The 276,528-nt window shown below is 32.8% G+C and overlaps 8 protein-coding genes and 3 long non-coding RNA genes across 21 annotated transcripts; 6 read left to right on the top strand and 5 right to left on the bottom strand.

Annotated features, from left to right (window-relative positions):
- The first annotated feature begins 34,313 nt into the window (after positions 1-34,313).
- LOC148604543 (cholecystokinin receptor-like) lies at positions 34,314-82,439 on the top strand. Of its 3 annotated transcripts, none has more exons than XM_088549854.1 (3): positions 34,314-34,435; positions 79,955-80,329; positions 80,905-82,437. In XM_088549854.1, the coding sequence occupies exons 1-3, from the start codon at positions 34,384-34,386 to the stop codon at positions 81,369-81,371; spliced, it is 894 nt and encodes a 297-aa protein (XP_088405980.1). In that variant the 5' UTR covers positions 34,314-34,383; the 3' UTR covers positions 81,372-82,437. The 3 variants fall into 3 exon arrangements, with proteins under 3 accessions (XP_088405980.1, XP_088405979.1, XP_088405977.1); XM_088549853.1 differs by lacking the exon at positions 34,314-34,435 and adding an exon at positions 34,452-35,033; XM_088549851.1 differs by lacking the exon at positions 34,314-34,435 and adding an exon at positions 53,742-54,368 and having other exon boundaries at positions 80,905-82,439.
- A 14,903-nt stretch (positions 82,440-97,342) lies between these two features.
- LOC148604542 (lysophosphatidic acid receptor 6-like) lies at positions 97,343-98,605 on the bottom strand. The gene has a single exon (XM_088550195.1). It carries the CDS (start codon positions 98,603-98,605, stop codon positions 97,343-97,345), a length of 1,263 nt encoding a protein of 420 aa, XP_088406321.1.
- A 20,890-nt stretch (positions 98,606-119,495) lies between these two features.
- On the bottom strand, positions 119,496-134,156 carry LOC148604540 (uncharacterized). Its single transcript, XM_088548436.1, has 6 exons — positions 134,004-134,156; positions 128,646-128,760; positions 127,213-127,301; positions 125,788-125,904; positions 121,853-121,909; positions 119,496-121,326 (listed from the first exon to the last, which is right to left on the bottom strand). Exons 1-6 carry the CDS (start codon positions 134,073-134,075, stop codon positions 121,219-121,221), a joined length of 558 nt encoding a protein of 185 aa, XP_088404562.1. The 5' UTR covers positions 134,076-134,156; the 3' UTR covers positions 119,496-121,218.
- LOC148604541 (uncharacterized) lies at positions 130,150-133,991 on the bottom strand. Its single transcript, XR_015915863.1, has 2 exons — positions 130,787-133,991; positions 130,150-130,389 (listed from the first exon to the last, which is right to left on the bottom strand). It is a non-coding gene; the product is annotated as an uncharacterized LOC148604541 (long non-coding RNA).
- Positions 134,157-141,852: 7,696 nt separating the features above from the next.
- Positions 141,853-147,313, top strand: LOC148604539 (uncharacterized). Of its 5 annotated transcripts, none has more exons than XM_088549191.1 (7): positions 141,853-141,985; positions 142,680-142,900; positions 143,350-143,490; positions 143,626-143,813; positions 144,202-144,236; positions 144,940-145,260; positions 145,420-147,313. In XM_088549191.1, the coding sequence occupies exons 2-7, from the start codon at positions 142,700-142,702 to the stop codon at positions 145,608-145,610; spliced, it is 1,077 nt and encodes a 358-aa protein (XP_088405317.1). In that variant the 5' UTR covers positions 141,853-141,985; positions 142,680-142,699; the 3' UTR covers positions 145,611-147,313. The 5 variants fall into 5 exon arrangements, with proteins under 5 accessions (XP_088405317.1, XP_088405320.1, XP_088405319.1 ...); XM_088549193.1 differs by having other exon boundaries at positions 141,897-141,981; XM_088549194.1 differs by lacking the exon at positions 143,350-143,490.
- LOC148604538 (uncharacterized) lies at positions 147,181-155,492 on the top strand. Its single transcript, XM_088550194.1, has 7 exons — positions 147,181-147,202; positions 149,898-150,094; positions 150,429-150,569; positions 150,665-150,852; positions 151,702-152,022; positions 153,203-153,250; positions 153,471-155,492. The coding sequence occupies exons 1-5, from the start codon at positions 147,181-147,183 to the stop codon at positions 151,739-151,741; spliced, it is 588 nt and encodes a 195-aa protein (XP_088406320.1). The 3' UTR covers positions 151,742-152,022; positions 153,203-153,250; positions 153,471-155,492.
- A 2,652-nt stretch (positions 155,493-158,144) lies between these two features.
- Positions 158,145-174,906, top strand: LOC148604537 (omega-amidase NIT2-like). The gene is made up of 9 exons (XM_088549340.1): positions 158,145-158,261; positions 163,678-163,796; positions 164,283-164,403; positions 166,872-166,972; positions 167,216-167,312; positions 167,647-167,721; positions 168,740-168,920; positions 173,142-173,197; positions 174,771-174,906. The coding sequence occupies exons 1-9, from the start codon at positions 158,195-158,197 to the stop codon at positions 174,875-174,877; spliced, it is 924 nt and encodes a 307-aa protein (XP_088405466.1). The 5' UTR covers positions 158,145-158,194; the 3' UTR covers positions 174,878-174,906.
- A 1,258-nt stretch (positions 174,907-176,164) lies between these two features.
- Positions 176,165-181,085, top strand: LOC148604536 (uncharacterized). Its single transcript, XR_015915998.1, has 2 exons — positions 176,165-176,611; positions 180,830-181,085. It is a non-coding gene; the product is annotated as an uncharacterized LOC148604536 (long non-coding RNA).
- A 10,593-nt stretch (positions 181,086-191,678) lies between these two features.
- Positions 191,679-210,953, bottom strand: LOC148604535 (uncharacterized). Its single transcript, XM_088550904.1, has 3 exons — positions 210,678-210,953; positions 197,997-198,052; positions 191,679-194,722 (listed from the first exon to the last, which is right to left on the bottom strand). The coding sequence occupies exon 3, from the start codon at positions 194,708-194,710 to the stop codon at positions 193,484-193,486; it is 1,227 nt and encodes a 408-aa protein (XP_088407030.1). The 5' UTR covers positions 194,711-194,722; positions 197,997-198,052; positions 210,678-210,953; the 3' UTR covers positions 191,679-193,483.
- Positions 206,257-215,996, top strand: LOC148604534 (uncharacterized). Its single transcript, XR_015916208.1, has 3 exons — positions 206,257-206,521; positions 210,950-211,138; positions 215,862-215,996. It is a non-coding gene; the product is annotated as an uncharacterized LOC148604534 (long non-coding RNA).
- Positions 215,997-247,179: 31,183 nt separating this feature from the next.
- On the bottom strand, positions 247,180-273,204 carry LOC148604533 (uncharacterized). 5 transcript variants are annotated; one of them, XR_015916207.1, is made up of 11 exons: positions 272,641-272,752; positions 267,293-267,403; positions 265,323-265,411; positions 262,046-262,170; positions 261,233-261,409; positions 260,140-260,278; positions 258,674-259,416; positions 257,671-257,961; positions 256,048-256,167; positions 255,211-255,368; positions 247,180-253,718 (listed from the first exon to the last, which is right to left on the bottom strand). XR_015916207.1 is itself a non-coding variant. In XM_088550901.1 (10 exons), exons 2-10 carry the CDS (start codon positions 267,338-267,340, stop codon positions 253,690-253,692), a joined length of 1,761 nt encoding a protein of 586 aa, XP_088407027.1. In that variant the 5' UTR covers positions 267,341-267,403; positions 273,094-273,204; the 3' UTR covers positions 247,180-253,689. The 5 variants fall into 5 exon arrangements, 4 of the variants coding, with proteins under 4 accessions (XP_088407027.1, XP_088407026.1, XP_088407025.1 ...); XM_088550901.1 differs by lacking the exons at positions 255,211-255,368; positions 272,641-272,752 and adding an exon at positions 273,094-273,204; XM_088550900.1 differs by lacking the exon at positions 255,211-255,368 and having other exon boundaries at positions 272,666-272,780.
- Positions 273,205-276,528: the final 3,324 nt, after the last annotated feature.

Raw genomic sequence — 276,528 nt, 5'->3', positions numbered from 1 at the left:
ATGTCAAAATTTCAAGCGGCTGTGATGAGTAGTTGCTGACAAAGGTGTGATGAAAATATAATGTCAAATATAAACAAATTCCTCGGTAAACAAGAAGTTGTTGTCGATTTTTTTTTCGAAAATGAATACCACCAAATGCCATACCTTCAGGAAGAATGTCTTAAAATTTCAAGCCGCTGTAATGAGTTGTTGCCAAGAAAACAGTGACGTAGAAAATTGTTATGGAAACACGGAATCACAGATAGAGATAAAACTTATATACCCTCTCTCCTTCGAGACGGGGGTTTAAAAATTGTTTTTTCTTTTTTGATATCATACAAGCCATTTTTTTTAATAATTTGAAATGTGAACAGAGCAAACTAAAAGGGCCTTCATTGACTCGGCACTTCAGTACTTTGATTATCTCAAGCATGCACCATGAAAATTTAGGCATTATGGCAGCTATACTAATATAATGATATGTGACCATGCACATGCAGTGTTGCGGTTCAGGGGTTGGTTCCGGAGGTTTGACACTTCTTGATTAAATCGAATAAAAACTCGTACTGCTACACATGCTGACCCGGATAGTGTACTTGCAGTCTTTAAAACCCCATACACTTATTTTAAATAATTATAGCTTTTCTATAACTTTGTCAAAGAGCTAAATAATTATAGCTTTTCTATAACTTTGTCAAAGAGCTATATAAATGCCAATTAACAGAAGAATGGCATTTTAGAAATTCGTTTTACAAATTCAGTCTTGTCCTTATTATTAGATTTTGGCCAAGCTTATAATGTAATTCTAAGCCACAGCCTTTTACAGGTATTTAATATTTTGAATAACAATAATATATATTAATTGCAAGGTAAAATGTGCAAAAATCATATCATATTGAGAAGACTCTTGAAATTGAATTAGTTGTAAAGATTTGATAACGTAATAGGAAAGTGATTTATTTTTTCTACTTGAAAATAATTCCCCGGGATCTATCTGTAGCTGTACCGCACGTACATGTAGTTGTGACAAAAAAAACAAAAAAAACAAAAAAACAAAACAAAAACAAAACAAAAACAAAAAAACAAAAAACAAAACAAAAAAACAAAATTTAAACAAAATTTAAACAAAATCAAACAAACAAACGGAACAAAACAAAATAAAAATTAACACAGTGTTTCTTGATAGGCACTGCTGGTTATTATGACTGCACCATTCTTTTAGTACAAGCTGAACATCGTTAATTTGCATTATCCCTCTTAGATTGCGGCGTTCGTTACATGTATAAAGTACCTGGTAATACTTAATTGTAGTTACTTTGGGGGTGGGGGCTTCAGATTCTTTCATTTAGCATATCAACTGTCCTGTTCAACGTCTGGTTCCAGTAGACTGACACCTAACTTTGAGGGAAGTTAGTGTCATAATCGGGGATTACCCAGATTAACCAGAATTAAGGTCATTCTAAACCTAAGATAACTTCACTCCCCTCCGTTTCAATTCTAACCCCCCTTACTACCATAGGAAAAGTATCAAGACATGACATAACGCTCTTTCAATGAATCTTATGGCAGACAGAAATAGCAAAACGTAGGAAAAGTGCAGTGACAAATTTTGAAGAAAGTAGGTATCAGCCACCAATATGGGTTAAGCTGTATTGCTTTCTTATTATTGCTCGAACTCCCTTGAAAATTCTCATAATCTGACACAACATAAACTTAAAAATTACTCACGGGACATAACCTTCCACTGCGGGGGTAACATATGTGTATTTTACACTAACATTTGTAACATCTCTGGGATATACAGTCCCTCTTCACATGTACATGTATCATAATGCTTAACAACAGTTTGATAGCCTTCCAAGTTACCTATGCACAACATCCCCTTCCGTTTATCTGAAATAATCTGGGGAAGGGCTATAGGGGAAAGATGTCAAAAGGAAACCAACAAAACAATACGGTCTAATTAAATAGATTGGGGTATTTACAGTTTCACCTGGGCTCTAATGGAATGCCACAGTTTGAGAACTGAGGGCAGCTGTACTTTTAAATTAATTGTTTTCTGGTCTGTTTTAACCAGCACTGCTCCCACAATGATACTTTCCGTTGGACCCTATTATTTGCTTACGAATGGATCGTTCCCAGTTTCAATAGTACATCAGTTGTTATTTGCTGACCTCAATGTTAACTCCAAAGAAAGTTTAATAGGTTTGGTAAAACCTAATTTAAAAGTTTGGGAAAAGTAATAGTCTGTCAATTTATCAGTATGCCAAATATAACATGTATAAAGGACTCAAAACATATCGGCAGGTGGCACTTGTGTTGTTGATTGTAAAATGTCCTTAATCCCTTGCACTTTGGGTTTGGAACTGTTACCACACAACACATTTCTAATTGATGCAGTTCTTAATTTCTAGAGTGTTTAAAGCCTCCCCTCCCCCAGTCCTGCTCGTGGTTTTCAATTGATATTGTGGGGGGGGGGAGGGTCTTCAGTGCGCTTGTCTGTTTTTTCTGGGCTTAAGACCTTTTCCCTTGATTCCTCCCACTCCTGATTGGGTAAACCTGGCGGTATTGTTGGGTGATCCACTGTGTGCTCATCACTTTTGTTGGACACAAGACCCTTATCATGAAACCTTTGCCAGGTCTGAATGGGGATACCAACATGTACATTGTAGTTGCATTGGTAGATCCCTTGTGTGTTAATTATCCTTGATGGACATAAGACCTTTTATCCATGAGACCACTCACTGTTGTGAATATGAATTGTTATACTTGGTGACATGTTCATCACATGTGATGGTCATGAGACCTTTTTTACAGGAATGTTCGCTGTAACTTGGTCGCATTAGGGGGATCTCCTATGTCCTGTACATTACCTCTGATCGCAATGATATCTTTTTCTTTGGACCCGTTGCTATTCTGAAAAGGAATATTTGGTTGCATTGGGGGATCATTTTCGTTCATCTATCTTACATGTAGTGTATTCATTACCTTACCTCCCTATTTCATGATAAAGTTTGGTTAGATGTATTGGGTATTGTCCCCACACGCTGTTGCCCCTAGAAGTACTGTCTTTCCTTTGTACCTAGCTCACTTTCGTCCAAATTTGATGAATCAGATTCATAAACTCTGTGTGGAGTTGAGGTGACATAAGCTGAACCCCCATAAGTTGACATTTCTCTATCTCTATTGGGTTTAGGCGGTGCTTACTTGTGAATGTAGCTGCCCAGACTGCACTATCTAAGGTACCTTGGCATGGGCTGTTTCTGAGCGACCTACCATGTGGACTGGCAATATGTTTGCCTTTTATATCTGGAGCATGAGAGCGGGTCAACCACACACCTCTTTTTGGCGATGGACTAAGTGGTGAGGGGTTTTGCCTGAGGAGACAGCCTCAGCTCTCGGCAGAGTCTCTGGCTTTGCTATGGCTTGGGCCCTTTCTGACTTATATAAAAGACTTCCTCGAAGGGCTTCGAGCCTTTTTTGGGAGATTTGGTGAGGGGTTCAACTAGGCAATTTGGATTGGCCTCAGGCCTCTTGAGTCCACCCTATGGCGTTTAACCGCTTGTCAAAATAGCTGCCACACTTTGACTTAAGGGAATAAGGCCTGTGGATTTGATATTTTAAATCAAAATAGCCCTCCTGGTGACAGTACAAACGTATTCCGCCTCTGGGGCTAACATAATTAAGGCTGGACATTGGAGAATCTGCCATGCAGATGACCACCTCCCTTATTTCCTGTAATTTCTCCTCCAATATCCATTCAAAACGCTTTTTCAAGTCACATCATATCTGACTTCCAAGGAGCAATGTTTATTTTCCATCCTCCTTCGGTAGTGGCACATACCGGTACTAGGGGCGGCTATTCCCTCTCGGAGTAGGATGGCCACCCTCGTTCTGGGTCCACCATTTTTACCTCCATGATGGATCCCTAGCTACTATAGATAGCTTAGTGGTTATAGTGAAACCACCGTATCTTATCAACTGCCTCTTCGATGCTGGTGGGACGAATGTTTGAAGCGTACGTAGCTCCCTGCTTCTTTGTTTGCAGCCCCTTGAAAAAGTTTTAGGATTGTTTGTTCGTACAAATGAGGTTCCGGGAGGGACCTAAATGCCATTGTTGCTAACGTTTAAACTCTGTCTGCCCAGTCTTCAGCGGCATTCTCCGGGGCTTGTTGGGCATTATTGAATTGTACGTGGGTTGTCTTTGGGAGTTCCTCAAACCCAAACCGTTTTTCTAAGTCCTCATGAGTTATATTGTGGTTGGGTTTCAACAGAAGTGCGTAGTACTAGCTGACCTTCCCGTCAAGTGTCCAGCACATCTGGTACATGCACTCCTTGTGGGATCATTCATTCACCTCTGAGTATCGGAAAAAGTTTGAAAAGAAGGCCAAACAATTTGACTTCCCATCATATGTCAGTGCTTTGGGAAATGTGACACCATTTCTGGTTCCCTTCCCTCTGTCCTCTTGTCACCCAAACCTCCTACCCCGTGTGAAATTAGCAGGACCTGTGTTGGGTCTCTCACCAATTCTACCTTCAAAGGAGGTCTTATCGCTGATATTTCTCCCACTGCGGAGCCTACCTCTTTTTCAATCTCCCCTTTCATACCTATGTGGGTCTCCTCTGCGGGTTGGCCGTTCCTGAAATGGACCCCTTCCGCCTGAATGGATATCCATATCATTAAACTTGGTCGTTTCTCTTGTAATTTGTATTAAAAATATCTCTTCTTGACTTTCTCAACCCCTACCATAATTATCCTGTGTTGTGGGGTGCCCAACTGATGGGGGAACTAGTGGATATCACCATAAGTCAACCTCTGGGATGCTTGCTTCAGTCTCTGGTGGGCGTTTCTATGGCTAAGGGATACATTTGTGGCATGAACTTATGAATCGTGTTCCCCATAATTATCCAAGGAAAACTCACTTACACACTCCTTCAAATGTTCACGTTTCCCATTTTAGCTTTCCTGCATCTTTTATCGTGCGTTTACACACCGTTTTGAGTTCGTTTAAACGCACGATTGTTCATTATTTCTTTTATTCAACTGCAATTTTTATATTTGTTTTTTGTATTTGCTATTATTTTTTGTATTTTTATTAATGATATTTTCTATTTTTATTTTCTTGATTAATATATGTTAATATTATTATTGTTCATCGTTCGTCTACCGTGAGTTTAAACGTACGTTATGAGCGTTCGTGTATCGTGCATTTAAACGAACGCTTGGAGCGATCGTTCATCGTGCTTTTAAACACAGGCTGGGAGCGTTCGGGTTTTTGTTGTGTATTGTAAGCGTTTAGCGTGCGCATAGTAACGTGCGTGCGGGAAACCTAAACGTCTCAAACTGTGTATCTGGTTGTGAAGGTGCCCTTTCTGCCTTCGACCTTCCCCACCTACCTGATTCCTCATAACCTGTGAAGCTTACAGTTAAGCATCCCTATTGACCCAGTTATGATCTACCCGTACCTATACTCATCACTTCTTTGAACGGTTTTCCCATACTCACATTTATCTTCTGTCATTTCCCCTTCACTCGTCTCCTCAAACAGGGTAAATCTAACATTCCAACTAATTGTGGTGTCATCCTCAAATTCCTCAAATATGGGGTCTAGCTGATATCATGAATTGTTACTGACCATTTCTCATCCGTAATCTCAAGTAATATCCCTGCTAAAGTTTTCGCTACCACTAGGAGCGCTAGCAGCTTTTCATTGAAACAGTATACATACTGGCGTGGTGCATGCGCAGTGTGCCTGAAAATTGGACTGAGGAATTCTTTGTTTTAATGTTGTAATGTTTTGATTTTTTTTTAATTTATGGAGAAAGTATACATGTACATGTATATAGAAATACTGGAAATATTTCTTCTCACCTATAACTAGCAAAATATATACTCCAGTGTAATTCCTTTTAAAAAAGAAATTTGAGTTGGTGATTGATATATTAATTATTTCCTTCAAGCCAAAATTAAAATGAACCAATTATCAAAGTCCTACTGCATCGGATTCATTTCAACAATTTCCCTGTTAATTTAGAAAAAAGGAAAACAATACCAACAGTGAAAAATATAATTAAATATGTCCACTGTGTTTATGTATAGCCACCAACAGCAGGACATTTGACTGATACACAGTTCATTTCCTTTCAAAAACCTACTAAAATGTCTGATTAAGAAAAACTCCCGCAGGTTGTAGGATGTCTAAGCGCAAGTAAAGTAACCTATACTACTTACTTGTAGTAACTTTGGGGTGCTTCAAGGGATCAAGACTTTTGTTTTACTACTGGAGCATTGAACTGGTCAACTGTCGTGGTCAATGTCAGGTTCTTAGAAGACTGGTACCTAATTTAGATGTTTGTTTGTTGTTTGTTGGGGTTTAACGTCCGAGCAGCAATATTTCAGCTATATTCAGACGATGAACATGAAATTGATGATAAAATGAACATGAAATGATGAAATGAAAAAGGGATGGGAGACAAGGACGATGGGGTCGGCAAATTTTGATCGCCGCTGGAAATTGGGAGAGGTGGGTAGGGTCGGACAAGTTAGCCTCCCGTGGCGGAGCCCTATGGTTCCCACTCCGGGAGAATACCACAGTAGGGTTCTTTAACGTGTGAGGAACGTGGCATCTTTCCCAACACAATGCACCACTATGGTTTGCGGTCAGGTTTTCCGTATTATAGCCTGACAACCCCAGCATGTAACACGCCAGGGGTACCCCATTCCAACACCTGGGGCACACATCCCAGTTGCTCTGTGGGCAGAGCGCCCTAGCCCCCGGCTAGGTTTCTGAGCACTATTTAGTCGCCTTTTACGACAAGCTTAGCGCTGCTGTAGGCCTATTCTTTTGACACCCGGACCTGCACGGAGCACCTTATTTAGAAGAAACCAGTGTCACCATCGGGGGATTCCCCAGACTGACCAAGATTTGGGTTGACCTAAACTAATTGAGATCACTGCAGTTATTTACTGTATTGCCCACTATAAGAATAATTTACCTGTTGTCGTGGTTAGATTTCATTTTTGTTGAAATTAGTGTTAAAGTTTTGTGTCTATGTTACACGAAGCGATGAAGTGGAAGGACCTAGACAGAAAAGTTAAAAGTCTGTCCGTTTAGAATATGCGACTAAACACGAATACCAAGCAATTTTTGAAATTGCTGAGAGGACCACGGGATGACACAAACCCGAGTCGAATAATTGATCCTAAAAACAGGGAAAACTATATAGAGGATGAAATTCAAATTAGTAGCTGCCTTAGCTCGCACTTCGGTAATATAGGTAAAGATACAGATGTTAATCCCGTTTTCAGACCACTAGTTACTGATCAGTTATCAGAGTTTGTAAAAAACCGCGGTCGGGGAGAGAATATTTTAACCGTTACTTTTTCACGCGAATCAATAGAAAGTGTTCTACTCTGACTAAAAGCAGGAAAGGCACCCGGTTTTGATGAAATTCATAACGAGTTTTTGAAATATGGCGGAGTTTTGTGATCTATTCACTTTCATATCTGACTCTGAGTAAATTCCAAAAGAATGGCAAAAGGGTCTAATAAAACCGCTACACAAGTATGGATCTATATACGACTTATATAATTATCGGGACGTAACTCTTTCGTCCAAATGTACATAAACTGCTTTCCAAAACGTTGGTATCGGTTATTGTGGACTTTCTCGAGAGGAAAAATCACGTTCTTGGCGAGAGTCAAGGTGATTTCCGAGCAGACAGACGTATCGAAGACCAATTTTTTCCTCTGCAGGGCATGTGTACCGTGTCACGTTCCGCTAAAGAGCCCATATAGCTAGCTTTTCTAGACCTATCGAAGGCATTCGATAGAGTATGGCGAGACGGTCTTTTTGTCAAATTATGGCAAAGCGGTATACAAGGTAAAGTCTGGCGTCTAGTGAGAAACATTCATAGTAATGTTGAAAAAAAAGTTCTTTTTGGAAATATTGAGTCCTCGTGGTTAGATCAGAAATTTGGTGTTAAGCAGGGTTGTGTGCTATCACCTACCTTATTCTCTGTATTAATGAACGACCTGGTTAATATGCTCAGTAAGCATGGTATATGATTTAGTTTAGCACAACAAGTTATTAATTGTCTCTCTCTTATTTGCAGACGACGTTGTCCTCATTGCTAAATCACCACAGGAACTTCAAACGTTACTTCGTATGTTTTACGATTTTGAAACAAAATGGAATTCAGCCATAAGAAATCCGAAGTTCTGGTTATCGGTAAGCGAATAAATCCCGATAGCAACTGGATTCTTGGGTTTGACAAAATAAATGAGGTGAATGAGTACAAATACTTTGGTTATTATATGAATAGAACGCGAAAGTCGAATTTCCACGTAAACAATTTCATGAAAGATTGTAATCGTGCTTTAGTTGCCATATAAAACACAATCCCAGGTTGTAGGTTCTGATTGTTTATTAAGCATCGTATACATCAGAATCATAGGAAACAATGAAAAATACCCTGTAATAATAAATAATCATTATACATACACGGTATAACCAATGCGCGTATTGTAAACTATTTAAGATGATTAAAATAGGGAAAAAATAACAATGTTTTCCTTATAATCTAAAACTAATTTCTGGTACGTTTCTAGTACATAAATATCCCATTTAAACTCTCATTCAAAATGTGTAGATCATGTAAATAATATCATGTATAATATATGCATTCGTTAGTTACACATATTAATCAATTCTCACAAATACTGCACCAATCTGTGAATTATTCAAACAACTAAAAATTGCAACATGTGAATAAAGGCAAAGGCACGTTTCTGCAGCAACAAGTAAAGCAGACAACACGTTAAGTAACAAATAAACATATAAAAATACTTCGGACATAACATACCTCACATGTTTGTATAAAGGCTGTTGTCCTATAACCCTCAGTTCCAGTTGATCAAAATTATATAAACCTGAAGTACCAATATTTATAGTCATAAATATTCAGGTCATTTAGATTAGATGCATTTCTGCTGGATAAGTATGTATCTCCCTCATATTTACATTTTTAACAAAGTGAAGGAATATTATGTTTATCAAGATGTATCACTCACTCATATGTATCCATCAGCACCATGAAAACTGATTTATTCAATGGGTCATAGTTTTCCTTCCCTCGTTTGTCTACCCCGGACTTGACTTTTTATGAGCAACTCGGCGGGTGTTTCTAAAAATGCAGAGGACGCTTACCCTACCGGTGCACCTGGTCCATGCTCCCAGTTTTTAGTGGAGTCCGAGTTGCTCATTTACTTTCGTTACTTTGTATATATGATTTTAGTTACTTTATGTTCTTTGTTGTGTATGTCTGGTCTTTGTCCCTGGATTACATTCTTTTGATTACCGCTATAACCTTGGTTTCCTTGATTACTCTTTCATACATTTCACAAAAAATTTGCTAGATTCCTATGATGCATTTAAATTGTTTAGATGTTTTAAATCAATTTTGTGTAAATCTAACTGTTATAATAAAGTTATTAAGTGAAAATTATTCAAATCTAAAGTTTATATAAGATTTATGCAACTCTCAAATCAATCATACAAAGCATTCAAACTGAATGACCAACTTTCCAAACAGATCACTTACTTCGAGCAATTAAAGGATTGAATGTTATAAATACTTAATTTATAATAAGAAACAAACCTCAAAATAAAAAAAAAAAAACAATAAAGATATAAAATTCCAACAAGACCAAAATGGCTTCTTCACACACTCAAAACCAAGTCAACTGCCCAGATAAAAAAATCCCGCCAAAAAGTGAACGGACTAAAAAGAAACCAGAACGGAGTAGGAATATCTAAGTAAAGAGAACATAGCAGACTACAAATGTACTGTAAAGTAGTAACATACAAAATTACAAGTACAAGCACTGATACTGATAAAACTAACTTTTATTCGTATACAAATTACACAAATAAATCATATACAGTGATACATGACTACTTACAATAATATACTGTTCACAGATACAAAATAATAAAATACAGCTATTATACCACACACTCCCCAGGGCGTAAAATGACGTCCCGTCATTCACTATCACTAGTGGTTGTTGTTCACTACATCCAGAATGACCGACGCTGTCTCTCTCTGTAAACTTGCAAATAAAGGTGCAGATGCTAAAGTCGTGAGAAATTCCGCCTTGTGCTGCCACTCTGAGGTTGACTGGATTTGTCTAAATGGTACATGACGAACAGTCCCAACAGCTGACATATCATATTCCCGAGAAGATATCTACGCGGGTGGTCGTCTGTCTCTCGTAGATCTCCTGGCAGGTACTAGAAGTGTAACTGGTGTGTCAGCATGCTCAACATCAACAGGTGTATCCTTCTGTGAATCAGCATCCTCAACAATTACCTCCGTCTCAGTATGGGCGTCCACAGACTGAATAGAAACATTCTGGACTAGCTCATCTACAGTTGATTCCTCAATGAGTGTGGATTCACTGTCTTTTGTATCCAGTTCATGTTGATACACGCCAAAATCATCAAAATAGTTATCAGTAGATTCATCTGAAGACTTATCTGCAGTGTCATATCTTTCAGCTGCTGCCTGTTTACGTGTCCTTGGTTTCGGTTGTGGTCTTGCTTTCTGTTTAGGTACTGATGGATCGTCTAGTGGCGGTCTAAAAACCAACAGAAAACAGTAAGTTCCTGTGGAGTCTTTTGATACATCCTTCCCTGTCCTCTCTGATAACTTGAAATACTGTTGCGATCACTTCTAACCTCTCTTCGATCCTGTCAGGATTCGCTGTCATAGAACAGTTCTAAACTGTCAGAAACTGTTCTGACCTGCGACACACCCTGTCAGGGTCTGTCAGGACTCTGGACAAGCTCTGTCATAATCTGTCTAGGATCCTGACATCCTCCTGTCAGGAATTGTTCTAGGTAGAACAGATATGTGAATTAGAAGAGTTCCTGACAGATTCTGACGGTCATGAGCTCGAGAATACTTCTCGGACTGAATTACATACAGTACATGTACGTGATTCCGAAAAAAGGCGTAGCACCCGAGTCCCAATTCGTACGACGGGAAAGAAGCATTGCTATGTTTAAACTTGATTTTTTTAAATTTTTTTACTCGACTTTTATGTATAGCATGTAGTATCAACACAAATTATTGCCTACCGTACATGCTACGCCCCTGACTTTAAAGATATTGGACTGAATTCTTTTGGTTGCAGATCTAGACACCGGTATTATACAGAGTACATTGTACCTATACAATTTTAAACAGTTTATACAGAAATTTTAGGCCTTTATGGAACTTGAAAGTGTTCACACTCATACATTTTGAAAGAATATGACATTTTTGAAGAATTTTGACTTATGTATATATACCTTTTGGAAGAATTTTGACTGAAATATTAAAGTCGCAATCGCCCACATGGTAGTTATATTACAAAAAAAAAAAAAAAAAAAAAAAAAAAAAAAATAGCATTTTAGTGAATAGTTGTAGAATCTCATGGAAATCAAAAGGGCTCACACTCATACATTTTGCAAGAATATGACATTTTTTGAAGAATTTTGACCCAAATTAATATGTCACAGCCACTATATGATAGTTGCATTGAAAAGTTTAGCATTTCAGTCATTAATATTAGACTCTAAGGGAAATCAAAAGTGTGCGCACTCATGCATTTTGCAAGAATATGACATTTATGAAGAATTTTGACTCAAATTAATATGTCATAGCCACTATATGATAGTTATATTGAAAAAAAATAGCATTTTAGCCAGTGATTTTAGACCCTCATGGAAAGTAAAAGTGTAGGCACTCATACATATAATGGAATATGACATTTTTGAAGAATTTTGTCAGAAATATATGTCACAGACACCCACATAAAAATAAGCATTTTAGTCAATAGTTTTAGACCATTATGAAAACTAAAACTGCTCGTACTCATACATTTTGCAGCATTTTTAGATTTTTACTTAAATAGAGGGTCACAGTCACTAATATGAAACTAACATAATGATTTCTACATTTTCCACATATAAAACCATGCAGTTAAATTGGAAGTGTTCACACTCATATTCCTTGCTAAAATTGGCATTTTGGAGAATTTGACCGAAATATTTAGGTATTAGCCACCCATTTACTGCTACAATTGTCAATTTTAACATTTTTAGAATGATTTGTGACCCTTATTTCGTTAAAAGTAGCTTTCACTCAAAAAGTACTCTGTCAATCTTGAACTTAGTGAGAATTACCAAACATCTGAAAGTTATCGGTTACCACTTTTACATTTAAAACGGAAACAATGAACTTTAATTTTATAATAGATAATTCAATTTAATTGATATCACACGTGTTTGACAAAATGTAAACAAATTATACATGTAAACAATGATGATTTGTGAACAATGAGTGACTGGACCGTGATTGACGAAAATTTGAACATGAACGTACAACAATCGAGTGAGAGTGATAGTGAGATGATGATCATGACGAGCTCTCTATATATAATTGGAAATTCAATGTAAATTTTGAAATAAAGATCTTTTTCCTAATCGGATTAGGTTATTTATATTAGTTACACATTTTCATTTATTAATCGCAGATTCTGTTCTAAATTACGTCACACAGAATAGAAAGATTTAGTGTCAGGAACTGTCCAGGGATATGATAGTTTAGAACAGCTTTTAGTATTTTCTTTGTCACGACCCAGGACAGTTTCTCTCCGTATCTGTCAAGGAATAGAGCAAAATGTGTCCTGACCCAGGACAGCCTCTGTCAGGATCTGTCAGGATTTCTGTTTTATCTGCTGTCGTAGAACAGAAATCCTGACAGATTCTGACAGAATTTAAGAGAGGTTAAAAGTGATCGCATCTGCACAGGAATGTCTGGGTTTGGCTGATCTAAAACAACATACAGCACTTCCTCCCATTTATCTGCCAGTTTGTGCCTTCCGTCAAATACAACGATCTTGACAAGAAATCTGTCTCCTTTTTGGATGGATACACCTCTAACACATTGGACGTAGTTCCCTTTTTGTGTGACTTGAGTTTTTTGGTCGATTCCTTCCAAACATCAAGAAGTACGGTCAAACTCCAGTGGTTTCATGTTGTATACAGTTGTAGGCGTGAATTAAAGGTGATATATACACCTTCCAATTGTACTTTTGATGTTTTTCCAACGTTCCGAGCATGTTGATAAGGGTACAATTGAAGCGCTCGCACATCCCATTCCCCATTGGATGATATGCTTTTGTTCTGGACATCTTCATTCCCATCAGACGACTAAGTTCTTTGATGATGTTGCTTTCGAAGCATCCGCCTTGGTCGGAGTGGATCTTCTCAGGAATATTATAATGTAGTATAAAATTATCGAATAGAACTTGTGCTGTTGTTCGAGCTGTCTGATTCTTCGTAGGGACAGCTTGAGCGTATCAGGTAAAGTGATCTGTAATTAAGAAAACGTCTTGAAATCCTCCTTTGGAACGCTCTAGCTTTAAGTAGTCCATGCAAACTAGTTGTAGGGGAAACAGTGTCGTAACGTTGACCAGTGATGCTCTCTCGTTGGGTTTTTTCGTCTTATGCATCTTCCGCATTGTTGTATTCAATTCTCTACATCCTTGTCCATCTCGGGTCTGTCACGGACCAGCAACATTTTCCTGTCCTTACCTGGATGGCCTATGTCATTGTGAACTGACTCAAGTATGACATCAGCATGTGCAGATGGTAGTATCAGCTGAAACTTCCTGTCATCTCCAATCATGATATCTCTGCAGAGCACGCCTTCTTAACAACAAGGTGAGCAAACTGGCGCAAAGGTGGTGTAGTTACAACCTCACCAGATGTAGGTTTGCGTCCTTCTGTGCCATACTTTATAAATGGTCGAATGACTTGATCCTTGGACTGTACAACTACCCAATCTATGATGTCATCATTTAGTTCTTCTTTCTGTAAAGATATTGCTTCCGGGTTAACAGTCAAACTTACTATGTATGCTTTAGGAAGGTTGGAATTGCAAATGGTCTGAACAGATTCAATTTAGATGACCAATTGGTTGTTGGAATCTGTGTCTCCGGATTGTCGTGGAATCCTACTCAGTCCATCTGCATCTGCTTTTTTCCTGCCTGGACGATACAGAATCTCAAAGTCAAACGATGACAAAGCTGCAAGCTATCTGTTTCTAGTAGCATCGAGTGTTGCTGTTGTATACACATAAGTCAAGGGGTCGTTTTCTGTCAAGACAGTGATCTTGCTGCCCCAGAGTTACTCCTTATACTTTTCGCAGTCTGTCACTTTAAGGCTAGGACCTCTAACTTGTGTGATGGGTATCGTCGGTCTGATTTGTTAAGTCCTCTGCTTGCAAAGCTTATCACCCTCTTCGCTCCTTCCTTTTGTTGGTGTAAAACATCTCCAAGAGCAAACCCAGAAGCATCTGTGTGAAGTATTGGCTGTCGCTGATGGCATATCCAAGTACTGTTGCTGTCGACAGGTGAAGCTACAGCTTCTCAAACGCTTCGTCTTGCTCTGTACCCCAATTCCATGATTTCTGCTGTTTTGCCTTGGATTTCTTGGTTCTTTGTGTAGGCATAAACTCAGTCAAAGGTCGGATGATCTTAGAAAATCCTTTTGTAAATCGACGATAATACCCAACAAGGCCAAGAAGTCGTCTGATGTCTTCAGGAGTGGTCAATTTTGGCCAGTCGTGAACCTTGGATGTCTTCTCTGGATATATCTCTATCCTTTCAGCTGATACAACATGTCCAACATAGGTGACCTTGCGTTTGAAAAACGAACACAAGACATAGACTATTATTGATATTTCATCGAAGGGTAGTCTTGAATTCTACCAGCACTGCCATATCAAAACTGGAATGTAGATGTATCTATATGACACTAGCGACTTTAAATCCTCACGGCTAAAACTGCTTGCCAGACCGAACTGCTTAAGTCTAAATAAGAATCTCTTTGGAATGCAGATGTCTGAAACTGATCGGTGTCCGCTATGCGATGCGGATATTGCTGAGGATTTAGAACATTTTCTACTTACATGCCCAGCACTCGATCATATACAGTCAAAATATAATACGGTCTGGCTTGAACTTCCGTGAACTGTCGCAAAGTGCCAAAGTTTTATTTCTTGTTGGTGATATAGGTTATGTTCGAAGAGCGATGATGTTGGTTTGTCATCTGTTGTCTATGGCAGAATTGTACAATTATTTAACTTTCTATTGTTACTGTAGCTGAATATTCTAGCAGTCCAGCCATATAAATACATTTAGACGGGATGGAGAACTATGCAAATAACATGGTTTTAGCAAACAATGAGTCAATTTCCACAAAGAATTATCGAACATGTGCTTGCAATGCATATTATAAAGAAGAAAATCAAATGTTTATTCTTTTTTTTTTAATTATTTAGAACTTTTGTAAAACAAAAGAACAGCACATACAATATTTTTTTCTTTATCTGAACTTGGATGCCAAACAAATTCTTATAGTCATTTAATGTGTATAAAATGGTGTGGTGTCCGTTTTTGATATAATTTAAAATATAACAAAATAAAATAATTTATGTAGATATATGCTTTAAAATGTAAGTCACGGTATGTAGAAAAACTTTCACAAAGGACAGCCTAAGAAAATATGAAAAGCATCATGAGGAACACTTATCAGTTGTGATGATTGCCCCAAAAGATTCCACTACCAGTCGAACTAAGAAACCATGCCCTGACTCACTCCGCCGTACCTAGAAATGTTTGTGTGGTATGTCTTTCGCAACAGTCCAGAAATTAAGACGTCACCAAGGAACTGTACATGAAGGCAACAAGAATTACAAATGTCTAATCTGTAACGAATGCTTCATCCACAAGCAGGTTGTACTGGCCCACCAAAAGGAAGCATACAAATATGATGTGTGCCAATAGTCATACATGTATTGACAAAACCTCAAAAAACATAAATGTCTGGTTTTTTGTATCGTTTTCCCGTGGTTATGTTTATCTTTCGTTTAGACATAACGTACTGCAAACAAATAAAAGTACAAATACATTACATGTATATTATATTTATACTTCTCCATACAGTCCGTATCTTTCTTAATTTTATTTATACGTTTTTAATCTTTCCTAATTGCAAGTGTACCGAATACAATTGGCGAGATGTTAATTCAGAACTTATTATATTTTGAAAATGCATAGGCCAACAAGCATAAACGAATCAGGGTAACCTTAGCAATTACATTGTGTATATGTTGTGTTACAAAGTATCGTCATAACCGTACACCTAGTCGTGAACCCATCTCCTTTTTTACAGTTATGCAAGCTAATCAAGAGAACAGAAACAACTGATATCAAACCACAAACGAATTTTTGAACATAAAACATTTCTTTTCCGTATGAACCTATTGTTTACATTAAATAAAAAGCACAAATAAGACTTTTGTTTACATTTTCTGGCCAGATTTCCATTATTGACATTCACATGTGACCGTCTCAACCAAATAAACCATCATAAATTTGTTACTCAACCGAAAACCGATGTGTACGTTAGACTGCATGAAGAATCTGAAACCAAGAACTTTATTTACAGTCCTCAGAGATACTTTAAGATGACCACAGTCTTTACGTGCATGTAAAATAGGCTTAAGCTGGCTTTTTTCTTCGATGTCCCATAAAAGCCATCTGCATTAATTTTAAAGAAGTATTGGAAGAGCAGTGAAGTTTTTTACCTCACGATTTTAATATTAAGAAATGGCCGTACTTATTTTCAATACCGTAAATTGACTTATCAACTAACATCTATGGAAAGCAAATATTTCGATCTGATTTCTCTTGTGGGTCTTTGGATTTTTTCCTTGAGTTGCATTACTAAAATTAGAAATAAACTGTCCTTATTTCTCAAGTTGCAATTTTCAATGAATCATCAGCGAGCGTAAATGGGTTTAATCAATCGATTACGATAACAGCTAATTACCTAGACGAACTATTAAGGAACGACTGTTACGATATATTGTTACAAATTGGTAACCCCCTCATGCATTTATTTCGATTGCGATTGTTATATTAGTCAAGGAAAGTGACATAACCTTAATTTTGACTTGATTAGTAATATTTATCGATCTATTTCGGTCTGTTTACATTGAGATTTACAAGTCGTAACGCTTAATTTTACGTCCAGTTGAAATGATACGGTTAGTTGACGCTATTTATGATTATGGTTCCTTAGGAAAGTATCCTTACCAGATGTTGAGATCATTATATGTATGATTTGTATAATTTTTATTAGCAAATATTGCATTTTCATTTCTGCAGAAAACACAACTTGCGATCGCCATTCCTGTTTATATTTTACCGGGACATTGCACGTGTTTGTAAGAAGTATTCTGATTGGTCAGTGGTAATGTCATCAGCATATAAAAAGAGGCCTACTTTCGGCTTCAAGCAGATTCTGAATCTCAATAGCTGCTTGAGCAGTCACTTCCGAAGCCAAAAACAGAACCATACCAATCTTGACTTAGTATCAGTATGAGTGATAACCACCAGAGAAAATCGGAGATAGGCATGGTATGATACCTACTCATATATGCAAATAAGCCGTATGCTTGGAAGAGTCATCCTCCTTTTGGGTTTCCCCTGTTAGCCGTCATCTTGATTGAAATTATATATGGTAGGGAGAATTTGATTCAAAGTTCCAAATAAACTTCTAGTAGATGAATACTCACCAGATAACCTTCTATGAGTTGTATAAAACCTTCTGTAGGCTTAAATTAGTTTAAAAACCAACATCAGATACTGATGGGATACTAGGACCAACTTGGGTTTTAGAGGAATAGGCTACTGATTTTGTCATGTTATTGTAGTATTAAAAAGAAGATTATTTATTCATATAAAGGTTATGAACCTATCCTGACTTTGTGTTGAATCAACCAAATACCAAATCGAAGGGATTCATGCAAATGAATGTTTCGGTTTAACCTTTTTTTTAATCAATACAAATAAACCACTCGGACTGAAAAGCGCCTAAGCCGTTACAATATATATTTTTGTCTATGAAGAAACATCCTCAATCTCATGTTGTTGTTTTTTTAAGCATGCACCTTGAACATTAAGGGTTATCTCAAATAGACAGAAAAAAATATCAGTTATTTCTGCAATTAAAAATTAATTAAAATAGTTCAAAGTCATATAACGAAATTTTGTCCATGAGGTGATATAAGCTCTGAAACCGAATTTGTATATTGTTTACTCATAGCTCCTTCGTCCCTGTACTAACCTGAATTGAAGTATGAGATACAGGAACCTCTGTTGCAGAGATTGGAGATGATAGACAAACATTTAACATTTTTATCGGTTCAGAAAACGTGTTATTTTAAGATATTAAATCATTACTAAGTAGATACTTTGATATTCAAAATCACACACACACACACACACACACACACACACACACACACACACACACACACACACACACACACACACACACACACACACACACACACACACACACACACACAAACAAAAACAAAACAAAACAAAAACAAAAAGGATATGATTGGCAACTTGGATTACATTCTTTTGATTACCGCTATAACCTTTGTTCCTTTGATTGCTGTTTTATATTCTGATTTCATTACTACGGCCATTTCCAAAATGGACAGCAAGAATGGAACTACAAGTACATCTACATGTACTTTTTAAACTATGTGGGTTAATCTGAAAATTTCCGTTTTAATTCTGAGAGTTATGGACTTAAGTTGGATTCTAAACGTGAACCCCTACACTTCAAATATAGTGAAATTCTATATTCCGTTAAAAGGCTCAAACACTACAATAAAACACTACAATGTGTGGCCAAATATCAGGATACATTCGGCTATAGGTTGTCCTAAATTGTTGCAGGTACGGTTTGGAAAATAGTCTTAAAAAGAATATGAGCAAACATCGATATTCCAAATTAGAAACTAAATCTTGAGTCATGTTGGCTTGGTTATTATATATATATATATATATATATATTGGGAGCAATTTGGTTCACATCTCTCTAACGGAAATCAAAACCGGCTGTCTTATTGGCATTTCTGATTATACTATGTCTGTCTAAGGCCGCTTTATTTCCACTCTGTCTTTAAAGAGGAATAATTGATTTATCTCCGTTAAATCATCCAGAAATGTTCACTTCTCTGCAATTTAGAGTAGCTCTCAGTTCATTAACAAGTCCAGATATCTTAAAATGGAACCGCCAAGCTAAGATAGCTAACAATAATCGGCCAATCACACATACATGTTTTCATGATTAATAAATCATATTTAATTGTAGGACCTTCCCTTCTCGTCTAATCACATAATCTCATCTTTTATTAAAACATACACCAATCATATCCATGCATTCCTGTTGTTTGTTTTACATGAGACAAATTTAATGTTTCAGCAGGTCTTTTAACAGTTTAGGGATGGTTCATTTTGTTGCGCCAAATGTTGAGAGAGAATTATTAAAAGTCAGGTCATATATGAATAAGTCGCGTGTTGTAATAGACTGAAGGTGTTTTAATACCCACAAATTACGTTTTAGCTGTTTATTTGATTTGCCATTTCTTGCCTTATTTCGACCCCTCTGTCTATATTTGTTCACTGATCTTTGGGTTTAGTTCTTGTTACCATATTTGTCATATTAACCGAATCATTTATTAATAAAATCTGCATTATGACAATTTGGCATATACAGAAGTCTTAATTCAACGAAAATTTCAAATTCCTTGTAGATGTAGAAGCAACCATTCCAATAATTGTTAGTTCCCTTTAAAACCAAAACCGGAAATGATGAAGTAAACATCTTGTTTGAAAACAAATTGAATAGAAATAAAATTGAAATTAACGATTGGTTCTTGTGATCATACTTACATGTACATGAACATTTGGTCCATTTTGTATGAAAACACAATGTAAACGTATAATATAATATAAGTGGCCTTAAAATGCTTAATATGACTATTTTCCTATTCCAGGTTCCTTGTTTTGTGACGCTGGGGATATGTGTACAAAATGATTGTCTTGTACTAATACTCGTTATTTAATTCACCATCCTTTCAAAGTTAAATTCTTAATTTTAAAAACAAGGTTTATCTTATACAATATGTTTTAAATGGGTCACTATGAAATATGCATTTTTTTAAAAATTGAATTAAATAACGTATATTAAACGTTTATAACATACCCCATCCATGTTACCATTCAATATTATAAATGATGTTTTGATTCAGGATAAATATTGTAATTATTGATCAAACTCTTTTATCACCTACAATTTTCCTGGAAAGCGAAATTATGTTCTAAATTAACATATGGCCGAGGTTATATCTGAAGCTTTTTTTTTCGAAAACCATGTTGTCATATTCATTTGAACCGAACTTATAGTCCTTTATGCAAAATTTCAATTAGTATTATCAACAATGAAGAGTGTGTCAAAAGTCAAAAGTAAATCTCTTATTTTGAAAAGTAGTGAAATTCCTCATTAAGTAAATCAATATCAGCATCGATTTATCATGCAAAGCTGTTGCTCACAAATATTGTAAATTATGACTTGAAGAAGCAACGATACATGATTAGTTGTTATTTTTGTTAAAAGCCAAACCCGTCAGTCTTCGCTGTTATTTTCTGGCAAGAAATATACTTTAAATTGGTAATTGGTCCTTGTGGTCATACTTACATGTACATTGTTTTAATTGTTCCATGTTGTACATTGTTGGACAACACAATGTTAAAGTATACTATAATTATGATATTGCCCTTGAAAGGCTTATTTTGACATATGTGCTAAAATTCCACATTTAGTAATAAGCATAATTGTTAAATAAAATTAACCTATATTTTCCAATTCCAAGTTCCGTATCGAAAATCACAGCAGACAGAAAGAGAATTTCAAATAACGATCTGTTGATAAATGGTTTCACAAAGCTCACAGGGCAGGCAGCAGTTGGCTCGAAAACAACACAATACACAGAAAGAGTTGCCACCATATATTCCAGTAACCTGAAAGTGAAAACGAAACAATACATACACAAGCCAGAAGTTCCTGACTTGGACAGGCGCAAAAATGAGGCTGGGTTAAAGTACTTTGGCGTGATCACAATTAGCGAAGATTTAAATAAAAGTAGTTAAATGCACCCAAATATAATACGGCTATATTTGGTATCACCTTTTAGGAAAATAATTCTACTTTCAAATTAGAATGCCCCGTGCAGGTCCGGGTGTTAAAAGAATAGGCCTGCAGCAGCGCTAAGCTTGTCGTAAAAGGCGACTAAATAGTGCTCAGAAAACTAGCCGGGGGCTAGGCGCTCTGCCCACAGAGCAACTGGGATGTGTGCCCCAGGTGGTGGAATGGGGTACCCCTGGCGTGTTACATGCTGGGGTTGTCAGGCTATAATACGGAAAACCTGACCGCAAACCATAGTGGTGCACCGTGTTGGGAAAGATGCCACGTTCCTCGCACGTTAAAGAACCCTGCTGTGGTATTCGATAGGAGTAGGAACCTTTGCGCTCCGCCACAGGAGGCTAAATTGCCCGACCTTACCCATCCCCCTTTTTCCAGTGGCAATCAAAATTTGTCGACCCTATTATCCTTGAGACCCATCCTTTTTTTTTCATTTCATGTTCATTTTGTCATCCATTTCATGTTCATCGTCTGAATATAGCTGAAATATTGCTGCTCGGACATTAAACCCCAACAAACAAACAAAACAAATCAAATTAGAATTGTTGTACAAACGTATTGTGGTCATAATTTGTAAAATTCTGCGATTTGTAATGACGCCCTTTTCTCCGTCATAAATGCAGGCTGTTAAAAAGTCAATTTTGATTATGAAAACATGAAAAAAAAAATGTGAATGATCTAAGTGTCTTTCAAAGTAAGAATTAAGGATTACATGAAGCTGTATTTATGATTTGAATAATGCCATGCAGAAAATATTGACGTACATGTAGTTTTGCAGACCTTATTTTTGTGCTAATTTTAAGCCAATTTTCATTTATTGTATGATACTCGTGCATGTTTATCTACCACAGTGGGTTTAAATGTATAGATTTTGTAACCAGGTACCTTCTGAATGAACTCTCAATATTGTGTAACGATAAGAAGTATTTTAATTTAGTAAACAAAAAGGTCAATATCGGTGGCACAAGCTATCTCATAAATGCGGAATTTCACGTCCGCCGTGTATAATCTATCACATATTGTGGCCAGTCAACAACTACATGTAGTACGACATATTATATTCCGGTGTCTTAAATTCTAAAAGGTATAGCCTGCTATCCTACTACAACCCTCCCCCTTTTAAACCTGACTACCGTGGAAAACATATTACACAGTCAATCACACTTACTTCGAATTCTAGTTCAATTATAAAAATAAAAATGTCCTTCAACTGCAAATGAAATTTAGCTGATGTTTACAGGTGAGTGATTCAGTCTTCTTAGAGTCTTTGGATTGATCCCATTAGTTATGTCTTTAACATCTACGCGTAATGAACATTAATAGTCACCTACATTGTACATGTAACTTACTATACATTTTAACTACATTTTAAATCCACAATTAATTTTGAAATAGCTTAAAAAAATTACCAGTTCACATGAATCACAATATCAGTGTAGGCTTATTATATTTGTAGATTTAGTTCAGCGCTTATTATTTGTTTTATGTGTTTTGTTTTTATGCTATCAAAAAGAAAGAAAAGAAAAGCGAGGAGACAATGATTAGAACGATAAAAGGAAACGTTAAGTGAACAAAGATATTGTAAACACCAATTATAGCACAAAGTGTTCGTTTTTAAGCGAAAATTATCAGTTTAAACATATTTTATTCAGTAATAATACAATTACAGTAATTATACAATGCATACATACTGTATTAAATATCTTAGTTTCTGATTCTGATTCTTTTATTTACACTCAGACACATGTTATTTACACTCAGACACATGTTATTTACACTCGGACACATGTTATGTGTTACATGAGGACATAATTATCAGTGGCCGTTCATGTCAAATTAGGGATATTTCTATCGGCTTACTTTTAACAAGTACCGGCTTACTTTTCAAAAGCATCGGCTTACTTGTTAAAAGTATCGGCTTACTTTTCAAAAGTAACGGCTTACATTTTGTTTTAGATATTAACCAATCCAATGTTCCGTTACATCTGAGCATTTTCTCACCTAAACCACGCGATAGCTTGAACGCGAGGGATCTGCCTATAAATTATGTCTGTCCCATCAGGAGGTCATTAATGATGCTTAGTGAAGACTTTAAAATTAGTAGCGTTTCTTTTTATTAAATGAACAATCTCTCTATATATTGTACATAAAATCGCTTGCCCACTTTGGGCATGTGACAGTTAAAAATTCAGCTATAAATAATTAAAAAGATCAAATTAAAGAAGCAATAGCAAACAATAAACAATCAATTGTATAATTATGAATCAGTCAAGTAAGGCTGACATGTAATAATTAACTCATTTTTATTAGTAGCAATAAGGGCTATAATAATTGGTGCCTACATGTATGATGTATTGCATTAATTCAATTAACCATAATGGTATAAAATGTTGTCTCCTTTATTTAATCTATTATCCTGTTTATAACCTTATCCAAAAGTCTTAACATAGTCACCGCAAATTTCTTCTTTCTCAAAACCAACACAAATGATCTATGTGAGGGTTTCGTTCAAATTCAAGTAGCAGAGATGACGACGATAGGAGTTTAAAGACCTGTATTTAATCTTAACTCTCGCATAGAAGAAAGCGCGCGTTTAATTATGGGTTCACACCTTTGATACGATCGATTTGATTGGCTACACATCTCTGTAAACTCTGTCAAAAGTATCGGCATACTTTTGAAAAGTAAGCCGATACTTTTGAAAAGTGTGCCGTTACTTTTTTCACTATGCATAAAGTTTTTGTATCGGCTTACTTTTGAAAAGTATGCCGATACTTTTGATAAGTATGCCGATACTTTTGACAAGTAAGCCGATACTTTTGAAAAGTAAGCCGGTACTTGTTGAAAGTAAGCCGATAGAAATATGTAAGCCGATAGAAATATCCCTATTTTGACATGAACGGCCACTGATACATAATATATACATGATACAAAAATGACAAAACAGACAGGCATAAACATTTACATGAAATAAGATAACAAAGCATACAGATATATACATGAATACATTAAATAAAGAAAAAAAAAAACAGGTCAAATAAAGATAATATACCAATTTTTGGAATAGAGTGATACTAGAGAAGACAAGAAAGTATCAATATATGAAACCAAATCAGTAAATGAGAAAAGCATGTATTTCAAATGAGCGACCAGAGGTTTTTAATGAACACAGCAATGTTACTCAAAAGTTGTTTATTGCAGTAGCTAAACATATACTTCACTTTATTAGTTGATGGATTTTTTATATAATATGATGGAATAAATTTATTTCTAAATTCAACAACTTTAGCATTTTTGCATAAGAATAAGTAATGAAATTCATCCCCCACTGTATTTTCAGTACATAACACACATATCCTTTCTCCTTTCGGAATATTATGCCATCTTTTTTTTTTTTATATTGGGATATTGATATTGCAACATCGGGATTTTTTAATTAAATGCTTTGCTTGTCCCGAAAGTTTTAGTAGATAATTTTCTATGCAGAAATTTGTTTTGAATATACTATAAAAAGAACCTCTGGACGATTCCGCTAAACTTTGAAACCATTTTTGAATAAATTGATCCCTCAACGTTTGTTTAATGATTGGCTTATATAATGAAATATCTATATACTGCTGATTCATGAACACGAAACTTAGGCCACAGTCGTCAAAAATTGATTTTACGTCAGCTATTCATTTCAAATAGCACGTACCGTTTTGATGTAAATTTAGCAACAGTTTAAACATAATGCTACTCAGTTTATTTTCATTTTTCATTATTCTACTATAAACAGAAACCATTCTTAATTTAATATTTATATCTAACGGAAATCGCCCAAGTTCACCATATACCATGAAATTAGGCGTACTTTTCGACAACTTTCAAAAAGTACAATTTGAATATCAATAGGTAAATTCAAGTTTCTAATTTTTTTATATAAGGCAAACAGAGCTTTTTGTGCTTGTTCAATGAGTTTATCTTTAGTATCATTAAAAGAACCATTATATTTTATAAGCAATCACGGATAGTTATAGTGATCAACAATTTCTAGGATAGTTTCATTTAACTTGAAAACATAATCTATTTTAGATTTCCTCTTACCAAATATCATAACTTTAGTTTTACTAGTATTTACCGACAGTTTCCACATTTCACAGTACATTTCAAAGATATTCAACGCCTTTTGTAGATTTTCTTTGGATTCTGCCAAGATTACAGTATCAACTGCATATAATAAGACAAAAATTTCCAGATATGTTTGTAGTATGTCTTGATCTCTTTGTCGTATCATTTGTAGAGGCTCATTATTTAAATCTTTGAAAAAGGTTTCTAAATCATTTAGGAATATAGAAAAGAGAATGGGAGACAAATTTTCACCTTGTCAAACTCCTACTAAACAAGGGAAAAATTAGATTTTTCATTTTTATATTGGACACAGGATTTTATGTTATTATACATATTGTAGATAATTTTGAAACATTTTCCCTTAATATTACTACTCTCGAGTTTCTGCCATAGTCCTGTCCTCCAGACAGTGTCGAACGCCTTTCTAAAGTCAATAAATGTACTGTATATTTTTTTCCATGAGGACAAATATAAGGATATCAGAGAATGTAGCACGAATATATTATCAGTTGTTGTATGTCCTTTCCTAAATCCCGCCTGATTTTTAGAGATCAAGTCAAATTCGCATGAGAAGTAGTTCAGTCTATCGTTCAAAATTGAAGTAAATAATTTATCTAAGGAACTTATAAGTGTGATCGATCTAAAATTATATGGGTTGAATTTGTCGCCTTTATTTTTATAAATTGGTTTTACAATTCCGATTAGCCAATTTTCGGGTATAATTGAAGAGTCAAAGACCACATTAAAGAGTTTACAAAATACAGGTATATACTCTGGTGGTATACTTTTTATGTCTTCATTGATAACACCATCTACCCCCAGTGCTTTATCCTTTTTTAATTTTGAAACTGCCCTTTTTACCTCATCTTCAGTTACTGGCCCATTAATAATGTCATCAATACGAGGGTTATTTGTGACAAAGAGTTGAAGATCAACATCGTCGATCTCATAATTATTAGGTTCATCATTTACACTATCTGCATTTTAAAATATTCATAAAAAGGTTCTATAGGTATGTCGGGCTCGTCTTTAGACAATTTATTGAGTCTATTCAAAATGTTCCAATATTTCTTCGAGTCAGATTTGGAGTGTTTACGTAACTCTTGAATACATTTTTCTTGGTAATTTTTATAGCTACAGGTCATTTGTTTCTTATACTAACGAGACGCACAGTTTAATAAGTTTTTTATTCTCGATTGATCTATTTGAATTATATTCCTTTTTAAATTTATGAAAAGTATCGCGGTTTTTCTTACAATCGGAGTTGAACCACGGTTTGCTATCCGTATTTTTACCCTTTCTTTCCCTTTTGTTAAAAGTACTCATGACCCCAGACGCTGTATTTGTTAAGGCATAAACAAGATCATTCGTAATATTGTTCACCTGTTCACACGTGACATTATCTGTTACAATTAGGTCATTGAGTCTAGTGTCAATTGTCCTAAGGTGAACTGATTTATTAACTGATACATTTAACAAAGGATTTATCATTATTATTATTATTATTATTATTATTATTATTTTGATTTATTTGCTCACCATGTTGAAATGAAAAAGAAAAATGAACTCTGTTATGGACATCAGAGAACATCGGATCATATTCCAAAACAGAGAAGGAATTTACATAATTAAACAAATCAGAGGATAACAATAAATAGTCAATAAGACTTATATCTTTACACGTAGTTTTTCCAAGTAGCTTGTCTAATCCAATTCTGCCATTGGCTATACATAGGGAACACCTTTTACACATGTCAATATTTGATTGATCTGTAAATTTTGAATGAATCTCAAACCACTGAACGAATTCGGATTCTAATTTTAAAAATGTAATGTACTCTGACAACGACTTTTTGTAAATAATTACTATACCCCCAGATTTTTTTTTTACCAATTTGCTATTTTTCATGAAATAATCATAACCGTCTGGAACCATAACAACATCATATTTGTCTAGTTTGGATTCTAGTATACATACGATATCGTATAATTTAATCATATCACAAAAATCAATGTTTAATAATTTTGATTTAAGTCCACATACATTTATAAATGTTATTTTTAAATCATTTCTTGATAGCCGTTCATGTGTGTCCGAGCTGTTGACCTATGTCTGTCCAGGAATGTGGGTGTCACCATGGGATTCGGGTACATAGCGCTGTTGGTTTACAATCAGTTGATCATACACAATTTTTGCATTTTGACCACGTCTTTGAAATTCTTTAAGTTTTGGGACAAGGGCTCTTTGTCTTTCACTCATCTCTTGAGGATACTGTTGGTAGACAGAGTGTTGTGGGTTAAGTTTCAGTTTTAAGGAAGCTTCGCGTAGAACTCGCTGGTGATCAGAATAGTTTATGAATCGTGCAATGATACTACGGGGTTTACCATCATTACGTAGTTTCAGTCTGTGCACATTCTGAAATTGTATATCATTCGCATTTTCAGTCATGGCCATCGCCACTATACGTCACCTAAGTTACATGATGTCTCCATAGATGGCCTCCTTCCTTTCATACAAAAACCTCTTGCACGTCATCGCATTAGAACCAAACTTTATTCTATACCTCTCACTCCTTTTACAAAACAAGTCTTGACATTTCTGTTTCTGACCCCACCTCATCATTATACAGACTTGTTGCCATCATTTTGGATATTGGTTTCCACAGACTCTTTAAACCAGTTTGTGTGAAAAGTCAAGATGAAGAGAAACGATCATTTCTTCCACTACCGTTTGTCAACAAAGGTATAGATGCAATTGATTTGGCTAACATACTCACAAAAACGTTACCAACAAAATTCCCCCATATTTCAAAGACAAATCCATACCAATTATTTCATATTCCTATACTTCACCCATCGCATCCAAAATTTTCAATTATAAAATGCTATTGCACAACCTCGAGATTGAGGATTTCAAGGCTAAACCACCTGACTGTTCTTGCAAAACCTCTTCATTCAAATATGGTCCTTCTGGTCACGTCGTTACGGGAGATTTAACCATTTTCGAAAAGGAATCTCTGCGTAATATCCTTCCTAAAGGTCCCAAGTACCGTGAACCACGCCCCATAAATTGGAATTATAACTTTAAAGTTCTTATGGATGCCGTCGAGGACTATGCAAGAAAATGGATAAAACGAGAACAAGAAGACATTGATTCTCTGTCAGATTGGTTAAAGGCCGTGAGGTCTTTAATTTTGAAACGAATGAAAGTTTTAAATAGGTCAATGAGTGCTAAGGCTACATCAGTTTTCAAAGACCCCGATGTAGCAAAAACATTGTCTACTATACATGACAAATATGTTGTCGTACCAGCAGACAAAGCCCAAACAACATTGTTTTTGTCTGGAAAACGTTTTATATCCAATGGTTATTATTAGAGGTAGACGTAGAAAATAATAGCAGTGATAAGACCTACACTGCTAACACTCTCTCCAAAGAAGAGATTGTAGAAAACCATAAATCTGTGCTATCGTCTTTTGGTCTCTTTACCAAGGACGATGATTGTGATTTACCGTCTATGTACTGGGTTCCTAAACTTCACAAGAATCCATACAGGCAACATTTCATAGCTGGATCTACAAAATGTACCACCAAACCTCTTTCAAAACTTTTAACTTCTATACTCACAACTGTCAAAGAGGGTCTACAGTCCTACCACAAAACGTGTTACTCCCGTAGTGGTATTAATTCAATGTGGATCCTGAAAAATTCGAAAGATCTTTTGGAGACAATCAGTTCAAGACTATTATCTAATATAATAGCAATAAAACCTATGATTTTTCAACACTGTATACTTCTATTCCCCATACTCAGTTAAAATCCCGACTTAAAACATTATACATCGTTATTTTTCCAAAAAAGATTGTACATCTAGATACAAATATATAGTTCTTGGTAGAGATTCCTCATACTTTGTAAGAAATAATTCCAAATCATCTTCCAAATTTACAGAGGAAGATGTTTACAAAATGCTGGAATTTTTAATTGACAACATATTTGTCCAGTGTGGTGGACGTGTTTTTCAACAAACGGTCGGCATTCCAATGGGAACAAATTGTGCTCCTTTACTTGCTGACCTATTCCTTCACTCTTATGAGGCTGACTTTATAGCTGATCTGATCAGAAAGAAAGAATATCGTTTGGCTAGATCCTTCAATCTCAGTTTCCGCTATATAGATGACGTATTATCTTTAAACAATCCTAATTTCGGGGATTTGATACATCGCATCTACCCAAAAGAACTTGAGATAAACGATACTACAGACACTGTGAAGTCAGCCTCATATCCTGACCTACACTTAGAAATCGATGGTACAGGAAAACTATTGACCAAACTTTACGACAAACGTGATGAATTTTCATTCAGAATTGTCAACTTTCCTTTCATCTGCGGCAAAATCCCGTCGGCTCCTGCGTATGGAGTGTTCATATCACAACTCATACGTTATGCCAGAGCTTGCCGAAACTACGCAGACTTTTTGTATCGCGCTAGAACTCTAACAAATAGGCTTCTGCAACAGAGTTATGTTGCTACAATATTGAAGTCTTCACTGAAGAGTTTTATGGTCGTTATGGTGTATCCATCTGCACCATGAAAACTGATTTATTCAACGGGTCATAGTTTTCCTTCCCTCGTTTGTCTACCCCGGACTTGACTTTTAATGAGCAACTCGGCGAGTGTTTCTAGTACCGGTGCACCTGGTCCATGCTCCCAGTTTTTAGTGGAGTCCGAGTTGCTCATTTACTTTTGTTACTTTGTATGTATGATTTTAGTTACTTTATGTTCTTTGTTGTGTATGTCTGTTTTCCATGTCTAGTCTTTGTCCCTGAATTACATTCTTTTGATTACCGCTATAACCTTGAATCCCTTGATTACTCTTTCAATTTCTAGTTCTTTATCAAAAAATGTTTTCACAATATGTTCAGTTTGTTCTCTGGATTCATCCTCTGCCTCTTTCAACCCAGTGAATATCAAATTATATTTCATCGAGTGTGTTTGGAATTGTAGGAATTGTTCATGTATTTCATTTTTTTCGACTTGTTTCTTGTTTTGATCCTCTAAGTATCGCATTATATCTTCAATTTCATGATGATGGTTTCGCTCCTCGTTCTGAATTGTTTTGGCCTGTTGTTCCTGAATGTTTTTAATGTCATTAATTTCTGTTTTCATTTGTCTAATATTTTCATCTACGGTTATCAGTTTTTTTATTAATTTCTTCTAGAATGTCGAGTTTTTGTAATTTCTGTTGAATAAAGTTGATTGTATTGTTAAGACTTTCTAATTTACCATTCATAGTGTTCATATTGGCAATACTACTCTGAAGTGTCATATACTGGTCGATAGGCTGGGAAGGCGACAATCTCTGGGATGCAGGAGGTATCTGTTTTGTTTCAGTTTGGCTAGGGGATGCATAGACTGGTGTGCTTTGTAGTGGGTACAGTGGTTGAGATGAAGAAGGTTGTAGTGGAGTCGGAAAAGTTGGCTGAGGTTGCGGCGGCGGATATATATGTATATATGAAACCTCTTTTAATAAATGTTGTGGGTTCAAAGTACCATATATCGATTCATTTGCTTGGGCTATTACTTGAGAAGTGTTCGTGTTTTGTAAGTGTGTTCCCGTGGAGGCCATTTTCTACGGTGGGGTCAAACCTGTTTGATCTGAACTATTATTCCTTTCTCCTCTCCTTGACTTATTTTTACGCATTATATATACATCAGAGATGTCACTGAGTCTTCCAAGATCACTTTAGAACAGAAACAGTCTCTTAAATGCAATGGAATCATAATAATTTCACATGTATGACCGGACGTTGTTTACATTCCTGCCTGCCTATTCCGCCATTTTCTCTCCCCATTTTCTCGAATGGGTGCATACTTATTACAGTGAAGTAGATTATGTGCTGTCAGTTACTATTGTATGATAATGTAAAAATTGTTATACAATAATAAGTGACTTTTAAGTTTGAACTATAATAAAATGATTTTAGACTATGCTTATGATGGGCGGGGCTCATTCTTTGTTTACGGTGCCCCGCCATGTTGCTAGAGTGGGTAGAAATAAAGACAAAAAGCCATTAAAACGTATATTCTCCATTTCCTCCTATTTTTGACTTAATTTCTGGTCTTTATTTCAAAATGTTAGATAAATTAACAAATACAAAATCGTATCCCTCGACGTAATAAAAGATAAAACAGCACATCCGCACTTGCCTAATCGTCTACTTCCGTGTCGAAAAGTTTCGACTTCCGTCAGAACATTTTTCAGCCATTCAAATTCTGTTCTTATAATCTACACATATATAACGTCATATCCTACATAGAGAGCATACTGAGGGGGGTTGAAGATTTCTATTTTACATCATGTATTTCATGTAAACAAAAATGTCGCTAGTTTGATCCTTTTAAATTATTCTGGCCTGGCGTCATGCTTTTAAATAATCTGATTTGTTGTATATGAAAAATAAATATTTCAGTCGTCGACGTGGTGCAAAAATAAATATTTTGGTCCCAAGACATCTTCCAAGCTCCTTCTTAATACTTAACGATTAAATCCTAGTATAAAACTCAAGCTTGGTGCACATAAGTATAACCTGATCAAAATTGTCAATTATTTCCCATGAACATGGTGTGGGAAGCATGGAAGCACAGAAAAGGGTATTTTATGGCTCAAAATAAGTTTAAAAAACCTATTTACAAATAAATGAATTCGAGAATGAGCCAGGGAAAGGCACAGACAACAAATTAATTTGGCTTTGGATAAGATTAATTGGTACAAATCACAGGACGTTATCTAACCTATACAGACGACATCATGAGTAACGAGGGATGCTTTCTAATAATAAAGCTGATTTCAGTAATAAAGGGCCTTTATACAGGGTGATGATGTTATTAGGTAAACTGTTGTCTCCAGCAATCACTTAACATTGAAAACATCCATCTTTTGGGGATTTCAATTACGTGGTGCATTTATACAGTTTCTAGTTTCATAAATTAGATTCCCGGTTCATTTTGGTCACCATTTGTTTATGTCAATAATTGTCCTTGAACCTCTGTTTCGTGGAACTCGAATATCACCATGGTTTGTCCAGACCTAGTTAGTCAGTTTAAGTAGTTTTTGTGATTTTTGTATAAAAAAAGCTATTATGTAATGCTTCACACGATGTTTGCGTGTTTTTAAATCTTCGAAAACTGTTATGTATAACTCCTGACCTTTGTCAAAGGCCAAACCTTATAGTTCATTTTCATGCCATCAAATTTTAGAGTGTTTTATGTGCACTGCAAAGATAAGGATTGCATGCTGTTAAAACCTTTCTTTGATAGCACTGCTAAGGAACATTAACCATAGTTTTCACTCGTTATGCAGATCGGAATCTAAATCTGCTACTTTAAAGTACAACTTCTTTCAAATACATGGAAAAGATTTTGATTATCAATTAAATCAAAGCTAATCGTCAATATTCTCTGTCACTAATTTTGGCTTATTTTCAACATCCAAATGGCACGAATGCTCTAAAATCGGGTGGCTACCGTTAAAATCTTGGTTCCCTTCATATGATTGTGTACTCTTTTGTAACCGTGATGACCCGAATGTATTTAATTTCCCGCAACAAGATTAAACAACTGGTAATGCCTATATGTAGTTATCGGTGTCCTGATAATATTGACCATTGAACCAGATTAGGGACCACATTAAACAACCGGCAATGAGTATTCATAAATATCTGGGCGGTGCTAATGTATATGACCTATATAGTCTTGTAACGAGCCCCGGTGCCTCAGTCGGAAACTGGGTAATGCTCAGTGATAATCGATCATTTCATGTACATTTCCCATTCTCATACAAGCAAGAAACACACGTGTATAATAATTAAGAGGTAAATTTTTATCTCGTATGATGCTAGAACTATGACGCTATGGTGGTAAACACGGCGAAGATCTGCAGCATTACCGTGGCGTATAACTACATATTTATGCAAATCGTATGCGAATATTAAGTACTGAAATTACGAGTGCAAAAAGTTGCTACAATATTGGCGATTTAAAAAGGTGACGGAGCTTTTTGATGTACACATAGTCTCAACACCCTGAAACTTAAGTTAACAACAATTGGTGTGTCCGTGCCAAGTTTAATGTATTCTTAAAAATAACTTCAATTGTAGAATTCTTAATCTGGCAAAAGTCTAAATTTTAACTTTAAAATTTAAAACTTTGTTAAATATTTAACATCGAATTGAGGTAATCATCGTTCGCAGTCGATTTCTTCATAAATCGACATGATCCTAAATCAAATACATGTATCATGTACACTAATCCTTCCAATTTTTTCAGTTAATATCATATACATGTGTATGTAAGCATAAGACAATTTTATTGCGCATTTTATTTTTTATTTTGTTAATTGAATAGTGATTTTAAATAATTTACTTCAAAGTCAGCTTTACAGGAGTGTTTTTTGATCAGTGCAAAATCTGGCTGAAACAAAATTAATTGCAGTTTTCAAACCCGATTTTTTTTAAAAACTAATAACCAATGTTCCGAATAAAAATTTTTATGATATGAGTATAGATTGCGCCGATAGGGAGTCTTTAAAAGTCACAGTAATCTGTAAAAATATGCTTTTAAGCACATGACATATAACTTCGAAGTATTGCCTTGTCATCCGTAAAGAATAAAATGGTCGGTACATTATAGATTTTCAATATGTAGGAATAATGAACGCATGGGTAAAAATAAATAATTAATATTCAAAATTGGTTATCTAGAGGTCGAGTAACAAAAATCTTCAGAAAGTCTTTATAAAGCTAGCCTTTTAACAACTAATCGACCTAAACGGAAAAGTAACTTGACTTTTTGATTGGTTTCGTCCATCCTTTATATTGTTATCAAAATATTCATTTCCAATACATGTAAGTATGAAGTTATTACATGATCATGTTCAAGTACTGACTTTATGCCTTATAGGAAGGAACGGAATACATTAATGTAGTGTTAGGTATACATGTATGCGCATGTGTATAATTCACTGCCGACTATCAATGCTTGGCCTTACTTTTACTTCCCTTTTTGTGCTACTCACATATTCTCCGAAAGTAATGGCAAAGTATATATATGTCACGAAAATTTCTGAAATTGGGATCTCAATTAAACGTGAGAAATTATGGTAATGGCATCACTTCATTTTTCGTTTTCTAATTTACTTTAATATGTTTTTTGCGTTATAGTTTCATGGTTATCAAATGAGATGTCAATATCTCGGTATTGGACGAAACAAGTTTTGACGCCTGCAGTCTAAAAAGTGTGATCTGTCTCTATATTTATAGCTTATAATATTTGAATGTTAATGAAGTTAAATTGTAGTTAGCCTAAACCAGCTAAATAAACACGATAGATTTTGAAGTAAAGGTGTCTCTGTTCGTTCTGCGTTATTTTGAAAGGAGTTGACATTTAGACAACTGCAGATTACAAAATGCACAATTCAACAAATTTAAGTAAAACCGTTTCGACAGCAGAACTTGATATAGATGGGAAAATAATGATTCCTCTGTATGGAGTAATGTTTTTACTTTCCATTTTGGGGAACATATTTGTATTTTACCGGAATCGTAGATTTAGGAATATTACCAACGCATTTTTACTGAATCTTTCAGTAAGTGACATTCTGTTAGCCGTATTCTGCATGCCATTTAGTCTCATACCTCTACTGATGAAAAACTTTGTATTTGGGGAAGTGATGTGTGTAGCTATCCGGTATTTACAAGGTTAGTTTTCACATTTTTCAGATTCGTTTGTTTTGCACTGTTTTACGAAATGTTTTGTGAGTTGTGTACGTTGATCTTTATGTACTCTAGCCCTTTTTCTTTACCTTGTTGTTGAAGCCTTACTTACTGCTCAAAAAGTAGTATCACTTGATAATACTTATTGTTTTAGGAGACGTCATATGACAAAGTTATGGTCCGAAAAATTACTTTTTTTTTTAAAGTGGTTTCGTATTTTGCAGTATGCTTTTGAAATTTTGAAGTTGTACGATTTCGAGCATTGGTATCATTACGGTGCCTTCCCACTGCTTGATTTTCTCTGAGCTTATAACATGGAGATGCAAAAATACCCACGAGAGAACAACCCATGGTATTTGAACCAGAAACGCGTGAAATTGTGTCCAAGGAATAACATGTTTGGCTTCATTCAGACAACAAATTAAATTTAACTGTGAAGTTGTACCTACCAAACAGATATGTACTATATTGAATAATTTGTACGGAATTGTAAACTAATTACCGTCTATTACTGAACGAATATACAAATTCATATTAGTCTGCATTGTCGAGTGTAAAACATTGTACTTAATATATCTTTTCAGTTAATTCAAAGTGTTTTTTTACTCTTTTTTTGCTGCTAAGGCACATGACCATCAATTAGGAAATGGTAACGACTTGCATAGCATAAATTATGGTCAACAGAAACGTATAATAACATCTACTTTGTGATTTGCTTCTTGTATGTGTCAGGTTGGGCATAGTATTTTACACTTGAATGTATTGATCACTTTCAGAGTTTTCAATTTAGCTTACTTAGCTTAAGTGGTTTAAAACACTTAGAAGCTACTAATAGAGTGAAAAATGACATTCAGTTTCCCCTGTCGTGATCTTAATCCATATATGTTCATTATTCTATAGAATGTACGTCACAAGCATCAGCAGTTAATAATGAAATTTTAGTAAGAAAATTTATAAAGGTTTCAAGATATAAGAAGTCGGTCTGCAATCTGTTTTGAGAACTTTATTTTCCGAAACAGTTTAATACATTTCCAATGTTCACCTCTGGTTCTGTTAACTTTATTTTCCATATTGTTTGGCAAAACACTAATATAAATTTTGTTTTGTTTTATTTTTCTTTGACTTTGATTTGTCGTTTTATAATTTATTACACATCAGACTGAATGCTAAATAAAGTATAAGTTTCCAAGTTTTATGCATTGTAACCATAATCTATTTCGATCAGATATGATAGACCACGAGACCCGCTACTACAAACATAAAAAAACATAAATGTAATTTCTATCGATTTATATTTGATAGTATTCCATAACAGTTGCAATTATCAAGACATCATTATATAACTCCCCTTTAATCACCAAATGTGATGAGTTCATGAAAGAGAAACATATTAATACTCTCCATAAGCATTGCATAATGACTGACACTTCAACATGCACAAAAGCAATCATATCAGTTTTAATCTTTCGATCGACTTCTTTAAATCATAAAAGTCATATGTCATTCAGAATTATTTTTTCTTAATGCGTAATGTCATGGATTTTTTCAAATACATTAAAAGTACATGAAATAGTTTCTTAGGCCCTTGGCGAGTAATTATCTTATTGTTTTTGTCAGGGTTACCCAGAATGTTATTGGAATGTTCATATCAACTGAAATTGTAAAAATACCACAGCATCAAAATTAGACGAATAATTCAGTCGCCATAATTCAATTACATTGTTCTAGGTTGTCCTTATTTCTTATCTTTTTCTGCAAAATAAATAGATAAATAAAAATAATAAAAATAATTCAAAAGTATCCTACAGTGTCATTACTCTCATTCTGACAAATAAGGCACACATATCCCAATTATTACAGACAGATATTACCGATCATTTTGAAATAACATGGATTATAAAAGTGTGAGTTTACTACACATGATAGATCAAAGGACATACTCTACTAAGTTGAGAGGATTTAATAGGCAATAAATTACAACGCTATGGTTTACATTTTATACATTACAGTTTGATTGATAGTTCGTACAGAATACAAAACAGTTCGAAGAGATCGTTGGTAATATATGTTTGCGTTCATTGCATATGTAGAAGTAAAAAGTATATCTTTATGTTGATTTAATATATATAATTTTTTTGTGTTTGAAGTAATCATCACGACCTTTATGTACTTCCAATAATTTGAACTTCTAAACTCAATTCTCATGAAACGTCGTTGCTAATATCAATGAAAACAAATAACTTATAGATTAACCATATGTATCCCTAAACCCTTTTTAAAAATAACTGGCAAATGATTTAATTTTCCTTTCAATGAACCTAGAAATAGTATTTATGTAAAGCCAATGACCAATAGAGAACCAAGTTTGTCTTTTGTTATAAGACCGGAAATGATTTAATTGTAGGATATATACCTGTCAGAATAGTACAAATAATTTACTGGTTCACCTCGATAAATGGAATGCTACATTCTTTGGTAGGAATTTAATGATAGACAATTGAAATCAATCTGCAAAACTTATTTACGATAGTTCGTTAAGTAAATTGTTTCGAAATCAGTTATGAAGAATACTGAAACACCATATAAAATAAAAAAAAAAGAACCTTTTTTCATCTTAATGGATAAAAACTGAACTTAAAACGACGTTTTGTATCAGTTGTATCCTACTGTGTTTAAAAGTCTGATTTCCTTTTGTTTTACAAATAAACTTTGCTAGGACCTTAATGAGAGGAAATTGCTGTAACAAAAATGTCTTGTTGGTTAAGAAGATAAGGCATTATAGTAGTTAATGCGTACAATTTATGTACTTGATGTCATGACCAAGGAAGTCGGAGAAATTCTTAACAAATTACTCAGCATCTTGGGCCATTACCGATCGAGTATTTTGTTCGGTGTCAGCTAATCTAAATTTTGAAGAAAACACTTTTCTGTTGGAAAGTGATATTAGTTAAATCTAATATTCAGACGAACTCATATGGCGAGAATTAAGGCATGACATTTGGAGAAACTCCTGTAAATAATAATACTTGATTAGTAACCAAAAGAACGTTCTAACAGCAGCCGTGATGATATGGTGTATCATGTTAGTTTTGAGAATAACTTGATAAAGAATTCAATTATCCACAAGCTGATTGTGGTACGGTTTTTGTATAGACACAGATTGAAAAGTATTTATAAACTAGCTGCACTTAACAGCATATCAACAACTAGTTGAAAAATATCAATAATAGATATACAATTATTTGAAACAAACAAACAAAGACAAAAGCAAAACAAAACAATAAAAACAAATAAAAAAATAAATAAATAAAACAAACAAACAAACAAACAAACAAATAAAAAAACAAAAACAAAACAAACAAACAAACAAAAAACAAAACAAAAAACAAACAAAAACAAACAAAAACAAAAACAAAAACAAACCAAGAAACAAACAAACAAGCAAACAAAAAAAGAAGTATAATACATGTACGAAAGGAGATGGAGTGTATTGATCAACACTGTTGTGCTTTTGTTCTTTGAGCGACTATAGTTGAAATAGCATATTTTTAAGAGATTGATATTCTGACACAAAACCTTGCATCTGTTATGAATCTGTCAATGCAAGTTGGAAAAAAAGAAAGAGAAAGGAAAAAAATGACAAACAGAAAACAAGCAAACAAGCAAAAAGAACAGCAAATAGCATTTTTTTTATAATTTAAGTTGCGTTTAAACTTTGGCTATGAGAAGACAATCGGTAACAGAATACGTTATTTAATGAAAATTTGACAATTTCTGTAGAATAAAATTATTCAACAAGTACCTAATTGGTGCATTTGACTGGCATTCATGATTTGTCCAGTAACAATGCTCGCTATACATATACATTTCATGAAACAGATACTGTTTTATTAAACACATAGAAGCCACAAGGAAATTAAATGTAGGTGCATATCGATTCATGTATAACACAATTATTAGACATGTTCATAAGACGTCAATTAAATATACAACTATAGTATAGGAAAAAAAAAACATTGAATGTTCTGATAGGAGAAGCTTTAATGTACACTATCAAGTTCTATTTTTGAAATTGTCGGGAAATACTTCAAAATCGTTAGCAACATATGGAAAGTTATCATGAATGATTGTCGCCTGAAGCTGTACCATACATTATATTGACAACTTGTTTGAAGTTTAAATCTATACGACAACAAACGTTTACAATAAAAGATAAAAAAGCTTTTAAACATCTGCACCACCTAGTGTCCATATAGTATGTTAATAAAACACAGAACGCATTTAACATCGATTAGTAGGATGGTTCCTGTCTGTTAAATATGTTACCAAACGTCCTAATCTGCAAATCTGATCAGTACGTTAAATTCGTTTTGTAAATATATTAATTGATTTAAGTTGTGATAAGACTGTCCGTGTAGAAACCAAGCAGTTCCTATGATGTCGGTGGCACACACTAAATTTTGTCTTACCAATATTTTGGTCTCATGCAATGTTTAACTTATTATGATATCAGAGAATGGAATGTATTTTAACTATTACCACTGCAATATAAATTTCTTAGTAATATGCGATCCCCAATACATGAATTTCTATTGTAAACCCAATTTGGAATGTTTTATCAATAGCAATTGATGGAATAGTAGATGTTCTCATTGTTTTAAACTAATAAATCAACACAAGTATTTTTTTAAACGGCTAATCATAAAACTTAAAAAAAAATGACATAACAAAAATGAAAAAAATGGAGGAATTTATATAATTGGTGTGTCCTTTATTGCATTCTCCTGTTGACATACGCCGTAAATAAATGTTAGATTGCTGACGAAGTCAATACTCAATGTTTATTAATTTTATAGCTGCAGAACTCTCTCCCAAACACGTTCCCTCCGCGGGAATCGAACTCCTACCGCTATGACATCTATGGCGATACCGCCTGCACGAAGTCTAGCGCCCTATACCACTCCGCCAGATAGGCTGTATATACATATATAAACGCCTCAAAATGTGACGACGCTATTCGTTACATTGCTACATTGCTTAATCGTAACAGGGAAGATAATGTAAGCAGAGAAGGGTCTGAAACATTCCCAATGCTGTTAGAGCTGTCAATTTGTCGTTCCCGCCACGGGACTGGAATTCGAACTGCTGTTACATCTATCTAGCGCCCTAGACCTAAAAATATAGCTTTCGCTGGCCGGGATATTCTTCCTCGTAAGATTAATGTAAATCGCAAATTTGACAGTTCTAACATAGTTGGAAATTTTTCAGACCTTTCTATATATATATATATATATATTCAATGAACTGTATTCCCGATTGAGGTATAGTGACAAACGGAATATTATCACGCACAAGCCCTTTTTATTTACAAATCGTCATCACATTAACGGGAAACCATAGGAACCAAAATTCGAATGATGATCAAAAGAGTATAATGAAAGGTTAACGACTAGACAAGGACAATATAGACCCAACAAAATCATGAAATAATCAGAATAGCACGCGCAAAGAAACAATAGTAAGAGAACAAACCGGACCCACTAGAAACTAGAGCATAGACGAGATGAACCGGTTAGCGTTCTCTGTATTTCTACGAAAAACCTGCCGACTTGCTTATAAAATGTCATGTCATGGGTGAATGAAAGAGGAAAGGAACACTATGACACAGTGAAAGAGTAATCAAGGGAACCAAGGTTATAGCTGTAATTAAAAGAATGTAACCCAGGGACAAAGACCAGATATGGAAAACAGACAGACACAACAAAGAACATAAAGTAACTAAAATCATACATACAAAGTAGCAAAAGCAAATGAGCAACTCGGACTCCACTACAAACTGGGAGCATGGACCAGGTGCACCTGTAGGGTAAGCGTCCTCTGCTTTGAATTTGAAATCAACTGCCGTACATTTCCCAAATGGAACAGTAATCCAGTCTTGTCGGGTTGGAACGTTGACTCCCTTTGCTTTTAATTAAAAAAAATTGTCAATGTCTGCAATATGAAAAAGAATTATTAATTATTTTTTTAACAATGGATGCTTTCTGTTGGTCTACTTCCTAAATAATTAGTAAACGTTAACAAGAATAAGTTGATTCACTATTAACATAGCTGTGTGGATTTAAATATGATAGGCACTGAATGTAAATAAATGCATCAAATCCACCAATTATTGTGCTGATACTGTCGAAGATTAAACTTACATTATGCTCATCTTTGAAAACACAAGTCGAATAAGCAGATGTATGGAATACTGACAATCCGAAATATTATAATCATTATGACCTTGGTTCCCTTGATTACTCTTTGAGTTATTGGAGCTGCGGTAGATACTTGGATGCTTATAAATAACTTATTTCAAATCATATACGTACTTGCCGATGTGAGAATAGTTTAACTTTTAAAGAAAAATGTTTACTGTTCTTCCGTTCCCAAAAGAGATCGCTCACCAGGTTGTCGCGTGTTGGAGGATTACGTCCTTTAAAAAAACTAGCTAAAATGGCTTGCATTCCGTAAGTACAACTACAGTAGTATAAGAGGTTTGGCTTGGTTTCGTCATTAACGTCTTAAGAATGTAGGTAATTTATTGCCAAAAAAAAAAAGAAGATCCACAACCCATTACACAAATATGATGTTGATATTAAAAAATCAAGTAAAACAAGGAGCATTAGACGAAAATAAAGGGAATAAAATAATACGGATAGTAATTATCTGAGAACAAAGACAACAGACGAAACACTATGAAAACACAAATTAATTAAAACAATACACAATAAAATCCACTAAAACACGGAATAAAAAATAGGTACACCGGCCGTGTGAGTGTTTCCGGATTTAAAAGAAACATTAACCGAGTTGCTCATGTGATGGTGAAATGCTAAAAAGTTCCTAACATGATAATAAATTGATAACATTCTTAGATCAAGATTATCCATCATACATTAGGAGTTTATGAAATGAACATATATTTCGCATTTCTTCTAAAGTTTGTAACATTAAAAGCTACTTGGCCCTATCTTAAAGACTGCCTGATAGTTCAGCAGGTTTGGCTTAAGGTTGAGATTCCTGAAGATTCGTGTTTATGAAATTGTATTTCCAATAACGATATAACCAGAGAGACACACAGCAGAGAAATGTTGAAAAACGATAGGATGGCTCAGCCTCTACATTTTCAAGCTGAAATTTCTAGAATGCACCTTATTCAGATAGAAGTGAGAGAGCGACTGATGAAGTATTTGAACAGACCTGCATAAACTAATTTGATGCTAAACAATTTTTTACATTACGAACTATTGTAGGTATGATATTTATTCGACCAATTGTTGACGGAAATATATAATTCGATCTGTTTCTAGTCTGATATCATAAATCCAGAAAAAGAGCAATGGTCAGATCCTATTATAACATCGGAAGAGCTTCCTCTATGTTGAACGTAGACGTGGTCCCCAATTTGGAGCCTTAACACTGCATTCATAGTGTGTGTGTTGGCGTTCTCCGATCCGGACGAATAACCATTCACCAAAATTTCTTTGTTTTTCATCAATTTCACAACTGCACTATTACTGCCACTATTGTATAATATACTTGTAAATGTGTATGTTCCTGCCCTTGGGACCACGAACATACCCGTAAATGCATCATAACCGTTGCCAATATTAGTTTTAACTCTGTCAAATATCAAAGTGGCTCCATCTCCAAAATTAAAAGTACTCGACACTGTGGCATAAAAGGCGGGGATCTGTCCTGTTAAAAATAGATTTGCAACGGTTAGTAAGACGTTACTTCGAAAATATAAGAAATATTATTTGTTCCCCCATCATAACGAAGCTGTGTAATACACGATGAACCGTTAACGATGTTCGCTGTTCTGTTTAAGAATAAGAAGGATTTCAAAAACTTGTGATTTTTTTTGTGAAGATCTTTCAAACTAGAACAATATAAGTAGAAAATGTATATAAGAAATTGATATTTTAGCAGAAAAAGAATTTTGCTTGATTTTCAATATGTCTTAGGAGCTTTAATCTATTAAAAAACCCGAAAAAATAACATGTAAAAGATTTATAATATTACTTCTCACTTAACATTTTATGTTTTGTTTAATAACATTGAGGGTCACCGGGTAAACAGTATTTATGAAATGTATAAAACCAGAGGAATCCGAAAACTGACAAAAATGACAGAAAATACTTACGATGATTTAATTTCTTCTATGAGTTTTAAATGAAATACAATGTATACTTTCTTAATGTTCACATGTTTATTTACTGGTGCATTTTACTTTTAACTTTTTCAAAACATTAGATCAAGTGTAATCAAGGGAACCAAAATCCTAGCGGAAATCAAGAGAACGTAATCCAGGGACAAATTCCTGGTAAGGTAAGCGTCCCCTGCTGTTCTCGAAACACCTGCAGAACTAATCATAAAAGGCCATGTCCAGGGTAAACGAAAGAGGAAAGGAAAACTATGACACGTTGAACAAATCAGTTTTCACAAAAGTCAAACAAATCATATAATTATGATAATGATTAAGTGATCAACACTACCATTATATAAAAAATGGCCTTATGTTTTGTAAGTAAAGCTTCAATCCCGAGGTGAAATTCTTCGATAAAGTTTATCACAAGTGGTTTTCGCTAATGAAATCTTATCTGATATGCCCGCACGTCAATTGTGTGCTAACTCTAATTCTGTACCGATAAGTTGTCAAAATAAAGATTAATAAATCATTGAAATAATATAAATTAGATATATTGTGTTCATCAGGTGAAATTAATGCCATTATTTATCGGAAATAAATCCAGATTGTTTTCAAACATCGTTGGATAAAATAGAATGTTTGAAATAATCTGTTACCCAAAGATCTGTAAATATCTCAATATCCTTGAATCAAACTTTTTATATATTCTTTTATAAATGTGTTATAGAAAACTATGTCTTCTGTTAATTAAAAATATAAGGATGTTTAAAAATCTTCAAGATTCGTGCTTACCAGATTGTGGAGAGTAGAATGAATGAACAAAAGCACAGACGGAAAGACATAAAGACATTGACATTCCTTGGAAACTTCAAACTTTTTGGCTAATTTGTGATTTTAATGAAATGACTCTTCGAATGCTAAGTCAATATTGGTATTTTCAGTCCGGTGTAACATCTTATCCTATTGTGGACACATACTTTTCTTCAATACTACCATTGCCTTTTGGTGAACAATATAACTGAAATAGTGATTACATAGCTTACCCTCTGTGTGGTTACATGTGTTTTGCAGTTGCTGTACGGTTGTTTCTAACTTATTCAGACGATCTATGATAAAAGTAGGATCATTCTCAAGAAGTCGCTTATTTTGCAGATCACACAACACACTAATGAACAATGAAAAGTATAACAGTAGTTCGATTCGACACATCATCAAACAATGATAAACTAAGACGACCTATCCTGTTGAGATAAAAATTCAGGACTGACTTCAAGTACAGATCGCGCAAGAGGTCTGTATGGTTAAGGTACAAAATAAGATAAATAGGTTAATTGTCAGAATAAAAATAGGCCAAACTATTATTTCTTGCAATGGAAATAAAAATAATACATCGCTAAGTGTGATCTGAAACAAGTTCATTTGCTTTATAATACTTGATAAGAAAATAAAAAAAAATAGACACATTCATAGTATTAGTAAGTGTTAACAAGTGTAAAAAGAAGTTGAATACCCAGCTCAGAAAGAAGATCAGTAATCTTTATCATCGATAAAATTTACTCTGTTCGTTACTAACACTTTTTTCTAATAGGAAATAAATTAAATTAAGTAAGAGGTATAACGAATTTTATAGCACGAGGGTTTCTTACTTTTAGAAAAAAATACTTTGTAGATATATTATTTATACGAGCGTTTAGTATTATGTTTCCCATTGTTAAGGCAGCTGCAATAAGCTGATATATTTAGTTCTAATTTGACAGAATTAAGTCAGTTATACGACCAACAAGATGAAAACAAGCTTGTTATGTCTGGCACGTATGACGTTTTGAGAACTTTTTTTGAAGGAATGTTCGTTACAAATAAGACAAATATCTTTATCTAGATACAAACACGGACTACAAAAACAAAAAAAATTAACCACAAATTTAACTTCCTCTTTTTCAATGAAACTTATATGTTCTTAACAATTAGTTGCAGTTTTTTATACAAAAGCAGGCAATAGGTCATTCATGTCTCACAAAAAAAAAAAACATACACATGCATTTCTAATTCAGAATAATCTCAGTATTCAGACACCAACTTTAAAGGGTTTGGTTTATCATTTTACATTTTACAATAACAACGAGGCTCTGGTCCTTGTATTGAACACGTGTAATATTTTTCTGTGGAGGGGGGCGGGGGGTGGGGGGGAGGGTTGCAAGGTTTTCTTCCTGTTTTGTATTTCTGGTTACTAGCACTTCTTGTATACATTAAAATTTGTTATCTTCATATGCATATGATTTTATAATGCTGATAAAAAGTTATAGAGAGTGTAGAACATACAGAGTAGTCCGAGTTGCTCATTAGTTTTGTTACCTTGACTGTATTATTTTAGTTACTTTATGTTCTCTGTTGTGTTTGTCTGTTTTCCATGTCTGGTATTTGTTCTGAATTACATTCTTTTGATTTCAGCTAGAATCTTGGTTCCCTTGATAACTCTTAATAACAATGCTCTTTCCATTTTCTTAATGGACATTGATATTAGTAAACACAGTAAAATCATTTCATAGAATCCCAGTGGTATTTTTGACGACTAAATTATATGTTGCTTGCTATATCGACAGGAGACGGATGTCTGTTATTATTTATTGTTAACTGTTAATTGCTCATATTTACTCGTTTTTTTGGCAGTAAAATCAAAAGAGTTCGTAAGTATGTTTTTTTTCAAAAAAAATATGAATATATGTCAAACGTAAGTGATTCAGAACAAACACTTAAAAAAGGAAAAGAAGAAATGCGTTTACATACTTTTTGTCGTAAATAGTTGTACAATTGGATGAAGAGCTCTTTTAGCATTTTTAATTAAAAAAAAACAACATGTTGATTGTGATTTTGTGAGCAATTACTCAATACCTTCTGTACAGTTTAATATTGTACTAATACTCATCTCAGTAAAACATTAAGTATGTTTCTTTTTTTTGAAAGTTTGTGCTTCATTGCAAATTGTAGTAGATTGTGTGGTGTATCAATATCTTGTACTTTCTTTTCCGAGATATTTAACATTGAGTGTTTTATTGTTTTCAAATTATCGAAATGATGATATATGTCACTTTATACACACATTTGTACGTTCATTTAACTTTTGGTTATTCCTGTATATTATTTTTCTGTCCATGTGATGCACTTTTATCCCACTAGTTAGATTGTGTGGTTCCAAACTATTTCTTAAAATGACTACAATAATATGGATTATGTTTACGTTGTTGCATGCCTTAACGCATTAAACGAAATTATGGCATAAAGACAGAATGCGTACAAACAATATTGGGGCGACACTTGACTTTTCAATTAGTTCTTTATAGATTCTTACTGTAATTGAGTCCGATAAAAACCATTACTTGGCGTTACATTGAAAGGGTGTTATTTGAATCATGACTCGTTTTGCGAATATAATCCATGGGTGTATGATAATAAACAAAATTAAGACTTTAAAGATCAAATCAAATAGGTTAAATATTTTTATCTCTCTTATCTACTCTACATTTGATGGGATACGAGACAGAAAAGTCAATTCTTTCGAAAACTCCTCACGCAGTGATCATATTTCTTAGAATTTATTATGATTATTTCAGATTGAAGATAAAAAAGTGATTGAGATACACTACACCCTCCCATAGTCTTTCCTAGTCCTGTAATCAGTACAAATCACACTTTGTATGCTATTTTAATGAAAATATTAGCATATAGGGTATGTCCTACATCGGAAATTCCAGGAAGAAAAATGAAACTAGAACGAGACTTACAAATCTTATTGAAACACCTCAGAAGTCGGTCGGTAAGATTTATTATTGAATTAAAGAAAAACGAAATGAAGATACATCGAAATACTATTCAAAGGAAACATAAAGTATTCGAATGCTATGTTATGATTTTAAATTCTTGAATATTTTAATGATATAGAATAGTACAACTGGTGTAATTGTATCAACCGTTTTCAAACATGGAATGAATTGCAACGTGCTTGATTGGTTAAATAGTAACAAAACAATTCTAAGATAACACAAAAATTAGAAGACTGAAGTCTTCAAAGTCATTAATTGTCAAATATTCTCTGCCACTGATTTTGGCTTACTTTCAATATCCAAAATGGCACGAATGCAATATGCCCTAAAATCGGATGACTTCCGATAAAATCTTGGTTCCCTTGAAATGATTGCTTACTCATTCGTAACCGTGATGACCCGAACGTTTTCAATCAAGGAAACTGGCACTGACTATATTTAGATATCCAGTCCTGATTATGTACATATGACCTATATCGTCAATTGTAATCAGCCCCTGTGTTTGAATTGGAAACTTGGTAATATTACATCACATCAATGCTATCTAACCTATCATTTCATCATTTAATGTAAACTTCCCGTTCTCATACAAGAAAAAAAACCCCAAAACAAAACAAAACACACATAGACATGTGTATGATATTTGTTAAAAGATGTACATTTTAGCGATCTTTGGGTTGCTTATGATATTGACCAGGGTACCAGATAAAGAACCAGATTAAACAACTGGCAATGGATATTCATAGATATTGGGACCCTGCTAATGTATATGACCTTTATAGTCTTGTAACGAGCCACTCGGCCTGAATCGGAAATCGCGTAATGTTCAATGCTAACCGATCATTTCATGTAAACTTTTCGTTCTCATACAAGCAGGAAACACAAAAAAAGATGAAAAAAATAAAGTACAGTGTTTTTAAGACTTCAAAATAAACATATACCACAGAGCATTTGTATTTGTTAAATGATAGAGAAACATACGGCATATATTTACTTCCACTATTCTTTCGGAAATACATTTAACAATTCAGGTTCACTACGGTTGTTTCCAACTTTCTTGACTTGATAGGCCATTTAATTTGCTATACGGACTATTCTTTTTTACTTGCCTTTAGACTTTGTCTGGAGTTTTTCAGATCGGGATAGTGCTATTCCAAATTAAGAATAAAATAATCGGGTCAGTTTATTTTATTCTCCGAGTTCTTTGAACAATAATTGTGATAAAAAATGTTAGTATTGCGTGTACGATAATTCTTTCAGGTTTCACTTTTTATGAGCATCTCGGCGGATGTTTCTAGAAAAGCAGAGGACATTTGTCCTGCCAGGGCACCAGGTCCATGCTCCCAGTTTTTAGTGGAGTCAGAGTTGCTCATTTGCTTTTGTTGCTTTGTTGGTATGATTTTGGTTGCTTTGTGTTCTTGGTTGTGTCTGTCTGTTTTCAATGTCTGGTCTTTGTCCCTGGATTGCATTCTTTTGATTACCGCTACAACATTGATTCCTTTGATTACTCTTTCAGTGGTTTTCTTTGAAATCAAATGTTAAATAGATATGATAAAGGTACCAAAATTACTCCGTTCATTTAAAATGTCATTTTCATTTTTTATGATCCAGGTTGAGGATGTAAAAACAAATTAGCAAAAAAAAAAAAAAAAAAAAAAAAAAAAAAAAACAAACAAAAATAAAAAAAAAAACCAAAAAAAACATGTGTTATTATGTAGGTAGAGGATAAAATCAACGATACATGTCACAACAAATCAATAAAACACAACGTCGCTACATTGCATCATCGGATCACATTGACACAGGGAAGAAAATATCAGTATAGAAGGGTATGAAAATTTTCCAACGATATTAGAACTGTCAAATTTGGGAAGGAAAGTTTTGGTCGTTCCCTCCGCGGGACTCGAACTCGTACCGCTGTGACGTCTGTAACACCACCGCCTGCACGAAGTCCAGTGGTTGGACCACTCAACCAGCTAGTGTTTATAAAAATAGCTTTCGCTGGCTTGATAATTCCTCCTCGTTGAATTAATCTAGGGCTGTAACTTAGTACACGATGTATGGTAGTACAGGACAGTTCAACTAGGTGTTATTATGTAGGATAGTGCAGTGTAGCGAATAGAGCTGTCACATTCTAGGACGTTGTATAGTATTGATTTGTTGTGACATTTATTGTTAATCGTCTATCCCACATAATAACACCTAGATGAACTGTATATATACTATATTATAAACATCTAGTGTACACTCATTAATATTTTACTGAAAATATTGCATTTGTCAAACTCTTTTTACACCCAGCAATGGTGTAACTGACTGTAAAGTTATAATAATCTTTTATCATTTAATCTTCAATTACTGTCATACCACGCATCTTTTCCCCATAGTATTTATTTGTCATATCATAAATACATTTTTTCTTATTTTCCAGAATTCCGTAATAGGTGCAATTAAATATAATATCTATTTTTCACAATTTCAAAATTATTTTTAATGCTAATAACACACGCAAGATTTCAATTACATTTTAATTGATTTCTAAGATTAATATAGTAAAACATATACGTGCTCTTGAATATGTATTTTGTGTGTCTTCTTAGTGAACTATAAGGAACACTTTTAAAGTAACCACAGCTTATTATGCGATATGTATTACATTTATTGTAGTGTTGGTCTTTAGTTTTCGTACAAATAAATCAATGATCTCATTTTCTTTGTTTGAGTTGCTAATGCTTTGAATACATTTTTATAATATTTATAATTTTATCGCCCTTTATCTTTATGATAACACTTTAATTATTGCAAGAAGTTCTATTAACTTCGTTTGTTTTTGCAATTTTAATTAAAAAGCCATTTACATTTTGGCCCTTTCTTCCAGTTTTTCTGTTTTACTTCAAATTGATGCACAGTGGGAATGAAAAATAAGCTATATAACTATTTCTAATTTCTATCAGGTCTCGACAGTACGCAGCGGAAACGTAAAACATTTAACCTAACTGCGCATTTAATACCAATCAGAAATCAGCAATGAAATGTTGAACAGCGAAATTATATCTTTTTCTTTGATGACTTTTCATTCAGAATCGTCATTTTTCCTTTCATCTGTGACAACATCCCTTCAGCACCTGCGTATGGAATAGTCATATCACAACATGTACGTTATGCCATAGCTTACCGAAACTACGCAGACTTTTTGTATCGCGCTAAAATTCTAACAAATAGGCTTCTGGAACAGGCTTATGTTGCTACAAGATAGAAGTCATCAATACAGAAGTTTCATGGTCGTCATCATGAACTCGTGGATCATTAAGGTGTATCCATCTGCGCCATGAAAACTGACTTATTCAACGGGTCATAGTTTTCCTTTCCTCGATTGTCTACCACGGACGACTTTTTATGAGCAACTCGGCGGGTGTTTCTAGAAAAGCAGAGGACGCTTACCCTACCGGTGCACCTGGTCCATGCTCCCAGTTTTTAGTGGAGTCCGAGTTGCTCATTTGCTTTTGTTACTTTGTATGTATGATTTTAGTTACTTTATGTTCTTTGTTGTGTATGTCTGTTTTCCATGTCTGGTCTTTGTCCCTGGATTACATTCTTTTGATTACAGCTATAACCTTGGTTCCCTTGATTACTCTTCCATTAAGGATAGGAATTTTTGTTGTATGTTTATGGTACGTTATATGGTGTTTTACACCAACAGATAAATGCAGTACGTGTACATCTGTGCGAAACTTTCCTGATTTGCCTCGAGCTTTCCTCGTACAAGATATTAACAGACTTTTCATTAGTAACCGGGCGTATCAAAAAGGTTTGCATTGCTCTACAGATTTTTTAATGATAAAAAAATATGAACAAAAACAAACTTTCGTTACAGATTATACTACTGCCTTAAGTGCTCTCCTATTAGAATAACGTAGACTAAATATGTATGGTCATGGGAGAAATTATCGCTTGTCTCTAGTTTGAATCAACATCGACACGCTTTGAGTAGTGTTGAAAATCAGGACCTGAACATATAATACAAATTACAGGAAACACCTTAATAAGTATTTATAATTCTAGCCATTTTCCTCATTCGTACTAAGTGTCCCATTTAACATTTTAATCACATTTGTCACTTTCAAGTATGGAAAATATTCTTATTCCAGCCGGACATGTATACAAGGTAATTCACACCACATTACTCCCCTATCCTCGAAAATAAAACAAGACAAATTTCGTTCTTTTTGTCGTTCTGATATCATGGAGGTAAAGATTTCTTTCATATCAGTCTGTTTATATGTACGTTGCTTTTTCGGATTGGAGTAATCTGTTCTTTTCCAATCCCGTTGATTCAGGAAGTTCTTATATTTATTGGTGCACGGAAAACCATAAAAGGTTGTAATCTTGCTTCTTCATGATAGATCCATCTCTAAAGAGTTTTATACATTTACAAACCCTAACTTCTGCATGAATTTCTGTGATCTAAATCACAATAGTTTTTCTTTCGTAATAAAAGCTTGGTTTGACTAAGAAATTTTGTCTAATGTTCCTTCAATGTAGTTTTGGATATTGTTTGAAGGTTCCATGAACAGGGCTTGATATCTAATATAACCACCGGTGATAGTTGTGCATAACATACATAGTGCTGTATTTACTTCGTCATTTAATCTTCCGTCACACCTCTATATCTGACTGTTCTTTTGAAATTTTATACGTTCATTTTATAAGCTTTATTTTTCAAACATTACAAATTTTCTTCCCAACTTTATTTAACAAATTTTAACATTCTACCCAATACCACATCGATATTAAAATGCAAAATACATAATAATCATCATGAATCATATCTCATTGCTCTACATCACAGTCAAGCAAATTAAATTGAAACGGTGCGCTATTTCACTATTTGATCACTTATTTCATACAAACAATCCTAAGCATTTTCAACACTGTCAATCTAAAGCAAGTCATATAAGCTCTTTATTACTTATGAAGATAAAATGACCACACTTAAATGTTGGCAGGATACACAAAACAACATTACATTATAAGTGCACGTGCCAGCATGATTTCTGCGACTACAAGTAATGCTATTATAAAATATTTTTTATCCAAAGTTTGCGAAATCCTTTTCTGTAAAATGCATAGTATAAAGAGTAAGAACTTCAGTATCTGTTTCAAAATAACGAATTTCTCTTTCATGAAGTATTCCAGTGCCGTATAGTCCCTTTGTATAGTATACATGATTGATCGAAACCATTTGATCTTATGCGTTTCCTGCATGCTTTAAGTTCACATGAACTGTTGTGATCACGCCGAAGTACTTTCAACGTACTGCACGTTTTGCGCCTGTCCCAAGTCGGGAATTTCTGGCCTCTGTGCATTTCTTTCGTTTTCATGTTCAGTTTAATTTTATGTTGCTTGAGTATATTGGGGCAACTGTTTCGTGTTGTTTGTGGAGCAGCTTCAGTCTGCTCTGTGGTCTGAGGCTTTTATCATCGTCCATTGACGACCCAGGAGTGGCCCTTTCAATCCTGGTGGGGTTGTTGTTTCTTTGACATTTTCGAAAATAATGAATTGAATGAAAATTCAACGAGTAAACTAGGTACTTGAAGTTGGAAAAAAATATAATAGAAAAAAAGTGAAACAATAAAATAGAATGAAAACGGCACTTGTTTGAGTAATCACATCGTTATTAAATGGCTAAGATACGTTAAACAGGCCAAAATGAACTAAAGTACACTTAGCTGACTAATACATTTTCCTTCCCCCAAATGATGTTTGTGCTTTAAGTGCTGTTTTTGTTATTCAGCTACGATTGCGTTTTGGTTCACATCTTTTTTACATCATAACATTAGGCGTCAAAATACATAACTACCATTTCAATGTCATATCTATACATGGTCATTACTTTTCTTCTATCAATGTCTTTAATGCTGTCTATTTTGTCAAGATTAGTATTACCAATAAAAAAAAGGGTTTTAATCTTATCGTGAAAAATGATGATATAATTTGCTTACAAATCCATTAGCTTATATAAGTATAAAATATTCATTTCATTATATCATGCATATCATGTCAAAAGTTATATATATGCTTTACAAAATTGGAAACGTTCTTCGAAAGTCATATTGTTGATTTTTAAATTAAAGTTGTTTTTTGTCATACTTTCTTATAAATATACAGTACATTGTATTTATATAAAAAAAAAAGTACATGCTATACCCTATTGAAAAGTTGAACAGGAAATGGGGCATTTCATTGATATTATTTGTGCTATATATACCAGACAATGAATTGGCACTTGTCTTAATCGTCTTAATCAATATGCAATGAAATGTCTCCATTGATATAACTTTATATTCAGCCCATGCTTATACAAGTATTCTGTACATAGCACAATTGTTTTAACCTGTTTGCACATAGCATATGTAGATGGGTTTATATAACAACTAGGAAAAGATATCTATCTTAATCACACGGGTGTTGTTTTCTGTCAAATTTACTGAATGTAGAGTGGATATCAATCTTGACGCTTCACCTGTTTTTTTACGATTAATTTTAAGGCGAATTATTGTAAAAACAAATATTATCTGTTATAAAAACTGCAATAAAAGTAAATAATTAAAATGATGAATATTCAATGAATACTCTATTGATGTGTGAACGTCATAAAGTTTTTATTTAAACTAGTTCGGTATCGAGTCATTATTGGAAGAAGCGTTTGAATATATCGGGGATTGCGTCTTAGCTAGAAATCTGGGGTGATCCGTCACTCAGAGTTCAATTAGAGATAACGCTTTTATAGCCTTCTCGTGATTAACTATACAATTACATTGTAGGGAAAACAAACATTTCTGAGAATTAGGATACAATTTAGCATTTATGTTAAATTTGCAAAACATTAGCATCTTCCTCAACATTCGCGATTGCGCTTCATGACGAGAAGCGGACAATGGTTTGTCACCATTGAGTAATAAATAATAAGGATCATCAGATCTGAAATGATGGATACGAATCCGAATGTTTCAAATGACAACTATTCCAATGGAACAAATCATTTCGAGGGTTTTGATACTGATGGCAAGATTCGAATTCCACTATACTCCATCATATTCCTGCTTTCAACTTTGGGTAATGCGTTGGTGATTATTACTTTAATTCAGAACAGGAAAATGAGGACCATAACTAATTTATTTCTGTTAAATTTATCTATAAGTGATTTGCTCCTCGCCGTGTTTTGTATGCCTTTCACTTTAATCCCGTTGTTGTTGAGGAACTTTATATTTGGAGAAGTTATGTGCATCGCAATCCGTTATCTCCAAGGTAAGTGTTTAACTCTATGGACATTGCGACTACTAAACTAAACATCGTAGCAAGCCAGATAGTAGACTGTTTTTCACAATTCACTACAAAATAGTTAAATTATCTTTCGGAAATGAACGTTATGCCATCTGCCATCGGTTTCTAAGAACAGAAAGAATTATTCTTGATAACGTTATGGCAAATCGCATACAGCACAAATGATGTGTTAGTCAATAAAAAAAAGATGTCTAACCTTTATATATTTTATTTGCAATTTGTATACTAAAACAATCTCGATAAAACGATAACAAACATTTAACATTTACATTATTTGTCATTTGAAATTACACAACGACGACATATAGATAAATATTTCAATATGGATCATCTGGTATTAGGTTGAGTCTTAGGTTGAACTATGGTGGTCTGAATTATTGTTCTGAGTAGCAAGGTTTTACAAGATTTACTTAAAAAAAAAAAAAAAGAGAAATGACTAACCAACTCATTGAATACCAATTTCCGCACTATAGACGATTATTAACTCTTAATAGTCTTTACTTCAAGGATGACTTATTTCTGGTTCCCTTAATTTCCCTTATATTTAATTGACCAAAATGAGGTTGTAATTATGACAAATATGATATACTTTATCTATTTTTTTTAATACAGATATGAGATACGACATTTAAAATCGCTGCCCTTTAAAAAATGTGATAATTTTGACTTTTCAAAGACAACTTCACGTTTTTAGTGGCAATATAAAACACCTGGAGCCTATGGAGTATCAATACATTATTGTTTTTATATAGATAGCAGTAATTAATCAAATGTTACCTGTGCAATTAAATTCGATAATTCACTATCAGATAAATTCGGAAATTTCCCTCTAGGACTTTCTCCCGCCGAAATGTCACAACACGAATATCCATTTTCCGATTGTAAGACGAACAAGAGGCTCCCAGGAGCCTGAATCGTTCACGTGTTTGAATTTTGGCTTTCAAGGGCAATAAGTTAAACAAGAAGTTTGCTTTGATAAGACTTATCACAAGAATCATTTATAAGTCTTATCAAAGCATCATTTCAGCAAATTAAAGTTTAAATCTACCTTAGTTTTCAAGACATTGGCTGAAAACTGTAAAAGAAAACCTGTCATTTCCCAATTCCAAGGACAGTAACTCTTATGAGGAGTCGTCTGACAAACTTTTTGCCAAAAGACTTTGTATTCCAAACAATAAAAATCATTTCAGCTATTGGAAGAAATTGGTTAAACCTAGCGGTTTTGGAGATATATGCAAAAACCTACTTTCTGACCCCTATGTTCTATTTGAGTAACGGCGGCCATATTTTTGGACAGATAAAATATGTCTACATCAGTTCTATGCAGAATACCCCAAGGAAAATGCATACCATGTTTTTTTTTTAATTGGTCAAATAGTGTCAGAGGAGAAGATTTTAAAAATAAATAACATCAAAAATAGCAAAAAACTTTGCAAAAGGGCTTAATGGATTAAAATGAAAATTTGACCACAGACAGATCTCATCATGCTGAACACTTTTATTCTTGTCAGTATTTAGCTAAGCCTAATGGTTTTGGAGATATATGTGAAAAACTACTGTCTGACTTCTATGTTCTATTTTTAGTTTTTCGACGGATCAAAAATCGCCACACCAGTTCTATGCGGGATACCCCAAGGAACATTTATACCAAGTTTGGTTTCAATTGGTCAAGTAGTTTCAGAGGAGAAGAGATAACAAAAAATGTAACTACGACGACGGACACCACGTGAATGCAATAGCTCACCTAGCCGAAGGCCAGGTGAGCTAAAAAGGGGGAAATAAAGGGCCCCATTTGCCTTAAATACAAGCATAATTAATCATGAAGCGCTGAAAGAACTTTTTGGTGAATTTAGAGATTTAAATCCATCCGAAATGGGAAAACAAAAACTAAAAAAAAAAAAAAAAAAAAAAAAAAACTCTAATCATTCGTCCATTCAAAAGACAATTGAATAGCTTGAATTTGTTGAAATGTTTGTCATTTTTTTGGCAAGGAAAAACAACTACTTACTTAGTAAATGCATTCATTATTATATAATTTATTATAGGTGAAAAAATAAAGTTGTTTCTTGTGTGCAGACATAGTTTTCTGGATGTAAATTTGTCAAAAATTCACAATTCTCAGCAGTTTTTATAAAATGACGTATAAAAATGGCACCATTTTGCCTTCATTACTATGAACTAATGCCACATAACATTCTTTTATGCAATATTCATAGACTTATGTCCTACACTTTTACTATTAACTAAGAAAAAAGCATAACATCATAGATAAAGTCTATATAATAAAAAAGGGTTATCGAGAATAATAAAAATAAGAAAAAAAACCATAAATAATTACTCGATTAATTCGTGCGTGTAACAACTTCCGTACACTCGTTGAATCTAAACGTACTTTGTCGCTCGTGATAATATTAAAAATTAAGATTAAAAATGTCACTTTCTGAATAGTACTTCATCGTATGACAGAATATACAGTTGCGATTACATCTTACCTCTCTTAAATTTTGTCAGAACCAGGAAAAATGTCCTAGAACATCAGATAAGATAGCATTTTGACAAATCGTGACATGGTTTAACCGAGGCGGTCCTCGGTTGTGACACACATTGTCCTATTACTGGATAAATCCTGACAGAATCTGTCCTGGGTCCTGACAAAGGAATACAATAAGCTGTTCTAAATTGTCATTTCCCTGGACAGGTTCTGACACACTTTTCATGGCTAAACGAATGAGCAAGTCATTTAAGACAATTTAAACGACGGTAGGTGTCAATAAAGTCGTAGAAAATATTTTTATTCAAATTTTAACAGTATGTTATTTATGTGACGCCGAGTATAGTTATTTTATATTCCGAAGATTTTGGAAGATAAAAACCAGTATATGCCCGAATGATGTGGAAATAGACACATCATAACCGTCGGCGGGCTTTGACCGAAAAAAAAGTTGGCGTTATGAAAGCAATCTTGCTATTTATTGACCAGTAATTAAACTCTCTCGTTATTTTTAAAAAGATATAGAACGCTTGTTGAAGTGCGTAACAAAATAAAAAGTCAAAATTAAACCAATCGTATGAATGTAAAAAATTCAGAAGCTATTGTCTGTACGCAGTGGAAGAAATGAAAATCTCAGAAACCCGAGGGAAAGATGTAATTGTTTCCTATCGAGGCTCTGTCGTGTTGAAGAACTACAATATATTATCAAAGGGTATGTGAGACTTCTCAATATTGTATAAGAAAAGCTGGTGTTTGATTCTTGTTCTCACTGATTTTGTTTTCTGATTTTAAAATTTTTTCAGTTAAAGGACATACATTTAACAGTTGAGTCTGTCTGTTTTGCATGTCTGGTTTTTGTCCCTGGATTACATTCTTTTGATTACCGCTATAACCTTGGTTCTCTTGATTAATCTTTGATAATTATGATATCAATGTGACCAGTGATACGTCACGCCAGGTGTACGAAAAATATAGACCACTTCCAAGGAGTCTCTGAATCTACGAAAACTGCATGAAATAATCAATAATCGGTTATTCACGAAAAAATATTATTTCAAAAGAACTTTCAAATACATATTGTCCAATGTATGAACGTTCAATAACTCTTATTCAATTTTGTCATTTTGTTTTACCAGACGTGCACATGTTCTGTCTCAACTCATGTGTGAGATAAGGAATTTTTGCACAACTTAAAATATGAACTTTATTGTCTCTTTAGTGAGAAAAATAGATCAGATTTATGCTATCTGTAGATTACATATTCATTTTTACAAAAAGTACTCGTGAGAACGATGCCAATTAATATTCAGTTGCTGTTTTAATTTTGATTTACATTTAAATTTTACACTACGATTTCCCTATTCAAGAACAATAAAGTTTCGTCTTAAATTGGTTTAAGGTTATAGCGTTTAACAAACTGTGAAGACTGACATTTACAATCTTTATTTTTGAGTATAAAATGCACATAGTATATTACGCTAGCCACATTCTGTAACAATGTGATCAATCAATTATACCATAGTCACATTTTATTTTTAAAATAGGTGGTTATTGAGTATATATTTCTTTAAAAAACACCTATGGCTTAAATTAGGCAATGGTTCATTAACAACAAGTGCATGCATCACATGACACGTTCACTTTGTTTACAACAAAATCAATAAAAAACAGTAGTCTTAATTTTGACGAAATAAATTTCATGTATAGAAATATGAGTCCAGTATTGCGTTTTAGATTGTGTATATCGTAATCTGTTCTTTTAAGGCAATACATCTTGATTTTAATGCTCAAAGGAGTTCTAATATGTATTCTACTTCAAATTATATTATGTCAACATATGTTTTTCTTGATAAAGACGTTTTTATGGCTATGATCGAACAAATCCAATAATGGAAGTTACACGTATCATATCATCTTAATGCATAGTAACTTAACCAATACATCAAAAATGACGTTTGAAGTTCAAACATTAAAATTCATCAAAGTAGAAATCAGTAAATAATTAGGTTTTCTATTTAGTTAATATAATGACTAGGTACATATTGATGTATACGAATGTTCTTTTTATTGAATGCAGCGCACGAACAAGATGGAGACTTCAATCTGGTTTTTGAAAACAAAAGACGAAGTAATTTTCCCCCTTTTAATCGATAAAGCCTGTCTCCATTCATCTTCATTTATCCTTATTTCTTGATTGATGTTATACATTAGACGAGAGCGTAGAAAAAGACTTATTTAAAATTATCAAGTAACTTTACAGACTTGATGATCTTCCCTGTTCCGAGAACCCTGCTTCTTACGAAGGGATAACCTTAAAACATCAGTCATTGTTTCTTACTGCTAAAATTTTGACATATTTTTAAAAGATGTCGTTAATATGCTTTCAGTACTTTAAACCAGGTAGTGTGTGTGTGTGTTTTGTAACATTCTAATAGATAAAATATAAGATTGTTAATATCAGATGTCCTCACCACGCGATTTTACATTTGCACATAGCGCAAATATGAAAACAGCGAGCAAAATATGAGCTCATCAGCAATTACCGTGTGTATACGTGAAAATAGCATTCTTGCTACTGTGAGTCTAATTGGAATACTCTCGGTAGTCAACAGAAAGAGCCTTGGAATGAAAGTTCCACAACAAGAGAATCAAATTTACACTCATCGGGATCAATTAATTGAAAGAGATAATGATTAATTTTTAAAATTGAAAATGCATTCCTTGAATTCTTTCCTGCTAAATAAAATAATCATGGAAAAGTTTGTGAAGGGTTGCATGCACTGACAAGTGTACTTACTGTCTGTCATTGATGTTCCACTTGCTGCTCACGAACTTAACCGCGTTGGAAAAATATAGCTCCATATGTATTTTTTAAATCGAAGCATAGATTTTCTAAGATAGGGAAGGCAAAAATATTTGGAATTTTCTGTAAAGCTGTAAGTTGTGTTTTATAAAAGTTATGTGTAATGTCTTTCCTGCCATCGTTGGGAACTGTTATAATTTCGGACTTTATGCATATTCTGAATTTGACATATTTAATCTTAATATGATACAATCATAGTTGCTCTTCAGGTTGAAAGTGAGAGTTTAAAATATACCCCTCGGTGCTTGCTTCTATAGACAATGTACATGCCTTCACCATGTTACCTAAGAAAGACCGACTATTTCTATTTATTTTTTTAAACTGAATTAAAAGCAACTGCATTTAAAAACTACTTGTACCTCCGTCTGGAATATTACAAAATGTGCCAAAAGTAAACACAAGCTCTTTCGACACCGCAACATATCACGGATTTAGACCAAGTAAAACAAAGCTCTTCTCAAGTTCGTTAGTTTGGTTCTTTCAAAACTCCATAGTACATCAAGAAAAGCATATAAGAAACGTTAGAGCTATTACCCCAAACCAACGTTTGCAATAGAATAAAAAAGAAAACACATTTCTGGCTTCCAGCTAAAATTTGCTATAGCGTACTCAAGTCTTACGATTTTAGTAACTCGTATGGTTACTCCAATAATCAAAGTTGTTGAAATAACAAACATCACTTAACTATGACAAACCGATACAGGACTTAATCTTTATAATAGGCGTATAATGTACTTATAATATTTGCCTAATAAATAAGATAACAGTAAGATATTACTTTGATAATAACTCGAAGAGTCCAACAATAATGGTATTAAAACAAGTAATAGTATAGGATTGTTATTGGATTCGTTATAAGTAATACCATTGACATTATCATGTTTGGCCATCTATTCACTCGTAGTAGCATTGATATAACTGACAATTAATACATCTTTCCCAATTGGTTGTGTTGAAGTATTATAGAGACGTGATGATATCTTCGTCATTTATTGAAAGACTCGTAAAGATTCATCAGAAGACGTAAACTTATAACTCAATCCTACTATTAACTTTATTTCATTTACCAAATGATCGTTTTCTGCAAGCAAATAAATTTTTTTCTGAAAGTTTTACAAGCAAAATTGACCCCAATACTTTTTTGTGTTTGCAAAATAGCTTTGAAATTGTACCAATATTGAAGAGAAATCGAAACAAAACACGTTAGTTTTGTCAATATCTGGGTTTTCTTTGTCCTGTTACACCATACGTTTATAGAATTTAGCACAAGCTTAACATATGTACCATATTATTTAATTTCAGATATCAATGACCTTAGATTTTTCTAGTGCCTTTTTCTTTCACCTGCCTTTGTTGGCTTAGTCTTGAAGTATGCCTTAACGTTTTCCAAATTATTTTGCTTACTAAACGAATAATCAAGGGATTCTAGCGACAATCAAAAGAATGTTATCCAGGGACAGACCAAATATGGAAAACAGACCTACATAACAAAGAACATAAAATAACCATGATAAAGTGACAAAAGTAAACGAGCAACTCAGACTCAACTAAAACCTGGGAGCATGGACCGGATGTGGCGGTAGGGTAAACTTCATTTGCCTAACTCTAGAAACACCCGCCAAGTTGCTCTTCAAAAGTCAAGTCCGTGGTAGACGATAGAGGAATAGAAAACTATGACACGTTTAACTAATTGGTTCTCATTGTACAAATGGATTCACCGTAACGATCCACGAGAAGATTTATTGGTTATATAAAGATACTATTAGTTTTATCAAACTTCACATGTACCCCTGTACTCTCAAGTTGTTTGATAAATCTTTGCATACAAAGTGAGTATCAACGACACGAACAAAACAAAAAAAAAACAAAACAAAACAAAAACACAAAAACACAAAAAAAAAAAAAAAAAACAAAAAACAAAAAAAAAAAGAGATTGATTATTCTAATAATAATAATGTACAATATCATTATTCAAAGTCATCATGAACTTGTAGATCGTTACGGTGTATCCATCTGCACCATGAAACTGATCTGTTTAATCTGTCATAATTTTTGTTTACTCTTTCGTTTACCCCGGACTTGACTTTTTATATGAAACTCGGCGGTTGTTATTAGAAAAAGCAGAACAACAGAGGACAATCATCCTACCGGTGCACCTGGTCCATGCTCACATTTTTAGTGGTCCGAGTTACCCATTTACTTTTGTTACTTTGTATGTATTATTTTAGTTACTTTATGTTCTTTGTTGTGTGTGTCTGTTTTCCATGTCTGGTCTTTGTCCCTGGATTACATTCTTTTGGTTTATGCTAGAATCTTGATTCCTTTGAAAAAAATAATATATGCATAAAAATGTAATAAAACCTGTTAAATGAACCCCTACCCAATTAACCTTTCTTTTGACTGATAAATCTAGGTTTTTCTTTAGTTATTAGTGGTCATTTGTTTTCTCATTCGATATGGAAAAATGACGATTTTCAGTCAAGGAGAAATAATATATGCCTTGCGAAGAAGCGGTTATTTCATGAAATCTGCAGAATTTGAAAAATGCAAAATGGTAAACCTCTCGCAGAAAATGAATCATAGCCCGGCAGTTATAAAATCACGTTCATCTTTTATCACTGGCAAAGAATTGGAGAAGAAATAATTTAAAGCTGATACAGTTTTCTGATACAGTACGCGTGTGAAACATGGAATGACAAAATTATCATGAAATTCAACCTATAAACAGTGACATGACCTCATATCATTTTACGACGCTTATCCTTGTCCTGTCTCACAACAGGAAGTTTCCCTAGAATGTTTTAATTTATTTCACTATATCAACTTTGTGTCTTCATATTACATACCTTTGCATCAATATTGTCCTTGTATAGCGATGGGTATAAAATTAAGTTTGCATTATTTCTTTTTTTTTTTGTAAAATCATTTGAAATGTGTTAAAGATGATTTATTCTTTCATCGAACTTAGTTAATCTTTAATGAATTATTTCAAGTTATGCATTATGAATATATATGATATTGCAGCCTGTGATGGCTTTGAACTCATAGATTACTGAAGTATTTCAATTCAGAAAATAGAAATAAAGTTCTCTTTGTTGGTCCTATGAGAGTATAATACTTCATAATAATATAAAGTAGAAAATAAATCACAGAAATGCAGCAAAATTTATCTTTTGTTACATTGGCTTTCTATGGATAAAAACGATTTTTTGTTTACGTTTTGACATAGATACTTAAAACAGTAATCATGGGTTATCCGTGATAAGAACAACATAAAGAGAATAAAAATGCATCAATGATCCACTGCCATTAGAATTTTAGTATAAACTAAATAAAAGTCCACATATTTTATTGGTTTTAATATTCAAAATGTTTGAATTATTGTTTGTTGTACGCTTTTTATATGTTAAGAAGTATAAGTGAATAGTGTCGTTTTCTAAATCACGCATTATATAAATATACATGATAATCCCAGTCATTGTGAGTGTATGAGTGTCTTAAAAATTACAATGAAAAATATTAGAAAATCTGTCTACATTTATAACTTTTTTCTAAATATTTGGACGAAATTAATACAAATCACGCAATTTACCTTTAAATAACATGCTTTTGTATGTCGTAACGAACATTTCACAAATATTTTTCTACTGATAATAAAACACATACTCTTTGAGTTATATATTCCTACAAACAAAATGTAATTTCTACAAAGGAAAACCATTTATTCATTTAAATTCTTACCTTAAATATAACTAACCATACATACAGACATGATCTTTGTTAGTTTCTTGGAACTAACTTAGCGATCATTATGAAATATACCAATAAATATTTGATTGTTCATCTAAATTGATATGCACTTTATTATGATGGAGAATATTAAAGTGCTACTGATATCGCATTCCATTCAGTTTTAATCACTTGATGAATAGTAGAAACAATTATTACTCGATTTACCCGAGTACATGTAATCTTAGAACACATATAACAATCGGAATATGCTCATTTTCGTGTTTTCTCGTTGTTGTTAATACCCAAAAGAATAACAAGAATTGAAGTATAACATCATATTTTAAGTTATATTACAAGCAAATCAAAAGGGCTTTCAAATGTATGGAACAGACTTTGTGTACCAGGCTAGGAACCATTAATTCAACTTCCCGAAAGCTTCAATGATAATTTCACAATATTCAATGGCTCTTAAGGACTATACCTTAACTTTTATCTACAGAAAACTATATATCAACATGATTCTTCAGTTGACTTCTTACAATTAAACATAGTACACGGCTAAAATATATTGGAGGATATTGGTTGTGTTTATTGCATATGGTAGTACTGTCGTTCTGATCATAAACTAACAATACGATAAAAATTCTTTGAATTTGACAAGGTTTAAATTATGGCCATATTTCTTAACCTTATTAATGCAGTCATAACTTGAGGACGTTTAGTGGGGACATTTGCATATATACATAATACCTTTGGGTTTTACTTTTGTTCCTCTTATCAAATTCATTAAAAGAGTTGTATAGGATCCTTTGATAGCTCTAACAAACATTTTTTTCATTAGAATAATTAGATTTTTGTTTTTAATTGTTGGTATTGAATTAAAATTTTGTAATATCTTCGCACAAAAAAGAAGAAAAAAAAAATGAAAAATTTACACAAAGAAGCATTGAATGATTAACAATCATTTTACTTCTTTTGTTGTTGACCTAATGCGTTATCCATAGATAACATTTTAGGCTTTAATATTTCCATTGTAATTATAATGTAATCATAAAGTAATCAGAATAACAGGATATTTTGAAAAGTAGTTGATTAAATTAAATTACATGTAATTAGATTTTTGGCTGATTAATATGATTACAATGATTACTTGAAGAAATGTACAGCTGATTAACGAGTACAATTATAATTAACCCATCTCTGCAACAAAAGAACATACCTAGTGGTCTAGGGCGCTGAACTTTGTGCAGGCGGTGTTGCCATAGATGTCACAGTGGTACAAGTTCAAGTCACGCGGAGGGAACGACTAAAATTTGCATCACAAATTTGACATTTCTAACATCGTTCGGAATTTTTCAGACCCTTTTATAAGTTTACGTGATATCAGACCATGGCGATGCTTAACGAATAATGGATAATCAAGTTGCTGATATGGTTGCATAATTTTGAAACATGATTGAATTCTGAAAATCCTAAAGTAACATTGTAACGTGTCTTTTCGTATTTTTTGTGCTTGATTTATGGTATGCTATATCGAGTTCAACATCTAATCCAGGTGTTTTCAAATATATACTTGGAATTGTCCCATGTTTAATGGTGATTTTTTATTTTCTTAATTCAATTGTCAATTATCCACCAAATCTGCATTATATACATGATTTGCATCATGATGTGGGACTTGCTATTGACTGCACCTTTTTTACTTGTGCTAGGGAGGTACATTATTATTGATTGAATATTATATACACTCAAATGCGATATTACAGGTGTTGCTGGTGGATCAAGGCATGATCCTGGAGCACTGGATTTCACAGTTTTTTTGTTTTTGTTTTGTTTGTTTGTTTGTTTGTTTGTTTGTTTGTTTGTTTTTTTTTTTTTTTTTTTGGGGGGGGGGGGGTTCATTTTGCTAGCAGTTCATTTTATGTTTTTGTTCGTCTTGTTTTTCCTTATCTTCAATTTTTATATATATAGTCTACTTTTATTCGGATCGCTACATTGTAGATGGTCTATGTTTTTGTTTTTTTTTATGTTCAAGCCATATTTTTGACGCATATGTTACATCCCAGTGCTGACCTTTCGGTATTTCTGTCGATTTATTATTTTATCAATTGGTTACGACATAATCGGACGATTTTTGCAATGCCAGGTGCCGAATATCAAGTGTTTAGATATTCCAAAGAAATTATCGAAATGTTGGTTTAATTAAATTTGAATATCACAATAACTTACTTTTGGTCGTTCGTAATGGTCTTGTAACTGAATGACTTGAGTTGATATCTTGATATTTAAGATATCCTTATGGTATAAAATTGGTTGACTGTTGTGCATATGCACTTAGTTCGATACATAATGGTGTCAAACTAATTTGTCTACTTTGTGTCCTTCCTTGTCTGTCATTAGTCCACGAATAATGATTTTAAGATTTACCGTTATTGATGTGTGTTTTGGTTCAGACATTAAGGTAATGTACTGACAAAGTCGCATTCAAGATAGGAATTTTTTGGATCAAATCTTATAATTAAAAACCTTTGGTTATAATCATGGAAGTAGTTATCCTAGATTTCTAAACGAATTTATTCGTAAAACCATTATCCGGAAGACTGTGCGTTAAAAAAGTATGATTTATGCTATTTAGTATTCTCGACAGATTGAAATTATGCAACACGCTGCAATCTAAAATGTTTCAGTATGCAAGACAGTTAACCTCGGAATGGGTTGTTTTGGTGGTTTATTGTGTTGCATCACCGGATAATATTACGTGTGCATTAATAGTCTCTTACATTGTTGTGCCACGGGAGCATTATATCTTCAACTGTAGTTTTTAAACTTCATAAGCGATTGACGCCAAGAAACTGCCAAGCTTGTGTTCAATTTTAACACCTATATATGTTTATTTGTGACACTTGTTATTAGTTTGTCCCAAGAGAGATTCGTTTATTCTCAAATAAAATATGTGCTTTGATCAATAAAAACATTAACCAAGATATCAAAGTTACTCTTATTAGAATTTGTGGCAATTGGTTGGTTTTTTTAAGTGTACTTAAAATAGTTTCAACCGATTTATAAAGGAAATACAACAATAATAAAAATGATGAAAGATGATATTTAAATTCTAGTAGAATATATTTGTTTTTTTGTGATTTATATATATTAATTCGAGATTGAAATAATCAGTACAGAGGTTTTATTGTCGCCATCGTGGACGTCTTGATCGGTAGGATATATACATCTGCACCATGGGAACCGATTTGTTCACAGCCCACTCATTTGTCTACCCCGGACTTGACTTTTTGGGATATTATAGAAAAGCAAAGGGCAATTATTCTACCGATACACCTGATCCATGCTCCCAGTTTTTAGTTTTTGAGTAGAGCCAGATTTTATCATTTTCTATTGTTTCTTTGTACGTGTTATTTTGGCTCTTTGTTTTGCGTGTCTGATACCCACGTCTTGTCTTATCCTTAGTTTGCATTCTTTTGATTTTAATCTAAAATCTTAGTTCCCTTGATTACGCTTTTAAAGAGGATATTATATCATATCCCTGTCATTTTATTCCTTTTTTGTATTGTATACCTTTGTCACTTCGAGACGTCTAACATGGTCTTTGCCTGCTGCTTTATCCTATTCATTTTGTTTAGAATTAAAATATAGTTAACTATACCCTTTTCATAACGTTTATTATATCGATGTAGAAGGAAGCTTGTCTTACCCAACCTCTTTGTGAATTAAGTTGCACTCCAGACTGATATCAGAAACTATGGTAAGATGATTCATTGTGTAGAAGAACCCATTGATCAAACGATGCGGTTTTGGTCTGCATATGCTTTATTGTTATGTGACAATAATCCTTTTTGTATTTAGAAGCATATTTTGAGAAAACTACAATTTAAGATCCCACTAAAATCTAGCAGATAAAGAAAGATAACTCTTACAAAGTGCTAATTTCAAGTATATCTTATATAAATTTTATCTCAAAGGTGCAAGAGCCAGATGCAAACTAAAGCTGGTTATGTGTTCTACAATGGTTTCTGAACAAGAAATAAAACTGAATTCGATGGGTTTTTGACATGCAAGAATCTTCTCCTGCTTGATTTTTATAGACTGCTACTTAAATATTTGTTCGGTAGAGACAGGTGTTTTGATAACTTCTAAATTGCATTTTAGCTAACACGAGGGGCTTAAAAGTGTCTGGTGTAGACAGGTTTGAGGGTCTTAGTGGTTGGTTTAGGACAGGTTTTAGGGTCTTAGGGGTTGCCTTCAGACAGGTTTGAGGGTTTTAAGGGTTGGATTTAGACAGGTTTAACGGTTGTCAGGGTTGGCTTCCGACAGGTTTGAGGGTTTTCAGGGTTGGCTGCAGACAGGTTTGAGGGTTTTTCAAGAGTAATCAAGGGAACCAAGGTTATAGACCAGACATGGAAAACAGACATACACAACAAAGAAAATAAAGTAACTAAAATCATACATACAAAGTAACAAAAGTAAATGAACAACTCGGACTCCACTAAAAACTGGGAGCATGGACCAGGTGCACCGGTAGGGTAAGCGTCATCTACTTTTCTAGAAACACCCGCCGAGTTGCTCATAAAAAGTCAAGTCCGGGGTAGACAAACGAGAAAAAGGAAAACTATGACCCGTTGAATAAATCAGTTTTCATGGTGCTGATGGATACACCATAACGATCCACGAGTTCATGATGACGACCATAAAACTTCTGTAGTGATGACTTCAATTATGTAGCAACATAACCCTGTTTCACGATGCCTATTTGTTAGAGTTCTAGCGCGATACAAAAAGTCTGCGTAGTTTCGGCAAGCTATGGCATAACGTATGACTTGTGATATGAACACTCCATACGCAGGAGCCGAAGGGATGTTGCCACAGATGAAAGGAAAGTTGACAATTCTGAATGAAAAGTCATCACGTTTGTCGTAAAGTTTGGTCAATAGTTTTCCTTGACCATTCTAAGTGTAGGTCAAGATATGAGGGTGACTTCACAGTGTCTGTAGTATCCTTTATCTCAAGTTCTTTTGGGTAGATGAAAGGATCTAGCCAAACGATATTTTTTTCTTTCTGATCAGATCAGCTATAAAGTCAGCCTCATAAGAGTAAAAGAATATGTCAGCAAGTAAAGGAGCACAATTTGTCCCCATTGGAATGCCGACCGTTTTTTGAAAAACACGTCCACCACACTGGACAAATATGTTGTCGATTAAAAATTCCAGCATTTTGTAAACATCTTCCTCTGTATATTTGAAAGATGATTTGAAATTGTTTCTTACAAAGTATGGGGAATCTCTACCAAGAACTATATATTTGTATCTAAGTGTACCATCCTTTTTGGAAAAACAACGATGTATGATGTTTTTAAGTCGGGATTTTAACTGAGTATGGTGAATAGAAGTACACAGTGTTGAAAAATCATAGGTTTTAATGTTAATATATTCAGATAATAGTCTTGAACTTATTCTCTCCAAAAGATCTTTCGAATTTTTCAGGATCCACATTGAATTATTACCACTACGGGAGTAATAAGTGTTGTGGTAGGACTGCAGACCCTCTCTGACAGTTGTGAGTATAGAATTTAAAAGGTATGAAAGAGGTTTGGTGGTAAATTTTGCGGATCCAGCTATGAAACGTTGTTTGTATGGATTCTTGTGAAGTTTAGGAATCCAGTACATAGACGGTAAATCACAATCATCGTCAAGGTTGGTTTTAGACAAGTTTGACAGTTTTCAGGGTTGGTTTTAGACATGTTTGAGGGTTGTCAGGGTTGGTTTAGACAGGTTTGGCAGTTTTCATGCATGTGACTAACCGCAAATGTGACGCCACTTTGAACGTCTCATGCAATACACCATTTGTTGATTCATGATTCATGAAAATGTCTTGAAACTGAAGTTTTCATTGGTACATGTTTCCTCTAAGTTGTTTATGAATGGATTCATGTGTGATCTTTTTATAAATGATGCATTTACAAAACGTCAATATTAAATATAAAACACATGATATCGCCTGTTTTGCCGTAGGACGAGTTATTTTGACGGGTGTAAAAATAAGCGATTTGAGGAAAAAGGAATATAAAAAAGTTCTGGTTTTGGCGGACACTTCAAGTTGCTATATCTTCTTAAGTCTAGATTAAGTATTTTGCGGAATTTATTTTAGCGTTACCAGACAAACCCAAAATACGCCAAACTAGTACTATGCATTTCGGGAAAATAACTCGCTGTACTGTATCAGCACATGAAAGTATGCCTTAATGACATTTAATTTTATTTGACAATTAAGATATTCGCTGATAAGTACATCTTAAGTACATGCAAGTATTTTCTCCGGCCTTATTTTTATAGACTGCGACTTAAATATTTGTTTGGTATAGACAGGTGTTTTGATAACTTTTAAATTGCATTTTAGCTAACACGAGGGGATTACAAATGTCTGGTGTAGACAGGTTTGAGGGTCTTAGGGGTTGGTTTTAGACGGGTTTGAGGGTTTACAGGGTTGGCTTTAGACAGGTTTGACGGTTGTCAGGGTTGGCTTCAAACAGGTTTAAATGGTTTTCAGGGTTGGCTACATACAGGTTTGAGGGTTTTCAGGGTTGGTTTTAGACAGGTTTGAGGGTTTTCAGGGTTGGTTTTAGACAGATTTGATAGTTTTCAGGGTTGGTTTTTGATAGGTTTGAGGGTTTTCAGGGTTGCCCTCAGACAGATTTGAGGCTTTTCATGGTTGGTTTCAGACAGATTTGCGGGTTTTCATGGTTGGCTTCAGACAGGTTTGAGGGTTTTCAGTGTTGGCTTCAGACAGGTTAGCGAGTTTTCAAGGTTGGCTTTAGACAGGTTTGACGGTTTTCACGGTTGGTTTTAGACAGGTTTGACGGTTGTCAGGGTTGGTTTTAAACAGGTTTGACGATTCCCGGGTTGGTCTTAGACAGGTCTCCCTGTATTTGATACATAGGTACACTGCTTTCAATTAAACCCGATTTGCTGATTTATCGTTAGTTTTCATTTTTTTGTCTGTTTTTGTGATTCTATCTTTATTTTAGAAGCGTCTAATTTGTGTGTTTACTTGAAATGTTTAAATATTGGTGTCTTTAATTCCCAAAGACTGGAAGATCGAGATTTGTTTATCATGGTACCTATAGTTAATGAGTACATGTAAAATGAAGTTTCACATTGCATTGACTATTGAGTTCTAATTAAGTATATTTGCACTAGTACAATGACATATTAAACTCCAGCTGCTATCTGACACTCATCATTCTGGGCAATGTCACTAAAGAAACACCATTAATCATAATTTAGTAAGCAGACGTAAAGACATGACAATCTAAGATTACAACACGATTCAATTTTGAGTGTATTGGCATTAAAATTGTCATATTCTAGAAACAGTTGTCTCATTTCAGTGTTGCTTCAGGAAATGAGATAATTCAAGATCACTGCATCACGGTAGTCCTGTTAGCGTGATTTTGTAAATGTTGCAGTGACAAAACCTATATAGTAAATAGCATGTTTTATTGACTTTAGTGCATGTATATATGACAGAAGTAGAAATGATATACTTTTAAACTAAAATGGACAATATGAATAGATAACAAAGGTTTAAATACAAAAATACCATATTATATATATTGCAAATTTGGATATGCTGTACACGTGTTTCAAGGAGTTAAATCTCATCAGCATCATTAGAACCAAATATAAAGGAATTGATGGTCAGTGGGATATCAGAGTGTTTTATTTATGGCTATCTCCAGTTTTTAAAGATTTAAGATATAAACAAAATTTCGGTTTGTTTAAGCACTATCAGTTGCAATGAATACATGTACGTTACAATAGTTGGTTAAGTCTTTGGCAATAAAGGTAACAGTAATATATAACATATGCAGTTAATAAGAATTCTACACATAATGATATATTAGCACTTTTTTGACTTTGTAAATGTATCAGATAAATGTGGTGTTCACAACAGCAAATTTCTCATTAGATCAAACACTATTTAACCTTTGAGCCTCATGAATTAGTTCACTAACGTTTGGTAACATACCAACCCTCTGTTTGACTGAAGATATGATTTAAGCAGAGGTGAAGAATCTAAAAATTATTTTGTTTTTGTATTATTTAAACAAATACAATATCTTTACAAGTTTATTTAGAATTATCAGTGCTCAGAAATGTTTCATGTCTGTACATAGGTGCATTGGAAAGAAGGCAAGAGAAAGCGCAGGTGACTAATAGCATATGTGACGCCACATTTGAAAGTATCATGCAATACACCATTTGTTAATTCATGATTCATGAAAATGTCTTGAAACTGAAATTTTCATTGGTACATGTTTCCTCTAAGTCGTTTATGATTAGAACTATGTGTTTTCTTTTTTATTATCTTAATGATGCACTGACAAAACGTCAATATCAAGTATTGAACACATGATATCGCTTATAATACCGCATGGCGACGGGTATAAAAGTAAGCGATTTGAGGAAAAAGGATTGTGAAAAAGTTCTGCTTTTGGCGGACACATTAATGTGCACTAATTACTTAAGGCTAGACTAAATATTTTGCGGAATTTATTTTAGCGTTATCAGACAAGCCTAAAACACGCCAAAATATGCATTTCGGGAAAATTACTCACTGTACTGTATAAGCATATGAAAGTATGCCTTAACGACATTTAATTTTATTTTGACAATTAAGAAATTCGATGATAAGTACGGGTTGCAAATGCATATTTATATGATATTAAGTAGCAGTCTTTATAAAAATCAGATAGAAGCTAATTCATATATCCCACCGAATTCAGTTCAATTCCTTCTTCAGAAAGAATTTCAGATAAAACTTGATTGTACATGAAATTGGCACTTTGCAAGAGTTATCGTTATTGATTTTGTTTGATTTAGCCACTTTTAGTGGGAAATAAATGTACGATTTTCTCAGTGTATATCTGAATACAGAAAACAATATCTTTATGTTAATATATAGCATATGTAGATTGAAAAGCGTTGTTTGTTGGGTTTTGCTACACCATAAATAACTTTACTATTAGCAGTGTTTGAATTTTGTGTTGACTGGTACCTAAAAACAGACGACTTTTAACTTGATGAACCTCTATTTTAGTAAATGAAAACAACGTTAATTAGGTCTTGTTTACCATTAACATATTTCTGAAACTAGTAATAGACTAGACTTGACAACGTTCTAATAAAAATAAACCGTCTATATTATTGAGTAGTCTGAGTACTTGTAGGCAACTGAAACATGTTGTACAAGAAAATTGTCACATCTACAACAGTCTATTAGTAAACAATGTGTCTAGAGAAAACGTATAATTCATGTTGTATTTTATAATTGTTTGGAAAGTTGTCAGGAAACGTATATTTGATACAAACAATTAACACATTCCAATGTAAGAATCTATAAACCCGTAGTTGATGTTACACATGAACCTACGACCATTTAAAATATATAAAAAAAATAATAACTTGGCAAAACTAAAACTTGTATATAAAAAGTGACCATATGTTATATTGATCGTTTTGCAGTTACCCTCGAAAGTACACAAAAGTTGTGTTTGTCTGTATTTAATACTTTGCATTCCCGATAATTCAATTTCAATGTGATTTATTGTTCAATTGATAAATATTTTTTGAACTTCTCTTGTTCTATTTTCGTATTCTGTATTACCCCAAAATTGTTAACCAGAACTTTAAAAACAAAGTAGGTGTTCAATATAAATCATCCCGCCCTTTGCTCGTAATTAACAATTTTATTGAGTACATCTTATCACTTACTGAAAACTGAAAAAAACCTAGATTTACCAAAACTCATATGTTTCAAAGACTTTAAACGGATAGATATTGAAATAAATAAGAAACTGATTTGCTGTGATCCTCAGTTCATTATTTGTTTTACCTTATTCAAATTATATTGGCATATTTCGATAAACAAAGTTGCAACAATATCTTGCCGGGTCGGTATTTTTGTCGATATTGAGACGAGGAATAGACAAATCCGCTTTTCCGAGAAACTGGAAATTTAAGAAAAAATGATCATAAACACTCCTGTCTTGAGTCGCATTATATAAGCTGTTGATGCAGTATTTTATCTTACTATGTCATATTTTGTATAAATCATCATTTCCTATATTAACGACGTGTTATACCAGCAGACAGCTAGTCCCATAGGATGGTGAAATAAATGCTGTCCTGTCATCAAACCTTACAGATAGGGTCTATCAATATTATTAAGCACATTAAATTTGATGTACAAAGACATAACTGAAGTCATATTAGGGTCAAATTACCGGATAGAATCATCGACTTGACGGACAATCAGTTGAAGAGCTTTGCTTTGGTTTGACTGGTGGTTAGCTTCATATAAAAATGTCTAGTGTTGTTTATGCTTTCTTATCTTGACCTACACTTAGAAATTGATGGTAAAGGAAAACAATTGACCAAACTTTACGACAAACGTGATGACTTTTCATTCAGAATTGTCAACTTTCCTTTCATCTGTGGCAACATCCCTTCGGCTCCTGCGTATGGAGTGTTCATATCACAGGTCATACGTTATGCCATAGCTTGCCGAAACTACGCAGACTTTTTGTATCGCGCTATTCTCTAACAAAAAGGCATCTTGAACAGGGTTATGTTGCAACAAAATTAAAGTCATCACTACAGAAGTTTTATGGTCGTCATCATGAACTCGTTGATCGTTATGGTGTATCCATCAGCACCATGAGAACTGATTTATTCAGCGGGTCATAGTTTTCCTTCCCTCGTTTGTCTTCCCCGGACTTGACTTTTTATGAGCAACTCGGTGGGTGTTTCTAGAAAAGCAGAGGACGCTTATCCTACCGGTGCACCTGGTCCATGCTCCCAGTTTTTAGTGGAGTCCGATTTGCTCATTTACTTTTGTTACTTTGTATGTATGATTTTAGTTACTTTATGTTCTTTGTTGTGTATGTCTGTTTTCCATGTCTGGTCTTTGTCCCTGGATTGCATTTTTTTTTATTACCGCTATGACCTTGGTTCCCTTGATTACTCTTTCATAATTCATCATATCTTTAGCTATAGCCTTGGAATGGTGAAAACATCAGATTTATCATACACATTTTTTTGTGTACTTTTCCTCCATTTCCCTTTCTCAACATAACTCTCATTACCCCTTGTTTCATCATCAATATCACCTCTATATTTTAAATTTATATCATTTTAACTTTTTGTTGTACGTGGATGTAGAAAAGTGTGGAAAAAATTCATATTTTCTAACAAATTCCAAAATCCGCACACCCCATACCATCAAATGAGGAATTCAACCAAAAATGAAAGACATAAAATGTAGTTTCCTTGCATATTTTTCTTGTTTCGTTGTAGTATTATATAACCAATTTATATCTTTTATTTTGTGCGGTTCATTTGTGTCCCAATCATACATAAGATTTTATGTAGGCATTTACATTGATTTAAGGTTCGAAAGAGAGAAAAGTTTTACAAAAAAGAGAGAGTTTTATCTATATATACACACACACATTGTATATAGAAAGGATTCAGACTCTAAGCAGTTTCATCAACTTTGGTAATAGACCAATAAAGACCAATATATGATTGATCGACCAATCACACTCTCCAGATGATCCATCCACATTTATTTCCCCTCGAAGTTTATAACGATTTGTAAAGCAATTTATAAATCATAATAGATAGTCATCATCAATGCGAAGGAGGACTGCATTAAAAGTTGAAAGCCTTAATTGGGTGGTTGTTTGCAAAATTTCTTTCAAAACACATCATTTATTATGCTCTTTTATTATCTTTCTTCTGCATGGTTCCCAAATGTAAATATCATCGAAAGTGTATGTTGCTGTCATGTACTTGAAAAGTGAAATAGTTACGAAATATTTTGCATCGTAGTAGATTGATATCAAAGATTTGCAATAAGGAGGTATTTCTTCTTTGTGATGAACGAAAAGAGTCATGCTCGTGCCAATCGTATGAGAAATGTTGTCGACAAGTAAACAGATGTACTATCAATATATCTTATCTTACGTTGAGATGAGAAACTGTAACATACCAGAGCTTGGAATGCTGGTGTATAATGAAAAAAGGTGAATGAAATATTATTCAAAAATACAGTTCGAGTTATTCTTTCAGTCTTTTGGAATTTTTTTTAAAGTTTGTGTTGCCTTTTCATATAAACTGCTCAACCGAACAAACTTACGTGTCGCTGAAAGATGATGATTCAAAACTGTTTGCCATTGCAATGATAAATGACTCTCAGGCAATTCATAAAAGAGGACGAATACGTCATTGTTATTCTGAAGAAGGACTTCTTTTATAGTGGAAATTCGTAATTGCCTGTTTATTTTCAGATTTTCTTATAGGACATCTTCTATTCAACCTTGGAAAGTTTGAATAATTCTATTGAAAGATATTTCAGGGTTGGCATTTATTGAAGATCCATGCGTGACATTGAGTTGATATTTTCTTCCTGGTGTGGTTGTTGTCTCTTTGCCATACTCACCATATCCATTCTCCTAATATTATAGGCTTTTGTCCCATATCTTGTGCAAGAAGAAGAATTAATTAGAAGAGATGATATCTGAATTGCGCAGTTGTCTAATTATCATGGCAATTAGAGTTTACAATTAGTGTCAGGAATGTGAACTATAGTATAGAGACACATGATTTATTATTGTGTAGAAATTGTTTATACGCATACCCCATGTCCCGGTATTGTTTTTAAAACTTGCAACTTTTATACTCCACTTTGCTTCCATTTTATTGCATAGGAAATTATTTTCAACGTAGAGCTGATCACGTGATACAATACACGTATATATTTTGAGCATCCATTTTCCTAGGCAAAATTGATATCTAAATAGTCAACAAAACAAATTTATCAAAGTCATAATCACAACTCGAAGGTACAAATTACCAAAAAAAAATATTGCACTGGCAACTTTAAGAAAAACAGGTAAAAATGAAAATTGCCTCCACCTTTTGTACAGGCATTTCTAGCCAGGATAATATGGCTAGCCGAACTCCCCGCTTCCATATTGACCATACGAATACTAGGTATAAGTTTGTGTTTTATACACAAAAGTCAATATGGGTAAATCAGTTTTCAACTCAGTGCTAGACTAAACAATTAATAAAGTGAAAAGCACATGTTTAATTGTTTGTTACGTTGTTACGTTATAATCTGTGATAAGTCTGTGAGGTTATCGGTGGCTTCTAATTTAATCTATATTCATCTGAAATTTCTATGTTGACCTTCCTGGTCTATACGTACGCTGCTTTTTTTTTGGCGCTTGTCCCAAGTCAGGAATTTCTGGCCTCTGTATATATTGTTTCATTTTCAATTGCAGTTTGTTTTTATGCTGCTGGGGAATATAGTGACAACGAAATTGTTATTCCTTTGTATAATGTTGTTTTTGGGCCATCTGCAGCCTGCCATGTAGTGTGAGGTCCTCGTCGATTACTTGAGACCCATGGGTAGCCTTGGGGTGACATTTTTCATCCCGGATGGAATAGCATAAGGCATTTTTCTAGCGTTTTTCAGTTTTGGCTTCTTATTTTTGACGCTGTTTTTAAAGGGGATGTGTCAAAATTTCATCCTATGCCAAGACATATTTGGAACTGGCATGTTGGATCTACATAAACCTATACACAATTGTTTGTTACACTTGTTTGTTTATTTGAGAGTATGTAACTTTTGTTACGGTGTATCCATCTGCGACATGAAAACATGATTTGTTCAACATGTCACAGTTGTTCTTTTTTCTTTCGTCTACCCCGGACTTGACTTTTATGAGCAACTCGGCGGGTGTTTCCTGAAAAGCAGGACGCTTATCCTACCGGTGCACCCGGTCCATGCTCCCAGTGTTTAGTGGAGTCCGAGTTGCTCATTTACTTTCGTTACTATGTATTTATGATTTGTGTTACTTTATGTTCTTTGTTGTGTATATCTGTTTTCCATGTCTGGTCTATGTCCCTGGATTACATCATTTTGATTACCACTATAACCTTGCTTCCTTTGATTACTATTCCAATGTTTCTTTTTATAGAAAATGACTTTTTCATATTTTCATTGTATATTTAGTGGCACCGTAACCGATGATTATGTTTTCTTTTGGTCTCATGTTCTGTGAACCGTTTGGAGAAAATTCGATATGTATTGATTTACGGGGCTTTTTCTATTTATAGGATTATTTTTTCACATGTCGCACAATAACTTGACAAATCCTCGCTTTTCTAACTTCCATACTTACAGTAGTCAAAAAGGTCTTCAGTCTTACCACCCACATTTGTCACCCTCGTAGTCAATCAATTCAATGTGTATCAAAAAAAAAAGTTCTTCTGGAAACCCTCAGTGCTAGACTATTATCGGAGTATGATAGCATCAGGACCTGTAGTGTTCAACCCTTTATACTATAGTAAAACTCCGGCTAAAAGGATGTATAAGAAAGTCGGCATTCCAAGGGGTACAAATTCTGTTTCACTTCTCGTTGACATACTTCGTAACTCCTGTTTAGCTGAATTCATAGCTGATCTGATCCACAAGAAGAAACATCTTTTAGCCAGATCATCAGATTTTGAAATCTCAGTTTTTGCTTTATAGATGGCGTATTATCATATAAACAATCTTAGTTTCGATAATTTTGTGAATCGCAACCACCCCAAAGAATCTGAGATAAAGGACACTACAGACATTAATAAGTCAACCTGATATCTTAACCTAAACTTGGAGATCGATTTTAAAGGAAACGTTTGAAACAACTATACAACAAACGTGGTTACTTCTCATTCTGTATTGTCAATTTTCCTTTTATTTGTGGCAACAATTCTTGAGCACCTACGTATGGGGTTTCATAACACTTATATCATAAGCATGTCATTTTCTTCAAGATGTATATTCTGTAGCATATATATGTCTTTAACAGTCCGATACTGATACTTGTATGTTATGGAACATTATAAAACCTTATGATGCTATGCTATTTGAATATTTTTGTTTGAGATTTGGAATTAACAACAAAACAAATTTATCAAAGTCATAATCACAACTCGAAGGAACAAATTACCAAAAAAAAAAAATATTGCACTGGCAACTTTAAGAAAAACAGGTTATATCATAAGCATGTCATTTTCTTCAAGATGTATATTCTGTAGCATATATATGTCTTTAACAGTCCGATACTGATACTTGTATGTTATGGAACATTATAAAACCTTATGATGCTATGCTATTTGAATATTTTTGTTTGAGATTTGGATGAATTTTGAATAAATATTTTTTGTTAAAAATGAAAAAATGAGCTCTTTGTACTAAAATTTATTGTTCTATATAGAATAAGTATATTTGATCTTTAGTATATTTGGCTCTATACCAATCAGAATTTGATTCTATCTACATTCTGTATTACTAAATATTACGCCTATCACAAGAATTAAGATTACGTATCACCTCTTAAATATTAGCTTTTTTGAAAGATTTGTTTGAAAACAGAAATGTAAATTGCGTTATTTTATCAAATGGAATTTTGATAACATAGATTATATATTACCAGATGTATAAACTATATATATTTAATGAAGGAACCCATCCCCATTCCAATAAATCAACATTAACAAGAAACGAAAAAACAAAACAAAACAAAACAAAACAAAACAAAACAAAAAACATTACATATACATTACATATGCAAAATTAACAACGTTATAATATAGTTCTCAACAATTTTATTGTCAACGAACCGACAAAATTTCTTACACATAAAAACTGAAGATAAGGAAACCAAGACGTGACACAAACAATTAGAGCACTGGCATTATGAACAAATAGTGACGTCATGTCCTCTGGTAGGGCAAACATATCGTGCTCCGCCAACGGCAACCGTCATATAACAAGTGATTTTAATGTAAACATAGCACATGCAAATACTGTGGAAATTGTGAAAAATAATGTGAAGGAATATTATGAAACGATCGTGTCGTTATAGTTTGAATCGAATCACGTGATATGCCATAACTGTATAAAGCTAGTTAAATATTAAGTGTCTGTGATAAGAACTGCAGAGAGAAGAAAACAGCAACAAACATTTTAATGGCAGACCAATTGGCAAGCACACATACGTACAAAAGACGAGCTTGTCACAAATGTTACTACTGCATTGATCGACGTATGACTAATCATACATTGATATATGGTTTTGAAATAAAAAAATATCTTTTGACGACCCTTGTTCGTATTTCGTAGTTCAAAAAGTCCATTTTGATATTCATCGATTGAATTAATGATTTTATGATTTTACTTGCCTCATTTTTCATGCATTTATGTTTCGGTTTAGTTTAAACAGTATTTTATTGAATTTATGGTTGATATCATCTATGCATTAATTGTTTGCGTATTTTCATATTCAAAACAAACCTTTATTATTTGTTGTATTTTTTTTTTCATTTTTTTCAGCTGTATCAGTATGTGTAAGCTGTTTCACGTTAGTCGCCATATCAGCAGAACGATACTTTGCGATATGTCACCCATTACGTTCCCGGACTTGGCAGACACTTTCTCATGCTTATAGAACCATTATTTGTATATGGTTGTGTGCGCTGTTTCTGATGATACCAATTGCAGCAGGGAATGAAATTAAAACTTTAAGAACAGGAAACCAAGCTTGCCGTGAAATATGGGCGGTTCATCTTCAGGAGCTGTATGTCGCTTACAGTATTTTTTTGTTGATTATTCTCTTCATTTTACCTCTCTGTACAATGGCAGTGGCGTATGGTGCAATGGCTTATAAACTCTGGTTTTCGATAAAACAGCAAGCCAAAGACCAAGAAGGTAATTTCAAAAAATGTGTATTTTTAGCACCTAAGACGTCAGAGGGTTTTGCAGTTCTAATGAACTTGGTACTATATGACATACATCTATTAAAAGATATGCAAGAACCCCAAAATAAACAAATCAAACGAAATAATTATATAATGAGAACATGTTGCTGCACAAAATATCAAACATAACGTGATATATGATAACCAAAAACAAGAACAAAACAACAATATTGAGGGAATATCGGATTTTACATCATGACATTTAAAAACTATTACAAAACACATTTTGCAAAGAGACAACAAAGTGAAATATCGTCATTGAGCTTAATACTTCATTAATCGAGTTCTGATTCCTGCAGTTTAATACGACTTTTGTAGATTCAAAACAAATACTATTTTTCTTCAAGAAATAAGCGCAAGTCTTTAACAAAATGTAAATAATGATTGCTGATGTTATTATGTTATAACAACTTACTGTACTTTCTTACGACTTTGTGAAGTTGACGGTGTAGCTTCTAATATCTAAGGATAGCAATGACTCATTGTACTTTTGGGCAAATTAAACGTGTGTGTTTTTTTTTTCAGAAAGCAACGAATCGATGATGGGGTCATCGCATGATCTTCATGCCAATTCATCAAAACGTAAAAGTGATGTTAACATCAGTTTAAGGTCAACAAATATGAGATCGTGTACTAATCACAGGAAAAGAGTCATTAAGATGTTGTTCGTCGTAGTATTTGAATATTTTGTATGCTGTTCTCCACTGTATATTCTCAATACATGGAAGAGCATAGATTATAGAAATATTCATGGTAAATTATCGGACACGGCTTGGTCTTTGATATTGCTATTGTTTTACTCGTCATCATTTATTCATCCAATAACATACTGTTTTATGAACAAAAACTTCAGGAAAGCGTTTTTAGGCGTTTTTAGATGTTTTATAAGCAAAACAAAACCTCTTGGAAGGAGCTGTACTGAGATGAGTACTGTGAACACTTCTTTACAACAAAGGCATAGAATGAAGAAACAAGTGTCTTATGATGTTTAGGACTCCTGTTTATATGTTCTCCAATATTGTAATTTTACACAGGGTTAAACTGCCTTTACCAGCAATATATCGGTGGCATATGTATGCTTCTACATTTTTTGAAAAATGATGCTTTTTCTGTATTTATGTGTTATAGTCGGAATTTGGACTGCGTCAAAAGACTTGCACGCCTGAAGGACTGATAGTGTCTCACGTTACTGTGACTTTATAATACAGAAGAATCGAATAGTCATTCCATGTCATGATGTGCTCACATTCATTTCTCAAAAATTACTTGTTTACGAATCTCATTTAGATTTCATGACAAAGTCAATAAACAGCAAATATATTTTCTAGTATTATAGTAGCAGTTTACAGAATATATAGCGCAACAAAGTCATTTGACATTAAATGTACGTTGCTTGTATAAAATATAGTCTGTGTTTTCCGGAAACAGGTTAAACTGTTACATTTGTTACTTGTCTCAAAGTCAGGAATAATCTTATTGGCAACCCACAGTAAGCACATAGTATAATGACTAAATAGCATGAATTGATGTTTTAATTTAAAAAAAACCACAAATTCATAGTAGTTTTTTTTCTTTATTCTGAAACAAAACTAAAGCAAATGCAAAATACGTACTGATTGAGCTAGTTGTGATTTGTATGAACCATAGTTAATGTTAAGCAGCTTCATTTCAAACCGGTCTCGAAATGCTGCTATTACTTAATCATTTTGAAGCAATTTTGTTTAACAAAAGAATGATGATATAATTGTAACATCGGTATATCAGTGTTATTTTCGACAAATAGTCTCAGACGATGCATTATGAAAAAAATCAATAAAAATCATTTTTAGAAAATATATATCAATTCTTATTATTGCCTTACACTAGTATCTCTAAATGCTAAACAGAATGACACATATTGTTATGCCATGTCAATGAATTAATGAATTAATTCCTTTCTCATGTCGTGAACTATGAAAATTAAGCTGTAACTGGTTTCGTATAATTTTTCGACGGATAGTTATAGTTGCTTGATTCTTTGCACGACAAGTAAAACGATCCATTGTTGACATCAGCTAAAATATCGAATTCTGGTAAGTATTTTTCAGAGACTCAGGTATAATATATATATTTTGTCTGCTGAGAGCAGTTTTTTTATATACATAGTTTGGGAAAGACAAATGGTGTGAGAGGACACATAATATTTTGGAGACTTTTATAATTGTACCTAATTACATGTATGTATGATTGATTGGTTCTGGGTAAAACAATCTAAACGATACGAATGTGTACGAACAGGAGAATGGATGCGTACAAATTATATGTATTCTAACAGGATAAATTTTACATTTCGGTCCGCTTGTGAACTTTATTTTTTAAAAGCTACACGTCTTTGTAATTTTTTTTCAATTTTAAATCTTTAAAAAAGGATTGATATACTTTATTTTCTACTCAGACATTGTAATTGTTTCCATAAAAGCATCCATTTGGGTTGATGATGTCATACATCACTAGATACGTATATAAAAGACAAAGTCAGACAAAATTAAAACGGATGAATCAAGATCTTCAGATTAATATTCCTGTGTCAATCACTCTTTTTGGATTTAATAGATGATTTCAGTATAAATTATTGTTATTAGAATTTATTGTCAGTCTTGTCTGAGCTTATAAAAATGCCATCATTCATTAATGTGCAAGCAACGACTTCTTTTATGTCTTCATTGTGTTGTGAAATTTTATTAAGTGCCTCAGAAGAGAAACGTATCTTGAGGTGAAGTGCGATTCACACCAAATACAATCGTAGAGTGACTTGCTATTCTTTTTTTCTCGATGGTTGCAAGAAGAGTCGAATTTCAGGTAAACCACCATGTGACTTATTTATTTTTATCCTGCAATGAGGTTATTTGTTAAACGAATAAAGGTATACGGTTATTTTTTTGCTGTATCCGTACATTAGCAGGTTATCGACTTTCTGGCTCCTCCCACTCACGTGATCGGCGGAACTACTTTTTTCCGGTATGCATTAATTATTCATGGCCGCCACCATAGATACGATATCAACAAAGTGCGATTGCGTATCCGGTTAATCTTTTTTTTTCGCTGTTTTCTTTCGTTTTCAGATTTTTTTTAGCTGAATGAAATATAAGATTTTATGTAAACCAAATAATTGTGTTTGTATTTTTTCACCGTCATATATATATGGCAAATCCCAAATCTCGTTCAGATTTGATTCATTATCAGTTTGCAGACGACTTCCCCTGTCATTTCAGTCATGTCTGACTCGGAGCCAGAGTGTCCGTCACAATTTAACATAAACTGGTCCCCACTTAAAGAAATTGAAGCATTGCAATATGATAAAACTCTTGAAGAGACAAATGACCAGGAAACTGTTATGTTCTTGGATTTATTACTGCGTAAACCCCAAAATAATGAATCAGAGGAACACTACATTATAGATCTGCCCATACAACTGCCTCTTCTTCTTCAAAAATCTCAAACAAATACAAGAATCTAGTGCACAAATTTCACCCCTGAAATCTACTGCCATATACCAAACAGAAACAAGACAGCTTCCACCTTCCTTGCGAAATTCAGAACTTTAATGTTCTTAAAATCGACTTTACAACATTTAAAATATTTGTATTTATTGTTCATTTTACTTGTTTTTCTCTTGGAATTAAATAAATGTTGATACATTGCTTATTTTCTTCAAACAGCTTTGACGGATTATATGATGCGGATTGAATTTCAATGTTTACTGAGTCATGCGCCATGTGTATTATTTTTCTCTGGTTTAACGATCGAGGCTTCTCAGAGGATATGCATTTTAAAATTTTATTTTAAAAATGTACACACGCAGAAAACTATTAATATAACAGGATAAAAACAATATAGGTACATTGTTGAAAATTATTGAAGATATGTGTATTCGACTTGGAACGGAGGAAATAACTCGGCGGAGCCTTGCATTCCCTACCCGTTCCATCGCCTCATCACATATCTTCAATAATTTTCGACAATGTACATATATTGTATATATATGCATGTAACGATTAAAATACGCTTGTAACTTTTTCGAACTTAAACCAAACGAACATTCATTTTCACAATTGATCTATCTTGCTTCCCTAGTCTTCATCATTAATCAGTAAAATGTCCAGCATTTCCCATTAAGACATAACCATCAACAATAAATGCATTTGGGAGTAGATTTGTCAACTAAATGGTTTTAAACATCGTAGTATTACGTTTCTGTCGTCATGTACACTTAGCAAAACCGAAGAAAAAAATTGCATATCAGTTAAAAGATAACGAGGTACAAATTCAACCAACTAAAAAAAAACACACAGAGATAGAAGGGGGCATGCGTGTATGTATATATATATATATATACATATATATATATGTGTGTGTGTGTGTGTGTGTGTGTGTGTGTGTGTGTGTGTGTGTGTATTTGTGTGAAAGTAAGAGAGAGTATTTGGGGATTGTTAAGTAAGATCCTCGAAATCATATATAATTTTTAAATCGAAGTGTCCCGCAATTTCAGTTTTATAAATATTTTTGTGGATTTCAATAAGAAACAAATATCCATGTGTACTACAGACAGGCATTCCTGATTTAACAAAAACAATGTTATCATGTCTCTTGTACTTATCAAAATTACACCCAGTGGCACCTGGAATCACATTTTTATGACACATAAAGACTAGAAGTCTGGAAGATAATCCTTATTATATAACCAGATAAGTGAACGTCGATGTATGAACCTTTTAAAGCAGTATGAGACATATCATATTTTTAAGTACTAGATATTTCGAAATAGAGTGGTGGTTAAAAGGTTAATTGGACTTTTATTACTATTCTATTCTATTACTATACTATTATATTAAGCTATGTAAGAATTTATATTTTTGATGTTAAAAAAAGGATTTAAATTGTTTCGTCGAGTAAATCAAATAATAATCATCAACTTCCTTTCAGTTAAGTCCATATCGAAATGGCGTGGTCACTGACATCCGTCTCCTCTTTAGACTGAAAACAAGGTATCAGGCATGAAGGTCAAAGGTTAAGACTAAACTGACAAGTTCCATGTACCATAAATATGGGCGCAAGGAAGAAGCTGGTTAACTGATTGATATTTTTGCCTTGATGTACAAACATACCGTTATTACGATTCGATAAACCTAAGTGTTCGAAAGACTATACAAAAATGTGATAATCAAAAACAAGTGCGTCATTCCAAAATTGCATCATTCTTACGTGGTTTGCAAGTTCAACATTTTAAACAATCTTCCACCAGTTAGATCAGTTTTTAGTGGAGTCCGAGTTGCTCATTTGTTTTTGTTGCTTTGTGTGTGTGGTTTTAGTTACTTTGTGTTCTTTGTTATGTATGTCTGTTTTCCATGTCTGGTCTTTGTCCCTGGAATGTATTCTTTTGAATACCGCTGTAATCTTGGTTCCCTTGATTGCTCTTTCACATATACTTTACATATCAAATGCAGTTATCGTCTTGCACGTCATACTATTTGTATAATTTCAATATAAATATTTAGATATGTCAGATTTAACCTAATTTCTAAAAACCTTTGATATTATTTTATAAAAAATATCTCCGCCAAAACGGGGTTAGTGCACAAAACATAAAGAAATACATGTTTGATGTAGTAGTTTATTTTCATTCAGAATCAAATACGCGGAGAGAAAATTTTTATATTTTATACAATCCTTGGAATTGATTGGTTGACTAGTTATGGGTTAAAGTTCTATGGCAGATATTTGATGAATTCTATAACGAGAACGTTTGACCTACCGAACAGACCCTGCTTTTAATACACCAATGCGATGAGCCAGATCTTTATTGTGCTAAAAGCAACAGCCCGACGACAAGCACGCCAGCCGAATCAGATACATAATTTTGACTACAAGCAAACCATTTGTCACTCTATATACTTAAATGTTGAGAAGCAGTGGTTTCCATTTTTAATTCGTTTGTGTGATTCTAGAGTTCTAGCGCGATACAAAAAGTCTGCGTAGTTTAGACAAGCTCTGGAAGAACGTATGAGTTGTGATATGAACACTCCATACGCAGGTGCTGAAGGGATGTTGCCACAGATGAAAGGAAAGTTGACAATTTTGGATGAAAATCATCACGTTTGTCGTAAAGTTTGGTCAATAGTTTTCCTTTACCATCGATCTCTAAGTGTATTTCAAGATATGAGGCTGACTTCACAGTATCTGTAGTATCCTTTATCTCAATTTCTTTGGGGTAGATGCGATGTATTAAATCCCCGAAATTAGGATTGTTTAAAGACAATACGTCATCTATATGGCGGAAACTGAGATTAAAGGATCTAGCTAGACGATATTCTTTCTTCAGGATCAGATCAGCTATAAAAGTCGGCCTCATAAGAGTGAAGGAAAATGTCAGCGAGTAAAGGAGTACAATTTGTTCCCACTGGAATGCGACCGTTTGTTGAAAAACACGTCCACCACACTGGACAAATATGTTTTCAATTAAAAATTCCAGCATTTTGTTAACATCTTCCTCTCTATATTTGGAAGATGATTTGGAATTATTTTTTACAAAGTATGAGGAATCTATACCAAGAACTATATATTTGCATCTTGGTGTACCATCTTATTTGTAAAAACAACGATGTATAATGTTTTTAAGTCGGGATTGTAACTGAGTATGGGGAATAGAAGTATACAGTGTTGAAAAATCATAGGTTTTAATGCTATTATATTCAGATAATAGTCTTGAACTGATTGTCTCCAAAAGATCTGTCCAATTTTTCAGGATCCACATTGAATTAATACCACTACGGGAGTAACAAGTATTGTGGTAGAACTGTAGACCCTCATTTGACAGTTGTGAGTATAGAAGTTAAACGTTTTGGAAGAGGTTTGGTGGTACATTTTGCAGATCCAGCTATGAAACGTATTTTGTATGGATTCTTGTGGAGTTTAGGAATCCAGTACATAGATGGTGAGTCACGATCATCGTCCTTGATAGAGAGACCAAAAGAGTATAGCACAGATTTATGGTTTTCCACAATCACTGCTTTTATTTTCTACGTCTACCTCTGAAATAAATATTGGATGTAAACAATTTTGCAGACAAAAACAATTTTGTTTTGTGCTTTGTCTGCTGGTACGACATCATATTTGTCATGTATAGTAGACAATATTTTTGCAACATCGGGGTCTTTGAAAACCGATGTAACTTTGGCACGCAATGACCCTCTGAAAACTACTTACCGATATTAGTATATAAGATATCAATTAAGACAGGTGTTTAATACATGTACTAACTACAGCATCGTAATCGTAATTTTATTGTCCTTTGTGCAGATATGGCATGCATTTGAAGACAAGACCATTTGACACTTCAGAAAAATATCTGTCATCTTAAGGGAAACCACATTAAGTTAAAAACATACAAACCTGCGTATACTCGTTATCGTTTTCGCTTATACCAAAAATAAGATCTTCATCTTATCTGTTTTGTATTTATAATTTGATTCAGTCCAGCTGTTTGAATACAGTACAACGTTTTTGTACCGTGAGATTAATTTATTACAGTACTAATGCTGCTTCTAACACATTCCTTCCACTTATTTAAAAAAAAAATTCAAGGTTAGCATGACATATGTGTTATAACTCAGGCAATAAATAAGTTGAGATGGCAATTCACTCCCTCTAAAAATGATCGTGATTTAATATAGATTAATATAGCTTAAAACACTGATCCAGATAAACAAACCATAAATATATCTAATAATCACAGCGTGTCAATCACCGACACTGATTTAATCCTATATAGAGAATAATTGAGGGTTATTAGAATTTATTAGATTTGTTGCTTGATTACTTTATTCTTCCTCGTTCATTGTTTTCTGACGTACGTGTCGATGAGGACATTAATATTCTGCAATAAATTTATAGATGTTTTCCTGTCTGGTATTTTGATCAAACACAGCAGTTGATAATTGCCTTTTACTAGTGTAGATATCTTTCTAGGTGGGATGTTATACCTTTGGGAAGTGAGCAGTGTCTAAAATGCATTCTCATTTGGTCAATTTGTCACGAAGGTAAACAGAGACCTTCTTCCGGATTAATGGCACTATGATTTTTTAGCGATTGGAACATGTGTAAATTCATATTTCAATTGTTTATCAATTGGCAACTAACGCACATTTAAAATTTTGAGCCCTATAAAATCAAGTGCTCAAATTGTAGTTTTGACATAAGTGGCAATCGATTGATGAAACAAGAAAGCGTACTGTATTTTTATTGAAAATAAAACACCATAATTACTCCATGAAACCTATTGAAAAAAAAAAAAACATCATTACGTTATTTGATCATTCGATAAACGTTAGCCTTTCCTTACTTTCCAAGATTTTTTTACCACAATAAAAATGATAAAAAAAAAATGTTTTGAAAGAAACAAAGTACAACTGTTTATTGTATCTCTCATATAAATCATTTCAAAATTTGTGTTTATTGTATTGTAAAAGTTACAATTCAGTTTTTTTTAATCTTTTCTGCCAAATTGTCGTACAAAACTTGTTTTTAGAGTGCACAGCAAAAAGACGGTAGTTTTGCTTTTCATCTATTTCATGATATTAAAGAATTGTTAAAATCAAGGTACCGATGGGTTGTGAAAATCATGGTATCGAGGTATTGTGAAATTCATGATATCGAGGGATTGTGAAAATCATGGTATCGAGTGATTGTGAAAATCATGGTATCGAGTGGTTGCGAAAATCATGGTATCGAAGTATTTTATAATTCATGTTATTGAGAGATTGTAAAAATCATGCCAGCGAGGGATTGTGAAAATTATGGTATCGAGGGAATGTGAAAATCATGATATTGAAGTAATGTGAAATTCATGGTATCGAGGGGTTGTGAAAAATCATGATATCGAAGGATTGTGAAACTCATGGTATCGAGGAATTTAAAAAAATCATTGTATCGAATGATTGTGAAAATCATGGTATCGAGTGATTGTGAAAATCATGGTATCGAAGTATTTTATAATTCATGTTATCGAGAGATTGTAAAAAACATGCCAGCGAAGGATTGTGAAAATCATGATATCGAGGTATTGTGAAATTCATGGTATCGAGGGGTTGTGAAAAATCATGATATCGAAGGAATGTGAAAATCATGGTATCGAGGAATTTAAAAAAATCATGGTATCGAATGATTGTGAAAATCATGATATCGAGGGATTGTGACATTCGTGATATCGAGTGATTGTGAAAATCATGGTATCGAGTGGTTGCGAAAATCATGGTATCGAAGTATTTTATAATTCATGTTATTGAGAGATTGTAAAAATCATGCCAGCGAGGGATTGTGAAAATTATGGTATCGAGGGAATGTGAAAATCATGATATCGAAGTAATGTGAAATTCATGGTATCGAGGGGTTGTGAAAAATCATGATATCGAAGGATTGTGAAACTCATGGTATCGAGGAATTTAAAAAAAATCATTGTATCGAATGATTGTGAAAATCATGGTATCGAGTGATTGTGAAAATCATAGTATCGAAGTATTTTATAATTCATGTTATCGAGAGATTGTAAAAAACATGCCAGCGAAGGATTGTGAAAATCATGATATCGAGGTATTGTGAAATTCATGGTATCGAGGTATTGTGAAATTCATGGTATCGAGGTATTGTGAAATTCATGGTATCGAGGGGTTGTGAAAAATCATGATATCGAAGGAATGTGAAAATCATGGTATCGAGGAATTTAAAAAAATCATGGTATCGAATGATTGTGAAAATCATGATATCGAGGGATTGCGAAATTCGTGATATCGAGTGATTGTAAAAATCATGGTATCGAGGAATTTAAAAAAAATCATGGTATCGAAGTATTGTGAAATTCATGATATCGAGGAATTTAAAAAAATCATGGTATCGAATGATTGTGAAAATTATGGTATCGAGGGAATGTGAAAATCATGATATCGAGGTAATGTGAAATTCATGGTATCGAGGGGTTGTGAAAAATCATGATATCGAAGGATTGTGAAACTCATGGTATCGAGGAATTTAAAAAAAATCATGGTATCGAGTGATTGTGAAAATCATGGTATCGAGGGATTGTGAAATTCGTGGTATCGAACTATTTTATAACTCATGTTATCGAAGGATTGTAAAAATCATGCCAGCGAAGGATTGTGAAAATCATGGTATCGAGGGAATGTGAAAATCATGATATCGAGGTATTGTGAAATTCATGGTATCGAGGGGTTGTGAAAAAATCATGATATTGGGGCATTGTAAAAAAATCATGGCGCCAATACATTCGTTCGTTTCAAATACATCCTTATGAATAATTGCATTCAATTAACTATGAATTTGCTGTATGTAATTGAATTTCTTTACGACCAATCCCGCTGTTTTGATTATTGTCCTAAGAAGTACATGTTTGAAGGTAATGTACCGGTCACTCATTTAAGAGAATTTAAAGGCACATTTTTGGAGTAGTTAATAGAATGATACTGGATGGTAATCTCATTATGAAAGATCATTGCATTTCTTGATTGTCTTGATAAGTGAGCAATTCCAAACAATCAATACAGTTTAGTATTTTTATATAACCCTATATTCTTCCTTTTGCTTAAATTTGGTACTAAGATAGTTACCATGTGACTTTGTGTTTCCAGTAATTTTGAATCAATATTATAACGATCCATATACCTCATAGTGAGACAACAAATCTACGGAATTTGTAGATCGCATGTTATTGTGTTTGGAGAGTATATTTTCAGATTTTTTTAAACTAAAGGTATCATAGATTTAATTTAATCCTTCAAACACTCAAATAATTTCAGATTTTCTATGAACTCATTTCCTTGACGATTTTCCACGGAAAACACACACACACACAAACAGAAAAAAAAAAACAAAAACAAAACAAAATACGAGCACAAATGTTGTATAATTTAGATTCAGCATGATTGTTGGGTGAACCCTCAAGATATAATAACTCGTGTGTCATTATTGGAAATTAGGATCACTTCTGTTGATTTTTTAGGCTTTTATTTTAAATGAGACTTACTTATACTACAATACTGATCAGGGTATACATTTGTTCTATGTTTAAGGTTTATTGTTTTTTTAGATACTTTTTTTAGATTTGTAGATTTGTATTTCGAGTTTTCCTCTCCATGAAATTTATCTATTCAGGTAAGTATTGACAAGCCAAGATAATGATGTCATATTGATATTTTTTCCAACACTATATTTGTTCAGTGTGATGGATATGCATTATAACAGACGGTTGGTATTGCAAAGGGAAAACATTGCGCCCCGTCACTCGCTGTCCAATTCATTTACCAAAGTTAGACTGAATTTATAGGTAATCGTATCCTGCTCCGTTGGTGTAATATATATTTTACCAGATTTTGTTTGGACTTGACTTCTTATGAATCAGACTAGTGTTCGTTATTTCGTTGTTACCCGTATCCAAAAGAAGGAATACCGTTTAGCAAGATCATTCGATCTTAGAGTCCACGATAAAAATTATCCTTTGCTTTTAAATAATCCTAGTTTCATGGATTTTATATACCCAGTAATATTTGAGAAAAAGAAACCTACAGACATTATAAAATCATCCTTAATTCTTGATTTGTTCTTAGAGATCTATGGAAAGGGAAACACAATGACAAAGAGTAATCAAGGCTGCCAAGATACTTGTGAAGTCAAAAGAATGTAATCATAGGACAAAGACCAGACATGAAAAAACAGACAAACACGACAAAGAACATCAAGTTACTAAAATAATACATAAAAAGTAACAAAAGTAAATGAGCAATTCGGACTCTACAAAAACTGGGAGCATGAACCAGGTGCACCGGTAGGGGTAAGCGTCCTCTGCTTTTCTAGAAACACCCGCCTAGTGTTCAGAAAATGTCAATTCCGGGGTAGAGGAAAGAGGAAAGAAAAACCATGACACGCTGAACAAATCAATGTTCATGGTGCAGATGGATACATCGTAACAATCCACGAGATGATGATGACGACCATAAAGCTTCCTTAGTTATGAATTCAATCTTGTAGCAACATAACCTTGTTTCCGAAGCCTAATTGTAAGAAGTCTAGCGCGATACAAAAAGTCTGCGTAGTTACGGCAAACTCTGGCATAACGTATGAGTTGTGATATAAAAAAAACCTACGTGCGTGCTGAAGGGATGTTGCCACAGATGAAAGGAAAGTTGAGAATTGTGACGTTTTTGGTAAAGTTTGGTCAGTAGTTAAGATATGAGGCCGGGCTGACTTAAAAGTGTCTGTAGCATCCTTTATATCAAGTTCTTTATGGTAGATGCGATGAATCAAATCTCCGAAACTAGGATTTTTTAAATATAATATTTCATCTATATGGTGAGAACAGAGATTAAAGGATCTAGCTAAACGAATTCTTTCTTTCGGATCAGATTAGCTATAAAATCAGCCTTATAAGAGTGACGGAATAGTTCAGCAAGTATAGAACCACAATTTTTTCCATTGGAATGCCGACCGATCCCCCACACTGGACAAATATGCTGTCGGTGAGAAGCATTGTAAAAACATCTTCAGTATATTTGGAAGATGATTTGGATTTATTTTTTACAAAGTATGATGAATCTCTACCAAGGAGTATATATTGGCATCTAGGTTTACTATCTTTTTTTTTGAGAGACAACGATCATAAACGCGATGACTAATAATTTCCTATCGTCAATTTCCCCTTTATCTGTTGCATAAATCCTTCAGCAACTGGTGTGGACTTTCATGACACAAATCAAAGGTTATGCCAATGCCTGATTTTTTCTACAACAGGGTTAAGTTTCTACGAGATTAAAGTCATCACAAGAAACATTTTATGGTTATCATCGTTATGGTATATCAATTTGCACTATGAGACCGTGTCATGGTTTTCCTTTCCGCTTTCGTCTACCCCGGACGTTCATATTGAATAAAGCAGAGGACGCTTACTCTACCGGTGCACCTGGTGTACCGTTAGAATTCTGGTGATGCAAACTACGTTGTGCTACGACTTTTTTCACCCACCTCTGGCAATTTTGGTCGTATGGTAAGTGGAAAATAAAAATGCAAGAAACCTGGAAAGTGAATGTCATTCAAAAGCAATATACCAAGTATGAAATCATTCCCTCCAATAGAAGCTGTGAAATAGATTTAATGCCAGCAATTATATGAACGAGTAATCTGGAAAAGGGGGAGACACGTGTTTAAAACGGAAGAACTGGCGGACGGTCAAGTTAACTTTAAAATTCTAGTGTAGAATTTTCTGAAACAAACTACTAAAACACAAAGGTTTATTTTATTACTTTTTAACATTTCCTAACAACATAAAGTATAATTTTACTAATATTAAAGCAATAACAATTAAACAGCTGTGTACAAAAATGACTTACTTATAGGTAATCATATGTAAAGTGTAAACATTATACCGGTTACTCAAGTTACAACAAAACATCATTCATAGTGTGCATTGCTTTTTAAAGAGTAATCAAGGGAACCAAAGTTATAGTGGTAATCAAAAGAATGTAATCCAGGGACAAAGACCAGACATGGAAAACTGACATACACAACAAAGAACATAAAGTAACTAAAATCATACATACAAAGTAACAAAAGTAAATGAGCAACTCGGACTCCACTAAAAACTGGGAGCATGGACCAGGTGCATCGGTAGGGTAAGCGTCCTCTGCTTTTCTAGAAACACCCGCCGAGTTGCTCATAAAAAGTCAAGTCCAGGGTAGACAAACGAGGAAAAGAAAACCATGACCCGTTGAATAAATCAGTTTTCATGGTAATGATGGATACACCATAACGATCCACGAGTTCATGATGACGACCATAAAACTTCTGTAGTGATGACGTCAATCTTGTAGCAACATAACCCTGTTCCAGAAGCCTATTAGTTAAAGTTCTAGCGCAATACAAAAAGTCATAACGTATGAGTTGTGATATTAACACTCCAAACGCAGGAGCCGAAGGGGTGTTGCCACAGAAGAAAGGAAAGTTGACAATTCTGAATGAAAAGTCATCACGTTTGTCGTAAAGTTTGGTCAATAGTTTTCCTTTACCATCGATTTCTAAGTGTAGGTCAAGATATGAGGGTGACTTCACAGTGTCTGTAGTATCTTTTATCTCAATTTCTTTTGGGTAGATGCGATGTATCAAATACCCCGAAATTAGGATTGTTTAAAGATAACACGTCATCTATATAGCGGAAACTGAGATTGAAGGATCTAGCCAAACAATATTCTTTCTTTCTGATCAGATCAGCTACAAAGTCAGCTTCATAAGAGTGAAGGAATAGGTCAGCTAGTACAGGAGTACAATTTGTTCCCATTGGAATGCGACCGTTTGTTGAAAAAAAACGACCACCACACTGGACAAATATGTTGTGGATTAAAAATTCCAGCATTTTGTAAACATCTTCGTGTAAAATTAAATGACATTTATTACATTTTCTAATTATGATTGAGATCATTTGCTATTGTAAATTTGTGATGGAAATCAGTCAGTAAAATGTATTGTATAAGAACAAGAAGCTCCAACATAGAATATCAAATTTTGTTTTACCTTTAAACAAATCTTAGAGCACAAACTATATACCATTTGCAAACCATTCAACGTATCAAAATTATTTTCTTGGCTATGTAGTTCGAAAACTGTAAGGTAATATCTTGAAAAATCTTTTGGTCTTTAATTAACCGAACCCAAAAGGAACCTCCCGAGCGCGTGTAATTTCGTTTGATCTCCCGTAAAAAAATTTTATCTGACCTTTTTAGTACCCATAACATAAAGAAATTAAATTCAATTACCTGTCAATGTTTCAAATAATATTTTTGTCCTCTATTTCGTGGTTACTGGGAACCAAATCAATAGAACATTTACAGTATACAAAGACAGATAACTCAATTATCATCGTCTTTTACATAAAATAGATATCTTCTTTTATTTTACCAAACAAGCACAATTGCACGGGACAGCTATTTATCTGGATGAATATTTTCAAACCGTTGAAAGATGTTTGGAATGAGTGTAACAATATGAACGAAAATGCAATTTAAATCTAGCAGATATTTTCTTAAAATATTGTCAAAGAAAATCCTAAATAGAACATAATTGTATCATTGCGAAATCGCCCGTTTGCAATTGTTGCAATTATGTCTACATTTAAAACTTCAATATAATGTTTTACACATGCATGCATGTATGGACTCATCATTCTTGATCAAATATATGCATTGGACAACAATTTTTTATTGTATTCTACGAAACAAACACAACTGCATGGGAAATATGTTCTTCTAGCTAGATGAATACTACCTAAAACTTTTGAAATGTGCGTGCAATGATTCTAACAATTTGAATATAAATTCAATTTAAATCTTTAGGATATCAAAATGTTTACAAAGAAAATGTTCAATAATACAAAATTTTATTATTACAAAATAACGCGTTGGCAAATTTGACTAGTGTTTCTTAGTTTACAGTATCCATATATCGTTTAACACATGATGCATGCATGCATGCATGGAATTCATAATTCGTTTTATATATACTTTAATATGCATTGTTTAACAATGTCTTCTTGTATTTAAAAAAAGAACGAGCACATTTGCATTCTTATAGATGAATACTAAATAAAACTGTTGAAAAATGCTTGCAATGAAATTTTGAAATAAAATTCGATTCAAATCTAAATTATCCGTTCGTAATTGTTGTAATTATTTCTACGCTTACAATATCCATACAATATACATTAGGCAATAATATCACAGTGAACAAAATCAAACATTAATGCATATGAAATCGACATGAATTTCTTAATCACTTAATATCATCAAACATAAATTTACTTATGGACATACTTCTGAACACAGCAACTAAAACAACTGACCAACCAATCTGATATGACCACTTTAACTTTACAGTAAGTAAAATATTAGGTTTGTACAGCTCTTGACATTATATTTAAATGTATACATTGATACATCAGGTAATCTATCACATAAAACAAGACTTTATCATACTATTCAATCTGTCAAAACTTGACTTGATTCAGAACATACAGTTCATTCTACGCATGGAGGTAGTTACAAACTAAAAAACCTTTTGTTACTTATGTATGTTATCTAGGTACACAATGTGAAAAGTGTGTATAAAAGAACGAGTCATATCGTCATTTAGTGATATGTCTGACTAGAGGAACACGTAGCAACACAAACATGGTGTTTTAATTTACATCTTATTTACAATATGTGATTTTCGGCATTTTGTTGTTTTTCATATTATTATTCAGTTTCGAATGTTTTCTCTTTCTTATTTTTATTTAGTTCCAAAGGTTTGTTTTAATTTTATCTATATGTATATCAGTCTAAGTACAAACACTTCAAAGTTTGTAAACATTTTTTTTTATTTCAGAATCATTTATATTGTAGATTTCAGTATGGATTTGTCCATGTGAATTATATATTGTTTCTTCTTTGTCCATTAATGTTGTAAGGCATTTGTTTCAATATTTCAATACGAGTACACTTGAATAAATATCCACATTCGGTAAGGATAGTCCGGATAAAGTCAACTAGAGACTCCTTTTACAGTCCATAGAATGCATCCACTATAGGAACTACTCTACATTAAGTTCAAGGTAAGTAAGTTGCACTGTGTATATGCAGAGTTCATTGAAAGTTCTTAAATTATCTTAACTTTAGTCATGGAACTTTATCTTTGTCTTTGGCTTTTTTCATCTTTGTTATAAGTTAATTGTCGCCATAATGTCATGAAATATGCGAGTACTCTCTGGATCGTATCTATGTTTGAATTATAACACAAGGTCGAATTAGATAACATTTAAGGATATTGATAGAATTTGAAGAAATTAAGTTTCATTTACGACCGTCTGTTAACTAAAAATATCAGCACCAAATCTTCCTTATTGACAGGGCAAGCTGCCATCCGTACGTCCTGTATTGATGTTATCGGGTGTTGCATGGACAGGCTCTGGTGGTAAATCACAAATAGTGGTAATATTACCGCTTGACAATGCTGAATCCAGATCATCACTTGTACAAATACTTGATTTTCCAGCAAACCGCTTGTCCGACAATGTTGATGTCCCTCCTTGTTTTTCCTTTTGGAAACCAAACATCTGTTTAATTTGTTTCCTGTAGACGGTGCTGGTCTTATAATAAATTAAAAGATTAACGACGGAGTTTATGACCAATGGAATATAGGCAATAGACATTGCAACTTCATACACGTTGCTTGTGTATTTATATGGTTTCATTTTTATAAATATAATCAAACTCAGAATTGTCCCAGGCGCTTTACAAATGATGAAAATGAAGATAAGGACCAGCAAGGTTCTAGTGACTTGCATTTCTAAGCCGGCTTTGGGCAATTTATTTGTCATCTTTGTTCGAAGTTTAGCAGTGCTGTGGACGACAAATGCTGTAATTCCACATGAAATCATGACTCCTAGTACAGGAATGAAGTTGAACAGTATTTCATTGATGGAATAAATCAAATCAACAATGTTTTTGTTCTTACCAAATTCGGTAGGCGTAATAGTTGTAACGAATGATTTAGTTGCGTTGATGTAAAGACGTTTAGTGGTATTAAACTGGCTCATTGGAGCATGGCAGCCTACTGTTGTGAAAAAAAGTATAATTACTGTGATGATTGCATTTCTTTTTTTCGATATCTGACGAATTTTAATTGGGTAAACCACGGATAGCATTCTTTCTGAAGATATCGCTAAGGTCAACAGGGCACCAAACCGACCCGGTATTAGTCGTATACAGGAATAGAAGTATGGTGTCGCCCGCAGTCTCTGGTCCATTGTAAACGGAAAGTTGTAAAACTCTGTCGCAAGCAACATGACGTGTACAGCAGCTGCAATGTTGTATATAACATCTGTGACAGAGAGGGTCAACAAAAATACAATAATTGATGTTTTGGCTTTTGCTTTCCAAAACAAAACAAAGCAAATTGTATTCATTACTATGCCAGCAATAATCATTCCTGGACAGATTCCCATGTAACAAACTATCTTGACTAACTTTACTATATTCTCCGAGAGAACATAGTAATCTGGATCGAATCCACGTCTCCCAGTAGGCATTCCTCCCATTCCCCCAAAATGCGGTCGACTTCCGGCTAACGAGACATTTGTATCTAATGTTGAATTATTCATGATGAGAGAAATGATTTTCTGGAAAAAATAAAAACGTGAATGAAAGTTATATTGTTATGGTTCTTAACTAATAAGAAGTTTTTTTGGTATTTTTTTTCTACTTTAAAGCATGTCGTTTGATGTAAGTTGGAAAAGTCCTAGTAGTAGTAAATCATGTGTTGTGTTAGGCATAAAGAAAACTGAAGTGTATAAGGAATGCAAAAGTTTAATGAAAAAAATACATTAGAATAATTTGATAAAAATAGGTACATTGTAAAGAGTACATTAAAAACCAATGACAAAAATGAAAAGAACATTTGTGAAAAAGTAATAGTGTGATCTCAAATTCGTGCTGCTCGATTCTGGATAAAATGTATTCCATATTATGATAAAATATGTCAAACAATATTAATAATGTGTCATTGTGTTTTTAAATTCACAACATAATGACTCCAGAGCATAACGCATTTATTGGTGACTATTCACTATTTCCTCCTAGATCTTATTTTGTAAATTTGATCGATTTTTATGATGAAATCATTCTTTTAATCAGTATGTTTTAAATAAATTGTGCTTTCTTGAACTCAAACGAAACTTCGCGTCGTTCAGGTGTTTTATGGAAACGATGCAGTAAGTCTTCTTTTAGTGCTAAGAACCATTATCCATTACTTTTAAATAATGTTGTATTGTCACGTATATTGGAATATATATGCAGTATTGTGGCAAAAGATCAGTGATATATTATTGCAAAAAATATTCTACGGTATTTACACTGCATTTCTCTCATATTTCATGAGCATTTCAATAATTCAAAATAAAGAGCAGGCACATACCAAACATGTTAACATGGTTACTGCCATAACCTCGAGTGTCAATGTGGTGATATAAGCTTCGGTCTTTAACGTTGCACATACATCTTAAATATTCGTACCAATATGAGATGTCTTGTAAATTTATATTTATTAAGTCTATCTATCATTGAAAAATGAATACAAAATTCAGGCATTGTCAAATGGAGAGACTATTCAAGATATAGAAAACCCCAACCAACAAACAATACTATGTTTGTCTTTAATTGTTATTACATGATGATACTATTGTCCTGTCTGTATATTAATCAGTATTTAGACAATCATTGTTTTATCATCTTCATATATCAACCAAAGTAAAAATAAATAACTCTTTCAAAATGCAATATGTTTTCTCAATTTATGTCATTTTCATCTTTAAAGTGCAACAATCAATTAAGAATACGGTCTTAAGAATTACACAGAATTTGTTTTTGAATAACATTAATCTCCTATTCTTTAGTTGTTTTGAATAAGGACTGTTCCTAAAGAACCAGATTACGAATTAAATTGGAGTTCATCATGTTCTATGTTTTAAAATATCAATTATCTATAGTTCTATGGATTACTAGAGGGAACGTGTATCTTACGAGGTATTTTTTACGTGAGTATAAAGGATATTTGAAAGTTAGTAGACAGATTTTATTAGATTTGTGTAAAATATTAAACAGGGAAGAAGTTTTGCATCGAATATATCTGTGTTATACTTTTATAACATATGTCAGGAAATAATAGACCTGTTACTCTCTGGTCATTTAAGGGTTAACATATAAGTATAATGTATACTGGTTACTGCTATAACCTTGGTTCCCTTGATTACTCATATACATGAAGTGTTTCCCACATACATGCACTCACACTCAGATGATCAATGCAATGTTTGTATATAACTGCTGTAATGGAAATTAAATACTACAATATGAACTGCTTATGTAAAACAAATATATAGAAGAAAGGAATATGCATTTATGTGATTAGTTTGTTTGTAGAATAAACATCTGATGTCATAATGTAAAGTCATTAACAACAAAGAATTAGTAATTTCTATCATCAGGACATACAAATGTTTTAAGATCGCATAAAGAGGAAATGAAGTAGGTAATTAAAGAGAATTTGTATTTCAAATAAACATTCAAATGCATTTTGAAATACGACAGTAGGCATGTAGTTTCGGTATCTGATATTTTTCTCCTAATATCAAAATGAAATTTAAATAAGCAATGCGTGGAAACATTTATAAACCATTTCTTTATGTATACTTCAACATTTCATCTGTTTTTGTAAAGACATTGTAACAAAAAGAAGTATCTGTTCAACTTTAGCCAGCATATCCTCGATAAAAAAAAAGAAAACATACGCTGCGACGTTCGAAATATCGAAAAATCATACAGTATTTTCCTACTTCAATAAACCAGTATTATCTTGATAGCAACGACTGCCATAAAAATGCATGTCATAACAAAGCCCAAACTAACCAAAGAGTTTTATCTATGGTTAATGAGGACTAACTGGTGATATTGAATTTAATATCAAATTTTGTTTGTTATACATCATAATACTTCTTGAATATCAATCCGACACCAGTCATATATTTGTGTATCATGCTTTTTTTAGGTTAGATAGCAGTTCTTATTAAAAATCAGACAGACGGTGTTGCATGTATGTCAAATTCCCCTCCACCCATTTGTTTCAATTTAGAAAAAGGTAAATGCCACATAACAAGTCTTGTATTGTTTTTCTGATGTCGCGTTTTGTTTGGGTTTAATGCCAACACTATGTACTGGACTCGTCGTAAATGTATAAAGATTATATTTATTGATAAGTAATTCTATTTTTAACATATGCTTGATAAAAAATGTTATAGCATAAACTAAGTGCATCCATCACAAAGCTTTGCAGAAGTTATTGTTCTTTATTTGGTTATTTTAAATGGGAGATGAGTACATTGTTTTCTAAAAAATACAGATCTAAATACACAAAAGACGTTACGTTTAAAGATCCATATATAAACAAAAAAATCATTATCTGTTCAATGGGGTTTTCTTCACTTCGGGTGCTGATGTTTGTACATAGAAGAGAAATGTTTATTTCGAACAGATCTACGCCTTCCCATGTCTGCACAGTTTTGCACCTCAGGAGAATGGTGGATGTTGTTTAATTAAGAAAAACAATGAACGTACAATACATGTGTAACACACGAATCACCACTTCTATATCCATTGTCTGACTTTTCAATGAATATATACGCTGTAATAGATGGTCGAAGTTCACTTAATAAGCCTATAACATATTACATGCAGTATATTCACATTTTTTAAGAATGTGAATAGAACTATTTAATTAAACGAAACCTTACGTCATTTCAAAACAAAATAAGATAGGGGTGCCGGTTGCAATTAATTCATTGTAACGTTTTTGTTTATAAATATGCATAACAATTCCCACAAATATAAGTGTTTGTATTGATGTATAGAAAAGATGAGCTTTATACTCTTACACGTCATCTAATCCAAACTCGAAGTTTAAAGTGGGTCTATGTATTGGATCTCGGAGTGTTTCTATATTTTTTGCAATTTTTGTTTGTTTGTTTGTTTGTTTGTTTTGTTTTTTTCTATCTTGTCTTCGTTCTTAACTCGTAATATTTAAGTTTGTTTTGCTTCAGCTGAAGTTAATACAATTGCCTTTGCTGTAAAAACTGCTCTAAAGGTGAATAAATAAAACAAAAACTCCAAAGCATACAAAATCAGTGTACATGTTCATCCACCTAAACCTTATTAAATATAAAACTGAAATTAAACTTAACTAATGCAAATTACTTCATGAATGATTGCGGACCAGCAGTAGATAAACGATATCAAGCTGAATATGTCTGATTATTTTTTACCATATAATGGACCTGTTGCCTTTATACACTGACGATGAATCCAGTAAATAGTGTCGTGATCAAAACCGGAGTCAAATAAAACTCAGGCAAAGTATGACAAATACAGATTATAAGAGGTACTGCGAAAATCAAGTATATATCCAAAATAGTCTACTCTAGTGTAGATATATCATTCCACATAATATGTACAAGAAAGGGTACACTCACACATTACAATAAATCGACATAAGACCAAACAAAGAGACAATTCAACCACTATCGCATAAAATCATTGTCGATGATAAATATTAATTTATTTTATTATGAGTTTCATATGTCTTTTCACAACAAACATTTCTTTATAACATAACGTTTTTAATGCAGCACAAAAATATGAAGATTGATTTTGACTGAGTTTGTTTTTTTTCCTCTCATTCGTCAATGAATTTAGATAACAGGTGAATAGAATAGGCAATGAAAATATCGCAATAGATACCGACAGGAATTTATCGACAAAATATACTTGGTTTCAACAGTTAATATCGTTTTAAAGGAGCGTGTACATGATATAAATCATATTATCTATTAACTGTTGGTAAAGTTTTTAGACAAATTTTGTAACCCATGTTATATTGTTATTTTAATTTTAAGGTAAGTTTGCAGTGTTATAAACTTTTCCAATTAGTAGCTACATAGGGTACATTGTATCAAAATCTTAAAATGGAAGTTGTTGAAAAATTACTTCCCTTGAAAATGATATTGATTCTCAAATATCTTACTTTCTATCCAATCTGTTTTTAAAAATGTTAATCATGGAACATCTCAAAACATTATTCAGATTTTTGTCATCTCTGTAGAATTGATAAGATTAAAACAGCAGATGTCCGGCCAGTTTTTGATATAATTTTATATAAAATGAATGTAACTTTCTCATACCTAGGGGAAGCTATGCCTGATAATCCTTCTAGATACACAGGTTTGTCTGCAGTCATAGGGAAATTGGTGGTTAAATTGGGGCCGTATTTGTCGAATGGTAATGATGAACTATAAACAATTTATTTCAACTGTCGTCGTGTTTTGACCTACATTTTACATCAATTCTTATGTACTTCAGTATTACATGACCTGCTATGAAATGGAGTTATACCTCAGGAGTTGTGACATAAGTGCCAATTTAATAATCATTAACGCTTTACTATAAAAAGTCCAATTAGCCAAGGATTAAAACAATATACTGTTGTGCCTAGCGGAGAAAGAAACAAATTAAACATCAGACGGAAGTTTAGATTCATTAAACCTAAGGTAAATTATCAAAGAAAATCTTCTCTGATATGACCAATAAAGTCACAAAACATGTTGAATCAAACTTCAAACAAACAAAATTAAAATTAAGAATTAGTGCTTTCTTCTGATACTCACGTTCAATCACGCGTTTTGGAAAGGCGACTTATCTAATTTTATTTTTCCTTAATGTCCGATTTATAGCTGAATAATTTGAAATAAAAACAATATAAAAGTATTAACAATCAATAAAGATGTCTGGTGTAATTAATTTCATAAACAACAGTTTTTTGAAAACTTAGAGGATGTCTAAAATCAAGAGATAAAAACCGCATACAATTGAACCAACATTTATATTTTTTTTTCCAAATTTTCTTATATATGATTAATAATGTAATAAACAATAACAGTTTTTCAGAGTAATAACATCCGGCGTGTACAGAGTACTTTATTTTCTTACTAAAATGATGAACGGAAATGTTAGTGATATGCAATGGAACTCGAAATCAAATTCTTGTCAGCAGCACCAGTACCAAAGAGTACATTTGCACATACCTGTTAACCTTGACGGTATATGATTTAGAAATTACTTTTTATGACGCAAAAAAGATAAATATATGATTCTAGCATGCATAAAGGTACGATACTGTGTTTTCTGCGAACATTTAAAATATTTACGCAATTAGTTCACGATGTATGTACAATGCGTCTAATTGTTCTAAATGCGTGAATAGAAAATCGAATATAACATCGAATGTAATTCTAAATATTTTTTTCCTAATTCTTATACAACGTGTCTTCATCAAAGCATTTGTTTATGAGTTTGACGACATCCATTCAAATACAATGTCATTTGATTTCACCATGACATCACGTATTGTAAAATGGGATAAGATGGATAAGGTTGATTAAGATTTTAACTTGATATTTATGAATATCCGGAGGATTTTAATTACTGCGTGTCATTTAATCATTATTTGACTTAATTGTGATGAATTTCCCTTTTTATGGATGGCGAGCAAAATAGCACTTTAAAATGTCTGACGATAACACAATTACTCGCTTAAATACTTCAAAGCTGATGTCCTTTTATCGTTGCGTTGTTGAAATACAAAAGAAAAAAACATTGTTGTAAGAACATTCTTTAAAAGACAAAAGAAGGCTTTTACCGTAAACTGGAAAGTCGAGAACTACTAAGTATCAAAAAAAAAAAAAAAAAAAAAAAAAAAAAAAAACACACAAACAAACAAACAAAAAAAACAAAAAACAAATCACCAAAACAGAAGGACTGCTCAGAGACATTAATATCCAAGTAATTAGATAAAATATGAAACAGAAAACAGGCACGATCTACATACACAGTGTAATAAAATACAATTGCATATATATAGCTAAACAAATACAAGAAACAACGCGAATAACTAACCCCCCCAACAAAAAAACAAAAAACAAACAAACAAACAAACAAACAAACAAAAAACAAAACAAAACAAAACAAAACAAAACAAAAAAAAAAAAACGTGACAACAGGTCATCCAGACCGATAATGATAGCAGTAACCGTAATGTGTCTAGTGAGTAAAACCTGGTTAGCGTCGGAATTTTGGGTAGTCAAGCCGTTAAAACCTGAAATAAAATTAAAAGAGTAATCAAGGGAACCAAAATTCTAGCGGAAATAAAAAATAAATTAACCCAAGGACAAAAACATTAAAAACAGACAAAATACATCAGAGGAAATAAAATAACAAAAATAATACATACAAAGTAAATGATTGGATTCCATTAAAAACAGGGAGCATCGGTTGGGTAAGCGTCCTCTGCTTTTCTAGAAGCACCCGCTGAAATGCTCATAGAAATAAGTCCAGGGTAGACTGACAACTATATCACGCTGAATAAATCAGTTTTTCATGGTGCAGACAGATACACCGTAACGATCCACGAGTTCATGAGGACGACCATAAACTTCTGTGTTGATGACTTCAACATTGGTTCCCTTGATTACTCTTTCAATCTTGTAGCAACATACCCCTGTTCCAGAATGGCAGTTATAAGAAGTCTAGCGCGATACAAAGAGTCTTCGTAGTTACAGCAAGCTCTGACATAACGTATGGATGGTAATATGAAAACTCCATACGCAAGTGCTGAAGGGATGTTGCCATATAAGAAAGGAAAGTTGATAGAATGAAAAGTCATCGAGTTTGTCGTAACATAACGAATAAAAGTCCGTTCACAAATCACACAGATACAGTACCGGAAGTACTTACTTTATAGTATAGGGATACAGGAATATTCCCATTGAGATAGGAAATTTTTAATTTGGAAAGTCAAAAGAACTAATCATAAAAACCCAATTTCAAACGTATTAAAGTATAAAGCAAAAGAAGGTGTATCTGTTATCCCATTAATTTCATATTAATCATTGACCGTGTTTTGGTAAATTCGGTAGAAATGAAAATATCCGCGAATGGCCTGGAGATCTACATTCTCATGAAAAAAAATGAAGACATTTAACTCTTTTAATTTGAGAAATTTTATTTCAATAGAAAACATATTCAATGATATCTCGTTATCAATAGATGATCCAACATTATTTCACAATATTGATGGACTATTGTGTTTTAAAGACAAATACGGTAGAAACGTGGCATTACTGGAAGATTTATTCTTGTGTTGCGGCACGCTTACAATACTTGATTGTATGACATTAAAATGTCATAATAAATCGCATAAAATGAATCTTGAATTAACTTGTGAATAATGTAAACAACTCCATAGAAAATATCTTTGAAAAACGGGAACTGAAGTTATATTATAATGAATACTTCTATTAGAAAAATCACTGTACAAGATATGAATCGTTACATACGTGAGAGTTCAAGTATCATTGTATGTGTCAGCCTATATTAGACGCTTAAAGCACTATGGTGCGTGTGGCTTATATTCTTGATAAAGTTTATCACGAAAGAATATTAGATTATCTAAATCTCATATTATAATAACGAAATATGTTTTAATCAAATTTTAAAGTTAAGGTTTCGCAATAAAACCTGCCATCATTTAATGGTTATTTTGATCACTGTTTTATTATGAAACAACCCTTCATTTTCCGTATTATATCAGATAGTTCAATTTAAACAAAGCTCACATTGTTCTCACTTGTATGATCCAAACGTGGTGCACATGATACAAAAAAAATTACTGCTTCACATTTATTGTCAAATTAGAACAATGCATTACATAATTGCTTTCTATTTTTAACAAACGATAAATTAATTTAATGTGGATCCTGAAAAAGTCGAAAGATTGTTTGGAGACAATCAGTTCAAGACTACGTTCTGAATATAATAGCATTAAAACCTATGATTTTGCAACACTGTATACTTCTATCCCCCATACACAGTTAAAATCCCGACTTAAAAACATTATACATCGTTGCTTTTTCCAAAACGAGATGGTACACCTACATACAAAGATATAGTTCTTGGTAGAGACTCCTCATTTTAATCGACAACATATTTGTTCAGTGTGGTGGACGTGTTTTTCAACAAACGGTCGGCATCCGAATGGGCACAAATTGTACTCCTTTACTGGCTGACGTATTCCTTCACTCTTATGAGGCTGACTTTAAAGCTGATCTGATCAGAAAGAAAGAATATCGTTTGGCTAGATCCTTCAATCTCAGTCTCCGCTATATAGATGACGTAGTATCATCCTAATTTCGGGGCTTTGATACATCGCATCTACACAAAAGAACTTGAGATAAAGGATACTAAAGACACTGTGAAGTCAGCCTCATATCTTGACACACCTACACTTAGAAATCGATGATAAAGGAAAACTATTGATCAAATTTACAATAAACGTGATGACTTTTCATTCAGAATTGTCAACTTTCCTTTCATCTGTGGCAAAAACCCTTCAGCACCTGCGTATGGAGTGTTCATATCATAACTCATACGTTATGCCAGAGCTTGCCGAAACTACGCAGATTTTTTGTATCGCGCTAGAACTCTAACAAATAGACTTCTAGAACAGGGTTATGTTGCTACAAGATTGAAGTCATCACTACAGAGGTTTTATGGTCGTCATCATGAACTCGTGGATCGTTATGGTGTATCCATCTGCAACAAGAAAACTGATTTATTCAACGAGTCATAGTTTTCCTTTCCTCGTTTGTCTACCCCGGACTTGACGTTTTATGAGCAACTCGGCGGGTGTTTCTAGAAAAGCAGAGGACGCTTACCCTACCGGTGCACCTGTCCCATGCTCCCAGTTTTTAGTGGAGTCCGAGTTTGTCATTTGCTTTTGTTACTTTGTATGTATGATTTTAGTTACTTCATGTTCTTTGTTGTGTATGTCTGTTTTCCATGTCTGGTCTTTGTCCCTGGATTACATTCTTTTGATTACCGCTATAACCTTGGTTCCCTTGATTACTCTTAAATACTCGGAATTGACCTAGGAACTACAGTAGGATGAGCAGTGCTTGCTCCTTGCAAGAAAGTCACTGACCATTTCCTTGAAGCTCACGTCTGGGAAAAGAAAAGAAAATCTATATTTTCTCAATTTCCGTAGTATTTCTTGGGAAGTTTCGTGCTTACCGGGTCCATCAATGTTCCGTTTGATAAAAGCTATTCCAAGCGCTTCTAATACATCAAATGAATTTAATGTTTCGTCTAAAAACGGGAGTCACTCATGTTTTATTTTTTTTTTACTTTTATAATGTATAATGGACTCCATTTCTACATAAAGCAAGAGTTTGATTAAAAATTTAACCTACAAAAGAGAGCTATTTTACTCATTATTGTCACGAGAAATCAATTTATATCAATGACATATAAAAATGTGAAATATGAAATTTATGAAAATAACAAAAATTCTATAATGAAAGATGCTTAAAGCACTTAAAGTTTTTTTATACATATTAATGAGCAATCTGAATTTAACCAAAAGCTGAGAGCACGGGAATACAAGACTGAGACCTAAAAGCACGGGAATACTGCACTGGGAAGATTTTCATACATTACCAATCGTGATGATTATTACAAATGGTGGAAAAATACAAAAAAAATATCTTTGAACTTGATATTTCTAAAGCTCTACTGAAAAGAAGATTTGGTTGTTTTAAGTGTACAATACTAATGTTCTGTAAAGTATAAGCCAAAGAAACCAATAAACCAAATTAATATCATTAGAATAAACACTGACAATTCACTAGTCAGTCATAACTCGTTCATCATTGACCTTGTTTCGTAAATTTCAAGTTATGTACAGGATTGAAAACTTATAGTAGGAAACAAACATTTTATAAAGTACAAGATAATTTGACTGTCTATTCTTGTTGGTATAATCAAATGCAAAATAATCCGTTATTGTGTAATCATCTATTATAATAACAAACCTTCTTTTTTTATGGCTTACTTCAGTTGAAGAATCTTTACCTTCCTGTTTCATTAAGTTAAGTCCAATCGTATTTTAAAAAATGTAAGTATAATCGCGACAAAATGTTCATGCTTTTGAAATACTAGCACTTTGTCTTAAAAGCCTTGAATAATAAGCATATTGACTTTCGAACGAATAATTTCGTAAAAATAATACAAGCACTTATGCATACAAGGACTCTAACGAAATCATCAATTGTAACTTAATTCTTTGTTTGATGATTTATTTTTTTTTATTGGTTTTTTCTAAATCAAACTATAACATAGTTTCACATCACTACATTCATTAACGTTCATAAAAGCATTAATAAGCACGATATTTACGGCAACTAGAATTTATGTAAAAAAATGACTCAAATCAACGCAACGCAAAAATAATGAAATACAGTCTGAAAGAACTGAATTTCAAAAACATTTTTTCCAACTTAACTTTAAGAGGAGATGGAATTGTGTTGAGATATCCATGTAACATTTATTTTCAGACAAAAAGACATTTGTATTGAAATATATATATTCTAAACAAAATTCATATTGTTCATTTTTTCTTACATTCAGATTAACCTTAATATTTCTTATGGATTACAGACAGAATAATTATAATCGTAGAGAGTCACGTAATGCTCTTAAATGTCTAAAATTTGACTCCCCCCTCCACCCCCCCCCAAAAAAAACCCAACAAAAACAAGAACAAAAACAAAAACAAAAAACAAAAATACAATAAATTTAGAAAAGTATAATCAAATACCTCAATCAAAACTTGTTTTAAATACACCCCAATAAAATTACTTTTGAAAGGTTTTCCTTTTAGAATGCAAAGTATCATATATCTGTATTGTGGAAGACTCAATACCGATGCTGTCTGCTTCCTGAAACATCTACGATCGATGTACAAAAGGATTTGCTTAAACTTTTAAGTTGCTTAATACAATGTCAAGTACTGAATTTTGTTTACCTTTTTGCTAACCCGCATTAGTAATTCAATATGATATTTAAAGAACAAAATAAAAAACGCAAAGTTGATCACTTTTTCACTTTAAATTACCATTACAGATATTTTTAATGATGTATTTTTCTCCTTTAGAACAACAAATTTCACGAGAAATTTTACTAGAATTTAAACAAACAAAGACAAAGGTAACTGAATGGTTTCTCTTTAAAAAAAAAAACTTTGATGGATCAAAATGATCAATAAAAATTTAAGTATCGTAAATAAAATTACCTTTCAAGTTTCGTCGCTTCGTAATGGAGCAGTGTATACTACAATTTACTTGTATTTATATCATAGATACGTCGTCCGCTATTGGTTAGCGTAGCTGATGATTATTAAGCAGTCTTTAATAATCAAATTATGATACTATACTTATACAACACATTGGCTATATTGTGCAAAAAAAAACGTCATATGCATAGAGTAACCGCCCCATGAAGTATGAAATAGCTTTGTTATTAACGCAATTTTTGAAATTCATCCGGCCAATGTAAAAACAAGAGATGAAGTGGAAAGGTTATTTTTCATAATTTTTGTAATTGATTCAATATTTTGTCAATATCTTTAATATCATGAGTAAGGCGACATTTACGCCTTGCTTAAAAAAAAACAAAAAACAAAAACAAAAAAATAAAAACAAAAAAAACCCCAGATTTTATACGTTTTCACGTCGTTTAATAAAACTTTACTTTCAAAATGTATGAACTTCGATGCTTATTGATTGACCGTTTACATTAACCGGCATTGGAACACTTTAGTCGGATTAGGTTATTGTTTGTGGAATAAAACTACACATCTTGCAAAGTGCTGTATATTGTCTCACTTATAGAAAAAACAAAAACAAAGTATGACAATAAATCATTCAGACTAATTTGAAAGGGATCATTGTCATTCAAATAATTACTAGTATTAATTATTCAGTTAACTACCCATACACTCAGATATCTTACTTTCTGCTACAGCGAAATGGTTAAGACGTTTTGTGTTCTACCCAAAAATCTATCGATATCTTTATTTTTGCGTTAAAAAATGTAGTTTTCTGTTCTTCTTTAATGAGGGTAATTGATGATACATTGCAGATATCTCTTTGTAAATGATTCGATATGACATTTTTTTATTTTTCTCATTCTCAGATCTCGCTTACTTTTAACTCGTTGATATCATCATTTGAGAAATACATATATATTAATTGTCACCACTTCAATCTAATAAATTGGTTTTCATCATAATTAATTAATCTATAAGTAATTCAAGATTAACTGTTGTGGTATTTCCATGTTGTTTGTCATGGCTACGAGTAGGTATAACATCAAAAATATAGATTCTTAATTTAGCATGTAAGTGGCTAGTTTCTGATTTCCAAAAAACTCAATGCCAACTTTCTTGTTGAATTATAATGTGAATGTGAGATCGTGTAATATTACAAAAAATAAAACATTAACTGTGTTTTTAAGAAAAAAACAAAATTTGCTAATACTGATGTTGGTGTAATTTTAATTTAACTTGATTTAAAAAAGATATATGAACGAAGGAAATATAGATACGTGATACAACGGAATGACTGTATATTCAGAATACATATTGTAACCGAAAGGGATACTGATACCTCTCTGGTCGATTTCACAAAAGGCGTCAGAGAAAATTGTTTTTGTAAGAAATGACGCCATTAGACCCTATTATTTTATGACGTCATGACTTACGATCAATATTACACTGACAGCTGATTATGAAAAAGAACTCAAAGGGAATGGTCATGATAATGAACATAATTCACGGAAAACGACTAGACAAAGAAAATTAACACACAAAAAAGAACATAACTTTACCAAAATAATACTACAAAGAAACAAAAATAAACAACCCGGATTCTAATAAATATTGAAACCGATCAGTGGAACCGTCGCGGTTGGATGATAATCTAAGTCTCTCTGATTATATTTTCATGTGTGCTCAGATTTCATCTTTAATCCTCAAGGGTAATTAATGAGGATTTCGACACAACTGCAAGTTTTATTTTTAAATGCTCAATTTGCGGATATTTTACTCTGTTTCTCGCTCTTTATAACAAAACGGAGACTTTCCGAATGTCGATGTTCATATTGAACGCTGGTCGACTGTAAATCTAATACAATGGAACATGAAAGAGAATTAGTCGAACCCATAGAAAATTAACGACCTGAATTCATTTAAATAGTTTGCAAAAGCAACGCAAAGCGAAATAAATAAGTAGAAAGAAATTAACAATCTTAAACTGTACAGAAAGGGACTTTGAACATGGTGTTCAAATGGCTGGTATTGAACTTGAAGCTTCTTATTCGGACAAGATTCCGTATTAAATTACTGCTCATTTAACTTAAATTCCAATACTTTATCAATGTCCCAAACGTGAGGTATTGTAACCGACCGAGAAGGTACAGGAACAGTATGGAAATCGCCGCATCTGATTGTTTACAGGACTGGGTGAAATTCAAAGTTTATTGATCATATTCCAGTTAAAAGAATAAATTGAATATTGACATTGTCAAAGAAAATTAGTAATATTGCACTAGTGCTAATATCACTATATTAGGCTTAGTTAATTTTTAGAGCAGTGTGTAAAAATCACATCTCAGCTACAAAATACTTCAGGAACACTAGAAAATTTCAGTCTGACAAGACGTTAACCTGTGCTATCGACTGAACAAAATTTACTAGTTCCGTATTTTAAGAAAAAGTTATAAAGCTCACATGTTAAAGTATTGCTAAATTAGTACGAAAATATAAATCCTAGTTGATATGAAACTATAAAAGGCAAAATTTTCTTCTGTTTTGTCAATGTATTCCACTTTGTCCTCTTACAGGTAACACTTGCCTCATATTTTAATAATAGTGCTCTTTAGTCCGAAAAAAAAGCAGTAATGAGGATCTTCAGAACTTCAGTATTTATATTCGAATCGACCTCGATTCAATTGTTATTTCATATGTTTTAATAAAGTCCAAACTACAAATGAAAACAAAGTTTGAACGAAGTTTCATATTATATTCATTACAATATTCGTTTACTCTACTTTTTTTGGAAGACACAGAAAAGACAATCCTAGCTTTCGGTATATGTACTAAACATTCATGTTTGTTGGATGCATAAACACAAACATTCCAATGGAAACCATAGTCTGTTTTCCCTTCATAATATCATTGTGATATGTAACAAAGTAAAGGTAATAAGTAGGTCAATTCCATTGTATACAGGAAAGCAGTGCGATACGCTTACCTGTGGACAAACAAAGTTTGTCTCAGTTTATTCTAGAAGAGTGTAGAATAATCCAGATATCCCGGTATATAAAGTTTGTACTCACTAAGGTACCAAATCTATTACAACGTTTGTACAAACAAAGCAAATGGCGACTTAATTATATATACTTTAATCTGTATGTCATTTGGTGAATGCTCTACGCATAGAGCCAATACAATATAAAAATAGTATAAGTTGAAAAGAGTAATTAAGGGAACCAAGATTCTACCGGAAATTAAAATAACGTAATCCATCCGCCGAGCTGCTTACAAAAAAAGTCAAGTCCAGGGTAGACGATAAAAGAAAACTTTCAACCAAAATTTGAAAGGAGGAAACTCAAAATTTGAAGATACCGTTTCCAAAATATATCATTACTTTTTCTAAACCCAAGGTTATAGTTGTAGAATTACTATTCATGCCTTCATGCACTGAAACATTGACATCCAGGACAAAAATAGACTGTTATTGTATTTCCCCGATTGCTTTTTGGTTTTTGTTTTGCGTTTTCCGACTGTCTCGGTTTTGTCTGATACAAACTGAAACTTAAACTCACTCAGATATTGTTTTCGTGTGGTTATAAAGACTAGAATCACACCAAATGTTTTACTTATTATCATATTAAATGTCTCAAAGCATTTGTTTTTGTTTTTGTTTTTCTTTTTTCTTGCTTGGTAGTATCATCTGTATTTCGTAGCGTTCTATAAATGCCTATACGCCTTAGTTAAATTGTTGAATGCAGGTCTCAGGTTATGGTTGATAATTTTCTATCATTATTCTCAATTTCTTATCCAATATAAAATTGTACTAGCTAGAAAAGATCGAATTTCTACCCTTTCGACAAGAATCCTTTGCGTACGAAGTAATTTATTCCGACATGTTGCCGTTTGAATTCATTTGATATATTGACAGTGTATTACATTTACTTATTTTAACCAATTTTATTGAGTTAAAAGGATACAAAATGCCATTCATATATGCTACAAATTTCGATATGCTGTACACGTTTTTCAAGGCGTAACCTCTCTTCAACAGGATTAGATTAAATAAAAAGGAAGACAAACTAATTAATCCAAAAAGTTGTTCCAAAAACCAAAACTATCAAATAGGAAGCCAAATCCATCACCGAGAGGTTCTACCATGTGCAATGCAAGGAAAAAAGTGCACTAGTCATTTTGAAATTTTTAATACTGAAAATTTAGATAAATATGATAAATATAATAATCTTATATATTTAGATTTCAGCCCTGAATACTAGGTTGGTCAATACCCTCGTGAACATTTGGTCAACCAACAGTGACATCGACCAGTGGTTATTAAATACAAAATTACCAGTCATATATACTGCAAATATCGATATGCTGTTGATATGTTTCAAGGAGTAATCTCTTTTTAGGAGCATTAGAATCAAATATATACTGAATATTACATGTCAACATCTGTATTGCATTTGGTATCAACCCGAGACTCCTATATCACTCCAAGAGCCATCGGCCCGCATGTGATACAGATTTTTACATGTCATGTTTATTATATCATATTTTTAACTATACTTCAAGTGTGTTCTGTGTAGGTGCGTGATATATGGTATGCTATATAGGTTTAGAGATGTGATAAAGAGTATGCGATATAGGTCTAGAGGTGTGATATAGTGTATGCGATATAAGGTTAAGGATATAGTGTTTAAACAAACACTTATAATGCATGTACAAAAAAGGTATATTTTGATCTAAATGCATGTATATGATATAATGTTTTAATTATTTTGAAATTTGTAATGTATTTCTTATGTCTAAATTCTTTCTGCAGAAAATCAGATACTTTTTTACTTTCAATGTAATGGCTGGATTCATTCTGAATCGTGTTTCCTTCACATGCTGAACTATCAAAATCACTAAACCTGGCTCGTTGCTTAACCTCACGGAGAGGTAGCAAACCCAAAAGGTTCAAAAAATGAAATCCTCAGATATTGATCGAAAAACATGAATTATACAATTGGAACAAAATGTAAAATGCAAATTATGAATTATTTTACATTACATCAAATTCTCATAAATATTTATGGCCAATTAGGAATGCAATGAATATTTTACAATTTTATTCGTTTATATCTATCTTTCAATGACATAAACAGGAGGTGGCACATGGTTACGTAATTCGCATCTACAACTATTTACACACATATGAGCCCTTTTGTGAGTGTCATAAATGACATGGAAAGAAAATCATTGTAATGTAGATTCGAACGGAAATCACAAAGAACATAATCCAGGGATTACAGCTAGACAAGGGAAATAGAAACATACACAACAAAAAAGGGAGAAATATTTTTTTTTCATAATACGCACAAAGAAACCGGACTCAACTAAAAAAAAGTAGAATGAACTAAGTGCACCGTTTGGGGAAACGTCATTTGCTTCCTTTTGTGTGGATATAGAAAGATATAATTGTGTGTGTGTGATTTGATTTTTTGCACCATCATATAAAGGCATAAAAACATTTTTATTTTGATAATTTGATTTATAATTTGAACGAAATTAACTAGTTATGAACATTTCAGGGGATGCATCTGTATCCTTGTCAAAAAAAAACCCTATCTTATGACGTGGTGAAAAACATAACAAAAATAGACAATACTTATTAAAATGAAATTCTTTATGATCAGGACGACTGTTATTTCAATGCATAAACAAACTATTTCGAGACAAATGTATGAACTCAGCATGTGAAACCTAAGATTGGTAATGCACTAAGGGGTCAGCTTATTATAAAATGTATGAGTTCACAACACGTTTATATTAATCTTGAGACAAAAGTTTTTCTGAAGTGTTTAATTCTGTTGATAAAATATGCCCTTGAAAATCATTTATCATGCAATTTACCTTTACCCTGTTTTATTGTCTTAGTCTTCCTAATTATGTAAATTACGTTTTGCTGGACCTTTACGGGTACATATATAAGGATATTGTATACATGCTATCTAACATTTGTCTTAATACTAGTAAAAAGATACGATAAATTTTATAATCGATTTTTCTTGAATCAAGTCCAAAATTAAAGATTTCTTAATATTACATATAATGACCCGAATCAATAGCAAAATAAACATCTGCCTATCAGTATTGCTAAAACAGTCAATGAGTGGAATCTTTTTACGAATCAACGGTGATTAAACAATAGACAAAACTCTATGGGTTGTTTTTAGAAAGTGTATGCATTGTTCGTTTAATCAATACACCACTTATTACCACTAACAAAAAAATGAACGAACGAAAAGGTTTAACCATTTATATTAACGTCAACTTCAATATGCACATCCTTAAATATATGATGGGTTCTCTTTGGCCCATTCGCCAGGTTTTTTTTTTTTTTTTTTTTTTGCTTTTGTTTTTTTTTTTAGGAATAAGCACTACATTTCCTTTCCTCTAGTATCATAGTGGTGACTTGCAACTTCAAAAATGAGTTGCCCTTTGGGCTCTGTTTCTTTACAAATCAACAGCATTTCATTGTATCTATATTACTGAACTTATGACCTATGAAGTTTATGTAAAAAATTACGAGAAGGAAGTAATAGCAGAATTATTAATGGTCATATGTCTAGATGTTTCACAAAGATGCGCAATTATTGAAGTCTTTGAAGAGATAAAAATGATACTTCTTCAATCAAAATAAAGAAACAGCATGCAGTAATCAGCCCTATTAGTTAACATGCGCCTTGATAATTTACAAAATTTAGTCTTTGAAGTAAAAAATTCATATGGTTTTAATAGTCTTGCTGGGTGAATCTAAGGGCAAATTAGGTTCGTGCTTTATCGGAATTCGAGGAATCTGCAGTAAATAGTTCAATAATTTCTTTACTTCAAATGTATAGATGTGTATCCATCAGCACCATGAAAAACTGATTTATTCAACTGGTCATGGTTTTCCTTTCCTCGTTTGTCTACCCCGGACTTGACTTTTTATGAGCAACTCGGCGGGTGTTTCAAGAAAAGCGGAGGACCTTACCCTACCGGTGCCCCTGTCCATGCTCCCATTTTTTTTGTGGAGTCCGAGTTGATCATTTACTTTGTTACTTTGTATGTATGATTTTAGTTACTTTATGTTCTTTGTTGTGTATGTCTGTTTTCCATGTCTGATCTTTGTCCCTGGATTACATTCTTTTGATTACCGCTATAACCTTGGTTCCCTTTATTACTCTTTCAAAAAAATATAGGAATGGTTCTTTTATTTTAAAGACTCAAAGGTATGTAACAGTTTTACAGTTAAGTATGGCGTATGCGTGCTATCTTGACCAAACTTAACTCTAAATTTCAGACCATATAAGGAACATGTTCAAAACATTTAAGTGGGTGTTATCGGTTATTATTAGATAATCTAGGGTCAAGTCTTTTTAATGGTACATAGTATATTGTCATGCATGGAACTGTTTTTTTTAATAACGGGTCTATGATAGTTTAAATGTGGGGTTGTTAATCTATTATTAGTATTTTTGGTTTATATGTTGGGTTTTGTAATTTTTCCAGTCGTCACGTATTGCGAAGATTTTGTTCCTCAATCTTATCATGGACCATTCCCTGTTATTGTGCTGTATCGCCATACATGTATTAATGTTGAACGCCCCGCTGACACCATACTGTTACATAATTACAAAATTTTGCAATTTATTCCGTAGTTGCCAAATAGTTCAAATTCTTTTGGTGTTGAAGGGTGATGTGTACTTCCACGTTTAAAAGACATTTCGAGAAAACTAAAATGGAATTTTGCACTGTCGAAATTTTACGCGTTGAAACAGTTTTTAATATTCATATTCGGAATGTATATTCCTCCTCTAAAATGGGTTAAATCGGAAAACAATATATTGTAAATGAATATTCATCTATTATTAAATGATATACAATGTCACATTCTGTGACGGGAAAAAAAAACACTAGAAATACATAGAGCAAGCCCGCAGAGAGTATTCTCGCTTCAAATTAAGTTCAGTTTATCACTTTAAAGATAAATTATCTTCCTAATAAGTCTTCAAACAATAAATACATTCAACCTTTCTATAAACTTTCATTAAATTCCGTTGAGCAACTTAGAAGCCCTTGTATAAATGAGGTTTTAACATGGGAACTTGGATTTCTCTCTCCTGCAGTCCTTTGACAGTAATTATATTCTTTCATGCACAAATGTCCTATCAAATTTCATCAATTCCTGGAACGGTATAGGAGGAGTAGCACTTATGAGGTTTAATGTTTGAAACCCTGGAGTTGGATAATCTCCCTTTTGAGTGTTCGGACAGTAGTTACTTTCTTCCATGCATGAGGCCCAACCTTCCTATAAAATGTCTTAAAAATCCATTGGGCTGTTTACGGGGGGGGGGGGGGGGGGGGGGGGGTTGAGCTTATGAAATTTTTACCATGTAAAACCTTTAAATTGGATTATCCCTCTTTTGAGTGCTGCAACAGAAACTACATTCCTTCAAGCCATCTACATATGACGCTCAACCTTCCTATAAAATTCCATTAAAATCCCTTGAGCTGCTTACGAGGGGTCGCACTTCAGAAATATAGGAAGACAGATGAACCCACAAGGAGATTTCTATATACCCCTACCCAAAATTGTTTGCAGGGGGTATAAAAGCATCTTTAAGCTCATTAGTACGCAGTAGTCTAAAACCTGACGACCTGTTGTGGCATATGGAATTCAAGAAGGATGTCTGTCTTGTCATCGGGCATCTATGGTTTACCAAAGGGATCAAGTGATATCTGTCTTAGGTCTTAAAACCATACTGTCTTTTGTTTGGTTTTCTTTTGGGGGGGGTGGAATCAAGTCATAAATTTTTTGTGACTTTGCGCCATGAAAACTTATTTATTCAACGTGTCATAGTTTTCCTTTCCTCTTTCCTCTACCCCAGACTTGACTTTTTATGAGTAACTCGGTGGGTATTTCTAGAAAAGCAGAGGATGCTTATCCAACAGGTGCACCTGGTCTATGCTCCTGTTTTTAGTGGAGTCTGAGTTACTCATTTGCTTTTGTTAGTTTGTACTTTTAGTTACTTCATTTTCTTGTTTTGTATGTCTGTTTTCCATGTTTGGTCTTTGTCTTTGGATTACATTCTTTTAATTACCGCTATAACTTTGGTTCCTTTGATTATTCTTTGATAGCAGAGAGACATTTTCCATTCACAGAAAAAAATATCTTTGTTAAATGATTTTTGTAAAAATACATGTAACAATAATACGATAATATATTTTATTTAAAAATAATACATTTCAATCACGGTTAAATATGATGGAAATATTTATGCGAATGATTAAATGTGAAATGAATTTTACAAAAACCAACAAATAAAAAAATCAACTGTTTTAGTCCTTTGTAAAAACTCTGAACAGAGAAGCAAGATTGTTTATAGACTTATATTGTTTCATACAATAACCTTAAAAAAGACAGATGTTTGAAGTTTGCAAAATCAAGATAAATTTGTTGATATATGGTAACCAGCATTAAGGAAAGGACTGGTAACTGACTTGTGGTTATATAATAAGAAGTGTGCTCATCATTAATGTCTTTGTAAAAAATGAGTTCATTATCAGAAAGTAGTAATCACAACCTTTTAAGCTGACGTGTACAAGTATCTGTTAAATTCACATAATTAGCTTTAGCAAATAATATTGATATCTTTGAAGACAGCTTTAAGCACAACATCAACTTAAAAGTAAATGTTACGAATGTAACATAATTTGAGTTATCTTTTGAAGAAAAAAAAAACATATTAGGAAATATTTACAAATGTATTGTAGGAATGTGTACATAGATTTAAACATGAAGAACAATATGGTGTGTGTATGTGATATACAAATAAAATACTTCACAACCAGATTCAAGAATACATAATCCTAAAAGCAGTTGGATTGTGTTTGTTATATATGTTATGGATTAAAAATAAAATTTAATTAAAACAAACTTGTTAAACAATTTGTATAATATTCATTGTGTATGTAAATACTTCATCTAACTTACTTTTGAATATGTATGTATTGTGAAAATAGCATCAACTGTTAAGGTAAAAATGTATAGTTTTTTAAAACCCATACGGACAAACTAACTTACATTGAGTAAACATAGCATGTCTACTAATAAGCAGCTGTTTCTTATATAACATTAATTTTACACTTCAAAAATGTATGGCACTAAATTATACATTCCGTTTGAAAAAAAATACAGAAGAAGCTATTAAAACCTTATGTCAAGGTCAACTGCCATCAGTATACTTCAAACTCTAAAGAAAAAAGTCTCAGATTCTGAGACGTTCATTACTAATGTGTTTTTTTTTTGTCAATTTTGTATGCTAATGAATTGACTTAATAATGCCACGGAAAACTGTAGACATTTTTTTTGGTATTACAACAATAGCCTCAGATAAGAAATATCAAGCTGTGGGTTTCATGGAAAATATAAAAATTGCAATAAACACAAAAAAATACTTTGACAACCTTTCACAAGGTGATTTTAAACCTTGGTAGCACATATAAAATTATAGATATGCAAAACAGAACAGGAATGTACAATTGCACAGATATGTCAATTATGGAATGTCTGGGTATTATTTACAAGTCTATATACAATTTTTATACAAGTTTTACAGATAAAAGAAATCTTATACTACACAGATGATTCTGGATAAAAGAAGTGTTTTTTTAACTTCTTGATTTTTAACGAAAAAGTAGTCAATCTTTCAAAAAGAATATCTGACTTTCTGACATCTACATTCTCATTGGTTTAATAGTATGTCAAGTTCTTTTACCAAAAAAATGAGGAAAGGATTCCAAAACATTTGTTCAAAACTAGAACTATGTTTTTTTTCTAAATTAGTTTTAAAACATCATGCTTATTTATAGATAATCCATAAATTGTTGTGTCTGTTTATTTACAATTAATGGCAGGAAAAAGAAATAAAAGATCTATGCATAGTAATGTCCTCGCTTCTTCTGTCCAGCATAGCGTAGCTCCATGTCCATCTGTTCGTCCATTTCTTGTTTTCTTGCAATCATAACAACTACGAAAGTTGTCTGAAAATTAAGTAGACAGAATTGTGTATCATGTTTGTAATTTAAATATTTTGATTTTAAAAGCATTGGTACAAATATAAGCCATGTAAGTGACTTTGTCTGCATACATAAAACCCATTTCTCAGTACACAAGACCAAATAACTGCGGTGAATAAGCTCATAATACCTCATGTGTTCACATTTCAATCTAAAGAAAAGTTCAATCCCAATAATCAAAAATGAGGTCTCACTTGGCTTGTTGCATGGGGAAAAAAACATAGTTACAAGTTAATACCTTATCAAGCTCATTATTTTGTTAAAAGTACTTCATAATAACAATAATACAATAAATTATTGATCATAAAAAATGTTTACTTTTAAATTTTTTTTCATTTCAGGACATTATTGTACTAATGATGGCAGGTCCCAAATAATGTAATAACTTGAGATTTTACTTCCTGACATTTTACTCATTTTTATTGTACGATTCCATTTTCTTCTTTTTACCTATTGCTTTACCAGTACAAATTCTGTATATTCTACTTACATTAATAACATTCCTCATCATCCAGAACAGCCAGGTGAAAACAACAAATGACAATCTCTGTAAACAAAGAAAAAAATATTTATAGAAAGTGACCTAAATTATCGTGTAGAGGCAAAATATTTCCACATAATTTTCACATAAACTGAGCAAATAAATTTTACATGAAATTCCTGTGTATCTAGCCCTAAAACGAATTTTACGAAAATCTCCACATGGAATTATGTTTATGAATTTCACATGAATATCATGATTATTTAATGTGGATTTCATCAGATTCATATGAATTTTATGTGGGCAACCTTTGTCTGTTTACACTAGTTCACTGTTAGAAAAAGACATTTTTGTTGGAGGCAAAGTTTTGTATTTAAATTCAACATAATTTTTAATTTCCAAGGTCATGAATGGTAAAGATGGATTATCTTGTATGTGTTAGTATTTTTAATATCCTTGTAGACTGTCTTCCTGTCCTGACCATTGCATAATTTTTCAAAAGTCAGCTGTTTGAAACATTTTGAAAGGAAATAATTAATAATTTTTTGCATTAAAACTGAATTCCTTGCCATGAAACAAAATTGATATCTTACATTCACCAAAATCAGATACAACATATGCCAATAATGTATTAAGCCACATACTAAATGAACTAAATTTGAAATCAATCCATCCATTGGGAGTGGAGGTTACAGACCACCAATTCAACCAATGAGCATTTGGAACGTACGCAAAAATAGTCCTACGCAGAAATTACCCCTGTTCCTCATAGTGCTGTGAAAAAAGTTCTCTTCTTATTTAAAAAATTTAAACAGTTTCTGAAAGGAAAAACATTTCTGTGCATTTTATAGGTGCATTTTGCTTCTTGTGATGTGAAGCCTAATCTCCATAATGATTTTTAAATATACCCCTATCTTGTATAAAAACTGGGATTTCCCATGCTATTTATAGACCCTTCACTTCCGGTGGCCAGTACTGCACTGCAAGTCTGCTAACCCCACATGCCATTCTGAGGATTGTGAGCTGACATATGTAGAATCATGCTGATATATAGTCCTCTGCAGGTTAAAGTTAAGGTAAAGTCCAGAGAAGCCATTGAATATTGTGAAATTAGCATAGAAGCCTATGGGAAGTGGAATTAGTGGTTTTTAGCCTTAAGATGAAGCCATGGCAAAATGAAAAGTTTCTTGAAATATCTTTAAACTACTTGAAGATCTTGTTAACTTTGCCATGAGAGGAATACACTACAAAAATCCTTCAAAATATGCATTTTTTTAAGTTATAGGTCCAAATTATGGAAAATTGGTCTTTTTGACTGATTTTGATGTAAAAAGTGTAGAAAATTTAGTAAAAATATCAAATATTAAACTTTGAGTGCTATATTTACCTAAATATGGTGGTAATAAGCACTTGAAATCAAGTTTTGTGTAGATTTGAGCAAAAATTAGGTTAGAAATGAGGAAAAACTCACTTTTATTACTGCGGTTAAGGCCATATAAGCATTCACCTATGGCAACATGGAAAATCCATTATTGAGTACTTTTTTTGCTTTAGGTGCCCTTTACTGGTCATGTTTTAATGTGAAAACACTGTATTTACAAATTTAAAGCCAAATATATCACCTTTTGTGAAAATTTAAGGATTTAGGATTTTTGACATGTGATCAAGAAAAAGGGGGAGGCATGTCAGAAATAAATTTTTAAAAATAGACCAATTTCTCAGAAAATGATTACTTTTAAAACCATTTCTTCATTAATATTGTTAAAAAGCAAGTTGTGATTGATATTTTTTATTTGAAAAGTCAGAAAAAGTTCTTTGCAAATATTTAATGCATTTAAGTATGGTAGAATATTGTCACTTTTTTGCTCACCCAACTTGGTTACCCTATACTTAAAAATCAAATATTTAAAAAAGTGCTTGTCACATTTCACTGAAACTTTGCAAATGCATTCAGTATGTGTGTAGGAAGATACCTGTATAGTTATTTATTTTTTCTAAGACAAAAAGTGACTCTTTAGGTTACAGACCACCAATTCAACCAATGAGCATTTGGAACGTACGCAAAAATAGTCCTACACAGAAATTACCCCTGTTCCTCATAGTGCTGTGAAAAAAGTTCTCTTCTTATTTAAAAAATTTAAACAGTTTCTGAAAGGAAAAACATTTCTGTACATTTTATAGGTGCATTTTGCTTCTTGTGATGTGAAGCCTAATCTCCATAATGATTTTTAAATATACCCCTATCTCATGTAAAAACTGGGATTTCCCATGCTATTTATAGACCCTTCACTTCCGGTGGCCAGTACTGCACTGCAAGTCTGCTAACCCCACATGCCATTCTGAGGATTGTGAGCTGACATATGTAGAATCATGCTGATATATAGTCCTCTGCAGGTTAAAGTTAAGGTAAAGTCCAGAGAAGCCATTGAATATTGTGAAATTAGCATTGAAGCCTATGGGAAGTGGAATTAGTGGTTTTTAGCCTGGAGAAAATTGTGACAAAATTTGAAAAGATGAACTGACAAGGTGATTCCAATACACCAACTAGTCATGGTGAAATTCGTCGGACATGACGGGTACTTTTGACTGCCGGTCTGGTAAAATTTGTGTGATTTCAAGACCAGATATCCGGTCCATTTTTTCTTTTATTAGACACACTTTAACTGGAGCTTTTGGTTTAACGATGGTGTCCAAATCGAATCAAATTTAAATTGGATCAGAAAAACAATTTTGGTCCGGCAGATGATTGTTTGATCCAACAGATTTTGTTAGGTTGTCGGACCAAATTTCCGACAGGTTGAAAAAAGATTTCGCCAGGTCTGCAACTATGCATTGAGTAGGGATATAAATATTAATAAATCATGATAAATTGTACATATAAGTGTAAAAAAGCATCCTGTATTTAATAACATCAAATAAAATTTCCTAGACAGTTCAGTGTTTGCCCTAGGTCAATATTTACATTTCTTTGCAGCACTGTAATTTTTAGCATTACACCATCTGAAATTAATTTTATTTAAATGCATTTAATGCACTCTGCAGTTATTTTTATTTATCAATAGATATACAATTGAATTATGATTATTTTTTCATCTTAGATTTATGAGACTTTAAACACTAATAAAGAGCTGCGCTTTAAGTTGTCCTTATGTTTTTAATGAACTTATATGATTAACTAGAAATACAGTGAGCCCTGTCAAATACCCTTTCCCCACCCCCCAAAAAAGTAAAGAAAAATGCACAAAATATTTGGCACTATCAAGACTACCTCAAGTTTAACTTAGTTTGTTGTCTTGATTTTTCACCCATGCATTTCTATCCTGTTCAAAACACACTTTTCTGACAAGGTTACCAAGTAACTTTTATATTCATTAAGGCATATACATTTATAAAAATTGAAAAGTAGCTGACTACATTAGATATGAACAATTCACCGAAGTTTCATAAAAGTTGTAAAGCTGCTCTTGAGTTATTCTCTGAAAACTTGAAAATCACCCTTTTTAAGTGTAAAAATTCATTACATAGAAACGAAAAATCTGAAATTTATAAAAATAGAAAGGGAGCTTATCTCAATAGATATAGACAATTCACCATATCTTCACAAAAGTAGGTGAAAGTGTTTTTAAGTTGTTGTCCGAAAACTTGAAAATGCCCATTTTTTAACTATACAAATTCATACCATGAAAACGACAAATTTGAAATTTATAAAAATAAAAAGGGAGCTAACGTCAATAGAAATGAACAATTCACCAAAGTTTCATAAAAGTTGGTGAAAGTGTTTTTGAGTTATTGTCCGAAGTGTTGATGTCGGACGGACGGATGACAGTATACCATAATACATCCCGTCTTAGATGGGCATGTAAAAATATGGGGGAAGCTGAAGCAGGCATTTCATATCAAGTGCACATGTTAGCATGTCACGGTTATAAAAGAATTATACTTACAAAGGTATTCATTCCATAATATGAATACTCAAACACCGAAAAGGTAAACTCGACCAACATATAGGTGATAAAAACTGCCATGTACACTTTGTGTGCCTTCATGTACATCACAAAATGCTGAAATATACAATAAAACAGTAAAAAAAAACTAAATCATTTCAAAGAAAAGAAGTTGTAAATGTAATGTACATTTGTAGTTTATTTCCCCAGGTACTAAATTTGGTCAGTGATGGTTTCCAAACATTTTCCTGAATATTGAAGTTCATGATATATTGAAAGTTATCATGGTTACCATATGCTTAATACTTACCTGTACATTGTATATATTTGCAGGTACTTTTTGCATGAAAATAAATACACCACAAAATACTAGCACTGGTACAAATGCAGTATTTCCATTGGAATGATTGTAACTCCGTTATAAAATTTAAAAAATCCATACTAAATGTTTAATAAAAGTTTTTATAGACATTGTTCAAGTACACAACATGTAAATTTTTCTAAGTAAATCAAATCCTCTTTTAACTACATACATGAAATACTATCATAATGTCATTTTAATATGCAACAAATGTATCATGTTTTGAAATGTATAGAATCAAGCAATTTGCAATAAACATAACTTGAAGAAACACAAAACCCTAAAACTAACAAGTAGTCGCAAAACTTACCATGAACCTTAGTTGTAGAGTCACAAAACATATCCTGAACCTAACTTGCAGAGTCACAGAACTTACCCTGAAGCTAACTTGGGTCACAAACGTACCCTGAACCTTAATTGTAGAGTCACAAAACTTACCCTGAATCTAACTTGTAGAGTCACAAACTTACCATGCTTACCTTGAACATAAGTTATAGTCACAAAACTTACCCTGAACCTTACTTGTAGAGTCACAAACTTACCATGCTTACCCTGAACATAAGTTATAGTCACAAAACTTACCCTTAACGTAACTTGTAGAATCACAAAACTTACCCTGAACCTAACTTGTAGAGTCATAAACTTACCATGCTTACCCTGAACATACATTATAGAGTCACAAAACTCACCCTGAACCTAACTTGTAGAGTCACAAACTTACCATGCTTACCCTGAACATACGTTATAGCATTACAAAACTTACCCTGGACATAACTTGTAGTCACAAACTTACCATGCTTATCCTGAACATAAGTTATAGAGTCACAACACTTACCCTGAACCTAACTAGTAGAATCACAAAACTTATCCTGAACCTAACTTGTAGAGTCAAAAAACTTATCCTGAACCTATCTTGTAGAGTCACAACACTTACCCTGAACCTAACTTGTAGTCACAACACTTACCCTGAACCTACCTTGTATAGTCACAACACTTACCCTGAACCTACCTTGTAGAGTCACAACACTTACCCTGAACCTAACTTGTAGAGTCACAACACTTACCCTGAACCTAACTTGTAGAATCATGAAGATGCTGAACAAAGTAATAACAACATGGAAGAATGTCAAAACAATGTCACTGGATAGAAAAGCTGCAAACATAAAAATTAACAACTTCATATAATAGAAGAGCAACAATCTAATGTAAAGCCAACCTCACATTGCGTGACGTAGCAGAACACCAGGAGCAATGGGAGATTGACTTTTAATTATATTATTTTGGAAAAGAGAAAGCAGTGACCTTTCGAAAAAAAAAGTAATAATATTGAGATGGAAACCTTCTTTTAGGACCCTGCCAGTCTAAAAAGTGAATTTTGAAAGCTCAAATTTATAGAAAATATATATATATATATATATATATACAATTAATTTACGAATGGTTGCAAGTAGTTTAGGATAGTTTTTTTTATTTGTGGATAAACATAAATTCAAGCAAGCACTTTGCAAATGTATATGAATGATTTGTCAAGGACAGAGAGGGTTAGATTATTGGGTGAGTGGGTGAGGAAGTTGAAAGACTTTTGGTATAATACTGACTTATTTTTCTCATAAAACATGTCAAAGGTTCAACTGAAGAATGCATGAGGCTGTATGGCTTGGATTTTTATGAATGCAACCACATTGGAAATCATTAACGTTTGGAAAACACTCATAATTAAACCTCAAGTATTCTTCAAGTTAGGGTAAACCTTTTGTTAAATATCCCTATTTGCACCAAATCACAATTCGCATAGCACTTGCAATTAATCTTATTTATTCTTAACCACATCGTATGCATTCGTAAACTAATAGCATTTAATCACAATAAATCATGAACTTTTATCATAGCTGCATCATAATCATTCTTAGTAAATTGTAAGGTGATTGTTCATACTTATAACCGATCTTAAGCACTGCAAATCACTCATAAAAGTTGCTTCAGTCAAAGGATTTGTGTCATTTTCACATATCTTGTAAATTTTGGAGATTTGCAAGGATTTGTTAGAAAGATTCATCTGTGAAAATATCAGTGAGATCATAGGAAAATATTATATAGAACAGGCTGAGGAAATACTTTTCAAAGTGCTTTATTGTACTAAAGCTACATGTATATCAATCAAAAGTAGATCTTTTATAAAGTGCAGGATTGGAGGCTATTGTTAAAACCAAAGTTTTAATAATACATGTACATGTAACTGACTAGTGTTTCTCGTAAGTAATTGTAGATCACAGAAATGCACATGAATGCAGAGTAACTAACCTGTTAGTATATATATTAGTATATTTAGTGTTTGAGTTTGTCTGCTCAATTCTATATTTCAGAGTGTTTCATGTACATGTATTTCAAAAGTATTGTTTTCCTTGAAGCCAATAGGATTGTATAAAAAAAAACTGCTTTTTCTTGTTTTTGTTTTTATTAGTGGGAAAGGAAGACAGTGTTTTGTATGAGGACTTACCTTGCCAAAAGTGTGACCTCCACATTGTATGAAAACCTCGACTTATCTCAAATTCTTTATCCCCTATGGCCCATAAATCTGCTACTCTCATTGCCAAAGCAAAACATGCTGTAAACTGTAAAATAAACACACACCAAGTATTAATACATATACAAGTATCTTTTTATTAACTACACAGTGAAAAGAAAAGACTACAGAAAAGTGCATGGCATCAAGTTAAAATGGCTAAAAGTTTTGTTCACTGTACACATCCCAGTATTAAACAAAATGTACATGTACATGAACATGAACACAAGCATGAGCTTGAATATGAAGATGAATGCAGTTTTCTAGGATTCCTATTTCCTGTTACCCAGGGCAAGTGAAATTTGGGTCAGGGAAAGTTAGGTACTAAGTTACACTTTAACGTGGCAAGTTGAAAACTTCATATGCTGTAAGGATTTGTTTTGTTAGGAAAGCAGTCACTGACTGTGGGAAAGTTTATTTTATATGGATTTTAGCCGAGGAAACCTCAATTTCTGAAAAATCCTAAAACACTGGAATGGCACTTTTCTCATTCAAAAATTGAAGAAGTTCCAAAGTTTTTCTGTAACTACAGCCATAATAACACCTGCCAAAAGCTTCCTAGGGATGTCCATTTAAAATTAGTGTGGAATGACTAAAAAATCACCTTTTTAATGAACAATGTACTAAGTACATGTACACTGTACCATACATTCATATTTTACTACACTGCGGTAAAATGTATAGTACTCTTACTACATGTACTAAAATTCCATATAGTATGTTTTTAACATCATGTAACATGTATATCTCTGACCAAATAAAAATTATCTATCTATAGAATGTATTCATTATTGTACATAATTCTGAGTATGTTTGTTTGAACTGATTTAACATGACATCAATAAAAAAATAAAAATCTGACCTAACAATCTATAAGTTTTTTGCTTTGGTAACAGAAAACAGGGGGCCTTAGAAATAGTGCCTTAGCTACACTACTGTCAACATAAATTTTAATTTGTCCACTCTTCACAGTGGAGACTTTGTGACTGGAGTCACAGTGTATCCACCAAACACAGTGGACCATCCAATCATCATTTCTTCTGTTTACTTGGCAAAGTATGTTCAATGATTTTTAAAATTTAAAAGCAGTTGAGTTACCGTATATACAGAAAAAAATAAATGATAAGTATTGGAAGGAAACAATTTTATCTCCGTTTTTAATTTGGTGGAGACACAGCGGAGGGAAATGATAACTCCAGTGTGAAGAGTGCAGAAATGAAAATTTAGGTTGATGGTAGTGTACATGTACATGTTCATGAAAGCCTTTAATGAGTCTTAGAGTTACGGTTATGGATTTGTGTCATTCAATACGGGATATAATGCAGGGACCTCCATGGATCAAAAATGAATGCATGGCTCACTCTCCAGTTGGACAATTTTTATTGTGGTGTGTGACCTTTCAGGCTAATAATAAATCATCAAGGAAAGTATAATAAGATTGAATGAAAATTATTTAATAGCACAAGCTGCAGCATAGAAATTAACAATCATCAATGGTAAATCTATCTGTCTGTATTATCCAATTGAATTATCCAAAACCAAGTTTTCTCCACAGCTCTAGAAAAGTTAAAATCACTGGCAGCTGGTCCTTGTGATGATACCATTAACAAGTTGTTCAGCACTTTCTGTGAAAGTCTATTTCTTGATTTGGGTTTTACTCTGTTATGTGAATCACAATCTAAAAATGAACATTAAAAATACTTCATTTCTATAAACTTTCTATAAACTGTAATAATCAATTGATCATGTAAGCTAAGCATATCATTGAGAAAATAATTATTAGCAGTTGAAGCTGTGATAAGCATGCATACAAATGTACAAGTATCTCAGCTAACAGTGCCAAGATAGGGTAAAATGAACTTTGACAGCAGTGATTGCAAGATGAACTTTGTGTTGGTGTCACTATACTTGTACATGACTAGTTTGAAGGAGTTATACTCTTGTAGTAATGTACATATATCACCATCTGCCACGTTTGTGTAGTGAAATATAAGCTAATATCTGAAACAGAAGGATCGCAAGATTCTAATCATAATTTGCACAAAATAGTTTTTGTCATAAAAGAAGACTATTACCTGGATTTTGTCTTCAGCATAAAATTCAAGATCACATATACATGTATCTAGGTTCTTCATGGAAGAATAGTCAAAACATTTTAAATAGAGATGAAATGTTTCAACTTGGCTCCTCTCGTGGTTCTTCATAATCTTCTTTTTATAAGCTGTGTCACCCAAACTTCATTACCATTATGTTGTGCAGAGGTTGCGAACATCCGGGATTCCCTTAACTGTCTTCTTCATAATTTAACTATAACTTAGACAGCCATCTGTTGTTAAAGACAGATGTATTTACGTTTTCCTTGTTGTTTTACAACTTTTTCTCCCTTACAGTCTGTGCCATTAAACAATCAAGTTTTCGGGACTCGACCCATCGATCGATCCTTTCACCAACATTATTCAATTACCATTACAATAACACATGCACCATTCATACTGATTTATGATAGGTATAAGTAGTAACTGGGTAATACAGTGTCAATTTGCAATGCATTGTGCAAATTTGAATATGTTACACAAACCAAATGAATACATTATGCTCGTTTTAAACTCATAGCACAAAGAAAATAACACATGGCACAGCACCATTCAACAAAAAGAGGTCGTAATGAACCGTAAATATTCTAAAGTTTCATTTGAAACTGACATATACATGTACATGATGAAGAACAATCAAGGGAACCAAGGTTCCAGCGGTAATCAAAAGAATGTAATCCAGGGACATACAACAAAGTACATAAAGTAACTAAAAAATATATGAAAAGCAACAAAAGCAAATGAGCAACTCAGACTCCACTAAAAACTGGGAGCATGGAACAGGTGCACCGGTAGAGTAAGCGTCCTCTGCTTTTCTAAAAACACCCACTGATCGCGAGTTGCTCATAAAAAGTCAAGTCCGGGGTAGACATAACAGGAAAAGAAAACTATGACAAGATGAACAAATCAGTTTTCATGGCGCAGATGGAAACAGTGTAACGATCCACAGGTTTATGACAACCATAAAACTTCTATAGTGATGACTTCAATCTTGTAGCAACACAACCCTGTTCCAGAAGCCTATTTGAAGTCTAACGTGATACAAAAAGTCTGCGTAGTTTCAGCAAGCTCTGGCACAATGTATGAGTTGTGATATGGACACTTCACTTCATGCGCAGGTGCTGAAGGGATGTTACCGCAAATGAAAGGAAAGTTGACAACTATGAATAAAAGTCATCACATCTGTCATTAAGTTTGGTCAATAGTTTTCCCATACCATGGATTTCTAAGTGTAGGTAAAGATATGAGGATGACTTCAGTGTCTGTAAATCCTTTATCTCATTTTCTTTGGGTAGATGCTATGTATCAAATCCCCAAAATTAGGATTGTTTAAAGATAATACATCATCTATATAGCAGAAACTGAGATTAAAGGATCTAGCTAAATGATATTCTTTCTTTTTCTTTTGTAGATGAACTAATAAGTCAGCCTAATAGGAGAGAAGGAATATGTCAGCAAGTCCAGAAGCACAATATGTTCACCATTGAAATGGTCAACTGTTTGTTAAAAAAAATGTGAAGCATTCAAGTGTTGTACTAATTGTATGGAGTACTGAAAATATTCAAATACACTGAATTTAAAAATCCTTTAAACCAACATACATTTACATTTTCACCTGTGTGTGTATCAGATTCCACAAAAAAAAGGGTTGCACTGGGAAGGTGGAATTTGCAAATGGTGAAGTTGCCATTGCAATTGCACACTCTTATTTCAAATGTAATTTAAATCTGAAAGCCCATGTAGTATCAGCTACTCTTGTGGAACAATATCTACTTTGTCTAAAATTGTTTGGACTTGACTTTGATTATGGATCGGATTAGTGTTCTGTAATTTTGTTGTTTTACAAATGTAAAGTATATCAAAATTGTTTTCAACGTTTTTTTTTAAAAAACTTGAATAAAAAAAAACTTCATCGAGGTTACCTATGTGCATAATCAAAGTTAAAAATACCTATCTAATGACCAGGACAATTTGTCCTTTTGATTTTGTCTTTTTTAGCAGCACTGGAATAGAAAATTTTAGGCAGTGACATTCTGTTGGAATTTTCATTTTGTTCTGTTTCTTTTCCTGATCTCACTTAATCCATAATGATTTCTTGTACAAAATATCCAGTCTCTTGATAAGTAGATCAAGAGTATCAATAATCACGTAAATATTTATCACTAACAAATCAAAACTGAAACTTTATTAACGCATATTAAAGCAGTCGGTACAAACTCGTCTCAAACTTAAGAAATGTTCCATTGACATTGAGAAATAATTGTTATGTAATGAAACATGAAGATCAAATGAAACGCTTCGGGTTTTCTACTGAACCATCAACTGAGATAAACTTAACTTGAAGGAGAAACTATATCATTGTGCAAGTCATAAATATCGAAACTAATCTGTTAAATGTTCATGAAAATTAAAATGAAATAAAATAATTTCCTTTTCTTAGCTACATGTAATTAATTGTGATTTATAAATAGGGAATTTGAAATTCCAGTGCCTATGGGCGCCACCATGATCGGTTGATATGTGACGTCAAGAAGTTGGTTTGTAAAGTGAAAGTAAATATATAATTGATTACAATTACATGTAAGCAAATGTCAGACAACTTTGACAAACAACGGGATTTACAGCTAGAAGACTAGAGTATTTCTAAGGAAAAAGGTAATGGCTGGTTAATTCCGAGGAACATTCGTGTTGCTGGTCAAAATACGGCTAAAATGACGGAGTGCAGTCCCGATCATGGGAGATCTGAAAATGAGTCCACTCCTCCGAGGAATTTCACTCATCTGGGAGTATTTCATTGTCGTTATGGGACTTTTTCAAAGTAACTCCAAGCATTTTATTACCTTGTGTATTGTAATCATGTTCACTTGACAGGTATGAGAGGATACAGGTGCTGACAAAAACCACATAGAACTTAGGAAAACTTGCACATCTTTGAGGATAATGTCATTCGGTTCTTTGAATTCAAATTAATAGCAAGTTTTCAACAATCCAATTCCTTTCTAGATACCCTTTTGAAATAAAGCACTTCAAGAACTTGTATGCTAAGATTTATTCGAGTAATTTTCATTTCCGGTATTCATGCCAGTGTAAACGATTTGCATATTTTCAATTAACAAAGTCAAAGGTTAATACACGCAATTAATCTTTTCTCTTCACGAGGGTTACCACGGACTATACATTAAAAGTTTAAGATACTTACAATGATGAGTATATAGAAGAGGAAACATGTCGTTCTTAATTTCCAGCAAAGGAATCTGTTAATAAACGCCATTTTGGCGATTCGAAAAATGATGCACCTGGAGGGATCGTTCTTTGTAAACGTCACTTCCTACTATTGAAGTGCTTATATCAATATCAGAGAACGTTTGTCCCGTGAACGTTAAACACTTTTTAAAAAGAAAATACTTCAAGACTTTGAATGATCATTACACCTGAAATTTATCAATCAAAACAAACTTAACAAACTAATATTTTCATGCAATAAATTCTCCATCAGGTAAAGATTAACGCTCTGTCACTTCGTGCCATAACTTAGTTGTACCTAATAGGCTGAATAGAACAAACACAGGCGGGGCCAAGGGCGAGGGGTTGTCTCCCTTATCAATTCGAAAATTGCGTATTTTTGTATGTAAATGCGTACATCGTAGATTTCACAGAGGATGAAAAAATATCTAAATATCTTCAGTAAAAATGTTAAAGCGGAGACAAGCGGAGGTTAAGACAGCCACTGTGAAAGCAGCATACATGCAGTTATAGGGTTTACTTGGTAACTTTTAAATCTCTATTTACTTCATACATGTAATTCAGACAAAAATCGAACACTAGTCCCTTTTCAAAAAAAAAAAAAAAAAACGTTCTAGTAATATGTTATGTATACGTTCATTTAGAAAAAATACTCATCAGGAGTATATCCAACGAAGACACCACCCTTATCAAATAATTATGTGGACACTTGATTAATTTGTTTGAATCCAGAAAAAAATATGCTTTACCTAATCAAGGTAAATTAACATAAAATACAACTTAGGTACATATATTGAAATGGAGTTGTCTATATCAGAAATTCACATTTTATTTTCTTTTGTGTGAAATGCATTTTTTTTACTATACCCGACACTGGTGTCACTTAACATCATTTATAATATGTAAGATAATTATGGGAGAACTAAAATGTGATCACGAGTGCCGAAGAACGCAAAGAGTTAAAAACTGTACTGAACTTGCACGAGTAATTACATGTACATTCAAATTTTGTTATTCATGATAACCAACTGATAATATATTTTCTACATTATCTATTGTTATTTTCAACCAGAATTTCATTTTTTTTGTGATCGGCGGACTGATATTCAGGTTGTGACGTTTTGACGGGGGAAATTACAGAATCTTGTACATGTAAAATTTACATTTTCATGCGTTCCATTGTAGGAAAAATTATCTTACTTCTAAGTCATGACAAAAACTACTAACGCACTGGTCCATGACATGTCGATAGTTCTTCATTGTTCATTACTGAATTTAGTGTTTGTGAAAATAAAAATGTCGAAAATTGAGGAGTTTGAAGGTAAACTGTCACAATATTGAATTCTGTGTTAGCTGTTGTATCAGGTCCCCAGAATCTTTACGAAAAATTTTGAAGAGAAATTATGCCAAGTTCAACATATATCATAATTGGGTGTTGATGAATTTAATATGAGTAAGCATGATATTTATTTGCTAAAACCCAATATTTCAGTATCATATAGTAAACAGTTTGAACCATTGTTTTGAAAAGATCGATTTGAAATTCATTTGAAAAATATGCGTTGCCCTTAACATCATTGTGTCGGGAATAAAACTTTAACAGAGGAGGAGCTGGAAAGCGCCGTGACATCATCGACAATAAACGTGGAGTCAATAAATACGTGAATGTACATCCTTTTGAAAAAAAAAAGCCAACGGCGATCGACTTATTGGACTTATTGTCGCTCAATTTCTTTCAATTAATTCAAAGATAAAGAGTTAATCATGAAAACTGTTACAAATTGAAAGGAACGAACTTTTCGGTCAAAAACAATATCCAGCAAAGATGGAGAAGAAAAGAAAAAAAAATATATCTATATCTAGTACTAAAATGTGCGAAAAGAGATAAAACGAATGTTACACTGGTTCGTGATCAGCTGTTTCAACTTCGATGTATCCATCTGCACCATGCATGAAAATTGATTTGTTCAACGTGTCATAGTTTTCCTTTCCTCTTTCGTCTACCCCGAGCTTGACTTTTTATGAGCAACTCGGCAGGTGTTCCTAGAAAGGCAGAGGACGCTTACCCTACCGGTGCACCTGTCCCATGCTCCCAGGTTCAAGTGGAGTCCGAGTTGCTTATTTGTATTTCTTACTTTGTATGTATAATTTTAGTTACTTTATGTACTTTGTTGTGTATGTCTGTTTTCCATGTCTGGTCTTCGTCCCTGGATTACATTCTTTTGATTACCGCTATGATCTTGATTCCCTTGATTACTCTTTCACACTACTGGGTCGATACGACTGCTGGTTGATTTTGTTCCCGAGGATATCATCAACCCAGTATTATAATTTTGAAATTAATGGTTTTAACACAAGGAATGAAAGAAAAACTGGCTCGGACGCCGCCCAGTATAAAAAGGTCAGAACCTGGCAGCAGATCGGCACACTGTTGTCTTGTAAGACTGTGGTGTCCCCAGATGTGAATCTTAGCACGCTCACATCAGGTATGGATAGTGCACCGACCATTCCAACAAGTAACCAATCACACGGTCAGTCTGCAGACCATCTATTCCAGTACAAACATTCAAAAGTATAGGAAGCCTTTTCAAGCCAATATACCAATAGCATAAATGTGATGAATTTATTAGGCAAAAATCCAGGACGGGAAAGGAGTCATGATCATCGCCACTATACGTCACCTAAGTTACATGATGTCTCCATAGATGGTCTCCTTCCTTTCATACAAAGACCTCTTGTACTCCATCACATTAGAACCAAACTCTATTCCATACCTCTCACTCTACCTTACCCCTTTTACAAAACAAGTCTTGACACTCCTGTTTCTGAACCCACCTCATCATTATACATACTTGTTTCGATCATTTTGGATATTGGTTTGCACACACTCTTTAAACCAGTTTGTGTAAAAGGTCAAGATGAAGAAAAACTATCATTTCTCCCTATACCATTTGTCAACAAAGGTATAGATGCAATTAATTTGGCTAACATTCTCCATCACAAAAATGTTACCAACAAAGTTCCCTCATATATTAAAGACAAATACATACCAATTATTTCATATTCCTATACTTCACCAATTGCATCCAAAATTTCCAATTATAAAAGGCTATTGCAGAACCTCGAGATTGAGGACTTCAAGGCTAAACCACCTGGCTGTTCTTGCAAAAATTTTCCATTCAAATATGGTCCTTCTGGTCACGTCGTTACGGGAGATTTAACCATCATCGAAAACGAATCTCTGTGCAATATCCTTTCTAAAGGTCCCAAGTACCATGAACCACGCTCTATAAATTGGAATTATAACTTTAAAGTTCTTTTGGATGCCGTGGAGGACTGCGCAAGAAAATGAATAAAACGAGAACATGAAGGCATTGATTCTCTGTCAGATCAGTTAAAGGCTGTGAGGTCTTTAATTTTGAAACAAATGAAAGTTTTAAGTAGGTCAATGAGTGCCAATACTACATCAGTTTTCAAAGACTCCGATGTAGCAAAAACATTGTCTACTATACATGACAAATATGTGGTGTTACCAGCAGACAAAGCCTAAAACAACATTGTTTTTGTCTGCAAAACGTTTTACATCCAATTTATATTATCAGAGATAGACGTAAAAAATAATTGCAATGATAAGACCTATACTGCTACCACACTCTCCAAAGAACAGATTGTGGAAAACAATAAATCTGTGCTATCCTCTTTTGGTCATACTACCAAGGACGATGATTGTGACTCACCATCTATGTACTGGATTCCTAAACTCCACAAGAATCCATACAAACAACGTTACATAACTGGATCTGCAAAATGTACCACCAAATCTCTTTCAAAACTTTCAACTTCTATACTCACAACTGTCAAAGAGGGTCTGCAGTCCTACCACATCACTTGTTACTACTGTAGTGGTATTAATTCAATGTGGATCCTAAACAATTCGAAAGATCTTTTGGAGACAATCAGTTCAAGACGATTATCAGAATATAATAGCATCGAAACCTATGACTTTCAACACTGTATACTTCTATTCCCTATACTCAGTTAAAATCCCGACTTAAAAACATTATACACCGTTTTTTTTTTTCAAAAAAGATGGTAAACCTGGTAAAACAGACACCCATTAAATATCAGGAAAAAAACTTAAGAAAAGCACCGAGGGCTGGCTACAAGGATGACAATTTTGGACAGGAAACCAATTAGTGTTTTTTTTTTCAAAACAAATACCAAAACCTAGAAATTTAGATCTACGAAAAACTCTAAAATGACAAAGATTTGATTCTGATGAACCTGAACGAACATGATACTGATTCTACGGTTTATGTTGTAATTGTTTATCTTCTTTCTTGGCCAAATCATCTTCAATGCGACCATTACATTAACATATTAACTACATTTCAAATATAAGTCGGAACCCAAACTATCCGTAAACATTATTACATAAACCTCTAAAACTTTTTACAGAGGGTTGCAACTTGAATTCTAAGAATGTTAACTTTATATTATGTTTATATATAATACATTGCTCTTGTTGCACAAACATTTTGTCTTGTCTTGGGTCAAAATTTCAAAGCATTGTAATCTTTCCTCGTTTGTCTACCCCGGACTTGACTTTTCATGAGCAACTCGGCGGGTGTTTCTAGAAAAGCAGAGGACGCTTACCCTACCAGTGCACCTGGTCCATGCTCCCAGTTCATTTACTTTTGTTACTTTGTATGTATGCTTTTATTTACTTTATGTTCTTTGTTTGGTATGTCTGTTTCCCATGTCTGGTCTTTGTCCCTGGATTACATTCTTTTGATTACCGCTATAACTTTGGTTCTCTTGATTACTTTTTCACTGTACGAAAAGTATCACTCGGAATTTATTCAGTATGATTATAGGGTTAAGACTATTATTATAACAGAGATTTGATATTTTGATTCAATGCAATATAAAAAAACAAAAACAAAAACAAAAACAAAAACAAACCAAACCAAAGCGAGGCAAAGCAAAACAAAACAAAACAAAACAAAAAAAAAAAAAAAATACAAAAACAAAAAAGGACATCTAAATTGTTAGGTACCTCCACTTTTTTGTGGTTTTCGACATTCTTTATTTATTAAATTTATTCTTCAATTTTATAAATATAACAAAACTTATTTTTTAAATCCCTGCCTAATACTGTTTATATAGACAAGAATAAAAAGTAACATCAAGTTTTGTTATATTTAGCCCCGTGCAGGTCCGGGTGTTAAAATAATAGGCCTGCAGCAGCGCTAAGCTTGTCGTAAAAGCCGACTAAATAGTGCTCAGAACCCTAGCCGGGGGCTAGGGCCCTTTGCCACGAAGCAACTGGGATGTGTGCCCCAGGAGGTGGAATGGGGTACCCCTGGCGTGTTACATGCTGGGGTTGTCAGGCTATAATACGGAAAACCTGACCGCAAACCATAGTGGTGCACCGTGTTGGGAAAGATGCCACGTTCCTCGCACGTTAAAGAACCCTACTGTGGTATTCTCCCGGAGTAGGAACCATAGGGCTCCGCCACAGGAGGCTAAATTTCCTGACCCTACCCACTCCTCCCTATTTCCAGTGGCAATCAAAATTTGTCGACCCCATTGTCATTTGTCCCATCCCTTTTTCATTTCATCATTTCATGTTCATTTTATCATCCATATCATGTTCATCGTTTGAATATAGCTGAAATATTGCTGCTCGGACGTTAAAACCCAACAAACAAACAAACAAACAAACAATTGTTATATTTATATCCCTTTTCCTTCCAAATCAAAACATTTTTGAAAAAAATCGGAGCATTTAGCACAATAGCGAGGATGCTAATCGTTCGGAATCGACGAAGATAAGTACATATTCTGGTATTGATCATTTAAAACAGACAGAGAGCGGGTGGTTTTAGGACGTCTCGCATATTCTAGACGGTCGATACATCAGCCACCGCTTTATTTTGAGTATGAAAAGCTCCGTTCCCCATTAGGAAAGCTTATAATCATATTAAGTCGACGAAAACAAATAATTGCGATATATTGTGTATCTTATATCACTGCATCGTTTAATTGTAATTTACGTATCTTCACATCGAGTGGAGGGAATTTTTTAACGAAAAAATTGATGATGGCAGAACTCATAGAAAGTAAAGATGAGCAATGGTTTTTTTACAGCGTGAATGTGAAGTGTGGAGTTTTTATCGTGGACATATAAATTATTTCTTTCCGTTTTTGGTGATTTCATTAACTGTAAGGAAATGCACCATTTTAAAAAAGTTGAATAACCATGATCACATGCCTACATATTAGTATGCGATAAGAATAGTAAATACCACTGAAATTACGTAAACCACGGACAAGCGATAGTATTTGTTTTTTTTTATATTGATTCACATTCATTGTTGTTTAATTTACATAAATTTGAATGCATAATATTTATAAGTATTCGAGAAGAAATTGACAGGCAAACACAACAAAAGACACAAACTAACTAAAATAATAGAAGGAAACAAAAGTAAATGAGCAATTCGGACTTGCAAAACTTGCAGCATGGACATGGCGCACCGGTAGGGTAAGCGTCCTCTGCTTCTCTCTAAAAACACCCGCCGAGTTGCTCATAAAAAGTCAAGTCCAGGGTAGACGAAAGAGGAAAGGAAAACTATGACACGTTGAACAAATTGGTTTTCATAGCACAGATGTATTCTCCGTAACGATCCACGAGTTCATGATGACGATCATAAAACTTTTGTAGTGATGACTTCAATCTTGTAGCAACATAACCCTGCACCAGAAACCTATTTGTTAGAATTCTAGCGCGATACAAAAAGTTTGCACAGTCTCGGCAAGCTCTGACATAACGTATGGGCTGTGATATAAACACTCCATATACAGGTGCTGAACGGATGCAGCCACAGATGAAAGGAAAGTTAACAATTTTGAATGAAAAGTCATTGAAATGTCTGAATTGCATTTATATTGGAAAGAATGGCACATATTGTAAATAAATTCTCCAGGTCTGTTATGTTTGAGATATATATTGGCATAAATACATTTTTCTTAGAAATTGAAAAGCTTTGTCAATCACGATTTCAAACAGTATATACATATATTATGACCGCTTTAATCAGTCTTTTCTGAAAATCCATAGCATACACCAGGGAAAGTTGCGATTTGGTAATTTTTGTAAAATTATTTTCATATGCACCGAACGTGGATAAAATAATTAAGCAATCACACTGTTCACAGTATTGCATCTAGATTTATTCTCAAGGATACATTACAAAGTTTATAAAATGTCACTTATTACCTAGTTTATAATTTAATCAGTATATAGTTGTTTGTCGCCAATTAATATCTCAAACATAACAGACCGGAAAAAATGATTTACCAAAAAAAAATAAGTGCCATTCTTTCAAATCTAAATACAATTCAGACATTTTTCCTTCATATCAACAGTGAAGGTACGGATAACTAGTCTGAATGATAACTAACCAACTTCTCTAACATTTAATAAGTATTATATGTATATACGCTAATAAAATGGACTGTCTGTATTTTAAGACTCCATGCAGTTTGGTAGTTTACAGAACTATCAATTATCATTAATATATTCAATTACTCTTCACGCAAAAAATGAAGATGTTGACGAAATTTAGTAAAAAAATGCTAATTTAAATGCATGCTAACAATCTTTATATATCGATTTAATGTCATCACATTGGATTTTCCCAAGTCTATTTTTAGTTGCCGTTTTATCGCATATAGCAAAATAAGTCATATAATTTTAATGTTTATATTTCTTCATGTAATAAGACACTTATAAGACAATTTATAGCATATACTGTGCATATAATGCAAACACTCTTGACAAACAAAAGCTAGTAACAAAAACAAGCCTACGTCACGACATGACTTGCGCACTGAAATATACTAGGTGTTGTTTATTTTTCTTAATTGTAGGTAAGAAATTTAAGTTTATATTCTATTGTATAATTCTTAATTGAGAAATTCTTTTGTTTTTTGTACGTCTATGGAACAGCGATCAATGATTACAACAATGAACACATCGACGCGCTATTTATATAATCCATGCATAAATTATTTATTTTTAGACAAGTCAATAAATTTTAATGCTATATATCTGAAATATTTATCAACTGTAGAAATAAATCAGGGAATATATCGAGACTTACATTAACGTTAACTATGAATTGTATATGTGATAATATTCTAGTTTTGCCCACAAAGATGTTTTGGACAGCATATTTGTAATTATCACGAGACGACTTAACATTGAGACAGGTCATAGTGACAAATCCACGTGACTATACTTTTACTTTTACAGGGATAATTAAGAGTTTTTATCATTTTGTCTCCTCTGTTGTCATGGTCACGTGTGTAATGCACTAAATATGTTTTATATGTACTTATTGTCTTTGTTACATTCAAAATAAGCCAATAAATATATCGTTCCTGGTTCATTCATACGCTGGCAATGATCCAACACGAATGGAAATATTTACATTGGTGGTAAATGGAGCGAGACAGTATAAACAGTACATATTGAAACCATAATAAAATTTTCCGATGACTAAATTTTAAAATGTACTACAGTAATTACATGGCATCTAAAAAATAATTTACGTAATATTAGGGTATAATGAATGGAGCTAGATGGTGACTTATCTGATACATGTGACGGGTCAAATTGTGGCGGTGTTACTATTATCGACAACAATATACAGAATCAGCTCGTTGTCAACAGAGAATGTGGGTTCTCCGTATTGCGAAATTGGAAAAGAATATTACTTCATTAAAAAGCAGATATGTAAAACATGTCCAAAGTGTTCCAAAGCTCCGGATTTCAAGACCTACGTAAGTTGTATTTTAGTACTTAATATATAAAAAAGCTTTCAAACTGTAAATGCAGCTGAAAAAAGCTGAGAGAAATTTAAGCATATAGCTCTAATGGTAATTGTAAATCGCGAGTGTTTGAAATGGCAATTTCGTAGATATAAATAATAAGGGAAGTAGCCACAATCAACTGGATTTTTTTTATCATCAACTATGGTCAATTTAAGTAAAGATTAGAAATAATTCACAATAAATGCATCTTTATTTGATCAAGTACTTGTTATATAAAAGGCTATTCTACCGCAGATATTTCATATTTGAAATAAATAGGAAGGAGTTTTTGCCAGTTAATCATTTCAGATGATTTGTAATGTCAGCCTGCCATTGTTATTTCCCATGCCTGTTAAGAATTTTGACATTGGTTGAATCTTCTTGCTGCGATATATAACAATTAACTTCCCCTTTTTTAGCACATAAATGTTAGTGAAATTAATGGAGCTTTAGACTGCTATCCGTGCTATTGTAAACCTGGAAAAAAGGCGTACAATCCTTCAACTCAGCGGTGCGACAGATGTAAATGTGGTCTAAACTCTCGGGTTAACACATCTGTGGTATGTATATATATATATATGAGAGAAGTCGTATAAGACGAATAGAAATTAATGATTAAAAAAATATTGCCAGGAGTTTCAGTAATGATATTTCACAAGCTTACTAATATCTAATTCTGTAACATTTTTTTTCAGGAAATATTGACAGATCGTTATAACGGGGGACTAAATTGTTATGAGTGTCAATGCTTACCACATTTTTTCTCAAACTACCGTACGCATCATCAATGTGTCAGGTGTATTGACTGTTCGCAGAAAAACAGAATTTATGATAAAAAATGCAGCCCTGATAATGACGCTGAGTGTGGAAAATGTCTTGATGGGTAAGTCCCTTGTTTTATACTGCATTGAATAATTTAAAAACATATTTATGTAAAGAATTGAATTCATTACTTGCTTAAAAGTATTTGTTTTGTTGATTGTTAGCTTGCCTATACTATTAATACATCAGTGTCATTGAGTGATACATGACCCAATAAGCTGGACACTGAATGACTTTAAAAAGAAAGGAACATTTTGTCGAAAATAGTGTGCAAGGACAAATCATTGTTAAAGTAGTTTTTATACAAGTGTACTACTGAAATTGAACAGTAGTTACTAAATAAAACACTACAAGGGGAGTATTTATGAATGAGATGGAAATTCAAATTTGAAATGACTTGAAGGTTAGTTTTCTATACAAGAAAAAAATCACAAACACTTTTTTTGCAGGTTTATGAAACCACGGTTTGATAACCTACCATGCGGTAAGTATATCATAATAATTATCATTTAGTTCTTTACATTTTGCTTTCTAAGTTATATTTTTTTTCAATGAAGTTGCATCTTCAAGGAAAAAATTATTTCAAATAAAATTAATTTGAGTCAGACTTAAAACTGAAATTCAGATGTATTTTACACCTAATTTATTTACTTTTCGTGTAAATTTAACCTCAAATGGTTTTTATTTAAAAAGAAAACAAAAAAAAAAAAAAACAAAACAAAACAAAACAAAAAAACATAACGTGAAATCTCCTTGACACTTCATTTATTTGATTCGCATAGAAAAGATTCATGTTTAGATTCATGAAAGAGTTATCAAGTGAACCAAGGTTTTAGCGGTAATCAAAATAATGTAATCCATGGACAAAGGCGAGGCATGCACAACAGAGAACATGAAGTAACTAAAATAACACACACAAAGTAATAAAATGCAATGAGCAACTCGGTCTCCACTACAAACTGTGAGCATGGACCAGATGCACTGGTAGGTTAAGCGTACACTGCCTTTCGAGACACCCCTTCCCCGAACCCAATTTGCTCATAAAAATTCAAGTCCCAATATATACATACTTTTGATTTATTTGTTTGAAATGCTATTGTTTATCTTAGTGACTGATACTGTGCGCTAATACTATACTATAAATCGTGCATTTGTTGACACTGATATCCTTTCTGTTTTATTTTAAGTGAAAAACACGACTGAAGTTGTATCGACTGTACCAATGATAATGGCTACCAAGATTCGAGATGATAACTTTCAAATAACATCTCCTACTAGCAATGGCCACAAATCGGAAATAATCCTAAGGATAATCCTGATAATATGCTCGTTTATCTGCCTTGGAGTTTTTTACATGTTATATAAAATGTTTCAACTTCCGTGTTGCAATGAAAATTTCAATCCATCTTCAACTTTCACATCCGGTGAAACAATTTCTGCGAGGTCTTTAATAAAGAAAGATGAGACAAATACAACTAATTCAACACATGGCTCAATAACACCTTTGCGTAAGTATAAAATGTATATTCATGGCAATATTCAAGCGAAGGCACAATATATTCAACATTTTAACCCACATTTTATCGGACTTTGAATTCAATTTTGGGAAAGTAGCCGGAGTTTGCATTCCGTACGCTCTGTTTTGATATATTTGATTTTTGTTTCAGTCACTACTTTACAGTTTGGTTCCGCAGAGATTGACGGGGAAAGGACAGTTCACCAAGAGGTATTGGCAATCCCAGATAAGAGCAGTGTAATCGTGGTCGCTAACATAAGACACGCCAATAGTGTTCAAATTGGAGATGGCAATAATACTTATGCTGAAAATGGCAACGAACGGCAACATCAGCCATCCTGATGTAAACATTACTAGCTATAGCATATACATTAAAAAAAGGTCATTTATTGAATATTGCATGGTTTCCTGCGAATGTTGAGATCACTTTTCAGTTTGTTGAATAAGACACGTAAATTTAGTAAGTAAGGGAGAACAATATTATACAAATAAATGTATTAACAGTGAAATTAATCGACGGTTTCTCATTTTTGGGAGTTGTTAATATGCTAAAAATATACATATTTCTTGTCGCTTCCATATTATATCATGTTTTGCATGGCAGGAGTTTTTAAATCAGAAACTTGTCTTTTGAAACTGCTGTGATGAGAGTTAGGATTATAATATACAGTTTCTAGGGTTCCTATTTCATTTCATGATAAATTATATCGCTGGGAAACAACCTATGGGGTTTTATTATTAAAAAAGTCACATTTGATATAATATGACTACAATTTAAAACTTTTAGTTAACCATAATTCGTCCATTTAAACAGTATTAGTAATCTCAATATATGGGAATTTTAAAATTACTACCCTCTTAATCGCATTAGCAGATTTTATTTGTCGTAAAACATAAATCTTTGCAAATCAATTAGGTACATGATTTTGTTTAAGACAGGATAATATTTTATGAAAATTGCCGTTCTTAAATGTGATTTTGTTTTGTGTTTATGAAAGTTAAAAAACATTTCAATTTTATTTATTGAATATCGCATAATTGAATACGATCTCCACCTTCACCTTATAGGTACATGTGTTGATGTTTTTGTTTGTGTATTCCTTACTTTTATATAATAATACCTTTACTGACAGCACAGAATATTTACTATTGTCTATAAATAAACTTGATTTGATATGGCTAGCTTATTTCGTAGTAAGTTCACTTTGGACAGATCTCACTTTAATTGTATAGAAAATAGGTTTTTAAGTTAAAGGCATTTTCTCATTTGCATGCATCTCTCCTCTGTTATATAGCGTGCAAAAACATTTATTGTTTACATATCTAAATGAGTTAGTCTTTATATATGCAATGAATCCTTTGTCAGCATGAATCGAATGTATATGCGTGTTAACAATGGAGCTTGTGAGTTAACATATTAACATTAACATACAGTTTATACAAAGTCTACGTTTCATCTTTTACCTTGAAATTCTCAGATAAATTATTGGTCAGTATATATGAAGATTTAATGTGGTCAGTTGATGTCTTGTATATGTCAGTTTTATTTCAGAGGATGATTAATACTTTCCGTGGAGAACACGGACCCATTTATTATGCTTTTATTGATATACCATTTTCTGTAGTGTGGACAAGAAATGTGTGATCCAATATTTAAATGAAAGTATTGTTCGATACTGTATGTGTTAGGTGTTCTATTTTTTTTTTTAAATATTTCTTTATATTGTTTTCATTGATATATATTTTTTGTCATTTCTAATTTTGTATACTTTCTATCTGCTTCTACGACATAGTCTAGAGCAAAGTTTTATAGTCGTTTTAGTGTTCCATTTGATGATGCTTTACTTGTGTGCATGAAATAATGATACGAATGGATTACCATTTTGTATGAATGTCCCATTGAAGTATAAATATGAAAGTTTTGTATCGAGAAGGTACAAACGGTGCTGTCAGTTTTGACTGTAAGGTATGCCTGCATGGATAACTAAAATAATTATTAATACAGATGTACGTTTTATAAAATAAAACTACATATTATAATTAAACTTGTTATGTTTTTATTTCTTTCACCATGTTATCTTACTATTTAATATATTTGGAGACTTCTTTTTATAACAAACATAGATCACAATTATTGCAATTCTTCGTTTACTCTTGATGATCTATCTGTTAGCAATGTTTACAACGAAGCAAGTTCGATATTCTGAAAAATTCCATGAAGTTTATTCATTATGCACTACCGGCAATAGCTCGGGAATTTTCCCAACAATCGGGTATATTCTTTCAGGTAACAATTAACAAGGTTGAAATCAAGCAGTATATTTCCATAGTCATCAAACATTCCTAATGGTCGTGTTTATTTATGTCTGTCTCCACTCACTTGGAACAAAATCAATACTTTCATTCTTTGTATTAAAGTCACGGCTATATTTAAAGTTTTTAAACCGAACTTATCGAGTATAAAGTGTAAACATGTGTCAATCAATTCGGAAAATAAATCGAAATTTAATAGTAAACATAATAAACAGATATAGATGTATGAAAAAAAAACATGCAGTTTTCTACTTCAAGTAGAAGTCATTATAAAAATCAGACAGGAGGTGGTTCATTCATATAGAAACCCCACAAAATTCACTTATTCAGCAATAGATCACATTACCAGTCTTACCTTTTCATGTTGGTTTGAGCTTTTGAGATTAAATGTATATAGAATGTACATAAAGAAGCACTTTGCACTTTTAGTAATTGTTCTTGATTCGGTTTGATTTGGATCATTTTTGTGGAAGGTAAAAGTGTATTTTTCTCAAAAGTACAGATCTAAATACAAAAAGGACTAATGTCATATCAAAATATAGCATAGACAATCTTCTGTTCTCTTTAATTACAATTATCATTATAGCTCAAATGATGTTCTTTTTCAGTTTTGCAAGGTAAAAGCGAAAGTGATTAGTCCAAAGGACCGATTTTATATGAATGATATGACATTAATTTAAATTATAAATACAAAGTATAAAACACTTTAAATCATTAACAGATATAAGAAGTGAAAATTATAGGTGTTTTAATTGTACATAGTATGTATTGTCAACAATGTGATTGTGAAAACACGTTACTGTCACATGTTTGTTTTTTCTATATATTTGTATTTTTAGGTTTCCATTTACCTCATTTTAGTGATTATGACATATAAATCACTGATACACATGAAATCACAAATTTGTCAAAATAATAAGACTTAATATGTTGCCTTAAGCGACAGAGGAAACAAGATTTGATACTAGTAATGATACAAATCCACTTTGAAACATTGAATATGTTTCTCTATATATAGCCATACCGGAGTTGAACCGACTGAAACAGGAATGTTATTTGACCTGCAGAGAAGATCATTGCAAATTACGTTGGTTCTTAAATTTATAGTCTTTGAAAGTAAGGAAATCTTCAAAAGTTAAGTTTTCTTATACATAGCCAGTCCCGAATGCGACTCACTGGGAGTCACATGACTTACTCAGGAGATCGTTGAAGAGTAATCAAGGGAACCAAGGTTATAGCGGTAATAAAAAAAATGTAATCCAGGGACAAAGACCAGACATGGAAAAAAGACACACACAACAAAGAACATAAAGTAACTAAAACCATACATACAAAATAACAAAAGTAAATGAGCAACTCGGACTTCACTAAAAACTGGGAGTATGGACCAGGTGCACCGGTAGGGTAAACGTCCTCTGCTTTTCTAGAAACACCCTCCGAGTTGCTCATAAAAAGGCAAGTCCAGGGTAGACAAACGAGGAAATGCAAACTATGACCCGTTGAATAAATCAGTTTTCATGGTGCTGATGGATACATCATAACGATCCACGAGTTCATGATGACGACTATAAAACTTCTGTAGTGATGACTTCAATCTTGTAGCAACAGAACCCTGTTCCAGAAGCCTATTTGTTAGACTTCTAGCGCGATACAAAAAGTCTGCGTAGTTTCGGCAAGGTAAGTTTGTGAAATTTGAAATTTTTGAAGGTAAGGAAATCTGCCTGTTTGCATAATTCAATTTAATTTTATATAAAAATAATTTAAAGTTAAAAACTACAGAATTTTGACTTTGCAAGTTGGCAAAAAATTCATCATTCTTACAATTGTTGATTTGTTTATCCGTCACTTTATTTCTAAGTAATTAAAAGAATTCAATTGGAGATTGATTGTTAGACGTGGATAAAATTACACAAAATATACAATTTAAAGTAACTATTCTTTTCTCTTTCAATGCCATTGAATTACCGAATATAGGAAGTGTACGCTTTGTGTACTATATATTAATATCAAAACCATTACGTAAGAAAAAAATATGCATTATATACAAAAGAAACGTAATAATGTCATCAACAGGATGGAATATTTTGCCTGACGATAGGAATATTACTATACCACGAATGAGATATTTTGCCCTGGCGTAAATCCAATAATTAATGGAAATATTATAATAAGGTTATACGAGATGCATTTCGTAAAGTAAACTAGTGTAAGTAGAGCAGAGAACAACAATGAACAGTGTATTTTTCCAATTAGATAAAAAAGCACTTTCCAAATTGTTCCTTTCATTGCAGAAAGTGGAACTGCATGCATAACTAGATGGTTACAATCTGATAATAATAGGTGTCACAAGTCTGCTGCCAGCAACTGCGGTGGGTTTGAAGGGGAACACCAGCCTTGGAATATTCAATTCTGACATTTTCAATTGCAAAATAGGGAAACAATATTTCGACACTGCAAAAAATAAATGTCAAAGATGTCCTCAGTGCCCTAAAGCTCGGAATTTTCGAAATTACGTGAGTGCTTATAAAGATAACAGGCTTGCATGTTTCGATGTTAATGACTACCGATATATGTGCGATTGGTTTGTATTGATTCTTTATAAATACCTATAAAATTAGGTAACTTTAGACAAAAACAAAGGCACTGATTTGCTGTATGTTTTAATGTTGACTGATTATACGATGATGAACATACTAAAAGGTAAGTTATCCTGGCAAATTTTTACTCCGCATAGTGTGCGTAAAAGGTAAATTAAATATTGCTACATGTTTAAAAGTAAATAATGATTCATCCTTACACTTGTTGTCATTCTTACCACTAAGATTACTCCGCTTCTTCTTTCTGCAGCAAATAAGCATTAGTGAAACACACGGCGCATCAGATTGTTACCCGTGTTATTGCAAACCCGAAAAGAAGGTCTTCAATCCGTTTACTGGGGGGTGTAAAAGATGTCCAAAATGTACCAACGGCCAGCTTAACAAAACTGTGGTAGGTTTCATCTTTATTGCTTAGAATAAGTGTTATTTTAGACTTCAGTACTCCATGTGTACTCAAATGTGACTCATTTACATTCCCATTCTTAGAAAATACCAGTTGACCGATATAAAGGAGGGTTAGACTGTTATGAATGTTATTGCAACCCGAACTATTACAAGAACTATTTAACAGAAGATCAATGTGTATCCTGTACTAATTGCTCTGCAATGAACAGGCTATTTGATCAACACTGCAGTAAAGACAAAGACGCTAAATGTGGGAGATGCATAGAAGGGTAATTATTATTAATGTAAGAAACAGACAGGTCCTTGCGCATTTACTAACTATAACCTTGGTTCCCTTGGTTACTATAATAACGCGCACTAGTTCGTTGATTCTGAAATGCATTCAGTACAAACAGAAGACGCTATTGTCATAATATAGAGTCAAGGTTTTGTGAGGAGAGGAAAATAATTGTGTAGCATACGGATAAAATGACGGGAAATGTCGATTCATATGTGTTTAGCAAGTTTTTCTTGAATATCTTTAATAAAAATATATTCTGCACTTGCTAATTGCAACTTAAATCGCCCATTATACAATTTTTACCGAAATAGCGTTGAACAGATGACAAATATCCTACCATAGCAAAAGATGTAGAGCGACGGATAGAGGAATTTAATTCGCATGTTTCGTTGTATTTGTATGACTATTTGTAGCAATTTGCATTTAGCAGAAAACAAGGACATAAACATGACATTAAACCGTAAATCTTATTGTATCTGTGGATCATAAGATGTGATATGTGTATCGTACAATGTCTATAAAATATGCATTTAGAAATGTAATGTCGCTATTTTGTTTTCCCATTATGTTTTTCTGTTACCAGATACACAAAACCAAAGTTCTCTGTCCAACCTTGTGGTGAGAATAAAAATAAATTTAATATCGTTGTTTGGAAAGAAAATATTAAGCCATTATATAATGTCTAATTACTTATCTAATACCTCGTTAAAATCATAGGTAAAGTTGAAAACTTATTTTATGTGTTTTTCAATCTTGCTTTATCTTATCTATAATTTTTGTCGTCTTTGTTGTTTATTGTGATAATATAATTATGTACTTTTATTGTATTTTCGTTCAGTGATAGACACAGTGCATATTCCGCTGACAACAACAAATAATCCAAGAACTCTTCATATGCCACTTGAGGTAACAGTGAATGAGATGAATACTACACTGTCTTTCAACTATATGCCAAAGTCCCAGATAATTATAGAGGTTGTTCTAATGATAACGTCTGTATTGACATTGGGGATCATATTCGTCATATACCGAATTATACGGAGACTACATTGCTACTTGAACGATGATCTAGTATTAGTATCTACATCTGAAAAAGCAGAGTCAACAACAACACCCTGTAACCAGAAACAAGAAGGACCAGTACTGTCAACCCCTTTGTGTAAGTTTAATTAATTTTGTAGAAATTAAGTCTATTTGAAACCACGTTATAAAGTTATTATCCGTTGTATGCAACAATCAGCATGTTTTCTTTATTTCATATTTACAGCACTGAAGAATTTTGTAATAGAGAAAATGGAACTCTTATTAGAGTTCTTCTGATTATACAATTGGCAGTGCGCGTCATAAAGTTTTTACATAATTTTATGTATACGATAGCAGTTGGCCATGGAAGCCGCTGATGCTGCAAGATATGCATGTATGTCAACCCAGTTTTTGTGTGAGTTCACATTGCAAGTGCTTTAGCTTTTACTGTCCTTGTTTTTGCCTTATCTTTAATATAAATATATGCAATGTAGTTGTACTTTATTCTGTTGTAAACATTGTGGATCATTCTTGTTTCCCTTTTTGACGTTTTTAGTCACGTGTTTGGGTTTTGATGTCTCAGAATTGGCTTTTGGATTTGATGCTTGGGTATTTTGCCAAAAAGACAGCATATAATCATAACAAGAAGAAGCAATATCGAAGATAAAAATTAGGGACAACACCAACCAGGAATAAGGACGATATGGTGCAGAGGAAGAATGACAAAGATCCAAAACAAAAGTAATACAGAAAAACAAAACAAACAGCACGTCCCCTCTTAAAATCGTGATGAGTTCCGTGAGCAATTCTTACCACTTAAAAGACATCTAACGCACCAATCGTTGAATGCGCATACCTGTTAGAACGAAGGTCATCTATATGACAGTTGGAGGTCCCTGATAATTCTAGAAACTCCACGTCAGTCATTCATGTTACGGTGATGCCTGGAGAACTAATTTGTTATTGTAACTGTAATACTTTTGAAATCATGAGCTCAATAAATTTGATAGGTATGTCAATATTTATATTTATTGCCTGGTAATTTCAACGGCAGGCAATTTCATCCTTGATAATTTGTTTAATGTGACAGCAGACTATGATGATGTCAAAGAAACTGGTAACCAGCTGTACCTTTTTTCTATAACATGAGCTAAAGTACGACTGGAAACAGAAAAGCAAGGTTTTTAACATAGGTAACAGGTCACCAAAGATCAACTTAGTACGTCCCAATTTCGGCGCAACGCAAATGCTACTTTCTATTTGGCTTCCTCAAAAATTTGCTGGTAGTTCAGGAAACGCTGTTTTTTCCATTGCAGTTGAAAATCTCCACAAAGTCCACAATCATGAAGAATGTAATGACAAAGGTAATTATAATATGTTTAAAATGTGATTGTGCTTTTTTATTGACTCATAGACACATTAACAAACTGATTACTGTAAGTGAACTGCTGTGTGTATTATGTTTTCCATAAAGTTTAAATATAAGATTTAGGAATCAGTGGATTTGAGCTGCATATTTATGACTTATTTAATGTACCTTGCCAGATATTGTTTAATTGCTACATTATACTTACATTTGTTAAGATGGTGGCGGAAATTACGATAGCGAACCCATTCAAAAAGTGGCATCATCAAATAATGGATCAATATATGTTGTTGTGCAGAAAGGAGACAACAATAACATAGTTTTCAACACAGCTGACGACCAAATGCCATCCTAAAAAGAACAGTACGTACCTCTGTTTATCTTTCAGTCAAGCACAATGTGTTGATGTTACGCCAACACAAACATATTTGATTGGTGTTATGCCATCACAAACATGGCTTCTTAACAGAATTGACAGTTGTCTCCATTATCATGTCAATCGATTAGTTTTGATTATTTCAAATGTAAAACATCTGTAAAATAATTCATAGGGTTCAAATATTGATGGCATTAGTGTAAAAAAAAACAAAAAACAAACAAACAAACAAACAAACGAGAACAAGCCAAGTAAAGATGGTAAGAATAGCATTATATCTTTAGTAATGAGGATCTTAGTATAGTTTTTTTTTGGGTATGATTATTAAAAGCTATGTGTCTCGCTCTGTTGTATTCTATGAGATGATCAATATTATTATAGTAATACATTATTACGTATTACCAGTATTGTTATAAATGATATTGCGTGTGTAATGAATGTGAGATATTATTTGTTTTAACAAATATTGCTGGTCAATTAGAAACAAGAGTGTTAGATATACTAGTATGATCGTTTAGTATATTCATTTTTGTGTATCTATTTATACTGAAGATACTACTTTTTGTATATATCTTTTTTTCAAACTTTTTATACACCAATCATGTTTCCAGAGTGTACAATGGATTGTTTGTTGTTTTAAAAGTGTAACTACTGGTTATTATTTCTCTGTTATCAAAATAAAAAAAACAATGTTCAAATGTTCGCACTCATCACTGAAGTACCCTAAATGGTTTCCATTTTTTAGCTAGTTGTATATATTTAAAAAGTATTTAATAGTTAAGTTGAAAATGAATTTGTGTTGTACTTTAAATTAAACACGCATATCATTCGAAGTTTTTAGGTGATTGAATACAAAAAAAATATAAAGCATCTAATGTGTAATTTGATAAATCTATTCCTGATTGAAAAGAACAAAATATACAGAAGGCTATAAGAAATTCACACCAAATTGGGCTACGTGAAATGTGCAATTTAGTGTTCAGAACATTTTGCTGCAATTTCAAATAATTTACCCAGACGACTCAAATTAATGTCCGATGGTTACATGGCATAATTACATCATTCGATTAGCAAAAATTGACATAGACTATGACAATTCTGTAGCTAATATTTCAATTGTTGATCATTTATCCACTAGAAAAGTATCCTAATTCAGTGTCGGAATTACAAAATTAGTTTCAGTTGAGATATAATGTAAATTATGTAGCTGAATAATGACTTTTACCATTACAACATGTAAAAGTCTAAAAAAAACTACCATACTATCATAGCATACACATGTTATAAAACTAAGCCATTCATGCCAAATATTGGAATTTCTATATATTACCTTTAAATGAACACAACAACACATTTGTATTTTTCCTAAGTCTTGAACGGAATAGGTAAATTTCCATTGTCAGCATGTTAAAATATCCTTCCGTACAACGTCGTCATTCTAATTAGACATTTAAAAGCCTTTACCTGTCTCGCTTATGAAAAATCAATACTTGAAAAGAGATGTTGTTTACATGTTATCGACATAAAACTAATTATAGAAAACAATTAAAATTTTAATCCGACGTATGTAAACAGATTACATATAAACCCATTATATGTTTAGATATCAAGTGTTAAAACGTCTACTCATCAACGATACATCCATATATTTTCATGCAATCAGATATGCAAAACAAACAAGTATGAAAGGGGAAATAACTCTAGTGGTTTTATTTATCAAATGTCGTTTTTAAGGTACTATAGATGTTAAACTTTTTAATTTTTCGATACTTCAATGATATCAGGTATGTCGGTATTTTGTTTTTAAAAATGTATTCTGGATCTAAGTAAACCATGCTTTTATTAATAAAACATAGAATATAAACCACAGTATATGCTTAAGGCAACTGAATAAAAAAATCTCATCAAGCTTTTCTCTATGTGTGTAACTTGGGGTCGGGGCCTTACAGATCATCTTGAGAAATAACTTATTCTAAATTAGAGAAAATCTAGATATGAGCATGCAACTTTATACAACTTATCGTTACAATAACCTGAATAAAAAAAAACCATAAACTTTTGTTGGTGTGGCATGTCAAACAATGTTTGTGATACTTAATATTGGTTTGGGTTTTTCTTCTACTGGAACAGTCATTATGTTCAGATACATGATTTATTTCGACTAAATATCAACATATTACATGTGTTACACAATTTATAACATACATATACACAATATAAAATACAAATATATATTGTCTATAAAATTTTAAAAGTATAAAAGAATTGAACTGTCAAAAATATAGAACCCAAGACGTTGATATCTAATCAAGGATGGCCCATGAAAGCTAAATAGCTTATTTACAAGGGGGTCCTCATAGAGTAAAAATCTTAGAGGTGAACAAAAAGTATAACAATTCAAAACTTTGGCAGGATATCTTGAAAGGAAACAAATCACTAGTAATTATAAATAAAAACTAAAAACTTTAAGAGTCCAAAGAAGAGTTCATGGCTGTTGACCAAAGGTAGTGTCCAGGCGGCAAGCGCCACTCTGCAACAGTAACAATGGTCCTCATCCAGTACTCATCTTCAAACACACAAAGTACTGACGTACAGTAAAATCTACTGTATTACAATATAATAATGAAACTATTTATGCCGAGCTTGCTTCAATTGATCAAATAAAAAAATCTTTTACTCCTAGTTTGAACGCATCTGAATTTTTTAAACTCTTTAAATTTGCTGGTAAATTGTTCCAGTCTTTGATTGCATTATGATAAAAAGATTGAAGAGTTGGCCCCTTTATAATAGGAACATAAAAAATATTTTCACTAGATCTGGTAAAATGGTTATGACAATCTCGAATTCTTGTGAAATTACAATTCATATAAGATGGTGATTTTCTATTAAATATTTTATAAACATGGTTTAACCTCATTTGTCGTACCCTGTTTTCCACATTAAGAATACCAACGTCTTTAAATATATTAAAATCTATGCTATGTCTAGAGTCCAGGTTTTTAATAAATCGAATGACTTTGTTTTGAACAACCTGAAGTTTATTTTTTAATTTTTTATTGAGACCAGCATACCAAGATGAACATGCATAGTCGAAGTGGCACTGAATAAGTGCCACACTCAGTGACTTCTTGGACTCCTCTGATAGACATTTAGCATTTCGGTACAGGAACCCCAGTCTTGAGCTAGGCTTTTGGACAACATTTTTAACTATAGGCTCCCCAGACAAGTATTGGTCTATGTTTAAACCCAAATATTTTAGGCTTGTCTGTGAATCTATTGTATGGTCGTTGCATTTTACACTAAACCGGGTAAGTTTCTTTAACTTTCTTTCGGAGCCAAACATAATGCATTCTGTCTTACCCAAATGCAACGACAGTTTATTGTCCACCAGCCATCGACTACAAGACTGGAGTTCCTGACCCAGTCTGGATGATATAATACCGAGATCTCTATGTGAGTATAAGATTGCACTGTCATCAGCGTATAATAAAAGTTTGCATTGTGAGCTGATATTGGTTGTCATATCATTGACATAGCACAAACATAAAAGAGGGCCTAATATACTACCCTGAGGTACGTCACAGGTTACATTCAAAAATTCAGATTCTGTTCTGTTTATGACGACTTTTTGTTTTCGATCTGATAAGTACGATTGAAACCATTTTGTGGAAGAGACACCAAGAGATTTTAATTTTTGGCAGAGAATGTTGTGGTCCACTGTGTCGAATGCTTTTTGTAGATCGAGCATAATCATTCCTGTGTATTAACCATGAGATGTTTGTGTTTTTATATGATCTAGTAGGTGTATTAGACATTATAACCCATAGCAGCATGTCCTGTGGTGTTTCCTCGTCAATCATTATAACCCATAGCAGCATGTCCTGTGGTGTTTCCTCGTCAGTCATTATAACCCATAGCAGCATGTCCTGTGGTGTTTCCTCGTCAGTCATTATAACCCATAGCAGCATACCCTGTGGTGTGAGGGTTTCCTCGTCAGTCATTATAACCCAGAGCAGCATGCCCTGTGGTGTGAGGGTTTCCTCGTCAGTCATTATAACCCATAGCAGCATGCCCTGTGGTGTGAGTGTTTCCTCGTCAGTCATTATAACCCATAGCAGCATACCCTGTGGTGCGAGGGTTTCCTCGTCAGTCATTATAACCCATAGCAGCATACCCTGTGGTGTTTCCTCGTCAGTCATTATAAACCATAGCAGCATACCCTGTGGTGTGAGGGTTTCCTCGTCAGTCATTATAACCCATAGCAGCATGCCCTGTGGTGTGAGTGTTTCCTTGTCAGTCATTATGACCCATAGGTTGCCGTCAGCTCATATTTGTAATTCTAATGGGGTTATTGGCTCCGTGATGTATTCACAATATCACTTCTCGTCATATAACATATATGGGTGCATAGAATAGATAATTCTAATTACATAACGCATATATTATTGTTAATAGATGCATTTTGATGACCAATGTACCAAAAGTATGTATACATTATATTCATCTTGGAACCGCCATTGAATATACAATGCTAATTTATATCCGTATAATGTATACGCAACATAAATGTACGTGTGGGAAAGGGCAGACGAGTTATTGTCTCAATATCGGGTAGTCGTCTTCAAAATGGAACGTAAGTCAAATTAGATTTTTCTTAGATATTTTTATATTTGTGATTTCTAAAACATACAACATTGCGAAGTAGTAGATTGATAATAATAATAATAATAATAATAATAATAATAATAATAATAATAATAATGATAATGATGATGATGATGATGATGATGATGATGATGATCAACAATCAAGGATGACATTTTGCATCTCTTTGCATGGAAAATGTAACTACCCGAACTAGCATGTAAATGTATTTTTTTTAGAAAACAAAACTTTTTACAATTAATGAATGAAGGTAATCGAGTGTCATTTAGGAAATGTTGAAGTCATTCTCCATGCGCGACATAGAATACTATGAAAGGGTGATATCTTATATAGGTTGCATCCAAAACACATGTTTTCTTTGAAACCCTGAACCACATATTTATTCTTTATGACGTCGTAACTGACACGTCTAGCTGTGTAAAACTTCAACAATTAAAACATGCAATGTAGAGATTTATCACGATACAAAATAACAGTTTGGATTATCAAGTATAGGATCGCCTGTATTACGTACATTTTAAGACAGTAGAATTTGCATTTCCGATTATCAAGTTCAAGTTCAAGACCAATTCTATAACGTAGAATTTAAAACAGTAAAATTTGCAGTTCCACTTATCAAGTTCAAGATCAACAATATAACGTAAATGTTATTAATTATTATTATTATTCTTATTATTATCTTTACAAGTTTTGACAATTCCAACAATATGGATATTTTGAAGGAAGCCCAGAGATGTATATTAACCCCAATATAATAAATGTTTTTATCAATATACATCAGAAATCGTATGAATAAAACACATACGGGACTTCTTAGTTTGTATAAAGTAACTCCAAAAGAATATAAGGTCACACGATGTACATACCATAAGCCAGAGGTATGCTCTGAGGCGATCAAATACAAGTAACATGTAACAACACGAATAAAAAACGTTCAAGAAGCAATCAAAGCAAAATTTTGTATCCGATTAGCACGAAAAACTGTACTCAACGCAGGAGTTTCTCTGAAATACTGGTATTTATATTCATATTTGAAAAACAGTATTAAGCAACATTGGAACTAAATTACTTTTAATCTAAAGTTGTTGGAGGGTAATCAAGAAGGAAACCAAGATTCTAACAGAATCCAAGTTTGTGTTCAGGCGCAAAGACCAGGTAGGCTAACAGACACATACATCAAATAATTTCTTTCATTTAGTTATGAAAATACAACATTTTCCCCACACTTTCAAACAACGAGTGATTTCAGTGGGGAGGAGGTATTGAAATCAGTCACTGGTGATTCAAATTCTGTACCAGTCACAAAAAATTTATTTTATGAATCAAAAAGAATCGTTAACAACAGTATATCCTACTATTTTCTGTAAGAGTAAACAGGGAACCAAGATTATAGCGGTAATCAAAAGAATGTAACCCAGGTACAAAGACATACACAACAAAGAACATAAAGTAACAAAAATCATACATACAAAGTAACAAATGCAAATGAGCAATTTGGACTCCACTAAACACTGGGAGCATGGACCAGGTGTACCAGTAGGGTAAGCGTCCTCTGTTTTTTCTAGAAACACCCGTCGAGTTGCTGATTAGGCAATACATTTAAGAATAATCAAGTACTATTATCTTCTCAATTTTAACATAAACTATTTTCTCCTTTCTTGACCAGAAACGTTTAACTCATCATTTACACACACCGAAGAAGTCTTTTTCTATGAACTGTTTATGATAGTCCGTTTTTTTCATTGTTTGTAAACATTTGTAAACAGTGCATATAATACCAATAGTGCATGTATATTACTTCAATGTGTCATGTTCATTCTTCGATGAGGAAAATGTTAACGCATGGACGAACTTTGGAACGAATTAATGGAAAAATAAGCGATGCGTGTGTTTATTGTATTTGAAAACTAGGCTTATATATCTAAAAAAGACATTAGATTGGGGTACTAAATTAATAAAAAGTTTAGTTTTTAATTTCTTGAATATGTAGTTATCAGCAGGCAGCCCAAAGTCTTAGCTTTGGCTCCACCCCTACCCATAGAAAACACGTCTCAGTATAATGCTCATTCACAACATACCGACACTGCAAGTAATAAATATAAAGACTCTGTTCAAACGGGAAGATTTCCGATTTTTACAAAAATGAATGGAGATTTTGGTTTAGAGGTAAAGATAATATTTTTGAATTTCTAGGAATATCCCTACAGAAAACATTTAATTGGTTTTAAGATGTAGAAAATGGAATTATCTATCAAATGATTTAAAACGTTTTCATCGACCAAAAAAGTCGAATTGACAAGACTTTTTTAATGGAGAAATAAAAATCCTAATTTTAACAATTTTTGGTAAATTCTGACAATGAAAATCGCCACGAGTCATACAAAAATCGTGTTCAGCTTATTCCTATTTGATGTCCTAAGATGACTCAGACGCTCGAATCCCCACAGTCGCACAAATCTTGTTTTTGATTCAATGGAGTAAAAAGATAGGCTCCTATTGAAAACGAATCTGATAATATCCTTTGGCGACAATTTGAGTCGTACGCGGAATGTATAAAGGTACCTGAAAATCATTAACAGTGGTAGATACCCGATGGACCCTCTCTGCCCAGGAACTATAATCTGTTATCATATACAAGCACCTGATCCATGCCTGACAACATTTCGAAAGCCTTGTGTACATCAGTCACCATGAAGTATTACATTTCAACGAGTGAGGAAGCAGTTTTAAGCCATCATCCTGTAAAAATACAGACTTAAATTATTCATCAGTCAAATGATGGAATACCTGGCACAATTGGCATTCTTGATACTAAGAAAAAAATATGCAACTCCCTTTGTGTAACTCTAATTCTGTCAGAACTGTTAATAATCATTATTTTTTTCTGTTTTTGGAAAATTTTCGTCAAAATAATGATGAATTAATAAATGAACTTATTCATATCATTATTATTATTCATAGTTAGGTCATGTTCACGAGGTATATCATAAATTGATTCTTCGCTAGAATGGTTAAAGGCCGTGAGGTCTTTAATCTTGAAATGAACGAAAGTTTTAAGTAGGTCAATGAGTGCCAAGGCTACATCATTTTTCAAAGACCCTGATGTAGCCAAAATATTGTCTACTATACGTGACATATATGTTGTCGTACCAGCAGACAAAGCCCAAAACAACATTGTTTTTGTCGGCAAAACGTTTTACATCCAATGTTTATTATCAGAGGTAGACAATAATAGCAGTGATAATACCTATATTGCTACCACTCTCTCTAAAGAAGAGATTGTGGAAAACCATAAATCTGTGATATTCTCTTTTGGTCTCTCTACCAAGGACGATGATTGTGATTTAACGTCCATGTACTGGATTCCTAAACTCCGAAAGAATCCTTACAAAAACGTTTCATAGCTCGATCTGCAAAATGTACCACCAAACCTCTTTCAAAACTTTTACCTTCTATACTCATAACTGTCAAGGAGGGTCTACAGTCCTACCACAATACTTGTTTCTCCCGTAGTGGTATTAATTCAATTTGGATCCTGAAAAATTCGGAAGATCTTTTGGAGACAATCAGATCAAGAATATTATCTGAATATAATATAGTATGATTTTTCAACACTGTATACTACTATTTCCCATACTCAGTTAAAATCCCGACTTAAAAATATTATACATCGTTGTTGTTTTCCAAAAAAGATGGTACACCTAGATACATACATATAGTTCTTGGTAGAGATTCCTCATACTTTGTAAGAAATAATACCAAATCATCATCCAAATATACAGAGAAAGATGTTTACAAAATACTAGAATTTTTAATCGACAACATGTTTGTCCAGTGTGGTGGACGTGTTTTTCAACAAACGGTCGGCATTCCAATGGGAACACATTGTGCTCCATTACTTGCTAATCCTTTTCTTTACTCTTATGAGGCTGACTTTATAGCTGATCTAATCCGAAAGAAACAATATCGTTTAGCTAGATCCTTTAATCTCAGTTTCCGCTATATGTATGACCTAATATCTTTAAACAATCCTAATTTTGGGGAATTGATACATCGCATCTACCCTAAAGAACTTGAGATAAAGGATATTACAGACACTGTGAAGTCAGCCTCATATCTTGACCTACACTTAGAAATAGATGGTAAAGGAATACTAATGATCAAAATTTACGACAAACGTGATGACTTTTCATGCAAAATTTTCAACTTTCCTTTCTCCTGTGGCAAAATCCCTTCAGCACCTGCGTATGGAGTGTTCATATCACAACTCATACGTTATGCCAGAGCTTGCCGAAACTACGCAGCCTTTTTGTATCGAACTAGAACCCTAACACATAGGCTTCTAGAACAGGGTTATGTTGCTACAAGATAAGTCATAACTACAGAAGTTTTATGGTCGTCATCGTGAACTCATGGATCGTTATGTTGTATCCATCTGCAACATGAAAACTTATTTATTCAACGGGTCATAGTTTTCCTTTCCTAGTTTGTCTACCCCGGACTTGACTTTTTATGAGCAACTCGGCGGGTGTTTTTAGAAAAGCAGAGGACGTTTACCTTACCGGTGCACCTGGTCCATACTCCCAGTTTTTAGTGGAGTCGGAGATGCTCATTTGCTTTTGTTACTTTGTGTGTATGATTTTAGTTAATTTTGTTGTGTATGTCTGTTTTCCATGTCTGGTCTTTGTCCCTGGATTACATTCTCTTGATTACCGCTATAATCTTGGTTCCCGTAATTACTCTTCGGAAAGAAAATAATAAATTCAGACAAGGAAATAATGATAACACAGCATATTCAATGTATGACACAAAACAAAAAGAATAATTAAAAACAGAAATATAATGGCATTGGTAACATCGTGACTTTAACCTCATCGGAATCAATTAATATTTGCAACATATTTTCACCCTTAGGCTGGAAAATAATAAAATCTGAAAATATATCAATTGTTTCTTAAAAGAAGCTTTAGTAAAATGGTACACGTACATGTACATCAGTTTTCAGTTGCTCAAACACCGTTAAAGCCATTTCAATGTTTGCTAACTTGGTGGGTGATTATAGAAAAAAAAACGGAGGACGCTTACCCTACCGGTGCACCTGGTCCATGCTCCCAGTTTTTAGTGGAGTCCGAGATGCTCATTTGCTTTTGTTACTTTGTATGTATGATTTTAGTTACTTTTATTGTGTATGTCTGTTTTTTTATGTCTGGTCCTTGTCCCTGGATTACACTCTTTTGATTACCGCTATAATCTTGGTTCCCTTGATTACTCTGGCATTACAAAACAAATACCAGCTATGTGAATGCTTTTCAATTTTTGTCTCATTCAATAAACTTTCATTCGGTATCAATAATACTTGCTTAATTCTTTGTATCACATTGAAGGCATAAAAATTGCCGTTATACAGTCAAAACAATCAGTCGACAAAATGGAGAATCTTAGGAATGCAGAGAAGTTAGTACATGAAGCTGCTAAAAGTGGAGCAACTCTTATTGTGCTACCGGTAGGTGTTAAATATTCTAAGAATAGAGAGATTTGTTGACTGCGTTTTCATCAAAGTTCTACTAGTTACATCTGCAATCATGGATCCGAAATTGCTTAAACATATTTTCTATTTAATAATGTCTCAAATAGTCACAGAAATTATACAATATAACTAATTACTAAACAGCACAATGGCAAACGCTACCGCAACAGTTCCGTCAAAAGAAGTAACATGTGAAAATAACTAATGAAGTTCAACCATCCTTATTTAAAGAAATGTTTTAGTGATATGGTGACAAGCATAACAAAAAAGTAATTTAAACGACAAAAGAAAAGTAAATAAACTTACAATCAAAAGTGTAACTATAATACATTGATTCAAAAGGGCACGTGACAAGGTGGTGTCTCTTTTCTAAACATACATTTAGGAGAGAATTAAATAGTTCACAATTATACAGTGTCTAGAAAACTTTTACAAGTAACTGAATTATGTTTCATATTTAAGGAACATTTCAATATAGCAACATCCCAAAAGGAAATAATAAAGAATGCTGAATGTGAAGATGGTCCAACATTTCAACTGCTACAACAGCTTTCAAAGGAACTAAATATTTATATTGTTGGCGGTAAGGTCGATTAAAGATTGAAACAACTATCAACATGTACTTGCTAATTTGAGAGATATATCTATATGTCATGCATCAGAATATTTTGAAGTAATCATTTTAAACAAGAAGACGGACGAAAGCGTAGTACATTTCTTATTGAAGAATCATTTTAATGTAAACTTGTAAAATTTACAATGATGGAAAATGTCAGCTAGAAAAAGTCTTGTGACGTTACGATGGCTGTAAAGGTATAACAGAAAAATATAACGGTGTGTTTCCTTTATTATGACTTTCCTAATATAAACAAACTTAGCTGTGGCAGGGCAATTAAGGAATTTAGAAAGGTTATAAAAAACATAATCCAGAGGTAACGACTAGGCTATAAGTCAAACACAGCAAGGAATATATAAAAAACGGACATTGAAACAAAAGTGAACAAACAACCCGGACTCTAACAAGAAATTGGAACATTTACCAGGTGCAACGGTATTGTAAGAGTAATCAAGGGATTCAAGGTTATAGCGGTAATCAAAAGAATGTAATCCAGGGACAAAGACCAGACATGGAAAACAGACATACACAACAAAGAACATAAAGTAACTAAAATCATACATACAAAGTGACAAAAGCAAATGAGCAACTTGGACTCCACTAAAAACTGGGAGTATGGACCAGGTGCACCGGTAGGGTAAGCGTCCTCTAAAGTTGTGTCATTCGAAAATACAGGAACCATTTTAAAGGAGACATGACACAAAAAATATTTTTTTCAATATTTGGTTTATTTAATTTATTGTATCTAATATATATATAATGAAAACGCCCCATGTAGTAACTTACGTCGTTTAATTGAAGATACGTTGATTCAAAATCGACGATAACCCAAGCTATACGAATTTTATTAGCCATGTTGTCATGTTACCGTGCTACGTCATTGGTTCTCAACTCATAGATCGAATGGTTGAAATGCATTGGGTTCTGCACTTTTTACATGATTTCTACAACTGATTGTGAACATATTGAAAGTTTTGGTTTGCCAGCAAATATATACTTACAGTAGTATCAGTTTAAAACACTTCTATAAGAAAATGAAAAATAAGGACAGAAATATTTAACTATTACATGTATGAAGACTAGAATGCACATAGAGACGAGACCACTTCTTTTTGAAGATTATATAGAAATATTTCGTTATGTTCTGTCATGTTCTATTGAACTTTTTACATAAAGGAATTTAAATTCACATTCTAAGATTTAAACTGTTCCAATCTCGATCTTCAATATATATAAATCAATGAAAATATTGATTTCACCCCTTTTTACGGAACAATACCCCGCCAAGTACAGCTAGAGGATAATACGAACATGTTTATTTTGTATTGGTTTTGGATAATTTTATTTGAGAACCCTTAAGGGTTTCGTGCTGAAGCTTCCTCGTGTTCAAAATCATTTTTGCTAAAATAAAACATTTTAACTGACCTATGAGAAAATAATGTTTGTACCAGAAAAACTCCCTTAAACTAACCTAGTGTCACCTATTATAAATTGTGTATTGTGTCAATTTCTCCATGTAAATTGTTTTATTTCAAGATTAGTGAGACAAAAGAAATGCAATTATATTTCAATTATCGAAATCATACACCTGCGTCACGAAGCGTCGAACCATGTAAAGATAAAAGAAGCCGCTCACGCTTCCTCTTGGCCATAATTAAGTCTACCGGGCTTGTTAATTGATATAACCCAGCGGCAAAGAAAGATCGATACACAAGGTGTCACTAATTTGGTTGTACCCTCCTGTTCAAGTCCTAAACGTAGAGTGCAAAGTAGTTGTGTTTTCACCACGATCGAGGGAATGTATGCCTAACGAAAATGAAAAACTGACAGAAAACAAAAAGAACTTTAGTCTTCTTACTTTATAAACACGATTATCGCACTCATACACAGATCATTGGACCACTCTGCATCATATATACAATATATTTTCGAAGATTTATTAATCTTTTCGGGCACGTGTATACATTTTTAATGCACCCAAATGGGGATTGCGAACCAAAGACGGTAAGTGGGTGTTACTTCCGGTTTTCATTTATGCTTATTAATTAGGTCGTCGTGATAATACAAATAAATCATTCTAACGTTATTCAGGGCTGACCTGATGAGAAAACGTTTGTTACAAACATTTAAAAAATGATATTTTTTTGTGTCACATTTAAATAATTATAATGTAAGATTTCGTGAACTTATAAAATATTCAAAAGTGAACAATTGATTTAAGCTTTATAACATTTCGGTCTGCAAGGGACTTAACATGAAATGGATTATATCATGAAAAATACAATCAGAGAAAACATTAATTTCAGAGTTAACGAGATACGTTGGTTCAATTTCTAACCATGAACATGATCACACCTTACATTTTAATAACAAATTTTGAATTCTGAATATCTCCAACGCATAGTTTCATATCGTATGTTTTTATACCGGTACAGGTGGAGTACCCATTAAGGAACGTGAAAGTTATGACAGTAAATCATTCAATGTTTGCAGAGTCTGTGGTCCTAGTGGTGAGGTTGCTTGTACGTATGCAAAAGTGAGTTAGCACTATTATAAAGACATGGATATTGTAGAATAGATTGCTCAAATGTAAATCTTTAGACCTAAACCAGGTATGTAGACTGGTAAATTACTGCTCAAGGTTAACGTACGTTCCTATTGACAGTCAGGAAAAGCATCTCTCAATGTTATATCAGAAAATAAAAGTTTAATTACTTTCCTTGTTATTCTTAATTCATAGTTGTTTTTTGTAATAAAATTAGTGTTCTTTTTCTTGTAGACGCATTTATTTGAAGAAGTAGACTTCGGAAATGGTATCAAAATCTCAGAGTCTGAGGTAACGAAACCTGGTCACGAACTAGCAACATTTGAGATAGGTAAGACCCATGATATTACGGACAATTATTGCCGTCGGTCTCTTAAGATTCTTTGTGGGCTAAACAAATAAAATCTCAATAACTGTGTGGAAAAAAAATTATAAGAATAATTAACTTCATTATTTGTGTAGGCTTTCTTGTACAATAAAACAATTTAAATTCCATAGTAACATTTAAAGTGTAAGAATTTTCAGAGAGCATGTAGAAATGGTCCATTTCCTGGAAACTATCTACTATATCACCTGTAATTATATCAAAGTTATGTACCTGCAATTGTAACACAAATGACGGCAAGAGAATACCTTAAGACACTTTTCTTTATTTTTTATTGTAGGTCCCTTTAAATTTGGAGTCAGTATTTGCATTGAATTGTGTTTTCCTGAAGTCGCACTCATCTATAACCTTAAAGGTTTATCGTTGTCAAAGCTTTCAATAGAGCAGTTTTGAATATCAGATTAAATCTTAAATGTTTGACTCTATCAAACATTGTGATGCCACAACCTTTAGCACACCCCTGTATCAATTGGCTTAACTTTATTACCAAAAAATTTAATTTAATAAATTACGTGGACAGTGTGAGCTTATTTATTTATTTATTTATTTATCAGCGATATATACTCTTCATATATATCGCAATTTATCAACCCAATAACCCTATCATTATGAAATATGTACATGAGTAGTAGTGATTGCGTCATTATAAAAAAAGTAAATACTTACAGAGGTCACAACAAATCTTTAAACACTCGCAGTTACTGAACATATTGAGAATGTCAATAAAATCAAAAATACACTACAAGTCCAATTGACTAGATTTGTAGTAGTAACGTCAAGTACCAAATAGGTATGATTTGATGTAGTGTAATACTGTAAATAACTTAGTTTTTACGTAGGATTGCAATTAGGCGTTAAATATCTGTATTTGTGAAAACAAGGTTTTAAGAATAGATAATGATTTGAAAATTGTATAGTTTACGAATCGAGGGCAGTTGATAAATCCATTGGATTCTGTTTAAGGAGTAATCAAAGGAACCAGGATTCTAGAGGAAATCAAAAGAATATAATCCAGGGACAAAGACTAGACATGGAATACAGACAAACACAACAAAGAGCATAAAATAACTAAAACAATACATAAAAAGTAACAACAGTTAATAAACACCTCGGACTCCACTAAAAACTGGGAGCATGGACCAGGTGCACTGGTAGGTTTAGTGCCCTATGTTTTGTTCTAGAAACTTAAGAAGAATGTGCTATATAGGCTATATTTCCATAAATAAAACTGAGGAACACCATTTTATCAGAAACTGCAAGTGCCATTATTGTTGCTATGTCATATTTTTGTAATGGTGGAAAAGTTTGAAAATTGACGTTAAGTACAAATAATATATAAAGTTGACATGTGGTATACTTAACTATATGTATAGGTTGTAATGTTTTGGTATCACCTGCCCAGTTTGAATACTCTGAAATAGGACCCAAGATATGGGAGGTTGTAAATAGAGCCAGAGCTATTGATAACTGCATGTACGTTATATCGGCAGCCCCAGCAAGGAAAATACAACCAACATTTCAGTCTTATGGCCACAGCATTATTGTTGACCCGAGGTGAGATTATATTAGAAGTTCATGAAAAATGTCTGAGGTACAGTATCAATATTCAATTGTTCAATTTACATATTTATAAAAATATAAAAAAAATAAAAAGAATAAACCGATGGTGCAGTGAATTAAATAAAGCAATAAATACATTGCAGATGTAATTTAGAAAGGAAAACTCCTTTCAATCGATCTCATCAACACAATTATATACGATATGGGTTAAAATTAATAAACCGATGGTGCAGTGAATTAAATAAAGCAATAAATACATTGCAGATGTAATTTAAAAAGGAAAACTCCTTTCAATCGATCTCATCAACACAATTATATACGATATGGGTTAAAAATGTTGCGTTTAATAATACTACAGATTGACTATATATATATATATATATATACATATATATATATTTATAAAGGCAAAACTGGTACTCTACGTAAAAGCCAAAACAGAGAGTGTTTGAACCAGAGTATTTCATTCTTTAGACAAAAATAATTCTGATTTGCTAAGGTTTTGATTATATCTCTTCTTATGTCGGTTCCTTAGCTGTTAATTGGACAATTTTTTGAAACACGTCAAAGAAAATATTTTGGACGATCAATTACAAATGATATGATCATCATATGGTCTGATAGAAGCAGCCGTTGGACTGGACACACTTTGCCCTATCCCAAGACAGATTCTGACAGCAACTGTCCTGGTTTGTGACAATGGTGTGTTCTAAACTGGTATACACACAGTTTCTGACAGAGTTCCTGTCAAAAAATAAATAATCGTGTTTTAATGTACAATGTACATCACTTAACAATCTAGCGCTCATAGCTCAATATTCAATGACTCATCTCTCAATCACTCATAACTCGTTTTCCATTAGTCGCCGCTCACATCACTCACCTCACACCGTTCAAATCGTTAAACAATACGTATATGCTCATTTAAGATGGTACCACATGAAATAAAAATACATTTACACTGTTTACATGCATCATTCTTTACGTTCAAGAGTGTAAAAACGTTAATCAAAGAAAGTCAGATGCTTGCTAATTTGTCACAAAATTCAAGATTAAGACTATACCACTGCTGGTGGATTTTGTCCCCGAAGGTATCATCAACCTAGTAATACAATTTTATGGGAATCTTAGCACGTTCACATCTGGTATGGATAGTGCCCTGACCATCCCAACAAAAAGTACCCAATCACACGTTCAGTCTGCAGACCATCTATTTCAGTACAAAAATTCTGACTCTTGGAAAATAATCAAACCATTTTCCATCACTTTAAATGATATTTTTGACTACAACGATGACGAACCACATTGTACTATATCAAAATGTGGTATTAAAAATTGCAAAACATGCAACATTCTTATAACCGACTCCTACTTCTCTAGTTCCCTTACAAACAAAACCTTCCATACAAGAAATCGCAATGACTAAGTTGCAAATCAGCAAATTAATATGTGGATAAGAATGCAAGAATAATCAAGGGAACCAAGATTATAGCAGTAATCAAAAGAAAGTAAGACTTTTTGTATCGCGCTAGAATTCTTACAAATATGCTTCTGCAGCAGGGTTATGTTGCTAAAAGATTGAAGTCATCTACATCACTACAAAACTTTTATTGCGGTCATCATGAACCCGTGGATCGTTACGGTGAATCCATCTGCTTCATGAAAACTGATTTGTTCAACGTGTCATAGTTTTCCTTTCCTCTTTCGTCTACCCCGAACTCACTTTTTATGAGCAACTCGGCGGGTGTTTCTAGAAAAGCAAAGGACGCTTACCCTACCGGTGTACCTGGTCCATGCTCCCAGTTTTTAGTAGAGTCCGAGTTGCTCATTTGCTTTTGTTACTTTGTATGTATGATTTTAGTTACTCTGTGTTCTTTGTTGTGTATGTCTGTTTTCCCTGTCTCTTTGACCATGGATTACCTTCTTTTTCTTACCGCTATAACCTTGGTTCCCTTGATTACATTTTAAAGTATTCAAACACATGCTTGCAAAATGTTTTAGGGAAATTAATTTCCATATGAGTCTGAAAGTATTGCATTAGATGTTAAAACTGTACAAAAATATTGGTATTATGTGGACTGCTAAAAATTTATTTCAATCAAATTTCTAAACAAATGGCATATTTTTGCTTAAATGCATGATTGCAAGCACGTTTAATTTCATAAGGGTCTAAAGTAATTGAACGGAATGTTAATCGATTATATCATGTGAGTGATTGTGACAAATATTTCAGTCAAAATTCTTAAAAATTCCATACATTTTTGTGTAGTTTTGCAAATTATACGAATGTGAGCGCTTTCAATTTTTCATGTGGGTTTAAATTATTGTTTTAATGTAAAAGATGTAATGATATAGTATCATATTGGGACTGCGACACCTGAATTTCAGTACAAATTCTAAAAAATGAATTATATGTGCAAAATGTATGAGTGCTAGCAATTTTAATTTCCATAAGGTCTACAATTATTGAATATAATGTTAAATTTGTTAGTATAAGATACCATGTGGGTCATTATGACAAATATACATATATGTATTCCAGTCGAAACTCTTTCAATTGACATACAGATATGCAAGCACATTTAATTTCTATGAGTGTCTTGACTTATTGCATAAAATGTGAAAATTATCAATTGTTATATCATACTGGTTGCTATGACACATGTATTTCAACCAAAAGTATAAAAAATTACATATTTTTGCAAGATGTATGATTGCTAGCGCTTATAATTTACACAAGTGTCTACAAATATCGTGTAAAAATTGTTAATGTAAGTATTACATGACTGCCAAACATATATATTCAACCAAAAGTGTAAGAAGTGATATATTTTTGCACTATGTGTAAGAGCAATCACTTTAAAGTTAGGGTCTAAAAATCATTGTATAAAATATTCAAATTGTCATAATGTGGGTGACTACAGCACAGGTATTTCAGTCTGAATTTTTTTTTCAAAAATGATGTTTTCTTGCAATATATAAGTGTAGTTTACTATAAGTAATATATACTATATAAGTAATTTACTTAAGGGTATAAACTTATAATGTAAAATAATAATGACATATACAATTGTACTTTGATTAAAATATAGTATTTTTAAAAATGTATGACATCAGCTAAGGGTAAAAAACTATTGGAAAAAAAAAATAAAACTGCTAATATAAGTATCATGTGGATTACTACAACACATATTTAAGTTTCTTTAAATATGGTATACTCTCGCATTTATGAGTCCTAGCAATTCTATTTTTTTTCTGAATACCTAGAAACAATACCTTTCTAAATTACGGTATTCACGTAATTCAGAAAAGTATTGTTTCTAGATAGTAACCGCCAGGATATGTTAGGACTTCTTCTAATACAGGTCATTTAGAAGAGAAACAGTATTTTTATGATTGAATAAGTAATGCTTTTCAGTATGACACCAATCATAATAGTTCCATCTAGAACATTTCATGACAGATCATGACAAGGCGTGTTGTGGATAAGAACAGTTTATGAAAGTTTGAACTGTTCTATGACAGAAAACCCTGACAGACTCAGAGAGGTTAATTAAAAGTGATCGTAACTGGAACTGGGTTGCTGGTTGCGACAATCGGTCGACATACATGTAGTACATCGTATCAGTAAATTATATGATATACCGGTACTGTTGTAATAAGTTTTTATCAGCTGTCTCTTATAAAATATTTTTATCAGTTTTTATCTATCAAGACTCCACTACGCATGACATATTTTATTGTTTTTTTTCAAATTGTCTTTTTGACCTTCGAAATGTGATTTGTTATTTAAGTAGTAGTCTTTATAAAACCAGACAAGAGGTGATTCATGCATGTAAAAAACCCACCCATCTCACCTTTATTTCTTGTTCAGGAACAGTTACTGATCAAAATAACCAGTCTTAGTATTTGCATTTGATGGTTGTGCTTTCGAGAAAAAAATATATATGTTGTACATAAAATTGGCACTTTGCAGGAGTTACGGTTCTTGATTTGGTTTCATTTGGTTGTGGAAGATGAATGTTTGATTTTCTGAAAATTGCAGATCTGAATGCAGAAATGATTATCATTATGTGAAAGTTAATATATGTAGACTGGAAAAGCATCATTTGTTTGGTAGGTTTTTTCTTTACCGTGAATCACTTTATTATTGGCAGTGTCTGAGTTTTATGTGGAATGGTACTTAAAATAATTACTTTCACTCTTATTCTCCAGTGGAGCCATTTTGAAGCAGGCTGGCTATGACGAGGAAATATTACAAGCTGAGCTAGGTGAATTTATTTATCATAATGCTTGAAAACCATTTAGCTAGACATTAAAAACTACAAAACAAATAAAAACTATTAATATACTGTCGACCGGTTATGATGTTGCATCGGACACAGTTATCCTTTACAAGGATATTAAGGTTCCTCAACATATCCTTTCTTACTTCTTAATTTATAATTTATCCAAAAAATATGATTAAAATACTTAAAAAAATTATAGTGTTATTGAGTAATGAAAACGGGTGATATGCTTTACATTTAAAACAACAGACTTTTAATGTATCAAATGCACAAAATAAGATAAAAAAAAAAACAAAAAAAAACACACAACAGCAGAAAATAAAAATTCTATCAGAAAGTCGTAATTTTCTTCTTTATCAGGACAATATTCAATTTTATTATACATATACTGCAGTATGTGATTTTAAAAACATAAACAATACAATTCACAACGAAGCAATCGCAAATAGACCGGAAAACAAAACAAAATACTTCTTACTCGCCGAAGTTACTACTTTTCTTTTTGTTTTTTTTATATTTTTGTGTGTTTTTTTTTCTTTTGGCTGTTGTGTTTTTTTTTTTTGTGTTTTTGTTTTGTTTTGTTTGTTTGTTTGTTTTTTCTGTTTTGTATTTGTCGAAGTAGTACTTGTATGATAAACATGTAAAAGGTAGTTTAAGCAATTATTTTGAAGTCTTTTATAGGATGCAAAATTTCTATAATAGATAAACTTAGTTGTTTTTTTTTATAAAATAAGAGGTACAGTATACCCCTTCCTAGAACTCAAAGACTAATACCGATTTTTTTTTCCGGATGAATTTGTGAAATTTTTAATAAAAATATATAATAGATCTGCAATTGCTAATGCACAGTTATAAATTCATGAGGATTAACAAGCAGTCTTTTCAATTCCTAAGGTCTATTGGTATAAACGAAACATCTTTCAATGCAAGTTAGAGTATCTTAGTTAAAGATTTTGTTTTCGCTTAGAACAAACAAGTGAACATTACCATACATAAAAGGGCATTTAAATGACATTATATGCAACATTATTTCAACAAACCGTCGGCATTCCAATGGGAACAAATTGTGCTCCTTTACTTGCTGACCTATTCCTTCACTCTTATCTTTAAACAATCCTAATTTCGGGGATTTGATACATCTTTCTGATTTATTCAACGGGTCATAGTTTTACTTCCCTCGTTTTTCTACCCCGGACTTGACTTTTTATGAGCAACTCGGCGGGTGTTTCTAGAAAAGCAGAGGACGCTTACGCTACCCATGCACCTGGTCCATGCTCCCAGTTTTTAGTGGAGTCCGAGTTGCTCATTTGCTTTTGTTACTTTGTGTGATTTTGGTTGCTTTGTGTTGTGTGAGTCTGTTTTCCATGTCTGGTCTTTGTCCCTGGATTACATTCTTTTGATGACCGCTATAACCTTGGTTCCCTTGATTACTCATGCACTCATACATGTACTTGCTTCTTGAACTACTCTAAAACACAAGCTAAAAATATTGGACTATTTTAACACAATTTATTCATTATGTCAACAAATCAAACTGTTTAGTTTCTATTTGTAGATATTTGTGAAGTTAGTCGAGCTAAAAACAAGCGGAATTTATTAAGAAGATCTGACATGTACTCCTTGGTTTATCATCCAGCTAAAAATACTCTTAACAAACTCTGAACTAAACAGGTTCCTTTTCTCGTTTATATATATATGGGATTATATTATGACTACGGAAAAGGTTATCACAGAAAGTAACAATTTAATTGAGACTGTCACTATTGCCACTAGTAAATGTGACCATGGATAATACTTTTTATTTATGGCATATATATCTTAAATTGTTTTAAAGGATTTCAATTTGCTTACTCTTTTGTGTATGCAAATGGACATCTAAATGCAATATGTAACTTAAATTAGTTATTTATTCCGCATATGTTTTTTTTCCAAACTATGCCTTCTTCCAACATACATTTTGTACTAAGTACTGCTTCATGTATCGTATACATTTACAAGCAAATCATCATATTGTGTAGGCACATGTAAGTGAAAGTTGTATACAAAACTCGTTCAGTATCATTCGATCTAAAACTTTCCCTAATGGATCGCCACCATTACTGATGAATGACAGAAGCCAGTATTCACACGTACAATGTAGTTGCGCGTGATGATACACTTATACTATATTTGATACGTGCTCTTTTTGTCTCTGGTCAAGGTACATCAAACTAGATCCCATGTGTCCATATACTACACAGAACGTTCATATATATACCAATGTTGACCTGGACATACATCTGTATAATGTACGATTCAGACACAACTCATTCACATTGAAGCTCCTATGATATAACCTACAGAAGTACATTAAGAAAAAAAATTCAGAAATCGACCGGTAACAGGAAGTGAACGTATCACGTGGTCAACTTATTATGCCGAGACAACATACCAATGTACTAAAGTACTACATTTGAAATCATTTTTCCGACGTAGTCGGTATAGTTTCGCTTTTTACCTTTGACCTTAAGAACGCTCTTCTATGGAAACGCAAGTCATCTGATTGCAATTCTGTTTCCGAATTGGCCAAATACTGATAACTTAGTGGCGTTCGAAAAAAAATGTATCCAAAATTGAAATTGCTTGCCATGCGTTATTTTCTTGAATGAAATGTAGAAGTGTACAAGCAGAAAGAAAAAAAAAAATACTGCGTCGGCTATCTTTTTTTAAAGATAGTACTTGTTAAGAATGGCTTTATAGCTGACTAACAATTTATTAGACAGTCGTTCCTTACCCGTTATAACCCCGCATCAGAGCACAAACCTAAAATAGTCAACGAATCGACGGTATAAAAGTCAGGTTATTCTTGTATCAATCAATCAATCATACAATTATTTGGACGGGGCATATATGGTGTGGCAAATGCTAATGACAGCGTTTTTCGGGCCTTTCAAGTTCACATAGTAAAATGATAACTAACAATTAAATAAAGATACAAAGTATATTCAATATTATTCAACAAAAATATAGCCTCGAAATTCCGGAAATACATTATACTTTAACCATTAGGACATGCAGATAATAATGTCCTTAAACCATCTAGTGTAGTATCATGTACATGTATCATATGCAAATGTGGTTTGTAAACGTCACAATAAATCATTCAGGACTATAATATTTGATCATGGTACAGCCCCGTTTAGTGTTATCTGGTAACGGTTATATCGGACTGTGATATGACTGTGCATACACAAAGTAGAGTAGATAAGTACTTTGTCAATACTTAAACAACCTGTCTTAATCATAACAGAATTTTAACTCTACTTTTCTCGACTTTGATATGGCTTGAACGTCTATCGTTTTTACCTCCGAAATATTGTTAGATTTATTAACCCGGAGAAATACAACGTACTGCAGGTAAGTTTTATATGTGTGAAATATATATATAATAAGTGCATCTATAAAGATAATTTGTATTAGTGTTGTTCTGTATTAACATGTACGGTTATTCATTTCGTTATGGTAAGATTGTTTATATAGTGATATTTAGATTTATACAGTTACATACACAAGTAAGAACGTAGGACCGCCATTTTCGTTAGCACTGAAGTAAACGTGGCTTACCTTGTATAGGGTTTTTAAGTCTCGTTCTTATTTCATTTTCCTTACAGGAATTTTCGATGAAGAACGTGTTGAAATCCGAAGACCGATCTGCGTTTTATTGTTTACTTCCAGGATCTCAGGACGCTACATTTCAATGCAGAATCATCTATTTGTTGCTTTTCTAAAAACTTTTTCATGCAGAAATATGTAATTATTTGTAATTTTCGTTGATGTTTTTACACGGAAAAATGTTTAACTTTTAATTCTAAACTCAATACTTTGTAAATGACAAAGTTCCCGCGCAATTGAATGGTAGATTAGGACCCATTTTCGTGAAACCACGGAGTTACATGACGAGACTTACATACCCTATCATCAAGAACAGTACTATATGCTATATGGGTGTACACAAACTAAACTGTGATATAGATAATGGTGTTTTTTTTTTCACCCTGATTAAATGTTACAAATGGGAAACGCAGTCGCTACTAAAGGTACATACTTATTATATAAGATTAACATGATACTTGAAGAATTTTAAATTACCGATATATCATGGACGATCTTATACATCATAGTCGACTGTCATTTTGCCTTGAATGCATTCTCAGTTTTTGCCTTCTTCAGTTCCTTTGTCATATATATATAAGAAAAATGGTCGCTTAGAGTAATTAAATCTAAATTGACCAAGTTGTCTTGTTTTATGCTTCTTGTTCTATTCTTCCTTTTTTTTGTTTGTGTTGGCGCCATAGATAGGATCACTAAACAAATAACGCTGCACCAGAAGACCTGCAATAAATCTCTAATGGAATGTATTTTTGAGTTATCTCGCATTCCTCGGTACAAATAAGTCTTCTTAATACAGATTTCCACTAATTTGAAGAACGAACGGACGTACCGGTAGTGATCGTCTACATTTGGAAATAATGCACAAATTATGGTTTAACTGTATTCTATATGCTTGAAATTAAAATAAAAAATAAATATAATGTCTTTACATACTGGGTCATTTTAATGTATTAGACTGAAATATATTTAAAATTTCATACGTACCTTTTGTTCGGTTACGAAAGTACACGAATCGCTGGGATAATGAAAGGAGACAAAACGTTTAATTATTAATTTGTCGCCCATTATTTTTTTCTTTTTTTTTTTACTATTTTTGCAGTTTTTCAATATTTCTTATATATAATGATATTACCAGAATGATTAAAAACAAAAACAAAAAAAATCAAAAACAACAACAAAAAACAAAAAAACAACTATTTTGAATTTTGTAAAATGAAAACTATTATTTCTTTGCAAACTATTTGGCAAATCTACAGTCAAATAGATTTTCCGCGCATTCGGTAACTTTCTAAGCCTATCAAAGAAAGGTACTCTTTGTCTGTACATAAAATCTCTGATCGGTTCTCAACCGAGTTCTTGTAGAAGACGCGATTTTGGGACGTTCATTCTGATATTAAAAACCCATTTCGCAATGTGATACTTCCACGACTCTAAAATACGACACGCGTTGTCAGTCGCGACCAACTACACAGCACACCCATAAGAGATTGACGGTCGAATTATCGATTTCCATATAGCATGGCCAAAAGTTAAATATACGTTTAAACTTCCATGCTGGTATAAGAGACTATTAGAGGATTCAGTTTCCGTTCAACAGTTTCTTTTAAATAATTAACAACATGAAACCTAAAATCAAGTGACCGCGGGAATTAGACACCAAGGTACTTATATTCATTCGTTTCCTCAAGTAAGTCCCTCCCTAGTTCTCATTCTTTAAATTTATCGATATAACCATTACCTTAGACTTCTTTGAATTTTAGCTTTAAGTCACTTAAAATTCATATGCTATATCTAGGATCGATTGGAGTCAATCTTCGGATTTTGCCATCAGTACTATATCGTCAACAAACAATAAGCTATCAATTGATTTATCGATTAGATCAACACCAAAACCGTGACAATCTATTTTTTTATCAAAGCATTCATGAACACTGAAAATAGAGTAGGTTATAAACACAACCTTGTTTAAGGGCCATTTCCTGTTCAAATGGATCGGATTTAATTTCACCAACTTTATTGGACACGGAGCTATATAGGGTTTGTATAATAGTCGCCAGCATTTCCCTTGAATGCCGCTTTTCCATAACTACAGATGTAATAGAATAACCCTGCTCGCCAAACTCTATCAAACGTTTTGGATAGATCCAAGAACATGAAAAAAGTTTCACGCATTGAGCATAGACCCTGTAATGTAAAAAGGATGTATGTTACTTCCCTGAACACCCCATAAATGAACAATTTTTTCAGAAAATTATTAACGCCATTCTCTCACGTGCGGTATTTAGATTCAATAATCTGCATGCTTATGTGTATTCGGATATAATAATCTTAACTGTTTTAATCTAATGTATCCAAAAGGAGATAAGCGTCCTAAAATTAAGCGCATTTTTTATACAGTTTTGTTCAGAAAGAGTTCATAAACAATGATTTTGAAGAACATTCGGACAAACATGTAAGCAGCTGGGTTAATAGACAAGCATACATGTACAGTCAGTCTGTACATGTATGAATTATAGGAAAGAGTAGTTTTTGAAAATGAAACAAATCTCCAGAGAGAAAATGGTGTAACAAAAAGCGTCGTCAAATCAATTGGCAAAACAAAACATTTCATGTACATTTGAAATTATTGAACATTCACATGATTTTGCGAGCGATATAGCTAGTTACTTCTTAACTTGGTCGTACTTCATATTATTTTTTGGTTGTTTGAACCTGCATGAACAATATCAGTACTATGAATCTGTTCCAGTCTCATCGTTTAAATGTGACCTAGACCCTACATATATTTCCATGTAATTTCTCATATATATATACCTTAGGCAAGCATTTATTTTCAATAAAATATATCAAGTTTTGATATAGTGTATATGATGTCGAGCGATCGCTCTGCCATTGGAAGTTTACAAATTGAAAAAAAAATTAACAAGTTATTTGACTTTTAGTGGTACTTTAGATTTTGCATAATTTATGATCAGTAGCATAAATCCCGTGCTTCATAAAAATGTGATTTATTCCATACTTAATTTATAACCAATTAGCTTCTTTTCAATACTTTAAGGTTAAGAAAATTATATATATATATATATATATATATATATATATATATATATATATATATATATATATATATATATATATATATATATATATATATATATATATATATAACGCAGACATGCCTGTATCCATGCGGACGATATTCGGGTTGATTATTCAAACGCTTAGACTATAACTGAAAATTAGCTTGACTTCCATATATTACATGTATCTGTTCTAAAAATGAATCTTTAATATAAATTTTTTATCGGATCAGTTGAACTGGTGGTACAGGGGTTAGGGCCCCCTTTTATTGGGAAGTTCGCCTATTTCATGCAAAATTGGGACAAAAAGGGCTATTACGCTTAATACTCTGGGATCCTTTTTTTCTCCGGTCCATTCCTTTTTACAATATCTGGATGTTCGTTTGCTGTCGCATTAATCTGCTTATCAAAAGTATTGCACAAAATATGATATCTGACACAGGTTGCAAATGCTGTGTTAACATAGTTGAGATCTCCAATGAAGATATGAACTAGGAAATATATACGAATGGTTCTTTGGTTTTCACCTGCGCTAATTACTTTAAATCAGCTCTCTCTTTCTTCATGGTCAAGCGCACTAGGTTTTATGAAGGCAAGTTTCATTAGTTACTTTCGTTTACGGCGAGTTCCGTCAAATTAGTGGAAATATCTATACCCGGCTTTTAGATATAGACCCATATACTAAAATAAATTACAATAAACAGAATAGCATTCAAGATTAAAACAGGTTTAACTTTGAAAATAATATGCTGAAACTATAATTAAATACAAGGGCAAGCACTAACACTTAAGGATCAACGTATGCGCATGCTCATTCATGACACTTCTGGTTATTTCATTTTCTGTTCATTTTGCTGCACGTTATGCTCTTTATATTTTTTAGAATGATATCGATTTCGATACTTTGTCCTCTATTACTGTGCCTTGTAAGTGTTTTCTCGGAGGACATCAAGGAGCCTTATTTCAAACAAGTTACTCTAGAATGCACAATGAACCAAACTTATCCGTCATTAGGCATTCCCAAAAGATACTGGATATTTCCGAACGGTAAAACGTATGAAAATGATAGCAATGCCCCAATGTGTCGTAAACAGAAGTGTTGGACAATGGATTCCTCTGGATTTAATGTGACTATCAAACGTATCAACGATGAAGATTTCGGGGTTTATTACTGCGTTAACGTTTTTGATAGAAAGAGTATTCTTGTTGAGAGACGTGGGTTGAATGTAGATGGACCGTATTTCGGTGATCTTCTACAGCAATACAAGAAAAATGCGATGGTCGGTGGTATAGCTGCTGCTGTTTTGTTTGTTGTTCTTGCTTGTTCCTGCTTCCTCTGGAATTGTCGTTACAACAAGCGAAAAAATATTAAAGGCGACTCGAGAAATGGCGAACTTACTGATATAAACATGGTACATAGTCAATATGACAATAAAGCAATGGATGAAAAACTATAAATATACAGTGTAGATATTCATAGTATGAATTTAAGCTTTAATAATCAGAACTCCGCTAGACTTATTTGTATGAGCAGTTATATTACAAGAGTCGTCTTCGATGGAAGGTGTATTTGGCCCAAATAACATGCGCTAATTTTCGTGCACTAGTGTTTCAGAAAGACGGTTTTTTGAAATATGAATTGATAGTCTGGGACTGGTCTGGCGGTCCTTCTTTTTTATTCAATTTTAATTCACGCATGTTCGGTCTTCTCACCCAATCGGATTATTAATTTTGATGATAGAATCAAATTAATATCGTATATTGACATAGCCTACAAAAGATTCAATGTGATAAAAGAAAGACAATCCTGGTGCTTTTTTTTACTGAAAGTTCATAATTCCTTGCGTCACATCAATTAACGGTAATTCATCCTAAATCAAAATCAAGCGACCTCTAGGCCCTATGTTGATTAAAAAAATCATAACTGGTATATGGTGACTTTGTATATATGTTAAATAAAATAGTAATAAATTGCATTTGTTCAAGGGCATTGCTAATTGAATATAAAATAACATTGAATCTATTTTCGATTAAGTTCCAGTTTCATGCAACTTGACTTGTAGTGACAATGTTTGATCTAATAAAAGGGATAGCATATAACAGAAATTATGTATATTGCGTGTGAAATGTCTTCTGTTTACGACAAAGTGTGGGCGAAAATGTATGATTTCATTCCTTACTAAATGAAAGGCAATTGTAAAACTAGGCAATGTGAGTCTTGTATATGAGATGGCATTACATCTGCGCAAATTCCAGACAGGAGATTGAACGATTTCGCACAACTCACATGTATTTTGGTGTTACAATTGAGCACACGACCTGTTTGAAAAAAGTATTATGATTGCGCACAGTTCATAAACAATGGACACCATTTAGTAAATTAATTTATCACACTTCATGTTAATTTGCTGAATTTTGATTAATTTAATACGAGGGTAATATTCTGCTCTATCACATGGCTAAGGGTAAGAGTACGCAGTCGGTACATTCTCACTTTTAACCCTTTGACCTTAAAGACGCTCTTCCATGGAAACTCAAGTCACCTGATCGGAATTCTGTTTTCCGATTGGCCAAATACTGATACCATAGTGGTGTTCGAAAAAAAAAACTGCATCGAGATTGCGTGCCATGTGTTATTTCCTGAATGCAATGCAGATTATAAGTAGAAAGAACAAAATTTGTTAAATTGTTAAGGAAAATTTTTACAAAACTTAACGATTGTCAGCTTTACTTTCATCTGTAGCAACGTCCCTTCAGCATCCGCGTATGGAGTTTTCATATCACAACATACGTTATGCCAGAGCTTGCCGTAACTACGCAGACTTTTTGTATCGCGCTAGGACTCTTACAGTTAGACTTCTGGAATAGGGTTATGATTTTTTATGACTTTTGATGAGGAACTCGGGTGTTTCTAGAAAAGCAGAAGACGCTTACCCTACCGGTGCACCTGGTCCATGCTCCCAGTTTTTAGTGGAGTCCGAGTTGCTCATTTGCTTTTGTTACTTTGTATGTATTATTTTAGTTACTTAATGTTCTCTGTTGTGTATGTCTGTTTTCCATGTTTGGTCTTTGTCCTTGGATTTTTTTCTTTTGATTTCCGCTGGAACCTTGGTTCCCTTTTATTACTCTTTACTTATGATGCCAAATTTACTACGAATCAGTACCTAGTAAACATTTCTAATTGTATTGTCAAATTAAAAAGTGATTTACGTTGAAACTGTAAACGATAGTGTTCAAATGAGAATTATGAGAATTATGTCATTGTTGTCCATACACTGCAGTCTTAACATCTTGTGTTTGTTTGTTTGTTGGTTTGTTGGTTTTTTGTTGTTGTTGTTGAATCTGTAAAGACATATGGTAACAGTTTGATTAAATAACTATATGTCATATAACAGAAAAAAAGAAACAAAAACAAAAACAACAAAAATCTTCTTATTGACATTTGTGATTGTGAGCAGGGAAAAGGTCCGCCACAAATACATTGAATAAAGGTCCAAAAAGGGGGTGTCATCCACATTTTACGTTTACTGTTTCAAATGAATGCAATCTTTGAAGAAAATAAAGACTAAAGACAAACATACAAAACTAATTGTTAGGACTTACGTTGAAAAAGAAGGAAAATGGAACATTCAGTATAATAAAATAAATAACATATAGCTTAGAGGGTGATAGAGAGTTTGTTACCCCTTGAAAATACATTGTCACCCTCGGCTACGCCTCTATTTGTCAACAATTTTCTCGGGGTAACAATCTGCTCTATCACCCTCTTAGCTATATGTTATTAATATAGTATACGATGAATGACTGCTACTTGTATGTTGTCGTGTCAATTTTTGTGAGCGTTATTATATACTTTGAAAATTAAGGAGCAAATAAAATCATTCGGAACCTATACTATCTTTTGCACAAAAAATAAACTGCAATGCTATGTGTTAAGATAAACAACAGAGAACACGAAAACCAAAACTGAAAGCATCTACATATATACATGTAGGACTTCGCTAACGCTCCGCATCCAATAAGAATGATAGTTGCTGGATGTGTAACCAAAAAGCGAAATGTAGTACGATTGGAACTTTCATTCACATGTCAGTTAATTAAATGAACCTATTCATGTGCAATGACATGAACTTTTAATCAGTTGTGTAAAATACATATACAAAAGGGTCAAGGTTAACAAAGTCCGAAGTAACGGTTGACAAGACAATAAAAAAAAACAAACAGAAACATTTATGATTTACATTACAGCGACGAAAATAAATCAAATAAAGTAGAAATAAAAACAAACAAACAATAGTCCGAAAGTAATAAAAAGACACAAAACAGTACTGTGAAATAGGAAGAGGGGGGGGGTTGTTCCTCATACACAAGTACACAACACATGTATTTGTCCGTATAAGAAGCGGGTAGGTATAAGTAAAATTTAAGTAATAAGATAATTTTTTTTATTATTGAATTGCTCTTATAAATAACACCCTTGTAGCACCCCACCCCCCCCCCCCGCATAACTGCTATAGTGAGCTACTGAGAGAAATTGTCTAGAAATCACCATCGTAGGACTGCTATCGTGTGCTAAAGATAGAAATGTCCTGGAAAACACCCTTATAGTACTGCTATCATGAGTTAATGAAAGAAATGAGAGTAAACTCCTAGAAAATACCCTTGTAGTAGTGCTATAATGAGCTAATGACAGAAACCCCTAGTCTAAGAAAACAACCTTATTTTACAGCTATAGTGGCAGACATCTCATAGAAAACAACTTTGTAGTACTGCTGTCGTGAAATAATATGATAAATCTGTTCGAAATCTCCTTTGCATTGCTGCTTTATTAAGGTAAAGAGAGAAAAGTTTGGCTGGTTATACAGAGAATAAGAATGGCAGGTACACTTTCTACATAGCGCATTTCAGCCAAGTTTTAAACTATCAGATTTTACTGCATCCTCCTATATCTGCTGTGAAAAATATATAAGGTTTCTTTCTGGGGTCTATTGTAATGAACGTATTTAAGCCATAAATTGTACATGTATCGCCGTTAGTACAATAGGGCCTGAATCACTTTTATTTGGAAGTATTATACTTAGAACCAAATGTATAATGTTTTTGTAATTGTTCTTTTCCAATCGAGATGAATAATGTTCTAATGCGTTTACTAGTAGGTGTAAATAGCATACAACTAATAAAACGTATTACAAAAGAAGAAAATTCATACAGGAACTCCAAAATACAGAACAAATACATAACCTAAAATACAAAATTCTGGAACTATTACAATGCGAATGTTGTGGGTTAAGATCTAGGTCGGGTAATTAATCACAGCGAGGTTATATGTATCGATTAGATTAAGTCCGTGATCCCTTCTGACGTTATTCATATCATACATTGTAGTTCGATTGTAAATCATTAATACAACCGAACAATTAGGTTCATAGACCGTGTGTACAAACCCCAAATTAACAAACTACTTTCATTTACATATAGCTTCTTTACCTTTATTACGAATAGGATATTAGACTCAAATCGAGATAGCTAAATGATGGTACGGGCTTTAGCGGGTCCTTTTAAACACCGTAAATTGATTATCGATATTAGAATTATTTGAGAATTTACAAGTCATAATGTTAGACGTTTTTTTTTTCTTATTTCTTGAAACATAAAAAATTTAAATTGAAGGTAAAGTTCTCCCAACTTCATAAGGCAAAATAAATTTGATGGGATTTCAATGTGATTTGAAGCGATCACCTTACTCCCATTTATCAGTAATGAACAACTGGACGGGGGAGTAAATTTACTGGAAATTAAAGAAATTCCGTCTAAACATGAGACTTGTACTAACTGTAACTTGTCCATTTAGTAATTTATCTTAATCTTGCTTATTTGTATTATTTATTTATATATATTTTTTTTGATAATTCGATGCCTTAAAGCAGTTGGTTCAAACCATGATTTTATGTAAATTATGAAATTCAATTTCTGTTGTTTACACTTATGCACAGAGAGGAAGACCATCATCGCATGCATATTTTTCATATATAGGAGATCAACGGTTCTTATTGGTTAAAACATGGTCATGTGGTATTCATTAATGTCCTAACGTACATTTAAATGTCGGAAAAAAAAAAAAAAAAAAAAAAAAAAAAAAAAAAAAAAAAAAACATTATCACATGCTAATAACAAATGGCCGGAAAATTATCACACAGTAAAATATCAACAGATTCTTCACTAAAATAAACATAATGTTTTACGTATGTAGATGACATTTTTGATAGATTGACTGCCCTTCGGAAGTGTCATTACTTTAAACAATGATAATGCCCTCGCATATGCCGATCGAGATCGAGCAATATCACTGTCCATTTGGTAGTCGATTTATCACAATGATCCTACTAAAGCAACCATGGTCTAATTCTTTATCTAGCAAAGTACAATTTCATTAAGTTGTTAAGTTATAACAATACATCATAGTGCTGAAAGTTTTTATAGGATATATCTATGTTTTGTACTTGCATTTCATTGTAAGTTATGACAGTACATCATGGTGCGCTAGAAGTTTTAACACGGCATGCCAATGTTTTGCACTTGTTCATTGTAATGTCTAAGCGCGCAGGTTTAGCGGTGTTACATCATTAACAGATAAACATCTTGTCGTGTTAGATAATTAAGCTGGATAGCTTTATAACTTAGGATGCTGACTCATTCTCTTCTTCATGGGAAACAATTAGTAAGGAACACCTGTTCTTTGTTGATACAGACGTTTAGTTATTGTAATGGAAGATTATGCAGCTTGTTTTGTTCATGACAATTTGATACAAGTACTTCAATTTTACCTAGAGTTTTGGAATACTAAGTCAATTATTACGCATTGTGATGAATGTACCCACATCAGATACAATGGCCAGATGCGGTTAAGACGAAGAAAAACACTGCAGAAATATGATGTCAAGAGATAAAACATATATGGATGATTTCAAAGCAGAATTAATTGCACCACACCTAATTATTTACTCTGACATTTGTTCCGAATTCAATCTATTCCATTACCGTAACAATACTGTTTGATAGTTTCCATGCCTTTCTTAAAATCATTGCTACAATGTGTAGCCATGTAGTTTGTTTGGGTGTTTTTGTTTTTTTTTTTTTTCGGGTGGAAATGATTCGCTGTTGTATATGTTAGAAATGTTTTATTTTGCAACAAAGCAAACCATCTGGAGTTAATTAGACAAGATTATCAAGAAAAACCAACCTTAACAAAAGTCAATACAATCGTATTATCCAGTACCAAACATAGAAGATTTTTATGAAGATAAAGAGGGGGATACAAAGAGAATAAAGCTGCATATACCAGTAGGTATTGTACTCCTAGTTTAGTAACAGATGTATTATTTGTATTTCATGATAAACTTTTTAACATGTATTACTTGTATTATCATCACATATTCTTAGGATGTTTACATTTTCGATATATTATGCTTTGTTACGGCGCTACATAGATGGGATTCGCCCTGTGCTTTCATTATATTGAAAAGCAATATCTACTTCATAAATTGTAAATTATTTGAATACAAGAAAGACGAATGTTATTTGTTGGTATAAATTGTTGTTGTCTCCGTGTATAGAAAGCATTTAATCTAGTGTTCAGTGTCATAGAAATTTTCTCCCTATATCACTGATTCATGTATTCAATGAGGTGAACTGTGCACAGAGCATACTATTTATATATTTATCAACCATTGTCTATACGCGTAGTCATTGTTTGAACTACTCACGCATTATTTTCACATGCATAAAACATGGTTATTCCATGGACATTAAGCATGGATCACGAGTAAAATTAAACATGTTGTAATCATATCTAAGTATACTGTATATAATACAATATTATTTCGGTAATGTCTAAAAATAGCTTAAGTAACAGAAACAATGAAATGCTGTTGATTCGTGCTCTCTCTTTTTGTTTCTAGTCAACGGCATTTCATTGTATCCCTATTACTTAAACCCTGAAAAAAAATGTTTATGCCAATTTAAGAAAAGTAATCGAAAACAACGGAGTGACAACAGAAACATGTATACATTTAGAGGAAACATCAAAAAGAGCAAATTTAAACATTAGCAAAAACACGCAGAACACATAAAGGGACAAGGACAAAAAAAAATAAAGAAAAAACAATACCACACACACACACACAGATAAGCGGCACGAATTCCGCCAAAAGCGACGAACAAAAAAAAATAAATAAAAAATAAAAACAACAACAAACCAACAAAAAAAAACAAAAAAACAAAAAAACAAAACAAAACAAAACAAAACAAAAAACAAAAAAAAAAAAAATAAGAAACACAAATTTTAAAAAGTGGCGAACTTAGGTTATATAAGCTGTGATTTGCTATTTTATATTCCAGTAGTAGAAATGAATCATTAGTGCTGGCGTATAAACCGGTACAATACAACTTTTGATTAGCTAAGTAAATAATCAATAGTTGTTGTATTTGATTGATAATATTGCTGATATTACATATTTTATCTTGATAAGTACATTTTTGCATATTTGATCAGTAAGTTATCAATCCAGGGATAGCTATAATTAGTTATCAGTAACGATTGGGAAGATGATGATACATTTGCAACAGTGGTCAATACACATGGGTCAATAGAAATAAACAGAACTACCGACTAGTGCTTCAAAAGGGCTTTATTTAATTTTCCATTTATTTCTATTGTGACAATTAATATTTATTATTCTGAAAAGTGATCATAAGTTGGGAAAAATAGTGTGATAAGATATACTAGTAGATATTCTTTTCACATTTACTAAAGCTATAACTATTCTTTCCTTGTTGATATTATCTATTGTTTGTTCGTTGATTTATTAACAATTATGCATGTCTATTTAAATGTGTTATCAAAAAGTTATCATGGCATTTCCCATATTGTCCTTGCACGAGTCATCGACCCATATCAGCCCTTAACTACGTGACGGACTGATTCTGTTGCCGTTATGGAAATCGTATAACTATTTGTCCTTTACAAGTACATAGGAAAGTAAATTTTGCACTAAAGCGTTGAATGATTTTACAATATATTTTTTCTCCTAGTACAAAAATCACATTTTGCTCAATATGTGTAAATACCTTCAAATATGCCATTTTTTTTAATTAATTCATTTTTTACAATTAAGTACATTAATCTTTTCCTACATGTAGGTAGTAGTGACCCTTAGTCGATGAGTAAATTATCTCCTTGCCTATCTGTTATCATTCTTGATCATTATGTGATATACCTTTGCAAGAAAGTAGTGAACCCGTGTCAATGAATTATGTCCAATTTGTATATCTTTGCCATCGAGTGAGCAAACTTATTATACTTGGCGTCACATAAATAACATACTGTTAAAATTTGAATAAAAATATTTTCTACGACTTTATTGACACCTACCGTCGTTTAAATTGTCTTAAATGACTTGCTCATTCGTTTAGCCAAACGGCTTCTCCCTAAACAAGTCGCTTACTAGCTTAAATCATGCGTAACAAATCCTTACGGGAAAATCCCATACTAATATCCGCCATGTTGGTTTCTACGGGACGATTTGTTTACAAACGAAGTTCGTAAGTTCCCGTCGAACTCCGGTGACAATCGTCTGCTTGATCAACTTCTCGGTATTGTACGTTGTTCGCGTAAAATAAATCCGAGATATCCGAAATAACGCCGAAGTGCATTCTGGGTTCTTCGGTTTTTGGACAAACCATATAAACGTAAACAACATCTCCTAGCAACCCGATCACTGTAAACATGGCCGACTTTTTACAATGTAAATATTGGCACCTAGAATTAAAATCTGACCGGAATTTAACGATTCAATGTTTAGGGAGAAGCCGTTTGGCTAAACGAATGAGCAAGTCATTTAAGACATTTTAAACGAGGTAGGTGTCAATAAAGTCGTAGAAAATATTTTTATTCAAATTTTAACAGTATGTTATTTATGTGACGCCGACTATAATAAGTATTATACATTTACAAATTGATTTATCCACTGAACCGGGGCAGGGTTACAATTTCAGTAATAATATTGGCAAGCGGTTCTGTTGATAACAGATCCCGCTGTTGACTAAGTTTAATTTACTCACCTCCTTGGTTCACGTGCCTGTGCTTGCTAGGTGTAGAATGATGTGATTTTCTGCGATAAGGATTTTAATAATGTATAACAAGTAAGCCTTTCCTGCTAATGAAGTAAAACTCATTTGGATTGTTCACTAGAAAGGTATTAAGGTTTACATCTTTAGAAAAAGGAAAGTATGAATAATTGATATGCAGTTTATTAACACCGGAGATACTTAGAAAGAAAGATGGAAACTCGCACGACCTACTTGTTAAATGGGCCAGGTGATGATGTGTATTATTGGTGTATTGCATTTTACAACACATTTAAATAATATCCATACACTCAATTAATGCAGCATGTTGAATTTTGCGCATATGTGAAAATGTACATTTTAGCCAAATCTCTACTGGTCTTAGATTATGTAAATGCACTAAGACTGATTTGTCAGTCAAGAAAGAGTTCACGTTAATTATGTCTCGAACATTTTGGTACCCATGTTAAAAGCGGTCATAGGGGATTTCAATGGGTTTAATAAATTTAAGCTTTGCTTATGAAGAACGGTGCTGTTCTTAATCATATAACACATGACGTCGTTTATAATAATTCACCCTATGTTGATATATCGCTGATGTCTCAGTCACTCTCTAACTGTACACGCCATTTCCGAAATACGTCACTTCCGACAAAATGGTTTTGACATTGTTTCAGTATTTAATCTACATACATTCACTCGGTCCGTCTCTAATAAGAATGTATTTATTACCAGGACGAGAAAAAGCAGGCCTAGTACTGACCTTTGCTTGTATTACTCAATTAAAAAATCTAATTATTTTTACAATGCTAACTTTCATATGTCTTAAGAGCAATTTATATGAAATTGGAAATGCTTGCAATATTTGAACACCTCGTATTTTCTCTGTGTTACATGATTTAGTTTGTAAAGGTGTGCTTAATGCATTGTTTGTTTCTTATTATCCATTGCCCCAGCTAATAAATCTATCCCCAATCCCATCCAACTGTCGTCGGACATTATATGGGACCAAAACGAAAAATAATTAAATATATTACATGTACCATATGTTATTTCATTTGTATTTTTTATTAATTTAATTTTCTCCTGTACTTCATTACAAAAACCATTTGAATTATCACACTGACTGGATAAAATTGATGGAAGCTCGGATTAATTTACATACTATGCAATGAAATGGCCTTGCTTGGTGCGTTAGAAGACTTTGTGTTCCCCCTAGTTTCTGTGTGGTATGATTTGTTTTTACTTTTATAGTTTACGATTTCATTGATGATTTACACTACGTTTTTGCATAATTTTGATTTCCTCCAGATTGTGATGGTAAGGAATTCCAGAAATTTATCTATAGGTAGTAAGATTGTGTTGATTGTCAACTATTTATCACAACGGCGAACTCAACGCACTCATTGAGAAGAAAAATGGCTAAAATGCTAAGGGTAAATTTAACATTAGAAAACACCAAAGGTACGTTTTAAATCTAATTGATTTCGAATGACCGCCAGGAATGATGATCAATCAAAATTGTCCGCAAGATATATATTTTAATACATACCCGCGTTATTTTACAATTTCACAATTCAAAGTTATAAAGAAAAAATAAATTCTAATTTGATTGTAATTATTTTAATTCAACAAGACGAAAACACGTTAAAGCTGTTTTTTCAGCAGACACAGGTACATCATGAACCAAAGTTGGAAACAAGATGATGACGTGTCACAGTTTGTCATTTTATAATTAGGAACAAATCGGTGAAAATAACAGTTCGGTATCAACTTATATTTCATATAATGTAGCTTTCCAAGAAAGAAAAACAGATTAACTGAGCAGATTTCTCTTACATGTAGTCATGACAATAACATAATTGTTTGTACAAGAAATACACTTTATTTTATCGTTATTTAAATTTTGTTGTCAGTTAGTTGTAGTTCTAAATGACATTGGGTATTTCTACGTCCTGGCGACGTCCTTTCTGTATGTTTACATTTAGAAAAATAAGAGTAGTATCCATGTAATTCTTGTAGCTTGTTTCAAAGATCATAAAATACTACGGATAACAGCAATCTGTAGAAAGAGAATTGGGGTATAGTGGTTAATACCGTATCTTAATATGAGAGAGGTGTAATAGGACGGAGACCATATGTCTATTTTTAAAACTCTTCTTTTTAGTGCAGAAAATACCTGGCGTTGTATTGGAGGCCCCGAACAAGATGAAATTTTGTAAGACTGAAATCAGGCTCTCATTGCTTCCAAACTATGTCACTATTTCGCATTCGCCTCGTCCTCTATAAATAGATTACAGTGTAAATAGGACGTTGATTCTGTTCTCGAGTTGAATGTTTTGTCAATTTTGTCTCTCTTAATCCTTTCCCATACAATGATACCAAGAAAAAAACCTTGTTTTGTTGCCAAGTTGTGGTTTAAAGGTAGATGCAGTTTATATATACAACAACCAGGCCAGTGCTTGTGAGTGATATTAATGTACTTGGGCACTGTTTGTACGTCTGTAATTTGTCAATGTTTTTGTTATTGTTTAATCTGTCATCGCAATTTCAATGGGTTTCATCAGTGATTATCTTCATTTAGTACATGCGATGTAGATGCATGATGATATGTAAATATTGTTTATTTCAGTAGATCTATTTATTGATTATGGATAAATATAATACAAATTTATGTATCAATATCTGTAAGACTGGCAAAATCCTGTAATTAAATGTACGTCTATTTGTGTGTATCTTATTTCAAATACCAGATAAAAGATTGGTTGAAATTATCTGTGTCTTTGATACTAACTCTTGGTTTATTAGCCATTAAAATACAGGCGTCAATGTTATATTTCATGTGACTGAGAGTAAAACTAATCCAATTTATGGCAGATTGCATATAAAACGTGTTCGTACATGTAAGGGAAAGATTTGAGAACCCCTTATGTCGGTTATGTATTGGTTAACCATAAGAATGAATTATTCATTAAGAAAATCTCTAAAATTATACCTAATCTAAAATTAAAATCAGAAAAGGTCAAATAAAGTCACAACAGTCGTAGTTAGGGGCATTACTTTGTGAATGCTATTTGAAGCTGACGAATACATATATTTTAAACCGTACATTTTGAATTAAAAAATAAATCAATCACTTTTCAAAAAAAAAAAAAAAAAACAAATAGAAATGAGACATCGGTTTTGCACAGTTGCATAATAGTTTCAAATGAATTTAGGCCAACTGTCTCCATTATTTGTGGTTTTGTTTTGATTTTCCAGTGCTTGTCAATATTTGCATATATATTTTTTTTCTTCTTTTATTTTCCCTGATCAGAACTTCAACATCAAGTAGCATTCATTTGTTTCTACTTACAAAAATATATAATCATTTTTACACAATTATGACAATGATAATCAATGTATGACATGCTCATAATGTCGTTTCCATATGTGTGATATTTTGACATGATCTAGACGTCGTTCCTGTGAACGCGTCTATCACTGGTACAAGTAGTCTTTGTTTTTCAGCTGGTATATCTAAACTTAATTGATGCTGAAGAGGTGGTTTACAGTTAATATAGGCACTTTTTTGTTGACGACAATCACTATTGCTGCTACTTCTTTGTATGTTGTTATGTTTATTCCATCTTTCTGCTGTTATACGTAAAATTTGGGGATCATCTGAAGAGCTACTACTTGCTGAGTCTCTTCGAGTTCCATCACTATCGTTCGGATTTCGTTGTGATTTATCGTAGTTTTGTATTTTAATAATTGGTGTCAAATGAACTGGTTGTTTCAGATTAAGATTAGGCAGAGGCGTTTTTGGTTCGGATGAAACACTGTGTTGTTTAACTGATTTCAACCGTGATTTCTTTGATGTTCTTCCATCATTATCGACAGAGCGCATTGATTCTTGTGTTTTCAATGACGGTAAACTTTGGTTCAATGCATTTGAATATTTACAGTTATGAATGTAACGCCGTGCCGTCCGACTGTTAGATAGACAATGCTGAGATGTAGCACCTACAGATAATGTTTGGATTTTGGACGGATCTATTCCCTGAGGACAAATTGTATCCGATTTAACCTTTAAAATCAGAGCACCTGGTTCCAGAAAAGTATGTTGTTTTTGTACCCAGTCAGCGGTGGCAGTTTTCATATCCATAACTACAATTGGTAGCTGTTTATCATCATGATCCAATGAAAATGTTGGTAACAGACGATATTTTGGATCCTCTGTTGGTTTATCCGCTTCGTCGAAAAACACATCGTCATTTGAATCATTAATACCGCCTGTTTGGAGTTCATTGTCATTGTGTTCACAATGTTCCTTTTCTTCTATATCACCGCAACTTTCTGATTCCATCCTGTGATGTCGCATTTTGTATATTTGTTTCTTCAGGAATGCTAGCAATGGTTTTCTGATTTTTGTTCTATATATCACATACACTAGTAACACTAGCAACATAATTCCCAACACTAGTGCTGTATTGTAACCAACATTGGGATCGTACGTTTTATAAAACTCCTCTTCCAAAAGATACCTTTCCTCTGTTAACCCTCTAGGAGTTTCCTTTTCGGGTTCTGAGGTATATGTAGGTTGTTCAGCGCTGACAAGTTTTGGAACTGTGCTTTTAGGCACATCATCTCTTCTCATTGCGTCATGAGTCTGAAAGGGTCAATTACAAATCATTAGGAAATCAAGCAGCTAGCATACATTCCTTTTTGGTAATAAATAAATAATAATAAATTCCCACAAAACGGTTTTATGGAGATTTCATTTTATTTTATAAAACGTTTTATTTAAACGAAAAGTGTTGTACAGTGAAAATCCATGTATTTTATTTAATTCTCTTAGCAACACAACAACTCTGTCAAGTACATGATTTTGTTTCCAGAGATCTAAACATGCTCGAGACTAATAAATCTAAACAGCTCAAAGACACCATTCAAATATTCCATTGACTTTTCCCTTGATGTGATAAAACAAATGGTTGACATCATCATAAAAACAGGAATGAATCAAGTAATCCTTGGCATCCCGATCCATATTTGAAAAAGTAGACGTATATCATGAAGATGAAATGTACACAGCCTATACAAAATGTAATTGTAACTAAGGCACATGCATGGTCTTTTTTACAAAGCCCTCCGAGTAATCTGTTTCTTTGTTGCAGAATAAAGGAAGTAATTTCAACGTAATTACATTAGTTTAATTGCCCCTCACCAAAAACAAAATAAACATACTGGACTGTTTTAATTTATGTTCAACTGAGTTGAACACAGACGATTGGAATAATCGATTATTGGAATCAGTGGCAGAAAAGACCTGTATTTAAGTCCAAGGTGATTTGATAGACTCATTTCAGTAATTGGTGGTTTAAAAGGGCAATAAATTGAGCAAAGAACAGAAAATGTTATCTGATTCTGTAGAAAGATAGACAAAGTAATGCTTAGTTGGGTTATATATAGAATAGTCCGGACAGATTCATCGCGGGAACAATGATTTCTCGATTTACAAAGAAAAAAAATAAATAAAAATAAAACAATAGGAGATTCTCTTTCTGTAAAACATTACATAATATCAAGGAATTAAGTACAGTTCCAAGTAAACATCCAAGACATCACGGGTGGATGGCACGTGATGGTTACTAAATTTTAAGTTTTCTTATAAAATGATTTAAATAAACATAAAGCTTGATCAGATATATTACTAGTTAATTTGATTTATAGCGCGTTTTTTATATCTAAGAATTACCTCCCATTTGCTAGCGTTTTTATTGTAAGCAGAAAGATATTCATCTTTAGAGGGTAACATTTAGTATAACAAGTCAGTCTAAGAAAAACCCTTACACACACACACACACACACACACACACAAATACCTCTACCAACCCATTTTGCAAAATGGGGCCTAAGGCTGACATTTTTCATTCCGGTAGAGTTGCTGTCTTTAAGGTACAACAACGAAAGAAAAAAAAAAGGATTTGCTTTTGAATGAGTCTTTCCACTTGAATGTATCTATGCACATTCATTGTTAATTTTAACCAGAAAATAGTTAAGGTGCATTTAGTGTTTAAAGTACTAATACATACCTACAGTTGTATTTTTAAGTCCATTAGATAACAGTCCTGATTAAACATTAGAATTATATTGCAATTTATATTGCCATTGTTTATCACCATACCGGAACAGGTGAATGTACAATAAATCGAAATACTAATAATTTGATAGTTAGGCGTAGGCATCAATCTTCAACTTGGTTCTTAACTTTTGCTTTTTGATAAAAAAAATAAATAACAAAAATGGAGAATTATGAGCGTAAAGTATGAAGCTTAACATTACAGCTACGTTTCTTTTTGATTATTTTAAGATAGGATTGTATTGCCGCCGAGTAAAGGGACCAAGTTTTTCAGACCGTTTATATAGCTTAATTGGTTCTAACGTCTGTAGTGTAACATACAGACTAGGACGCTGTTAGATTGATTTATTTTCCCTTTAATTAAATATATTTTTTTCATCTGAATGACGTTTATGTCTTCTGGAAAAATAGAATTTAGACATTGTGATAATTAAACAGAATACATGCGAAGAAGTTAAGGGAATATTAGACTTCTAATGAAAAAACATCGATTTCGGCATTAAAGAAACACAATATTTCAAATTTACTACGCTTATTTCCAATATGTTCTATTGTTAAGTGTTGTTAAAGTCGTACTAAATATACTTCCAACGGTGGTATTAAATTTCATATTGTATTTGTGCAATAAAGATGGTTAATCGTAGTGAAGTCATTGTCTATAGCGAGCAGGGAACGCAGAGCAGAATGATTTCACACTATCATTTAAACAAATAAATTTACTTGCAATAGTTATGATCAGTGAATACTTGCTGAAATGCATAACACTACTAAAAGGGTAATCAAGGGAACCAAGGTTATAGCGGTAAACAAAAGAATGTAATCCAGGGACAAAGACCAGACATGGAAAACAGACATACACAACAAAGAACACAAAGCAACTAAAATCATACATACAAAGTAACAAAAGTAAATGAGCAACTCGGACTCCACCAAAAACTGGGAGGATGAACCAGGTGCACCGGTAGGGCAAGCGTCCTCCGCTTTTCTAGAAACACCCGCCGAGTTGTAAAACAATCTAAATCGAATCAATCTGTCAACAATAATCATGCTAGTTTATTTAAGTACATACAAATGCATGTTCAAAGTTGTTTATATTTTTCCGTTCCAAACAGTCCGAAATTTGTAATTCATCGTTGTTTTTGTTTCACTATGACTCAATTCTGTTACTACCATTTGAACTATTTAAGCTACCTGTTTCCATCTGTCAGTGTTTTATAGATTCTTTCACTAAGTCTTTGTGTATGAATTATTGATTCGTATCATTGTGTTCCATATTAAGAATATTTTGTAGCAGCTTGTAACAATACAAATGTACTTAAGTTAATAATATAAAGTCAGATGAACTGAAATCAATGAGAACTCTTTTTGCAGCCCTGATATTCTGGAATGTAGAAAATATATAAACCTCCACAACCAAGGGAAGACTTTAGTGTAGTCTAGCGAAATGCATTTGAAACCTTTTGTTTCCTTTCGTTTTCTTTTTTTCGTGTTTACGTAATTCTAAATTTTTAACAGGTTATAAGAAAAAACTGTAAACTGGTTCGTATGACCTATTCAACAATTATAAACACTCCTGTTAAATTGAATTTCTATAATGAATTCAAATGCATATATTAAGAATTGTTTCTTTATCAAAACGTTATTTTGTTCTGAATTAAAGGAGTGCTGACAGCTGGACGTTAATTGACATCACCGCATCAAAGTAAGTTATAAAAAATAACTTGGTTTGCTCTGAAAGAACCAACCAATAAGAATACTTGTTTCAAATCTAATTCAAAAATTTACTATGTGATGATATTACCTTGATTTCTGTAAACTTTCCGACTCATCGCATTATTGTTATACCATATTCATATTCTGCAAATATAGCAAATAGAAAAATATAGACAATGTACTCAATGGTTTAGCAAATTTGAAATGATTGAATAAATTTGTATTCAAAATGTAGCAAAGTTCAATTCCTGAAACTATCTCCATGTTGCTCATAAACTTATAACTACGTTTCATGTAACTTCGTTGTGTAGTTTGTTATCGCTGACATCTATTCATTTGTTGTTGTTTATTTCGTCATTGCCCTCTCAAAACAGTGGTAAACGAATTTTCCAATTGCATTCCCTTGTTATTCATAGCAAAGTTCTTTCTGTATTCTAGCTGAGGCTAGAAATTTCAGAAAGCTGGATAAGTGAGACATGCTATTTGTATGGTTACGATTTCAAATATCTATATGCATATGGTCATAATACGTCAACAGATCTTTATTCATTAGATTTGGAGTAAAAGTGACGTTACAAATCGCAATTCTAGATTTGTTGCATGACAAAATTAGTACAAAAAACCCAAAAGCTAAATTTACATCATTTTTTTAAATGCAATACTTAATGGTACACATGTACCAAGTTTGTTCAATAAATGATTATAGAACCAATATTAGTAATAAACCTATTCAAAGACGCTGATGAAATTCATCTCAGACATTAGTATTTTTGATATTTGGGGCCTGTATAATGAATAGCAGGATTTTCTTTTTTTCAATTTCTTTAACTAAATTAACTTGTTTAACCTCTGATCTGATCGCAAAGAAAGAACATCGTTTAGCTAGATCCTTTGATCTCAGCTAACACAATATAGATGACGTAATATCGTTAAACAATACTAGTTTCGGGTTTTTTTTATACATCGCATGTACCCAAAGAATACTGCAAGCTCATACCTTGATATACACTTAAAGGTCTCAGTATCGTATTAATTTTCCCATAGACTTCTATAGTGAAGTGCATATTTTTAGGATTTTTTAACAAATATGTAAATTTATTCAATAAAACTTTCACTTATGTAGCATTTCTAAGGACATGTGAAAAAATAATTTCCCGCAAAGAAAATAGGGTGAGTCCACGAAGATTGGACAGAAAAGTAGTCTTGAACTATAAATAGCTATTTTCCCTACTTTCACTTTCCTTTTGCACTCACCAAACCAACCTTTTCAGTGGAACATTTTTATGATATTATGTTAGATTTTCTTTTAAAAAAGTTCTTCATCTTACAGTGTGATGTTTGCTCTATTTTTTAAGTCATTGTTCATATCTTTTGACAAAATATTAGTTTGTAGAGAGGCAAAAAGAAAATGCACTATATTTTTATAGCATCCATATTTTGACGTACACCTGCTCAGGGATATGCAATACGATACTGGTACCTAAAGATCGATAGTAAAGGAAAACTATTGACCAATGTATATTACAAACGCAAAGACGTTTCATTCAGTATTGTCAACTTTTTTTTCATCTGTAGCAACATCGCTTTACCTCCTGCTTATGGAGTTTTTTCATATAACAACTCATACGATATATGCCAGAGGTTGCCATAACTACGTAGATATTTTGTATTGTGCTTAACTTTTTACAATTTGGATTCTAGGACAGGGTTATATTGCCACAAGATTATCATCACTACAGAAGTTTTATGGCCTTAAACATGAACTCGTGGATCGTTACGGCGTATCCATATGCACCATAAAAATTGATTTGTTCAATATGTCATAGTTTTTCTTTCGTCTATCTTTGACTTGACTTTTTATGAGCAGTTCGGCGGGTGTTTTTAGAAATGCAGAGGACGCTTACCCTACCGGTGCGCCTGGTCCATGTCCGAGTTGCTCATTTACTTTTGTCAGTTTGTAGGTATTATTTTTGTTATTATATGTTTTTGTTGTATGTGTCTGCTTTTCATATCTGGTCTTTAAATTACATTCTTCTAATTTCCCCCCTAGAATCTTGGTTGCTTTGATTACTCTTTCAAAGAAAGTGACGACCATTTGCTTTCTTTTTATGTGTATGCATGCATGTGTTTAAAGCAGTATTATAATATTCTGATTTTTGAATAAACACGTTTGATATAAATAATGGCCCTGTGGTAAACATTTTCGTAAAGGTCAAATGGTATACAGTTTATCACTCTATCCTTACGTTGTGAATGAAACCACAATAGAGATCAAATGAGGCACAACCACAGCTTTCTTCTAAATGAAGCAAATAAAGTAAAAATATGACTAATTTGTTGATTTGTGATATCGATAACATTACTTTTTTTATCTCCACATGAACAAATCAACGAGTAAATTCTGATTTTTGTTTTGTAATATGATGGGAAAATAAATATCGGTAAAAATACATTTTTATATAAAAATATTGTTGAAAAAATAAGATGGTAGAGCAGCCTAATTTTCTTAGCTTTTTGGAATATCGCTTAAACCCGCAAGCCAGTATAGGTTCAGAGAAAAACCATGACCTTTTATCGCTCAAAACAGCAAATTGGAATGACGTCAAATAAGACTGAATTTACAAATACTGTAAAGGATACCTTCTGCTTTTCTTTTAATTGTACAAACGCTATTAAGGCTCTTTTGCGTCAGATGATTTGTGTCTTAATTATTTTCTTTTGACTTACCATTTCGTCAAACATTTATTAATGTAACTAACATTGTACGCTTACGTTATAAATGGTACATTTTGTCAAGTATTGCACAAGATTCATATTTGCATCATAATATTTAATTACTCTGAGCATCGTAGGCTTAATTAAATGTTTCTATATCGAGATTTTATGGCCTGTACACACCGATATCGATATATAAGGCTCATATAGTTCCATATAAGTATATGGTAAAAACAATATACCGGTATTGCAAAAACTTATTTTTACTGAATTCTAGGGTGTGCCTTATGTAAGAATTGTAAATCATTTTATTTACACCACCCCCCCCCCCCCCGTGTCGTACCTGAATTAAATAAAATGAATTGGAAAATAAATACTGAAGCATTAATGAATTGATATTTCAAAAAGTAGACTCCAAGTATTGGCCTGAACTTGAAAACAGGAAACATATATGATCTAAATACTAATGTAGCAAATCAAATAGTTTACAAAAAAAAATGAATATATGAAAAACAAGCCGTACCACAAATAAACTAAAACACTAGTATTGAGCTCCTTCACAATATTGTAATGAATAAGACATGTTAATGAAGGAATTGGTCTTACTCTGTGACATAATTTTAACAAATCCGTTTTTTAAGTTTATTTTACTCGTATATCAGTGTTCATTTATTGCTAATAGGTACTTATAGTCAAAGTGTTATAATGCAGTTCTTCTAGTAATCATTTAAAAAGTATAACGCATTAGTACGCAATAGTTAAATAGTCATTTTTATAGATTTTATCGATTTTGTGACAAGCATGTTTTGATCAATACAGTTATTTTTAGCACTCGAAAATGGAAAAAAAAATTATTATTTACAAATCATTTTAATTTCAATGGTCGGCTTTTGTTCTTTTTCCAGTGACTGAACATTTCACTTACTTTTAAGATAAAACATCAATTTGAAATAATAAAACTATAGCCTTGAATGATAAATAGATGTTCAGTAGTAGGATACATCATCGACCGTGAGACCTGTGCAGGTCCGGGTTTCAAAAGAATAGGCCTGCAGCAGCGCTAAGCTTGTCGTAAAAGGCGACTAAATAGTGCTCAGAAACCTAGCCGGGGGCTAGGCGCTCTGCCCACAGAGCAACTGGGATGTGTGCCCCAGGTGGTGGAATGGGGTACCCCTGGCATGTTACATGCTGGGGTTGTCAGGCTATAATACGGAAAACCTGACCGCAAACCATAGCGGTGCACCGTGTTGGGAAAGATGCCACGTTCCTCGCACGTTAAAGAACCTTGCTGTGGTATTCGATAGGAGTAGGAACCTTTGCGCTCCGCCACAGGAGGCTAAATTGCCCGACCTTACCCATCCATCCCCTTTTTCTAGTGGCAATCAAAATTTGTCGACCTTATTATCCTTGTGTCCCATCACATTTTTCATTTCATCATCATTTCATGTTCATTTTATCATCCATTTCATGTTCATCGTCTGAATATAGCTGAAATATTGCTGCTCGGACGTTAAACCCCAACAATCAATCAATCAATCAATCATCGACCGTGAAATCTTTACAAAACATGACACATGAAAAAGTCAACCGTGACACATTTTTTTTAGAGCGAAAGATATTAGCTAAACAAAAATTTTTGCTAATTTCTGATATACTGAATTGAAAAGTGGAATCAAAGTGGCAGTAAATCTTTTTTCAGGCACATCTTTTGACAACGTAACCATTCACTTTCATCAACAAATGGTATTCAAAAAATTAATACGAACAGCTAACTTCGCGCTTCAAATAAAAAAAAAAACCTTTGATGTTGACTGTCAGTTTGTTTGTATGTATGAACTTTTGTTTACCGGAGAAAAAAAAATCGCAAATAGTGAAATGTGATTAAAAATGAGGTGTGTCCCTCTAACTAGGACAAAAGCATCGCTAATATGAAGTTTCATTGCAAATGAAGGGTAATAATAAAATTAACGAACTGATGTTGATAAGCAGTAATCAAAAATAGTAAAATACTGTAAATGTATTAATTTTTGCGGTGTACTAATTTTCGCTATTTTGGCAGTGGACTTAAAAGCGCGAGAAAAGTACCTGTGAAATTGAATTTTAATGATATACATCACTAATCAGTTTTAAACCACGAAAATTGATACCAGCGAATATATTCACTGCACAGAATCCGCGTAAATTAGCAACCACGAAAATGCATAAGTTTACAGTAGTCAAAACTGCAGGAATTGGGTAAATATAGCCTCTCGATCTCGATAGGAATATAGCAAGCAACACCGGGCAATATTCTCAAATATTCATTCGCTAACAAACGCGTTCATAGGGTTGTCTGTAACCTCTATTGTGGCTTACTGTGGGACATACACATGCTTATTTGAGTGATACAACATTGAAAACAAAGATGCATACTTAAATGTTTAACTTAAGCACTGATATGTACACGATAACAATTACTTGTCATTATAGTACGCTTTTTCTCTTCACTATCATATTGTCACAAACAAGAATACTTTTCAATGAATAGTCAAATATAATATACACTGTATTGGTTGATCAAATTTTGTACAATTGACATAATGACAATAATGTATGTAATTTGTGTCAAAAACGCAATTTTAGGTATCCAGGTCATGTAAAGACATTAGAACTGTGTAGTTTCCTAACATCTCTAGAAATAAATCCAATGTTAAAGTGTTTGTTCAATAAAAAGCTTGAATAGGACCAATTTTCATGTGACAAAATGATAAAATAAGATCATGATAAAAATACCTGAGAATTAGTTTCAAACTCTGACATTACTATAAGTTTATACTCCATAAAATATTCGATGCCTGAATAATCAGGTCATTCTTACAAACATAAACATTTTACAATCTGAGATACCATAGCCTTTTGACAAGAACAACGTTCGTGGAAACTATTGGAATTTTCCTCTCAACCGAAGAATGTATTTGATTATACACTAGTTTCGAATATTTCCATATACTGCTTTGCAAACGGCTCGACTGAAACTTCATAGAATCTTCCTGCGAAAGGTCGCTTTGGTATCATCGATTGAAAATCTAAAATCTAAAATGTTTCCATACAAACAATTTCATAAAAATACGAAAAAGATCTTTGACGTAAAATATCTCATTGAATGAGATTAATTGATGAACAGTTTTTTTAACTGAAATCATTTTACGGAAATTGGTCACATGAATTTTGTTGCCGAAAGTATTTTGGCACCAAGCTCGATGTCATTATACAATATATATTAGAATTTCTACCATTAACGTTCTCCATTTGTGTATGTAATATGAGCCAGGTTAGCTTGTAAGAGCCGAAGTCGTAAGCTAGAGTGGCCTTCTCGAAGTGACCAAAGTTCTAGTGGAGTTTTGGTTTGTCTGTGTGCCGACTCGTTTCATATGTCCAAATAATATTTCTGGTTTCATTTCGTCTGCACTAAATGCATAAAATGCATACACTTGATGCAACTTTCTTTTACACTGAAATAGGGCTCTCAGTATTTCTAATGTAATATTATGAAATCGTAATGAGGACTTAGTCCTCTATAGCAGATACGACAAGTGTCTAAACTACCGAATAAAATATATATAATCAGACGGTACCAATTGACAAACAATTGACAAACATTTTCTTTCATGTTAGATTCACCGTCTTGGGCTTCTAAGGTGAATTTCAATAATACTCAAATTTGAGAAAGGTTACTAAATATTCAACAGTCTATTGTGTATTAACCTTTTTCATTTGACACATTGTCAGTCGAGCTTAATTAATTTCAGCTTGACAGCAACACATTGCCCTTTCTTTGACTTTTAGACGATTTTTAGGGCTTCAGTTGATTTTCCTTCTTCGCAATATTAATTAAGTTTATTTAAATGTGCTCTCAACCTAACTCATTTTTATCTCATCAATTTACTCGAATATATCGATATCTCACAAAACTAGATGAAATTCTTCAACATATTCCCATTCTTATGTTTTGTTAATCGTCCTAAATCAAATTTAAGAACGGGCATTTATATCTTAGATAACCATGATTTTACCATTTAACAAAATTTAAAAAAAAATCCTCTTTTGTTCTTATCACCGGAATTTTAGATACGAATTTTATTTCAAAATAAGAGGACAAATTATGTTCTACAATTACTTTGTACCATAAAAATTGATTTCTTCAACGTGTCATATTTTTTTTCTTCTTTCGTCTACCCCGGACATGAATTTTTTTATGAGCAGCTCGGCGCATGTTTCTAGAAAAGCAGAGGACGCATACCACCACTCGGTACACCTGGTCCATGCTTCTAATTTTTAGTGGAGTCGGAGTTGCTTATTAACGTTATTAACTAAAGCAGTTGCAATTTAAGGCAATCCGGAAAGTCAATCATGATTTGCTCTACCAGTGTCACCAGTCACATAACTAGAGAGTTAACACGGTAGGCCACAAATTAGGGAAGACGTGAAAAGCTGCAGATATATTGTTTTGGAAATAAAATACAAGCTTTATATCGGTCAATAAAAGCCAAACATCTATAGTGATGATATCTACAATGGCTAAACTTTGGGGATGTTTTCATTTTGAAAGTAAGTACCATCGTGTTTGTTATTTAATTTTGATATCAAATTTTGTGTCATTGATGGTTTACTGAAGGACTAAGTATCGAGCAGAAAAATGTGTATCTGATATTTCTTTCATTTTATAACCATATGAGCATATTAATTGTAAAGAATCTTTTGAATGAGGATCATTTCAGAAATAACCCATCAACTATATATCATGACAACTGACTGAAATTCTAATTCTAATTATTTAACATTATCCTCAATAATTAACTTTGATTGGAAATTATATGCAAAAGTGGTAAATAGTTTGTCGTGCTTATATCCTAATACAGCGTTATTAGATTTACATAAATCAACGATGTTAGAAATAATGTACATTATTTGATTTCAAGTTGATATCTTATAAAAAGACACCCACAATATATATATATATATATATATATATATATATATATGTCTCGGAATGTGACGACTCTATCCGCTACACTGCTCCATCGGATCAAATTGATACAGGGAAGATATGTAAACGTATAGAAAGGTATGAAAAATTCCCAACGATGTTAGAACTGTTAAATTTGCGATGCAAATTTTTGGCCGTTCCCTCCGCGGGACTCGAACTCGTACAGTGCACTTAATTTGTACTGTTTTTGGCGCTGTCATTCAGTTCGACCCTTAATCATCAAAAGATAATTTATGGAATAAATGGTATTTATATTTTGATTATAATTACTTTTAATCAAAATCGCTTTTATTGGGATCTACTCATAATTTATAATATGCCCACGACGCATTACCTTATTTTATTGATAAAAGCACGAGAGTTTGAGTCAAATTTGGAAAAGAAAGAACTCAATATGACCCTATGTATAGAGGTAACCATAGAGAAAGGCATGCAGTGATAACTGGAACCTATGTATAGAGTTAACCCTATTGAAAGGTATGCTATGATAACTGGATCTTATGTATAGAGTTAACCTTAGGAAATAGGCATGTGATGATAACTCGAAGCAGATGATATCAGCGAATCCTTGAAGGATTATGTCCAGGATTTTCAAGGTCTTAAAGCTGTATTAATTGCCAATTTTTTTTCAGTTTTGGTTCTACTGAATGTTGCTGATTTAATGAAATAAGTGTGTAGTAATACAATTGAAGAATAGATGTCGATAATACTTGCAGAATAATTTAAAAACAACATTTTGTTTTAATCAGAGAAGATAGATAGATCTGATCTAATTACTTTTCGCTATTACTTCCGAAGATTGCCGAGAGGACATTCACCTGGGTTAAAAAATACTTTAACTTTGACAAAAAATAACAATAACGGATACACAGGTAAGCACGTGTCTTGTATTCATTTAATTTCGTCTATTTCTTGATTAGTTTTCAAACAAATAATGACCATATTTGTGACATATTGTATCACAATACGTAAATTTCAAAAGGATCGTAGGGTTATATTCGAACTTTACCTTACCACATTCGCATTGAAATCAGGTTTGTTATTAAAGTAGCGACCCTAATAGCACATGTGCGGATTAAGTTCATCATAATTCACATGCATACGAATTTATCTAGGTCGATTTCTTGTCTTGCAAGACAATAAATATATAGACGCCTATATCATGTATTTAATGTATTTTATTGGTAGATATCAAATGAAATTATTCAGGAAATGTACAATTTAGTAGAAATAATTCAAAGTTAAGGCATATTTCAACATAAACAAAAAATTACGAAAATGAGAGCTAATGCAGCTTTAAACATACTTGCAAGAAAATCAATTGCATGATCGAGCATTATGGTCAACATCGTATCATTATATTTAAGAGTTAAAGGATATGTCATTGACATTCTTACGTCATGAAGATTTAGTTGTGGTTTTCCATATAACAATATCATAAATTGACATCATTTGAACTATTTAATTGAGTAGATTTATCACGATTATTACCGGTGTTTTATTTTATTTATGTACGTGGTACAATTATTCACGCTAAAATAAAGTGATCGGACACTGCTTGCCTTTGTGTGCTTTTACCGTTATCGAATATCCTTGATGGCAAAACATGGATTCCAACTTGTGTAAGAGTAATCAAGGAAACCAAGGTTATAGCGGTAATCAAAAGAATGTAATCCAGGGACAAATAAAAAAACAGACATGTAAAAATGACAACAAAGAACATAAAATAACTAAAATCATACATACAAAGTAACAAAAGCAAATGAGTAACTCGGACTCCACTAAAAACTGGGAGCATGGACCAGGTGCACACAGATATAAAAATCCAATAAACGGAGTTGCAATGATAAATAGAAAGAAATTGTCTTGTTTATTATTGTACTCATACATGAAATACAAAGTACCATCATAATCTATATCAAATGCAAGAATATAAATCTTTTTTAATCTTTGAGATGGTGATTTTTGAAGTTTAATTGTCATAACATATTGTTAAATATATATGAATATGGACACAAATTGACCCGGTTATGAATGTTTGAAGATAGTTTGTTATTACTTATTGAGCAATTAACACTCACACTAGTAGGTGATAATAAATATTCATCAATAGTTATGAAAATATTGATTTCAATACGTACTATAACAAACAGATATAATTGAATCTTATAGCTTGTATATATTTATTGTTGCATGATTTATATATAACTATGATATTGATAATAGGCTTGTATTGAAATTTGTTTGGCGGTATACAGTGAGAATAAATTCTAACCCTTTCTTCAGAACTTAAAAAATAGTCAGAATTTCAATTTGCCAATTTGACAAGATCAAAGAAATTCATGACTAATAGTGTCAGTTCCTAAAACGATCCCTGACATTTTTATGCTAACAACAATGCTAGAAATTTTAAAAAAAAAAAAAAAAAAAAAAACATTTTGACAATCCAATCTGAGAACATTTTCATCACCCAAATTTACAGAGATTATTTTACCGCTTGATGTTCTACCTTAGAATTATTCTACTGGCTTCCTGTCTTCCCTTAAACGATTTTTTCATGATAGCAGGTAAAACATACAACGATTCTATTATCTTGGTGTATTTTTTTCTTTAAGGATTCAACCCCTTTAGTATTATATCTTAGTGCAATTTTACCTGCTTGCAGTAGTCGTCTTGAACGATTTTTACCACTTACGATCATTTATTGATCCCTCGAATAATTGAGTATTGATTTAGTCTATAGAACATTTTTTTTAATTTTTTTAATCAAGATTATTATACCAGTTTATCTGCAATTAATATTTTCTGGATTCTATTAATGCGAAGTCCGAATAATGTGTATATCTTTGTTTCGAAAACACACCTCCCGTCGCGAAAAGACACATCGTGAAAACTTCGAAGAAACAAAATGTATTAACACAAGTTTAATAAATTGCTTTACAAATGTGTACTGAATTTAGGTGATAGTATCAATATATCTTTAAAAAAAAAAACAACTAACAATATTCCAGAAAAGTAATCTCAACTAGAGTTAGGATCTGTTCTAGTCTTGCTACTGTTCTGTCAGTGCACATAACTTTATTTATTAGTCATTGTCAAGAATACCGGAAATCGTCTTGAATCGTACACGGGGATGGGGGGGGGGGAATTGCTACGGGGATAAAACCGATATGAATCTCCTTGGAGTAGAATTGTCTTTAATCAATCAAGGGTATCATGATCAGGCATTACGTCATATCAAAGAAAGCTCTCAGTGCAAACTGATAGTATTTAGATTTTACAACGTTCGGTCGTTATTGAGAAACCGGTCATTGAAGCTTTGATAAATCAAAACTTTAGCCCTGAGCATGCTTTGATAAAGGAACAATAAGAAAACAAAAGATTGGTACGTTAAACAACATGCACGTGCACTGATATTGATATTCCTGTGAATTTGAAAATAAATCTAAGATGTAGATTGTATTCGACAATGGTTATCTCTACCGACAATTCTACCCCTGACGTTTTCTGACATAGACTGTTCTTACCCCTTATAAAATTGGGGATCGTCTGCGCTGACAAAATTATGTTTTTTGGATTTGTTTCGTGTATTGTCTGTGTCCCTAAAATTTCTCCATGTTATGCTTTCATCAGAAGATTGTTATGACATCTTAGATCAATGTTTTATTAACATGTTAACAGTAAACGCGCATGACGTACGAACATGTATAACTTTTATATTGACAATAAGGTATTGTTTATAGCAATCCAAATTGCCGGTTACAAGTAATCCTCACATTATGGACAGTTGGTAACAAGTGATAAGAATAATCATTTTCCAATCAAATATCAATTCGCCTTCTTAAAAGGTGAACAATGTTAACTAAAATTAAAAAGACAGCACAATTAAAGTACAGCAAATATTCAAATATGTAGTATTTCCGGGCATTTTATTATATATTTAAGATTACGTTTATAAAGTGGTTTGTTTTATTGTCGTTTGTTAGTCAAATTTGATTCATATGCGTTTATATGCGATATGACGACGTTATAATTGATGCATATAAAAATAGATAAATTGTACTGAACTTGTATCAATTCAAGGTAATTCTGCATGTAACGTACAGGTCTGGTTAAGAATCTGGACATACAGTAAAAGTGATGTATAATCTCTGACTTTGAAACAAAACAAAATGTAGGGTAATTGTGTCAAATTTACTTAATAGCACAAATTCAAGAGTGAAATAAAGACTGAAGCATTTTGCCATTTGAATTTTAACATTCCCTAGAAAAAGTCCCCGTCATTCCTCATTTCCCATAAAAATATTTATTCTCGTATTATATCAGCACTTTTATATGTGTCATAGTGTTTAAGGCCTGTTGAAGGTATTTTAGAAATAAAAGGTTCTGTAACTGTTCACCTGTATAACTACCTGCCTTAATCTTTCAAAATATTCTTTTTTTTCGAAATGTTATATAATTTTTTATAATTTTTTATATGTATGTTTGAGGTATCATCATGGATTGTAACATTTGTAAGAAGAAAATCTAATTATAGATTTTTATTTTTAGTTACAACGTAAAACGATATCCTTTTGATATTGATCACTGTTAAATAATTAAATCAATGGAATTACAGAAGAATGGGAAAGTAACATAAAAGGGAAGACAACTTTTAAAAGAGTAATCAAGAGAACCAAGGTTATAGCGTTCATCAAAAAATGTAATCCAGGGAAAAAAGACCAGACATGGAAAACAGACATACACAACAAAGAACATAAAGTAACTAAAATCATACATACAAAGTAACAAAAGTAAATGAGCAACTCGGACTCCACTAAAAACTGGGAGCATGGACCAGGTGCACCGTTAGGGTAAGCGTCCTCTAACTTTTCTAGAAACACCCGTCGAGTTGCTCATTCAAGTCCGGGGTAGACAAACGAGGAAAGGTAAACTATGACCCATTGAATAAATCAGTTTTCATGGTGCCGACGGATACACCATAACGATCAAAAATGTGTAATTAAACATAGAAAATAAAAAACGTACCTGAAATAATTCTGGAATATATCAATGATAATATGCCGGATGCTTGCTATATTTTCCCATATATAAATATAATCCAACAATTATTTGAATCTGGTCAATATTCACATGTGAACAAACTACATAAATTATACCTTTTTTTCACATTTGAAAAAGGTTTCAAAAATTTTAATCTCCATTGTTTTATCTTTTCTCTTAAAACGAATAATCCAAATGCTTCTACTTTCACGATCAATTAAGCCTGATATGTATAAAGTTTATGCACTTTGTTGCAGCGCAGGCACCTGTTGGGATGTTGTCGTCGTTGATAGCAGCACTGGGCAATGTGTTCTCATAGAATATCAGATTATATCAGGTAGCTGCTGTGATGACTTGTTCAACACCCCGCACTGTTATTTAATTAGCCTGAAAAAACAAATCCATTGATTATTATAGAGATCTGAAGTGTTTAGAGAAAAACTCAGGTAAATCAATATCCAAGCAATGTAATAGTATGCTGAAATCAGGAAATAACCATTAATAAGGAATTCACCTGCATAACCAATACGTTTTCACAGAATGATGTACAGGGTTATTTAAAAAATCTATACATATAACTGTCATGTTTTTGAAAAGAAAAATGTCCAAAATTAAATCTTGTATTAGACGCTATATAATCGCAGTGCATATTCATTTTTTTCCAATGTTAGACAAGACTAAATTTTTATTTTAATATAAGACATGTAAAATCTACGGCAATGGTATTCTTGGTAGATATGGCAGTGTAACATGTATTCTATGCTTTTTGCTGCCGTCTGTGATATAAAATAATTGGTCCATATCATTTGAATTCAGCTGAAAGTATTGCTACATGACATGTTTTGATTTGAATAAAACCAAGAAAACATGTTTACTATATAGAGCCGTGTTAGATAGTGTGCTAACATCTTCCACCTTGATTGAAAAAAAGTTACCACAAACGCATGTTAAATAATCGGCAGTACGGATTCTGCTTTTATACGTTACCACAAAACAGAAGTCTTTAAATCTGAACGTACCTTCGACTATTGGTCAAGTATAGTTCTATAATTTTCCTTTGCATTTAGAAATAACATTGACAATAATCAAGTTTTAATAAAAGACGAACATGTTTTGTACAGTCTAAGAGAGTAATCAAGGGACCCAAGGTTATAGCGGTAACCAAAAAGAATGTAATCCAGGGACAAAGACCAGACATACACAAAAAAGAACATAAAGTAACTAAAATCATACATACAAAGTAACAAAAGCAAATGAGCAACTCGGACTCCACTAAAAACTGGGAGCATGGACCAGGTGCACCGTTAGGGTAAGCGTCTTCTACTTTTCTAGAAACACCCGCCGAGTTGCTAATAAAAAGAGGCTGTCCATGTGAATACCATACAAAACCGTCCGAAAGTATTATCGGCAATTACAATTGAAATTTAGAGCATCTAGTTGGACCCGATGGTAACTTGTAATTACTTATGATTTTTTTTCTTCGAAGATTCAAGATGGTAGAGCTATAGCCGCCATTTTGTTCTATGAAAATTGCCATGTTAAGTAGGACTCCAGCTAAGGATCATGCAAAATGTGATTCATGGGTAAAAAGCCTACATATTTTCATTTTTGATATTTTGTTTGAAATGTCATTGTAAACAGAAATTAACATGTGTTTTTATATATATCCCGTGCTCGTAGGATATAAAAATTATATAGAATACACTGTAGATTTCAAAATTAAGAGAGAAAACTCTGTAAATGGCACTCAAATACAATAGAATTTACTGTATTTACAATGTGGATTATCTCCTAAGAACAGACAGATTTGAATGAATAATTACACATTTCATAGTATAGACCCATAAAACAACCTAATTACAAAGATAAAAATATGTAGCCTTTTTTTGGGGTGAATCACATTTTGTAGATTTTGCATGATTCTTACAAAGACAGCTACTTAATTGACAACATCAAGAGATATTTAGGGAAAGGGTATTTTATCAAACGAAGTTTTAGTGTAGTTCATTCATCAGCGCTTTGGTTGTAGTAAGACGTTCGAATCAATGTTTGTCTTTGCCATTGCAGACTAGACACTTCCTCCTCTAAGATCAATACATAATTTGGTTGACAAACAAGGATAGAATAATAACGGAAGTACGTCAAAGACGATTGATCAAAAATATTTCAAATATGAAATCCTATATCCCATGCCTTATATCGCACCACATCACGGACCATACTTGAAGTATTGGTAAAATATGTCATATAATGAACAAGACATGTAAACATCTGTATCACTTGCCGACCCACGGGGTGATATAGGTATCTCGGGTTGATACATTAAATGATACAGATTTTGACACGTAACATTTAGTATTTATCAGTAGGGCTATTTTATATATATATATACAAACGTCTCAGAATTTGACGACTCTATTTGCTACACTGCTACATCGGATCAAATTGATATAGGGAAGATATATAAACGTATAGAAAGGTCTAAAAAGTTCCCAACGATGTTAGAACTGTCAAATTTGCGATGCAAATGATTGGTCGTTCCCTCCGCGGGACTCGAACTCGAACTGTGACATGTACGGCAACACCGTTTGCATAAAGTCCAGCGCCCTAGACCACTAGGCCAGTTAGGCTATATGAAAATATAGCTTTCGCTGGCCGGGTCATTCTCCTCGTAGGATTAATCTAGGGCTGTAACTTAGTACACGATATATGGTAGTACGGGACAGTTCATTTAGATGCTAATATGTAGGATAGAGGATCAAATTAATGATGCATGTCACAACAAATCAATATTATACAAACGTCTGAGAATGTGACGACGCTATTTGCTACACTGCTACATCGGATCAAATTGATACAGGGAAGATTTATAAACGTATAGAAAGGTCTGAAAAATTCCCAACGATGTTCGAACTATATGTATAAATATATATTAGTAGTTGTATTGTGTTCTTTGTTTTATTTAGGTCGACTCTACATTTTGATATAAGCCCAACTTTAATAATTAGGATAGCCACATTGTGCCTTTATCGCATGGTCTTGTACTAAATATATGCATTATATTTTGTAACCAACATAGCTCAAATGAATCGTTACTAACTCAACATGTTACATACCGTTCAGATCAAATACCATTCGTCTATTCAAATTAAATTTGATAAGTGGACTGATAAATCGATGATATGACGCGTAAAAAAGTTTGCAGGAATACTTGTTTATTGCTTCGATATTGTTTACATGTTTGCAGGCAATAACCAAATAAAACACTTTTTCCCAGAGAACGTGGAATTTTGCAAATTGAAGGACTTTTTGTAAGATAGGTTGTCTCATATGCAAATATGGATTTTTTTTTGCACGTTTCCATTCAAAACCAGCGTTTTTATATACAGTTAGAGAAGCGTTGGAAGGAAGTTTATTTTCGAATTAGGTAATCAATGCTTAATCATTTAAAACAAAAGTACTTGATATCCCTTGAAGTTCCTATATTCAAAATGTAAATCTGCTAGTATCTCATCTGCAATTTTTTGAAAAAAAAGATTATTTATCAAACAATACTTGGTTTTCGTATTTATTGAATCTGTTTTTAGAACTTTTGAAATTGAGACTACTTTAGAAAAATAGCAACCGATAACAAACACTCGAGAAAAAATATAAGTATAGAAAAAAGATCAATATATTATGACCATTGTTTACTTTGTGTAGTATTATTATGATCATACTTTCTTTTGGTCAAACGAAAAGAGAGTTTCAAATTGATGTGTGATAACACCAAACTGATATTTCATAATGTTTTATTATGGCGTACACAAATAATCAAGTACAGCACACGAAATACTGTTATTTACCTCTCTTAATTTGACAAATATGGGCAAATGATATTGGTAAAAGTCATGATAGATCTTCGAATCAATAATTGTCCCCAAATCATTTACATTATATATTTTCTTATCTTCAATTCCAGATAATCAATAACTGATTTTCGTTGTGGTTCCTTCACCTTACCGTTTCATTCAAATTTAAAAAAAAAATCATTTTTATTTGTAATACTTAATATAAGGTATTACAACTGTAATTGAGTGGTAATAGTCGATTGAATCGCAATCGGTAATATGATTGCTCTTTTAGCATAAGATAATTGACTATTTCTTGTACCAAATGTCATGATTATCAGAAAAGAATTGTGATCAAATAATACTAATCCATTGATAGATGAAATAATTGTAAAATCGGAATCAAATTAGACTTGTAACAAGCCATTTTCATATCTTATTACTTTAATCAGTGGAGAAACTTGACAGGAATCGATATATTCCTCCTCTCCTCATATCGATTCTCATTGAAAATTACCTGACGAGAGAATATGAATAGTGACCTGTGATACATTCAGTCATACTGTTATTGTATTATGTTTGATACTGGGCAAACCTTTTCATGTTTTGCATTTGGTGCCTACAAGCAGAGGACGTTTACCCTACCGGCGCACCTGGTCCATGCTCCCAGATTTTAAGTGAGGTCCGAGTTGCTCATATCCTTTTGTTGCTTTGTACTTATTATTTATGGTATTTTATATTGTACTAGTCTTTTCTCCCTATCTAGCCATTGTCTATGGATTACATTTCTTTTATTTCCCCTGGAATCATGGTTCTCTTAATTACCCTTACATATTTGTATCCATCATTTAGTGACAGAAACTTTATATATATTTCTATATAAATCATTGTTTGGTCCTAAAAATTAATCTTGGATGCAAAATATTTTTTGCAAAGATTTTATCCTTTCTGCAGGTTCATGCGCAAAGGTTAATCAAAGCTACTGCATTTTACATTGTATAAAAGAAACTTACCTACGTGAATATTCGTGTTGTAGTGCATACTGTCAAAAGTATCGGAACATCCCTAAGTACTATCAGTTTTACAAAATGTCAGTTTATATAGCCTTAGCTTTCTTTTGAAAATAAATAATATTAATTGAACGCTTTTTCCTTTATATCAACAACTGATATCAAATGGCACGTTCACGAACTTCATTTAGGAAAGCTTTTTACGAACACAATTCTAGTCATCAATTCATAAACACGGTAATCTCTTTCACACATGAGATGATATTCTAACAGACACTTCTAATAAAGTAATGTCCTTCCTTATAAAATCACAATTTACAATCCCACAGGGAACAAAGGCGTTGATTCGATTGATGATGATTCGACAGTGGCATCTGCAACACCTTTACTTTGTAGTCTGGTTTGGCTAAAAGTCCAATTGATTTATAACATAGGTATAAATAGGAGAATTCTAATGAGAGTGGGAATAAGTAGACTAAAGTGAATCAATACAGCAGCGTTGATGTCATATGTTGTGCGACACCGTCATTCTCAGAGAAAAAATGGTGACAATTCCCCGCTTAATCAATAGGATCAATATTTTGTCATATATTTTTATACTGATGAATTAAAAATTTATATTCTCATAATTTATAGGCTTAATCTGAAATGTGTTTTATAGCTAAATATAAATATAATGGGACAGCAAAGCTGTTGATATTGATATGCTACACTTTAACTAAATAATCATAGTAGCATGCTTTATCATAAGTGATATGAATATTTTTTAGAAGTCAATCTAAAGTTTACACCATGTCTTATGAACATGTTGATATTAATACATGCATTAAATAGTTTGAACATAGCAAAACGGACTACCTTACGATTATACGAAAATTTCCATTCCCAATTATTTCAGCAAAACAATAACTAAAAAAAATACGCATAAAAATATCAAATTGTAGTGAAAATTGTGCTTATTTCAATTCGTACAGAATGAGATTCTAACAATCGTTTTAGTTCGCGGTTAAATATACTCATGCAAACAACAAACATAAAGCAAAGATATTATAAGTAAAAAAAATGAACACATGTTAAAATCTCGGGAACAAAGAAGAATAACAAATATATACCTGTATGTAACATAAGGCTAAATGTGCCATACATTGTCATTAGAAGTGAAAGAGTAATCAAGGGAACCAAGATTTTAGCGGTAATCAAAAGAATGTAATCCAGGGACAAAAACCAGACATAGAAAACAGACATACACAGCAAAAAACATAAAGTAACTAAAATCATACATACAAAGTAACAAAGCAACAGGATATTTCAAACTCTTAACTTATTATTATTAATTGTAATTAAATTATCCTTGCTTCAGTGTATTTCATATTTTCTTATCAAATTTAACGTTCTGTTAAAGGAATACCATGACAACCAAATTTGGCTACAATGGTACTGTTTATTATTATTATTATTATTATTATTTCAAAATTCTGTTATTTATTTTGAGTGTTCTTAGCCGACTTTATAGGGGTGCAAGAAATAACAATTAAGGGGGAAACAAAGTTATAATGTCGCCATGTTAAAAATGCTCTGTAATATGTTTTTACACGTCATTTTTTAATTATATCGTACTTCATTAGGACTAGTATATATGACAAATGTTTTGACAAGTCGTGAGATAGATATCGTATGCTCTATCGATGACTTAGTTCTTACTCCCAAGTGCGTTGTAGATTTAATTAATGGATGTTTTATTTTGTTTACATTGTCTTTTTTTTAAACTTAAAGTTGACCACTTTTGACTTCATTTTATTTCCATGTACCATGCAACTAAAATTTTATCAACCGGGTTGTATTATAGAATAATTTGTCGAAAATATTTTAGTTTTTGTTAGGATTTTACTACACGTCTGATAATCAAAACGTAAAGAAACGAGAATATTTGTTCGGGTTCAACTTCAATTAATTTTGAAACCGTATAGAAAATATTTTAAAACTGTATCAAATCCTTTACATGAATACACAAATTACTCTAAGCAGCTTTGTCATATTATTACGTAATACATCAAAGGATTTTTCGATCAATGAAACTAAATAACGCATTATCTAGAAATGGTTTGGTTTAAAAAAAATAAATAAACAAAATAGCGTCAGCTGTTCATTACAAACATATACAGGGTTTATATTCCCTTTTTACCAAAAAAATCAAAGTCATCAGATATATAGGCATCGTTGTTCGTGTTATTTTCTAGGTGTGTTTCAAAACAATTGTACTCTCTTACACTGTATTTGTTCTTATATCATAAATAATTTGTCATAAAATTATGTACAACACTTTGTGCATGAAAGCGTATCTTTTTGGTACATTATGTATAGAATTTCCATGTTGTTTTATGATTATTTCATATCATAACTTTAGCAAAATGATTTTGAATTCGGATATGAATAAAATAAACTTTTATGTCTTAATCAGGTCAAATCACACGTTTAAAAAAATCACCAATAGTGTTGACCGACAAAATCATGATCTTGTAAATGCTTAAATCGCAATCTTCAATATAATGATTGAATCCTATGTTCGCCCTATACACGATACCAGATGCGACACGAACAGCTCAGCATACGCTTCTAAGCAAGCGGACGACAATCACCCTTCCGGTACAACAAGTACATTCTCCCGGATGTATGGCTTGAGTCACTGAAAGACTTATCATTAGTTTGTTTTTCACTTGTTTGCCTGACTTTGATATTCATTGTAGTTTCCTTACATCGTGACAATCATTTGTTTATTGATCCTTTATCGCAGGGCTAGTGGTTTGTAGAAATAGTTAAACAAATATAGTGGATAAAATGTGAATTCTTGACGATTGTTATTCTGTAGAAATAGAGTTTAGAACATATGTGCATATGCAAAAAGGTTTTCAAATGTTGTGAATGTTGAATATCGGAAAAAAACAATACCGAAGCTTCAGCAGTGGGATAATTAAAATACGTCAAAATAAAAATAATGGCCTAAACGTGAAAACTTGACACATAGACTATCGAAATACACAATCTAGCGAATCGAATAAAAGAGTAATCAAGAGAACCAAGGCTACAGCGGCAATTAAAAAAATGCAATCCAGGGACAAAGACCAGACATAGAAAACAGACATACAAAACAAAGAACACGAAGTAACTAAAATCATACATACAAAGCAACAAAAGCAAATGAGCAACTCGGACTCCACTTAAAACTGAGAGCATGGACCAGGTGCACCGGTAGGACAAGCGTCCTCTGCTTGTCTAGAAACACCCGCCGAGTTGCTCATAAAAAGTAGTAATATAAACACTGGAGATGAAGGAAACAAGACGTTTCACAACAAAGCTAAAGCTCTAGCAATATCAACTTACACAAAAAAATATGTATATCCTGCTTCACCAGCGACACCCGTCATGCGAGTATTATCCAGAGATGATAATAATGCATTTCGGCGACACGTGTCAACCACTATTGACATAAAGGTATAATCATTACATTTTGGTAAGTATTTTACCTTTTTGTGACGTCATAAAAATCAAACGGTACTGTATAGAGTATCTGCTCAACACAAAATACTTTATATTTTGTACTCAGTTTTGCTAATCTAAACACCTTTATATTTTAAGTCTGAATTTTTAGAATTTAAGAAAAGCAAAAGAGTAGATACATTTTAATAAAACGGTATTGTAATATGTTAACAGCCGACGTCGTAACAACTTTGTCGACAACAAAACTGATAAACAGTACTTTACACAAATGAAGTCTCAATGAAAACAATGCATTTTACTTCATGTTGCACAGACTGTAGTTTCTGTTACGAGTAATGGGAAATTGTTATTTTTTATTTTATGTAACAGATGCAGTATCAGCGTGCCAAATTCATGTAATTAATGCTTATAAATCTACATTTGATTTTTTTTCGAGATAAACATACTGTTTAATGTATTAATATCTGTGTTAAATCTGTAATTCTAATTCTTGTATTCCAATTGTAACACGTAATTAATTCATCCCGTTTATCTAACACAGGAAGTACAATATACGTTTTTATATGTTTTGAAACTAAACAAGAACAAAAAACATACCCTTGTCAAACATAAAAAACGTTCAAGTAAAAGAAATATTTCATACATGTAAAAAGTAGGGTGTTGACTTTGTTTTTAAAACACAAATATTTTCATGTTTTTATACATTTTATATGGTGAAGACATGCTTCCATATCCGTCTTTAGCACATGTTTCTATATCAGGCCTAAACAAATGTTCCATTAGACAACATGTTTTGTTATTGTTTACTTGCACATTGTCAGTGTTAGAAATAATATCTTTTTAGCGATATCTGAGTATCAAGCCAATAACTTTATTCACCAAACACAACTGATTGTTATATTCTGAATCATATATGACAATCAATTTAATGCATTCAATTTCATATTAGTCATATAGTTGAAATTATAAAGACAAATTTGCATTTTTTACCGTAAAACATAATTTGCATTTTTTACCGTACAACATACACTCTACACAATTTAATATAAACTGTCAGGTTCCATAAACACTGTACAGATAAGATATAAATTGAGTTTTTGTTATAGAAATAATAGTTTTCTTATTTTAACCATTGCTGTTGTCGAATTAAAAACCAAAAAAAAAAAAGTGACAAAAACGCAAAAAGAAAAACAAAATAAACAAAATCGAATTTTGCCACAACTGAATGGCATTTTGCTCAGACTTAAACTCGTTTTACTGTTTATTCTTTCTTTCTCTTGCCACTATTACTAGTATATGTTTTTGGTGCGTTTCTATTTTTTCTAGAACATGATAAAAACAAAACAAATAAATGCCATCACAGATATTTTATTTCCAATTGGAAGTTAAACAACATATTGTGCCAAATGCCTACGAGTACAATGCATTGAATATTAGTAATGGCACACCTGAAATTCTGTTGACAATTTCAAGATCTCTAGGAGAGGAGAGGTTATAACTGACTGTGTCTATGAGGATGATTTCATTTTTGTTTGTTCTTGCTTTGTTTTATTGGATTTTTGTATGCAGGTATACTAAACACTGAGAAACTTCTTAATAGATTTGAGTGCACTTTAATTGGTGGTCAGAGAGGTCAGAGAGGTGATACTCAATCTCTTTATAACCTTTAATTACGACAATAGCTTTAAATGTTTAACGTACAATGTAGGACACACTTTGACATAAGCAAAGGTTAACAGATGTTGTTTGAAATAGTATGGTACTTCCATGTTATATTTTATATATTTTGGGTTAATTGCTTTTTATGTAAACAGAATATTTGATCTAAAGGAATTAATAAAATGAAGAAAAAAAAAAAACACAGAAGCTATTTCTGAAGCAATTATAGACCAAAAAATAAATAGCACATAAATATGTAACATTCCTTTACAAGAATTTAAAAAATAACAATTTCGTTCACATAGTTTTGATGCATAGATGCGGATTGAATTGCACCACAGATAAACAGAAAATCAACGACACGAAAACAAAAATTAGCACGTCTATTTAGCAATTGAGCATTGAAATTTAAAAGTTTTATATACATCTATTAAGACAGCATACACACAAAATTGAAGCACCTGCAATATGACCTCCACATAAAGCCAGGAGTGGCAGCGTGTGCTTTGGAATGGCAAGAATGCCATGCAGCTGTCATATTTCAAATGAGTATAACCTGGTAAGCTTTAAGGTTGATGGATTTTCACTCACGTAATGCTTAAAATCTAACTAAAGATATCTCACCTCATCTGTGAGATAACAAAAAACTTCATATTGGTCATTCAAATTCTAGATGTAATCATTCAACGACGGTAGCGATGATTGAAACAAAGAATGTAATTTGATTTTCCATTCAGAATTATGTAATCACAATGTTTTACTTTAACGATCAATTACACTTTAAACGCCGGGCTGATACAATCATTCCGAGACTTCTACCTGTTGCGATTGTCTCGTCTTTTGTGAAATTTAAATGGCAGAGTGCTTAAACTGAATTTAGAAACTACTGCCATTATATTGCAGCAGTGTCTGAAAGAAAATCGATAAAATATAAATTGAGCAAATTCAGAATTAAAGAGTGAGGTTTGATTTTGCATATAAGATTTCAAGTTTAGATATGCATGAACTGCATTTTGGATTAATGAAAACGAAAAGTAATACTGAACAAATCATAAAAACATATAAAACCCAACATGATGCGAAAAACAAAATCATGCACAGATAGAATGCGGAATACCGAACACAAGATCGCCGTACTTCATGTACGGATTTTTGTAATTTATAGGAAGCCATACTTAAAAATCAAATTCGTTTTTATGCAATGGGATTAGAATTTTCAAGATGCATTTTAAACTATAAATTTTCATGATTTTCTCATTGATCTGGTGTTGGAAGTTTAGACAGGATTCATAGGATAGGGTATTTTACAGCTTGAAACGACAAAGGTCATTAACACCATTGATAGGTGATTAAAATTAACTACAGAGAAATCTATATTTCCAGTTTAAAATTGTCCTACCTTATCGTGGTCATTTCACGACAAAACCCTTTTCAATTAAGGAATGAAATCGACATGATATAATAAATGACACGTTCTCTAAATGTGTACACTTTAACCTGTTTTGTAGTGTGTATTTATCATTGATCATATCTAATAGGTGAACATTTCAACATGGGCCGTTGATGTTTCTCCACAAGGATTTCATGTTGAGGTGTAACTAAAAGGACGTTAATTTCTTAATGCGGCATATAACTTAATAAAGCTTATAAGACGACAGCGTGAAGCTTTGAAGTAAATAGCATTTTCTTGTAGTATTTGAAAACCCGATAGAAGCCATTAAATTTCCAATTAATTTATTAGATTCATCGATTGTGTATGTTTAATAGGAAGGAAGATTTACCAGCAATCGGATTTTCCGATCAATGTTTCACCTGACATTGCCTTTGGCTGAAGTCAAAGTAGGATATTCCAATAATTGTTTTACCCTGTCATTCAATATTTACTTGGTTTGTACAAAAAATCGATACATAATTTGGTTTACAGGCCTAAAAAAACAATATCTACCCTAAGTACCTGTCAAAAAGATAATAATACGAAAAAATCTTAATTATATCACAATTGCAGGCAAACTTGATCTATTAGTTAAATCTTTCCTTAACTATTTCCATAATACTTCAATATTTAGAAATGTATTTTTAAAACTAAATCAAATTTGATACTAATTTTCTTAAATGTTCATTATTTGTTGTTCTGTTTTCCCGTCATCAGTATTATTTGTAACAATAATTGCCAACTTCTATTGTCTGCTTAAGTGTATCTGACACATGTTGTATTTGCATGTTCTGGTACATGTGCAATCAAAAAGTCAATTTTTCTTTGGCTTTTAATGTCAAACCATCCAATGACTGCAGTCAATAATTCAGCACTCCAGATACAAGTGATATAAAGCAAGAACCGTAGTTAAACTGGTAATGATTGTATATACACATGCAATTCTACGATATGATCTAAAACCATTCACCTGCTAAGACCTTATTCAATTAGGTTTCATTTAATGACGCGGAAATGATAAGCATGGAAAACCTGCTTACTCAGGAAAAATCGATAATTGATGCATGCATCATTTGATTAGTTTGCATGTCTTATTTCTTAAATCCTATCACCAAAAAGCATCTTTTGAATTAGCTAATATTTCATAATTCTTTATGGCGAGCCTATTAAGAAATTACGCAGTATTTCGTTCTTTTTTAAAAGGGCACTAATAGTGAACACCCCGAAGCGTTGTCAGCTCTACGTTTGTAACATGTACTATTTTATTTTTTTCCTTAAGGAGGTGGTCCTATCGGAAGGGACACAACTCATACAAATCATTGAAATGTTTGTATTCACCATTTTAAAACAATGTCAAGTAAGCATCAATGTAACTTGGACTGATTCCATTCTGTTTGAAAGGAAAGCTTGAAAGGCGTTGGAGAAATTGAATATGATACAAACATATCAATGATTTCAATGGTTATGTCCCTTACACGAGGTCTACCTCATTAAGGTTCTTCAATATACCAACGAAAAAAGTTGGGGCCCTGAAGTATCAATAAATGACGGAGAAAATTCAACGTTTACTTAAATCAAACAAGTATAATACAAAGGTTGAGTATAGTAAAAATAACATAATCTTTTCTGATAGTTTTCGAGTCTTTTCACTTTTTTTACATGTTAAAAGAAGTAAATATGATGTGTTTTTTAAAAACAAAAGTTCGGAGAAAACATGGATGTGCGTACGTGTATCTCTGTGGTTCCACTGTTACTGTTGTCAAGAACCCAACCTGTCTAGGAATTTTTTTTATTATTATTATCCAAATCAACGCCTTTTCTGAGATAAGAAAGCGATATTTTATTGTTTGATCTGCAGTTGCACACACTTGGTTATCCTTTGACTTAAATATGCATACTTATATTTTCCGACGAAAAATGTAAAACGGTTGATTTTACATGGATTCTTATCCATTTTCAGTAAATATATGTTTATGTAATTAGTTACGCTAATTTTTTTTTTTTTTTTTTTTTTTGTGAACGATGAAAAGTTGAAACTGTCGCTTTCTCTGTTATATTGATATGAAATATTCAAACATTTCAATTCGATGGACATGGTAATGCACAAAACAATTGTTAAAATCTTGTTGTCCTTTTTATATGTCATTGCACCTTTGCGATGCAAAACCTTTTCATTATCATCAACCAGATTGTTCAAGTACAATGGAGCAGATAAAGGGCCAGTTTGAACCAAAGGGAAATTCATACAGCAATACTCATTTGAATAATGATAAGCTTAGATATGGAAAAGAACTTTATAATTTAGTTTATATCTTCACTGTACAACCATATCATCAATAACCGTATTCTACACCTTTTATATGTACGTGTAACACCTAAACGGAACTGTGAAATAGTTCAACTCTAGTGTTCATGATAAAGTAACTTTCTTAGTAAGCAATAAATATTTCGAACCAACAGCTGCCCATTTCCGAAAAAAAAACAACAACCGCCTGTGTGTCAAAAATGAAGATTTACCCATGGTCGTTTACTTCTCAATGTCTTAAAATAATGAATTAGAATTGTGAAGATTTCTCAGTCTGTTTATTGCTTTATATATAAAAAATGCTTTTTAATATATTAATAGATAAAGGACGTCTTTATTCATTTCATTAAGCACAAAGAGTAATCAAAGCAACCAAGATTCTTGCAGAAATAAAATTTTTAGATTATGTATAATATTGTATATGGCATAAATTGTGCTTTTTAGTATCCTGGACCGGCAAGCACCTGTGAAAATAGGGTAATCACGTTGTAATTAAATACATTTGTTACCAGCATATTCTAAAACAAGTATATGTTTGTTTAAAAAAAACATTTGGAATCGGTGGCAATATTATCAGGCGAAGTACGCTTTCGACTTTGTTTATTTAGAACCGCCCAATATTATATCATATACGTATCGATTGAAATAATAAACACCGAATATCGATACAAATGATACATGTATACAACTATAAAGTAATATCGCCCACACATATGATATCGCACCAACGAGGTTTTATATTTAGTGTCTAGAAAATATTTTCCTTAAGGAAAGGCTGTTATGTATCTTTTAACAAATAAATCACGGTAGCTTTACTATATCATTGTTTTATCACGGGCTGATCATTTATGTTGCATTATTTTACCCCAAGGTGTTAAAATACGATATAAATGGCAAGTCCACGGTAAACCAGTGATAAAATGGAGTTTTTATGATCTATTTTTATTCTATTAGGACTAGTTTCGTTATATTTTTTAATAGGCGCAGCCCTTGTGTTGCAAGAAATGTTGGTCATGTGTTTATCATTTTTTACCATGGCTGTGGTCTAACGAACTTTGAAGCACGTCATATTAGGATGCCAATATGAAATATAATCGCAATCACGTGGTGTATATTATTTGAATTTAATTTAAGTTTTTCTGTAATGAGCCAACTGGGTATGAGATAATTTCTAATATAATGAAAAAATGTTATGTTTAATTTTATACTTCAATTTTAGTATCACAATTTAACGAGTAATTCTCCAAAGAACATTGATGACGTCACAACATCATAAAAATCATTGCTTATCCAATAAATATGCGTGTTACTTTTGAAATTCAATTATAATCTCTTATAATTTCCTTATTACTTATACTTGTATCAAAAAAGCTATATTCGAATAGATTTTTCCACTTTGAATAGAAATAACAAAGCTTTTTTCAGATACGATCTTTTTGGTGTTATATCTAATGCAGCTTTGACCTTGTTTAGGAAGGAATGCTAAATTTAAGACTCTTTATAACCAATTTAATAACCTTCTTATCTTATTCTGAATCCGTATATATGTCGAAGGAGAGCTACCAAGTATACATGTAATTTCTACATTTTCTATGCCGACTGAATTAAAGCGCAATTATGGTTCATTTTATTTATATATCATTATGGGTGTTTCTCAATTACTTAAAAAATTGCCTGAGGTTTTACTTCTCTATACTGTGATCCTAAAACATTTTCCATTTATTGATTTGTTTAGGACCAACTTGATATATCATATTTTGAAGAAAGGTCGTTTGCATTTTTTTTTTAGATTTCGTTTGAACATTTCTATTTTTTTGTTCGTTTATCATGTGATATGTTAGTCATTATTCCAACATCTGATGATTCCCGTGTATTACTATGTGCTACAGTCTTATCGTTTGACCCAGCTTATATGCTGATGGGCATGATATGAGAGTCGTCTCCGTCGGAATCCTAGGTTTAATATAGAAAATGCCATGTTTAAACAACGCAGTATCGTTCAACTAAAATGTTTGTTATTTGTTTATAAAAAAAAAACCCTCATTCATATTACATATTAGTATTTCTGGTAAATGTTTTCACAAGTCGAAAACAAATTCAATTGATCATTTGTAGAATAGCGTGATTGGTCTTCAATAATATATGTGTTGCTTTGCATGAACTGTGTCAATTTTTTCGTTCTTGCTCTTACATGTATTCTTATATATTTTAGTCTGATTCCGTTAACGTACTTATCGTTAGCTTATAAAAAAATAAACGGCAATATGTTAGATGCTTTCTTTATTTCATAGGTTAAATTAAAAGTTTATACTTAACAATCAATACAAAAAAGAACATATATAACGCTTTGTTAAGACATGCAAAACGAAGAAAGTTTTCCTCAAATTAAATATATTTCTGTATTACTTCAAAACTAGTGTTCTTGGTATAGGCTATATTTGACCAATCATAGTACAGTACATCTTGCATGGCCTGTTCAAACATATGTGTGTATTTGATAGTCACAAATTATTTAACAAAGCACTACAGAGATGGAAGTAACTATTTGAAAAGTTAGATAACTCTATTCTATTGGCCATCAGACAAATCAATGAATATGATAGTGTTGCATATTGTCATTTTTTTTCACTTCTCTCTCTCTTTTTTTCCTTTACTTGCATATATAAAGATTTTGAAAATGTTGAAAATAGCTGACATCGAGATTACACCTGCTTAACTGCTCCTTTCCATGGCCTCAATACAGAAATGCATCCCACGTCTTATCATTTTCTCAAAGTTATTTACTTCCTGGTTTTATGTTATAATGTATGATGAAAAAGAAATGTGTTATAGCTATTTTAAGTATATCAAGGAATTTTTATGATTTTTTAAATAATAAATCTGGAAAGACTTGGTCCGAAATCTCCACTGTATAGTCATCTAACAGACCATCTTTTTATATGTATTTTAGAAGGCAAATATATATTTTGAACTTCTGGATTCAAAGAAGGTTGAGCTAGATCATGAGTTTTTGCATTTGTTTATTTACAAATGAAGAAGCACAGTACTTAATACCATTTATGATATAAACCTGGTACTTCAATGGCAGTCCGAGTACTTGTCTGAATCTGTAAACACATAATAGCAATAAAACAAATAATGAAAAGATGTATAGTCATACAGGTTTTTAATGAACCACAAATTTCGATAAGTGGTCTATACGAAGTAGAAATGTTTACAATCGTTTGTGATAAAATGTACTAAGGCATATAAGGCATGTAAAAGCTAAGGAATAATTACAAAGTTATTATAGACTTAATCCAGCGGTGTAAATACCCTTTAATAACTGAAATGTGCATTTGTTTTAAATATGCCTTGGTTTCTGTGTGTATGCTAAATGTAAAGTTCACTTTGCTGTAAAAGGTAAACCTGAAATGTTTTTTTTTAGAAAAAAAAACAATAAACGAGGACAAAGTTGGTGCAATAAATATCAATATACGTCCTTTCACATTGACCCTGTAAAATAATTGTTGAAATATAATGGCCTTAAGTGACTCTTACGGTTCTCAACGTTATTTAAGGCTGTAACAACCATCCTTATGTATTATTAATACCTCATTGCATGTTACAGAGCCTATATGAAAAAGTTATGAGCACTTCGGCGGGTGTTTCTAGAATTAAAAACAGAGGACGCTTACCTACCGGTGCACCTAGTCCACGCTCCCAATTTTTAGTGGAGTCTGAGTTGCTCATTTACTTTTGTTACTTTGTATGTATTTTCTCAGTTACTTTATGTTCTTTGTTGTGTTTTCCTATTTTACATGTCTGGTCTTTGTCTTTTGCCTTTTCTATAATTATAAAATTTAAATATCCATAATGGCCGGAAGTACTGGTACCCAAAGGGCACATTGTCAGTGGAGATACATAAAAAGGGTTAGCTAACGTGTTATACCGCTGTATTTGTCGTCTTTTTGTTACACACAGTCGAAAAAGAAGTAAACAGTTTTCGATGAATCAGATTCAATCATCCGTTGTCTGGTATGGAATACACATTTATGGGTTTTTTCTCGAAGGAAGAATTGACATCGAAAATTGTAAGTGCTTGTTTGAACGATATAACAACAACATGTGAAAAAACAACAACCAGGGTCATTTTATTGGAAATCTTAACATCAGCGACAAGAAATTTTCCTCACCCGAAGTTTTCGTTCGACTAACCTCTGAAACCACTTATTTTACGGTTAAGTTTAGAAGACATCACCCTATACTAAAAATAAAGTACAAGGGACAGGCTCAATTAATACGATGGGGTTGAACTATTTTAAAGAAGGTAAATCCTTTCCCCTATCTCTTCTAAATGCAGACAACACAACACACAATGTCACAGGATAAATGTCAGTTCAAAAGATAATGAATCCACTGTAAAAATATGGGGTTTGAAAAACAAGGATTAGACAATCAGCAGTAAACAAATACCTACCAGCAGTTGTGATATGCTACCTTAGAACCACTTAAAACATAATGTTCAACCATTTATCATATTTCGTCAGATTTAGTGTCATATCTTTAATTATACAATAAAAACATAGCATGTGTTATGCCAATAATTCAAATAAAAAATGTAAAATTTTGATATATAAATATAATATCGATATAATACATATTTAAATTTGATTTAAAAAATCGTAAGCAAGAGATGCCTAGGTATGAATTTTAACCCTACTGGTATCACAAGAGGCTATGATGACAATTCAAATTCAATATACATTTTTTTATATTATCTCGGAAAAAATATCGTGCGGTATAAAAATAGTTTAAATCAGAAACTGTATACTATTACTACTTTTTTATCTATAACTATTATTAATATGGACATCAATTTTGAATTCCACGATGTAATTGTGACCAGCGTATATTTGATTGATTCTCCCTATAGACGACAAACAAGCCACACATACAAATGTAATATTATATCAAAACAAAATCAGATGCAAATATTCAAAGGCTCCTACATCATATTATATCACTATTTATTTGATATACTGTAAAAAAAAAATAGGCACCTGTCGAGATTGTGCTGTGATGAATTGAGTTAGTATTGATAACCTAGAAATACTCACTACCGCTATTTGTAAAAAAGTTTGTACGTGCATTATTACTGAATATATAAGATCTGGGTAAACCAAAACGAATTTCAAATGAAGTACAAGTATTGATGTAATAAGAAAATCACACTGTTGAAGTGTCAAATATGGAAGCCACAAATTCTTGTATCAACAAAACAACCCTATGAATTCAATAAACATGTCACACTTGTTAATGCATGAAATTGTGTAACCGGCAAAATGTACTTCGAAAATGTGTAATATTGTCGCCACATATACTGATGAAGTATCAAATGCTGAAAACATAAATCAAATAACGAGATCATATGACCGTTTCTGTCCGTTATCGTTTGAAAATTCAATTTTGCAATTAATTGCGTCCCATATGTGTGTCATCCATTTTGTACTAGTTGCTGTAACCTGTTAAAACATACATGAGCAGCAGCCCAGACCACTAAAAACTGGGACATAGATCATGTGCATTGGTAGGATAAGCGTCCTCTGCTATTCTAGAACCCCAATCAAGTTACCCATGAAAATCCATGCCAAGGTAGACAAAGGAGGAACGGAAAACTATAACACGGTGAACAAATCGGTTCTCATAGTGCTGATGGACACATCATAGAGATAAATGAGTTAATGATGACGACCATATAACCTCTTTTGTGATGTCTTGTAGCAACATAACCCTTTTGCAGAAGCCTAATTGTAAGACACAAATTCGAATTTCAAGTATTGAAATATAACTATTTTGAAATTTACTATATTAAAAAACGAAATAAAAACTACCTAAAAACCTAAAACAGTCTCATAGAATATTTATAGGTGAACCACGTAGTTTAATTTAAACACCGAATTCTACTACAGCATTTGTATACATAACGAATAAGAGTAGTACCAATAGTGTGGTAAAGTTAATAAACGGTGTACACGGAGTGTTAATTTCCACGTGTATCAAATGGGCAAACTGTTTGTCTTCAACACATTAAGCCTTTCAAATATTTCTGACAAAATCAGTTTTACTTCACTTACATTAAAACTGCCACTTGATTAACAAAAGGTAATTATTTAAAACCTATTGACATCCTGTTATAGATTACTTTGTAATACTCCTTTTAACTTTTAATCTATACTACACTGATCTTGAAATGCTTTAACTGAAATTACTAAAAGACAATAATTTATGCAAAATTCATATTGCTTTGTATTCACTGTATAATATTGAAAGTTATCAGAACTTGCTTAAATAAAATATCAAATGTTTTCGGAGTATAATTTTATGCCTGTCACATGGCTTTTGGGTATTGTTTTGTAATGGAATGGGGATTAAAATCATTTTAAGTCAATAGTTGTATCACAGTTGTGACAACTTTATTACACGCACTTTATCAGCCATTGATAATGAATAACCTACAATAACCTGAAGCGTTTGTCATAAGCCAGGCTTATAAAGTGAATGCGATTTGAAAAATATCTCAAATCAATCTTCATTTTATATTTGTCATTAGAATAAAAGTGGTAATTTAATGCTTTTTATAAGCAATACATAATTTATACTTTTTTTAAGTAGCAGTCTTACTAAAAATCAGGCAGTAGATGATTCATGCATGTCAAAAACCCACCGATTTCAGTCTTATTTCTTGTTCAGAAATAGTTACTGAACACATAACCAGTCTTAAATTATCATTTGATTGTTGCACTGTTGAGATAAACTTTATTTAGATTATACATGAAATTGGCACTTTGTATGAGTTATCGTTCTTGACTTGGTTTCGTTTGGTTGATTTGAATAGGAGATTAATGTATGATTGTCTAAAAAGTGCTGATCTAAATGCAAAAATGGTTATCATTATGTGAAAGTATAACATATGTAGATTGGAAAATCATCGTTTGTTTGTTGGTTTTTTTTACACAATGAATCACTTTACCATTGACAGTGTCGGAATCGTATGTAGATTGGTACTTAAGAAAACTAGATAGCAAACGAAAAAGACAATGATTGCACAGTTCTCATAACTTTATAACGAACATCAACAAGTTGCAAATCATTCAAAGTACACCCTGCTTGTCTTGTTTACAAAAAGTATTTCCCTATAGAATTATAAAACATAACAGAAGCCATCCAAAATCCAATTAATTTGTCAAAGCAAACAATTGTTCATTTTAATAGGACGGAAACCACAAAAGAACTCGACAATCCAGATCAATGGAATCATTGCATCTGCCTTGAGACTATCAGTAGCTAACAGCAAAAAAGGTGATTGTTGCATATAGGTCCCCAACATTGCATGGTCATTATTTCAGGTTTTTTTTGATAATTCAAGTCAATGTAGAAACGTACGTGTAAAATAAGATTCAGTTTTGATCTATTGTAGCCCGAAACTTGATAAATACGATATTCTTGATTAATTCCAAATCTCTAGCATGATGTCCTCACATTTTCATTATGCGATTTGTAACATTTAAATGACAATACATATTGAATCTGTATCACGCACTGTATCATCCCGAGACTCTTATATCAACCCAAGGGCTACCGGCCTGCCTGTATCAACCCGGGACTCTTATATCACCCAAGGGCCACCGGCCTGCCGAATGATGTAGGTCGAGGCTTGATATAGCATGTCGTACAGATTTTAACATGTTATGTTCATTGTATCATATATTTTAACCATTCTTCAAATATGGTCTGTGAAGGGATGCGATATAAGGTAAGTGATATAGGTCAATAAATGTAGTTATAGGGTATGCGATATAGAGTAAACGATATAGGGTCTAAGCAATCACTTACAATGCATATATGGTGAGACGCTTTAGTTGCACCGTAGAATAACCTTACTGAGAAAAGTAAATACTTAGAGATCACCAAAAGAAGTTTAAAAAAACTTCAAGTAAGCACTCAAAGGCCCCGACAATAACAGAGAGAGACTATCACTTATACAAATATCATTCTTTTTAAACGGCTTATGGTTTTTACTTAATTAATATGTTTCTATATGAAAATCGCAGTTGATTACAAAATAAATAAAAATAAAGGAAACAGCATTTTTTAAGGTTAAACATACAAAGAAAAAAATATTATACTAAGTTGAGAAAGCCATACTATATATGGATCGTCATGATGGCTGTGTAAATAATTGATTATGTGAACTCAAAATAAAATATACGTACCAAATATTTGGCTAGTTTTATTAAAGATAGGTTGGTTGATCTGAATTATTGCATGAATACTGCGAAATATTACCTCAAATAGAATTTATATTGCACGAATTTATGGTATAGATATATGATGTAGTAATGTTTAAAATGAACTGTTGTAACGGCACGGTTAATGTCACAATTTTAAACTACATTTGCACTAGTGCAGTATTGAAATTGTTTGCAAGCTGACGTTGCATTGCTTTCGATGGAGAAATTATTTTGCCATACAAGTGACTTATTTATCCATTTTATAGTATCCATTGATATTTAATTGCATACTGGAAAACAGTTAACAAAGACTTTAGTTGTTTTAATTGAATGTCTAATTTGTTGAAGTTTTAATTTGTTAATAAGGAAAGGACCTATGTCGTATAATTATCTTATATTTACGAAATGTAATATTATCCGTGGCAGGCATTAAAATAACAGATATGGCCACAATTAACATCTATCCAGGAAAAGCTTTAAAGAACAGTCGATGACTTACAGAAGACTACCACATTCGTAGAGGAATCATAAGCATAAATCCAAGTGTGAAGACGGGCGCCAACATGAAGACTATACATACCAGTGGTGTTTAATACATACATATATTGATTTTTTTTTAAATCATTGCAGTCGAAGGTAAACTAAACAGACATGTTTCTTTTATCAGAGATATATGCATTCTTTAAAATCCATGTATTTCCCCTAATGGTCAGTAAGATCAACCTTTTTGTAGGTAGATCTCATTCTCATATCAATGATGGACATTCAAATGTGTACGTTTTGAGTACATGTGTGTCCAAACATTTGAGATAAGTACCATGTTCAATAACATGTAGTTTTATAAAACTAAATTGCCAAAAAAAAAATCCGTTTTTTTTGCTTTGGGTTGAGTTTGTTGCGTGAAAGATGAATGTAAAGAACTTGACAATATGAACGATGTGTTTTAACCTTTTTCTTTGGTGATTTTAAACTATTAATCCCCTAGTTCATTTATTTATTTCAATCCTTACAACCAACTGTTACAAATGTAAATAAATGTCCTACTGCATACAACCAATGTCAAAGGTCAAAGAAATAAAATTAAGGCCGGACGCAAGTAGCTATAAAATCTCATTTTTTGGAATTTTTGGCTCCAATACAAAAGAGTGACCAAGGGAATCAAGGTTATAGCGGTAATCAAAGAGTAATCAAGGGAACCAAGGTTATAGCAGTTATCAAAGAGTAACCAAGGGAACCAAGGTTATAGCGGTAATCAAAGAGTAATCAAGAGAACCAAGGTTATAGCGGTAATCAAAGAGTAATCAAGGGAACCAAGGTTATAGCGGTAATCAAAAGAATGTAATCAAGGGAACCAAGGTTATAGCGGTAATCAAAGAATAATCAAGGGAACCAAGGTTATAGCGGTAATCAAAGAGTAATCAAGGGAACCAAGGTTATAGCGGTAATCAAAAGAATGTAATCCAGGGACAAAGACCAGACATGGAAAACAGACATACAAAACAAAGAACATAAAGTAACTAAAATCATACATGATTTTCGGAATATGATAAACAAAAAGACAAAGTGTAAACAGATACATCTAGTATCAGTTTGCCAAACATATGTAAAAAATACATGGATGATTGGTAAAGATTAGAGAAATCGAAATAATTTATTTCGTGAACCATTATATTGAAAACGAAACTTGTCAATTTTTTTGTTTTAATCTTACAATAAACTATATCATATAGTAAAACAATCAATACTACTCGCATTTATATTGTTGTGATACATTTACGTCAATATAGTTTATGCTACCTATTGTATAAATACCTATACTTACTAGTTTGAATTGCATATAAACATGCAATTTGCGGTCGAAATATTCCCAGTAGATTCAGGACAAAAGTTGACAATCCATGGGCATCGATATTATATCACGACATAAACGTATTTCAATAATAGATGAATGCATACAAAAGTAAAGCTGCATTAGCTGTCATTTTCGTCATATTTTTTTTTTGTTTGTGTTGAAATATACCTTAACTGAGCTATTTTTACTAAATTTTACTTTTCCTGTATAATTTCATTCGATATTCAAAAAACCAAATGTGTTATATAAATGAAATAGGTGTCTATATATTTATTGTCTTGCAAGACAAAAAATCGACCTAGACAAATTCGTATGCATGTGACCTCTGGTGACCTTAATCCACGCATGTGCTATAAGGGTCGCGTTTTTTTAAAAACAAATCTGATTGCAAAGCAAAAGTGGTAATCGATTGCAAGGAAGACCTCGTAATCAAGCCGTAAAAGGCAAAAGTTCGAATATAATGCAAGGGTCCTTTTGTAGTTTACGTATTGTGATAAAATGTGGCAAAAATACGGTCAGTAATTGTCATTCTTTATTTGAAAACTAAAAAAGAAATAGATGAAATGTAATGTAAACAAGACACATGCTTACCTGTGCATTCTTTATTGTAATTTTTTTACCATGATTAAAGTGTTGTTTACCCAGGTGAATGTCCTGTCGGCAATCTTTGGAAGTAAGGGCGAAAAATAATTAGATCAGAGCTACTGATCTTCTTTGATTAAAAGTGTTGTTTTCACAATGTTCTGTAGGTAGTATCGACTTTTCTTGCTTCAATTGCATGACTACAAACTTATATCAAATTATCAGCAAAATTCAGTAAAATCAAAACTGAACAAATTTGGCAGCTAATGCATCTTTAAGAGAAAACGTATTGGTATCGTCTGTGTTTGCCTATTCATTAATATATTAATAGTAATGCTATATTTTAATGATACACGACATGTGTTTTATTGCAATGATGGAGAAAATAAATATATACACATGCGCATTCTCGTATTTAATTTATTTAGAAGTACATGTAATATAAACAGAATAGAAAGCCATTCCAACCCGATACTCCTATATAAAAAGATGGAACCGGCCCGAGGAGTAATTTAGATCGACGGTTTACACATGGTTTAATATTTCATGCTCATTATATCTTATTTTTAACCATACTTCAAGTGTGTTCCGAGAAGTAATGTAATACAGGTATAGGGTATTTTATAGGGTATGAGATATATGGTACACGATATAGGGTTTAGAAAAATATCTTACAATGCAATAATTCGTGTATTTTAAACTAAATGCATGAACAATATTTAATTCTGTAGATGTAAAAAAAATACAGTCGGTACTGTACAAATTGCAAACTACTAGGTCTACCGAAAGTAATTCCAGGACCACTTTTAAATGCTTATACATTGTTTTAGCTTATTATCAATTATCAAGTTATATATATCAAAATCAAATATAACCCAAATAATTATGGGGTATAAACAAGTTCACTGTATATCCAAACAATTGGTGTTAATGGAGATCAGTTGAATTATTTGTTTGCCAGCAGTGTACTGAGGTGAGTAGTTGACTCAGTTAACTCATCTTGCTGCCATCATCTACAGTTTAATCAATCAAACACTAAGGTAACGGTAGGTTTCCGTAGTAATTATTCATAGAACTGTCCCACAACAGTACAATTGAAAACTTTGATTGATTAGATAGAACTTGAAATGGATATAATTTCTCACTATATTATGTGCCAATATTATATTAGTCTGCGTTTACAATATCAAATCATATTATCAAATTAATTCAACAATAAAAATTGCTATGTTATGTGGTAAAGGGGCACTAGGTTGACCACGAACTGTCCTAAGCAATCAATAATTCGGAGACAAACATAGGCAATTGATATATAAAAATGCTTACATGGGCTTGTATGCGATACCAGCATACCATACGACCACGTTGACCTTTACAAAAATAGTAAATACCTAAGGAGATCACCAGAAGGTCTTCAATAAAGTGTAAACACACCTTTAGAATAAGTTCTGAAAGGCTTTAAAAACAAAATTACTAAAATCCACATTAACAGAACTGTGCAACTTCTTCGAAATAAACTACAAAATCAAATAATGACACGGGGACATATTAATATCTTCTGACTGTGGACAAAAGCAAGTCTTCTTTCATAAGACCTCAACCATATTTGAGATTTTCCCCATACGTACATATGCATGAAGGACGTTTACAAGAAGAGTGTCTAATTAACATACGTGCAGCATTTCTTTGGATTTATGAATGAAAAAGAAATCAATTTGATTCAAATCATAACACATTCTCGTAGTCAAATATTTACTTGATATACTCACAAATAGTCAGAAATAACAAACCAAATGGTATGTCCAGACAAAAAAAAGCTACTTAAAGACCAGGCCATGATTGAATTGCGTTTACTGTTAAATACTGTTAATGAGGAAATTTGTTTCATTAACATATCAACATTGACTTGAAATAGTAGACACACCTTTTTTGTGCAACTGTATTTATACTTATTGATACTTTTGCATGTGTCATCAGCAGTTTTGAATCGACATTCGAACCATTTCCGGTTTTTTTTTTTCATAGATTTAGGCACTACCGGTCTAAATTATAACGCATGATACCTGTTATCTATTGAACATGTTCTAAAACGAAAATGTTTTGCCAGTATTATACATTAGATATGGATAAAATTAACGCTATTTTAATGCATGGGCAATAAATGCAATTCAAAATAAATGTTTTCATTTATTAATTCAATTGAATATATCATAATAACTATGTATGGTAACATTATCTTTCCATACATTTTAAGCAATCTTTCCACGATACCCACGGGACGTTACATATGAAATATGTGATTTACTAACATTGACATCATCTCATGTAGCCTTAAAGAGAAATAAAGGTGTTTCAATCATATCAACTTTCTAACAAATTACACATCTGTGGTGCTGTATTGGTTTTTAACGTCATTTGAACGTCAATTACTGGAACTATTTTCGTGTTATGATCAAACATCATGCCATTTTACTGAATACACAATGACATGATAGATCATGTTATGAAGAGTACAGTGAATATAAAACTCATTATCATCCGAATTAATACGATAGTTGCAGACAATATATCTAACATTCAACAATCCAGAAGAAAATGTAATCGAAAAGAAAATGGAGAAAAACTGGTATGGGAAAACTTTAAACATTCACTGTTTAGCAACACCTAAATTGAAGCACATTTTTCTTTCATTTGTATTTGTTAATGTTAAATATGTTGTCGTCAACTATTGTATGGACAAAGTACATCTTTACATTAACAAATAGTATCGTTTACACTGTGATGAACAGTATGTTATTGGACATTTTTGTCCATGAAATATTAGATTTAAAAAAACATAAGGAAAGTGAAACTTGTTAAAGGTTACATGGTAAACCGAAAACCTGCCTAAACCATACACGTTTTGGAGTTATTTTGTATCAATTTAACTGTATTTTGAACTTAGATAAACAAAACTGTCTCAATAGGACAAATTATATAGGCTAAAAAGGGTATTCCTCTGCTCAAATTATTTTAAAAGCTAGCGTCAAGATCCTCAGTGCCAAAAAAAAAGCAAAAAAAGACGTAAATAAATTTAACTATTTTTTTAGTTATATATATTTTTATTAAGAATGTATAGTTTTAAGAACTTAAGTAGCAGTCCTTGTAAGAATCATGCAAAATTGTAATATATGATACACCTCATAAAAAGCTACACATTTTAATATTTGTTATTAAGTTGTTTGATGGGTCTTTATGATGAGATATATTATCATTCATTCCTATCTGTATGCTCTTAGGAGATAATTCACATTGAACATGCATTAGTTTCTATTTGGGTTTCAGTGTCATTTACAGAGTTATGTCCCTTTATTATGAATTCTATCGTACATACTTTACAATTATTACCCCCAACGAACAGGGATTAAATGAAAAGCCACGTGCTAATGTCTGTTTACAAACAAAATATCAACAATAAAAATGCGTAAGCTTTCCAACCAGGAATCATATTTTGCACGAATCTTATCTGAAATACTACTTAAATCGTAATTTGTTTTGGTCTAGTTTAAAAAAAAAGCAAGCTCAAATACCGATTATATATAAATATTTCAAATGACATTTAGTATGCACATGTTTTAATGAGTAACGTATTTATTCGAAGTTAAGTGATCTTTGCTCATCACACGAAGAATTGCACATTCACTTAGAATTATTGGCATGTGTTTGATGACATTTCTATGTGAAAAAAAAATAGCATAAACAGACTTACGTGTGTAGTGACGTTACTGAATTATGCTATATATACAACGTTAAGGTGATTAAACTTCAAATTGACAAATGTCAAATGTCAATTAATTAATGAAGTTTCCAAAAATTGCTTGCATGACATCATCACCATCATTAAAGATTAAAAGTTATTACTTTAACGAAATTTCAAAATAGAAATGTAAATTTTAATTCAAGCCAAGCGAATTGATCGTGCATTTTTTTTGTGATGACACAATTTAAATCATAATCAATTATCTGTAGTTTTTATGCAAATAGAAGTTGGGTTATTTTTTAACGTATAAAAAATTCATCGTGTATCCAATTTAATCTAAATAAGGTTTAATATTTTATGGCTCAGAACAAACAAATATTTCAACTGCAACTATATGTTAACCATAAAATAAAAATGATATCTTCATATCTAGCAACCTTTTTTATGATATATACAAAAAGATGTGTTCAGTTCTCATATCTCAAAAAATATCATATTTCTGTCAAAAAACAGTTTATTGACAGATTTACAACAGCTTTAGAGCCAGATCTTCAACCGATTACACGAGAGCTGATCCTTAAAGAATGCACTGTCAAATAGTTTTTGTATAGAGCTGTCTTTTGTAGAACAGTTCTCTACTAAAAACTAAACTGTACGAGAATGACACTGACTGATAGCATATAAAATATGTTTAATTAGTGATAAATAATATCAAATCATGACCATATTTAAGTGATGCAATAATTATACCTCCTACTACATAATATGGAAGAATTTTTGGTTGGACTTAAGTCATCCTAAAGTGGCTAGAAGGCTTTAAATTATCAACAAACAATCTATTCAACAGAATGCATCAGTTCTTCTTAAAGACTTTGAAAACGTATGTCATTACTTATATTAACGATACACTTGATAGTAGTCAATAGTTTCCCCTCCCGGTATTGATTTTTACCTGAAATGGTAATCGCATACAATGTCTTTTTCAAATACCTTAACGTAACATTTGGTTTGCCTTTTTCACATGAAAATAATTCTTATATTGCATTTCTTTTTTTGTTTTTTGTTTTGTATGATAAGGGATTGGAGGAAACATATATAGTTTAGGTAAGACTCTGCTCTTAATATAGTCACCATACTGTTGTCTTGCAAAATTAGATAAACAATGCGTCGAATTGAGCTATAATGATTTAGTATTGTACTTACTTTATTCAGCAAATATGACTTAGGAAACATCCAATCAACAGCAGAAGCATTTGATGCGTTTAGTCCACTAAATATAATAATCACCACTTATTGTCATGCATTGCTAAAAGAAAACTCAAGGTTCACCGCGTAACGTCACTTGCTGTTTACTAAAATGATCTGCCAATTATTAAAATTAAAAACTTTCATTATAAGATCAGGTACAAGCAACTGTCATCAAAGAGACCGTTGATACAAATGATACGCCATCGTTACTTAAAAATTATTGGCACCTGCTCGTAGAATTACTAGTGTATTTTTTCACATCACAATTCAAAATGGTAAAGAAACGTTAAACAGTTTTAGTGGTGGCCGCAGCAGCTACTGCTGTACATTGAGTAGGATGTTAAGTATACATAACAAAAAATCTAATGACAGTTGATGAGAGTAGACATAATCGATACAGCAATAATGGTGACATCCATTGTGTGACAATGTCATACTCAGAAGATGCATTGTTGCTCATTTAATTTAAAGATCAATACCGTCTAAACAGTGTATATAATCGCCATGGTGCGTTTCATTTTCGAAGAATGTACAATCTTAGGTACTTGCAGCTGATCTAGCATGCTGCATTAAATGCATGTAGCAGCACCCTAGAGTTTGTACATTTATTTGTATTTAGCATATACTGACCTGTACTGGTATACTACTAGGCATCGTGTACTAAGTTACAATCGTAGTATTAACCTTAACAGAGCAGCAGATGTTAATATACCGGTCTACGTAGTTGTATTTATATTAGATCGTCTGAACGATCTTTGGTGGATCGATTTTTTTATGCTACATTGTTTGTTTTTGATCCCTCTTTATTGTACTGTCAATAAAAATAATATAGAAGTTTAGTCATGTTTAGAAATACAGCATATATGACACTCCAACAGAATTTGCAGACTGTCAGAAAAACTCAAACATTTCCTTATATTCTTATCTTCATACATGCACACTAAAACAAAATTCCAAAAACTTTAAATATTCCCAAAACTTTGATTATGTTTTGTAATTGGTCTCTTTTCGAAAGATATATCATAGTTTTCATCTTAAAGATTTCCAGGCAGCATATCCCAAATTTTAACCTGTTTGAATAGTCATTTCAAACTGATTTTGGTGCACCAAACATTTACCACCATTTGAATAAGAGACACCTTTATTCGGCTTTTCATACTTTAAACGTATTTGGTTTTAGCTGTTTACTATTTTGTGCGATTTTTGCGGTTGATAAAAGAGCGCGAAACATAGTACACACGGATATGCTCACTTTACAGAATTCGCGAAAATAGGTTTACAGTTTTTTTTTTTAATTCGTGTCATTCTCTTTTCATTTCTCTGATTTGCCTAACCTTATTTCATACATTACCTATATGGTACTGGAACAACTAATTTATATATTTACCTGGTCCAATACAAGTTCCAAATTTCTTTGCTTTAAAAAGCATTGATCTTTTCCAAACGTGTATGTCTCATTACTAATAATAAGAAAAATTGGTATGTAACATAGTTTTGTATCATAGTTTGTATTTATTATCTAACGGTGTACAACAATTAATTTTTTGATTTTCTTTTTTAAATCATTTTTTTTATATTAAGAACGATATATAAAAAACGTCATGACAAAATTATGACACGTATACGTATAAAACGTTTTGTAACAATAGGCTAGATTGGAAAAATCAGAAACATCAATGTCAAATCCCATCGATCGATCTGACAATACAATTTAATTCAAAAATGCTTTCTCTACTTGAAGTTATAAGGTTTGACAGAGTTATCTGCCCATGAAATGTTCTTAGCATTTTAATTAATGAAAAGTAAAAACAAAATTACAAAACTGATACAATATAGACAATAGTCAAAAGGAATAGTTTAAAAGGAAAAGTCCGTATAATAAATGGAAATATCAGGGCAAAATCGGAAAGTAGGAAATTATAACTCAGTATTGGAAAAAAAGCTATATCGATAAACGTTACTCGATCGCTGCAGCTGCATTCAGTTGAACGAAACATATAGAATGATTCACAGTGAGTATAATCTTATTGACTTCATAAATTACACATCATTTCCAAATTGTTTACCAGGAAGGCCATAGAAGATTTATTTCGAAATGGGAAATTGTCATATTAAATTTTGCAATATTTTAGCAAACCATTTACAATTGTTTTTCACTATGAAATCGGTGTTTTGCGTTTTAATTGTTTTCCTGGTCATTGTTTTTTGTTTTTTGTTTTGTTCTTGTTTGTTTTTAATTTTATCCACATAAAAGAGTAATTTCCCCATTATTCTGCTACTTCAAAGTTTTATGCAATTGCAGTTTATAGGAGCACCATGTCCTTAACAATGTATTTCAAGTGGAAGATTTTCACATTCCAATGATAATTCAAAGCTATAAGAACACGGAACAAGGAAAACCTCTTAAGGATCTGAATCAATTATCAATTAAGCATACGATTCCTTTACGGAAGATATGATAACAAGCTGATGCAACAAGTCAACGGTAATCGTACATCAGTCTCAATTACTGTATAATACTAATAGGATATCCCTGTTCTAATTCGAAAATCAATTGATTGTTAAGTTGATTTCGTGACTTGATGTCGTTTTTGCTTTGAACCAGTATTCAATTATTGTTTATTAATTTGATTAATTACACTAAAAAATAACTGAAGAAACAATATCATTTCCCAAGATCTCCAGCAACCACGATAAAATACAACTTTGCTCTGTGGTGACATAAATCATTGTGCATCAATTTTTCGTCTTCTTTTTCCGACAGAAACAGAAAAAAAATTGTTTAAGGAGGTAGACCTAGAATAAGGAACTCAACTCTTTAGAATCATTAGAACGTTTGTATTCAGGCTCTTTATAGCAATTTCATGAAAGCATCAAAGTAACTTGGACTCATTTCATTCTGTTTCAAATGAAAGTTTGAACGACTTTAGTGAAATCGAATGTGATACAAATATATCACTACTTTCATGAGTTATGTCCCTTACCATAGGTCTACCTTCTTAAAACAACATATATATTGGAAGTGCCTGTACCAAGTCATGACCATTGTAGTGATTTTCAACTCTTCCTGGTTGCCATTTGTAAGCAATATATATGATAGGCATTTTTTGTACTTTATACTCGTACAGACTTTTCTTTTTACCATTCTGTTTGGCTATTATTACCAAGATTTTATCAGTTCAATAATTTTGTCATTACACTGCATTAATTATGTAGAAGTCATAGCTTGAGGTACACTTAGCAATACACACATGTGTCGGGGATATGTTCCCCGTAAAGGTTAAAACAGTTGTATCCTGATAATTCTTGAAGTACTTTCATGATATTCTGCTTGATTAACATACTAATGAGATAATCACTCCATTCAAATTAAGCTTGTATACAAGATAAATGAGTACATACTATTCAGATCCGTACTGTAACATTTTTTTAAGTATGGTGATTACCATTTCTGGTGTAAAGTGCTGTGTGATTATAGATCGTTTGCTGTTAGTTCTATTCGTTTTGTTTTGAGTTCAAATCATCGGATATTTAATACAAAAAAGATATCCCTATTGATGATCTTTTGTTAATTTCTAGTTAAATAAAATTGTTTTCTTACTGATTTAACCTAAATTGTATGTACGGGTTCTTTATTCTTTATCTTCATATTCTTTTAGCTTGGAAGCATTTTATAACGCATGATTAAACGTACATTTCTAATCTCTTCTTTTAAGAAGAAGAAAAAATATTCAAGATAATGAAATAAAATCGAAATTAGTCTTCTAAATATAAACATGCAGCTGAAAGTTTCCTTTTCCTTAAAATGTGTTACAATCTTGTGATGCCAATTTAAATATGCCCTTAATGGTAGATTATCTTGTTACAATTTGTTCCTAAGTCCTGAGTAATTATGTTTCCAAATATTACGCCAAGGAACTGTATATTGTCTTTGCTTTTACAAAGTGATTTTCTATCAAGATTAACAAATTTATATAATGAAATTCCCATGTCGATATAAATCTTCTATAGCCATCCTGCTAGACCATTGGGAAATGCTGTGTTATTTATGAATTTAATAAGATTATACTCACCGTGTACCACGCAAATGGTTTCGTTGTTATGATAGCAGCTGCGGCGTTCGAGTAATGTGTATCAATGCAGCTTTCTTTCCAATATCATGTTGAATATAATGAGTTTTTCATTTAATGATATTGTCGGCTTTCTCTATAATTTTATGTAATGGACTCAAATAATCTTTATAAAAAGCGGAGAAAAGTACAAAGAGAAAAAACAACTATTTCGGATTTTTATTCTCGCAACAAATTTTGTTCCCAGCACGAATAAAGTTCGAAACATAATAATATATATTCGAGGCTTGATTTTTCTTTTTTTTTATAAATATGACAACTATCTTAATCAATGATTTCATGACAGTAATACCATGTGTAGAGTGCAACACAATTTTCAAGACAAAGACATAAAAAACAGAAAACGGTGTGTTACAAGACGTCATTTTCTTTCTCGAAATGGTTAATATATGCTTATTGAATAAATACAAGGCTAATTTGGAACGACGACTGGGTTCAACATATCTCACAAAATAAATGTTTACAAAAGTAATTAAAAATAATTAAGTTCCAACAAAAATTACTTCTAGTCAAAACAGTCAAGTTTTAAAACACTGGATAAAAACTGTTTAATGATTAGAATGAAGAAAAAAATATACTAAAAAAGATATTTCTGTAGAATACCGTTCATGAATGAGTACGTCTGTGTATGTTTCCAGAAAAATATAGGACGCTTTCTCTGCCAAAGCAGCATATATGATCTATGAGTTAACGGCTTAACATATAACTCTAGTTCGTCTAGGCTTTGGTATTATATCTATACAAATATTAGACAACATTGCTCCATTATCAAATCTACATTACCATGTAACATATGCTGCTGAACGACACGCGATGCAAGTCCAGCGTTCTAAGGCATTGAATAATTATTGACCAAGTCTTAGGAGACACCAGACTATTTGCTGAAGTAATTAGATTTTGGTGTCTAGGCAGTGTAAGTGGCACATTGTATAATTATATCTATGTGGGTAATATGTCCTATTTTCTTGAGACATTGCAGGAGCGTGAGAGTTAATGATCAGTCATTACGTCCTCCGTCTACAGAGATAAGGAAGATACTACACTAGCGGTCAATTACTGACAAAGCATAGAAAGTCCTACGTATTGGGAATTTGATGGAAAAATGTTAATGTTGAAGATCGGATTAATATTGATCAATTTTACTCATCTGAGCGTACACGGTACAGTTAGGATATTGCGGATACAGTAAGAGTAGGTGAAAGTCTAAAATAACCCACCAATTATTCTTGCATTGAATGTAACTGATTGAAAGTAAATCATTCCTCATTTCAAATACACAACTTCTCCTATACTTAAGTACTAGTATTTAGTAACTACCGAAGTTACCCATCAAGGCAACTATTGATCGCCCGTTTCGGCAGTTTGTATCGCAAATAGTTATAAGTTTTACTTTTTTATTGCTTGTTTGCTTGTATGTTTGTTTGTTAGTTTGTTTGTTTTTTTGTTTGTTTTTTTGTTTTGTTTTGTTTTTGTTATTTGTTTTTGCTGCTGTTTTCATAAGGAAACACTCGATAACCTCCTTAACATGTTTAGTATGGTCGCAAGGGATCCTGTCATATTCAATCATCCATCTGCAATGTTGTATAGAAGTGTTTAAATACATATCTCTGAAGAACAAATATACGATATGTAATGAGGAACGACCTCATGTGCAATAGCAATAATCATAAATCAATAACTGAAGTCTTCAAAGTCACTAATCGTAAACTAATATTATCTGTAGCTGATTTGGTCTACTAACAAAATCCGAAATGGTACGAATGCGATACGCTCTAAAATTGGATGACTTCCGCTAAAATATTGGTTCCCTAGATATGATTGCGTACTCATTCGTAAATGTGATGACCCGAATGTTTTCAATTACCCGGAACCAGATTAAACTGGGAATGGTTATATATAGATATCGGGGTCCTGATAATATATACGACCTATATATAGTCCATTGTAACGAGCACCTGTGTTTGAATCGGAAACGGTAATATTACATTAATTCAAGGCTAACCGATCATTCCATCATTCAATGTCAACTTCCCGTTTTCATACAAGCTAGAACTATGACGCTATGGCGGTAAACACAGTACTGATCTGCAGCATTACAAAGAGTACTGAAATTACTCGTGCAAGAAGTCGCTAACAGTATTAGCTACTTTCAATGTCCGGGACCAAGAACTAACACATATTGAACAACAACAGAAGCGAAAAGTCATAAAAATGGGAAAATATAACTTGAAATAAGGCCAGAGAAACAAATCTTTAAAAAAAAAGTTGAAACTTGAACACCAGAAACACATTGTAAAATGGACACGAGTAAAGCCTACAGTTATATTCTATTTTAGAGCAAAACTATAATGCTAAGAAACATGGAAATTTCGATGTAGATATGTGTAATTTGCACTTGACTTAATCCGCAGCAACAGCAACATCTAAGATGAGATACTTAATCAAAAACTTTTAAAATATACATATTTCAAGAAACAAACAAGCTACTTATCTGTTGTTCCAACAACCTTCAACTTACCGAGAGCATTTCTCTGCTTGCCCAGTTTCTAACGGAATAACAGGTTATCTTGCATGTGCTATCCATGTCGACAACTTCACATATAATCATTGTATTAGATGATGATTTAAACGTTACAGTTTAAATTTATACAGAGTACATATACTAACACATATTTTTGATATACATATTCTATATACGGTGATTGAAAGAATGATGAGCTGACAATAGAAACATGCAAACCTGAGGTTTTTGAAAAGAAACTAAATTTAAAGGCTTGCCTGATGTCACCTATCCATGAATAAAAAACTATTCTAATCTCAAATTGGCCCTATTTTCCTCAACAAACAAAGCCCTCTTCTACTTTGAAATCAGTTGTATATATACATTTTTTCCTTATTCCTCCTTCAAGTAGAGAAAAAATATCAGTCAAAATCAATTTCAATGTTTTATTTTTTAAAATACATTTTGTTTTTAAAAAGTAACAAGAACAGTGTATAAAACATAGTAATGAACAAAACATTATAGTAACAATAGATGTGTGATATTAAGTAGCACTCCAGCTAAAAATCATGCAAAATGTGATTCATGGGTAAAAAGCCTACATATTTTTATTTTTGATATTTGGTTTGAATTGCCATGATAAACAGAAATAAACATTTCGTTTTTCGTGTAACCTGTGCTCTTAGGAGATAAAAATTATATAGAATGCACTGTAGATTTCAAAATTAAGGGAGATAACTCTGTAAATGACACTCAAATACAATTGAATCTATTGTATTTTCAATGTTGATTTTTCTCATAAGAGCAGGCATATTTGAATGAATAATTACACATTTCATAGTATAGACCCATAAAACAACTTAATTACAAAAATAACAATATTTAGCCTTTGTTGGGGTGTATCACATTTTGCAGATTTTGCATGGTTCTTACAAAGACTCTACTTAAGAGCTATGATAAACATTGGCAATACAGAATATCTAAACTATGAGTGATCGAATAAAATATTGAACACAATATGTGATGAGACTATTATACACCAGATTTTGTCACAAATAAGAGTATTCTTTTATAACAATAGTATGATACTTTCAGTTAGACGCCTACGTCTACAATTATTTTTTTTTAATGACTTTGATTTGTGGTCTACTCCAAATATAACATACATTGTTCTACAATTTTTCGTGATTGAAGTACACTATGAGGTAATCTAAAAAGCACTGAAAGTACTCAAAATGCAAAATGGTGTGTAGTTTGTACAATTTGAAAGAAAATCAAAGCATAAAAAAATGCTTCATACAAAGAAAAAACATGGCACATTCATTTCCAAAAATTAAAATAAACTTTTCTGGCAATCTATGCACATACTTGAGTAAAACCATGATATGAAGTATATATTAAGAGAAGAATAGTCTACTGAAGTATTAAGGAATTCTTAGTTAACCTAAATAAGAACTTTCACAGTATGTTTTTCTTCCTTATTATGCCCTCTCTTTAGTACTTAATAGGATAAAGAAAAAAAACACTAAATCTAAATAATAAATGTAACTATAAACTAAACTGTGTAACTTGACAATCTATATGAGATAATACTACATATGAACTACTAATAAATTACTAATAACTAAGTACTACAAAATATTTCAACAAACTATAAAATACTTCAACATAAGTGAGGAACACAAGCTTGAAGATGCAAATACAGACAAATTAAGGAAAAATATCATATTTCCGGTCAATGGAGTATTTACACAACTAAAGGAAATCCTCATTTAAGACTTAATGAAACAAGAGATAAATACTATATACTTATTGGAATGCAAAATCTACATTTGAATCTAGTCTTTATTTCCAGATTTAAAGTAATCAATTTTAATATTACTCTTGCATTTTTTTCTTTAAAAAAACTACAATCAGTTGATTAACAAAATAAAACCTGATAATTTATAAGGAGACCTTGTCCATTACACTGGTACTAAAATTACAATCTGATTTAAGCAGGATAACCAGTAAATTTGCAATTTCTTTTTCCAATTGAAAATTCAAATATTTTTTTAATGTAAAAAAATGTCATTGGAATCACTAGTGGACAAAATAATTGAAAATAGATTTTAAGAGGGAGTCAATACAAAAACCAGGCAGTTGGTGGCAAATGACAAATTTTGTTTTAAAAAAACATTCAGCCATTTCAAATCACAAATGTATTCTTCACACAATCAACTGAAAACAGTTAAAGAAAAATAAAATACATAGAAACCATTAAAATTTATCAAAACAGCGAGATAACTCTAAATTTTGTGCAAAATTTGGTTGCTATTTTAGGAAACTATACTATTAGACATTTATAGGTCTGGATATAAACATTACATAAGAACAAAATATTCACCGAGATAAAATTTACTCTGTGCCATCCATACACAGGCAAAATTATTTCATGTGATTTTCACGTGAATTTCACATGATTTTCACCTGAATTGAGCAAATTAACTAAGTGACAGAGTTCATGTGAAATTTGGGTGAATGGAGCCTTCACGTGAAATTCACACGAAATGTTCACATGAAATTCGTGTTTAGTGAATTTCTCATGATAATCATGTTAATTTCATGTGAATTTCACGTGAAAAATATTTGCCTGTGTATCATAGCATCTGCCTGATTTTTAAATGGAACTGATTATTTTTTAATATATATTTACAGAAATAGCAGAAAGCGGTCTTAAGAACATACAACCAAGAATGTTTATCTGTGTACATCAATATATGACAGGAAGTATAAACACAAAAAAAACATTTCACATGTACTTCCACGACAAATACAACAAAACAATATATATTAAACTTGTTATGAATTCTGATAGTAGTAGAGCAATTCTTGCTCAATATGAAACAAAACAAAAACAAAACAATAACATTCATTTTTCATCTTTGGCAGTTGATGCACAATAACTATGAGTTTCTCAAGTTTCATGTACCAAATAAAAACATATAGAGAATATTCTACTGATAAACACTGTACACTTTATAAAGTGCTTTAAGAAGAAGTAATTTTCCTGCAATTTCTTTCAAAGAAAAAAGGTGTGGTCGACTTCATAAAAATTGTTAGTTTGAAAATGATTGTAATAGTATTGTGACCACTTATGATCAATTCCTAAAACCACAGACAATATTTGAAACAGTAGTCTAGCTGCTGTATATGTGTATCACCACGGAAGAATATTTTTAGTGTCAAAGGTTACCCTACAAAGTATTTAAAAATACCATATAAAGAGCATAAATCTAACCTACATGTACACAATATAATATGTATAGAAAGTTAAATGTATGCAAGCATTTTACATACAAATAATATTTAATTTCCAGACTTCTTAGACGAAACCCTGGGTGGCTTAATGCATAATAATTTTTTTCTTTTAACTGACTTCATTTACATCCAATAGATCTTATAGAAGCTTGCAACACCACCTGAATAACGTTTTCTTTTTCTTTTATTACAGAAAGGACAAATGGCTTCTTTTACCAAAAGAAAGACAACTGTGGCCAACACCAAGTAAATCTAGGCTCTTATACAACTTCACCAATGAAAGATGAGCTATATATTGATCAATTTCAAATAATGAATGGTAGCAGATGTCTTAAGTTAGAAATCTTTATTGTGTCTGTGAAAAAATACCTACATTTAAAGTACTGATGTCTCTCACACCCTTTCTTGTTCAATTATGCCTGTAACCATACTAGGCACTTCTATTATACATGTTTTTACATTTATTTCTGCAGGTGGTTGTTTTACTAGAAAAAGCCCTCCTAGAGGGGTATAATATTGACAGAGAAAGATTTGATATTGTATCATCTATTTATGATAAAAATTCACTAGAATGGTGCTTTTTTAAAAAGTGCCGCAAAAGTTACAATTAAGAAATATGGATTCATTAGTATTTGCTCACAAGAAAAATGATAGAGACAATCACATTAAATATTGAAAGACAATAATTTGCTTTATACGTGAGAAAATGAGATATGTAATATTTTCTATTCCTTCCTTTTTTATTACAGACAAAAGAGAAAACGCAAGGATCAACTTAAACTAGATATCAATTGAATTATATAACTGTAACATTGGGGATGATGAAATATTCACTTTTAAAGATAAAAAGGTGACTCTTCTGGAATATAAGAAGGCAGACACGACTAAATATAGCATTAGATTAATTTTGAGAATGGGCACAAAAGAATTTCATCTTGACACATAATTCAAGTGTTCATAATCATTCAATGTTATTTCTAATCAAAGTGAATCATACAATTGAAGTATTGTACTTTTTTCTAGTTTCAAGATTATCACTATTTCAGACTTAGGATCATCATACAGCAGTGATATTGACAATAAAATATTTTAACCTAAAATTGATTAAATATATAATGATATATGTTTGGTCTGAAAACTATCAATGTATATGGAAATGTTTAAAATAAAATAAAAATAAAACCCAAACCTAAATGAAAAATGATGTTTTAATGAAATTGGGCACCATATAGACTGTTTGACAAATTGGGCACCATATAGACTGTTTGACAAATTGGGCACCATATAGACTGTTTGACAAATTGGGCACCATATAGACTGTTTGACAAATTGGGCACCATATAGACTGTTTGACAAATCTATTTAATAAAGGTGGTGAATCTGGACTCAGCATTTTAACTGATAATAAAAACATCCAAAAACATTAATAAAACAATTACATAAGCATAGAAAACATAAAATAGACAAATGTGACACCAAATATATAGTCAAAAGCATTATGACCCTAAGTGTTGTTTGTCCCTATCTATTGATCTCTATTACATTTTGTTATTTGAGAAACAAGTTATTAAATTATGCCATTCGTAGTTATAAGTAAATATCTCCAATATTTTACATAAAATGGAACACTTGAGTGGTTCTAATATCTATAGTAACTACTAGCTAAGTATGAATATTACAAAAATGTACTGACAAAAAGATATTACAATACTAGCATAACACATCAAAAGGAATGTGTTTTAACAATGGAATATGAAAATGACTCTACAATTGTCAACAAAGAAAAAATTGTTTATAACATGTGACATCTCACTACAAATAACTATGGTTTGGCAGTATTGTAAACTGTTTCTAGTGAATTTACACTAAATCAAACCCATTTGGCCAGAATATCATGTTCGTTTTTGGCATGCATGAACTTCTACTGTATTTTATAGTACTTAATAACAAGTTTCTGGAAATTTATTCATCTGGTCTCTAGTAATCATCTGGAAACCATTACAGGACACAAAGACAGGTACACAGATGGACATACAAGTTTTCAAAGGGTATCACAAAATACATCACCCCTTCGCGTGTATAAAAAGTTATTGAAATCTATATATAGGAGTCTGGTTAGGAAGGTTTCCAGATTAATCAGGATTTTGTTTACATAGAAATCATCATAAAAACTTATAAACATTCTGTTCATCCTGAAAAAGTTATATTACAATACAAACAATACCATATCATTGTTGAAAATTATTTTGTGTTCTTAATATTTTTACTAGACTTGTAACATGAATTGAGATTTTTGTTTTGGACCTTTCCCCACATAAATATGAGAGGAAGACTAAGTATGCTCTGACTAGATATCTGAATGATATTGCATGACAGGTCACATGTTACCACAATACGCAACTGCAAAAAAAATCCATGCAATATCCAACTTCATTAGCATAAATATTGCACATGGACAACTCTGCCTCTGATTGCTAAATGAAAGCATGAGCTACCCATGCCTGTATATTTCTAATTTGTCACTTTTTGCGTGATCAATTCATGTAACAAGTCATTGATAGCACCATCTTCCTTGTTATCCAAATAGACTTCTCGCCCTGCAGGCTCAGAATCTATTTTAATACCTTGTAACGATCGTTCTATAAATACAACTTAATACCTGTACTTTTGCCCAGTAAAGTGACATTAATACATTTTTCTTTTTTAAAATCTTTTGTCACTACTGTAATGCTAAAAGATAAAAATGAAGTTAACTTATACTTCTAATCACATTATTATAGAAACTTTAGTGTGTAACAAAGCTGGCTTTTACATGTGCGAAGTTAAATCCTTTAAATTCAAAGTTATCCACTAAAACTGCTATTCATTAAAACCATAAGAACATCTGTTTACCAGTAAATCAAATACTTGAAATCTAGTTGTAAAATGGTTTCCACCTCAAATACCAGTAATTAACCCTTTTTCTTACACTTTCAAAAACTATTGTTAAAAGCTTACAACATGTTTCATTAAATACATCAAAATTTTGAATTTATCATACTACATATAATATACTAAGAGGTACAACTGTTTTGGCAATTCTGACATATAAAAAGCCTATCAATAACTATCTATAAGTATACTTTGTTTTTAAAAAATGCTGTATCAACATGTAATAACATCATTGCCATAAAGGGTATACAAAAAAAATACATGTCTGATTTGATAAATACACAAAATTCCTAAATTTTGTTTGTCCCATGTGACCATGGAGAAGAATGAATTTAGAGATACATGTATCTTTAGCCCCCTTGTGGTATAAAACTAAATCATTAACTTTACCCCAGTAAAATTACCTATACAATGTACTATACTCCCTATTAATCAGTTTTGAATAACCATTTGACAAATTTCACTCATTTCACAAATATTTTTACAATCTTTTTTTTTTCCTATTTTAAATCTTAAATTATTCTAAAATTGATCAATGAAGTAGATTGTTTTCCTATCCTATCTAACTTGATACACCCAAACTGAACACATTTAATATATAAAATAAAGCAACTACTTTGTTATAGATTATTTAGACATTCCTTGCCACATCTAAGGAATGTACTCTTCATCTCTTCCAGGCTAACCTGTGGTCTTTTATGGACTCGACATTCACTTTTTATTCAACATTTGTAATATACCTAAAAATAATAATAAAAACAAAATACAATTTTTCAACTTATGTACAAATATCAATGTTAGGCATTATTACTGAACAGCTGTACAGTATATTTTTATTCTGAGAACTGAAAATTGAGCTTCAATCTTTGCAGAACAAAATCCTGCAATATGAAAAAACACTGCACCATGAATGATCTTCCTAGATATTTTAGTATCTTCTGTTATCTAATTTTACTCAAGTTTCATATTTTCAACCTAAATAATCCTATGTAGTTTTCACTGAATTATTTGTTCGGTCAAACCTGCCTTAAATGACCTTCCAAGGAAAAGCAAAATCCTGGTCACATAAGACAGGTGATTTTTATATACAGGTTAATATTATGTAGAGTTCTCTACATGGTGATGTTTAATCCCTTTCTTTTAAAACAGATTAGATCAAAATAAATTACTGTGTGATTGCCTATACGACCCCCAAAAAAACCTGCTGGGTCAACTTCCTTTTTGCTGTTTTTTTTTTCAAAAACATTTTTGCCCCAATTTTCTCCTTTGTCCAATCAGTGGTTATGTTAAAATTATGTCTGTATTGCTTCAATGCTTGAAATTAATCTGCAAAAAATAATTCTGGCAAGTGTCTGAAAGACGTAGTTAATCATCTTGGCATCCACAGTATTTATTATTTAATATGATGTGAAAGCAGTTAACATGTGATAATGGCTGACAGTTTTTTTTTTGCTTTGTCATTGTCTGTTGTAGTCAAAATTGACAACAAAAAGAAGTGGAAAGTGTCAAATAGTCCTGTCAAAAGTTCGGAGCCAATCTCTGTCTGTGGTCCGAGATTGCCCTGACTTCCAACAGCTTTCTTTCCTGACAAGTTATCTATTGGCTTTTTCCACTTGTCTGGAAAAAAAGTTGTCTGAAATAAGAACAATCTCGGGCTACAGACAGAGGTTGGGTCCAAACTTTTTACAGGTTGGGAACAACACCTGAATTTTGGTTAACTCCAGTAGTTTGGGGTACTACCACTCATATGGTGTTTTTTTTTTCTCCATTGTAAAAATTAAGTTTTTTTTATATGAAATATTGTTAAAAAGGTGGGGAAATTTTTGTAATTTTAAGGAAGCATATTTTTATTTTTATTACTTCAAAAGCTGCAGATCCAAGCAAAATGCAGTAGTTTAAGGCCAACAACTATTTAAATATTGGAATGAAAAACATACTTTCTTCAAAAAATATACTTTTAACACAATTAATATTCCCGCCTTTAAAAAAATATGACAATTAACAAACTATTTAATTTTATAATGGATAAAAATCCCACAATAAGCAGCGTAGTATCCCAAATGGGGAGTTCACCCTCATTTCATGTGTTGTTCCCAACCTGTTCAAGTCTGACATGAGTTAGACCATTGAAGGCAAACTTGATGTCTATTGCTATTGCAAGGTCAAGGCATCCAACAGGGCAATGAATTGAAAAAGTAATTTAGAGTTGATCTACCAGTGTGTCAAGCTTACCTGGATAATCATAATTCAATATAATGAAGAGAAATCCAATCAGGAAGTGATAAATTCTGACACTGATAAGGATCTGACATCATAATTTTAACACCGAATTTTTGTATTCACAAGTTCTCCATTCTCAGTGTTTTTAGTCATTGATATTGTGTTCTAATCTACACAGAAATAAAATTAGGTTTAACAGTGGTGTGTCTACTGCTATGATATCAAGACAAATTTAAAAATGTCAGAGAGGCATCTAATGGTTTATGTGATATATTATTGCACATCAATTTTAAAAAAACCTCATCCAAAAAAAAAAAAAAAATTCCCTACCAACCCATATATACCCAATATCATGAATTGAGTATGGGCAAACTGAAATATTCTTACTGATGGCCTTATGGCTTAAGATAGGTTGACTTTATGCACTATCGTCAACCAAAATTTTAATTACTCCCATCTTCACAGTGGAGTCACTCAAGTTCTCCACTGTGACTCCACCAAATTAAAAACTGGGATAAAATTCCTCCATTTCTATACTTTTCAAAATTTATTTCTGTCCATTACTTTTATGATATTAAACTGCTAGAACAATAAAATATACCTTGGTAAAACGACAGGATTCGTAAACTACAGACAATTTTTGAAATGGCGACGCAAGTGTGGAGAGTGGAGATACTGAAACTCCACTCATAATATCTCCACTGTGTAGAGTGGAGAAGTTAAAATTTGTGTTGACAGTAGTGTATGAATTCAGAAATAATGTTGCTAAAGATAAAACTAGTGAAATAGGTAAGTCTCCAGGAATTATTTCTGAAGTATATTACCCTAATATTATCTAAAGATTCTAACCTCTGCCTGAACCTCTTCCAATATTGACTGAAATTGTTCCTCTAGTGGTCTCTACTACTTCATCAACTGTAAGATTCTGTATTTCTGTGATTTCATCCCCATGATTTTTAATCTTCAAGGCTAAAGTGGCAAACAAAATAGACTGCATTTAGAAGATTTAAAGGAAATCAACTAAAAAGAACTGATAACATTGACAAAATAATACAGATTGGTTCACAAGTCTTTTTTTTTCATTGAAACAAAGGAGGAAAAAGGGGGTCTTTACTTACATAATAGCTGTTGACAAACTGGTCAATATTGTGATATTTTGACTGTCCTATGGGCAGTCTAAATATCTCAATATTGACCAGTTTATCAACAACTGTTATTTTTATTTCATTGAGGAACCATATATATCCCTGATCTTTTGTTTGTTCCAGAAAGCGATGCAAATCCTGTTTCTGTGTCAGGACCTGCGGCTCATCATATTTACATTGACAACTGCTCGATCACGAATGCATTTGAATAAGGGGATGTAACCCTAAATTCGTAACAGGGCATTATCACATCATGGTATTGACTGGTAACATTTTTTACTGCAGATTAATTAATACCATGTGAAAAGGCTTTATCTGATTGATTTTGTTTGTTTGTTTGTTGGTGTTTAACGCCTGAGCAGCAATATTTCAGCTATATTTAGGCGATGAACATGAAGTGGATGATAAAATGAACATGAAATGATAATGAAATGAAAAATGGGATGGGACACAAGGATAATGGGGTCGACAAATTTTGATTGCCATTGGAAAAAGGGGAGAGGTGAGTAGGGTCAGGCAATTTAGCCTCCTGTGGCTGAGCCCTATGGTTCCTACTCCGGGAGAATACCACAGTAGGTTTCTTTAACGTGCAAGGAATATGGCATCTTTCCCAACGCGGTGCACCACTATGGTTTGCGGTCAGGTTTCCTGTATTATAGCCTGACAACCCCAGCATGTAACATGCCAGGGATACCCCATTCCACCACCTGCGGCACACAACCCAGTTGCTCTGTGGGCAGAGTGCCCTAGCCCCTGGCTAGGGTTCTGAGCACTATTTAGTCGCCTTTTACAACAAGCTTAGCGCTGCTGCAGGCCTATTCTTTTGACACCTGGACCTGCACAGGGTTTATCCGAATGAAATCACTGACTTTTCACTGATATGAAATAAATGTATATACAATATACATTGTACATGTACATGTGTATTCCCACAAAAAATGATCCCATGAAAAGCTCTAAGTTCCTGGCCAGATAAAATGTTATCAAACGGGAAAAAATTGTCCACTACTACAAGGATTGTGTTGCCAACCATCTTCTTTTTATTTGTAAATGGGCCACAACATGTAAGAATGTTAAAACCCACATTATTATGTTTATATTAATGCAGAAGTGCAATAATTATACAAGGACAAAGATGCAAAACAAATCCCCATACTGTTATTTGGCAACATGAAAATAACTGGAGCACTAAGATAAAGCTAGCTTCTTATTTAATTTTGCTTTATGATAACATACTATGACATTTCTTGCTGTCAAATTATTTCAAGCAAATAAGATTTCTAACCAATATAAATATGAACAACAACAAAAATCCTAATGTATTTACCATTTAGTATAAAGTTCTGAATTGCTTCACATTCCTTCACATTATCCATAGAAAGACTGGGTTCTCTCTCTTTGCACTGTTGAACAGGTTGAACACAAGGTTGTAATAACTTTCCCCTACCAAAACCAATGGATGAGATGGTCCCTTGACAAACAGGAGTGTTGGATCCTAGACTCACAGGCTTTACAAGATTTTTAATGTTTGATACACTTTGAAGTGTAGATGATTTAGATGTTTCTTCTATCTGACTTTCTACTTTCTTCTGTGAATCAGGTTTAGTAGCCTTCAATGCTGAAACAAAATAATCATCAACATGAGATCAAAATATCTATTTTCTACACACATATATACTGCCCCATACTATTACTCATACAGAATGACCCACCTAATTTTCTGCTTATGTTTAGATTGTTCATGAAATATCATGCATTTTTATAATTTCTTAGTTAACAGTATCCTTGCAATGTTAATACATCTGCATCTGTGAAATCTGTCATGATTTTTTGTAGCCGTACAGCATGTACATGTAAGTATATTGCAATTATGAAAAGGGCGTAGCAGCTTTGACAAACTTTGTCAAAACCTCACCGTAGAAACCTGAGAAATCTTTATCTCAAATTCTTAAACAAACAGCTCTGATTTACATAGGCATCCATATGCTTTAACTGGAGTTATAATAGGTTACATTCTATGAATGCTATTTTTTTACACCTTTTAGGCCCCTGATTCAGAGCAGTTGGAACCATAACCCCCAAATTCAATATAAACCTTCCGTTTGTGGTTTGAAACCTCGTTGTAAAAAAATTATTTAACTAACTAATATACAAGTTATCACAGAGACTAAGTGTCTACTGACACTATGACAAGACCATACCATTATTTATTGTGGTAGTAAGAAAACCATATCTGAGGCAAAATTGTCCTGCAAAATTACTAGTAATAGATTTGAAATCTCCATATATTAATCCTTAACTGTCATCATTAACATAATTCTTGATATTACCATTCTTCATAAAAGCTTTAATGATGTCACTATCATCCATTTCCTCTCCACAAGCATCAGCACTCTCATCTGTGGGTTTACCTGCACCCAATGTAAGAATATATGGCTCTTCCTGACTTATTTCAATTTGTTTTGTTTCATGACCAATAATACTGACAAAGTTGGAATCAGTTCTACTAGTACTTAAATCTTGTTCTCTATTCAGATTTTTCACAAAAATGGAATCACACTCAATCCCAGAATCTCTGGAAGGCTCTTCACTGTCAGAATCAGTCAAACTATTATCCCCAAAGCTTTCACCTCTTATTAAGGTATGATGAGATTTGGATAAGAGGGAGTTGGTTTGTTCAGAAACCTCAGATCCACTAGTTTTCTCTGATAAAGGCTTAAAAAAGAATTGTTTAAATGTGGGTGAAACTTGACAGTCATTTGACACCATTTTATCATTCCTACAGTTTGTGTCTTTGTCACGTAATGCAATTTTGTCATTCCTTGAATCGTCATCATTAGGGTCAGCAATTACTTTTGTTTCACCATCTTCAGATTTCTGATTGCAATTTTTCTCACAAATCATTAATTCCTTGGCATTGGTCTCAGATGTAAAATGGCTGGATTCTTCACTACTTGTTTCAGTATCTATATTGCCCTCTTGTAGGAAAGAGTTCATGGTGGATACTACTGTCTGCAGAGCCTTGATAAATCCTACTGCTTTGTTACTCTGTATACTGCCTACTTTCTGGTCACTAAAAGTAACCATCACAGTATGAGCCGTCATTTTAACTTTTTCAACAACAACAAATAATTTTAAAGAACAAAAGCATTGGAGCAACCATAGAAATATCATGAAAAGGGATTTATCATGCAGTAAAAGCAGAATTTTTTGTTTGGGATAACATGTATTTATTTCAATGAACTTTTTTAATCCCAAGGAAAATTTTACCTATAGAAGAAAGAATGTATCTCAATGTTAATACATCGAAAATTAGTTCCAACAAAACCAATTTTTCATTTAAAAAAACAGCTGACAAAATTTTATATCAATGAAAACTAATGTTTCTACAGTCATGCATGTAAGTAAGGATAGTGCCAATTTGACTACTTAATTGAAATAAATTGCAACCCCATTTTTAATTACAAGTATCTGAAAAATATGTAGATATGAAAATATCTATCAAAATTGACAAATAAAGTAATGTTGATGCAATACTAATGTTAATTGTATTTATTCTACTACATAATAATCAATTATCTGTTTATCTAGTAATTTTTCATGGTGTTTTCTCAAATAAAAGTGTATCAAAAGATCCCTAGTCTTTCTCTTCATAAGTTTTCAGAGAAAAGTAATTTCATTTAAAACTGATTATTCTTTTTAATATTTTCAATAAAAAAATCAAATCATACAACTATTTCAAGTTTTGTTCCTCTTTAAACCTTAATCATACAGGTATGGTTTGCCAAATTCTTACCTATCAATAAGCCTGTTTCTGATTTGATCTGGTGTAAATTCAATACCATAGTCACTAGTTGATGGCTTGATTCTGACAAGTTTCTGGGCTGATATTTTATTAACTAGTCTATCAACATTTAATGTTATCGACTTGTCATCTGAAGTAACTTAAAAGCTCAAATTAACAGGTCATGGAAATTTACACAATGAAATATATCGTACTTCAAGTTTTTGACTTGTCATCTAAAGTAACTTAAAGCTCAAATTAACAGGTCATGGAAATTTACACAATGATAAATATGGCACTTCATGTTTTTGACTTGCCATCTGAAGTAACTTAAAAGCTCAAATTAGCAGGCCATGGAAATTTACACAATGATAAATATGGTACTTCAAAACATTGCAACTCACTATAAATTAGGATAAACCAGAAAATACATAATGTTTATCAATGTAAGAAATACTAAATCATTCAAATATAGACATTAAATTGGGTCTACATGTATTTCAATTATCTAATTCATTGTCTATTAGAACAGAAAAAAAGAACAGATGTGGTGAGTCCACAAATCCCCATACTTATACTAAAAATCATGTCAATTTCTGCAAATGTTTAGAAAAAAGCCAGGAAAACTGTTATTTCTGTGCATTTAGCTAAGTTCAAGGCCTGTAATTGCGTTAAAAATAATCGGAGTGGAACAAAAGTTAAACTTGACCTGTAACTCATCATGTTGAACTTGTATAGAAAAAATCAAGTCTTATGTTACAAAACTGGCTTTTACTACCAACACTAAATTCTTTTTGCCTCCCTCTCTCAAGATAAAAACTTGAATGGACCAGAATTTGCTTTGTTCCATATCATGGCCCTTGAACCAGCCAACAATGTGAAAGTATTTTCTGTTTGTGTTCCATCCAACAGTTACAGTGTCCCTGGCATATAATGACAACAAAACAATTTAAGCGTGGTTTGATGTAATAATTATCCATAAACCATTTCTATTAGAAATACTTCCTGTTGATGCAAGTTTTATGAGTTTTACAACAAGTATAGATGAAGAATAATTCTAATAGGTCTTCCCAAGCTCACAAATTAACATTTTAAAAAGCTATACCTCCCAGCAGACCTCTCTTAACCTGACAATTCAGATTCACACAAGTTTCTTTGATTCTGCTGAGGTACATAATATCCTGAACCAGGGGTGTGGCTTTATATCTATCATCAGCTCTCCTCTCTGGCCTTTGCATTGATGACCTGTTGGACACCAGTAATTTGTTGTTTAACCTCTTTTCTACAAATGAATATATACTACGTCACCATTTTATTTTATCATATAAATTGCAAAAGCATATTTTATGTACCTTAATCTGCACTTCCTTAGAAAATAAAGTCTGGAGATCTTGTATAATTATCTTGGAGCTAACTCAACCTGATTTTAAAAAAATGACTTTGTTTTCAAGTTGTTAAAAAAATATTGTAAAAAATACTACTCTCTTAAAAAAAAAAGATCTTGGTAATTTGCTCTTCATAAAAAAAAAAACATGACTGTATCAAAGTTATCATGACAATGTCTGTGGTAAACCATCAATAAAAATAGGACCACTGTCATAGACATTATAACTTCAAAAATCATAGAAAAGTTTTGCAATTTTCCAATCTTACAGTAAAATTTTGCTCTACAATAGTCACCATTTTGTGCACAAAAACAAAAAGAACTACACCTATAAGAACAGATATAATTCTCAGAGACTCCATTCTATCACTGTTTAACCATGTTATTGTCATAAGCTGTATTGCTTGGGGTCAAATAAGGTGACAAAATGCCCATGGAAATACAATAATAAAATGGAACCTTTGGGAACGATTTCTGAATATCTTTATTCAATACAAAAGCCTTTATAGAATGTGTTATGTATATCATCCCTACCTTCTTTAATTCTGGGTTGGGTATCTCTTGATATATCAACAATGATTTTTGTTCCATGTATTGGCCATTGGTGTAATTCCTCAACAGCTTTCAGGGCTTCCTCTGCTTTGGAGTACCTCACAAATCTATGACAAGAGAATCATGGGAAATACACAGATGTGTAAAAGCACATGATATGCATGTTATTTGTTTTTTCAGGTGTCTAACTAGTGAAGATTTATGATGACAGAATAGAACATATACATTGTACACATAGTCTTGAAAATATTTCCTATATGGAGATTGAGATGTTTCTAATGAAATAACCTATTATGACCCAGGCTAATAGGATAGATTCACTTTTGTAGTTTGGAAAATGCTTCTAGGTTGAGATGTTTCTAATAAACATATTATGTAAATTACAACAAAGGACCTGACCCATCAAAATATTCATGCTTTTTAATTTGAGGAAAACCCATCTTCAAATAGAGTAAGATGGTTGTTAAAGTGCTTTAAGCTAAAAATAAAACTTCTTGTGATAAAATTTATAAACATGAATAATAAACTTTATTTACACTTATAAAAAACTAACCTTATTTACAATGTATGAAGGCAACACTACTGTATAGTGTGTGTGCAAATTAATAGTGCTGCAGACAGGTATCAAAAAGTGCTTTAGTTTTCGAATTTAATGGGTCAAGAGGGTATACGGCTATATCATATGTCAATGGAAAGATAAATCAATGTAGTTTTTGAACATTATTCTTTTTTAACTGAAAAGTGGTAAAGTTTTCTTCTATTTTGCAATAATTAAAGGAGGGGTCAAAGATCAATCGACCTCAATGCACTTTGATAAGTGATTTAAGTGAAATTGTTCATTTTAGGTAACGGAAAACAAGTAACGTAAAGATCATATGTATAGAATTTCAAAAACGTAAAAAAGAACTTTTTCCGACAAAAGTTGACTATTTAATCTCAGAACAAAAATGCCCCTATAATTGGATGTATTTAAGTGCATTTTCATTGATTAAGAGATAATAATTTTGCATGTAAGCATGTGCAACAATGTACATGTGTGTTGTCACAACATTTAATGTCTTATGATGTTTAACTGTGCACCAGGCTGATGCTTGTGTTGCAATATCCTCTACAATGGCGAATCCACACTGTAAAAAGGAGGGTTCCTCAGAAAAGGGTGTATGTGCTAGGATTTTATTTACTATTTTTGTCAATTTCACACATGAAAATGACAAATTTTCCAATAAAAAGGGGAAAGCCAATCCCATGCACCTCCCTCTGGATCCGCCGCTGCTCTAAACGGATTACACTAAACTAGTTGATAAAAACAAATCAGATTCCTATAAAAAAATTCTAACGCAAAAATAAGTAAGAAGTTTAGATGCAATAAAAACTTTTATGATTTTTTTTACATCTCATAAAGACTTCAGTTTTAGTAGCCGTATGAATAGGATACAATGGTAACATAGTTGTTATAGAATATTAGTTCAAAGGAAACATCATTGTTCAGGCCAGGGGCGGATCAAGAATATTTAAAAAAAGAGAGGGGCTCTGGTCAAGACGTTTAACAACAGAGGATACAATCTATCTGTTGCTATATTTAATGTCTATAAGTTGTTATAAACTTTCTTTTTTTGTGGCGTACAGAGCAGTTGTGGTAAGTGGTTTGTGCATTGAATTGTGCGCTACTGTTGTCATATTTTGACAAGGTAGAAAAGTTGTTTTGAACATTTACAATGTCATAGTTTTAATTTTCGGGCAGCTAATCATGTCTGACTTCTCGCAAAGAATGAGTAAGTTAGCCACTTTATGGTTCACTCTAATTCTGATTTGTTACTTTCTAAATACCAATAAGAATTAAACTGAATATGGGATCACAACTGGAAAAGTATCCTCGCTACCCTAGGGATAGGGTCTTGCCCCTCCCTTCATGCAATGGGAGGGCAGGACCGTAACCCTTGCCTAATGAAGATGCTGTAACATATAGGAATCGGAAATAAGCCACTCATAATTTGGAAACTTTTCATCAGTCTATATGGTAGTAAGGGCCGATTTTATTTGAAATAATCCATTTACAAAAAATCTTAGTAACGTTCTCTTTTTCACCATCACATACATTGTACTAGATGACTTATAAGCAATGCCAGAGTTTCCCCGGAATGACTTCATTTATATAAGAACAGATCAATGGGAGATTAAGGAAAACAGAAAAGACATTAAAATTAATATCCTAGCAACGAACCTGGTCCAAACCCCTAGTTTTTTTTATCAAGCCTGGCTTGCTAGTTAATTCTATAAATTTATAAATGTTATTCTTATGACTATTATGGTAATTTTGGTGTTTTTTCTTGACTATGGATATCCTATTCTTCATTCCAATTTTCTGAAAACGAACATTGTTGAGCGCTCGATTATTGAACAACAGAAAAAAATATGTCAAACTTCTATCTATCTGCTTAAAAAGCACTGAAAATCTTGATCATGTCAAAAAATAAATTACTTTGGATGATATTCATGCTTTTCTGTTGTACCAACAGTTCGGAAACAGAACAGGTTGTCCGGGAATTGATTTCATTTTTTACAATTTTAGTATAATTAGTAGTTAAAATATGTGAAAATTTGCAACTTCAAACTCATTTTGCAAAGCCTATGTAGTAGATCGAATCGAGAACTTTGTGTTTATTTTATTCGTTATTCAGTAAAGAATACATAGATATACATTGTAATATTCTACAGTGTCTTATTATCTCTTTATCAATGAAAATACACTAAAATGCAACCAGTTATCGGGGCATTTTTATTCTGTGATTAAATAGTGAACTTTTGTCAGAAAAAGTTCTTTTTTACATTTTCGAAATTCTATACATGTTTCAGTAAAAAAAGAATAATATTCAAAAACTACATTGATTTATCTTTTCACTGACATATGATATAGCCGTATACCCTCTAGGCCCATTAAAGTTCGAAAAATCCTTAGCCATCTGCAGCAGCATGAGACCCATATACAGTACTAAATCCAAATATAAATTATATACAAGAAGTACTCAAAACACAAAACATTAAAATGGGAAGATAAATCCAGCACAGAGAAGGATAAAAATTGTGGAGGTAATTAAACGTAGATCTAAACCGATAAAAAGTGAACTAGTTGCCTTTGGTGCTTCAAAATCTGTAAGAGAAGCAAAATGTGTAACTAAAACTTAAAAAGACAATTTTAAAAACATTAGTTTACTTCACTGATATTTACATACAAATGTACTTAACAGAAATATTTATTTACCCATATTTGTATGAAGATTTATCCTTGTCATCACAAATGAAGATGTCATGGATATCTCCACAACCACTAAACAAGGTGTATAACTCCTCCTGAAACAAATAATGACATTTATTATGGCAAGACAAAAATAATGATGGGTTTATAGAAAACAGCGAACTCACAACCATGATTCAACAGTGAAACAAACATGCAGAAATGTTCTTCAAAACATGTTTCTTACTTCTTTCTGAACTACCTACACTTGCTACAAGAATCTCAGTAATAGATGTGCACTTTTAAATTAAAATCATTAACATCATGTATCCAATCACTATCCATCTTTGTACAACACTGAATGGTTAACAGTGTAGCTACATGTATATACATCTTATACATGTAAAATATTAATACAGAGAGACTTGTAGCAGACTTGTAGCAAGTCAAAGAACTAAAGGACACTCAGCATGTATATTGTACATTGCACCTACAATATACATATATATAGAAATAGGAGATGTGGTATGATTGCCAATAAGACAAGTCATCCTCCAAAAGACAAGCATGATTGATTGATTGTTCGGGTTTAACGTCCTAGCAGCAATATTTCAGCTATATTCAGGCAATGAACATGAAGTGGATGATAAAATGAACATGAAAACTGGGATAGGACACAATGATAATGGGGTTGAGAAATTTTGATTGCCACTGGAAAGAGGGAGAGGTGGGTAGGGTCACACAATTTAGCCTCCTGTGGCGGAACCCTATGGTTCCTACTCCGGCAGAATACCACAGTAGGGTTCTTTAACGTGCGAGGAACGTGGTATCTTTCCCAACAGGGTGCACCTCTATGGTTTGAATGGTCAGAATTTCCGTATTATAGCCTCACAATCCAAGCATGTAACACGCCAGGGGTACCCCATTCCACCACCTGAGGCAAACAACCCAGTTGCTCTGTGGGCAGAGTGCCCTAGCCTCCAGTTAGGATTCTGAGCACTATTTAGTCACCTTTTACGACAAGCTTAGTGCTGCTGCGGGCCTATTCTTTCGACACCCAGACCTGCACGGGTCTCAAAAGACAAGCAAAGTACAATTAAACTTCTGCAGGTCATCACATGGTCTTCAATGATGGAGAACAAAATCCTACCATAAAATGCCCCAAAACTGATAAACTATTCATACAAGACGCTGTTTATTATCTTACAAAGATTAGTTTATGCAGAATTACATGATTGGATAACATGACAACAACCAAACTAAGTTTTACCATCTGTTACCTATAGGCCATCATGAAAAAATTCCTAGACTCTCATGCAACTTTTTTTTAAAATTATGGTCGGGCGAGCAAATTTTTCTTTTTTTTTATGTTTATCAGTTTAAGCGAAAAATGCTGTCAATTGGGAAGAAATTGATTTAAAATGGGAAAACAAAACATTTTCCTTTAAATGTTTTAAAATACAACATGCAGCTCAAAAAAGGTGGACTCATTGTTTGACATGTAAAGGGACAGACAGATGGACAACATACTTACATGTACAGTATTACATCAATACATTTACGTCCACTTTTGAAATACATGTATTAAATAGACATATGGTATAGGTGATAATACACTTACTTGGTTCATTATAAATGTCCTCTTTACAAATGGAGGGGTGCCACTCCCTGCCTGAGAGACCCATGCCTCTTTAACCCCCTCTGAGTGCCAGTGTCATCCTTCATAATTTTAAAGTGTCTTGATGAAATTATTATGATTCAAGCCATTTTCATATGAAATACATAATGCATATGACTTCATGTGCCATATACAGTATAATACACATACATTCTGTATAAGATTAGTATAAAACATGAAAATAAAAATGACTAGGAAAATCCAAGGGTCTATGGTACAAATGTAAGTCTAGCACATTACCACTATAGTGCCCTCCCTTTGTGTCTTTTTTTATTATGACAAGTGCAAATTACTTCTTGCATACTGTTACATTAGTTACCTTGGTTACAGAAGGGAGCAGATGACCAACAAACACAGAATATAGCATGACTGCAGACTTTCTTTCAGCTTCCTACCCATTTACAGCATGTACAATGGTATGAATGCAACACTGTAAGATAATAATTACACTAAATTCAAGTCATGTACAAATGTACACCTACATATGTACTTTCATAAATCAATGTATATGACAATAGAAAGTAAAAAGGTTGACAATTTTAGACAGCAAAGTACAAATGTACACTGTACAACTAAAACAAGAATAAGGCAATGAACTTAATTGAAAAAAATATTGTCTTTTAAAAAGACTAGCTTCTGTAAATACATGTACATACAAAAGCTAGTTGTTACAGATGTCAGATTATTATTAAGTTATTTTGAATAATGTCCAAAATTCTCTGACACGTGAAATACAATGCAATGGAAATTTGGTTTATGTAAGCTTTTAAAACATCAATTTGGATTTAGATTACTAAATAAAATTGTTTAGATAACAATTGTGATGAATATGTGATTCTTTTCTTATTCAAAATAAACGACCCATTTCTAACCAGCACAACACTACAGTACTTGTATACTACATGTACTTTATAAAATACTCTCACTCAAAGGAGTTTCACAGTTCTGATCCATGCAATTATAATTGCGATCTGTTACTGATCATCAATCAATTTAAGATCATTCATAAAGCCAGTACTCTACAGTTTAGTTTAGTTTCGCACTTTTGGCTAGGGATGAAAAAAGACATCAATGGAAACTGGTGGTTGCTATAGTGATTAAAAATGAAGAATCTATTGTTGATAAAACATTTTATGAAAAAGGGGACTTTTGAAGGTATTTTGCAATGTTTCATATATTTTCAATGTTGAATGGGCTTTTTTCAATGGCAATTTGACTTCATTGTGAAAGTAAGTCATTTTTTCACCATGCTAAATTTGATAAGTGGATTACAAAGTGAAATAGCTAAAAATCTAACAGGCGATACCCATATGAGGAAGGGGTTTTCCAAGAAAAAAGTTTGGACAGTTTCAGGGCATGAAATAAAAGATATTTTGCGAGAAATTTAATATTTTTAAACTTGATTTCATGAACTTTTTTGCCAATTTTCGCAGTTTTGCATGATTTCTATGGTAACCCTATTTGCTGTGGGTAATTTTTTTCCAAAAATTTTTTACTGCATTCTGAAGGCCTTGGCTTGAGCTTTTTCTACATTTATAGATTTACAGATGCTTGACAATTTTTTAAAGTGATAAATGTTACAAAGCATCAGATTACAAGACCAAAATTAGGCAGTTCTACAATACTGTGGAGTGCTGGCTATATCAGTCTAACCAATCCATTGATAGGTTCATACACTGTACATTTATTTTACAGAATACATGTAGTTTGTTTCATTTTTTTCCATTTAACATGAATTTATCAAATAACACAGATTGAAACATTATTTCAAAAACATTGCCTATTAAGCTCCAGTCGCAATGTCACGTTTCAATTCATACAATTTCATGTTCATCATCTGAATAGAGCTGAAATATTGCTGCTTGGACGTTAAACCCCAACAAACAATTCCTACACTTTATTTGATGTTACATGCTGCGCTTTGAGATAAAATTGATAACGTTTCAATTGCTTGTACATTTCACAAGGTTTGTTCTACATAATATAATGCAATGGTATGTTCTGTTAGGGCATGTGAAACTGTTTTGCTACAAAACAAGTAGCTATAGATTTTGAAACAATGTAGATGTACATGATGTATGTTTCTTTATGTTCTTAAAAACTTGGGTCACAAATAAGCTTTGTTTCATCACATAGTGGTATGTTTGATTAAATTTAAATCAAGGGTTAGTAAAAATTTATAACAGGACACACAAAATTGCAAACACAGCAGACTATTGTACGCTTTTCTACAGTTCTTCTTTGTTTTACTACGTTTCAGTACGTATTAGCTACATTTGTATTAAGCAGGCCAATTATAACATGACCCAGTAAGTATTGATCTCTATGCAGCTATGTAAAGTGTATGTAGGTATCTTACAATTTGCTTTGTATACTTGTATATCAGTTGACCTACATGTACACTTATAAAACAGGATACTCAATCATGACAGGGTGACTTAAATATAAAACATTTTTACACACAAAATTAATTTACAATAGGATTATTTAAGATTTGTTCCAATGAAAATTCTGAAATTTATATGAATGAATCATCTGTCATTTTTAATAATGTAATAAAACCCTGACCACTTCAGTCACCAGCTATTGATCTGTCAAATTCAATGTACGAAAGTATGTAGCTGTGCAGATTGGTTCAACACCTGTACTAAGAGTAATATTTCATAAATTGAAAATATATACTACATGCATACTTAACTTCTTGAATTCAATACCAGTGATAAGGATTTAGTTAGGTGGTGCACTCACAAAGAGAATGTTAATGGTTGTTTTATCAACTGAGTTCAGTATGCTGATGGCCAGTAAGTAGCATCATGGCAGCGTTATTCTCGTATACTTGGTAATTGCAATTAAGAACCAGACCAGCCTAGGAAACATTAGCTACAGAATGTAGCTATGATGACTAAAACTACAAACTGGATCTAGGGTTTTTCAGAGCAGGGGATTGTCAGAACATGGCACCTGAAAGTTCACGAAAATGACACAATCAGCTTATCAATACCCGACATTTCGACCCCAAGACATTTAGGACTAAAACACCCTACAGTTCTTTCGAAAGCAGGACATTTTGGCCCATTCATATTTTAGACCATGACAACAGGAGAATGCGTAAGGATAATAAAAACCCTGTAAGGCTGTATCATAACCAATTTTACCATTTTGGAAGTTAACAATAACAGGGCTAATGGCTGACAAAAAATATGAAAGGACTTAGGTGCTTGAATTCATATGTACATGTATCTTGGGGAGCATTTAAAGCTGCATTAGCTGCCAAATTCTTTCAATTCTGATTCTACTGAATTTTTCTGATTAAATTAAATTAGTTTTTAGTAATGCAATTGAAGCAATTAATGTCAAGAATACCTACAGAATATTGTGAAAAAGTTTTTTTAATCAAAGAAGATCGATAGCTCTGATCTAATTATTTTTCGCCATCACTTCCAAAGATTGCCAACAGGACATTCACTGGAGTTAAAAATACTTTCACCTTGGTAAAAAAAAAATAACAATAACAGACACACAGGTACGCACGTGTCTTGTTTACATTTCATTTCATCTATTTCTTCATTTGTTTTTTAATAAATAATTAATTGACCATATTTGTGCAACATTATATCACAATATGTGAATTACAAAAGGATCATTGCAATATATTCAAACTTTTTTTCACAGCTTGAGTCTGTTGGTCTTTCTTGCCGTTGATTAACCACTTTGGCTTTGCAATCAGATTTTATTTTTAAAGAATCGACCTTTACAGCACATTAAGGTCGCCTGAAGTTAAATACCAATTAACTTTATATAGATCGATTACTGTCTTGCAACACAATAAATGTATAGACATCTATTTCATGTATTTAATGCATCTTTTGTGGACAGCAAATGAAATTATACAGGAAAAGTACAATTTAGTAGAAATAGTTCTAAGTTAAAGGCATATTTCAACAGAAACAAAAATTTACGAAAATGACAACTAATGCAGCGTTAAGGTTTCACCTTCTTGGTATTAATAGAGAGTGCCGTAAGCGGTGTGAGCTCTATGGTTATTACATGTACTTTCTAAATTTCACTTCAGTTAAGGTTCCCCAATATACTAACGAAAATAGAAGTCATGCCCCTGAAGTAACAAAAAGTGACAGTCCTTATGGAGAAAATTCATCATTTCCTTCAATCAAACAAATAAAAAAATACAGGTTAAAATTATATTTCAATCAAAATAAATTCATATCATCTGATAGTTTTCAAGTCTTTTTTCTAATTTGTTTTACTTATTTAAAGAAGTGAATGTTATGTTTTTAAAAACTTTGGGAAACATGTGGATGTAGATACATGTATCGCTGCTGTTTCACTGGTGCTGTAGTCGGCCTGTGCAGGTCCAGGTGTCAAAAGAATAGGCCTACAGCAGCACTAAGATTGTTGTAATAGGCGACTTAATAGTGCTTGGAACCCTAACAGGGGGCTAGGGCGCTCTGCCCACAGAGCAACTGGGTTGTGTGCCCCAGGTGGTGGAATGGGGTACCCCTGGTGTGTTACATGCTGGGGTTGACAGGCTACAATACGGAAAACCTGACCGCAAACCATAGTGGTGCACCCTGTTGGGAAAGATGCCACGTTCCTTGCACATTCAAGAACCCTACTGTGGTATTCTACCAGAGTAGGAACCATAAGGCTCCACCACAGGAGGCTAAATTGCCTGACCCTACCCATCTCTCCCTATTTCCAGTGGCAATTAAAATTTATCGACCCCATTATCCTTATGTCCCATCTCATTTTTCATTTCATCATTTCATGTTCATTTTATCATCAACTTCATGTTCATCGCCTGAATATAGCTGAAATATTGCTGCTCAGGCATTAAACTCCAACAAACAAACAAAAACAAATGTTGCTGTTGTCAAAAACCAAACCCATCTTGGAAAAAAAATATAACTCATATATCATCAAAATAAAAGCAAAGCTTTTCTAAGATAGGAAAGGCAATCATTTTCTGTTTGTGATTTGCAGCTGTCATCCGAATTTTGTTTACGTCAAATGATATGTGCAAAATAGTCCAACCATAAGTGGAGAACTGTAATATTTCCGTACCTGAGCAGATTTATCCGACATGACATAACTGAAATGGATTTAGCTAGATATGCCCTTAAGGGATAAAAATGTAAAGTATTGCGAAGTGCTATAAAGTTATTGATCATTTTGAGAGCGAGGGGAAAGGGGAGTATGGGGTTGGAATTTTGGGGGGAAAAAGTGTTCAAGTTATTCATTTATTGAAAAAGAACTCCCCATTAATTAACAAGACGGATTTTCAAATGGAAATATTGATTTCGCTTGCTGCTTAAATATAAATAAAAATATTGCACTTGCGCAGCAAAAATTTTCAACCGGGTGGCCCCTTATGGCTTATTTGTAATGTCCTTAATTATTTTTATGATTCTCGCACAGACGGTACATGTATGGTAAAGCTCACGGCGTGGCTGAATTAGGCAATGCCTAGCCCATATTAATTCATTATTCGTACCCTTGAATCAAAACATCTTGAAAACATTATGAAAAGCCCGCAATATTCCAATGCGGTTTTCTCCCCTGATTCCCACGCTACAGTGCAAATTTATCAAAAGGATGCATGCAAACGACATGCTGTGACATGATTAGTAAAAGAATATTGATTATTACATGGAATTATGTGTATTTCACTTGCCGATGATAGTTTAGCATCTGTCTCTCAAATCATGCAAAATATGTGCAACTACTGCTCCTATTTTTTTTTTACTAGTATGTCCAAAAACCAAAGAAAAAAAGTGTGCCAAGTTGTCCTTTCTTAATTCGTCCCCTCATACATTTTATTGTATTCTTTGAATAAAATATTCTTTAGTTGGGAGTTTCACGATTTTCAAAACCACCATCTGTACCTTAGAGCGAAAGGAAAATCAGGGTATTAAAGATTCGATGGGTAATAAATTAAAGAAAATAATCCAAGGATAATAACTAGAAAAATACAAACATGCATTTAGAAACATAAGTATACTGATCAGGGATCCGGTGGTCAAAATTTTATTCGTCCGATCGAGTTACCGATCTGGCGAGACGACGCAATGTTTTTACATAAATAAAATTTGGATATCTTACTTTCAACTTGAGTATATCATGTCACATTCTTGTCTTTGTGTAATAACAAAACCAGTGAATGAAAATCAGAAGACAATTATCCGACATTATTGTTGTTGTACCCATCCCCGGTGCAGAGGTTAAACAAGTATGAAAAGGGGGAGGGGGCATATGGGATACAATACAATTCCAATAAATAAATAGATATATGCTAGTATTTGATTTATTGGTGAAAATATATTTAGTGTTGGACAAAAATTACTCTATAGAATCTATTTTCCAAATCAGAAGTATATATAAATATATATAGATTTGCACTGTGGGAATTTTAAAGGCTAATTATTCAAAATGATGTTTATCTTATTTTAATTCCTATTCAATTGAAATCATTTACATTTTTTTCAGATCACTTAAATTTGATATTTTAATAACGGCATCCCTATTGAGCATAGGGTAAATACAAGAATTATGGCTTTCGTATCGATCGGAGAAGACCTAATCAGTGAAGATTTCTTCCAGGAATAGGTTGAAGAGCAGAGTCAGGAAGCTCTGAAATGGAAGGACTTACCCAATCTACAAGATCACGGAGGTGATAGAGGTGGATGGAAAGTTCGGTAAGTCTGAGATCCTCACCTTGAAGGATAGACAAGGAGAGAGCACCAAAGTATGGGCTTGCCATACGCTCAACAAAGAAAAAGATCCCTTGCAAGGAGCATACGTCCGGAGCACGGGATTCAAAGTGAACAAAAAGTCCAAACAGGAATACCTCTCCTACGATCTGGTGAGGAAGTAAAAAAAAATAACCGAGGGCTAGGGGTTCGAAATTTCCCAATCCAAATTACTGGATTGGGAAATTTTTTTTTTTTGGTCACTTGAGACTTTGATCTGGAGGATTCTAGAATAAGCGCGGGAAGCGAGGCGTAGCCGAGCGAGACGCGCGTTGGAAGAATCCTCCATATGGCGCATGCGTAGTAAGGTCTTCACTAAAAGTGGTGGTGGTGGAAGGTTTTCGCAGCTGCTGCTTTTCGTCGTAGTAGAAGCCAAGATATTTCATAACCCCTGCAAATTCAGATTCATCGATATCATCATCCTCCAGCGCTTTGCTCACTGCATCTTCGATCTTGGATTGGTAGGATCTGGCAATACGCACGATATCTTCATTCTTTTTAAGCTTTTAGCGGATGCGCTTGACTATCACCGTCAACACCATCATCGCGATGGAATTCACGACGGCTAGTGAGCTCAACGGAATGCATGCCACGGTGCCTATCCCTGTGGCGGCGGTGCTGAGTGTGCCGGTGGTGCAAATGACGTTGAGTACGGCGCACGCACCCAGAGAAAAAGATACCGCTTAATCCACTCGCTTATAGGTCCTCGAGGAGTCAGGCATACTTATGCTTTTCGGATTCAAGCTCTCTCTCAATTGACTCGATTCTGGCTTTTCGGTAGGATTGCCTCTCAGAGTCTACGTTGTCCATTTATCTATATCTAGAGGAGCATGCCCAGCAGGGGAATACTTTTGAAGGGGCTATTTGGACCAAGGATCAATCCGCTACCGTCGTACACCTGACGCCCGCTCTTCAAGTACAACCCATCGCCGTAGGTATTGGGCAAATTGCCCGAGCTGAGATACAAGCCACGACCCGGAGGTTTCACACAACACACTTTTCCATCCTTCTCAGGTACAATCCAGATCCCACGGCCTTTTGGATGGCTGCACTACCCAAACCGCTCAATGCACCCACCCCCAATGCAGGCAGCACGGTTTTGGCCAGCACTGGTAGCGCAGCAGAGGCAAGACCTGCGAGCATGGGGAGGAATCCACTTTCTTTCTGCACAATATGCCTCACCTGCTTTGGACTCATCTCCAAGACCATACCACTCTTCCGTCTCTGAAAAAGCTTGGTGATGCGCTGGATCTGGTGGTGAGTGAGGAGCATCTTATGCTCACCGGACAGGTTTGCGTGCAGCAATCGGACGCTCACGGGGCAACCCTTCTTTGCTGCACGGTGGATCTTCTCTGCCTGACCCTTCATAAAGTTGAGAACGTACTCTTGATAATCCATTTATTTATACCTCACGCAGATGGAAGCAGATGGTGAGATGCTCTCCTCCCAGATCGATGGGGCGACCGTCTTGATCGGTCAGATACGTCTGCTTGCGGTCGATGGTTCTCAGGGTCACGGGTAAGTAGACTAGATTCTTGGGGGTCTAGATGATCTTCATGCTTGGATCGACCGCGGGAAAGAAGCTATATATGGTGGACTGCTGGGTGCCGTTGACATAGCTTCCGTGGATGATATCACTATTCACCAGGATGCTATTGATGCTGATGATATTGACGATATTCTCACCCTCTGCATAACCATTAGTGCTACGGTCGTAGGCATACATCCGGCGCTCGAATCCAAGCACCGTATTTAGGCTATAAGACACGTCGAAATCCACTAGATAATTTCTGGCGAGGGTAAGGGTTGCTCTCAGAGTCGCGCGGTTGGCATCGAGAAGGACCTTAGCCTTGTGCTTATGGAGCCGCAGTTGCCGCTGGATCTCATCGTTGATATCGTCGATGCCGTAGTAGCCGGTGCTCAGCTCGACGGGAAACCAGTTAGTCTCATCATCGGGAGAATAGCGGAAGGAATTATTACCTGCATGAATATTGGGGATGGAGTAGTAGGTCTCCAGATTCACGAGGGCCATCTCGTAAGATTTATCCTCACGCAGTTGGAGGGGTGGGTTGAAGCGAGTCAAGATCTGACTATTGTTCCAAGAGCCGATGAAGGAGAACCCATGCTTGTGTTCGGTATTGGTGGCGATTTTCCGCAAAAGTGAAGCGTCCATTTATCTAACCCTCCTGAGAAGACGACGCTCATCTTCTGACCATCGGATTCGAATTGGAGAATTCTATCGGAGATGACCAGGGCGAAGGCTTGGGTATTGGCAGGGACGTTGCGCTCGAAGTCGGCTCGGATCTGGATATCCACCGTCGACTCTTTCAACCGCTCGGACTGATGGCTCCCGTCGATGACGAATAGGGAATAGAGATCGATGAAGTCGGAGGGATTGATGCCACCGTATATATTTCTTGCGGAATTCGGCAGCTTCCTTGTAGAGCCTAGCGACCCCGCATTGGGTGGAACCGGCATTGAAGTCAACGGCGAGATAAGCGCTCCGCATTGAGGGTCACGTGGATATTTCGCAATCGGCTGAGCTGAGCATCAATCTGCACGAGTAGATGAATCTCATCTCCAGGCCACCGTCTAGCTGCTTCGTGAAGATGATATATTTTTCATCCGTATTCGGGATGCAGGTTATCTTCCCACGTCGAATTTCTTCACGAAAAGATGGGCATCGTACCCACTCAGGTTGTGGAGTATGATGGGCACGATGTTCGGAAGCTGAAAATCTAGGTTGCATTGGTTGTGTGCCGCGCCCCCGATACTTACCGGTGAGGTG

The sequence above is a fragment of the Perna viridis genome, chromosome 10 (genome assembly GCF_037379345.1).
Source record: "Perna viridis isolate PV_CMFRI_1.1 ecotype Kerala chromosome 10, ASM3737934v1, whole genome shotgun sequence".
Lineage (NCBI taxonomy): Eukaryota > Metazoa > Mollusca > Bivalvia > Mytilida > Mytilidae > Perna > Perna viridis.
Note: the sequence above shows the minus strand (reverse complement) of the source record. Positions and strands in the feature narration are given on the sequence as shown.

What these genes read in the sequence shown, in the direction of transcription:
- LOC148604539 (XM_088549191.1), top strand. Translation starts at nt 142,700, where the DNA reads ATGGTGACTTATCTGATACATGTGACGGGTCAAATTGTGGCGGTGTTA. An exon ending in CTCCGGATTTCAAGACCTAC is followed by an intron (nt 142,901 to 143,349) that starts GTAAGTTGTATT and finishes CCCCTTTTTTAG; the next exon opens with CACATAAATGTTAGTGAAAT. An exon ending in CTCGGGTTAACACATCTGTG is followed by an intron (nt 143,491 to 143,625) that starts GTATGTATATAT and finishes ATTTTTTTTCAG; the next exon opens with GAAATATTGACAGATCGTTA.
- LOC148604537 (XM_088549340.1), top strand. Translation starts at nt 158,195, where the DNA reads ATGTACGTGTGGGAAAGGGCAGACGAGTTATTGTCTCAATATCGGGTA. An exon ending in AGTCGTCTTCAAAATGGAAC is followed by an intron (nt 158,262 to 163,677) that starts GTAAGTCAAATT and finishes ATCACATTGAAG; the next exon opens with GCATAAAAATTGCCGTTATA. An exon ending in CAACTCTTATTGTGCTACCG is followed by an intron (nt 163,797 to 164,282) that starts GTAGGTGTTAAA and finishes TTCATATTTAAG; the next exon opens with GAACATTTCAATATAGCAAC.
- LOC148604535 (XM_088550904.1), bottom strand. Translation starts at nt 194,710, where the DNA reads ATGAGAAGAGATGATGTGCCTAAAAGCACAGTTCCAAAACTTGTCAGC.
- LOC148604542 (XM_088550195.1), bottom strand. Translation starts at nt 98,605, where the DNA reads ATGAATAATTCAACATTAGATACAAATGTCTCGTTAGCCGGAAGTCGA.
- LOC148604533 (XM_088550901.1), bottom strand. Translation starts at nt 267,340, where the DNA reads ATGCTATATTCTGTGTTTGTTGGTCATCTGCTCCCTTCTGTAACCAAG. An exon ending in AAATCTTCATACAAATATGG is followed by an intron (nt 262,171 to 265,322) that starts GTAAATAAATAT and finishes CTCTTGTCATAG; the next exon opens with ATTTGTGAGGTACTCCAAAG. An exon ending in TAAGAGAGGTCTGCTGGGAG is followed by an intron (nt 260,279 to 261,232) that starts GTATAGCTTTTT and finishes AAGTTACTTCAG; the next exon opens with ATGACAAGTCGATAACATTA.
- LOC148604543 (XM_088549851.1), top strand. Translation starts at nt 54,047, where the DNA reads ATGATGGATACGAATCCGAATGTTTCAAATGACAACTATTCCAATGGA. An exon ending in CGCAATCCGTTATCTCCAAG is followed by an intron (nt 54,369 to 79,954) that starts GTAAGTGTTTAA and finishes CATTTTTTTCAG; the next exon opens with CTGTATCAGTATGTGTAAGC. An exon ending in GCAAGCCAAAGACCAAGAAG is followed by an intron (nt 80,330 to 80,904) that starts GTAATTTCAAAA and finishes TTTTTTTTTCAG; the next exon opens with AAAGCAACGAATCGATGATG.
- LOC148604540 (XM_088548436.1), bottom strand. Translation starts at nt 134,075, where the DNA reads ATGGCGTTTATTAACAGATTCCTTTGCTGGAAATTAAGAACGACATGT. An exon ending in TTCTACAAGTTAGGTTCAGG is followed by an intron (nt 125,905 to 127,212) that starts GTAAGTGTTGTG and finishes TGTATATTTCAG; the next exon opens with CATTTTGTGATGTACATGAA. An exon ending in TGATGAGGAATGTTATTAAT is followed by an intron (nt 121,327 to 121,852) that starts GTAAGTAGAATA and finishes CTTAATTTTCAG; the next exon opens with ACAACTTTCGTAGTTGTTAT.
- LOC148604538 (XM_088550194.1), top strand. Translation starts at nt 147,181, where the DNA reads ATGAAAGTTTTGTATCGAGAAG. An exon ending in GAAAGTTTTGTATCGAGAAG is followed by an intron (nt 147,203 to 149,897) that starts GTACAAACGGTG and finishes ATGCATAACTAG; the next exon opens with ATGGTTACAATCTGATAATA. An exon ending in CTCGGAATTTTCGAAATTAC is followed by an intron (nt 150,095 to 150,428) that starts GTGAGTGCTTAT and finishes TTCTTTCTGCAG; the next exon opens with CAAATAAGCATTAGTGAAAC.